General features: G+C 42.4%; 13 protein-coding genes and 1 long non-coding RNA gene across 20 annotated transcripts; 10 read left to right on the top strand and 4 right to left on the bottom strand.

Annotated features, from left to right (window-relative positions):
- Window positions 1-2,168: 2,168 nt before the first annotated feature.
- AADAC (arylacetamide deacetylase) lies at window positions 2,169-17,033 on the bottom strand. The gene is made up of 5 exons (XM_005141167.3): window positions 16,843-17,033; window positions 5,743-5,965; window positions 5,446-5,515; window positions 4,949-5,120; window positions 2,169-3,786 (listed from the first exon to the last, which is right to left on the bottom strand). The coding sequence occupies exons 1-5, from the start codon at window positions 16,978-16,980 to the stop codon at window positions 3,178-3,180; spliced, it is 1,212 nt and encodes a 403-aa protein (XP_005141224.2). The 5' UTR covers window positions 16,981-17,033; the 3' UTR covers window positions 2,169-3,177.
- Window positions 17,034-66,735: 49,702 nt separating this feature from the next.
- On the top strand, window positions 66,736-81,610 carry IGSF10 (immunoglobulin superfamily member 10). Its single transcript, XM_005141179.3, has 7 exons — window positions 66,736-66,878; window positions 67,160-67,404; window positions 69,146-69,275; window positions 71,146-71,536; window positions 72,235-76,296; window positions 76,957-77,857; window positions 78,867-81,610. The coding sequence occupies exons 2-7, from the start codon at window positions 67,211-67,213 to the stop codon at window positions 80,773-80,775; spliced, it is 7,587 nt and encodes a 2,528-aa protein (XP_005141236.3). The 5' UTR covers window positions 66,736-66,878; window positions 67,160-67,210; the 3' UTR covers window positions 80,776-81,610.
- Window positions 81,611-82,850: 1,240 nt separating this feature from the next.
- Window positions 82,851-146,143, bottom strand: LOC101876094 (mediator complex subunit 12L). Of its 2 annotated transcripts, XM_031054928.1 has the most exons (30): window positions 146,055-146,143; window positions 130,907-131,054; window positions 130,207-130,325; window positions 128,886-129,029; window positions 128,228-128,391; window positions 127,705-127,836; window positions 125,314-125,541; window positions 122,798-122,939; window positions 121,830-121,950; window positions 121,024-121,125; window positions 119,201-119,314; window positions 116,573-116,772; window positions 115,824-116,012; window positions 114,515-114,589; window positions 114,202-114,392; window positions 113,715-113,876; window positions 111,046-111,157; window positions 109,805-109,894; window positions 106,282-106,391; window positions 105,670-105,805; window positions 104,998-105,159; window positions 103,198-103,563; window positions 102,021-102,177; window positions 100,669-100,886; window positions 94,412-94,501; window positions 90,690-90,910; window positions 88,569-88,725; window positions 87,471-87,536; window positions 84,044-84,125; window positions 82,851-83,587 (listed from the first exon to the last, which is right to left on the bottom strand). In XM_031054928.1, exons 2-30 carry the CDS (start codon window positions 131,019-131,021, stop codon window positions 83,535-83,537), a joined length of 4,218 nt encoding a protein of 1,405 aa, XP_030910788.1. In that variant the 5' UTR covers window positions 131,022-131,054; window positions 146,055-146,143; the 3' UTR covers window positions 82,851-83,534. The 2 variants fall into 2 exon arrangements, with proteins under 2 accessions (XP_030910788.1, XP_030910789.1); XM_031054929.1 differs by lacking the exons at window positions 128,228-128,391; window positions 128,886-129,029; window positions 130,207-130,325; window positions 130,907-131,054; window positions 146,055-146,143 and adding an exon at window positions 127,952-128,090.
- On the top strand, window positions 126,293-137,488 carry P2RY12 (purinergic receptor P2Y12). 2 transcript variants are annotated; one of them, XM_005141163.3, is made up of 4 exons: window positions 126,293-126,428; window positions 131,864-132,139; window positions 133,938-135,019; window positions 137,351-137,488. In XM_005141163.3, the coding sequence occupies exon 3, from the start codon at window positions 133,963-133,965 to the stop codon at window positions 134,980-134,982; it is 1,020 nt and encodes a 339-aa protein (XP_005141220.1). In that variant the 5' UTR covers window positions 126,293-126,428; window positions 131,864-132,139; window positions 133,938-133,962; the 3' UTR covers window positions 134,983-135,019; window positions 137,351-137,488. The 2 variants fall into 2 exon arrangements, with proteins under 2 accessions (XP_005141220.1, XP_030910791.1); XM_031054931.2 differs by lacking the exon at window positions 137,351-137,488 and having other exon boundaries at window positions 133,938-136,140.
- Window positions 137,494-139,329, top strand: P2RY13 (purinergic receptor P2Y13). Its single transcript, XM_005141168.3, has 2 exons — window positions 137,494-137,602; window positions 138,151-139,329. The coding sequence occupies exon 2, from the start codon at window positions 138,164-138,166 to the stop codon at window positions 139,193-139,195; it is 1,032 nt and encodes a 343-aa protein (XP_005141225.1). The 5' UTR covers window positions 137,494-137,602; window positions 138,151-138,163; the 3' UTR covers window positions 139,196-139,329.
- GPR87 (G protein-coupled receptor 87) lies at window positions 145,967-161,448 on the top strand. 2 transcript variants are annotated; one of them, XM_005141164.2, is made up of 3 exons: window positions 145,970-146,399; window positions 159,231-159,369; window positions 160,334-161,448. In XM_005141164.2, the coding sequence occupies exons 2-3, from the start codon at window positions 159,333-159,335 to the stop codon at window positions 161,368-161,370; spliced, it is 1,074 nt and encodes a 357-aa protein (XP_005141221.2). In that variant the 5' UTR covers window positions 145,970-146,399; window positions 159,231-159,332; the 3' UTR covers window positions 161,371-161,448. The 2 variants fall into 2 exon arrangements, with proteins under 2 accessions (XP_030910790.1, XP_005141221.2); XM_031054930.1 differs by lacking the exon at window positions 159,231-159,369 and having other exon boundaries at window positions 145,967-146,399.
- A 15,029-nt stretch (window positions 161,449-176,477) lies between these two features.
- P2RY14 (purinergic receptor P2Y14) lies at window positions 176,478-184,863 on the top strand. The gene is made up of 3 exons (XM_005141165.2): window positions 176,478-176,539; window positions 182,375-182,469; window positions 183,719-184,863. Exon 3 carries the CDS (start codon window positions 183,739-183,741, stop codon window positions 184,750-184,752), a length of 1,014 nt encoding a protein of 337 aa, XP_005141222.1. The 5' UTR covers window positions 176,478-176,539; window positions 182,375-182,469; window positions 183,719-183,738; the 3' UTR covers window positions 184,753-184,863.
- Window positions 184,864-192,731: 7,868 nt separating this feature from the next.
- Window positions 192,732-195,238, top strand: GPR171 (G protein-coupled receptor 171). Its single transcript, XM_013130653.2, has 2 exons — window positions 192,732-192,761; window positions 194,208-195,238. The coding sequence occupies exon 2, from the start codon at window positions 194,255-194,257 to the stop codon at window positions 195,236-195,238; it is 984 nt and encodes a 327-aa protein (XP_012986107.1). The 5' UTR covers window positions 192,732-192,761; window positions 194,208-194,254.
- A 1,294-nt stretch (window positions 195,239-196,532) lies between these two features.
- MED12L (mediator complex subunit 12L) lies at window positions 196,533-233,595 on the bottom strand. Its single transcript, XM_034063782.1, has 15 exons — window positions 233,497-233,595; window positions 226,508-226,612; window positions 224,469-224,660; window positions 222,459-222,618; window positions 219,115-219,284; window positions 218,329-218,439; window positions 217,638-217,907; window positions 215,985-216,134; window positions 215,325-215,424; window positions 215,016-215,152; window positions 203,164-203,295; window positions 201,663-201,789; window positions 199,405-199,619; window positions 197,041-197,217; window positions 196,533-196,547 (listed from the first exon to the last, which is right to left on the bottom strand). The coding sequence occupies exons 1-15, from the start codon at window positions 233,593-233,595 to the stop codon at window positions 196,533-196,535; spliced, it is 2,160 nt and encodes a 719-aa protein (XP_033919673.1).
- Window positions 233,596-237,938: 4,343 nt separating this feature from the next.
- CLRN1 (clarin 1) lies at window positions 237,939-245,316 on the top strand. 2 transcript variants are annotated; one of them, XM_005141161.1, is made up of 4 exons: window positions 237,939-238,191; window positions 243,842-244,025; window positions 244,376-244,382; window positions 245,023-245,316. In XM_005141161.1, exons 1-4 carry the CDS (start codon window positions 237,939-237,941, stop codon window positions 245,314-245,316), a joined length of 738 nt encoding a protein of 245 aa, XP_005141218.1. The 2 variants fall into 2 exon arrangements, with proteins under 2 accessions (XP_005141218.1, XP_005141219.1); XM_005141162.1 differs by lacking the exon at window positions 244,376-244,382 and having other exon boundaries at window positions 243,842-244,021; window positions 245,051-245,316.
- A 2,732-nt stretch (window positions 245,317-248,048) lies between these two features.
- Window positions 248,049-257,878, top strand: MINDY4B (MINDY family member 4B). The gene is made up of 12 exons (XM_031054933.2): window positions 248,049-248,155; window positions 248,425-248,452; window positions 249,191-249,343; window positions 250,157-250,276; window positions 251,597-251,688; window positions 252,374-252,539; window positions 253,003-253,068; window positions 253,582-253,652; window positions 254,459-254,531; window positions 255,649-255,801; window positions 255,911-256,091; window positions 257,736-257,878. Exons 1-12 carry the CDS (start codon window positions 248,049-248,051, stop codon window positions 257,876-257,878), a joined length of 1,353 nt encoding a protein of 450 aa, XP_030910793.2.
- Window positions 257,879-263,540: 5,662 nt separating this feature from the next.
- On the top strand, window positions 263,541-273,540 carry SIAH2 (siah E3 ubiquitin protein ligase 2). The gene is made up of 2 exons (XM_013130657.3): window positions 263,541-263,972; window positions 272,069-273,540. Exons 1-2 carry the CDS (start codon window positions 263,595-263,597, stop codon window positions 272,624-272,626), a joined length of 936 nt encoding a protein of 311 aa, XP_012986111.3. The 5' UTR covers window positions 263,541-263,594; the 3' UTR covers window positions 272,627-273,540.
- LOC115947582 (uncharacterized) lies at window positions 267,696-270,447 on the bottom strand. The gene is made up of 3 exons (XR_004081481.1): window positions 270,336-270,447; window positions 268,174-268,311; window positions 267,696-267,782 (listed from the first exon to the last, which is right to left on the bottom strand). It is a non-coding gene; the product is annotated as an uncharacterized lncRNA (long non-coding RNA).
- Window positions 273,541-276,302: 2,762 nt separating the features above from the next.
- On the top strand, window positions 276,303-286,582 carry ERICH6 (glutamate rich 6). Of its 3 annotated transcripts, none has more exons than XM_031054938.2 (12): window positions 276,303-276,955; window positions 278,362-278,402; window positions 279,704-279,750; window positions 279,846-279,959; window positions 281,208-281,309; window positions 281,387-281,781; window positions 282,717-282,784; window positions 283,557-283,714; window positions 283,853-283,938; window positions 285,186-285,338; window positions 285,615-285,846; window positions 286,319-286,582. In XM_031054938.2, the coding sequence occupies exons 3-12, from the start codon at window positions 279,745-279,747 to the stop codon at window positions 286,580-286,582; spliced, it is 1,578 nt and encodes a 525-aa protein (XP_030910798.2). In that variant the 5' UTR covers window positions 276,303-276,955; window positions 278,362-278,402; window positions 279,704-279,744. The 3 variants fall into 3 exon arrangements, with proteins under 3 accessions (XP_030910798.2, XP_030910799.2, XP_033920095.1); XM_031054939.2 differs by having other exon boundaries at window positions 276,303-277,382; XM_034064204.1 differs by lacking the exon at window positions 276,303-276,955 and having other exon boundaries at window positions 278,098-278,402.
- Window positions 286,583-288,358: the final 1,776 nt, after the last annotated feature.

Genomic DNA, 288,358 nt, shown 5'->3' with positions numbered 1-288,358 from the left:
CGCCATGGCGGTGGCAGCATGGACAAAGAGGGTGTCCCAGGTCTGCTCCCGCTGGACTGACTTCCTGCCAAAGGTAGGCAAAGTCTCCCCTGTACAGGGTGTGGTGGATCCCAGACAGGCTCCCATCATGCTTTTAGGCCACCTGGACTGCCCGACCAGCTCATGCCCAGCTCTTCAGCCTGCTGGAACAACCACCCTCCTGCTTGTCATGTGTCCTGGGTTGAGCAGTAGCAGTAATTTTTTCTCCTTCTTAGTAGCTGGTGCAGTGCTGTGCTTTGACTTTTGGGCTGGAAACAGTGCTGATAGCAAGTATGTTTTGAGTTACTGCTCAAATGTTTGGTTTGTCCAAGGATTTTCTGAGCCTCATGCTCTGCCAGGGAGGAGGGGAGGCTGGGAGGAAGGAGAGACAGGACACCTGACCCAGGCTAGCCAAAGAGGTATTCCATACCACAGCACTTTATACCCAGGATGTAACTGAGAGTTACCCAGAAGGGCTGGAGCTCTGGGGGGTTAGAGGTGGTATCGGTCAGTGCTCAGTTGGGCAGGGTAGGGTGAGTTATGGGTAGGCGGCTGGTGAGGTGTTCTATTCTCTTCACTTGTTATTTCCTTTATCATTATTATTAGTAGTAGCAGTAGTGATTTGGGTTATACCTTAGTTATTAAACTGTTCTTATCTTAACCTGTGGGAGTTACATTCTTTGGATTCTCCAAAGGGGAAAGAAAGGGGAGGAGTGAGTGCATGAGCTGAGTGGGTCGGTTTAAACCATGACACACGCCACTCCTTGTCACCAACTGAGAGGTGGGTGGACTTTCCCCAGCACTTCAGGCCAAGTGCCTTTCCATCAGCGATGTCCCAGACTGCAGGGAAGGAAAACAATCAAAGCCAACATCAGTGACAGCAACGGAACCCACTGAGAGATGCCTGCTTTTATATCCCAGCTTTGTGCGTGTACGCCTCTGACAAAGTAACTGTCATCTCTAAATGTTCTCTTACAGTTTTTCCTGCCACTTCTATGGAAGAATAAAGCTGTCTGTAAGACTCAGAGAAAGGATCACTTATAGCAACTAATGGCCAACTCAGTTCATTCCACTAGCACTTACAGCATTGAAAATACCCTATACCCAGGAAATGTTCCTGCAGACATGACCTTAATACTGTATAGAAGGTCAAAACAAAGGAATTACTGAGGCAAAATTCCAAGCCCCTACTTCATTACGCATACTAAGATGCTGTTAATTAATTCCAAATGAGGTAGAAATAGAACTCCAGTTGGGGTGTCTGCTGCCAGCAGATGAGAGCCCAGTCCTGTGGGCAAAAGGTGGGAAGGCATTATCAGAAATAACTTTGCAAACATGCTGGGAGCTTGCACGAGCATGGACACATCCCAGGGATGTGAAACACATTGCACTTCTATGCATGGGGTTATACAAGCTGCTTTTTAATCCCATGGTACATTTTATGCTTGGTATGCTAAACAGTAAGGTGCACACTGCTTCAAGGGTGGATTCAGAAGTAGAGAAGCATAACACTCCTGCTGCAACAGCAAACCCCAGTGCAGTCCTCCTCACAAGCCAGGCTCAGCTCTCCACCAGTCTCCATCCTGATAGCAACTTTCAGCATCCTTTTGTTGATAGAAGACACCTACTCGCTACTTCTGTTTCTTTCAGCAACCACAGTCAAGCGTTGCTAAGTATTTACATAAACAGTAATAGCAGAAGTAAAGCATCTCCCTGTGTTTGGTCCTGGTTGTTTGCAATAGCTGTTGTATGTACTGAAGCCAGTTTATCACTGCTTTCCAATAAATAGGGTAACTGAGTGATTTCAATGCAATGTACTTTTTGTCAAAGACAAGTTTAATTTTTATATTCAACATAAAGATTAAGAAGAAAATCATAGCAATTGCTCCATGCACATTTACCTAAACAGGCTGTAAGCACACTCAGAGAAAAACCCAGAGTTATTGAAGATTCGGTATCTTTTATGTGAAATTAAAAAGCAGGATGCTAGATGTGTGTGTTTGTGGTGTGCTGTGATCAGTTTAAAAAACCAATAACCAACCAACATGTGCATTCATCACTCAGATTTTAGTGTTTTTATTTAATACAGAAAAGATTTATATAGAGGATATTGTTTGAAGACTGACAACTGAATTGTGTTTTCTAAGCCTATAAAGCTAAGCTAATTTTATTTAAAAAAAAATCATATGTAAAACATGATAAACAATTTTAAGGATAATTAGAACACATAATACATAAATTATCAAATAAGTAGAGCATAAAACACACAGCAGTGCTATAGAAAGGCTAGGACCTTGACAGTCTCTTTATCTTATAAATATCCAGTGCTGTTTTGTTACACTACTTCCTTTTAGTACAGGGATTTAAGAAAGTGATTACCTACCAAGACAGACAGATACTTGCTTTTTTTTTTTAAAAACCCAAAACAAAGAGGACCAACCAAACCAAACCACACCACCAACAGAACAACAACAAAAAACTCCCAAACATTTGCACTGTTATAGCCATCCCTCTCAGTTTTCAAGCAGGCACTTCCCTTGAGCAGTGCTAGAGGAAGACAACAGCAGAAACCTAGTGACTGCCTGCAATGGACAGGGTTCCACAAGCTGTACTTTGTGAAGTCAGGTCCCTGCACGTACGCTCACCCCATCACCCAGTGGCAGCAGTGAGGCCTCGTTAGTGCATCCCACAGGACCAGAGAGCATGCTGAAGGGGACAGGGAACAAGTGGCCACCAAGCACCCAGTGTGTGCAGTCACCTTGCCCATTTGCACAAGCCAGTGATACGAAGAAACAAGAAGCAGCTAACAGAGGACACCAGGTCCCACACGCTGTATCAGCCTAGGGCTCAAACAAGCACAGGAAAGGTCAGGCACACCAACTCTTCTGGTCTTGGCCAAGAGATAAATCCCAGCACAGTTTATGTAGTTCTGTGCTCAGACAACAGCACTGAAAAAAAAAGATTAGAATCAGACTGATTTTCCTGCTACAGAAGAAATGCTGCAATACAGATGCTTCAGGGCAACACAATGAAGACAGCAATCGCCCCAGAAGTCACATAGCTCCTATTCTCCTTAATCATAGAATGGCTAGGGTTGGAAAGAACCTTAACATCACACCCCCTGAATGTGAGCCAGGTGAGCAGAGCAACGTTTTCAGCTCATAGATTCTCATTTAACCACTCAATATATCTGTTAAACAGGCGGTGCCCTACAGCTAATTCAGCTGGAAATGAGACAAACGTTATTGCCCCATGAAAGGCATCCTTGGCATGGTCATGCGTGACAGGAACGCCTGCTCTCTGGAGGCGCCTGGCATACATGAATCCATCATCCCGTAAGACATCATGCTGGCAGGTGAGAATGTAGGTGCGGGGCAGCTTCTGCAGCTGGGCATCATTTGCCAGCAGAGGGGATGCCCTCAGATCCAGAAACCCTGGGTACTTCTGGGCAAGCTCGGAGCTGCCATAGGTGGGACTAACATAGACATGATCTTTCTTCATCTCCTCAGGCAGCAAGTTGCTCCAGTTTACAAACTGAAACAAGTGGCTCGATTCAACTGGGACATGCCTGTTTGAGGTCATTGCTTCCCTAAGAGACAAATCTGAAGTGAAATACCCACTCCAGAACCTGATTATAAGTGACTTGGATAAAATGGGCTTGTTTTCATTTTCTCGGTAAGATGGCAAATTCAGATCAAGGGCTTGAAGAGCAGGGTAAAGCAAAGCTTGGATTTTGAGTTTATTTTTGACTTCAGGGTCCTCCAACAGCTGTAAAATAAAATAAATACAAAAAAGTCAGTTAAAAAATGTTGGTTCTCTCACACTGATAGAAGATCTTAAAATTAAGGAATTAACATGCACATTTTACAACAAACAAAAGATTATCAATAAAATTATGGCAGATTAATTTAGAGAAATTCTAAATTCATAGGCATTCACCTACAAGAGTACATTGTATTAAAAATACTCAAACATAAAATATAATTTAATTTTATTTTTTATTTGGAAGGATAATAATATTCAGGAAATAGTTTTCGAAGCATAGAAACTTTTTGATGCATCAATGCTTTCTGAGATAGTAACAAATGATTTTTCTATAATTACAGAAAATTTCTTACAGCTTAAAAATTGATGTTTTCTAGGACTCAATTATTTCACACAATTTAGAGCTTATCCATCTGTTTGCTTTTTTAACCTTGAGATGTCAGAGGTGTTAGAACAACTACATTTCTGTGCATTTTAGACATGTGAAAAATAAAATGTAATTAATTGAACAGTGACATTTCTTATATACCATCCTTTTCCCCTCTTCACTAATAAATTTCTCCCTCATCTTCTGCCTTCAGTGTCCATGGCAATTTCACAGCTTTTCCAAGTGAGATTCATTACAATCTAACTGATTTATCAAGAGAGCAACAACATCACACTGACTTTATTTAATAAAGCTGAAAGAAGAGTGCAGAAGGCATTGAACTGTCTGTGATCAAGTGACATCAGAACATTTATTTAGAGATAACTTTTTTTTTCTTTTTCCCTGCTATTTACATCTATATGAGGTACATTGCTAAAATTCAAACAACATATCCAAATCAGTTGAAATGTGCTTAAGGACAGAGTGATATATGCCCTAATTATGGGCCAGATGACATTTTTTAGGGTGTAAAGTTTTGGAGGATATCATGGCATCAAAGTAGCTTTGATGCCACTAAATGGCTCGAGTAAATCTGCTCATCCTGGAACTTGGAGCCCTCACCGACAGCTTTGGAGGCTGCATGTCATCCTGTTTACATGGACAACAAGAGCCATCCAGGAAGTGCACTTGCAGAGGCTTTTGTTAGCCTTTTGTGAGTGTTCATGAATTAACAAACCCACACATACAGAAAAAAAAAACCAATATTTTGAGCTAGCAAAGCAGCTTTGGTTTATTTACCTGCTGTGCCACAGCTGCAGCTAAGTTGCCACCTGCACTGTCTCCTGCAACACCAACCCGATCTGGGTCCACCCCATACTGGGAGAGGACACTGCTCTGGAGGAAGAACTTTGTTACCGAATACACATCTTCAAACTGGATGGGAAAATGATATTTAGGTGCCAACCTGTAGCTGTTAGAGGCAGGGAGAAGTCTGTTATTAATAAGAACAAAGGCTTGCTAACATCTGCTGTAGTTGGTGAATGTTTATTTTCTGTGCCCAGAGAAATGGGAACTGCCTATCTCAAATATTTTATTACCCATCCAGCTTCACAAAACAATATCCAAACTAACCACCAACCACAATTCACCCACTGCAAACCTGACAGCTTTTTTTTTTTTACAAATACTTAAAGCTAGCAAGAAAGGACATAATAAAAAAAAAAGTATTAAAAATTTAATTGAAATAGATTAATTTATTCTGAACCCTCAACCCATCTAGAACAAGAACCTCTTACTTGACTGATACCACGACAGCATTTAACATGTCTGAAGTCCGCCTTGTCAGACGATCGTAGGATTTCATGCCTGAGATAAAATGAGTCCCTTAGAATATAATCCAGCCCGTTTGAGAACAGACATACAGCAGCAGAAGCTTTCAGGTGACTTTCCAAAATCTCCACTTGTTTTTGACTGGTGAAACACCAGTTCCCTGACCCTCTCTGTGGCAGTTCCCATGGAACAAAAGGCAACACTTAACATGGGCTGCTGAGATCTTACATACAGACTGTTGGTATTGGCAAAGAAGAGCTTACCTGCCTGTCCCAGACACCATCCTCCACCATGGAAGTAAACCACTGCCCTCCTCAGCCCATCAGATGCCTTTCTGGGCAAGTACAGACGGACGGTAGTGTTGTTGAACTCTGTGTCTGTCACAGTGACATTTTCATCAGACATGGGCATGACATATTCGGTATTTGTGATCAGCGTCAAAACTTCCATATAGTTCTGCAGACCCAGATACTCAGTAACCTCAGCCTAAAGCCCAAGACAAAGGAAAACAGTAAGTTAAATAATAACAGCCTTAGTTACTCTCACAGATTAAATGTCTCAGAGATTAAAACCATTTGATACTCCGTACAAGTCTGTAAGGTTGCTGTACAAGTCACTAAGCCAGATGCTGCTGACCTGGGTGAGTCACTGTCCCATGCTGTCATACCATCCAGCCTGAGCAGTTGAGCTCCCCTGTCTCCCATCCCTTCCATGTGAAGCTCAGCAGTGGTGGCTGGAAGGCCACCCAGGCACACCACCACTTCTCATTGCTAAGACAATGACTGGCAGCACAAGCTTAAAGGATAACAAGGATGCAACAGGGGATGTGGAAGAAAGGAGAATCAGCTAAAACCTCCCAATTACCCAGCACAAGGGTCTGCTCAATGAGTTGAACCTCCTCATCTTTCCAGACAGTGACCACAAAGCCAAGTAATAGCTGCTCCAAATGATGGACTCCTGAACCAAAAGCATCCAGTACTTTCAGGATGCCAAGGACACTGATGGCACAAATACAAGGATATAGCAATTTGACTCCAAGCTGTACAATAATTTTTAGTGATCAGTTCCATCCGAGTAGCCAAAGAGCATCATTTAGGGATGAGTACACTTTCATTATTAAAAGAATTATGAACTTTGAGATGTTAAAAAGGCAGAAGTGTATTTTTTGCTATTTTACTGTGATCCAGCTGTTTCATTTCTTCAGCTTACATGTAAAAATTCCATAACTTACCCACCTCTTAATTTCTCTATACAATGAAGAGGTACTCCTACTGAATAGCAAAACAAGAGTCATGTGTATTTTTCATTTCATGTTGGCAGCAGATAAGACAAAATACATGTACCACTGTACCTTCTGAAGCTGTTAACTGCTTCCATTATCCTTGAGGAGGATTAAGCCTTGTCTGGGTCATGCAGTCCTTCCATTACATTGGTTTAATATTTCACAATAAAAGCTGAGAATAACTCTGCCACCTATGTTCTGCTTCCCAGCAGCCCTATTCCAGGGAGGCAGTTCCCTGATGAATGAACAGGCAGAAGGACAGCTCTGGTGTTGCATCATTGCTGTCAACCATGCTGGCTCCAGCGTGACTCCAGCAAAGGATGATCCCAGTGATTCCCTCACCTGGAGAGACTCCACGGGCCCAAGAGCAGCATCCGCAAGGAGGGGAAATAGCAAAAACACTAACCAGGATCTCTGTCTGCCTGACGGGTGCTTTAGTCTGGAGGTCTTACACACCCATGGGGTTAGCTTTTTACAAAGATTCGTTTTCTCAGAAATGTTGAGCAGTTGCAGAGCAGCACTGGAGCCCCAGCCCTGTGCAGCCCTCAACGGAAGGCAGCAGAGGGTCCTTGAGTGTCCTGGGCATTGTCAGCACCCCAGGCAGAGCTATGCAAAGGACAGGGAAAACTTTCCCAATGGACTGCACAGAAATGCCCTAACAGAAGAAAAGCAATGTGGTTCAGGGGGTTCAGAACCCAGGAGTTGCCAGCTTTTAATGCTGTTAAAGCCATTTCCATTGAAATTCACATTTTAAAAATTTATTATGAAATCCTACAGTTCTAAATGAAATTACAGTTATTCTAAAATGCTAAATAAAATTTAAAAAAAGAAAACAAACAAAAAACCTAGCAAGTAAACCTGCAGCTGAAACGCAAGCTCCAAAGAGTAATATTTATCAGCTTTAGCTCTCTGGCATCATGCCAATTTAGATTAAAGAATTTCAGGATCTCTTTCCATCAATGGCTATTTTTAATCATAAACATAAAACTTATTTTTAAAACATGCATGGCTTCCATTACACTGATTTTTTGGTACACAAGAACAAACCCAGGTGAAAACATTTCCAACTGCGTTTGCTGCAGACTGTGCAAGAAATGCAGATTCAAATGACTCCCTCCAAAACCGGCAGCCCATCCCAAGGAGGCATCATATTTCTTCACAGCTGCCTTCACAGTATCAGAGAATCCCAAAGGTTGGAAGGGACCTCAAAAGATCATCTAGTCCAGCCCCCCTGCAAGAGCAGGGTAACCTAGAGTACATCACACAGGAACTTGTCCAGGTGGGCCTCGAATATCTCCAACATAGGAGACTCCACAACCCCCCTGGGCAACCTGTTCCAGTGCTCTGTCACTCTCACAATAAAGGAGTTCTTCCTGATGTTCACATGGAACTTCCTATGCTCCAGTTTACACCCATTGCCCCTTGTCCTACCACTGGGTATCACTGAAAGAAAGCCTAGCTCCATCATCCTGACACCCACCCTTTACATATTTGTAAACATTGATGAGGTCACCCCTTAGTCTCCTCCAAGCTAAAGAGACCTGGAAACTCTGATGAGTAAATATATGACCAGTAGTTGCTTATGCATACATATCTCTGCCTATGTCCCCGCCTTTTTACCTCTTACATTGGATTAAACTGTGTTTCAACAAACATAGTTTTCACATTGCTTTTAAGATGTTTGAAATATATATTTAAACCATCAAAGATCCATAATAGACAATAAAAAGACAAAAAAAAATTCACAATGACTGCAAGAAAAATAAAGTCTTCATTTACTATGGTGTGAAAGATGGTGTGAATACCTATTTGAACAAAAAATTAGCCACAATAGAGACTGACTGTGGGTAGAGCATGATCTCAGCCACACGAGATGCCAGCAACATAAGGAACTCCTACCATGTGCACCTTCCTTAAAGTATAGGACCTTGGATTTCACATTTCTGAACTTCATGAGGTTGGCATCAGCCCACCTCACAAGCATGTCAAGGCCCCTCTGAATGGCATTCCTTCCCTCTAGTGTATCAACCAAACCACACAGCTTAGTGTCATCGGCAAACTTGCTGAGGGCTCCACACTCCCACTGTCCACGTCACTGACAAAGATGCTGAACAAGATAGGTCCCACCATTGACTCCTGAGGGACACTACTCAGTACCTGTTTCCAGCTGGACATTGAGCTGTTGACCACAACTCTCTATGTGCTGCTGTCCAGCCAATTCTTTGTTCACTGAGTGGTCCCTCCATCAGATTGATGCCTCTTCAGTTTAGAGACCAGGATGTCATGTCAAACAAGTCAAAGTAGATGACATCAGCTGCTTTGCCCCTATCCATCAGTTCTGTATCCCCATCATAGAAGGCCACCAGATTTTCAGGCATAATTTGCCCTTGGTGAAGCCATGTTGGCTGTCACCAACCCTTTCATTGTTTTTCATGTGTCCTTGCATAGTTTCCAGGAGAATCTGCTCCTTGATCCTGACTGATTGGTCTGTAGTTTCTGTGAGGGTGGTGAGGCACTGGAACAGGTTGGCCAAAGAAGTAGTAAATGCTCCATCCCTGGCAGTGTTCAAGGCCAGGTTGGACGGAGTCTTGGGTGACATGGTCTAGTGTGAGAAGTCCCTGCCCATGGCAAGGGGGCTAGAACTAGGTGATCTTAAGGTCCTTTCCAACCCTAACTGTTCTATGATTCTATGATTTCTGGGTCTACCATATTCCCCTTCTTGAAAATGAGGGTTATAAATACTTTTTCCAATTGCTTGGAACTTCACCTGACTGGCACGATTTTTCAATGATGGACAGTGGGTTAGCAACTTCATTCACCAGCTCCTTCAGGACCCATGGATGTATTTCATCAGGTCCCCTGGAGTTGTGCACATTCAGGTTCCTGAGGTAATCTTAAACCTGATCCTCTCCCTACAGTAGGCCTAAGGTCTTTATTCTCCCAGTCCCCTCATCTGCCTTCCAAGATTTGAGTGGAGTTGGCAGAGCATTTGCCAATAAAGACTGAGGCAAAGAAGCCATTGAGAACCTGAGCCTTGTCCAAATCCAGCATAGCCACTTCTCTTTTTTTTTTTCTCTCCAGAGAGGCCCCACATTATTCCTAGCCTGTCTTTTGTTAGTGGCATACCTACAGAAGCCCTTCCTGTTATCTCTGACAACCCTGGCCAGATTCAATTCTAACTGAGCCTTAGCTTTTTTGACCTGGTCCCTAGCTTCCCAGGCTGCCTGTCCTCACTTTCATTTTCTATAAGCTTCCTTTTTTTCTTCTGAGCTTTTTCAGCAGCTCCTTATCCATCCAGGATTGCCCCATTTCTTTCTTGTCAGATGCAATGCTCTTGAGCTTGGAGCTGGTGATCCTTGCATATCAACCAGCAGTCTTGGGCACTCCTGCACTCTAGGGATTTATCCCATAGAACCTTACTAAGCAGGTTCCTGAAGAGGCCAAGGTCTGCTTTCTAGAGGTCCAGGGCAGGGAGCTTGCTGCTCGCCCTTCTCACTGCTCTGAGGATCTTGAACTCCACCATCTCATGATTGCTACTGAGACAAGTGGGACACAAAATCACAAACTGGAATATATAAACCTTTAGAATTAGTTTTAAGTGATGGTAAATTTGATGGCTTTGTAACAGTAGCAATCGAAAATTACTGAGGTGCATGATACGTAGAAAAAAATAGAATACAGCTAGAGAACATACTGAGAGTTCTTGTACAAGATGAATCGTTATAGTTGACATAGTTTTAAGAAAAACAGTCTAGAAGAATAGGACACAGGGATAAGGAGTATCTGGGAATTGCAGGTGTCCAGGATGGGCTACAGTTAAGCTAACTGATAAATAGGAGGACAGGAGGATTATTAGGTCTGTGGTGCTAACAAACCAATTAAGCTGGTATAACCATCCACTGTGCATGCTTCAAAGGCTGCTATAAGTGATAAAGATTGTTGGAAGAAGTAAACGACCCTCAGAGACCACCACCATAATTTTGTACACATGTGGGCAACTTTCCAGAAAACTATGTAATCCATACATAACCTCATTAATATGTATATATGTATGCCCAGGGACTATATAAGGATGGCTTGTGTAGCAATACGGAGACAGACGTTAAGAGGAGCTATCCCCCTGCCTCCCAGTGCCACAATAAAGAATACCTGCTTGTCAGCTTGAGAACTTTGTTTGCAAGTACATTCCTGGAGTTTTCTCTGAATCACTACAACCAGGCTGTCCTGGAGTATCACATTCCCCACCAGCTCCTCCCTGTCAGTGAGCACGAGGTCAAGCATGGCACCTCTCCTTGTCAGCTCCTCTATTACTTGCAGAAGGAGGTTGTCTTCCACAAAATCAAGGAGGCTCCAGGATTGTTTGTGCCAGGCCAGATATCAGGGTGGTTGAAGTCACCCATGAGGACAAGGGACTTTGAGCATGAGACTACTTCTACCCATCTTAGAGGGCTTCATCCACACAGTCCTCTAGATTGGGTGGCCTGTAGCAGACCCCCCCAGTAATGCCCCCCATTGCAGTTTTCCCTCTGACCTTAACCCACAAACTCTCAGTTGACTCATCACCTGTCCCCAGGTAGAATTCCATACTCTCCAGCCTATCAATGACATAAATAGCTACACCCCCTCCCAATCGGCACGGCCAGTCTTTCCTAAAGAGCGTAGGTGGTTTGGGTTTTAGATGAAAGAAAGGTATGAAGAATATAACTTCAGATAGGTCAAAAGTCATTTGCTACCTGACTTCCGAAAGTGAGTTAAGAACCTCGATTTCTAGTTTGTTTACAGCAAAATTGGAAGAAATTTCACATTAACTTGCAAATATATTTTCAGTTTAATTTGCACAGCTCTTGCACATATTCTCGTTAAACACTCAAAAAATTAAGAGCTGACAGTGATAACACAAGAGCACTTGTCTAATTTCAGGCCACTGTACAATTCTTCAAACAGGCATAAACAACACTAAGTGGGCTGATATAACTTCTATCAGATCACCAATTAACAACAGGCCTAAATCTCCACAGCTTGGTCTCTCGTTTGGAGCTCTGCAGCTGTAGGGACAGCACTGGCATTGTGCCACAGAGAACTACCAATGGCCACCAGTGGCTTCGATGTCAGTATTGGCACCATGGCCTCTTCACAACAGCCCACAACAACAGGGGACATAACCTAACTTTCCTCACATGACTCCTAACTGTTCTATCACACAGCAAGTGGAATGATGAAATAATAAAAGCGAGCTCTTAGATTTTATCTGAAGGTGAAAGCCAGATGAAACTCAAAGCAGGTTTGAGTTTAATAAGAAATGAAATAGACCAACCGAGTGCAGATCGTGTAGGAAGTTTAGCTTCCTATAAAAGATGCTTTATTCTTTCCAAGAAGAATGTAAAACAAATACAGAAACACCCACACTTTAAATTATAACCTTATGAAAGGTATAACATCTGGCATTCAAGGTTCAATGTTGTAAATCATACAATCTAACCCTGCTTGTTTTACATTTTTGTAATTTTTTTAATGTTTAAATGAACTATTCAACACCTTCTATATGTAATCTACTTTTTCAGAAGCTAGAAGGAAAGAGAATACAGCTAAGATCTTCCTGACAATACCTGACAGTGATTGCCACCACATTTTAGAGTCACCTCTCTGCAGGCTTGGACCAAGCGATTCCAGGAGCTCTGTCAAACTCTGTGGTTTGGAATCAGAATGAAAGAAAACAGACAGCAACTGGCACACTGCACATAAGGAAAATATGAGATCTTGTCATAAGCTCAATGAAGATAAACATATACACATGCCAAAACTGCATGTTTTTATACACAGTGATTACACAGTTTACATAAATATTTTTCAGCTGTTGTATTTACCCTGAGGATTAGCACCTTGAAAGAATAAATATATAGGTCAAAGTGAGTCCTGCTGTAATTCCAGTGAGCTTGTTGGTACTCCACTGCATCAGGAGTAATTTCCTCAGCTTCAAGACAGAGGCTTCCCAGTACATACAGAGTTTAAATTTTACATTGTTGGAAAACCCTGGTCTGTGGTTTCAAGGCCATTATCATATAAAACCAAAAGGAAATTATACCCTCATCTGAAAGTCTCATTGTCCCTCATCCGAGAGGTAAGAGGAAAAAGGAAACCATTTTGGGGTTTTTGTGTTCCTTGTGCCTTGGAAAGCTTTTTTCACCATCCCTTTCTCCATCTTCCATGAGGGGAGCATGGCAGCAAGGACAAAAACCCCAAAACTTATGTGTGAGGAAAGAGCTCCCAGCGCATTTAGGAGCTTATTTATCTGAAAGGGTGGTAGTTCAGATGGAGATGTCCTTCCAGGTGAAGCTTTCCATCAGCCAAACACTAACACAGGCAGCTTGTGAGCAGGACTGCAAAGGGCTCAAATCCAGGTTTCATGGCTCCCAAGGAGCCAGGCCACAGACAGAGAAAACCCTGGGAGGATTTCACAGGAATTGCAGCCCAGGAAACACTCAGCTAGGAATCACAGAATCATAGAATAGTTAGGGTTGGGAAGGACCATAAGATCATCTAGTTCCAACCCCCCTGCCATAGGCAGGAACAACTCACACTAAAGCATGCCACACAACGCTTTGTCCAACCTGGCCTTGAACACTGCCAGGGATGGAGCATTCACAGCCTCCCTGGGGAACCCATTCCAGTGCCTCACCACCCTCACAGTAAAGAATTTCTTCCTTATTAAGTTTTAACCCATTACCCTTTATCCTATCACTACAGTCCCTAATGAAGAGTCCCTCCCCAGCATCCCTGTAGGCCCCCTTCAGATACTGGAAGGCTGCTATGAGGTCTCCACGCAGCCTTCTCTTCTCCAGGCTGAATAGCCCCAACTTTCTCAGCCTGTCTTCACATGGGAGGTGCTCCAGTCCCCTGATCATCCTCGTGGCCCTCCTCTGGACTTGTTCCAACAGTTCTATGTCCTTTTTATGTTGAGGACACCAGAACTGCACACAATACTCCAGGTGAGGTCTCACGAGAGCAGAGTAGAGGGGCAGGATCACCTCCTTCAACCTGCTGGTCATGTTTCTCTTGATGCAGCCCAGAATATGGTTGGCTTTCTGGGCTATGAGTGCACATTGAAGCTGACTCATGTTCATTTTCTCATTGACCAACACCCCCAGGTCCTTCTCCACAGGGCTGCTCTGAATCTCTTCTGTGCCCAACCTGTAGCTGTGCCTGGGATTGCTCTGACCCAGGTGTAGGATCTTGCACTTGGCATGGTTAAACTTCATGAGCCCACCTCACAAGCGTGTCAAGGTCCCTCTGGATGGCATTCCTTCCCTCCAGCAGATCAACTGAACCACACAGCTTGGTGTCATCGGTAAACTTGCTGAGGGCACACTCAATCCCAGTGTCCATGTCACTGACAAAGATGTTGAACAAAACCGGTCCCAACACCAATCACTGAGGGACACCACTCGTTACTGTTTTCCAACAGGAAGAAATGCTGTGTATTGCATTTTATACTTTCTTCGTTTATTTTCTCTTAAACTTTGTGCATGTGGTACTTCCAGAAAATACAGGAAGGATTTTGTGCTTAAGCACCACAAAAACTGTCTGATTTATTTTTAGAGGCTATTCCCCAGCTACACATCACATAGACACAAGACATTATAATGAATACGATAATGGAGATGTTCCCAGCTTCCCTTCTGCAGTGGGATGGGTAAAAACAGACTCGCCAGCACTCTGCAGGCTGGGCACACCAGTGGAACTAAGCATAGCTGCAGCCCTCTACAGGGTAACCCAGGGCAGGATCAAGCCACCAGCTTCCAACCAGCCTCTGGAGTCCCTCAGCACTCATGGCCATGTGTGGCAGAGACCTGGAGAACAGCCTGGGACTGGCACAGGTTTTATTCAAGCCAACTTATACATTCCTCCAGGTCAGGAAACCTGAAACTGGAGAAAATCTTGCACAGTGTGGCTCAGAAGCTGCAGAGCTCCCCAGAACCTATTAAAGCAAAGACATAGGGCATAGATTTGCCATTTCATGGCTTTCTTGGCATGTCCTTTTGGAGACCAGCCTCTTGCTGAGCTATGTTTGGGGGTGGCAGCATTATTTCTTTTTTCAAACCAACATCAGAGAGTCAGAAAGACTAAAACAGAGACCCCTCCACAAATTTAGACCTACTATTAAGTGATTATAAGTTGTTGCCTATAATCAGATGATCATTCAGAATGTACTTAGGATGCTTTAGAGTTGCCTCAAATCTAATTTGCACTCACGCAGCTCCAGGGAGGCCATCTTTATCAGAGCCCCTTAGGATTGCAGTTTTGCATGTGGATGGAGCACAGTTACAAAACACACTTGCCCTGCAACACTACTGCTGAAAATGGACTTAGGCTTAACAGGCAGCCAGCACAGCAGCCGTGAAAGACACCAACTCCACACTGAAATGAAAACACATAATCCTCCAACACTTAAAGAAAACACTGCTGTTTGCTGAGCACTGCTGTGCTGCAGGTCAGACTTAGCGAGCAGACACAAGGGACATGAGTTATCTGTGCACATACCCTCCTTGCAGACTATCTCTGAAAGGAGACTGAAGATGGGAAGAAGCAAGATGTGCATCAAGAGTGCAGACTACAGATTCTTTCTTATCACTTTTTTGTCTCCCACCACTCAGACCTCAAAACACAAGATCAAAACAAACAAGAAAGCAGCAGAGAGTCCATGAGTAAACGCATACAAATATCATCTTTCCCTCTCCAAACCCACTGCTCCCTTCTGCTGGTTGTGAAGACCTGAGAAAAGGCCTGCTCTGCAAACAAAGGCTGTCTGACACAGGGATGTCTTTGTAGATCAACACTGGATTTTAGTTACTGTCCAGAAGTGTGATATTCAGCATATTCTACATCCACGAGAAAAAACATGGACTTCTGAAAAAAACCACATTTTAACTGAAACAACAGAAAAGGCAAAATCCCAAATTCTTGCACTTTAGAGCAAACAGCCTGGGTGTCTCTGCCTGCAGCAGCCAAGTCTTGCAACAGCATGCCTGAAGCAAAACTAGAAACCTCTCCACAGCTCCTTAGAACTTCCTATCAATACATTTCATGGTGGAGAATGAAGCAGTCTCTAAATGTTTGCAGTCACCCAGAAAGATGTCTGCAACACTCCCTCCCCTCTCCTCCCCACAAACCTTCATTTTTGACCTTTATTTTCAGACCTTGGTTACACTGCTGCAGCCACCACTGTGCACTACGTACAGGCTGAACTCAAAACATCTCCTCATTTGATATACTTGAGGTGGGAACTACAGCAGTGTTAGTTGTGCATGGAATGCAGCTTCACAAATTGCTTACAAATGTTTGAAATGACTGTAACTGTAAAGTGACTGTAAATGAAGCAGAAGATAGAGATGTAGCATATATAAAAATAGCATGGAAAGACATAAAGATCCCGTTGTTAGTAAATATTGCCATTTAACTACAAATAGGGTAAAATAACACTGCTTTTCCAGAATGTGACGTATGGTTCTATGCTTCTTACAGCTGGATATAATTTTTGGTAATCAAGATCACAGTGGTATTTATATATATATATGATCTGTATCTCAATTTCTACATGCTCTAGCATTAATACCATTATAACTAACTTTGTGTAATTTTTAAGGTCATTCTGTCAATGGATTTCTGTGAAACCACAAAAATCAGTAGTATTTAAGTGCTCTGATTTTCACTTCTGACATGCAATACAGTATTTCTGTGGAAACTCAATGTACAGGCTCTGAGGAACAGGAAAATTCAAGGACCAGTGCTACAGCTGCAGAGGTTCATAAAGCAAAACAGACTTTTTTGCATTTGTCTATCTGTAATCACATTACATATCACATTTCCAGTTACTCTGAATATCTTTTTTATTTTGACATTGCACAGTAAATCTTTTCTAAGTTTATAGTAATACCTACAGTAAGTTTAATGCTTAGTACTACTCTACTTCACTGAGTGTATCACCATACATATATATATGACACATACTTCCATATCTCTATTAGTCAGAGACACCAGGAATGCCCTCTGCTCCTCTCTTTCCCTAGCTCAGCACCAAGCTCACCAGGTGTTTGAGAGTCCTGAGAGTAGCCGAGATGAACATCACTTTCCAGGGCTCCTCAAAGTCCTCTGGCATGGGACTGTAGATGTAGTAAGCAAGGATGACAGAGGCGAGGAAGAGGCACAGCAGCTTGGATCCCATGTCCACAGGCACAGCTCCTCCCAGACCAACTGGACTAAGAGCTCTCACTGACTCTGAAGAGCTACAAGCCAGCACACACACACAGGGCAAAGTTAATCCTGTGCTTTGTTTGGGTCCCAGCCAGGAGGTGATTTCTCATCGGATCACCCGGGGCAGAGATTATTCTACCATGCAGCTCCAGAGAAAACGTGTATTTTCTAGCAAGGCATTCAGCAACTTGGAGCTGCCTCTGTACTGAATCACACCTTAAATATCGAGGATCTTCCATCCCCTTTACCCCATTTCATGCATTTGGCAACAGCAACCAGGAGGAAATCTCAGAAGGAAAGCAGTGCTGAAAAAATAAGGAACATAGCCAGCAAACCAAGGGCTGCAAGAACGTGACATTCATCTGCAAAAAGATATATTGAATATTCAGGAGCTGTTAGCTGCCACTTCTTACTGCAGCTGCACAAACACAGCCCATCTTACAGCAGTACCCAACAAGATCAGACCACAGCAGCACGTCATTCCTTAGGCAGTAACAGGCACCTCCTGCTTTATCAGAGCACAACTTTCATCTTGTACTAACACACCAATCAGTTGTGCAATAATAGGTTTGGCAGGAAAAATAAAAGCAGGGAAGGGCTTCTGTGAAATGTGAAAAATCAGATTTAATTGCCATTATTCTCAGGATTATGATTTCTATACATCTCCTATTTCTGCATAGGGCAGACTCCCAAATGGATAATTCCACTAAAGACACACTACAAGCACAGGCATACACAGAGAGTGAAGGGTAAAAAGAAGAGTTGCAGCACCAGGAACCCTGCTTTAGAGATGAACTGAAAAAGTAAAAAATTAAAATTTGTCTTATTTCTTTTGCTGAAGTTTTACCAACTGCGAAGAAGCACCGCTCCCTCCTGCTCTCTCACACTAAGCAGCCCTTGGGGATGAAGCAGTAGGACCAGAGAGCATGAAGCATCACAAAGATGAACTGTGTGCCATCTGCCCAAATGCAGAGAGGGAGTGGGCCTTAGTCAGTCTTTAAAATGTTTTCTTTATTGGAGTTCTGAGCACCTCCAAAATATCAAAGTGTTTTAAAAATCCTGCTCAGCGCAGGCTGGGCCACCCTGCTCTCTCTCATCATTCTTCTGTGGCACAACAGTCATAGTCCAATGTTCTTGACACAGCTCAAACAAAAACAAGAGACAACATACCTGTGTTGTCACTTTGTCCTTCCCAGAGATCAGTGCAAGGTTCTGGGGACAGGGGAAGAACACAGGGAGGCACGGGTGCCATGGCTTCATGCCCTGGGTCCAAGCAGTAGCAAGACTACTACTGCATTCCCAGCAGGCACGCACATGGTAATGTGTGAGCACACAGGGCTGGACAGGCAGATCAGCAAATCCCATATTTTCTTTTCTACAGCTCAGATCACCTAGTGGTCTCTTTCAGCCTCAACCATCCTGTGATACAGTTTAATAAAAACTGTCACACAGTATGCCCTCCTTCTTATTTTCTTTATTTTCATATATTCCAAGCTACTGGTGTTTCAGCCAAGGAAAGAAAAAAATTTATAGAAACTTAAGTGGACTAAAGCCAGAGTTAAAACAACAATGGAAAGAAATATGTGGTCTTGTAACTTACATCTGTTCGTAACAGCAATATATCTTCACTGGCTTCCACTTGCATTACATGTCTGCATACTGCACTCCTGCAGAATTACTTTGAAAGAATCATCCAAGTCAGACAAGTTGTGCTTAAGCAGACCCCTAGGAAACTGCTTGTTTTAGGAAAACTATGGGAAATAAGATTTCAAAGCAGAAAGCATTTGCAAGGCTGTCTAGCAAAAAAAACCCAAAAGTATTGTCTTGCCTAAATGGGAAATAATTGATTATAATCTGGTTGTGATTCAGCACTTTATAGTAATAATATAATCCAAAATATAAGACCTAAACAAATGATTAGGCAAAGCTGCAGTACAATCCCCGTATCTACACTTAAGGCTGCTGTTGTCGGTAGGGTCTATTTCTAGAGAAAAAGAAAATGAGCAATTGGGGTAAAATTAGTATCTGACTTATTGCAAAATAATTCTTTTTCCTTGCCTGTTAGTGCAGGTTCAGTAGCTGAACTGGTGTCCTTAAGCTCAGGGTTAGTGTACAGCCCTAAGGCTTTACGGAAGTGCCTTATGTTACACTGGAACGATAACTTTCAATTGGGAGATTTTGGGAGCAAAATGCAAAAGCTTATTACATTTGTGTATCAATTGTTCCATTTGTTTCATGTCTATGGTTTTAGTTCTCTGCTACTCCTGGAATAACACACTTCCCTGCAGCTTTAAAACCAGGCACTTCTGCCAGCTATGGTGCCTCTCCTGCCAGTCACCTATAAGTACCAGTGGGGACACTCCCTACCTCCCTCACACCATCGCTGCCTTAAATTTTAACTACAGTTGTTTTGTGTGGTTGTAATTTGTGTATCATTTTCATGAACTATATAGAGCTCTCCCAGATTGATTGTCTAAATGCCCATCATACTGAGCCTGACTGAGACACATTTCAGATAATAGCTGAGGACTCCTGGGTCAGAGGACAGTTGCCTGTGTGTGTCCTGGCCCAGAGACACTAACAGGAACTGGTGGCCCCAGTCAGCCTCCCTGGGGACCCCTCCCACCCTTGCCCACTGTGCATGGCCCCTACTGACCCACATGACCCCCCTTCAAATCATGGGGGTCCTGCACTACCCATGCACTACCTCGCATGCTGGGCACATCACCAGTGCAGTGCTGGCTGCACTGAGGGGTGCTTCTGGTGGTGTCAGCACCCCCAGGAAGCCAGGGTGGCTCAGCTGTTAAGAGAGATGCTAATTTGATCCAGTGATGACTGTTGAGCTTTTATACATCCATCCTGAGAAGGTCACATCTTCACTGGGGTATGGAGTAACAGCTTACTAAAATAGTAGCCAGGCCTGGAAGAGGCATATAGGCTCCATGCCTGAGCAGGCTCAATATGCTCCAGTTACTCACCTGGGTGGCAGGGGTCCAGGCATGCCACTGCCCTACGCTTGCCAGAACAGGCATGTCAGGCTGGGGACAGTCAGCCATGGGTGACCAATCCACCCAGACAGGGCTCCAGGGGCTAAAGGGTGAAGATACAGGACTTGAAGGGGGATGAGGGAAAAAAAATAGCTACCACCCCAGTGACAGGTGGCAGCAGGCAGGCAGCCTGTCAGGGTAGAAACTTGTCCCAAGCTTCAGTGGGAGGAGGGCAGATATCCCAGGCACCTCTGCCAGCACTGCTGATGCTTGCTGCTGCAGCTATTGTACAGGCGTGAAAGAAAAAGCACAAACACTAGTTAGTTGTGATACACAAAGTGGTTTTCTCGTTCCTGTACAGTATTTTAGGAAGTAAACTGAAAAGCCACCTGGAGGCAGCACAGCACTGCAGAAGTTGATTTTTCCAAGTGACGGCACTTACGGGCATCCAACACCCAGTGAGAAATACCCACCATGTAAGTCCTCTCAGCAGGGCAAGGATCAGCTGCAAGCATCACCCAAAGAGGTGAGAACAAGGGAAAAGAACACAAAGCAATACTGGAGCTAGTAAAAGTTGTCCATGTTTGCCTCCAGTGAGACAAGTGGCAACCTTGTAGTAAAAAGCAAAAAGTTATTCTTCTGTCTTTAAATATCTCTGATGGACATCCAACAGACAAATTATATAGTTAGAACAGTGTGTAGCTCAAAGTACCCTTTGAAAGGCAGCAATCCCACATCTGCTGTAACAAGGTCTTTATCCAACACAAGAACACACAGTAAATAAGTTATTTAGGAACCAGCTTATTACAAAACACTAAAGCAAATGACAGAAAATCCACACCAAACCTAGATAAATAATAATTGACATTAAGAATTTAAGCAATGGCTATTTTTTACTTGACTCATGAAACCCTCAGTGTTCAACTGCTGCATTTTGTTCAGCAACAAACTGAGTTGCATTTCAATAAGCAAGCTGTCCCATGTGACTAGTGTTGCATTTTCCATTGTTCTAATAGCTGCATTTCATACCAAGTTCAAGAGCTTGATGGTACTGTACTTTTTATCCCACCACAATTTAATTGTCTTCCAGCCTTCTCTCAGTAAACTAAAGAGGCTGTGGTTTGTGCTCCTCACCATAGGGGATCAAGACTTCCTAACACTGGAGACAAAACAGTATTCGTTGCCTAAATGTGAGGACAAAACCTTTGCATGCCAAAATTTCGGCACATCTACAGGGGGAGAGAACCAAGGCCTTAAACAGAGGCACCAGCAGGAGATCAAAGCATCACTGGACACCAGAAGGACCTTCATCCCTCAGCTAGGAAAGGGAGGAGACCTGCCCCCAGCAAGGGGATGACACCATGGAAGGCCAGGAGTGCTGCTGCCACCAGGCACCTGAGGAAACATGCACCATTCCTGCTGCTCACCTGCAACAGCTTTCCCTCTTCTGTTCTTCATTCTCCCAGCAGCAGTCATGCCCATCTGTCCCCATCCAACCAACCCCAGGACATGCCATAAACCAGGCTTCCCATTGTCAGGGTACATGTACCTCAGGGAGTGACGATGTGAATCTTTGCCTTCCCAGCCACTGCCTTGAGCAATTGCTTAATTTACCTTTACCTGAGACAGCTCTGAGACAGCAAAGCAGCAGCAAGTGCACAGGGATAAAGCCCAGACACTGCCAAGGGTCAGGAGGGAATGGAGCAAGAAAAAACCCAGTCTTGGGTTTAGGTTACCAGACCAGAGCTGTCCCTGGTCAGCAGATAACTAGAACATGGTGTTTGACAGGAATGGGTGAACAGTGAATCCTATTTTTTAAAGAAAACATAATTGGCTTACTTTTTCATACATTCTTTTTCTGCCCCAGAAGACTCTCACGTATTCATCCAATCTCTACATAATAGGTTTGAAAATACTAGTTTATAGATGAATGGGCATACTGGTATTCACTCTGAATTAAACAGCTTTTGGTTTAATATTCAGAAGCTAGTACTGTATTTCATATCACTTAACAAAGCTTCAGTCAGTTATTTTTCATTTTACTTCTCCATTGTTACTACCTGTACTTTTTAATGTTCTTATAGAACTGGAAATTGACCTGGTTTTATGAAATGAAGAGATGGCATTCACAAGATGTTTTAAACAAGAGAATTTGGACACACTTTATCCATCTGTTGTTTATTACTGAATTGTAAGTTGCATAAAATGGAAACAAATGTCTTATGTGAGGATATATTTGTACTCTGAACTGGGAAAAAAAAAAAGTATCACTGAAAATAAGCTGAAATTTAACACATGCAGCACTTCTTTATACATGACAAACGAGCAATTCCATAAATATGGTAGGTTCATAAAAAATTAAAGTATCCAAGAAAACATTTTCCAGCTCAGTCTAAAAATATCAGACTGAGATAACAGGAGATTTCAAAAATCAGTATTTTCCTTCTGATGTTTTGAAAATGAAATGTTACCACCGCACCAAAGACAGGAAGGAGTAAAAGAGTGGTATTCTTTGCATCTCCTTCATTTCCTTGTGCACAGGTTGCAAGAGCACCAAGTACAAAGAGCAGACCAAAGCAACTCATGCACACCACCCATGGAGACTGGCAGCAGCCAGAAGCCTTCCACCTACCTCCTCACCTCCTGTACTCCATGCTCCTCCTGCTCCATGCAACCTCACCCCAGAATCCTGTAAAGAGGAATCTCTCTGCCTTGAAGGTGACATGGAGGAGGATTGTGATGGGTGTTCAGCTCATCCCCTGAAGAAATGAGTTAAATAGAAGTCTGCAGCATGTGAGATTACTTTTTTTGCATCTCATCTTACCCAAACCCATTCCTCTCCGAAGTGAAGAAAAATGCTCAGCAGAGAAAGCTGCAGAGCTGTTATGTGGGTGCACTATTCCATAGGAGCCATGCCACTCAACCACTCTGCCAAGACAATAAACTACCTCAACTGAACTCACTCACAGAAATTTACACATACTATAAACCACCTTCACCAATTTCTGTTCTACCTCAAGTTTCAAAGTTCAAAACAACTTAAGGAACCCAAAAACCCAAACTTAGAAGAGGACCATTTTGCTGTCACCTTTCATGTCCAGCTTCTGAGTGTTCATGTAGTTCTAGTTTTCACATAGTTTTTCATTTTTACAACAAGCAGCACAATATTTGACTTTGGGATCCAGAAGCAGATTGCAGAAAAGTTTAGATTTGCCATCCCAGGGAACAGGGACCCAGAGACCAGTGGGACAATCAGCAGGAATCTTACATAAATCTTATCAGCACTGCTTTAATTTTAAGTCCAAAGCAGTCATTTTGGAAACTGGAATGACTGCTTGAAAGACCGCTAATCAGGAAAGAAACAGTTTGGTAAATGTTTTCAGCAAATGAGTCTTTAGATTTGTTTATTCCAACATACATTTGAATTTACGAACGTACATATACATGAATATGTTTCTGCGTGTGTATGTAAGTCTGAAATCCAAAATTAACAATGCTTTGGGACTGCAGAGTCAATGGACATGCCAAGGATGATGAATGGAAAAGACATTACTCAAACAAAGGTCTGTGCATTTTTCTAAATGAGTTGCAATCATATTTGGGGGGATTAAAGTGTTGTTAAAACAACAAAGCAGCTCTGAAATGTAATTTCAACAGCAGATGAGAGAAAAGCATGATGAAAACCAGTATTTAGTTATTTTTGCTGTTTATCTTTCAAAACAAACACTGACATGTTTTAGAATATATACAAGATAATAGAGAGAGTTCCCATTTGCTCTGGAGTTCATGGGAACTGATTCTTTCCTACTGCTCCAGGGGCCCAACAAGACCATTGATTTGTGGCAACCCCATTATCCTGGGCTGTGCATGAGATCAGATAAAGGACTGCAGGCTCTTTCCTGCTATTATAACCTGCAAATTCAGAGGAGGAAGTTCGTGGTAATCCTGATTTACACAGATCCAAAGGGTCAGAAAAGCCGTCAAGTCCAACAAGATCAGTCACTGGAATGGGATTGCAGGATGCTGTAAGCCTGACTGCACAGAGAAACACAGTCTGTCCTGCCAAGGCATCTGTCCAGCTCTTCTGGGAACGTCCTAGCTCCCCTCCAAAATCGCTGAGGAAGGCAGCCAGTGCTGTACAGCTTGAGGACACGTTGCTCTCTCTGCCCCCACACCCTTCCTCCAAAATTAGCAAGAAAGTTACGAAAATAAGGATGGGGATTGTAGTATGCTGGAGAAGCTCCTGGATGCTGTTATTAAGAAGCTAAAGGCACAGTGAATAGGACTATCAGAAAGTAACCATATATGTATCCAATTTTTATGAAAACAAATATGCAGTAGTATCAGGAATTTAACTGATAAGGAAATAAGAAGTTACATGAAACTGTTCATAGCTTGCTTGTATCAATATAGACCAGGCAATCTTTGGACAACAGGGAAGCACTCAGCAGAAACAGTTCCCACTATCTCCAGCAGATTTTCTTTATGTTGGCACCTCCTAGAATTTGGCCAGCTTTTACAAGTCACGTTCTTCAGCAGGAACAAATGAATGGCCTGAAATAAGTAACAGCTAGAATGTGTTCACAAGCACACATTCAAATAAACCAATGTGCTTTTGACTCTGCAAGTTAAACAAGAAAGGAATATGCCTACCAAAAGTAACAGCCCCACAGCTCCTGCTCACAGCCCTGCAGGCACACCACGGTTTTGGCAGAGCTCAGAGCACTGTCTGCAGGATAGTGCACTATCACAGGTGTTCTGCTCTATGTCTCCTTCAGACAAGTGCAACAGATAGGGACCAATTTCCATGCCAATTTTCCTGTTTGTATAATGCTGTCTGAAGTCAGCATAGCTGTTTATGACCTATGAAAACCTATACTGAAGCAGCTGAAACACAAATCTGCCTCATTCTACTACTCCCTGTTCCTGAAAACTCAGCATCTGGGTATGATGGCATGGAAAAGCAGAGAGGAACGCAGTTTGGTGGTACCTGAACCTGGCCACGTGGACATACCAGAGCTGTCTGTCATCATAAGAGCACCCTACAGGACACCACTACTGAGCAGATTATTACCCTTGTGACTCTAAGTACTTTTCCCACTGCCCCGTGTAGATAGCCTGTGCAACTATCCACTGCTAGGACAGCACCCCTTGTGAGCCTGTTCAGTGTAATTGTTTCAATTTGAAATTACATATTAATCTAAGGAAGTGAGCCACTCCTGGGGAAAACAAAAAGGGAACCAAGCATGAGCACTTCCCCAAACAGCCTTGTTGCAGTGGAGCTGTCAACACAGATTAAACTGGTCAAGGTAGTACCTTCCTGGAACATGTGAAAATACAGTCAGATATAAACATAGTGCCAAAAGGACAAAAACCTTCACCTCCTTGCTTTATTTCTCTGTATCACTTGAAGTATCTACAGAAAGACAGATATTTGAAAATACAGTGCAAATTATCTATTGTAACAATTCACCATTTCTATAGTTTTTAGTGTTTAGTTTCTAAAGCTAAAGCTTTAGAAACAGAGCTGCATGGAGTTTTACATCCTTTGGTTTGAGTTTGAGTTCCTGATTGCAAAAACTTTCTCCTGGGAGAGACAGCAGCCAGCCCAGTTTCTCCACTTGGCAGCACTTAGAAAAAAGGTTATGTTCACTTACAAAGTTAGTGTTAGCAGCTGAAAAAGGATATATGCACGCTTCCTTTCATGCCCTTGAGCTCTTCACTCCCAAGATTTATACTTCACACAATTCTTGGCAGATATTAAATCAACTGTACAGGATAAATTATTATTTAAAAGTGTATTCCACTAATACAGGTAGAGAGCAGGAAGAGATGAAGACATCTCCCAACAAACAAATTGGTCATGTCCACGAGCTAGTCTGCATTGCTAAGCTACATGAGCAGAATGAAACAGGAAGCACACTCAAATATTCTGGATCATAAGTTGGAAAAAAAATTAATAGAAAAAAAATAAAAATCAGTACAAGTGTTCCCCATCAGTCTGCTTTGAAATGATGAAATAAACTGCACTACAGTTTAAGAAACTAAGGACAGACTAAAGGCATTCTTGGAACTCAACATCAAATCTGTCCAGGAGCTGAGGCATCGGAGGTAATGCACATACCCTTCAAGATACCTCCAGCTCACACTTCAGCATCCCCTCAATATCTTCATTTGCATCCACTTTGAACTGACTGACTCCAATCAGGAATTTTACACTATATATCTCCAAAAATAACTGACTTCAAAGCATAAGTTGCCCACTCAAAGTAAAGGGAATATTAAGGAGTGCTGACAACTTGCTTGTCTAATATTCTAAAATTATTTTGTACTATGCATGGACTATGGTCAGTTGTTCAAATTGCAACTTGATTCATAAACAAAGACAATAAGTTAAATGGAACATGAAACAAAACATATTGAAAGCATCAGTCCTGAACCTTGGGTCTACACATCATTTTTCCCCACATTAATGCTCATATTTTATTTCCCATTTTGTTTTCACAGGAATGTTTGTAGACAGCATATTTCGTGATACCACAAATATGACCCCGGTATTTTTCAGCTCTGTCAGCATGTTGCCTACCCTGACCATACCCAACTGTATTTCAAGTATGAAAGGTCCAAATTTACAGTTCATGAGGATAACAGTGGAAAAAACAGTTTTTACATATCTTTCTTAGTCTAAATATTACACACGCTGAATAAGGAAAAAATGTTGACTTTTGGGGGACTGCTTAATTGTTCACATTATGTTTAAAAGCTTACTCAGTACATTTGCTTTGGATTTTAGCTCCTCAGAATCTGCATATCTGACCTGTACTAACTACCAAGTTATTCATTACAGAATCACAGAATCCCAAGGGTTGGAAGGGACCTCAAAAGATCATCTAGTCCAACCCCCCTGCAAGAGCAGGGTAACCTAGAGTACATCACACAGGAATTTGTCCAGGCGGGCCTTGAATATCTCCAATGTAGGAGACTCCACAACCTCCCTGGGCAACCTGTTCCAGTGCTCTGTCACTCTCACAGTAAAGAAGTTCTTCCTGATGTTAAGGTGGAACCTCCTATGCTCCAGTTTACACCCATTGCTCCTTGTCCTATCACTGGATATCACTGAAAAAAGCCTAGCTCCATCATCCTGATACCCACCCTTTACATATTTGTAAACATTGATGAGGTCACCCCTCAGTCTCCTCTTCTCCAAGCTAAAGAGACCCAGCTCCCTCAGCCTCTCCTCATAAGGGAGGTGTTCCACTCCCTTCATCATCTTTGTGGCTCTGCGCTGGACTCTTTCAAGCAATTCCCTGTCCTTCTTGAACTGAGGGGCCCAGAACTGGATGCAATATTCCAGATGTGGCCTCACCAAGGCAGAGTAGAGGGGGAGGAGAACCTCTCTTGCCCTACTAACCACACCCTTTCTAATGCACCCTAGGATGCCATTTGCCTTCTTGGCCACAAGGGCACACTGCTGGCTCATGGTCATCCTCCTATCCACCAGGACCCCCAGGTCCCTTTCCCCTTCACTACTTTCCAGCAGGTCAACCCCCAGCCTGTACTGGTACATGGGGTTGTTCTTCTCCAGATGCAAGACTCTACACTTGCTCTTGTTGAATTTCATCAAGTTTCTCCCTGCCCAACTCTCCAGCCTGTCCAGGTCTCGCTGAATGGCAACACAGCCTTCTGGTGTGTCAGCCACTCCTCCCAGTTTAGTGTCATCAGCGAACTTGCTGAGGGTACACTCAGTTCCCTCATCCAGGTCGTTGATGAAAATATTAAACAGCACTGGTCCCAGCACCGACCCCTGAGGGACTCCACTAGTCACAGACCTCCAGCTAGATTCTGCCCCATTGACCACAACTCTCTGCCTTCTTCCTTTCAACCAGTTCTTGATCCACCTCACTACCTGATCGTCAAGCCCACACTTTCTTAGCTTATCTATGAGAATATTGTGGGAGACAGTATCAAATGCCTTACTGAAATCAAGAAAAACCACATCTACTGTTCTACCATCATCCCTCCACCTAGTCACTTCCTCATAGAAGGCTATAAGGTTGGTCAAACATGACTTCCCCTTCATAAAACCATGTTGGCTGTTCTTAATAACCCCCTCATCCTTAATATGCCTAGAGATGGAGTCAAGAATAAGTTGTTCCATCACCTTTCCAGGGATGGAGGTAAGGCTGACCGGTCTATAATTACCCAGGTCCTCCTTCTTGCCTTTCTTATAGACTGGTGTGACATTTGCCATCTTCCAATCCTCAGGCACCTCTCCCGTTTCCCACGATTTACCAAAGATCATGGAGAGTGGCCTAGCAATGACCTCCGCCAGCTCCCTCAGCACCCGTGGGTGCATTCCATCTGGACCCATTGATTTATAGATGTCCAGATTGCATAGCTGATCCCTAACCCAATCCTCATCTACCAAAGCAAACTCCTCCTTTGTCCTGACTCCTTCTGGGGCTACAGGAATCTGGGGCCCCCGGGGAGAGTCTGCAGGAGTAAAGACAGAGGCAAAGAAGGCATTCAGCACTTCTGCCTTCTTTGTATCCTCTGTCTCCAGGGCACCCACCTTGTTCAGCAGTGGGCCTATATTGCCTCTTGTGTTAGTTTTATTTGCTATGTATTTGAAGAAGCCCTTTCTATTGTCCTTAATCCAACTTGCAAGATTAAGTTCCAAGGAGGCCTTAGCTGTCCTAATTGCCTCCCTACATCCTCTAACAACTGTCCTATATTCCTCCCAAGTGGCCAGCCCCTCTTTCCATAATCCATAGATTCTCCTTTTCCACTTGAGTTTGCCCAGCAGCTCCTTGTTCAACCACGCTGGTCTCCTAGATCCTTTACTTGATTTCCTACTCATTGGGATGCTCTGGTCTTGAGCTTGGAAGAAGTGGTCCTTGAATTCTGACCAGCTATCATGAGCTCCTTTACCACCTAGTACCCTTTCCCATGGAACTTCCCTTAGCAGTTGATTGAACAGGCCAAAGTTGGCCCTTCGGAAATCCAGAACTGTGGCCTTGCTAGGTATTCTATTCCTCCCACACAGGATCCTAAACTCCACCATCTCATGGTCACTGCAGCCAAGGCTGCCATTGACCATCACCACTTCAGCCAAACCCTCCTTGTTGGTGAGTACTAAATCTAGCAGCGCTCCTCTCCTAGTTGGTTTGTCCACCATTTGCATTAAGAAGTTATCATCAATGCACTGGAGGAACCTCCTAGACTGCGAATGATTGGCTGTGTGAGTCTTCCAGCAAATATCAGGGTAGTTAAAATCCCCCATGAGGACTAAGGCAGTTAGCCAGAATTGTGCTGTTTCCTAAGCTACTGATAAGTGACACTGCACAACAGCTATCTGCAAAGACATTACATTAGTTTAATGAGCTTAATGTTAAATTTTACTAAGCCTATTACTAAACAAAATATATACCCCAAGATATTCTCAGAGGACAACATACGAAACTCCTAAACATCACGAGGGGAGGCTTGCAGGACCAAAACAACCTTAACCAGGAATTCTTTCTGAAGGCTGGGAATGCTTCCCTTGATTGCTTTAGAAGTTTCAAGATATCCCATGATCAGTGCAACTATTCTCAAGGTGAATCTTTACAGCATTTAAAACCAAACAAACATGGCCACAGCAACATTCATATGAACATCCAGTAATAAAGCAGGCACAGGTCTGTGTTACAGTTTGGCACTCCAGATGGTGGAGGAAAATAACTAGCAGAAACAGTTTTGCCGTCTGATTCATGTGATTATAGACACTGTAAGGTGCCCCTCACTGTAAGGTTTATTTCATGGTTTCCCCACCACCACCCCCTAAGGCTATTTCTTATTCATGTTTATTCCCCAAAGCTATTTCTCCAGCACCTTCAGGAAAGGTGGCATGTACACACCTTTTGGTAGTGATCTGCAAAAGGTTTCGCATTACATGAACAAGTCCTGATTTACAGAACAAAGACCACATTTCTGTGCAGGCCTCACTTATAGCAAAGTTTTCTTTAATTTTTGAAGCAGCAAGTCTTGAATTTCTTAATTGGTTCCTCTTGTGAATAGGAAAATAACCAGGAGTAATTCTCAGCAGCTGCTGAAAATGTTAGACTTCAGATATTTCTTAATGCAAAAGAACATTTAGCCAAAATGCCACAAACATTTGGCATTTCTTTTTGTGAAAGAAAGGTAAAAGGAAGTTTAAAATGTTGAGCTGGCAATTACTTGTCACTAGAAGTCATACCTACATCAGTCTGAAGTATGTATTCAAACTCTTACTATGCTCAAGTTGAAAAACATAGGCTCAACCAAAGTAAACTACACAAATCTGACATGTTGTAAAATAATCTTACTGATCTTTGGAACATCGTAATACTCTGAAGAAATGGTGGCAACATTCAACTTGAGACAACAGAAGGTTTAGCTTACGGGTAGTATTTGAAAATGGGATTACCATCATTAACTCATGGAAGGGCTCTGAAAGACCCTGGGTAATTTCCCTGCCTGTAGAAACTGGTTTTAGCAGCAACCACATTATGAAGACTTAAACTGCAGTTTGCTACTAATTTTCAGTTAGAATAAAGTTCAAAACCACAAGAAACTGAGCAGTCAGTGCATGTCCCACAGATATCACATACACAACACATTCACAGAACTGGCAAATATAAAGATTCCATCTTCATGTTTCCATAAAGATTATTATTGTGAAATGCTATTTTCACAATAAATGCTTTTTTTTTTTAAGCCAATCTAACACTAACATTCTACTTTTGATTATTCTCTCAATTCATTGTAAAATCATGCATTCAAGTAAAATGAAACAAAACCCATTTGAAACAAGAACCCAAAGGTACTCTCTTTTGGACACATATCTTCTTCTCCCCTCCACCATTTCCATATGTCTGCATGCTGCCTGCTGTCAGCCAGATCCAGACATACTGAATCAATGTTCTCCCAGCAACTGCAGCCAGGCTGGAGCTGGGTAGCAGTGGAAATCTCACGGAAGTCCAGGCCACAGAGATTCTAATAAACTGAAATTGAGAATTCCAGAGGTTTGAATAAACTGAAATCATCACAAAACATTGGCCAATCATTCAGAACAAAGCAGTTCACTCACCACGATGAAACGTGCAGTAAACTCTAGTGCATTAGGGAAGCTGAATGGCTCTGAACAGCAGTTCAAACACAGCAGAGCTGAATGTCAACAGCCATACTAGATAACAGCAGTGTATTTTCTCAAAATATCCTGCAAAGCATTTGGGATCATGGGTTACTTCTGATTGTTCACAATTGGAATAACAACCTACAGTGGTAGAAATCCCTGCAGGAATGATCTCACCAGCTGTAAGGTCCAAAAGAGTGAAGATTTAAGTAAGGTCCACTTAGAGTAGCTCCATCTTTCAATCCAACGCTGTATGAAAACTGGAATAATACTGCAGAAAGCACTTGGTTGATGTCATTTAAAACCAAAGCAAAAATATGTGACCTCAGTAAAGACACTATTAGGAGAAACTCCTTTTAAGCATAATCATGTCAATATACTGTTGACATTTACATTATTGCTTCATTTTTATCTTTTGCTAACTTGGGCCTAAGGAAGAAATATAAAGCGATAACTGACAAAAAATAGGTAACAAAGAAAGAATAAATCTAATGCTATAAACACACCTATAGTTTAAGATGTTAGAGATCTCCCTCCCACCCTCAGTCAGAGTGAGCTGATGAGCACACAACACCTGGCACCTATCTCTTGCCTGCGCTCCTCCCAGCTTCACTCCACAGTCTCCGCACCACTAGAAGCGCCATGCCCAGAAGGTCACTGCAACGTGGCAGCACCACCAGCCACAGGCACTCACACAGCCAGTCAAGATGTATACAAAATACCTCAGATCACACCAGAGGCCCCTCTGGAACCCATTTCTCCATTCAGATACAGAGGACCTGGTACCCATCATGCCTGTGGGTGCCACAGCCTCTTTGTCCAGAATGCATCACATGTCCTATAGCAGAACCAGTAGTCTTTCCTCCCGCATTCCTTAAACAGCAGCTCCTGCTTTCAAGCCTTTTTTTGTGTTTTCATGGGTTTGGGTTTTCATGGGGTTTTGGTTTGTTTTGTTGGGTTTTTGTGTGTGTGTGTGTGTGCGCGCGCGGTGTGTGTTTTGTGGGTTTGGGGTTTTGTTTGTTTTTTTTTTTGTTTGGTTGGTTCCTTTTTTTAAAAAAGTGCCTTTTGTTAAACTCCCTGCAGTGCCAGCTGGGGTTAGCAAACCTCAAAATCCCCCTTGTTCTTTCTTTTACAGAAAGGAAAAAAAAGGAATACGTTGATTGTTCTGTCCTGCAATGCATTTTTAATTTCTTTTAAAGAAATTAGATTTCTTACACATCTCCAAGATGACCGCTACTGAGCGAAATCACACTGGTAAACCCTACCTATGTGCCTTTGAACATTCATTTTAGCATCAGAGCTCCATATGCAATATGGCAAAAGGATAGAACAGATCAGTTTGTACTGCAGTACATTCCACATGAAAAATTCAGCTCAAGTGTTAACCAAACAGCATCAAACTGCACTTACAAATACAAGTGTAAAGCAATGGTACAGTAATTCCCATCTTTGTAACCTGCCTTACTTTCTAACAGCCCAATAACTGCCATGGAGAGCTTTAGGGATTTGTGAGCTACAGTTTGCCCTGAAATGTAGTTTGGACAAGCCCAGGGTCACTTGTAAAAACATGAAAATGATGAGCTTTCAAATGGTGGTTGTTTGGTCATCATTGTTATTTGAATGGGAACTTGTGACATTCAACAACTTCTCACAGACTAAACATGAGGCTTTCTTAGATTCTTCCTTCACATTTTATTACTTTCAGAGCTGTAAAGATTGAAACTGAATGAGTGACAAGATTTTTTTTTTTTTTTAATTCTTTATTATTTCTGTAAGTCTTTATAAGTAGGACATGGGATTTTTGTTCTTACTTTGTCTTTATTCCTATAGTACTGCTGGCTGAACATAAAGAATTTTATGAGAGTCACAGTGTGCATTAATCTGATGTCCTTTTCTGTAGCCAAACTGCTTTTTCCAAGGGATAACCAGGACTATCTCTCTATACTACTTTCACCAGCCACCTGCTTGCCAGTAAAAAGGCCAGAGTAACAAGACTATTTTCAGTGGGAAATATGTTATTCATTATCAGTAAGTTAGTTGTAATGTAAAAGCATTTTAATAAGCATTAAGAATATGGATTCACAATAACCAAGTGTGTTTATTAACCAAAGGATTGTTACAGAGACATTTGTTCAATTTTAAAACACCTCCAGTGCCCAGCTGTTTACAGCAGTGCTGCAGAATTCCTACTCAGTCTCCAGCAAAAGACTCAAGATTCACAGACTGAAGCTGAAATGACTTCAATGTATTTGTAATTGCAGTAGCACAGTGGAATCCAGAAGGCTCATCAGCTCTAGGGCTCAGGTTTCTCCATTACAACAGAGTGAGCCCCCATCGTTCTCACTGGATGTTTTGAAGTAAAAGCTATCAACAGCTATAATTCACCAAAAGCTTTAAAATAATTTCTGACCCTAATAGTGCAAGCTAAGCAAATAACCCTCAATTCGCTTCTCTAGACGTTAAACAGGTTTCAAGACTCTACATTCTGCCTATAGGATAATGAAGACAGGAATGTGAAATGAACTGCTTCTCTACAGAGACCAACTGAAAAAGGCAAACCAGAACATCAGTGCCTGTTGACTTCCCAGCAGCTTTCACCCTTATAGCTCAGACTGCTTTGTGCTCCAATCAGTTACAAAAGCATTTGGAATGTGCATCCCATAGTTTTCTCACATGTAAAACCATAAAACAAGCTGCAAGGGAATCCACAGCCATTGCCATTAACACAACCAAGCAAATTACTCTGAATACTAACAAGATTGAAAATACTGCTAGGATCTGGCCACAGACTTGCCAAAAAGGACTGACCAAAAACTCCACAGAAAAAGCCCCAGAATGTGATTTGTATCAAAGATTAAAGAACCATAACTCTTTCCAAATAACCCCTGTGATTAGAAACCTGCTTTTCTTGTCTCAGCTCATCACAGGCTAGCATCCTTCCAAAAGCTTCTTATAACATTTACATCTAAGACATAACATGCGATTATCACCACTGCATCCCACACACTCTCAGGGATGTGGCAGGCAACAGGAGCTGCACATGCACAGCCAGTGTCACCTTCCAGAGACTGCCTGGGAGAGGCCACACAGGCAGCGTGCACAGGGAAGGTGGGCAGTTGCCAGGTCCTGGTTAAAAAGAATTCTTGGAAGCCTGCAGCAGATATGTTAGTTTGGGACTTCATCCAGCTTTCATCAGTCAGCAGGAAGTGTCCCCAAGGTGAACTGCATACCTGCAACAGTTCACACACAGCAAAAGGGCTTTTCAACCTTAGTAAGCAATACACAAATGCCAGGTTTTAAGTCCAGTGGGACTGAATCTAAATATAGACCAATTCTGAGTGACAGACAATTTTGAAATAAGATTCTTTCTGGTTTTGTTAACCCTAATATAATGCACTTTTACAAGAAAAACAGTGTTTTTAAAACTCTAAAGTGTGTTACAAAAGATTTAGCTTCTACAAAACAACAAGAAAAAAAATCAAAAATCAACTTCAGAAGTCTTCTTGCTTTAAGCCACAAAGAGGCAAATATAAGATGATCCCAGTTTATTTAAGTGGAAACTCTGAGCTCTCCAGAAACATCATTCCTCCTGCAATACTCCTGTAAGCAGGAACTTTTACTGTCATCCCCACTGCAATCCTGCCACAACCAGAAACTTTTACTGTTTTTCCATTGACTGAATTCTTTATGGCTAGAAACAAATTCTGGCTTTAGCTCCCTAAGGAAGTTTATTCTAGAGGCAATCACAAAACCTAAGTTACAGTGGAGAGACCAGCAGACTGTTTTGCTGGTAACTTCATCCAGAAGAAAACTGGCCACTAATTACAGCAGCCCTATGGCACAACTGGGCTCCAACCTCTCACCTCCGGTGATGTCCCTGTGCTGGGGGAGAAGTCACCTGGCTGGGGTTAACAAAACACCTAACAACCACAAGGACACTGACAAGCTTACAGAACTCCTTTGCTCATCCAGCTGTCTTCACCAAACAGAAAGACATCAGGATATTCTGAGTTGCTTGTTGGCTTCTACTAAGCAACTGAGTATTTCAATTGCTTCAGATTTCCAAGTGCAGCCTGTGACTCAGGAGGAGGATCTGTCTTATTCTTGGTTTCTATGTGTTTTTCTGAAAAGTTCATTCCGTAACCAGAGCCACAACACCCCACATATACTTGGGGCATGAAAAGCATCTCAGAAAGCCTAACAAAAAACCACAGACATTGTCATGCCTGTGTGAGTTTGTATCTAAGGGCTTATAATACAGAAAGATTTTAAGATTATCCTATTGCAAGGAAATAATTTTCCAAGTTTTAGTCCCCATTTTTAGGTATTGGGATGTGTATTAAAGGACTGTTGCTAAAATACTTTACTACTTGTGCTCCATATCAAACTGTTCCCTGGTTTGTCTGTCAGTGACTAAATATTTGTTGTAATTCTATGTTACTGTGATCTACTTGCTGTAACGCTTGTTTCTGGCCTCCGAGGTTTAGACAGACCAATTTCTGGTATATTCCCCCCTCAAAGTTCCCCAACCTCCTGCCTTCAGCAATTTTGCCTGAGCTGCTTTCAGTTCACAGCTGGAGCTTCTCTCCCAGGATTGTTCCCTTTGAGAACAGCAGTTGCTGCTGATCTTTGGCCTTGCTTTTAGCCCTTACAAATTTGTGTCCATTACAAATTCTTTGAAGTTCTTCCAAGGGCTCTATACTAAGAGCACTAAGCCAGAGAGAGATCTGACAAAATGTCAACGTTTCCACCCACCCTTTGATTATTAACATTTAGAGAAAATACCAGACATATTTAGAGCCAAAGCAAACATTTTTCTGCATTACTGCTTTATTTCGCATCTGAAAGGCTGATATATAGAAAAAAAAAACAAACCCCCCCCCCTCCAAAAAAAAGAACAACCAAAGAAAAATAAATAAACCCACCAAATCCAAAAAAACAAACCAAAACCAAACCGTTTGATGCTGAATGCCAGAAGGCCAGATAAATACTATATAAACCATACTCTAAAACTTCTTTTAAATTTAACAGACCTCCCTGACACTTTCAACTCTAAAGGATCACTTCTACCCCCCCCCCCCGGTTAAAAAATAATACATATATATATATATACATATATATATATATATATATATATATATATATACACACCCCCACACACCTCCAAACCAAACAAAAACCCACAGAAGCAATCAGAAGTACAGACGAGAGATAAGCCCAGACAAACAAAGGAAAGGAATCTCCCAGGTCACCAAATTTTGTGCTGCTGCACACAACCTTACACCAATGCATTTCAAGAAGAGGCACACCATCTTCTGAAGGGGGGAAAAAATTCCCACCTGCCAAATTGAGCCAAAGTGCCAGAAACTTTGAACTCCAGGTCAGTGACACAATTCCCATGAAAGCTCATGTTTCTCATTGTCATCAAGCATTAATCCCATAAAGTCATTCAGGGTAATTACTTCAGAAATGGTAGATGTGCTTAAATACCAAAAGAAATACAATTCTCTCTATGAATGAAGGCAAACATGCTGTGAAAAAAACAAAATAGCCACTGAGCTGTTGAATAAAATCTACTGAGCACAGCAAGATAATGCTGTCGTATCTGTCTATCCTCACATTTCACCTCAGACTTGGCAGGAGAATGCAAGGTAGAAACAGGAAATAATAATAGTAATAATAATAATAATAATAATAAATCCCTTTCAATAGTGTTGGCACTTACAAGTGATGATTTCTGTTTCTTGCTCTGTTGCTCATCATTCCACACTTTTTCTTAACAACTTTTGGGCAAAGCATTTTCAACAGCCATTAAAAACATTCAAAAAAGTTTTCAGACACTAAAATGTTTTGTGCTAGCTATGGGGAAACAAATGAAGCCTGGAGAGATGCAGACAGAGACCAGAGCACAGATGCTGAGAAAGTCTGCGAAATCAATGCAAGTCCTCCAACCCATTCCTTGACCCAGTCTTCTCCATCCTCTTCTTTCTCACTTTGTGCAAATACTACCATGCAAATCAGAGAGAAACAGCTTTCAAGCATATATTAGAGATTTGTCACATTTAAGCCCCCATTAAATGAAAAAGTATGTCAGCAGTGCTATGACTCAAAAGTCCAGGTGCCTCATTGCTGCTAGCAATGCTTGAGCAATGTGGCTTGAGCAAAAGGAGCACACAATGAAAAAAGATTATCAATTGCCTATCAGCCAAATAGGCAAACATTTCCCTGACCCTAGACACAGTCAGCAAGAAGTGTGATAAGAAATAGAGCTGACAGTTATCCAAGACAGATCACAGGATATTTCATGGTAGAAAATTTTATTTAATACAACCACAGCAGTAATAGCAAAGTTCACCAGAAACAGGAGCTGCGCACAGCAGCTTCCACTTACTGCAGCACTGTACACTTAAGTGAAGGAATGTGAGAGCTGTCAGGTTTCATACAAATGTTTAATGTCTCCTCAGAGATAGCTCACCCAGACATCAGTATTCAAGCCAAGACAGGTAAGAGTCCTGCTACATTATCCCTAGCTATAATAAAATTATCCACTATCTGAGAACATTTTCTTGGTATGTTGTAATTCTAGATTAATTACTCCCTTAAGTAAAGAGTATTACACTCATAATAGCTTTGCATTTCCTACAGCCAATTTCCAAAAATCCATAGAAGAGAACAGAAAAGAGGACAGCAGAAAGGAGGAAAAGCACATTTTTCTTGTCAGCTAAGGAAGTAAGGCCAGCAAGAGCCTTTAAGTGTCTTGAAAATTGATAATACAGGATTCTTTCAGACAGCTGAGGAGCTACCTGAGAAAACTGTACTGATATAACTAGAAGTGCAGTAATGGACTAGTGGATAGGCTGTGTAACCATGGTTTCAGCTGAAACTGCAGCACTTCTGATTTGTTTATGCCAAATAATTAAGGTAAGAATGACACAGAGTGCTCCAAAATTTAACAGGAAAATTGTGACTTTAACAGGAAAATAATTATTAGCTTTCCTACAGATAAGCACAGAAGATCTTCATTAACACTTACAATATTATACTGTCTTTATATTTCTGTACAACCTCAGTTTGACAAGTTTGAGGCTACCAGCGAGACCAGTACCTTCATAAAGCACAAAGTGGTGTTTTCAATTTATGCATATCACATGCTCCTTTACTGCAACACCAACAAGAATGAGCTACAGGGATGTGTGAGGAGTGGGGGTCAGGGTGGAAGTCCTTCCTTCACTCGAGTCTTGTTGCCCAGGCATTACTAGAGATAGCATTTTTTCCTTTGCACTAGTAGCTGTAGTTAGAATGAAACACAGTTTGGAGACTATCAATAATCAAGTATCCGTAAAAAGCATTGTTAATATACCAAAATAAACCAGAGTAGTTGCCTCTCACTTCCCAGTGGCATTAAATGGGATCCCATCACTAACAGCCTCACACACTGGTTTTAACAGTTGCATGCATTTTTGTGGCAATTCAGAAGTTGTTTCTTAGATGATAATTAAATACACTTAAATGAAAATGTTGGGAGGAATCTTACTAACAAATAACAAAGAAAACATCATTCACATTGTTTTGGATTAAGAAGTCCAAGTTTTGAGATAGTCATAGTCTTGAGATACTCATACATAGAAAACCACAATTTCTCCCTACCACCAGTGCTCAAGTCCACTGCCAATCTGACATGGTCACTGCTGCAGGCACTCGGCACACACAGCAGCACATGAGCACGCCTTTAGCTTCCCCTTGAAACATCAGTCATTTCAGTGTAGGTAAGGAATGTTACACCTGTATTTTACTACAAATTTATCTTCAGGAAACTGGTACAGGATACAAGATATGAGTGTATTACCACTGACATCAACACAAAACAAATTCTAATACTCTCACAGGGTAGAAAGCAGCAGACCACCAAGTATTAGCTTCTCCGTAAAAGAGTCACTACATAGTCTACCAACTTGATCTAAAAACATTCCTACCATAGCCCTTGGTTTTGCTCCATAACTGGTAGTATTTTCTTTCAGCCACACTTACAAGTTTCCTAATTTATACCTATCTTGGAGAGTCCCTGCCCAAAGTTGCATTCTTTCATGCCCCATCACACCAACACAGGCAGGTCTGAGTTTACCCCACAGGTCAGCAGGATGGCATCAGCACCTAGACGCGCATGGGCACAAGTGCAGCAGGTTGCACAACTGACTTATGCAGACACATCCTTAAGTACACTATCTTGCTTAACTAACTTGTTTTAACATGGAAATACCAACTATAAATCATGTGGGAAAGCAAGAAATTGTGGAAAAGTTTTATTTCCAGGCTATGGCTACATATTATAATTTTCAATTCCAAGGAAATTTAATGTAGATACCATAAATTGTGCTTGGATTGTCCTGTAGTGTCATGCTGACTGGGGGCACACAGAAAGGAGCAAATAATCAGTATTTATCCAAATAGTCAAACTCATTAAAGCATCAAGCAAAAGAGACATACTGACACAAACTGTATGAGCTCAGAAAGAAAGGGGAGAACACTATTCACTCAGCTCTCCTGTCATTCAACTTGGCACAAAAGCACAGCTTTCCTCAAGCTGAAATGTAGTTTTCAGTTTGTTGAAAGCCCCTTCAGTTTCTGAAAGCATTTTAAATGTACTTTTCCTTGTATTTATATAAGGAGTTGTTTTATACAAGACACCACCAATCAACTCAATCATTTTGAAAGCACAGGAGGTAGACTGATCCTGGTGCACACAATAAGCATTCACCAATATACTGAAAATTTTAAAGCATTAAAGTCTATGGTTCATACACAAACAAAAATTGCACTTATCACAGAACTGGCAAGGAAGTGAAATCTTGATGTATTCCACGAAGAAAACAATGATGTTTTCCTTAGATATCCTTTCTCCGTCTTATCCAACAACATGCCTCAGCTGCCATCTGAAGTTTAATTAGAGCAGTTGAATAGTGAAAGACACTGATGCATAGTAGCTGCAATAATTCTGATACACACAGAATTATTCCTCAGAGTATTGTTTCTCTTTACTGAATTACCAATATCTATATACATACATGTATATAAAGAAGATATTTTGATCTCTGTTTACAATCAGTTAAAGTTAAAAATTGTATCACAACCCGATGCAATTTGACCAATGGATCTTGCACATGAAATTCAAGTGCTGACTGCTGCACATGTGGCAGTGACCACAGAAACTACAGTGAAAAAAAAACAAATGGGAAACAGCAGAAAAAACAGCATAGTGTTAGATACCTAGAAAAGAAGAGGGGAAGGAATCTAAATGAGATGACTCTTCAGCTTCTTGGTGCAATGGCTTAACAAGTTTGAAAGTGGGTTAGGTTCAGCATTCCTAAATTTCCTGCTGTTGCTTCTGTGCAGTATGTGAGTTTTAACACAGAACTACGGCTTGTAATAATGGTAGATAGGAAAATAATGGAGAACAGTGTGCACATCCAGAAAGACAGTGGAAATTTCCACATTCACTTGTCAAGCCAGTCCAGAAAGGAAATGAAACTAAAATGTTCCATCTGTACAGGCATCAGATACAGAACACACATTATTCAAAGGAATTGTGAAACTTTTGGTGCAAAAAACCTTTTCACCTTCATGGTCAATTTAGGATATAATTCTGGTAGCTGCACAAGGAATCAGACATTTGCACATTCAAACAATTCTTTACCAAATGCTCTCTAACTCATTAGCTCTGCATATCAAATGTACTTTCCTACTCGAGCAATACAAAGGGTAAGACAAGAAGATTTTGAAAGATAAAATCTGATTCTACACAATGAACTAAGCTTTTGAGTAAAGTGTCATGAATGCAGCAGTTCTGCCAAGCCACCTAAATGTGTCATCTGCCTTCATGCACTGCATAGAAAACAAAGAAATCAAATTGTAGAAAAGCTGAGATTGACTGGAGCAAAGCCAATAATGTTTGCACAGCATGGTTGGATCCACCCTGTAGAGCAGGGATTTTTAAGCAGAAAAACAAGTGCCATTCTCAAAGAAAACTCAAGTGTCACCTGAAGACAAATCCTTATAAATGCTACATTTCTAAACTCTATTAAAGCTTATTTCACCCTTTTGTAACTTTATTGCTAACAAGTGGTATGATTTTAAATATCACTAACCTTGAAAGTTGTTTAAAAGTTCCATTTATTCATCGATAAAAATGTCTCACTTGGACTCTCCCTGCAAGGCTTGCATGACAACCTGTCAGTCTGTAATTTATGACTGCATTACTCATCCGGTAGCAGGCCTACAGGGAACCTTGCCTGTAGAGTTCCTTCCTCACAACCTAGCTTGCTTTGAAGTTTTCAGCCACAGACCTGGGGTCTTAGTCCACATGTATCCATTTAGCTGGGCCAGTAAGTTACACCGCTTCAGCCTCCTGTCACAGAGCTGCCTCCTGCCTGTGGTGATTTCTTAGGAAAATAGTGAAGTCACTTTATGTATTTTTTTCATTGAGGTCTTTTTTATTAGTCTGAAGTTTTCGAAGCAAACACTTGAAGGAGTCATTGTCTTGCTCACGTTTTCCTTTGTTCAATTCTTAGGACTACTACACTGGTACCAGTTTTGTGATAAAACCTGCAAAACCAATGCTATATTTTTGCAAGTACAAAATTTGTATTTAGCAGTGAGTGACAGACACTGAGAGACAAAACTTCCCTAGAATCAAACACAACAGGCTTCCCAGCACCTAATAAGCTAAAATGTTTTGTAAATGCTGTTCCACCTTGTATACTCAGTTGCTAGAAGCAAGTTTTCCCGAGGTTACTGTTCCATTTAGAACCATAAGGATATATTTTACTGTCTTTTTAATACATTGGATAAAATCGTAAAAACTATTGTACACACTGCTTATCACAGTATCATGATAAATAACACTAGTTCAGTACTAGCACTGCAAGACCTTCAGGGCAGATACTGACTCCGAATACATTTTACTCAGCTTATTACAGATACATGCCACTAATACCAGAGTACATCATGCCTTGCTTCAAGAAATCATTTACCTATATGAAATAACACATGATTTCATCTCTGAGCATTTCTACCTACCATAAATTAAGTGCCATAAAGTAAAAACTAGATGCCATTTCAGTTTCAACCATGGCACCCCAAACACCATGTTAAGGGGTGGTAAGCCCTTGCACAGGGCTGTGACAGTTATGGAAAGCTGTGGTATGAAGAAGGCAGCTGTGGGGAGCTTGTACAATAAGCATACATCTTCCACAGTCAGGGAAACAGAGCAGCAGAACTGGACAAGATAAGGGTATGAGATCTTTATAGGACTTCCCAGCTGGCAGGAGTTGACGGCATTTGCTAGATGTATTTAATTTCATTTATACTCTCAAATGCACCCAGACACTTTCAGTTTCACAAGACAGAAAGCGCTTGCATAAACGTATGAAATGGAAAATAAATAAAGTGCTGGCAGAGAACGAACCAAATGTGTTTGTCAGAAGCACTTGCGTTTGCAAAATTAAGTCCTCTACAGCCAATTCCGAATCCTTGGAAACCAGAGGGAGCTCATCTATGTCATCATTGGATCAGAATTCTGTCCCTCATCCTTAATTTTATTACAACCTAGAAATTAAATCCAGCTCACACAACCAACCAGATACTTTTTATACATATTCACAAGGGAAAAATCTTCAGAAAGAGCAAAGGATGCAGCATACCACACTTACTTTGTTTTAGAAGAATTGAACCAAAACCAAGAGGGGAAAAGGGAATTCCAGCAAGAGACCATCTATAAGAACATCAGGTAGAGCAGAGGCTCAGCAAAGGAAAAGCATAATAAAGCAAAGAAAATATAAGATCCATAATTTTTTATACTACTGCCCAAAGCTTATACCTTTAAAAGATTTGATCTGTCTGGTCTCTCTGTCAGATGTTTCTTATTCTTTTTATAATAGAGATGGGTGACAACAAGAAGAGTCCATCTCTTAGGTCAGAGCAACCTGCATAGGAATGCCTGTATTCCCTCTTGCCTCCCTTGGAGACAACCTGGGCTTCACAGAGCTTGGCACAAAGACTCATCAAACATAGATTTATTGCAGTTCTCCGCAATTTTCAATAAGTGAGAGTAAAAAGTTTTGGTTTGGGTTGAGCAAACAATTGCATTCAATTCCAAGTGCTGTTTTAAACCAAACAAATTTTTAACCATGTTTCAGTGGAGAAGTCATGGAAAGTTTATATGGTTGTAAGAACATTCTGTCACAAAATCCAAATATCTTAAAGGTTTTGATAAAAACTTGTGCCATGACAATATGCTGGCAATAGAGTCTTCCTGCCAAAAATAAGACAAGAGACTTATCTGGAAATCAAGATATCAAACCAGTCTCCATTTTAGGTTTTATCAAAACATAGGTACAGAAAAAGTAGGCTCAGTCTCCCTACCAGTGGGTAACCAAACAGTGCCATGGATGAAGGGCAGGTTGTGTTACCCCCTCAGGCACATGGCTGCCTTCTCTCCGACCAGCAAGACATGTTTGCCTACAAGTGGCCAGACCAGACAGATCCAGGCAGAGCAGTTACAAGGAAACACAGGTGAATTTATACCAGCGTGTACCTCAGCAGTGTTTTGTGAACACGCTGGTGTCATTCTTCTATCAGGTTCCTGAAGAGCTGTGAAACCGGCTGTAAAAGGGTTTCCACATCTGGAATGTAATTACCAAAATTTTGCTTGTGAACAAAATGGTTCACGTGCCATTCCTCAGTGCAGCAACAAAAACCTCTATAATTTAATGTAATTTTATTACCACCAGGTGAGATAATCCTTCAGGATAATCTCACAGACTTTAAGAACATCAAAACAAGTGTTTATGTGCACATACACGTAGTAGCAAAGACTGCAAGACTTTGCAGCTCCTGTGCTGCAACCATTTAACATCCTCTCTCAGTTAACATCTGCATACACTTAACTATTTTCAAGCTTTCTGAACAGTCTCTTTAGTTATTTAAAAAGGAAAATTGCTGCTGCCACCCTTCTGGACACAGACTTTTCCCCTCCCCCCACAAAAACAAAAACCAAACCAAACAATTCCCCATTGTTCTCAGACTAAGACTGCAGAACAAGGGGTCCTCCCCAGGCTGCTCTAGACATTGCTCCATTCATTTTCAAGAGGCATCCTTCCATTGCTTAAGAAGCAGCATCAGAAGCCTAGTGATTTTCCTAGGAGGACACTGGCTGGCCACCACAATCAAGCCACACAATCAGCCACCACAACCAAGTGCAGCCATAGGAAATCAGCTGAAGGTTTTGGCAGAAGGGACTGGGGCTGGCGCTCCAAGATCAGCAGCTTTCTCAGGGTGGTGTGAGACTGTGGGATGGACTCCTGCAATGGCTGTACTCCACAGCAGCTTTACCACCTTGTCCCCAGCATCTTAGCTGCTTGAGCAGCAGCACACTGCAGACAGCTCATGGCATACTCCTCCTGCCCTGGGACCCAACACTGCAGCTCCCAGTAAAACCACAACTCACAGATGCTTGATACTACTCTGGAATTGAGATGAGAACCAAATAAGAACAAAACATTTTTATTTATGATTCATGCCATCACAGGATCATCAGTGCACAGAAGTCTCCAGATTTGCCCAACATGCATGAATTTACTCTTACAACTGTCCAGCATCCTTCTAGTGAGTCACTTAACCTTGGAAGCAAAACCAGAACAAAGCCAAAGGCTCTCTGCTAAATGCATAGTAGATAAAACAAGCTAGAGGCCAAGAGCATGTGAATTTACAGCTAAGTACTTCCAGACAGCAACTCTTCTAATCTTTATGTCAGAAAATGTTTTTCCAGGCTGGGTTTGTTGTGGTTTTTTTGTTTGTTTTGTTGATGTGTTTTTGTTTGTTTGTTTTGGTTTGTTTTTTAAAGATTCAGAAATTCTATGAGTCTTTTGGAAAAAAAAAAAAAGCCAAATTATCCTCTTTTTTTTTGTTGTTCTTCCCGTTTAGTGAAAAGGGAATTTCCTTTTCTTGAAAACATTTTCAGAAGACTGCTTTAGTGTCAATGCTGGAAAACTAGTACTTTTGGCCAAGAATGGTTTCGGGTTATTCCATCTATCATCCGCTTTCAATGCTGAGTGGGTAACTTACCTTCCTAAACTGTTACAAGAGACAAGGCCTCAGTTTGAAGGAGGACAAAAAGTAAGCAGTGCTTACCTTTTTGTTCTTAGAAGCTGTCACAAGCACTGCACTGGCTACCCCAATGCAAATGCAAGCCAAAGGGCAGAGAAAAAAGAAATAGCAAAATGAAGCTGCTTTAAAACTACATACTTGCTCTTTCAAATGTGTAGCTAGTGTCTTTATTCTGTTATGAAACAAAGGGAAAAGTGTTCAAAATGTTCACAAATTAAGATCCTCTGTGACTAAATGTAATATTTACTTGAAGTAAATCTGGTATTCACATATTTGTTTTTTTCAAGTGCTTTGAACATAGGCTAGACTTCATAAACATGCTGGAAAACATTTAAACTTCAGCCAGAGGTGACTGTTTCCTTTCAGAAATAAACACTGGCTTTGGGCTGACAGAGGAATAGCTCAGATTGACAAAGCAGCAGCATCTGGGCCTCCTGATGAAGACCAGTTTATGGCAACAGGTTTCCAGTTTATAACTACAATACAAGCCCACATTATATCATGTTACAAAGAGCTAGGCTTGCTTTGGAAATAATTTGTACCTGAATGTTATCCAAGTACAATCAGCCCCAAAACAGCATTGAGAAAAAGGGCATTTCCTCTTCATACCAACAAAAATGATAGAGAGTATGAAAACTAGATGTGATCGCTGCTGCAGAAATAAGTAAAACATTGCTCTGGTTTCCAAACAGAGCTGTTGAGCAGCTCTTAAGAGCTACCAAAAGAATTAAATGCACATTCTTATCAGCTCGATTCAACAATTTTCTTCATATAAAAATTACAGTATTAAGCTTGCGGGTGTGGAAAGAGAACATATTTACTAGCTTTTATAGAAAACTTTCAACCTCTATTCACAATCTGCTGTAGTTTTAACCAAGACAGGAGTTAAAATCACACCAGTTGCAAAGCTTGCAAGCTTCCCCATATAGAACTGTGCTGGCAAAGGTTTTTGAGCCAAGCTGTCTCTTTCAGAAGCCTCTCAGTGCAGCAGAATAGCCCATTAGGAGGCAAGTCAAGCTTTCAGTGAAGGCAGAGGGCAGAACATGTCTGCCCACCAGCAGCTCTTGCTGCCAAGCATTTGGTGCCAGACATGGGGGCCACATGCCCACAGTGTGGTCCAGGCTGTGACAGACGACTCCTAGGCAGCAGTGCCAGGGATGCTGATCCATGACAGGTCAGCTGCCTCTGAGTCATCACTGAATGGGCACTGCTTCATCTCCAGAAGCAGACAGGAAGCCCAAGACAGGCAGGGGTTCTCTGACAGAAATGAGAAGCCCATAATACACCCTCCTGACAACACCAGTCCTTACTACTCAAGTACTTTCTTACTCAAGCAAAATGAAATCTCTCAGGGGCTGGCATCAACATCAACTGAGCTACCTTGAGTAGGACATACAGCAAAGCAAAGTATACCCTGCTTCTGAAATGCAAGCTACCAACCAGATTTAAAGTAAGGTGCTAAAGTAATTTAAAGAAATTGTAAGATTTCATAAACTCATAAATTGTAAAAGTCCGTAACCTTCAACAGTTAATAATTTTCTTTTAAAAAATCATTTTAGCCACAGAATGCAGAAAAATCAAAAGAATCAGTAATTAAAATCTACATTCATCCTTTATGAAATGTTTACTAAGGAGGGGAAAAAAAAAACCCAGACAGTAGTAAAGCAAAATGCTATTCATCTGGAAGTAAAATAAGTGCATTTCTATTCATACAGAGTTTACAGTTGACTGCCACTGCAACAGGATGAAATGCAATTTGTATTTCTGTTCCTACATAGAAGTTAGTTTCTGTTGTGCCTATAGCTAAAGCAGTGCACAGCAAAGGGTTACCAGGCATTTTCCAATTCCTCCTGTGACCTGCAGATGCTGGGACAGCAACTGTGGTGTTTTGGCCAGACTCTTCATAAAGCTCAGATGTGTGGGAACATACATGCATCTTGAAGAACTTCACTGAACTGTCACATACCGGCAACCTTCTTGACACATCACTGTCTGTTAAAGCAGACCCTAGCATGCACAACTTATTCCCCCACCCACATGTTAACTAATCTTACAGTCTCAGGACTGAGTTTCAGTTTCTCAGGACTGAGAAATATGCACCACTGCACATAGCAGAGGAACAAAACCTATAGAAAAAGAGTAGATTTTAAAATTTGGATTGTTGAAAATGCCATTTAAAAACCTCTTACAAGTGCCTACAGTTTGCAGTGCAGACATACATTCAGTAGTTAACCTGTATCACAAAAGCACAATGCAGAAGTTTGCCAGTGGCAGTCCTGAAACCCAGAGAGCATGCTGCGGCCTTGCTTTCGCCTGTTCGTTGTCCCCTCTGCAGCCAGGTGAGCTGCAGAGCTCATGCATCTCCTCCAGCCTGCCATGGCCTGTGCTGCAGCAGAGGAAGCAGTAGTTTGGTTGCCAGCACCACTTCCCTGCAGGAGAGGCAGGCAGGCTATTGGAATGCACCAGACCTCAGGACTGAGCAGCCCTGGGCTCTAACAAAAGGGAGCCAAGCCCCGGAACATTCATTTCAGTGTTTCTGGGAAAGTAAAAACAGAGGCTAAGCAAGAACAATATTCTGCTGGTACTGCACTTTTTGCTTGGTAACTGTTCTGCTTCCACCTCCTGCTCTTGAAGGCACAGTTTTGCCAAGTCCTTCCTTCAATCTCCATCAGCTTCTTAAGCACACAACTCAGTCCCTTCCTTTCTATGTCAAAAAAAGTATCTACACACCACTGAAAGATGGACATAGGGTGGAGGAAGCCCCTTACTCTCTCCTTTAAGTACCCCTACCAGACATTTCCCCACTGCCCACCTGTGCCTCCCCAGCCAGACACACTACCTTCACATCCAAATCCTGCCCTTCCTCATTCCACCAGTGATCCAGGCTCCCAGGACAAACAGGGTTCTTAGCAGTGGTTACTCTTGTGAAACATGTAATGGACAACACATGAAACAGAAAAATAAAATACTGAGTATCTACCAGGCAAGCTCAGGGCTTGTTGGCTGCACTGTGAATGAAGGCATGCCTTAAAAAAAAGGCCATATTGATAATTCAAAATTTGTCTATGTCACATTAGTAAACATGATTTAGTTACTGGTTGAATAGCAGACTTCTTTATTTTTTCCCCAGTACAAAAAAGAAGTAAAGTCATATAATATTTACACTGTTCTGATTCCTATGCAGTGTTAAATACAGCCAGTCTCTTAAAAGTCATTATTTTTCCCCAGGGCAATGAAAAAAAGAGAGGAAGTCATACTTCTGTTCTTTAACTGTATTCAAATAAAGACTTACTAAAACAGTGAGAGTTTTAGATTCTTAATGTATCATCATTTAATTTCTGGATGCAAGCCAAGGAACAAACAGAAAAGAACATTTATTTTAGTGCCTGTCGAGTTGCTTCCAAATGTTCTATTCCACATCCCTAACAGAAAGCTAATAAATAAAAGCAGATTATGCTGGACTGAATGCAAGGGATCCCAAATCCCTGGATTTTGGAGCCCGACTCCTCACCAAAGGATCCCTGCCTGCACCAGCTGTCCCAGTGGGCCCCACAGCACCTTCTGCCTCTGGACATTCCACCCAGCTCAAGAAGCTTCACCCACAGCCACATTCCCTGCATCTGGGCAGGATCTGCAGGCAAGGAGAAGTGTGCCTTCTCTGTACAAAAGGATTATGCCAGAAGCAACAGGGAAACAGGGAATAGGAGCAAAGGTGCAGGGTAAATAAACACAGGTTTCTTGTACTTTGATCTATATGAGAACACCAGATTTCTTGACTTTCAGCACAGCAGTCTGACAGTCTATAAAAGGGTTTTACAGAAAACTGTGTTTTGGAATAGCTGCAAAATTCATCCTTGGACAGTATGTTATATTCAGTAATGGAAAGGTCATTTGAACTGACTTACGGTTTTGACACAAACCAACAGAAACATACAGTTAAGTCTGAAATACACAGAACGTTTCCAAAGCAAATGAAACGTAATAGGAGTCACTTAGGAAACCAGTCCATTCTTGCATTACATATATGCCAATATAAAACCCTTTTGTTCCATCTAGCACTGCTGAAGGGTGCCTAACCTTATTCACCAAGCTCAGGATCAGCAAGATATTCCTGAAGAAGTAGCATAATGATAACACTTCCTCCCCAGTTCCTCTTTACCCCAATAAGCATTCATGGAGGTCAGCATTGGTGGAGCCAGCTCACACAGGAGAAGCTGAAGCTAACAGCCCACCAATGGGGCAAATTCCCATTTCACATCTGGTTTAGACAAAGTAATGGCAGCCACTAAAAACATATTCCCTGGGTAAACAAATGCTAATACAAATACATCTATAAGCTTCTTTGGATGTGTTCATGTTGGACTCTGGATTCATGGAATTGGAATGGAACTTACTGAAAAAAAAACCAGGTCATTGTGAACTTCTAGTCACAAGGACCATGGATCTATGCACTTGCCATAGCACAGAGCCACACCACTGAAATAAAGGTCAAGATGTTCTAAAGATATCTTTAAGCATATCATTAACTAAAAATTCCCACCTTTCGTTATAATCAGCAAATCACTAGCACAGGACACACAGGCTTTTAACCATCACCTTTACTGACTTTATTGGGAATTACATAGATTACCTCATCAGTGTTAGCACAAGTTTGGTAGTGTACACTCCTGTATCTCCCACCTCATGCATTGTCAAGGAACACAAGTAAACAGCACAGACTTAAGAAATATATGATCCCAAGATATCTGTAAAGTCATATTTGGAAGAGAGGATTTTTTTTCCCTATAGTGATCCATTTTAAACCAGAGCACAACAAAAACATGTTAAATCTAATAAACAACACTACAGCCTTAGCACTGTTTAAATATTGAACTGCAGCACATTCAAACTGGAGTTCTAAGCAGGCCAGTCATTTCTGATTTAGTTTTGTCACAGAAAACAGGCATCACAAGAGCTTCAGAAAGACAGCAGCTACACAACAGTCACTGCACACCATTGAAGAAGCCACAAGACAATTCTATTATGACAAAAGTAGTAGAAGAGACACACAAGGATCTTTATCTAGCTAAAACCTCATGACCTTATGAGAATTAATTTTTAAGGTATTTTTAATTCAGCATTTTATACTTGAAAATGATTGAAGCACTCTCCTGAACATATAAATGGAATAAAAGGAGAAAATAACAAGTTTAAACTCTCCACTTCTTACTTTCCTAATTCATATCACACTTTCACACTGCCTTCTCTCAAATGACTTCTCAGATGCTGTTCAATTACTTAAAAGTTAGAAGTGTCAAAGAAGCACACCACATGAGCATTCTCCCATACCTTCTTAATCAATCAGTTTGCTGATACAAGTTCTCCACAAAACCAACACCAACTGTTAATTCATTTAGCATACTCAGTCCCAGATTTCATACATTTACTAACTACTTGTTGGTACAGCTATAGCAGAAAAGCCTCCTAATGTAAGTTAAACTTACACAGCAAGGTCAATTTTTTATAATACGCAACCCACCATGGCAAGTTCAGCAAGTAAAATAACATGCATTAACTAAAAACATTTTTATCTTCTATACTGTGAACAAACATATTATGGTATAGTGTTCAGGCTTTCTTACCTGTGGAACAGCCAACTTGTCCCCATATTTCAGCCCAGAAAACCTCTAATTTTCTAACATTAACATTGACTTCAAAAGGCCCATATAAGAATTCCTACACTTCTCAGACCCTGCTGGTCTTCAATCATAAGCCTCAAAGCGACTTGTATTTGTTTTATCTACATTAAAGAGAACAACATCAGGCCTTACAAAAAAAAAAAGAAGTCTGACCCTCTGCTTACTTTTAAATAGCCCCCGTAGGTTTGCGTGCATAACAAACCCACAAACACAGCGAGCTTTCACACTGCTGCTCACCCTTTTAACACCTGAAAATCATGACGTTTCCTGGCTAATTAAAAATGGTGACAATTTGAGGACAAAATGTATCAGCTGTGCAGAAGAAGGGCTGCAGCTGAGATCTCAAAAGCTAGCACACCTGATGGTAAAGCATTCAGTGTTTAGCATTTTTATTTAACTGCAACTGGGAAATAAAACATAACATAGTTCAGAAATGTAATCTCATCTGTAAATTTGAAATAAGCAACCCTGCCCTGCTTCTTTTACCCAAAGGTATCTGTTTGCTTGTTTGGGAGGAGGGCAGAGGGGTTGTTTGGTTTTGTAGGGTTTTTTCTGTTTGTTTGGAGGGTTTTTTTCAACTATTTAAAAGATTAAATGGTCAGTGTACAGGGCCATTTTCATGAAATGAGAAATCCTTGCTTCATCAAAAGCAAAATTATTCATCCCATACATTAGTTTTTAGTTTGTTTTCAATTGTTTAGTAGGTGAGTTTTAAGATTCATGTTTATGAACTGCCGGAAAACCTTCCTTTAACCATTGCACTATACCTACAGATTATGTACGCTTATAGATTCATAAGTAACAACACACTGGCCTTGGGTCTCACACATTTTTTACTTAAAACATTGGCTAATTATAATTAGCAATTGTCAAATGGGTAAAGATGGTATCAGCTATCAACCAGCTATCAAAGTTATTCCAATTCCCACTGATACATTACATCATTAATCTATTGACATACATATACATATATTTTTGACATTTTTGCATCAGTTAATCTTACCATGGTGAATTACAGCTTTACCCAGTGCATTGTGGTATATAAAACAAATAAAGACTGATTTTAACCACTTGCTGTTTCCAGGAGCTGTTATCTACTGCCCAGCAGGTGCTGCATGCCTCCTGGTGGTGAAATACTTTCAATTCATAGTGATCACATCCATAGGTAGTAATTTACAAACTATCATAGAATCATAGAATAGTTAGGGTTGGAAAGGACCTTAAGATCATCTAGTTCCAATACCCCTGCCATGGGCAGGGACACCTCACACTAAACCATATCACCCAAAGCTTCATCCAACTTGGCCTTGAACACTGCCAGGGGTGGAGCATTCACTACCTCCCTGGGCAACCCATTCCAGTGCCTCACCACCCTCACAGTAAAGAATTCCTTCCTTACATCCAATCTAAACCTCTGCTGTTTAAGTTTCAACCCGTTACCCCTTGTCCTGTCACTACAGTCCCTAATGAAGAGTCCCTCCCCAGCATCCCTGTAGGCCCCCTTCAGATACTGGAAGGCTGCTATGAGGTCTCCACGCAGCCTTCTCTTCTCCAGGCTGAACAGCCCCAACTTTCTCAGCCTGTCTTCATATGGAAGGTGCTCCAGTCCCCTGATCATCCTCATGGCCCTCCTCTGGACTTGTTCCAACAGTTCCATGTCCTTTTTATGTTGAGGACACCAGAACTGCACACAATACTCCAAGTGAGGTCTCACGAGAGCAGAGCAGAGGGGCAGGATCACCTCCTTTGACCTGCTGGTCACACTCCTCTTGATGCAGCCCAGGATACGGTTGGCTTTCTGGGCTGCGAGTGCACAGTGAAGCCGGCTCATGTTCATTTTCTCATCGACCAACACCCCCAGGTCCTTCTCCACAGGGCTGCTCTGAATTTTCTTTTTGCCTAGCCTGTAGCTGTGCCTGGGATTGCTCTGACCCAGGCGTAGGACCTTGCACTTTGTACTGTTAAACTTCATGAGGTTGGCATCAGCCCACCTCACAAGCATGTCAATGTCCCTCTGGATGGCATTCCTTCCCTCCAGCATATCAACTGAACCACACAGCTTGGTGTCATCGGCAAACTTGCTGGGGGCACACTCAATCCCACTGTCCATGTCACCGACAAAGATGTTGAACAAGACCAGTCCCAACACCGATCCCTGATGGACACCACTCATTACTGGTCTCCAGCTGGACATTTAGCTATTGACCACAACTCTGCATGCGGCCATCCAGCCAGTTCTTTATCCACCGAGTGGTCCACCTATCAAACTGATGTCTCTGCAATTTAGAGACAAGGATGTCATGTGGGACAGTGTCGAACACTTTGCACAAGTCCAGGTAGATGACATCAACTGCTCTACACCTGTCCGTCATTTTTGTAGCCCCATCATAGAAGGCCACCAAATTGGTCAGGCAGGATTTGCCATTGGTGAAGCCATGCTGGCTGTCACCAAGCACCTTGTTGTTTTTCATGTGTCCTCCCATGGTTTCCAGGAGAATCTACTCCCAGATTTTGCCAGGCACAGAGGTGAAACTGACTGGTCTGTAATTCCCAGGGTCATTCATTTTCCTCTTCTTGAAAATGGGGGTTATATTTCCCTTTTTCCAGTCGTCAGGAACTTCAACTGACTGCCATGATTTTGCAAATATGATGGCCAGTGGCTTTGCAACTTCATTCGCCAGCTCCTTCAGGACCCGTGGATGGATTTTATCAGGTCCCATCATACTTGGTAGTCTAAATTTAGGCCTTTCAATGCCAACCCAAAGTGTACAAGTACACCCTGAAGGTTGCAGAAGACAACGGAAATACCCCAGCTGATTTTGGCAGAATTTAAGAGTAGGAATCTGATCAGGCAAAGAATTTGAGTTCAAACCCAGAAAATTCCTGGGTTTGAATTCACATCATGCCCAGTATTCTCAGTTCCCATGATGACCCGTTAACTTCTCCAAGAAGTACACTAGGAGAGAACAGAGTTTAACAGTAAAAAAGTCTGTAAAAAAAAATGTGTACTGGCTCCAGAAGAATGGAGATTAGTCCTTTCACCTCACAAGATTTCTCAGTTTGCAAACTATTTGTAAATATATGTATTTTAAACCACATAGGTCACATTCAGCAAGAAGCAAATAAAACCAAAATAAAGCTGCTGATGAGCTGGTTTGTTCAGGGGAACACAGATGAAGCTTTCCAGATTAAAATTCAAACCTTAGTCATGCTTTCTGCAAACTATACAAACCTCTCTGCTTCTCACGGATTAATCAAAGCTGTTGATTCATGGCAAAGTTACTGGTGGAATATAAGAAGATACGATTACGTTGGTTTGTTGTTAGTTTTTAATATATTAACTGCTCACATCAAAACAACACGAGGAGTTAAATTCCTTATCTAAAGGCACCTGGCTGTAATTCTGTGGAGATGCATAAACAGAAAAGTTTCTGCACACTCTTAGCATAACTTTCTTTTCTTTTTAACTGCACATTGAGGAGTCTTCTAATGCATTTCTTTGCTTCAGGTAGAGCAATATCATGGAAGAAATCACAAGTCACTTAGATCAAACAAAAATGTGACAATTTCTGACTGGTACAGTTATTTCATGAGCATTAAGAATGGCTCTTGGGATTAAACACATAAACTCAGATCCTGACAACTGAGCAGCAACCAGGTACAGAAGAAAATACTTTAAATATATATTTTCCAAATACAAGGTGAGTTTTTAAAGCTAAAAGGGGGGGAAGCACAGAATATTTGCAAGGCCTAGAGACAAAAATGTAAGAGAATCAGTGCTGAAATATTTAACTACTTCTGCTTGTGTAGCTAATTTTGTTAACATTTTATTAATAAGTTCAGCTCTTTGGTCCTTCTTATGTTTTACTTTTTTATGAAGGAGATCACAATTCAGCACTACTGGAAAACAGTGAGCTTCACTGACTGCAGAACTAATACAGAAGAAAGAGCAGGCACCAGTTCATTAATGTAGTGCTCCAGTACAGTGACCGTCCTACACTGTCCGTCATTCTAAAAAGTGAGCAGTGACACCAGCTGGAGGAACCAAAACTGTTGTATAACATATACAACAGATCTTCCTACCCTACAGAATCCCATAAGCATTCAGCATCAGGAGCTTTACCAATTTCAATAAGGCACTGTCTCTGCAATGCACAGCATGAAGAAAAAAAAAATCTATAGGTCTATGTGACTCTACGAGCATCAGATGACAGGAGAAGGAAAGAACGACTATAGCTTAGATGAAGGGAGCACAATATCTAACCAGCAAGAGTACAGGATATTCGACCTATGAATTAGCACAAAAATTGGTGTGGGGGCATGTTGCGATTGTTACAGATTCCAGCTCAGTTTATTTTTTCAAAAGAACAGAGTAGCTCACCAATCTATAAGTATTTTATTAAGGCTGTCCCTGTGCAGTCACTGTCCTGAAAATGATCTGCACAGGCAGTAAAGAACCCGCAGGAGGGGGTTTGACAGCAGCCTGGCCATGATTTCTGTTCAAAGGCAAGGGCACTAACTGATCTACCAGAATGGACCGTGACATTGAGAACTAAGATGAGAACTGCGAGAATGCTGTTTCCCTTTGTAAGGATCACCCACTGAGTCACACACCAGCATGAACCAGAGATTGAGCATGAATTGACTTAAGGAGTCTCCATGGGTTTATCCATGTACTAAGGCATAGTTTTGCATGATTTCCATTCACTGAATTTGACTAACCCTTTTGTATCAGTGTAGCTATCTTCCCCTCTCTTATGACCAAGGCCCCTAAAGTATACCAAGATGCAAGACCTAATCTTGTATTCATCCCAGTAGCTTCTTTACACTGTACAATGCCAAAATATTCCTTTCCAGATCAAGTAAACAAGACATTACAGCTTCTTCTTCAAATTTAAATTAAATCAAAACAATTCTATTACCCTCAGGCCTTTAATAACACAAATACACAGAAAACCTGCTGCCTTATCTTATGAATGGGGGTTGGAACTAGATGATCTTGAGGTCCTTTCCAATCCTAACTATTCTATGATTCTATGAATGTAAATTCATAATATATAGTGGCCATCAAGAAACAATGACATGCCAGATTAAGTGTCCTCAAAATATACCTACAGAAAGCAACACAGAGACTTCAAAATCTGATTTCAGTACTGCTTTTGCAATTCAAACCACTGAAAAAAACTCCAGCCAATGTTTAAGATGAGCACTGAAAACATCCAGTCTACACCTGCAATACTGCTTCAACAGTAATATCTGTGTTTCAGATCATCTGTTGCTTGAGCAGATTTGCAGGTTAACATCTCTGCTTGTAAGGTGGTCTGCAAGGTGATGAAAGGTCTCACTGAAAGCACAGGAACTACTGATCGTCTGTGTCATTGCAGATCAAACATGCAATTACCCTGTTGGGGGATACGTTACAATAATGAGGATAGCAGATTTTCCCCAGACACATAGAGTTTTAAACAAGCTTTAACTCTAAACTGGAGAGACAGATGATCTCTCTCTTCATGCCCACCTTTAATAACTACTCAGCTAAAAGAGAAAGAGGTTACAGCTTTCCACAAGACAAGAAAAGACAGACCTTTCTCAGCTAAACAGGTTATTATCTGTGTGCCTGTATCAAATGCACCAAGCAGGAGCTTTTGATGTGGCTGCCAATACTGTGGATGATTTATCAGACCCCATGTCATCTGAGCTCAACAGAGTTCAAAAGCAGCAGCCAGTGGGAGTCCCTGGCTGCTCAGAGTCAGTAACAGTCTATCCTGACCAGAGAAGATAGATTGTCTCCTGACCACACATGTGAGGTTCTCACCAGTCAGCGGGGTACACAAGAAGCACAAAAGAAAGCCAGAGGTCCACAGCCATGGGGCCGCTGCTTGAGACAGGACAAGACAGAACAGGAGGGGTGAGGAGCTACAGCCCCACGCACAATGGACTGGGCTCGGACAGCAACCAGCAGGCAAGGACAAGGACGGGGATAGGGATGGAGCTGGGGTTCAGGATGGGGCTGGGGCCAGCCCATCTGAGATGCAGCCCTGGCAGTGGCTGCTGAAATGGAGGCAGGCTAGCTGGGCAGAGCAGGGCAGGCAAAAGGCCCTTCTGCACAGAACTGCATGGAGAAAGCAAAAGTAAATGTAAAATTTTATGTTGTTTTAATCTTAGCTTTATGTGAATTTTATGGCCATGACTTTTGGAACAGAACTGTGAACTGAAACACCTGAGTCTGGTAGCTTCATCTACACGACTTTATTTTCATCATTATATTAAAACCATAACCCCATACCCTTCCTCAGGACACAAAGTATTTTTCATGCACTCAGAAGAGAGTCTCTGCAAGAATCAGAGAACGACATATCTTCAAGGGTGGGCAGCCACACTTCCTGGCCACATTTCTCCCTCTAGGCCACACAGCCCTGCCAGGCAACAATGAGCATCTATGCCTCACACCTGGGAGACACACTGGGGAATGACGTATTTTATTCCCACCTGAGAAGCTCGTTTTTTTGCTGTCTGTGATTAACACTCAGGGTAAAGCCAGCAATCCCCATGACAGGCAGCACCAACAACTGACATTTCCAGAGCATCTTAAAGGGCTAAGAAGAATCAACATGGATGTCAGGAGATGGTAACTTCCACATCACAAAGAGAGCTTTTTACCTTAACTGGCTCTAGCAATGTGCCTGGGCAAAATCTGTATCAATTTTATTTGGTTTCTGTGGTAAGATGGTAACCAGCAATACCTGTCACAATGCAGAAGATATTTAAAAGGACCAGCTTTGTTGATAACTGTGAAACAGCTTGTATTACTCCCGATGCTATTCTCTATTGCTACACGCACTCAAAAGCATACGTAGGAGCCTTATTATATCCTGATGAGATTCTTACGTTACTGTAGCTTCACTGAAATCGGCTAAACTTCTCTTAGGCAGTAACAGGACCAGTAAATCCAAAAGTGTATTGTAGCCAGTCATGCACTTCTGAAAATTAACAAGGCAAATTAATTTCTGCAAGAATAAAATTGAACTCTGACAGGATTCTGAACTCTGAACTCTCTACTGTGAGATTTTGACCCTGGGAAACAAGAGTGGAATCTCCTTCCCCATGACCAGCTGGCTCTTCCTTTCTATATAAGTAGAAAAATTTATTTAAGCTTTATCAGATTTCTGTACTAAAACACCAAGGTCCAGACTGTATGCCTGACTATGTTTGCTTATACATATGAGAGAATCTCAGTCCTCTTTACATATATTCTTCTGACCTACTGCTTGGTTTCTTGGAGACTGGTATAGAGCACCACACTGCATAAAGCAGATGAAACTTAGAGTTCCCATTTAAATATTTGCATAAATACACTAGCAACTCAAAACCACTGATTGTGTTTTCAGAATCAACTGATGCTTTGCTGGGAGCTTGTCCAATTAATTACAATGGAACTTAAGTGCTTGACTGTGGCCTTGAGCCACAGAAGAATTGTACCCAAGTGTGTTATACTGAAAATGCCCAACAAGGCACTCAGAGAGTCATGTAATACTTTTAAAGGCTATCCAACAACCCACTGAGACAGCCCTTAACAATACTATATCATACGCACATTAGTTGCCCTGTTAGTAATCTATAATTCACAGTCTGATCAGTTGCTTTAAAGTTTATTTGAAGAAACTGGTTTATATCACAAGATTCAATCAGATGTCAGAGTTCTTTGTTGCACTGGAGGTACTGGAATCCCATCTAAAAACTGACATCTTTGCTTTAGAAAACCAGTTAAGATCACCTGAAGATGTGCTACTTTGACTCACTGTCTAATACTCTGTAACTCAATATCACCTTTGCTCTAATGTGCAAGAACTTGAATATATTGCGTATTTCAGCATAAATTTCTGCATGCTCACTCTACCAGTTTACTTAATTTCTTAAGCACTCAGCCTCAGAAGCTGAGATCTGAAGAGTACATTTGAAATACCACACTGAAATGTAAAATATCAGTCTGATTCTGGCTCTGAGTATTAACACACTGTTAGAATGCTCAATTCTGCATAAAAGATTCAGATATTTAACATTTAATTTGGAACATATAAGGTTCGGTTAAGACAAGCTGGGAAACTAGGGATATTTTACTGGAAGTACTGCATAATTTTGTTCTTACAGCCTTATCCCAGGACTCGGTGTTCATTTGTGCATGAAGGAGACATACATAGCATCTGCTCCGGAGAACCAGGTAACAACAGGGACTTCTCTCCAGATGCAGCAGTACTTACAGCTGGAGATGTGAACTGGGTTATTACCTCATCTCAGAGCTGATTCTTTCAGGCTTCAAAAATTCTGCAGATGCAACTGCACCAAGTCATACCTTCAGGGTTTTCTGTACATAAATTTGCACAGAAATCACACTTTTTCAAGGGAAAATAGTTTTTGACAGAAGTACAGGACTCTGGGAGATTACCTCAGCCTGGCACTGGACATGGATCATCCGGTCAATTATGACAGATTTCCACTCTTTCTGTCTGCCTATTGAAGGAAAATGAGACAGCCATCAGCCTTATAGAATCATAGAGTCATTAATTTTGAAAAAGACCTTTAGCATCATCCAGTCCAGTCATTAACCCAGCACTGCCAAGTCCACCTCTAAACCATGTCCTTAAGCACCACATCTACTAATATTTTTAGTATCTCCAGGGATGGTGACTCCACCACTTCCCTGAGCAGCCTATTCCAGTGCTTGAAAAGCCTTTCAGGGAAGAAATTGTTCCTAATATCAAACCTAATCTCCCGTGGAGCAACTTGAGGCTGTTACCTCTTGTTCTATCCCTTGTTATTTGCAAGAAGAGACTAACCCCCACTTCTCTACAACCTTCTTTCAGATAGTTGTAGAGAATTATAAAGTGTCCCCTTGAGCCTCCAGACTAAACAACCCCAGTTACCTCAGGCATTCCTCCTAAGACTTGTGTTCCAGACCCTTTACCAGCTTCACTGCCCTTCTCTGGACACATTCCAGCACATCATCTTTCTTGTAGTGAAAGCCTTGTGTGCTGCAAAGCAAGTCCTTCAGAGTGAATTTGGATCTTGTACATGTCTGTTAGCTTTCTTTTTCTAACATGAATTTAAAATAACATATTTCTACACAGATAAGAAATGGTGACAATGTTGCTTTATCACAAATTTTTGTATTTTATTTTGTTTGTTATGAATTCCCCTTTTAAGAAAACAATAAAACAATCTGATTCTGACACAATTAGGCATATGATCTGGCACCATGCAGAGAATTGGCAGATAAAAAAATTAAAAGAATTCTGCCAGCAATAAGCTCTAAAGAACAACATGGAAACATTTTACAGGGGGGCTTTAAGGGAAACTGGCATAGTACAGAGAGAAGGGAGAGCATAAGGAGAAATAAAGTGAGGCAGAGGGGTAATGTGTGACAAGAACTGGGGGCCCTGAAGTACTATCTGCAAAACAGCCATATCAATCTCACAAGGAAACCACATGCATGTGGGAGGGAATGGCCAGTATCTGCAATGGAAGAACAAATAGAATCATAGAATAGTTAAGGTTGGAAAGGACCTTAAGATCATCTAGTTCCAATACCCCTGCCATGGGCAGGGACACCTCACACTAAACCATATCACCCAAGGCTTCAACCAACCTGGCCTTGAACACTGCCAGGGGTGGAGCATTCACTACCTCCCTGGGCAACCCATTCCAGTGCCTCACCACCCTCACAGTAAAGAATTCCTTCCTTACATCCAATCTAAACCTCTGCTGTTTATGTTTCAACCCATTACCCCTTGTCCTATCACTACAGTCCCTAATGAAGAGTCCCTCCCCAGCATCCCTGTGGGCCCCCTTCAGATACTGGAAGGCTGCTATGAGGTCTCCACGCAGCCTTCTCTTCCCCAGGCTGAACAGCCCCAACTTTCTCAGCCTGTCTTCACACGGGAGGTGCTCCAGTCCCCTGATCATCCTCGTGGCCCTCCTCTGGACTTGTTCTAACAGTTCCATGTCCTTTTTATGTTGAGGACACCAGAACTGCACACAATACTCCAAGTGAGGTCTCACGAGAGCAGAGTAGAGGGGCAGGATCACCTCCTTTGACCTAAAAAGCAAACATCATCAAACAAAAATCAGGTACACAATTCAGGTTAGAACTGTATTTAAAAAAAAAGTTTTGCTGACACTAATACATAAACCACATCAGTATGGTGTTCTTTAAAATAGTGTCCTGCCCTCTTAATGTAATTCCTTTTGACTCCTGTAAATAAAGGAAACAATCACTATTTCCTTCAAGATCCCAGCTTTATGATTCTTGCCATTCAGCCCCATCAGCCTTACAATTTACTTGAAGTAAGCTAATAATATGCCTGAAGATAAAGAAACCTTATGCAACAACTCGTGACGTGCATGGAACACACGCAGCTCCTTTGCACTGGTGGCTGCTGCTGCTGCTGCACCAGGAATGACAGCATTCTGCCTTACGAGCAGTGTTGGCTACTAGAGATGCAGACTTGCTGCTTGAAAAGTAAGGCTTTTTCCAAGGCTTCATTCCCTAATGCTTGAGTCATTTTGCACTGACTTGTTCATGTTGAGGAAGAAGAAAAAGAAAACAGTCATTAAAAAAGTAATCAAAAGAACTGAAAAGCAAAATAAAAGCACCAAATTACAAACTGTAATACAGGGTGGGTTAGTGTGTGCACTTGAAAAGTCTGTGGAGATTTGACTTCGTAGACCTGTTTTTCTTCAAGGATACAGAGGTATAACCAATGTTGAAACATAAAATAAACTTAGTGGTGTTCACTTCCGGGGCCTAGACTTCTACTAGTTTTTAATGGTTTGGGTTTTTTTTTCCATGATAAAGATCTCAGTATTGAAGCTTAAAACTATGATTTTTATACCAAAGCACACAACTAAGATTCAGGTGAGCTTCTTTGTTTCTACTTACGTACTTCTGTGCAAGTAATGTACCAATCATCCAGCAAACTTCTGCATCTCTCCACTAAGCTCCTCTAGTTTCAGGTGCACTGTCATGACCTTGCTGCTCAGCTGCCCTTGACACATCCTCCTCTTCCTCGAGTCAGCTAGTTAGCTGCTCTCATGGCTTAAGGCATGATGCCAGAAAAAATGAAACAACCATAATGAAGGTAACGTGCCCACCATGAATTACATGTGGTTTGAAAAGCCCACAAAGTATATAAACGTGTTGTGGAGCAACACTACCTTTCCTCCATGCTTGTACAAAGTTAGGTTCTATCATATAAATGTACATTAGTAATTGAACTGCTAAAAACCATACTGTTCTTAGTGTGTGCAACTTGCTGGGAAGATCCAGTTAGAAAGTATTTTCTTTAATCATCTTTCCTTTTCTCAGCACTACTGAGTTTACACTCAACCACACTTTCTTGCCAAAATATAGTTTCACTTAACAAAAAGCTCCACAGTAATGAGATCCCTCTAAAACAATGACTTTTCCTTTCAGACATGTGCCAGAATTTGCCAGCGAAACAGATCAGCATGGGTTTGCATAACCATTGTATTTTCTGTAAGGCTACTCCATTAAATCACAACCACATTATAATGTAAAATATTCCACATGTTCTTCAGCAGCCTTCTGGAGGGAGAACTTAGCACTTTTTGTCATTTAATACTGTTTCTCAGAAGCATAGTAAGAGCTGGGTTTTAATTACAACACACATAATATATCCCTAGATAAATACTGTTCTCTTAAAACTTTGACAAGCTACTTGTGCATTTTAAATATTTTTTTATTATTATTATTTATTTTAATGCAGATTTTTGGGTATGTGGTTTTGGAAAATACTCTCAGCAGAAACTTCAGTTCCTTCTCTACCATTAGTTACGGAAACTAGTACAGATCATTAAAAAATGTCTTTTACCTCATGTTTACACCCACAAAGAAACAACATTGGAATGTGTCACCACCACCTCACTAATCTAGTAAAAAAAAATTACTTATGAAAGCAATTTATCTTTTGCTCTTCAGACTGTAATAAAGATTTAGAAAACAGGTACCTAATGACAGGCCTGCAATCCTCTCTTCATTTCCCAGGGGAACAGAATTCAGTAGTTCACAGTGTGATCGCTCAAGTTTTGACTTGTTCTCAGGGTCACACCTAAAAAGGTCAGCACATAATTTAGTCCTAGGGCTCAGCTGAGGCTTTGTTATTCTTTCTGAGACCAAAAGGGCCAGGTAGCACAAGCACATTAGTGCTACTCAATATAAGCACCCACACTGAATCAAACTAAGGCCACCCACGTGTTTCACAAAGACAGATGCCGAGGTTATAATGAACATTATCCAGTAGACACCTCAAGTAAAGTCTTAGCTGGTGTACACAGTAAATCACATTATTACCAACTTCATGCATGTCCCATAGTTTGTGCTACGTTTCACAATTTCAGAAGATGTTCACTTTTAAGTACAGATTACCATGATCTTCACTACTAAGCATACACAGCCACTTTGTGAATTTAGATCACTTCCTCATCTGTTTGATTTTTAATTTGTAAAATTCTAGAACCTTTAGAAGATATTTTTAGGGTTTATCTTATCTTTTAAAGTTTTATCTTACCATTATTGCTCTAATCACAGGTTTTCTATTTGCAAAGAAAACACAGCATTAGCTCATAATAGGAAGTATAGTCATCAAATTAGTCCAAGAAATAATATAGAGAAAAATTTATCAGTCAGCCACTGCAGTAATACATCCACGCCCTCAAATAAAAATTAATTTTCATATACAAGAATTCACTGAATTGTGTTTTCCTTCTCATTATGTCTTTCATTTTTAATCTTAAGAAAAACTCATTGTTACCCTAACCAGACTGAAATAATAACACAACCTGTGTCTACTCAAATCTGTAATACCTGTCTGTTACAGTTACCTTTCCTGAGGTTTGGTCAATACTGGAAAATCCTGTCATGCTGTGGACTGTTTTCAAATCTCCCTGTAGTCTTAGTATGGGTTATTTTGCCATCCCAATAAATTAATCCCACTGTATATACTTAATACCTCTCCCTGGCTTTAGATAAACCATGCTAAGAAGGGACTCTCATAGATACCCCAAAAGCCTTTACTTATTTATTTCCCCTGGAAAAACACTGTGTTTTAGCAAATAATCCACTCTGAGGATAACCTCAGAAAACATCCCACCAAGACTGGCCACCTGGTGTGACAAGCAGGCAGTGGTGAAACACTTACTCCAGGTCAGACACAGTGTGCCTATTTAAACCACAAATTTGCAGATCTTACCTGATGTGCATTCAGATTGGTGGTGGGTTTTTCCAAACTGCTTGACTAGCTGGAGTTCGGGATTTTTCTTACAACCATCACAACAGGACAGGTTTACATGCCAAAACATGGCAGTATCATCAAAATAAGACAGTGTGCTCTGCTCATGGCAACAAGAGGCAAGACATCTGAGGAAGTGAAAATGTTATTTTCAATACATCAATCTCAGAGTATTATTATTGGTATGGGTTCAAAAACAAGTGTGAAGCACTTGATCAGCTTTCTTGAGCCTGCAAGAACAGGGATCTTGTTTTTACCAAAGCAGCCTAACAGATTTGGTTTGTCCTAGGACAAGGCTGACAAGTAGAGAAGTGCACATACTACACGTTCTGTTTGGCACCACGGCTCAGCGGTAAACAGATCCATGCTGGGTTCAGGTGCTGTGGCTTTCCTGATGGAAAACTGAAACATATGTCAAAATTAACATTTCTCCAAGAAAAATACCAATTCTACGGAAAGAGCAAGATCTCAGGAACAACACCCCCCATGCCCGAGAAAAAAAAACCAAAGCAAACAACAACAAAAACCAACCAACCAAACAAACAAAAAAAACCCCCACAAAAACCCCAAAGAATTTTGGCTGAAAATTTCTACTCGGCTCAAAGCACAAATGAGTCTTGTATGAAGGTTCACATGAAGCCAGTTGCCACTGACTTGTGTACCTCCTTACACACCAAAAGCGCAATCCAGGATCATTTATGTTGTGTACATTACCTAGTTTCCTCTCATTTTTCCCTATACCTTGAAGCCAGTATTCTTGTCTTTTAAATCCAGAGCAGCCAATATGCAAACTAATATCAAGAAAGTATTAGAATTGCCTAGGCAGATTTATGACTGACATTACATCAAATATAATCACAATGATGCTGAAGTCACCCTATCTCAGATAAACAGTATTTCTGCAGAAGAATGTGAGGTTTGTGTGACATTGTTAAGGAGCTTGTTTCCTGAACTAGTACTGATTTGTTGCTAATTTGAAACATACAGAGTCATAAACATGCAATACAGTTGAAACTTTCATAAACCTTGATGAGGGTCAAATAAGCTGTGCATCTCACCCAAAGTATCAGAATTCAGCTGCTCTTTGCCATACACAGACAGAAGGAATTTCGTGGTTGAACCGCAAACAGTCACATTAACACAATTACTACTGTGCCGCATGTTCCACCAACAGAACTCTGAGGAATATAGAACTGAAAAAAGCCAGATACAAGGACTACCAAGCACATTTGGGCTTCAGTGGGAAAAATTCAGGTGCTGGACAAAAATGAGCAATGCTAGTACATGTAGTGGTGTCAATTGATAATAATAGTGAGTAAAAAACAGAGAAGGGAGTAAGAAGCTATGAGACTCCTTCCAGCGCTGCTCGGAAGATGCATTTAGAGTCACAGAATCGCCTGGGTTGGAAGGGACCTCTGAAGGCCACTCTACGCCAACCCCTACCATGGCAGGGACATTCCACTGCAGCAGGTTGCTCAGGGCCCCTCCAACTGGCCTTCAGTTGTAGACTCATAGAATCACAGAAGGGTTTGGGTTGGGAAGGACCTTAAAGATCGCCCAGTTCCAACCCAATGCCATGAACAGAGACAGCTTCCACTAGACAAGGTTGCTCAAAGCCCCATCCTATCTGGCCTTGTTTCTAGGGCTTTCCTCAAAGGTTAACTTTGTGCAGTCAGTGAGATACCAGAAATCTCCTGCCACATAGAGGGTTCATGTTTAACTTCAGACCCTGGCAGCACAAGGACACAGTAATTTAGCATTAATTAAAGCTTCTATTAAAATACAGTTGTGAAGTTTGGCAGCTCAAGAACGATTAGCGCCAGTTGTTAACTATCAAGTAATCTTTTGTAACACTTTCTTTCGTTAGAAACATGCCATCAACCTTGCCTGTTGCCGCGCAGAACGTGGAGAGCTGCAGCACTGATGGACTTGATCCAAAAAGGAAGGTGATTCCTTCCCCCGGGGAACTCGGCAGCCGTTCTAACGGACCGCCTGCCCCTTTCCCGACACGACTCCCCACTGGGGCAGAGGTGCCGCGGCCGGTGCAGCGGGGGGGCCTGCAGGCCCCAGCACCCCCAGGCCCCAGGTCCCCCGAAGAGCTACACTGGGGCCTCTCCCCGTCGTCCACACACGGCTCCCAAGCCACGCCGTCTCCGGGGACACAGACGGCCAGAAGACTCCTTCGACAGCCCCTGCTCCCAACCGCGTCCCCCCAGCGCGGCGGCGCCTCCCGGGAGGAGGAGCCGCCGGCGGCAGGACTCGCCCCTCCTGGCGTGGCTCTGCCCCGAGGTAGCTGCCCAGCCGGGCGCTGCAGCCGCCACTGAGGTCGCACAGGTAGGGGCAGGCGGCGGCGGTGCGAAGCCTCGGATCCCGGGCGCCCCGCGGCCAGGTACAGCAGCCCTGGCGCAGGTAGAGGCGGGAGCCGGGCCCTGGCGAAGCGCTGTGGCTGCAGCGGCCGCTCCCGCCGCGCGGGTTTGAAATGAGTCAGTTTTGCTTGGAATAATTATTGGCAAGCGAGGAGCCGACGTGTTCTTTCCCGAGGATAAATTGCTCGCAGATCGATGAACACTCTGCACACTCGTGAGGTAACGATAGCTACATCCTTCGGCTTTCACCTCTGCTTCCTTCGAAAATGAAAACTTCACCTGTAAGCACCGGCACATAGCAGCAAGACAAAGAGAGTGTGAGGCTGTTTTTTTTTTTTTTTTTTAAATGATGAACATTTTAGCTCATTACACAGCTGGAAATACAAAGTCGTCTTGGTTTTTTTTTTGTTTTTTTTTTTTTTTTTTTTTTTTTTTTGCTTAAAACTGAGCAGCTCAACATGGGTGTTATTAAACGCGTCTGTGTTTTGTTTTCTTTGCAGGAACCCATCTGCTCTTTCTGTGCAGGATGGTAGCATAGTGTCTTCTGCAGGATGAAGGCGCCAAGAGGAGGCAGGTGCTGGTGGCTGGGGACCCTCTTCGCCGCCTGCCTGGCTGCCCTTCCCAGCAGTACCGCCTGTCCCAGGCTCTGCGCCTGCTATGTCCCCACTGAGGTGCACTGCACGTTCCGGTACTTCACTGCTGTCCCACCGCACATCCCTCCAAATGTGGAGCGCATCAATCTGGGGTATGTTTAACATCAAGATGCTAAATGCACAGACCAGTTACCATTCAACACTTTGCAAAGCAGTAATTAATAGTTTCCAGATTTAGGGCTAAAATGAACCAAAGCAATAAATAAATCTTAAGAGTTCAGTGCTCTGCTGTATTCAAAAGTGGTTGTAGTCACAGCTAGCAAAGCCTAAGACCATCAACACTAAGTGGAAATTTGGGGATGTATCACAGGGCATGTAAGGACTTCAAAAATTTAGAACTTAAATGAATTCTTTTATACTACCCAAACATTTTGCATCTGCAACATGGAATTCAGAAGAAGTCTGAAACAGAAAGAATTCTTTGATAGTTCAGAGTCCAGGCAGTGGGCTGGGAAACTAGTACATGTATTAAAATCCTCAGAGAATTTGCTATGACTTTAGAATGTCACATGGTGCTGGTATCTGTGCTTTTATCTACCAACTTTATGGAAAATAACACTTGCCTGAATATTTCAGCCTCCAAAATGGTTCTGTTCTGTGGGTGTTTAAAAGGAACAGGGAACAAATTCTAAACGGGCTCACTGACCTGTTAACAGGGTTTCCAGCAAGTGCCCTCTGTCATACTATCAAATTAGAGATTAATCAGCAATATCTGACTCATCCTTGCATCACTTTTGATACATATAACCTCTGAATCATCCAATATGTGTATGCAGAAAATGTAAAAGGAAGTTTTTGTTGAAGTCTTCCCCTTTATCTGCCTTATGCTTCCAGACAGCATATTCAGCTCCCAGCTCCTGACTCCTCTCTGCCCTTTCCTTCCATTGATTTTGTCAGTGTTCTCCAGAAATGCTGTATATAAAATCTTACAATTAAGTAAAAGTACTTTTAGAGGGTTATGGGTTACCTTAGGAGAAGGACATGTGACTGAAATACATTAATTACTATTATGGAAAGGCCATCTATCTGACTGATGATTTAGTCTAATTTACTGTCGCCACACGGCATAGGAAGTGTAAACAGACCATGAGAACAGTCCCTGCATTAGCTAATCAGGTGATGCAAGGGGGTAGTAGTCATGAACTCAGAGGCATCACAGAGTAGGTACTCAGCATTTGCGAGGCTTATACACCTTCTACTAATGCTGGGACAGCATAGCATCACCACAGCCTGTCTAGTCTATCCATACTGTATGTATACTCATAGAAAATAGGGGAGGCTGAGGCTACACCTGCATTAACAAGTTGTGGGCAGCACTGAATACCTGCAGAGTAGAAATAAAACTCAAGATATACAACTGGAAAGGGCAGACAGCATCGTGCAGCCAGTGCAGGGACTGACTGCCAAGCGCTCATCAGAACCCACCTGCACTGTGTCTGAGGCCCAGCCGCTATCACATAGGTCCCAGGAGACAGGTGACCCCCAGGACCCCTGGTTTTACCTGGATCTCAGTGGACAGCAGAGGGGGCTTGCTCTTGTTCATGGACCTCTCTGTGATGCTGTAGTGTTGGGAAAGCCCTGGACTGAAAGAGGCATCAATGTATCACCAACCTTCACCATTACAGCTCACAGCTCTTCTGCATTGAAGCCCAGACCTGGCTTCAATGAATTATTTCTGAAGGAATGGCTTATAATTTCATCTTGACAGTCAGAGGTGCTGTGTACCTTTATGCATTTCCAAAGAGTTGTTCTTTTGTTTTGGTTTTGTTTGTTTGAAACTTGTGAAGTTTATGTCTGACTAAACCCAGGTCTGGGATGAAATGTTTGTTACAGATACAACAGCTTGCTTAGACTTACAGAAACAGATTTTTCTGGCCTAGAGAAACTGGAGTTACTGATGCTGCACAGCAATGAGATAAACACAATCCCTGATAAGGTGTTCAATGATTTATATTCATTACAGGTAAGACTAAATGACCTAATCTTAATTAGGAGATGACCTAATCTTGTTTTTTGTTCTGACTTAAACAGTTTGCAGTAATACTGATAAATGGAAGCAGACCAGTGGTATGTAGCATTTTGGTTTCCTATTTCTTATTGTATCCACATGAAAGATGAGGGAAATGCCTTTCCTTCCCAGGAGGGCATCCAAGTACATTTTAAAGAGCATGGCAAACATATTGGTAGGTACCTGTATCTTAATGGAGATCTGCAGTTTAAACTCTTGTTCACATGAGGGAGAAAGACTGAAGAACTCCAAGGACTGCATCTGTGGTAGGAAACTTGTTAATCTGCTAGGCAATTTTTATCTTTTTTTTTTTTTGAGGACTTTTTGCCATCCAGATTTCCCTTTCTCTTCATAGAATCATAGAATAGTTTGGATTTCTTCAGTACATTATAGCCCTGTCCCTTTCTGTCCTTCATTAAAAATTGGCTCCTACTGAACATATTACATATAAACTTTTAAATCCTTTAAAAAACCCTTGGGTTTATAATTTAGTATGTACTTGTGGACTTCTAAATGTAGTATTTGATGTCTGTTTTGTTCTTTAACTAGAATATTTCCTATTTATAAAATATTGCCTATATTTACATGTATTGTGAAAATTAATAAATGTATGATGTCATACAGGGATTCTGAAGCTGTCTTAGTATGTGCCATGTAGATACTCATATATAAAGAATTATTTAGACAATTATTTAGGAACAGCCATTCCCAACTAATTCAATGTACAAGTAACACTTATTCTCCAGTTAAACTTTCATCTAGAGCTGTTGTTAACTGCTACAGAGAAGTAACAATGTTTTAGCTGTGATGAACTAAGAACACAAGAGACACCAACTGTTCCAACAGAAAACTTGGGATTTTCTCAGTTGCTGGTTTTAGGATTAGGAGGGAACACAGAAACCAGAGAAGCTGTAGAGTCTACATACCTCCAGGTTGCATTAGCGCTCACAAAGGGTAGCTCTGTGCCTGAAAGGTTGCTTGGTAACTCCTCACAACTGACTTAATAAAATGAGCTTTATGGAGTCTAACAAGCTTTCCCTCCCCTGTCAGCACAATTACAGACAGAATCATAAAATTGTTTTATCATAGATATTTCTAATGGAATTATATTGGGCAAGTAAACGTGAACATTTTTGTGATTTTTTACTTCTCATTAGTTTTCAAAATACAGAATTCAGACTGCAATGGTAGAATTCTAACAGGAAAAGTAACAATGAAAAGGGTGTCATGGGCGCCTTATTTTATCCCTCAGCAATATGCCAGGTTTGTGCATCTCAGAGTTACGAATTTGACTTTTATCCAGTCAGCAACAACATGGCACCTGAGAGTTAGGGTTAGAAAAGTACACATCTCAGATGACACAAATCCTGAAACTTGGGGCACACTTTTCAGATTCTGTTGGTTAAACAGAAATCAAAATAGATTCTTGCATGAATTTTTATAGTTGTAACACTGGCTGGAACAAAATCACTACCACAGCTTATGGTCAAATTCTGCTTCCCCTTTTCGTAAGTGTAGCTTAATTGGGATGGTTTTTTATTTGTTTTTTAACAATAAATAAGCATGGTTTTATTTTATTTTTAATCACTGCATTTTGTAAATGTGACTGCAGAAAGGTCACCCTGATGGACTGTTGGAACAAGAAGCATCCTTATAGTCTTGCAACTAACATTGCATTTATTCCTCCTACTAAGTTTTTTCCAATCAGTCACTTCCATTACTGGTCTGGTGAAGTACTTGACAGGGTAACCATCAATCAGAATGTGTTAGGAGTCTCAGTATAATATTGGATAATATTATACCCTTATTACTTTTTCATCAACAGGTCTTAAAAATGAGTTACAACAAGGTCAGAGTTCTTCAGCAGGATGTTTTTCGTGGTCTGAAGAGCTTGGTACGACTGCATATGGATCACAATAAAATTGAGTTTGTAAATCCCTATGTTTTCTATGGACTCACATCACTGAGGCTGGTCCACTTGGAAGGAAATCTACTTAAGCAGCTTCATCCAGATACTTTTGTCACCTTGCGCTATAGCCAAATATTTAAAATATCCTTCATGAAGCACATATATTTGTCAGACAACACGCTGACTTCACTGCCACAAGAAATGTTTTCCTACATGTCTGAGCTAGAGAGTGTTTACCTTCATGGAAACCCATGGTCCTGTGATTGCAGCCTCCAATGGTTTGCAGAATGGGCAAAAGTGAGACCAGGTGAGCTAAAGGCTTTGTTTATGCTTTTAATCATGTTATACCATCTTGCTCTTTCTGATAAAGGTAACTGTCCTTTATTCATTTGTTTATTCTCTAAGAAAAGACTGGAAGACAGGAATTTTGCAGGTGCATGTAATCAGGATAAATAGATTAATACCATTCAGTTTTCCAGATGAAATTAATCTAGGGGTCTTAACCCATTCTGAAGTGCAGCTTAACAGAACACTTTCCTTGGCCAGTCCAAAACTTTTGTGCCCAGGAGACTCCACAGGGAATAAGGAAGCTAATTTTTATGTAACTGGTAAGAATGAAGGCTATATTGTACTTGATTTTTCCAAACAGAAATAAGGAACAAGACTCAAGAACTTTTTCATTTGCTGCTCTGAGCATACGTTGCACACAATAGCGTAGTGTCATCCTCACCCTGCCACAGCCTGTGCCGCTCAGAACCAAGCTATGGCCAGGTGCCCCAGCAGAGCCTGCTTTGCACTGTGTAGAACTGGGACAGAAGGATTCTGTATGGAGCTGCAATAGCAACAGTCCTTAGGCAGTTTCACCAGAGAAAATTCATAGGTTTTCTTAGGTTACTTTAAGATTAACTTTGTTAATATTCAAGAGAACAACCTGCTGGTAGTTAAATGTCTTTTTTATACTAAAAATCATATTACAAGAGCTTACTGCATTTTTCTTTCCTTCAGATGTTGTAAAGTGCAAGAAAGACAGAAGTTCCAGTGCTCAGCAATGCCCAGTTTGTGCTAGTCCCAAAAATCATGAAGGGAAAAGCTTAGTGGATGTTCCTTCTGCATCTTTAACCTGCACTAAGCCAGCCATACATGACTCCCTGAAATTTAAAAACCTCACAGTACCAGATGATGGGGATTTCAATTCTGTATCTCCTAAGGAATTCATTGCTCCTATAGGATCCATGGTTTTGAACATGACTGACCAAGCAGGAAGCAGAGGTAACTTGGTTTGCAACATCCAAAAACCTAAAGAAATGTCTCCCATCTCATTTGACAAAGATGGCAACAGTACAGTGCTCAAAACAGCATTCTCAGCATTTCTGGTATGTGGCATTGATTATGAGCATATTCAGCAGCTGTGGAGCATACTGGCACTGTACAGTAATTCTCCCTTAAAACTGGAAAGGAGTACCCTAGCAACTAATATGCCTTTTATTAGCTACAAATATAAACAAGTCTACTCTGAAAAAGATGAACTTTTTACCAATATAGAGACTGAACTGAGAGCTGAACCACCTTGGTTAATGCAAAGCAAAGTGTCATTACAGCTAGACAGGACAGCAACCACACTTAACACCTTGCACATCCAGTACTTTACAGACATTCAGATTATTTTGCCCAGTGCTGACAGAAGAGGAGTAAGAAATAACTGGGCCATCATCTCCAGGGACAACAAAACACAAACAGAGCACACTGTTTTAGTTGGGGGGATGGTAGAACTAGAATGCCAAGCAATGGGAGAACCAGCTCCTGCAGTAGAGTGGATATTGGCTGATGGGAGCAAAGTTAGAGCTCCTTATATCAGCGAAGATGGGAGAATCATAGTAGTTAAAACTGGAACATTGACATTATGGACAGCTGATACTTTTGACACAGGGCTTTATCACTGCATAGGCACAAATTACAATGATGCAGATACTCTCACATTTAGAATTACAGTGGTTGATCCTTATGTGGAACACAGCAATGTAAATGGAGCCCAACTTTCTACATTTGTTGGCAGCACACTCTACCTTCCCTGTACATCCACTGCTGTTCCAGATGCTTCCATTAGTTGGGTATTGCCTGAGCATGTGATTCTTCATCATTCTGTAAGAAACAAACATATTTTTGACAATGGTACCTTAAAAATACAAGAGGTAACAGAGCAAGACAGTGGGTACTTTCAATGTGTTGCAGCCAACCAGTATGGTGTTGATCTTTTGGTTTTCCAAGTGCTAGTTAGAAAGGATGAAGCTGCTCTGAAGAAAAAGCAGATAGTTGTGGGAGAACGGGAAGAGGGTGATGGCTCTGGCAATGCAATGCTGGCCTCTGCTACAGCACAGAAACATCCTCTAGTTACCCTAACTCCCTTGACAGCTAATCAGGAATCTGCTGCCTCAGCATTCAGAAATAGGATTGCACAGACTGCACATAAAAGGAATGGCTATGGGAACATGACTTTCAGGCACTACAGGGACAAAATAAGCAGGCGGCTCAGAGGGCACAGAAGACAGTTTGTTTCCTCAGCCAGGAGAGTCGACCCACAGCTCTGGGCAGCCTTTTTGGAAAAAACAAAGAGGAACTCAACACTGATGGAAAATCGAGGAGAAGTTGCAACGAATCCACCTGTTGAAGTCCGCACATTCTCAGAATTACCTGGAATTGAAGAGGAAACATCTGGTGATCTTGTATCTCTAGAAGAAGAATTCATGATTCCAGTAACAGAGACAGTACCAGTATCTGCTCTAGGGAGAGCAACAGAAAACATAGTAACTGCAGGGCCTGAGATGCCCATGAGTAACACTCCTGCTACTAAAACCTCTCTCCTTGTTTCAGAAGCAGCTCCTCTCCCCTATCCATTTTCACAGTCTCTGTCATCTGACAACAGAAGGCCACAGACATATCTAAACTCTACAGTTACAAACTCATGGGAAAGATCCGGTTTAAGTCTAATATCAGCAAGTGGTGTAAACCAATCAACTCATCAGCAAATTCAGATTATTCAGAACATTACAACTCATACAACCCAGGCCCCGCACCAATATGGAAGACGAAGGAAAATTTCTGGTAGGAGGCGAATTATTAGACCAGGACGTATTCCAAGTATGAAAGAGCACAGATACGATTTGGGGAGGCTAGGATCTGTCAGAGGAAGTACAGCTGTGGCTGCAGATGTTCAACTGAATATGAAATATATGTCAAATTTACCAACTTTAAACAATTTAAGCAGCTCCATCAACCCATTTAACCCAGAAGCGCCTCTGTCCTCCCTCTCGATCACAAATATGCCATTGGAGCACCCAGCAGGTACTCAACAAAATACAGTGTTCCTCAGGAAAGAGGAAAATGAAGCTAGTGAAAGGGACAAAGATACTACAGTCATGACTTTCATTATGAAGGTGACCCCAGATACTCCTGAATGGAAATTACAGAGCAGTGCTCCATTTCAGACAGGGACTGATACAGTCCAACCTTTTACCATGAGACTACCAACAACAGCAACCCACACAGCTAATTTTGCTACAGATATTACATATACTGTAAGTACGAAGGTATCTTCTACCCTTGAATCAGTCTCACCCAGCATTAAGCCTAGGACCTCACCAGAAAATTCCCAAAGAGGAAAAATTACTTGGGGACTTCTCTTTGGAAATGGTGCACAAAAAGAGGTTCTGAAGAAGCGACTAAAACAACAGATGGGTAAGTTTCCATCAACAGAGGTATCAACCATGCATCCTAAAACTACAACATCGTTATCCACGTTCAAAATGTCTCATCTGCACTTTATGCCTATTTCAACAGGTAGGAATCACAGCAATGGTTTCTTGTCTTTAAACAAACCCATTCATTATGGCAATGCTAAGTCAGAACATCTTCCCACTGCAAAACTGCATTCTTCCTCTAATCCTGCAACTAATGCCACCAAAGAAATGGATGCAACTCATTTTCAAACAGTTCAACCTATTGTTGCCCCTCAGACTGACACCAAAATCACCAAAAGTAAAACATACAGAATGGGAAAAAAGAGAGGTCAGAGGAGGAAAAGGCCCCTTACGACATCAACTTCACAAAGCATGACTGCAGGCCACAGCACTGCAGTGATTCTGCCTATGAATACAGCCATGCGTGTCATGACAACAGTTAAATCACTGACTATGCCTACAAGTCTTATGCCTGAAGAACCTCTCTCTGAGAGTGTGAGTGCAGTCTCAATGGCAGAAGTGCCACTGTGGATCCTTAGCACACCAGATGCTCCTCAGCTCATACCTGCAGCAGCCATGCCGACACTGGCTACCCCTGTCACATGGAGGAACAGTCAGTCAGTCATGCTACCACAGAGCCCCATGACACCAGTCCAGACAACACCACAGCTTTCAAAGCCTTTTAGCACCTCAAGTACCCAACCTGCCACAGCCTGGGTGGCAGCTGGGTCAGAACCTGCTCAGCAAATTGAAGCCATCACAACAGCAGGTAAACAATCATGGCCAAAACCAGAAAAGAGTGTTACCCAAGACAATCACATAGTACAGCCCACATTCACAGCAAGAAGTGTGTCAAGTGCTCCTGCTGCAAGCACAGACATCACTCCTGCCAGCACCCAGCATCCCACCCCACTACCAGTCCTCACAGCAGCTGTGCCTCCTGCACATCATGAGAGAACCAACTCACCTCCAGGGGGGGCAATTAAATTCTGGCAGAAGCCATCTGCTAAAGTCACAGAGAGGGTCAGCACATTGGCTATCAACACACTGACCATGCTGAAGTCATCACAGATGGCAACTCCCGATGTGCCTCTGTGGGGAAGTGACAAGGACAGTTCTGTCAAAGGTTGGTCTGAAAAGAGGCAAGACCAAGAAACTACCACCCCCATTCCTATAGCCTTGGACTCTTTGCACAGAAACCATCTGGCAAAACCCAGAATAATTGGAGGAAAATTAGCTGCTTTTACTGTACTAGCTAATTCAGATGCTTTTATTCCTTGTGAAGCTATTGGTAAGCCTCATCCAACAATACAGTGGACCAAGATATCAACAGGTAAGCTTGATAAACCTCTCTAGAATTTTCCTTCCATTACAGTCATGTAATTTGGCAGATGTTTTATGTGCCAAACTCAAGTATTGCATCATTTAAGAGTACCATGAAATATCGGTGAAAAGATGAACTTGGAGACAGTGACAAAGACAGATATCCCCAGACATCTTCTGGAGTATCTTACTAATACTGATGAAGTAGTTATTTATGGAAATTAAAAAAAAAATCTATAATATATATTTAACTATAATTCTGTGCTTACTGTGAGAAGATTTCAGTATTTATTGTATGCTACTGGCTATTTCAGAACAGTAAGACAAGTAAAAAGAAAAATCCATCTGTGGTAACAAACCATCAAATCAAGTTAAAGCTATGTCAAAATATTTTTGAATATGCAACGCCTAGTCATGACTATGCTTGCATGTTTGGATATGCAAAGCCCCATCTGCTTTGTCCAAACTTTATCTCTACTGAGGACTAAGTTCGGGTTTTACTTTAAAGCTTTGTCACTATATGCAAAATACGATTATTTCTGTCTTTCTCACTATTGCCTTGGTTATTTGGGCAAAGTCGAAGAGGGTGAGAAAAGCATTTTCAGGGGCTGAGTAAAAAGAAACAGGAGAGATTCTGACACGCTGTACTGGTGTCCCCTTACTTCTGTAGGGACTGATGCTCCAGAAAGCCAAGGCCACAGCAGATGGATAGTGTTTGCCAATGGCACGCTCTCCATCACCCGGGTGGGCCTGGAAGACCGTGGGCAGTACCTGTGCACTGCAGCCAACCCACATGGTGTGGCACAGCTCCTGGTCACCTTATCAGTAGTGGCCTACCCACCCCGCATCACCAGCAGCAGGTGGCAGCTCCTCACCGCTCACTCTGGAAAGTCCGTGGCAGTGAAGTGCAAAGCTGAGGGTAGGCCTCCTCCCACCGTCTCGTGGGTTCTAGCAAATAAAACACACATCTCCGACTCCTTGGCAGGAAATAGCAAAGTTCACATGGAAACAGATGGCACTTTAATTATCAAGGAAGTCACTGTTTATGACAGGGGCCTCTATACATGCATGGCTAAAAACCCAGCAGGCACTGACAAGCTGATTGTAAAACTGCAGGTCATTGCAGCACCTCCTGCTATTCTGGAAGAGAAGAGAGAACGTGTTGAAGTAATGATGGGGGAAAATCTGAAACTCCCTTGCACTGTGGAAGGGAATCCTCAGCCCACTGTTCACTGGGTCCTCTCTGATGGCATGGTGGTGAAACCCCTGCAGTTGGTAAATGCAAAGCTCTTCCTGTTCTCCAATGGAACACTCCACCTCAGCAGTATCACCTCTTCTGACAGTGGGAATTACGAGTGCATAGCCACAAGCTCAACTGGCTCAGAAAGAAGAGTGGTGAGCCTCGTGGTGCAACACAGAGACACACTTCCAAAAATAGCTACTGCCTCTGAAGAAATGACTCGCTTGAATTTTGGGGATAAGTTGCTTCTGAACTGCACAGCGACTGGGGAGCCAAAGCCCAGGATCATCTGGAGGTTACCCTCCAAGGCAGTTGTTGACCAGTGGCACAGGTAGGAGTCTTTTGGTTCCCCCACCTCTTGGAAACTTCAAGCACTGTCTTCTCTGGTGCTCATTTAAGAGATTGTTACATCACTGAAACAATATATTGGGAATTAAATTCACTTTTAAATGTTTAACAGTAGTGAAATATCTATGAAGATGGCTTGTTATTACACATTATTATATTACACTACTATATATTAAACAAAGTATATTACATTATTATATTATACATAACAGGTCACATCAGTTGTCATAAGTTGGTGAGGTCTTACCAAAATGGATACAAGTCATATCTGAATTAAGGAAACTGGTGTTAATCATGTATTGGCTGAATGGTGTTATTTTAAAGAAGGAACAGTTATTTATAAGAGGTTTGTGAAGTTGGACTCAGGAGGAAATGGCTTCTATAGTTGACTCTGCCAAATCAGCCTTTGAGTGGCTTTCCCCATGCCCCCTCCTGTACTAACACTGGACCTTTGCTTTGAGAGCAACAATCCCAGATTAGGATGCTCCTTGCAGGCTTACAAGAACTTGCAGCTGGGCTGAGAAAGGAGGACCAGGTCTGCTCCCTGCTGCCAGATAGGCAGCCAGAAAGCCATCACCCAGTGCTGAGTGTCATTCTGGGCAAGATGAAGCAGCACTGCCAGCTGCCCTGGCTGGGCCAAGTATTGTGGGTTGTCCACAGGGAGAAGAACGAGGAGCAGAGGCTGCTGGGATCTGGGACATGAGGTTCAACAGGCTCATTTGTTCACAGAACAGCTTTTCAGCAAGGTGGAGGTGGCATCATGCAGCTTTGCACACCTACATAGGGTTAGCAAGCACGCAAGCACCAGTATAACAACAACAGCAGCAACTGCCTCAGGTTAGAACCCACTGGGTAGGTGGTGATGGGGATACAGTGCCTTTGTAGAGAACATCCATATCGTGTCATTCTGTTAATATTGTCAGTCACGGTCAGTGCTTAGTATTGCAGCATTTTGTTCCATAATTCTTTTCCTTTTTCTCTCCCCTCAACAGAATGGGAAGTCGAATCCACGTCCACCCCAATGGGTCCTTGGTTATTGAGGCAGTTACTGAAAAGGATGCAGGTGACTATTTGTGTGTTGCAAGAAACAAAATTGGAGATGATCTGATATTGATAAAAGTCAGCATCACAATGAAACCAGCCAAGATTGACCAGAAACAATATTTCAAGAACCTGGTGCCATATGGAAAAGATTTCAGAGTGGATTGCAAGGCCTCTGGGTCACCCACACCAGAAATATCCTGGAGTTTGCCAGATGGGACAGTGATCAATAACGCAATGCTGGCAGATGACAGTGGACGCAGGTCTCGCAGGTATGTCCTCTTTGACAATGGAACACTGTATCTCAACAAAGTTGGAGTAACAGAAGGAGGAGACTATACCTGCTATGCTCAAAACACCCTGGGGAGAGATGAAATGAAGATACACATCGCGGTCATCATGGCAGCCCCTCAGATAAAGCACAGTCACAAGACATACTGTAAAGTGAAAGCTGGAGATATGGCATTACTGGACTGTGAAGCTGTTGGGGAACCCAAGCCCAAAATATTCTGGTTGTTACCTTCCAGTGACATGATCTCCTCATCAACAGACAGACATTTTCTGCATGCCAATGGTTCTCTGTCAGTCAGTCAAGTCAAACTGTTAGATGCTGGGGAGTACATGTGTGTGGCACGTAACCCTGGAGGGGATGATACAAAACTGTATAAACTGGATGTTGTTGCAAAACCGCCTGTCATAAACGGTTTATATGCAAACAAAACAATCATGAAGGTGACGGCAGTGAGGCATTCAAAGAAACAAATTGATTGTAGGGCAGAAGGGACACCTCCCCCTCAGATTATGTGGATCATGCCTGATAATATTTTCCTAACAGCTCCATATTATGGGAGCAGGATTGTAGTACATAAAAATGGAACACTTGAAATTCGGAACATAAGGCCTTCTGACACGGCAGATTTTATCTGTGTGGCACGTAATGATGGTGGGGAGAGTATGCTGGTGGTGCAGCTGGAGGTACTGGAAATGCTAAGGCGACCAATTTTTAAAAATCCATTCAATGAAAAAATAATAGCAAAACCTGGGAAAGCTACCACATTGAATTGTTCTGTGGATGGAAACCCTCCACCTGACATAAGCTGGATGCTACCTAACGGCACATGGTTTTCCAGTGGCATCAAGACTTCCCAGTTTCTCACAGGAAGCAATGGTACCCTTACTGTCTATAGTCCTGATGGAGACAAAGCAGGAAAGTACCGCTGTGCTGCCAGGAATAAAGTTGGCTACATTGAAAAGCTGATCATCCTGGAGGTTGGCCAGAAGCCCAGTATTCTCACTCACCCCACAAGGCCGGTGACAGGCATTAGTGGGGAGTCGTTGTCACTTCACTGCCTGTCTGATGGGAATCCTAAACCAGCTACGGCATGGACTCTGCCAGGTGGGCACGTGCTGGATCGACCCCAGATCAACAGAAAGTACATACTGCTGGAAAATGGCACATTGGTTATACGAGAAGCCACCATTCATGACAGAGGAAATTATGTGTGCAAGGCCTACAATAATGCTGGAGATTCCTCTGTAACTGTTTCTGTCATTATTGTAGCATATCCCCCAAGGATTATGAACAGGCCACCACAGACCATACACACAATACCTGGTGCAGCTGTGCAGCTCCACTGTGCAGCACTGGGAATACCCAAACCAGAAATTACCTGGGAATTACCTGACCACTCAGTAGTGACTACAGGTCACCAAGGCCAAGCATCAGAGAACAGAGTGCTTCGTCCTCCAGGGACATTACTCATCCAGAGTCCCCAGCCCTCAGATTCTGGCACATACAAGTGCACAGCGAAGAATCATCTTGGCAGTGATTTCACAGTAACATATGTCCACATCCTCTGAAGTAAGAAATACTGCATGAATGATGTGTTAACAAAATCTACAGCTAGACTGAATCTATTCCTGGAATAAGTTTAATCAAAGGCAGCCATAGGCATTCAAGTGCCTAAAAACATCTGCAAGATTCAGTCTACAATGACTGTGTAAAAAAAGAGAGAAAGGACTTGAGGAAAGTAAGGTCTAGCAGCACTACTGAGAATTGGTTCTTTAAATTAAAACAGACTTAAGGCATTTTACTCTGCCACCAAACATTGAATATCAAACAGTTACTTTCTGGAAACATACCTAGAGTTCTTCAGTAAAGGACAGACCTTTTCATATTAGTTTCATACTGTCCACCTTGTATGACTATCAGGAGCATGGGTCACATAAAGCAAGCGTATCTGAGAACTAAAAAGCTGATTTTTATTATGATACAGATTACTTTCTCCATGTGTTTGAAGAAAGGTTTTTTGTTTTTTTTTTTGTTTGAAGAAAGTTTTCATGTTTAAAAAATATTTAGTATTTTTTTAATAAACTACCAATGGTAAAAAGAGTACTAAAGTATTTTTAATAATACAGCTCTGTTTCACGTTTTTGTTTGCAGAACTTTGGAATGATATATCCGGAACAACTTTGTTCTTATTTTTAAAGAGAGTACGCTTTGTTTAACACTGTTTAGAAGAAGTATATGGACCGTGTATAGAAACACTCCTGCTTGGTATAATTTTCCTTCTGTACGTGAGTGGAAAACACCTTCGCACTGATAGGAAATGGCTACCTATATGTTGTACACTAATGAATCACTGGCTGGTGAAATGAATCATTTGACTGGTCAAATAAATCTTTGGACAATTAAGCCAGTAACTAAATCTCATGGTTTCTTATCTTCTTCCTGAGAGACAGATTAATGTCAGGGCAGAGGGGTCAAAATACATGCAATTCAGCATCTCCCCTTAAATTTGCAAATTTAAAATTGCAAAAACCCATGCATCCCATGGAAGCATTGCCACTGTCCCTACAACCCCAGCTAGTACACAGTAAGGTACCACTTACAAGTAGGGTCCATAATGAACCCCTCTAGTGCTTAGCAGCACCTGAGCTGCCTGCAGCAATGTCTTGGCAGCAGCACACAAGCCACTGCTGTGTAGTAGTGGAGTAGTAGCCACAAAACAGCTGGATTACACAAATCTCACTAGTTAACATCTGCAATAGCTTTAGCTGCTATGAAGAACAGTAAATCTCCTTAACAAAACCTGAGCATTAATTTTTACATGAGTAAGACTTACCCAACTACTGTAAAAGCCAACCAAAATCTACTTTTCTACAGATTTCCATGCCTGGCTGTGCTGCCTCCCAGGGCCCTGGAAGCTACACAGAGCAGTCTCCCCCACAGAACATCAGTCTACTGTACCAGCTATAAATTCTTTGTATGGTAAATTAACCACATTGAGTTAATACAAAGTTACAAAATATTCCTCTGTATATGCTAAATACCCTGCATGTTCCACTTTCAGAATGAATGTATTTTAAAAACCCATATAGACATAACTCCTAAATTGCTCATACTTTATACTGTTTTTTTTAGCTCTAATATGAGTAAAGTTATATTTGGTCAGGTTTAGAATAATAATGATTTGTTTGTGGTAATTTTGATTTCCAATTTACTTGTGGTTTTGCACTCAGCTGATAGTACTTAATCCTCACACCACTGAAACTCCCTCAGCAATCAAGACTCCAGCCCATACCTGGAAATACTTCCTGTGCAACAATGGCAGCAGACAGGGGTATCAGTAATGACTCATTTGGTTCAACTTCAGTGGAAAGAACTGTGAATTACAGAACTCCTGAGGCCACAGAAATGACTTTGGTGTCTTTTCCACCCTCCATCTGTGAAAGCTGATACTAGGTTTGGTACTGAAGGCATACGGTAAGACACAGGGATTTGTTTTCTGAGGCTCTGCTGAACTCGGAGATTTCCTTGCAGGAGTTGGGCAAAACCTGCTTTGATTGTTCAGTCCTCATTGCAGTGCCATGCTCTCCTTTAGCACTGATCACCAGTGACCTTTGTATTAAAAAGACCAAATAGGAAACACTGCTACTTCTAGTAGGTTTATTAACATTACACTGTGGCTTTTAATATAAACTTTAAGAAGTTCTAATACAAGCAATAAAACCTACTTCAGCACCTTCTTACCACAATAAGAGCAAGAGAAAATTGGTACTTTAAACAAAGAACTTTATAAAGTGCATATGAAAACTGCAGTCAAATGAACACAATTTAAATTGATGCTTGTTCTACCAACAAAGAAAGAGGTGAGCATTCTAATGAACAAATTAACTTCTATGCCTTTCAGTTCAGTAGTTTGGTCCAGTACAGTTCTTCTTTCTTTAAAAAAAAAGGAAACAAAACCAAAAAAGCAACAAAAAACCCAAACCAAAGAATATATAAAAAGAAGTGTTTCCCACAAACAAGTCCAGTATTCTTTGTCCACCTTAAAAGTAATAGGACCTAAAAAGCACCAAATTCATAAAATCTGCAATAACATTCTTCAAATAGGCCCACAAATTCATACATTTAAATCTAGTTAAATGCAAAAAAATCCCCTACCCCCAAACCCACCTTGTTACATATTCACATCAACTGCAGCACAAAAAATAGTTATTGAAATAATAAGAGAAGAAAACAAAAGTCTGCTTTCTAGCAATAATTAGTGCATTGATTTTTGAATGTTCTGTTCTTCAGTGCAAACATAGCCTTATGTCTCCCTCCCGTCTCCAGCTCAGAAGTGTGACGGGTGTCCATACTGGTTCACTCCTGGCTGTGGCTGGTTACCTGGTGGATAAAGCAAAGAGAAGTGATACTGCCTCACAGCTGCGTTCCACAGCAGTACAGAAAACATTGGTGTTTCATACAGCAGTAGCTCACTTAACAATCATTGCACTTCCTTACACACCTAACACACACCAGTGATGCTCAGTTCCCTGGGGACTTTGCCTGTGGTAGAACTGTAGAAGTAAGAGGAGAAAATGTGGCAAATCGTGATGAGGCCACCAGCACCTGTCCTGCAGGTGACTGGAGTTCTTCTGGAGACCAGCCTGTGGGATGCACTGGCACCAGAATTTTGGTATAGCATCATTGCTGGGATGGGTAACCAGCTGTCAGCAGCTAAATTTCTTACACATATATATGGCAGCATTTAAATAAGCAGAATATCTCCAGAAAGATAATTCCACATTCAAATATACCTATGTATCTACATACATCTATGTAAGTGTGCATCTCACGTACTGGAGAGCTGCTTCTGGAGCTGCCTGACCAGCGCTGCTGTCTGTTGTTGCTGCTGTGTCTGCTGTAAGCCTTGCCTTGGAAACTGCAAAAGAAACATGAAAGAAGAAATAAATAGGCACGGTGTTAAGTTCTGTGCCAGATAACTGCAGAGAAGTTCAGCCTGTGTGACCCATCAGCTGCTGACAGAGCTCCCCTGCACATGGGGCAGCAGCCAGCAGATGTTTCTCCATAGTGGGCCATAACTGGCTTCTAACAGCACAGCAAAGACACATGGGACACACTTGGAGCTTCCAGAGTATTTGTTCTCGTTATTCCCTTAGACAGTGAGATGTGTGAGATTTCACACATTTTCAGTTGTGTTACAGGTGTCACGTGTGTCCAGCTGGGTAAAGGGGATAGAGTCAGTCTCTGTCTCTTCCACCTCTGAAGATGCCAGTCACTCTAGGCAGCTTTACTGTCTGCATTGTGCAAAGGCTAGTCAAATCAAAACTGCAAATCAAAATTAACAGTCTTTTTACCATTTTTAAACACTTATGTGTAGTTGAAACATAGTAATCAAAAAGAGGCTTCTAGAAAAACATATTCCCTGGGGCAGTGGCACTTCAGATGTGAGGAAGGGTAAGCTTTCCATGCTTCTGGCTGTTATTCAGGAAAAAACTCTTTCTCCATTAACAACTTCTATTGATCATCAACCTGTATGTCAGAGCACTGAATACAGTGCACACCACACTACTGAGGTATGACAGATCAACATGACACAGACCATCTGTGTGTGCCATAGGGATGGACACCTCTGGGGGCAGAGGTCTGTGTATACAACCAGCACTTCTTCCCTTGGAAAATACATCACCCATGTGAAAGAAGAATGTCTGTGCACCAGGCACCTCAGACTCCAGAGGGCAGAGCACTGAGGGCACAGCTCCCCAGTGCTTACCTCCTGGAAGGGAAATCGTGACCACTGCAGGCACTGTTGTACTGGCAAGCACAGACCAGACCAAGCCTCCACCACATACTCTCTTGCCAGTCCCCAGGGCCTCTCAGCTCTCTAGATCTGTCTTCCACACCCAGAATTTTCCTTCTAATTAGATTTGGTAAAAATGTTTCTAATGAAGTAATATTTTAGGTCTCTGCACAAGGATACACAATTAGCTGACTAGTGTGAAAACCTGGTATGTTGAATAAAACTGGATTTATTCAATACTCTAATAACATCATACACAGCACAGAAAACACCCATGCTGTGTTTCAGTGAAACCTTTTGCTTACTGAAGGGAATTTCAGTGTTTTATGAGATTTCAGCATATTTTCCCTTTCTAAAACCAAATCGTTTACTTAGAATACATTGTGTAATCTTTTGGCTAACAGTCCTTAGTAAATGCTGAGGTTAGTCAAAAGCATTAACCACCTCAGGATTTCTTACACTTACAAGCTGCATCCAAATTTCTTTACCACATCCTGTTGATAAATGCTTTTGAACTCAGAAACTAGAAATTCCAGCATAACTGTATTCTCCATTTTTCTACAGCAAACTTTTTCTAGTTATCTTCACCTACCTTAGTTTTGTCTGGAAAAACCACCCAAATAGAGAAAAGAAGCATAATGATACTGTAAATTCAGTGGACGTGTCCATAATAATAATTTGGTACCGACAGTGACTGGTAATATCACTCATTAAACTATAAAAGGCTCCAGTTCAGCATAAAGGAGTGTCTCAAAAGTAATTTTGTTTGTGCAGCCGTCTTCATGCAACTCTGTTTTATGCCTAATGATTAAATTTAAAAGGATTTTCAAACAACAAACCCCATTTTTCCCCAGCCTGTTAGCAGTACAAGCAAAAAAATCAGAAGCCCAAAGTCATTAATGGTTTCCTGTGTCATGAGCCAAGGCCAGTCTAGAGCTTGGCAGCGGTGGAGCTGCCAGTGTCCACACTCGACGCCAGAGGGAGCGTGGATGCTCGCCCACCCCCCCCCCCCCCCAGACAACGACGTGGAGAAATGCCACCATCAGCACCCTGCATTTCCAACTGAATGCTTTTCCTAGTATTACAGCAGAAACTTCCTCCACATGTAGCCTCAGTTGTAGACAATTGCCCTGCTTTCACTTCAAAATATCACAACTACAGAAAAATCTATCAGTTTATATGCATCAGAAGCAACTATAGGTATTTCTTACCAAGTTTAAGGTTTTAAGTTAGCAAGGGCTATTCATTATTATGATGATATATTAATTAGGATAACATATAAAACCACATAGGACAGCAAGCATAAAAGGAGGAAATTGTTCCTGCTGTCTTGGCCTGCTGCTTTGGGACTACTGAAAGGTACCATTAGACCCCCAGAAAAAGAGATTCCTGACTTTCCAGGGGGCTTAACAGCACTTGGTTCTGTATCAGATTTTCAGAACAGTCCTTTATTTATGCTGCACTAGGAGTAAGACCGAGGACTTTAAAGTCTCTCATTGTTTGCCCCCTCTGAGTTCACACAAATAGATTTAAGGCAGTCAGTCTGGACAGTCTACGTTACTGGTGACAAAAGAGACACACAGAATTAAGAAGACACCAGTACCCTTCTGTTTGGTTTTTTTTACTATATCCACAGGTCACTCTCAGGAGAACTGCAATGGATGGTTATCTGTATCACCTGGGATATCAGCCACCGCTATTGGCTAGTTTTAAGTCAATACTGCTATGTGTAACTTCAAACACGATATGTTGAAATGAAACATTGGAACTTTTCCTACACATACGTAAATCTTTTTTTCAACCAAAACAACATGTCATCGTTGGCCCAACTTTGGTATCAGTTTTGATCGAACTGGTGAATGAAACATGGCAGTGTAGGAGGCAGCATGTGCTCCAGTCCTAGAAGGAGTGTCTTTGGATAGCAAACTCAACCACGCTGTGGCAGAGACGCTGGGAGTGAGCAGGGCAGTGCACAAGCCCTCCTTGCCAAGGCCTGCATTCAAAGCAGTACCTGCCTCCCCATCTGAGCTCAGCAGTGTGACACCTCAGCACATGTGCAACCAACTTCATGCCATGTTTTGGCAAGATGGTTGCCATTTCCATGGTCTTCTGTGGACAGATGCAGTCTGCTCCTACCCCAGACGCAGGAGCCAGCCAGGAGCTCCCCAGACGCACTAGAGGCTATTGAGCCCCAACCAGTACACTGTTATCACAGCTGCAGCTTGCAGCCAGCTCAAGACACAGCAAAACAGGCCTGTCACCACCCGCACTGGGCACCCACACATCCTGTCTTCAGAGTGGTGGAGGAATGGCACTGAAGGCACCATGGCAGCAGCACCAGCATGCAGGCAGCGGTGCAGGGAAGCTTGCACAAATCTCATCTCCCAGGCTGCCATGCTGCTGTGACAAACCTCACACTGCCACTACCCTCGCACCCCCCAAAATATGTCAGTTTCCTCTGCTTACCAAAGGCTGCTGTGGTTGCATGGGCTGGAGACCAAGTGCCTGCTGCTGTCCTGGCTGCTGCTGCAACTGAGAGACAACAGGCATTGAAAAATCATAAAAATAAGAAAGAAGGGGAGAGACTTCTTAGCAGAGCCTGTTGCAATAGGATGAGGGATGATGGTTTTAAACTAAAAGAGGAGAGACTCAGGCTGGATGTGAGGAAGAAATTCTTTAAGGTCCCTTCCAACCCATACTAATCTATAATGCTATGACTGAAACAAGAATGACCCTGCACACACACACTGCCTCAGGGAACAACTACGAGCCAGGCAGTGTGGCTTTTCATGACTGATTTCCAGCATAAGATCTGGTCTCCCTTACAGCATTGGTTACTGAAAGCCCCATTTAGGAAATCAGCCTCACAGCTCCCCAGTTTCATTGTCAGCCACACCAAGGCTGACAAGGAGCTTTGTTAATAGGAAAAAAAACAACAAAAAACTCAAACCCTGGTATGTTCAGTTTGCTACAACATAAAAATATTTATATAAAGTACATTATCATTGGACAAGAACTGGCACAGACAGCTATTGCATTTAAATGACAACATGAACCTAATCAAAGGGCTATGGGAAGGATTTTTAATGTAACATACTTCCCCTGTGCCAAGCCCTGTGTATTTAGGCGATAAACTGATACTTGCCTCTGAATTAAAAATATATCAGCAAATCAGAACATAGGAAATAGGCCAGGAAGCAAACCCTTTGGTTTAATCGGCATACATTATAAGGCCAGATAGCACAGCCACTGCTTTTGTCTTAGCACATTCAGCTAAGCCATTCTCAAATTTACCTTCTCCAAAGGCATTCTACAATCTTGAAAAACAAACATACTGAATTTTACATCTGTCCAGAACTCTCTTTTGGAAATTCCAAATGTAAACAATGTGTTACTGTACTCAAGTAAAAGTTCTATGATTCTGTGATTTATGGCACCAGGCTCTGCTGCTTTTAGACTTAAAGGCATGTGCAAGTGTGTAACACGGTCACCTGATACAGTCATATTTACACTCCCCTCCTGCACTGAAATACCGCTTGCCACCAGTGCAGCCAAATCCCTCACCTGAAAGAGTCTCTGCTGTCGCATCTGCTGCTGTCTCTGTCTCACTGGCTCCGGAGGCAGCTGTACTGAGTTCAGGGTTGGATGAGGACTTGTGGTCATTGCACTGTCCAGTCCCCCTCCAACCAGTGAATTTGGCTGCAAAGGCTGATGGCTCAATCTGATTGAGGAAAAATATAATGGATTTTACTCCATTTACAGACCAAACATAAGTTAGTCTAGGAGTACTCAACTATGAACTGCAACATTAGACTTCTGTGGATCTAAAAGACACTACATTTTACAGGAAGAACGTATTTCCAAATCTGAATGCTTTGAACAATATCCCATAACAGAAACTGTACCATGCTATTGCCCAGTTACTGATATACATAACATGCTCCTCTAAACAAGAACAGATCCAAGCACTCAATTCTTGCTTTACTAGGGAGAGTGATGACTTTTCACATTTCAAGCAAGAATTCCACATAAGCATTAAAATGTTCTCCAGACCAAAGTATCTCATAGTTACATTACCATGAATTTAAAATCAGTCATCACAAGGTGGTCTTTTTACTTTCTAACATACTGAAAAAACACACCAAGCAAAAAATACTTTCTTTGGATCTTTTGGGAGTAATTAGCATTGACAAAGCAGAAAGACATACACTGAGAGAACATGTTAGCTAGCTTGCAATTTATCTTGCCTGTTTAAAACTCAGAGAAGAGAAGGCAGTTCAGGTTAGCAGCTGTATTCCTAATGCAAGGCATTTGTAGTTTTTAATGCAAGGCTTTCAACCAAAGCTTTCTGTAGGTTTTCATACAAGGTTTTCAAACAAATCAAGGCCAAACTTTTTGAGAAGGAACAAATGCCCCAAATTGAACATACTCTTAAGATATCCAGGCTTGCAAGAACTTTAAAGAATTAAGGATTATTGCAGAATATACAGTAACACAATTCCAGAAACACTGATTTCATTAAATAATGATTGAGAGAGTATTGTATAGCTACATACATGATGCTCATACGCTGCTTGCAACAAGCAATTAATGAGCAAATCATCCAAGCACACTTGAACTTAGCATCTAAAGGAGACTTTCATTTTGGGATCAGATTAGCGCTGAAGCAGAAAATGAAGAGTATCTGTAATTGGTAACATCAGGGGTACTGCAGAATGAATTGCACAGGAGAAGGGAGACAGGGCAAAAGCTGTGCTGACAGGCCAGACCACCTTCTGATGACCAACGTCTATGTGCTGCTGTGCTGTTCAGTGAACCTGCGACCCACACATGGGGAGAGGGCTGCACTGCACAGCTGCTACTTCACCTACAGCTGGTGAGTGCCTACTGAGGCAGACCTTGAAAATTTTGACTGTTCACACACACACACCCCACACTCTCTTTAATTTGAGCCTGTGGTTTTCGGAGTTACTCTATTGAACATGTCTATTCAAAATGGAAATTTCTGGTTCAGACCTGTAGTGTCAGTTTGACAAAGCTAGACTATTGGAAAAAAAACAAACAACATACTTGATTCAAGACTGCAATTGGAAACTCCATTTTTCCACTCTGCTTACCCTCTAACACTTTCTTTTACAGATTTCTTTCCTGCTTCATTTGTCTTCTCTTTCATTATATTTCTTTATCTGTTTCCTGTTTCTCATAGGCACTGCAACTCAGCTACTTCCAAACTGAAGTCAATTTAACCTATTCAGGCTTAAACGAAATTTATTTGTCTATTGCTAGTTAAACTAACAAGTTTTTCTTACATTTTCCTGACTACAGACCCTTTGGTAAACCTGCAATATTTATGGTGTAATACCACACCTGTTAGCATAATATGGATACCATATTTGTGCGTGTAGTGAAATAGGATCCAACAGCTAACTTTAGATGAATTTTTACATTCTACAAACACACAGGACAATTGGGCTACAATACATGCCAAGACCAACTTAAAATTAAATGAGGGAAAAAATAAGGTGAAATTGGAGAGAAAGGCCTATTTCTTGCTAATTAGACCCAGTGATTGGGGATTATCATTTGGATTAATACACTTTATTTTAAATAAAGCTTTAGACCTCAAAACAAAGTTGCCATTAAAATCCTGCAGTGTTACCAGCTGTGAGAACTGCAGAAGCTCACCGCTGCGAGCCTGCCAAAGGCTGGACATAGGCAGCTGCCTGCTGTTGGATATATCCGCTGGGCTGCTGCTGCATCTGCCGCAGCCTCTCCATCAGAGTGGGGCTGGAATGCACTGCTGAGTATGTTCGTGGGTTGTAGCTGGGGGAGAGCACTACACCACCAGACGGCTGCTGCTGCAAAGGCATCTGAGTGCTGTACATGGTGTATCCATGAGGCATGCTCTGCAGGGAGACAGACAGGAGAGTGACTTTGCTGTGCCCCTATTTAAATTAGACTAACTACTACAGGAAGAGGCCACCCTTGCCCTTCTCAAAGAACCAAAGCCTCAACAACTGGAGGCAAGTCAGTGAGATGCACTGCTGAACCCACAAACTGATCTGTGGGTCCCTCACTCTGGCTGTACCCCACTTCTGTTTGTGGGTTCAGGCAGCTACAATGTGGTCACACACCACAGGATGGAACCCACACCGTGCTACCCTTCCCTGAGCAGCACTGAGCAGGAGTGGGGTTCTGCTCCACAGGCCCATCTCTCTCTCCATTTCCTATCCCCAAATGACCTCTATACCAGATGTATCATATACCTGTATACAAACGCATGTAGTATGGGGAATAAACAAAAGAAACTGGAGATATGTGCACTCTACAGGGATATGATATCATTGGCATCACAGAAACATGGTGGGATGGCTCCTATGACTGGACTGCTGGAATGGAAGGTTACAGGCTCTTCAGGAAAGCCAGGCAGATGGGAAAGGGATGTAGCAATTTATGTCAACAATAGGCTGGAGAGTATGGACCTCTGTCTGGGGAGAGATCATGAGTCAACAGAGAGTTTGGGGGGCAGGGTCAAAGGGAGAACTACAATGGGGGGCATTACTGAGGGTGTTTAGTACAGGACTCCTGATTAGGAGGACTGTGTGAATGAAGCCCTCTAAAATAGGTAGGAGCAGCTTCATGCTTGCAGGCCCTTGTCCTCATGGGGGAATTCAACCACCCCAGTATCTGTTGGAGGTATTGTACAGCTCAGCACAAGTAAACCAGGAGGTTCCTCAATTGTGTGGAAGACAACTTCCTCCTGCAAGTAATAGAGGAGCCGACAAGGAGACATGCCGTGCTTGACCTTGTGCTCACTAACAGGGGGGGAGCTGGTGGGGAATGTGACACTCCAGAACAGCCCTGGCTGCAGTGATCATGAGATGGTGGAGTTCAAGATCCTCAGAGCAGTGAGAAGGGCATGCAGCAAGCTCACTGCCCTGGACCTCAAGAGAGCAGACTTTGGCCTCTTCAGGAACCTGCTTAGTAAGGTTCCATGGGATAAATCCCTAGAGGGCAGGAGTGCCCAAGACTGCTGGTTGATATACAAGGATCACCAGCTCCAAGCTCAGGAGCATGGCATCCTGACAAGAAGAAAATGGGGCAAGAAGGCCAGGAGAATAAGATGTATAAGATGCTGCTGAGAAAGCTCAGAAGGAAAAAGGAAGCTTATAGAAGGTGGAAGTGAAGACAGGCAGCCTGGAAAGAACAAAGGGATGTTGCCTGGGAAGCTAGGGACCAGGTCAAGAAAGTTAAGGCTCAGTTAGAATTTAATCTGGCCAGGGATGTCAGGATAACAGGAAGGGATTCTATAGGTATGCTGCTATCAAAAGACAGACTAGAAATAATGTAGGCCCTCTCCAGAAGCTATCAGGAGAACTGGCTACACAGGACTTGGACAAGGCTGAGGTTCTGAACGGCTTCTTTGCCTCAGTCTCCACTGGCAAAGACTCTGATGACACCACCCAATTTTTGGAACACAGACTCAGGGACTGTGAGAATGAAGACCTTAAGCCCACTGTAGGAGAGGATCTGGTTTAAGATCATCTTAGGAACCTGAATGTGTACAAGTCCATGGGACCTGATGAAATACATCCGTAGGTCCTGAAGGAGCTGGCAAATGAAGTTGTGAAGCCACTGGCCATCACATTTGAAAAATCATGGCAGTCGGGTGAAGTTCCCAACAACTGGAAAAAGGGAAATATAACCCCCATTTCCAAGAAGTGGAAAATGGAAGACCCAGGAAAACTACAGACCAGTCAGCCTCACCTCTGTGCCTGGCAAAATCTGGGAGCAGATTCTCTTGGAAACTATGGGAAGGCACATGAAAAACAACAAGGTGGCTGGTGACAGCCAGCATGGCTTCAACAACAGCAAATCCTGCCTGACCAATTTGGTGGCCTTCTATGATGGGGCTATGAAACTGATGGACAGGGGCAGCACAGCTGATATCATCTACCTGGACTTGTGCAAAGCATTTTGACACTGTCCCACATGACATCCTTTACTCTAAACTGGAGAGACATCAGTTTGACAGACGGACCACTCGGTGGATAAAGAACTGGCTGGATGGCTGCACACAAAGAGTTATGGTCAATGGCTCAATGTCCAGCTGGACACCAGTAATGAGTGGTGTCCCTCAGGGGTCGGTGTTGGGACCGGTCTTGTTTAATATCTTTGTCAGTAACATGGGCAGTGGGATCGAGTGCACCCTTAGCAAGTTTGCCAATGACACCAAGATGTGTGGATATGCTGGAGGGAAGGAATGCCATCCAGAGGGACCTGAATGCACTTGAGAAGTGGGCCAATGCCAACCTCATGAAGTTTAACAGTGCAAAGTGCAAGGTCCTACACCTGGGTCAGAGCAATCCCAGGCACAGCTACAGGTTGGGCACAGAAGAGATTCAGAGCAGCCCAGCGGAGAAGGACTTGGGGGTGCTGGTCAATGAGAAAATGAACATGAGTCGGCTTCACTGTGCACTCGCAGCCCAGAAAGCCAACCGTATGCTGGACTGCATCAAAAGGAGCGTGACCAGCAGGTTGAAGGAGGTGATCCTGCCCCTCCACTCTGCTCTCATGAGACCTCACTTGGAGTATTGTGTGCAGTCCTGGTGTCCTCAACATAGAAAGGACATGGAACTGTTGGAACAAGTCCAGAGGAGGGCCACGAGGATGATCAGGGGACTGGAGCACCTCCCATATGAAGACAGGCTGAGAAAGTTGGGGCTGTTTAGCCTGGGGAAGAGAAGGCTGCGTGGAGACCTCATAGCAGCCTTCCAGTACCTGAAGGAGGCTTATAGGGATGCTGGGGAGGGACTCTTCATTAGAGACTGTAGTGATAGGACAAGGGGTAATGGGTTAAAACTTAAACAGGGGAAATTTAGATTGGATATAAGGAAGAAATTTTTTACTGTGTAGGTGGTGAGGCACTGAAATCGGTTGCCCAGGGAAGTTGTGAATGCTCCATCCCTGGCAGTGTTCAAGGCCAGGTTGGACAGAGCCTTGGGTGACATGGTTTAGTGTGAGGTGTCCCTTCCCATGGTAGTTAGGTTAGAATTAGATGATCTTAAGGTCCTTTCCATCCCAAATTATTCTACGATTCTATGACTGTGATATAATAAAGAATTACTGGTATCACTATCACAAAAAACTTGCCATATGTAAGGCTTAATGCTGCAATACGCTTGCCTTTACCAGCAACATTAGGAAAAACTGGCAAGTGACTACATTAAAAATATTGACAGAGATCACAAGCATCCTAGCAGGAGGCTTCCTAGCAGAAGGCCTCATCATTACTCTAGACCACATGCAAGAGGCATGTCCCAGGCATAGAAGAGCATGCTGGGAGGTAAAAGAGCTGAGTTTAAAAGTGTTTTTTATGCAGACATGCCATGAGAGTAATGCAGTACCTGAGCGTGCTGTAACCCTGGGTACTGTGAAAGCTGAGATGGGGGTCGAACTTGAGGAGAGAAAATAGCAGCTTGGTCCATTTGCTGACCCTGAAAGACACATCATGCATCAGATACAGCGCCCACACCCCAGAAAAGTCCAGCTCCAGGTGCAAACCCCACCAAGTTGTGTCCTAAAGAGTCATGGAGAGGCTTGACGATTTCCTTCAAGACAGCACCCCTGCTCACTACCAAACTGTTGAACTGTATTTACTCACAGGGAGATGGAAGAATTGACTTTTGCTTGATGTCTGACACTACTGTAACACTGCAGCAGTGAAGAAACAGCCATTTACTGAACAGGCACTCTTTGAAATGGGGCTTTGCAAAGGATTAGGAAAAAATATTCTAGTTGTCTTGAAGACAGTACATTAAATCATACAGGAAGCTCAGAGTGAATGCTAATCTCTATTATAGCACAGCTAGTATCTTTCTCAGGCTACCTGATCACTAGCCTTCCCCCAGATGAAGCAAGCAAAATGCTGATTAGCAAATTTGATCATATCAGTATGATTGATGGGCAATGCAAGCATTTCTAGCTCCCAACCAGTACAGCCTGGAGACACACTTGTAAGCAACATACAGGCTCATTTGTTCATTTCAGATTGCCAAAATATTTATGTGTACCTAACTGAAATAATTTGAAGATTTCACCTTTAACTGCATTTGTGTGTTTTGAAGCACCAGAAAGGAGGAAAAAAAAGTTATAGACATAATTTCAGGACCAAGATTGTAAAAAGCTACTGAATGAGAAATTGGCAAGGATACAAGCAAGTCCGTATATTTTCTGTGAGACTGTGATGCTGCATAGCTGCACCTCATGATTTAAAAATCCATTCTACTCAAAAAAGCTCAGTGGCAGACATGAGCTGGAAGCAGCAATGCTCCTTCCTGCTGGTAGCTTCCCAGTTCACCACAGAAATAGCCAAAAAATCCAAGTCCTCTAACAAAGCCTCTACTATTTTAATCAGGATATCCTTACAGATATCTAAACCCAAGAGTTATGACCTGCTATGACCAGGGCTGTATTAACCACCCGATGTTTTGGTTAGAGAGCAGACAAAAGAGGTCCAGACGCAAAACCAGGGGCAAAGGCACCATAGGGTGTCACAGGGTTGTCACACACTCATTCTTCATACCTACCTTTCCTACCTTTCTTTTAAAAACAAACAAGAAGAAGAATGACCTAGCTAGGCTCTGGGTCCACCACTACAGGGGTCCCTAAAGTGCTGACAACAGAGCAGAGAGCTCTGATACTACAAGCTATAATAAGGAAGCATAAGCCACACTACAGATTTGTTTTAAAAACAAGCCAAATCTCATAGAAAATTCTAAAAAACAAATTAGGGCGTACAGGAGGTGTGAACAGAGTAACATCCATCAGTCCTGAAAAAAGCCCAGACAAAACTAAGCTTATCTGGAAAAATATCTGCAAAATCAGATGGGAAACTCTCAAAACAGCAACCTGATCAGTGAAAAACTGAAACACTGAACAGAATGTACATCTTGCAGATGGGATGCACATAAAACAGATGACAGCAAGCACAGGGGAAAGTACTCAAATATATCAGATTTTCCTTTTTTTTAAAGAGAGATAAAAGAAGAAAAATAAACAAAAAAAAGAACAATAATTTCTCTGAGCAAATCAAAGGTGAAACTTTTTCATGAGGTGCCAAACACAGCATAGCTAAAGATGTAACTTGAAGTCACCTAGATACGAAGTCTGGTAAAACCATGACTGATTTCTAGAATAATGTGTGCCTTAAACTTCTCCCCAGAGAAATACAAATCACCCTGTGGGCTCTGCAGAAGCTGGTCTGCAGAGTGCTGCTCCATGCACTGTCCTTTGGTTCTCTCAGCAACAGGTAACCTGGTGTGCTCAGGAGCAAAATTTGTCTGCTTATACCCACACAGTGGGAACAGTGTCCCTCCAAAGTCGGGGGAAGTTACATCAATGGCCTTAACTCTATAAGAAAATACTGAAGAAGCAGCTCATGAGACACAATGGGCAGGAAGCCACAGGCGAGTGTTACCATCCTTCTCTTCCCCACTATGTAAAGCATGGGCAGAGCAGCAGAGCCGGTGGGGTGTGAGGTCAGGAGCAGCACACCCAGACTGAAGGCACCACTGCCCAGGCCAGACAAGCACACACACACCACCACATGTGAAATGTAAGCAGAAAGCTGCTCATTGGGTATGGGACAGATCACTTTATTCCATGGTCACAAATGGCCACTGAGCATGCTCCTGTGTTGTGGGAGCTCTGCATTCCTGAGCAGCAGCAGCAGCAGCAGATATTGCTAAATTCAAAGGGACTTCTCCCTCCAGGCATAATTTAATAATGAGTTAACTACACATGCAGGCCAATTGCTGCAAGCCAGAACTGGGCATACATGTCACACAAAAACTAAACAGAAAAAAAAAACAAACAGAAAAGGAGAAAAAAAGCAAACATGTTTTATTCAGTGCCAATGTAATCTTACAGTAATAGCCACTGCTCTCTTTGTTCCACTCGCATCCTAAATTGAAGCAAAACTTACTTCTTTTTCTTGTTAAGGTATGCAACTATCCTGTATCTGGAAGGAACTTTGTTTTCTACATGGTGCTGGGACTGGCAAAGGCAATAGAAGCAGACATGGCACTGATTTTGACCAAAATCTGACCACATCTGACTTCAGAAGTAGGTAGTGGAACACTAACACTTCTTTAGATAAGATGACGATGAATTTGAGAGACCTCACTGTGTATTTGCTGCATATCTAGGTGTGCCTAATTAACTGCAAATATGGTGAGCTATACCGTTATGACATGCTACCAGTAATAACAGGAATAATTGCACACATACAAAATATGGACAACGGGGTAAGCAGCAAAGTCTTTTTTAAAACACTTTGCTTTTTGTTTCCAATTAGTCCTTTTAACAACATTGTGGTTTTCCTAAAAAAAAGGATGAAAGTCCTGCAAACCAGCTCTGAAACAGATTTTCTAATTAGCATCTAGAAAGCTTTCCAACACAGGTATTAGGGATTAAACTTCATGGCATCATTGGTTTTCCCCAGAAATGACTGAATTCTATGAAATCTCATAATTTAACAGGTGTTAACTGTTACTTGTTTTAGAGATGAGGGCAAGACGACCACATCAGCCATGCTTAGATGAACATGGCATCAGATAGATCCTGCAGCTATTTCCAATCTTTCACAGTGAGAAACACAACAGAAGAGGGGAAAAAAAATCAATGATGCAGTTACTGGAAATATTTATAAGAAAAAAATATTCTGTGTGTGCAAGTGTATTATTTACAGCCTTCCACATGCAGGCACCACATTACCTAGGTGAGAGGAGTGCCAAAGCGCATCATTCATACCAAAAGCAAAGTGTGCAGCCTGTGTGTTGAAATGCACGCATGTCTGTGCAAAAGAAAATATAAGGACAAGTTCACGGTCTCAAGACGGTTACCATTATGTTGTCAAAGCCATCCTGAAGGGATACAGCAGTGCTACAGACATCCTAAAGAAAAGGACAGGCAAGAAAACAGCAAACAATACAAAGAATATGTACAATTAGGCTCGGTCTGTTAGTGGAGCAGTACAGCAGCTTTACGGAGTTCACCTGTATGTACTAAAAATGCTGTTTAGAAATGGCATTTAGGAATGCTAACAAGGTTCTTTTAGGTGGTTTTTATGCTCAATACTTTCATTAAATTTATGAACAGAAACTCCAAATGTAGAAGACCTCTTCACCCATAAGAGCCTATCAATAGCTCTATACATAATACTCAGCATTTTTTTTAACAAGTCGTAGCTCTTAAAGATCTGGCACCACAGCTATTTGCTTTCAAGAGCACAGCAAGTGCACAGCAAGTGCAGCACAGCACTGAGGAGCAGAACCCTTCTGCACTGGTTTTGCAGAAGTGTCCAGACCTCCGCTAGTGACTTCAAGCTGAGTAGGTAAATTCATTCTGCAGGGGCAGAAACATAAAAACCTTCCTTATTTAAGCTCCACCTAACAACATAGAGCACACAGTAGCAATGCTTACAAATCATCTTGTTCCTAAATTTTCAACTACGACCTCCAAGCTCTTCACTGCTATAGCTCTTCCTACTCTAAATCCAGGACCACAGGAAGAACTACTGAAAGCTCCCCGGGGATGTGTTTCTGACCTAGAGCATCATGCATGCATCCTGCTGGGGCAGCCCCCAGTCCAGGGAGCATGCAGAGCCCTGGGCCATTGGGACCTCGGAGAATCCTGGTGTCAGCATTGACAGCACAGGCTTCAACAAGAAAAACAGGACAGGATGGTGGAATGTTCATTCATTTCACTACAGTGATAGTTTTCACGTATCAGGCTGAATGAATCGTCACAAACATCCAATAAGGCAAAATGGTAGAAGCAGAGAGAAAACGATGTGTCCACCTGTCTCCAGCAGACCACAACGGACAACTATGCCGCTATGTGGAAGTAACTGGGAAACAAAGTATGGGTTTGGATAGCTCTGGTTTGACTTCATTTACATCTGTTTAACTTGTAGCTGTTTTAGGGCTGAAATAAAAACACAGCTGATACAGAACTGATGACTGATGAACATCCAGCACATGTCACACCTTAGGTGAAACAGGCACCTGAACCTATACTGCTGAATTTTAGCACAACTTTTAATTTTTTACTATTACATTCTACCAGTTTGATTCAAATTTCATGGAAAAAATCATCATAGACACCTTATTAATCTTATTTAGGCATGGATGCATGTCTTCATGGTAAGTTTATTCTCCCTACTGACAACCTGTCTATGCCATGCTTCAGAGCAGAAGTTAACTTGTTCTTAACACCTCAGATACTATTCCTGTTTTAAGCCAAAAGGGAAATGCAACATCCTTTTTCCTCTAAACATGATAATGTTAAACAACAGCACTTCTTAAATGTGAAAATGATGTATTTTAGATGTTCAGTTACTACTTTTTGATTCCCTACCCATAGGTAGGGATCATCATTGGTTTACTCACGGCTGTCATTGAAGCCTGTATTCTGTCATAGTAATTGAAAGCTAGCTGGACCTAACAGTAAAATAGTGAGATATTGCCTAATGTAAAAAATACCATAGGGTTTCTATTAAATAAGAAGTGATGGCTCACCACAAAGCCCAGTACCCTAACATGTAGGGTACCTAATCCTGAGTACCTCATAGTGCCCACAGAACACTAATGAGTGTCAAATATCCACTGTACCACTGATATGATAAAACACACATCTGGATCTTGGAGAGGGGAGGGCTCTTTGAAACAGAAAAATCCTGTTTTCACAATTATGAACAGTCCCCTATAAAACTATTACAGCCCATGAGCAATTTAAGCACCACAGAGGACTTTGCAGGGAGACTGAAAGAGGGGTGAGAAGGATAAGAAAAGAGCTGGAACAAAATAGAGACATTGTGGGAGAAATTATGAGGAGACTTGCTGAAAATTTTTACTATTTTGAGCAAAGTGGGCACATCACAGAGTTTTAAGACAAGATAGTATAAGAACAATATAATATATACTTCAGTGAGGGTAAGAATGGGTACAGAAGGACTTTAAAATAAAGAAGAAAAGTTACTGGTTTTACCACCAACTACTGTACACATATTGTTGTTTATCTGGGATCCAAAACCAATTTTCTGTTCTTACACCATCTGTTCTAAAGCAGCCTATCTGCAACAATGCTCTGAAAACTCGCTCAGGCTCTGAAGGGTGTTGCACAACAGCCATGTGCGGTTTGGCACACAGCAGCTGTGCACTGCAAAAATGTTAGAAGAAATACCAGCTATTTCTAGAGAGCACAAGAGTGCACACGTGTATGGAAACAGCTCCTGATGGACTTCCTGGGTTTTTAATTGTGAGGAGCATTGCTGGGCCCCTGACGCTTATGCATAGCTTGGTTGTACACAGCACCATGCAATTCTGCTAGGAAGGCCTCTGAAACACAACAGGGAACAAGAATACCATCATGTAGCAGAAGAAAACCTGATGTTACGAAACAAAGGAAAAATAGAACGGACTAAGAGACCAAAGGGCAGATGAAGTTTCAAAGCAGATGGCCCTGGTTAAGCAAGATTTGGGGAATTACTCTAATTGTCAATAACGCTGGCTCCCTGCTCTGTAAGCCTACGCAGAGCAAGCAGCCATGATAGAAGGCAGAAACACTGTGTTGTTCTTCAGAGTTAGGTGTTTGGACAAACCTGTTGGAGAGACCGTGACTGTGCTTGCTGCCTGAGGAGCCGCTGCTGCTGCTGCTCTTGCTGCAGGAGTTTCATCTGGAGCAACTGCTGCTGAGGCGTGATTGCATGGATAGAGGGGGGCTGCATCATGGTGCCAGAGCGCCGCTGCAGCATGTTCGACAGGGCTTGCTTCGTATTAGTTGGAACAAAGGAGCCTGTCGGATCCAGCCTGGAACCACCTAAAACCACCCAAAACATAAATGCGTTCTCTGCCTTCCATGAGTGTTGTTGGTACAGATCACTGCTAATTCATCAGCTCCTATTTGGTTAGCTCTACAATAAAGATGATAAACTTTGTAAAGGCAGACAGTGAATTGGATTAAACCAGATTACTGGCCTGAAAAATGAAACAAGCAAAATAACTTTGAAGACTGTCACTTGTAAATGAGAGAGAAAAGTGAAAAGGCTTGTTGCATGTTCTATGTCACATAAAACGTGTGCTTACTACTGATGAACAGAAGTTGCATGTCAGATCAAAAGCACGGTATGAGCAGCTTATTATGTCATACCCATTTTATAATGAGATGGCAGTAATTTATGCACTCTATGCTATTTGATAAAAATCATGTATCTATGTCAGACTTACAAAGGCGATTTTATGTTTGTTTTCAGTATCATCATGTTAAACTTTTTAGACACAGTCTGGTATATTCTGAAGACTTTTACACACTTAAAATACAGATCTAGTTGTACACTGGGAGCTTCAGAAAAAATAGTTAACATTTATAACTGGAACAAAACTTCTAAAATTCTTCTGGATACTACCGGACAAGGACACAATAGGATCTCTCAAACATCATAAACTGCTGCCCCCTAGAGAAAGTAAAATACCTATGTTAAACTGTATGCATATTAAGTGGAAGAAACAAAACAATCCTACAAAAAAATTAAGCACATACCACAAACACAAATGTTGAAAAAAGGGTAAGCCCGTTGATTTATTTATTCCATACAGTAGATGCCAAATTAGCCCCCATAGCTCCTGACATTAATCAAAGAAGAAATAACCCCCAAAGGTCATTCTTTCTTTTTAATCATCCCTCTCTTATTTTACTCCTTACTGAACTTCTGCTGGCTTTCTTATACTATCACCACAGTAGGTCATTTTTGCTTATCTATCAAAAAAGTTTAATAGCTTAATAGAGATAGATATACAACTGATAACAGAAAGCCCTAAAAAAATAAAAGGGCTAACTAAGGAATGAAATAAATGGCCTCAGCAGACACAGCCTACTTCAGGGAAAGTCAGAGACAAAAAGTGATTATAAGAAGTCAACTTTTCCCACATTTGTGAATACAAAGCTTATCCATACCTGGTGGGAGGGGCTGGTTCTGCACAAAGAAGCCCGGCTGCTGTGGCTGGCCCATGATACTGTAACCCCACAAGGCAGGCTGCGAAGGATGCATCACTTGAGAGGAGACTGGGGAGTAGGTGGGAGGCACTCTGTATAAGTTGTTCTGGGGATATTCCTTAAAATATACAGCAAGTGAATGTTACTGACATTCATACCTTACTAACTCATAAATAATGCCAATTTTCCTATTAAATTATTAAAGGACAGAGACAGTTCCCATTGTCATTTCAATGATGTAAAAAAACAGATTACGTCTCAGGCTGCCCACAGGTAATTAACATAAACAACTTCATGCACACACCATCCATTTTTACCTTATTAGCAAGTATTTTCTCTAGGCTATAATCAGGTACAGCACAAGGGCTTCTTACTGTATCAGCATAGATATTACAAGAAGAACATAACTGAAACATCAAAAAGGCCAAAATATGATCTTAAAATTATAGCTACTGAAAATGCAACATGTAGGCAAACCAGCTGGATGCTGACAGAACACTATCACATCTACAGCATGTATGAATATGCTGGCAGCAGTGTGAAGAGGATGTAATTGCACAGAATGCTGCTTCTGGAAACGCACGTTATTATTTGGGTGGTGCCAGCGATGTTTTTCAAACCTTTGCTCTAATGATTCTTCAGCTTAGGAACCCACACCTCAAAACCCAATAAAAACTAAAAGGGAAAGCATCTCAGAAACCAGAACAAACTGCAGAGTAAACCAGTTATCTGTGTGAAAGAGCCTCTTTCAAATCAGCTTATATTTGAATGGGACCAGGTTTAAACCAACATGTTTGCTCTCAATGTAATTTGAACAGGAGGAATTTTAGAAATGGATATGAACAGTAACAGCTGTACTTTACACCAAACAAAAGCATATACAGAACCTGAATAATGTTTAGTAAGATCCAGTCTAGCATATTTTACACAGTACATGGTGTCCTAAGCATATTACACTTCTACCCTAAGCTATATTTGATAGAAATCCACCCTCCTCTTGACCATTTCATTCATTCCATTTAATAGGACTCTCTCCTCTCAGTGCAGAGCAATTTTTGGAGGCAGCTAGGACAGCACCATGCAACATCAGATGCTTCAGTGAGATATTCAAGTTTTGTATGGGGCACCAACAACTTACATCAGCCCTTGAGCTGGACTTTGACTTTCGCTTCCTGCTCTTTGCCTTCTTCTCATCATCCATGGCATGTTTTCCCTGATCAGAGAACTCTCCTGACTTTCTTTCTGGTTCCTGAGACACAGGTGTGGTAGGCTCTTCTTCCTCCTCCTCCTCTGGAGGAAGGGGTAAAGGCTCGAGGTAGTAACTTCGTGGCTTGGGTTTGTTGTGCATGTGGTACAGGAGGAGATGCTGCTGCTCCTCATACTTTATCACTTTCCTGTCGACACGAACTGTACCAAACCATGCCCAGGAGAGAGGAGCAGGATTTTTGTGACCTTCAAATAAATCCCAAGGGGACACCTTTTGTTTTGTTGAAACCTGAAGACCCTGTTTCAGAATAAAAATGAAATTCATATTTTAAGAAAGCTGAACACTAGAGCAGATGCTTTCTGTATCGTTTGAGTCAGAAAAAATCCAGTAAGGATTTTTTTCCTCCATGAAATGTACTAAACACATATGGGTGGGATTTTAACCTCTATCCAAGCCTGCCACTATAGTACCATTTGCTTATAGCTATGGTGAAATCTCAAATTCCATTATCATATTTTGAATGAGAAGTCCAATCTCTATCAAAAATTACTACTCTGAGAATATCCTGACTACAAGTTTACAAAGTCAAATAAGGGAAGAAAGCCTAAGCACTGTATCACCAAAAAATGCCTACCCAGTCTGCAGAATAAAGAACTCTAAGCTCTATTCTTCTCTTGTAAATAAATTCACATTAAAAGTTATGCATCCCTTTGTATTTCAAATAAATCCAAAAACAACTAATACACTTCCCCCCCCCCCCCCCCCTCCCTCTTTTGTAAGCAGGATCAGTCACCCTCCATCTTCCTCCCAGCAGCTCAAAAGGTTCCCAGGTCAAACGAGCTCTCAAATGTAGGACTGTGCTTGAAAAACAAATACGTTTTTTAAGAGCTGCTGCTTTTCAACTCCAAGTCAAATGTAATTTCCTTTTTGGAAACTTTTGTGAAGTTGGCGTTATCAGTGAAGACCCTGTATTGCAGAACTGAGCAAGCTTATGTAAACACTCATCCCATTAGCAGTTGAAAATTGACTGTGTACTCTGCAAATATAACAAGGGTGGGCATGCAGCAAATGTAATGACTGAAGTTTAAACAAATCAGAAAGTAAAAGATTATCCAAACTCTTGAATTTGTACAAGTGGCATAAAACTGTTTCTAATAAAGATGCACTTCATCTGTCTAAAGCTCCAAGACTCTGCAGTGAGTTGCCACTCTGCAGAGAGTGGGATGGGATGCTTCCAGTTCTGCTGCAGGGGTGGTAATTCTGGTGCATGGTCCCAGTCACACGAAGCTGCTCAACCCCCTTTGGTTGTGGTGTAACAATTCTCCACATGCCTCTAAACCCACTCCTGGTTTCACTCTCCCTGAGGATTTTCACATGGATCATGGTAACAAAAACTGTGCAAGAATATTTGGAACAGAAATGTATTTGATGCTAAAAACAGTCTGCCATTTGCAACTTTTTTTAAAGGTACTATTCAGCAGGCCAGGTTTGCCTCTTTTGGCACCAATTTCATGGAATGCCTGCCTTTTTTTAAAAAGAGACTGCATCGCTGTGGCTGAAGGTTTAATAATGACTGAGAGTGCATCAGAAGCTGAATTAAAGCAGAAGTGCAACGCTTTCATGTTACTACATATAGACGCATGTATTGTCCAAGTTGTAGCTGTTTGCTTGAATTTTCTACGCTTCAAAAAGCATGGAAAACCTGAGATGAAAGCAAATATTTACTCTTGCCTGTTTCTTATCAATGGAGTCAAATCCTGCAATTTTGTTCCCCTTGGTGTCTATCAAGGATCCCATTGGCTCACAAGTGATAATATCACATGTCTGTTTCGGTAAAGGGAGCAGCTGGCGAACCTTGTCAATGCTTTCCGACCGCTTGTCTCCCAGCTCTTTCTAGAGAATAAATACATCCATCAATCAAACAAGGAACAGGGGAGAGAGACACATTACACTGCTTTCACTATTAGAAAGTGTCCAGTTTCTGGATGAGTCGTTTCCTTGTACTTCTGATAAATTTAAGCAAGTGGCTTTGTAAGGCTTTTTTTGGGGGGCGTTGCTGGGTTTTGGGTTTTTTTTAGAATTTAAGTTATCTTTTCATCTCTTGTTTATACAGAACATAGAAAATGTGTAACACAAATTTAGTGCCTCAAACATGAATAAAAGTAACTAAGCATCTTGCAGGGTCCCCAGTTTTAATTCAATATGAAGAAAACACTAAAAATCGGTCTTCCCACTCCCACATTCCTGTATTCTTATTTTCTTCTTTTTTCCCATGTTATCACTTAGGGCTGTTTCAATCTCTTTTCCCAGGAGGCCTTCCCACACACTAGAAGCAACAGGACTAAAACACAGGCACAATGCAACTCAAAAGAAATGCTGAAAATGACAAGACATAACACTTACTTTTAATTTTTTCACTAAATTCATGTAAGCCCTTTTGTTTTCCTCAGGCCCTCCTTGGGAAGCGTTCGACAAGTCTGAGGCAAGTGTCCCGTTGATGAGGACACCCAGCATATCGAGCACAGTTGTGAACAGTTCGCTAGGAGTAAAGACAGGTATTACCCTGAGAACTACTGATTGCCAGGAGATCCAGGGACAGATAGAACGAAGACCGTAAGTGCAGCCCTTCAGAGAAGCTGGGTTTTCCAGGGCTTTCTGCACAGACACACACCTCAGCTTGCATGCATAAGCCCCAGCATATACATGCAGGTGGACTGTCAACACATACAACAGAGGTACAAACAGCACAAACTGCTAACAGACAGCCATTAGGAATGACAGGCTCCAACTTAGGGAACCACTCAGCTGTGTGATTGTCAAGGAAGAGTGTAAATAGTGGCTCCAGTGCTTTCCAAAACAGAGGTACTTCCCCAAACAAGACCAGCACTGAACACAGAAATTGCACTCAAGCAGTAGTAGGGTAATAGTAAGAAAAACATAACAATAACATACATGTCATCTAAACTTAAAAGCACTAAGGACATGAATTAGCTTGTTAAAATAGTGCAGACGTACTTGTTGGTCTGCAAATCAACAGTTCCTGAAGTGATTATCTGGAGGAGCAGAAGTGCCCAGTCCGTGGTCCACTGGGTACTCCTCTGCACAGTGTCAAACATGCCACCTACCTGCAAAATAACACAGCACATAGCAAGGTTCTGCATGTATCTCATAGAGGCAACTTTCCCTTATCAAATGGATTACTTATGAATAAAACTTCCTTCCAGTCCTACAAGTTCTTGTGTGCTGAATGCCATCTTGAAGTGCTGACTTTAAATAATGTTTCCTACCCCCCCCATACTCCCAGCAAAAAGCTTATCTTAAGGAGCTATAGAAAAGCAGAATATTATTACACTTCTCTTTCAGTTTTGTATCTTCACTTTCATGTTCGATGCAATAAATTTAAGTCAATGCAAAAATTCTCAGAACTGAAATAGCATCAAATTAAAACCTTATAGTTATCATTTTCTCACACACAGAAATTAGACAATAATGTCCAGTGCAAAGAGAAAATAGATCTGAAGAACAATATAGCATTGATTGAAAATGAAAAATGCTAAAAGATGTATTTTACCCTATGAACAATTTTTCACTATTGCTACCAGCATAGCGTGATACTGTAAAACATGCATTGGCTTTGAGAAGGAGCCATTTTTCACTTTACTTTAAGTGCAGCCACAGTGATCCCAAAGCTTGTCACAGCCGACTGAAGTCCCCTTGACCTGAACCAGGAGCAGTGCAAAGGCTATAGTAACTCCTCTAGCTGCACAGCTGCATCTAAGCAGCTTACAAAGAGACACAAAGAGAACAACACTGCAGTGTTATTCCTACCTTGGTGCTCCCTTATTTGGCCTCCACAATCCTGCTACACTGTGCTAAATAAGCTGTGGTGACCCTGACCTCTGGTACACAGGTTTCAAGAGACATGGGACCCTAGAGAACTCAATGGAAACTTTCTAAGTTAGTACAGGTATCCAAGTAGCACCAACTGAAATTGCACATGGAAGTTAAACAGCCAAATGTTACATTCCCTGAGAGCTCTGAAAGTCTCAACTATATTGACTGTCCAGCTCCGTAAAATCCTTGCTTGCTACATGGCGATAAAATATCAGTGAGCAATGGCCTTGAACACCCACAAAAAGATGATACATTTCTGAGGTTCTAGGGACACTGAAAGGATGAAAGCACCACCAAAACAAAGGCACAAATAAGGTACAGGGTGCCAATCCCATTCATTTCATATGATTAATGTTCAAACATTCTGGTCAGGAGGCATTAGATGAAACAAGAGAAACAGAAAGAATAGAGACAAACATGAATGCTCGGAGCAGAGACATCCTTGTGTCAGGGAAGAGGGGTACTAACAGCCCTTGCTGTCCCTGGCCAGTCCCACCTGGGACTAATAAATATAACAGGAAGGGATTCTATAGGTATGTAGCGGATAAAAAAAAGACTAGGGACAACGTAGGCCCCTGCTGGAAGCTATCGGGAGAACTGGCTACACAGGATTTGGACAAGGCTGAGGTTCTCAACGACATCTTTGTCTCGGTCTTCACTGGCAGAGGCTCTGACCACACCACCCAAGTCTTGGAAGGCAGACACAGGGACTGTGAGAATGAAGACCTTGGGCCCACTGTAGGAGAGGACCTGGTTTAAGATCATCTTAAAAACCTGAATGTACACAAGTCCATGGGACCTGATGAAATCCATCTGTAGGTCTGGCGAATGAAGTTGCTAAGCCACTGGCCATAATGTTGGAAAAATCATGGCAGTCAGGTGAAGTTCCCAACAATTGGAAAAAGGGAAATATAACCCCCATTTCCAAGAAGTGGAAAATGGAAGACCCAGGAAAACTACAGACCAGTCAGCCTCACCTCTGTGCCATGCACAATCATGGAGCAGATTCTCTTGGAAACTATGGGAAGGCACATGAAAAACAACAAGGTGGCTGGTGACAGCCAGCATGGCTTCAACAACAGCAAATCCTGCCTGACCAATTTGGTGGCCTTCTATGATGGGGCTACGGAGCTGATGGACAGGGGCAGCACAGCTGATATCATCTACCTGGACTTGTGCAAAGCGTTTTGACACTGTCCCACATGACATCCTTGTCTCTAAACTGGAGAGGCATCAGTTTGATAGATGGACCACACAGTGGATAAAGAACTGGCTGGATGGCCACATGCAAAGAGTTATGGTCAATAGCTCAATGTCCAGCTGGAGACCAGTAACAAGTGGTGTCCCTCAGGGATTGGTCTTGGGACCAGCCTTATTCAACGTTTTTGTCGGTGACATGGACAGTGGGATTGAGTGTGCCCTCAGCAATTTTGCCGATGACACCAAGCTGAGTGGTTCAACTGATAGGCTCGAGGGAAGGAATGCCATCCAGAGGGATCTTGTGAGGTGGGCTGATGCCAACCTCATGAAGTTTTACCATGACAAGTGCAAGGTCCTACACCTGGGTCAGAGCAATCCCAGGCACAGCTACAGGTTGGGCACAGAAGAGATTCAGAGCAGCCCTGCGGAGAAGGATTTGGGGGTGTTGTTCGATGAGAAACATGAGCCGGCTTCAGTGTGCACTCGCAGCCCAGAAAGCCAACCGTATGCTGGACTGCATCAAAAGGAGCGTGACCAGCAGGTTGAAGGAGGTGATCCTGCCCCTCTACTCTGCTCTTGTGAGACCTCCCTTGGAGTATTGTGTTCAGTTCTGGTGTCCTCAACATAGAAAGGACATGGAACTGTTGGAACAAGTCCAGAGGAGGGCCACGAGGATGATCAGGGGACTGGAGCACCTCCCATATGAAGACAGGCTGAGAAAGTTGGGGCTGTTTAGCCTGGAGAAGAGAAGGCTGCATGGAGACCTCATAGCAGCCTTCCAGTACCTGAAGGAGGCTTATAGGGATGCTGGGGAGGGACTCTTCATTAGAGACTGTAGTGATAGGACAAGGGGTAATGGGTTAAAACTTAAACAGGGGAAATTTAGATTGGATATAAGGAAGAAATTTTTTACTGTGTAAGTGGTGAGGCACTGGAATCGGTTGCCCAGGGAGTTTGTGAATGCTCCATCCCTGGCAGTGTTCAAGGCCAAGCTAGACGAAGCGTTGTGTGGCATGCTCTAGTGTGAGGTGTCCCTGCCTATGGCAGGGGGGTTGGAACTAGATGATCTTATGGTCCTTTCCAAACCTAACTATTCTATGATTCTAATCCCACCCCGACCCAGGAGCACCAAGCCAGGAGCCTGAGCCCATCCGCATGGCCCTGCCTGGCCATGCCAGGGCTGCATGTGACCCTGGCTGCCCTCACCGGGCCTGATCCTCATTCTGCACAGTGGGCTGATGTGTTTGTGTGGCCTCAGCATATCCCCATCCCAGTAGAGGTGCCTGATGTCCAGGCTGGGAGCTGCAACACTCAGGTCCAAGCTCTCAGGAAGCCCTGGCCTATGCGACAGCCTTGCATGATACTTCCCACTCCTTACCACCTGCTCCAGAGTAGCTGTTAATTCTTTATCTAACATCAGGATAACCACGGAAGTTTTTCTTACCAAATTAAGACGAAGTTGTAGGGCTTCATGCATCATTTGCCTAGCTTTAACATCATCCTGGTATCGTTCTTCCCTCCAGTTACTAAGGATCTAAGAAAAAGCATTTGATTAAGGTTGTTTTCTTCCTATAAATGAATGTTTTTCTGTTATTTGTGACCATTATCTGCAAGGAATCATGAAAGATTATTAACTTTTTTATCCTCGTGCCTGTTTAAGGCTTAGAGCAGATTAAGCTCATTAATGGAGGGGAAATGTAAAGAGTTGATACTATGCTATCAGTTGTGTTAGTTATGCTTTTATTAAAAATATTGTTTCAAACACCCTGTTCAACTGTTCACCACAGCTAAGTAAGTAGAGCTCTTGCACTGGGTGCAGCTTCTCAATGAGATCTGGTGGGATCTCTTAATGAAAAAGGACCAGAGTCTTAGGGTCCAGCTGCATTTCAGGGCAGAACCCATACAATGAAAGAAAGCCTAAGCAGCAATGACAGCAGGGAAAAAAAAACAAAACCTCAAAAAATTAACTTCTCGTACTGCCCCTCAGCTCAGCTCCAGGCTGTGACATAGCTCCAGCCTGGACCTGTGCTGAGAGGCAATATGAGAAAATAATGGCCCTACATGTCACAGTAATTCTCAGAAACTGAAGATAGAGGAAAGAAAACATGCACCCACTACACTGGGCATTATATACATTCCTTTTAAAGACTGTCTTAAGGAGCTATTGTAGACTACAGCATGAATCACATGAGAACAGGAAGTTCAGAGCAGAATCAGCAGAAGTTGTGAGGAAGCATAAGTGATCCAAAAGAAAAGCTGTAGGCAATGGGCCAGTCTGGGACTAGCAATGTAATTTTTTTAAAATAGAAAGAATTCTTAATCTGTACCAGCTGGAGAAGATGAAGGATTTTCCTAAACAACAAAAATTTCAAACTTATAAAAACCTTTTATGATCAGCTAGAGACTGAGAAGACTGTTCCTTTCAGGACAAACATTTACTGTTTTTCCTGGAAACAACTGAACTCAGACTCAAGTTCATTATATTTCTCTGTAACAATTTTAGAAAAATAGATGTATGCACCCTGTAAAAGGAACAAGCACCTCCCCATTCTTCCTTCCTTGGACTGTTCCTTTTGGCATAGCATTGCATTGTAATTTTCCTAGGTTTACACATCATATGCCCATAAAAATGATGACACATGAAACATCTCACAGAGGGTGCTCATGGTTATGTGCTTGTTTTACCTGATTAACTTGATTTTGCAGTGATGTTAGAAGCCCTTCCCGTTGCTCATCCTGTCCCTTAAGGCAAGTAAGTACCAATGAAAGGAAAGGTTGCTGACTCAAGAGAGACATGCTTTAAAAGAGGCAAACACAGAAGTCAATTAGTAAAGTTATTTTGATACTTCCCATCCTTGTTCCCTTCCTTGTTTTGTCTACTTTTTTTCTTGAAGTGGCACTGCCTGCATCTAAGTCTGTTTCTGTTTTAGTAAATTAAAGCCTTGCCAGGGGAATTAAAAGACCATGTACATAAGTGGGCACAGCACCAGCAGGGTAAATGCACATATTAGGCATGTTATTACTGAAAACCCACCTAGCTTAGGGCATGGAATGACCAAGAGTCGCATGGACACTTGAAGGCCTGACTCAGAATCAGTCCATGTTATTTTGAAACTACTTTAATTAACTGGGGATACAATTTTAGTGGAGTTTAGGCAGCTAAAGTTTCTAACTCATGTTAGTGGTCTGACATAAATCCCAAGTAAGTTTCCCATGCAAGCACTGATTAGTGAGAGATGCCTACCTAAACTGCACTAAAATTCTATCACAGGCTTAGTTTAGGCAAACCAAGATGCAGCTTTAGCTGGTTGTAGGAGCTATGCCATACTAATGCAAGGGTGTTCAATATTTATTTTTTTTTTAGATTAATGTGCATCCATTATAACAAAATTAAGACAAACTGAAAGAAATACACAAATATTAATTTGAAAGTACATGTGAAGCAGAGGAGAAGTTTAAAATGTCAGCAAAAGGATTTGAGTAACAGCTCATGCAATGATTTTTGCAGTTTTAGGTATATAAGCTCCTTGAAAATTCCATGCATCCATAAACACAATATAAATACAATATAAATATATATGCACACATACACACGTATATTGATTACAAGTATTCATTCCAACAGTTATTTTCATTTGGAATTTAACTTGACTTAAACAATTTAGGTGACAATTAGTATAAAGGCATTGCAAAATCTCAAGGTCCAATAAAAGGTGAAAAATAGGAAGTCTGCATTTTCAAAAAGTCATGTTAAAGAGCAATTCTTCAGATTTTAAGAGCAACACGGTAGGAACACCTCTTCATTCTCTCATTAATTTCCATAAGAAAAATTTGTAGTTTGCAAGACAGTTATTATTGCAACTGCTATCCCTACTACATAAAGCAGAGTATGAAGAAAGAGTTCTTATATAGGCATCCTGGTTTCAGCTGGAACAGAGTTAATTTTCTTCCTAGTAGCTGGGGCAGTGCTGTGTTTTGGCTTTAGTCTGAGAACAATGCTGATAACACACCAATGTTTTAGTTGTTGCTAAGTAGCACTTACCCTGATCAAGGACTTTTTAGTCTCATGCTCTGCCAGTGAGGAGGAGCACAAGAAGCCAGGAGAAGCCAGGACAAACTAACCAAAGGGTTATTCCATACCATAGCACATCATGCCCAGTATATAAGCTGGGGGGAGGTTACCCAGAAGGGACCAATTACTGCTTGGGCCAAGCTGGGCATCAGTCAGCAGGTGGTGAGCATTAGTACTGTGCATCACTTGTGTTTCTGAATTTTCATTTCTCTTTTTTTTTTCCCTGTTGTTCCCTATTATTATTATCATAGAATCATAGAATAGTTAGGGTTGGAAACGACCTTAAGATCATCCAGTTCCAACCCCCTGCCATGGGCAGGGACACCTCACACTAAACCATGTCACCCAAGGCTCTGTCCAACCAGTATTGTGGTGTTTTGTTTTTGTTTGTTTGGTTTTTTATTATTATTATTATTTCTATTATCACTATATTTTACTTTATTTCAACAACTAAACTGTTGTTATCTCAACTCGCACATTTTACATTCTTTCAATTCTCCCCATCTTGCCCAGGGAGCTGTGGGAGGAAGAGGGTTAGTAAGGAAGCAGTACTTAGTTACCAGTGTGGTATTAGTTACCAGCTGGGTTTAAACCATGACAATATGTAATGTAAGTTTTCATACTTTCCCATAGTATCACTGGTTTTGTCACTCACAAAGCAATGGAGTTTGTTTTTAATCAGGAAGTGGTTTTTTTTCTTGAACAACTGTACTTTGGAAGAGTTTCACAAGAAAGATAGTTGGTATTTGAAGCTAAGAGACCTTGTGTGTAGTATTGAATGTAATTTCTATCATAACTCTAAAGAAGTGTAAAAATTACAGGCACTGTGGAAGAATATTTGACTAAAGGAAAATCAATAACCATTAACTCATTAAAGTTCTCATGTGCCTTGAAAGTTAAGAGATGAGCTTAAGCTTAATTTGCAACAGGACTCACATAACATCTTATGACAATTATGGGATCTTAATGGCAAGGAAAGTGGCCTACTAACATGAAAAGGAAGAGACAAGTGCTCTAACATTTATCTTAGATGTCTAACTTTTCCCGTCAGCAAGCTGTAGCATAGCCACTGGAAGATGTGCTACAAAGCTTTCACTGATAAGCTGCTGATACCAATGATACCTCTTCAAACTAAATGAAACCTGAACCCTGTTTGGGGTTAACTTTTTGCTCCACAAGAGTGAAGCAATGAGGTTTGGTGAAGCCAAAATCCACCCTTCAGTATACCCCTCCTTCAGAACTACCTTTCAACTCTGCGTGTAAGTATTTCCCAAGGTCGTACCTTTTTTGTTTCTGTCTGTCTCTCTCCTTCTTAGAAGATGACCCCAAATGCTGACCTTTCTCCAGCTCCTCTCCCGCAGCTTTCAAGACCCTACCTTGAACTGAGGTAGGCAGTTTTGCAATCAAGGGAGCCACCAGCCACACTCCTCGCCGTTCAGAGGAACTATGAGTAGAATAAACTTACTTCAGCCAAAATATCCATGTACTTTTGCAAAAGTATTAGCTGTTACAAGACTGAACTGCTTTAATGAAACAGTTGGCACAATGCATCTGGAGTAACTAGTGTGGACTGAGCAGTCACAGTTTCTGGTTTCCAGAAAGTTCAAGAGTATCAACTATATTTACTGTTAAACAAAAGCAAACAGAAGTAACCTTCAGGTAACTTATTTCTGTAGAATCCTTTTTCAAGTGCAAAAAAGTCTAGGAAATCTACACATAATTAAGCATCATGTTGGCTAAAATAATGAAAAAGGTGCTACAAAAAATACCTTAGGAATGTCTTTTTACCATTCTGTCTTGTATTACTTGTGTCAGCATTTCCAACAGAGTTTGGATTGAAGAGGCCTATACCAGAGTTAGAAGAGTTATTGTTTAGATCAGCGGATTGCTGAAACACCTCTATTGTCGCCTTTGCAATATTATCCAACAAGCTGTTCATTTCAGCCACAGACCCAGAACCCTACAGTAAAACATAAGTAAACTAGCACATTCATGGTATGTTTGCTCATGGACTACGTTAAAATTTAACATACTTTTTTGCATTAAAAATTTAGATAAGAAAGTTTGAAAGCAAATACTCACAGGCTCCTTCATGCACTGTTTGATCATTAGCTGCAGCTCCAACCAAGACTGCCGGAGTGTCCACTGATCTAAGTTCTGGGTAAGAATTAACATTACAAAATGTCAACACTTCAGGTCTGAAGAGAAAAATTAAATCTCATAATTGAACATGGTACATGCAAAACCTCATAAAAAACTTTATAAACACATCATCACAATCACTAGTCTTTAACAGTCTAATGACATGTAAAAATAACATGTAAAAATAGCTATTAAAGAATGTACATTAACTTCCACATCTTTGCAACTAATATTACTCAATATTTTTGACCACACAACTTTTCTCAATAAAAATCTTGCTCTCTGCAAAATCTGAGTTTAGTTAAGTGTGAATACAGAAAATGTAATTCGTCTTTCATAGCAGCCTTCCAGTATTTGAAGAGGGCCTACAGGGATGCTGGGGAGGGACTATTCATTAGGGACTGTAGTGATAGGACAAGGGGTAACAGGTTCAAACTTAAACAGCAGAGGTTTAGATTGAATATAAGGAAGAAATTCTTTACTGTTAGGGTGGTGAGGTACTGGAATGGGTTGCCCAAGGAAGTTGTGAATGCTCCATCCCTGGCAGTGTTCAAGACCAGGTTGGATGAAGCCTTGGGTGATATGGTTTAGCGTGAGGTGTCCCTGCCCGTAGGCAGGGTTGGAACTAGATGATCTCAAGGTCCTTTCCAACCCTAACTATTCTATGATTCTATGATTAGTAATTACATTACTCCACAGCACTGCCACCCTAGTGGACATGCCTGCATTTAGCACAATTGCCAATCTGATTCTTTACAGGTCTATTCCAAGAAAATCCAAGATAAAGTACTTGGTCTTTATAGTTTGAGAAATTAAGTGTCCTTAGTGCAGCTGAATTTCAAGAAATGACTAGTTTAGGACTGCCCAGGAAGGCATCTGAGCCTTTTCCGTGGGGCAGGAGTGCCTTTCACCACAGTACTGTTACAGAGGCCTACTGAGAGTAGGCAACCCTAAAAGCAGCTCCCTTTTCAGTGGCTTCCTAATGACTGACAATGGTGAGCAGCAACAATGAGCATGCTGCATGCTTGTCTCTTTCATAACTGTGGAATCAGATATAATAAGACACCAGAAGTCACACTATAAAATGTTTCCCACAGTCAGTGGGAATCCTGAGCACATGCAATCTTTAAAGAAGAATCTGATGCTTGGTTGCACCAGAAACTGCAAATTAGTGTCAATCAGTGGTGCTGGTGAATGACGGGTTAAGAGTCAGTGCATCACGGGTAGTTTTTCTTCCTTTTTGCATTACCTGAAGTATGCACTTGATATGCTGCCTCTGAGGGTTGTCACCCTCAGTGCATTCTTTAATACCATGAGGATAACAGATAAGTTGAAGTAGTTTCTGAGCTTGTTTGTTTGAAAGAACAGGATCCAAAATAAGATCTTTGTCTGTGCACAACCTCTCAGGTTCTTTTAAACAGTGTTCTCCAACCCATTCCTGTAAGTAATCAGATAACAAGTCCACAAGATAGTTTCAAGGCAAAATTAACTTTTGGTAAGATAAACAGAAAAGCGATTTTTCCATATGCAAAACTTGAATCGAATTACAGTTCATGCAACATGTGAGATTATAAATGTCTTCTGACATTCAGTACCTCCTGAAAGTATAAGATTAACACTTTTTTTCCAAAACTAATTTATTCTGTATTCTAAAAGCAACTTTGCAATAAAGCAAGTGCTAATGCAAAAGCACTTGAGCAGACAGCTAATGGTGTGGTCCTATTGTCTGCTCAAAGCTTTCAAGATTCAGGCAGGAAAAAAACACACTGTTTTTTAGAGTTCTCATAGAGTGCAGGGAGATGCTAATAACTAAAGCAATTTCTTACCCCCCAGTAACATACTACTCCATATGTAAATTTTGCAAATAAGGAAACCCAAACAGAACACAAATACTGAAATACTTCAACATCCATTTTGCACCCAAATATATTACACACTTTTCAAATAAAATAGCATTGTTTCTCCAAATGAAGACAGATGAGTACTTTTAAAGATTACCTGTTGGCAAATTGTTCTTAGTACATATCTAGCATACTCGCTTAAACTAGCAGTTTCTATGGAAACAGCTTTTCCACATGCTTTCAAAGCATGAGAAGAACCCCAGACTTCATCCTCATTGAGTTCATCTAACAAGCCTCTCATATGGAAGTCTTCACTCTTCAAGGAGTTGACATTGTTGCTGCCAATTTCAGCATCACCTGCACAGCAGAAGCACAGAAGCAGGGGTGAACTTCTGCCCATGCCCTCACAGGCCGCTTACCTGCCTGGGGATGTATCTGGAGGCACAGGCCAGCTGAGGGGTAAAGCAGGAGTGAGGCAGCCAGAGTAGAAGGGCAGCACTAATGGACTCTAAATATCACCATGGCTAAAGTATTCTCCACTTGTTTCATTTTGCATACCATCTTTGTAATGGATATTTCAGAAGTAGAAAAAGGCTTACACGAATCAAACACGAGTAAAGCCACTACATGCTCAACAAGAAAAGTTTGGTGAGTGTACGAAATTGCTTTAGCAGATAAGGAAGTGTTGGGTTACTCACTCTTCTCAGGTGTCCCTTTCCCAAGTCTTACTTTGATTTATTATTACTCCATAGATCAAGAGACAAGCTTTGATCAGTAGCCACTTAGCCCACCTTCCTATGAACTTCTTGACAAGAGAGATTGATCTTCCTGGGAATGGAGGAGGGTAGAGCATGCTGAGGGATCCTGGCCAACACTGGTGAGCCCCTTCTCCCTGTAAGGCGCTGGCATAGTGGTACAATCACTATCTACCAGAAACCAACAGGGCCAGCCAGAGACAAGGAAAAACACTTCAGACGCAGTGCAAAAAAATAAACAAACAAAAACCCCCAAAACCAAACCAAGCCAAAACAGACAAACAAACAAAAAACAAACAAACAAAAAAAGAAAAACAACCGAAAACCAGAACTGTAGCCATGCCTCATTTACATGTTTACAGGCCTAGAACATTGGGCAAGGAAAAAGATGCAACTATAGTATGTAGTAGTGGGGAAAACAACACAAACCACTCCACATAATCATACCCCAGAGCGTGCAAGGCTATCCAGCAGCCTGCATGAAGAGTGGGCTAACACAGCCTAATATTTTAAGTCAGCAGAAAGTTGCATGGATCTTAACTGATGCACCACATATAATAGTCATCCCTTAGAAAACACCTCAGATCAACAGCTAACATGACATGACAAGGCTAAATGGCTTGCTTCAGTCACTTGCACACACACAGAGCAGCACAAGGAATCAGCTCCTTACAGAGAGGGGAAAGACTGAACAGTGTTGCACTCATGAGGCTCAGTACAGAATATTTTTCCAATAGCAGAACAGCAGAACATATCCTGAGAGGTGACAGTTATAATCTCCATTCCCGCAAATTCAGAAACCTCCATTGGGTCAGTATCACTGACCCAATGCCTGGTACTTCAGGCACATCAAGCCCCAAAGGACTCAAAGGTCAGGACAAGCTCATTGCAAAGAGCATGGGAAACAAGCTGATGGGAGTCTGTGCCCAACACACATGGATAGAGAGCAGCAGCAAACAGCCTGTCCACACCCTCCATTCAACATTTTATGAGCTTGTGAGCACAAACATATCAAGCCCAAATCTGTACCCTTGAAGGACAAGAGGAAAGAACCTGGCAGACAAATAATACATTTCCGAATACAACAGTTCTGGTATAGAGGAAGATGTGCTGCTGTATAGGCACAAATAAACTGTGTGCCTGAACCTTCCTTCATACCACCCTGCAGCAGACACTATCCAAACCACATCTCTGCACAGAAATGAAACAATACATATTCACATTACACACCATTAATGAAGAAAACCAGCAAATCTCAGCACTCTGAATAGCAAAAGAACATCAGTAATAGCCATAAATTTCTTTCAAATTCGCTCTCAAATCCACCAGTCCATCCCAGATAGTTATGCCTTTAACACCTTTCCCAATATAGCCACATCATTAAGGATCAAGGGATTCTGAGACAGTTCTGAGACACTGGTCAACAGAAAATACAATAATGGCACCCTAGGGAGGTGTACCTTTGTGGGTATGTTCACATCTGGAAGATCTTACTTGGTTAACTGGACATTTAAACTCCAAAAATACACATCAGCATAGGTTACAAGCTTTAACTGAACTTAAGCCAAACCAAAGCTCTTGGGCATTTGGTTCGGAAAAACAACACGCTCATTATTTGTGGAGAGCTGCTTAGCATGATTCTTTCGCAACTTCCACAATGACAGACACATGATTTGTGGTAAGACACAGAAAAAGGTAGGAAGATTGATCTGAGATCACATTTCCTCTCTGTATTTGAGAGGGGCTCACCTGAGTTTGAAAGGTACTGGGACTTGGTGGCAGGAGTAGGGGTCAAAATGTGAAAAAGTCACATCTGCTTAAAGCTGACTCACCAAAGAAAAATCCTGTCTCTTGACCTTCTTGGGAAATGCTACTTACATACTACACAAACACAGACAGCAAACACATTTGTCTCCTGTCATCATGGTTTTCCTTTTCCAGGAGCACTCCCAGGAAAGTGAACTGGCATGATCTCTTTTCTACCCAAACACTAGAACAAAAACACTACACATGACTCTGCATAATCTTACCAAGCATTAAAATTGCTTTTAAGACTGCAAACACAGCTCCCACTTCTATACTGTTGTGAGCAGCAGCCAAGAGGTGACGGTCACAAGAAGAACGAATTCCAGGAAATAATTTGCCTATGGAAAGAAGAGTAAATCTTGTAGAAAATAGTGGTTATTTACCAACTAAAATTTCCTTTGTACAAAATCCCTTTCATCTAGAATGGCTATAGAAGTACAATAACTGAATGAAGAACTGAATTTTCTGGAATTGAAAGTGAAGAACAACAGGTAAGTCATTAAAATCAACTGGGATACATGGTTATGATGTATTAATATAAAAATAAGCTATGATAATTTAAATAGAAAAAGGTTTTTGTCTTTCACTGTGTCCATGTAAACAGTGAATTCAACCATGAGACACTGACATGTATTTTGATTTTGACTTCACAGATTTAGGAAATTACTTCCCTCACCTAGTCTTCATAACAAATGAGGTAAAATTAATTAATATAAATGCCTGTTGCAGTTAAGCCTAATTCTGCAGGTCAGAGGCAGGCTCCAGAAGAAGAAAGTGAGTGGTTTTTCTAACTTGAAAATAAACAGACAGAAAGATAGAGAGGGAGGGAGGGAGGGAGAGAGGGAAAGAGGAAGGGAAAGAGGGAAGGAGAATGAAACCACCTTTCTGAGAGTGGTTAACTGAGCCACATGTAAGAGAAGACTGTAATGTGGTCACATTTTGTTTGACTTGTACTACTTCCTAGAGTTCAGACATAATTTTTTCTATCCATTCAAATCCACTTTTATTTCTTGGGAGGCCCAGGACCATTTAACATATCTCTGTTACTAAGACAGTATTCTTCATGGCTCTTATTTTGCTCAAATATGCAACAAAAGCCCATTGATTTCTGGTCAAAAAAGAAATTAATACTACTTTTAGATGGAAGAACTAGACACCATTGAAAAGCTGATTTTTTTCCCTTTCAATTTCATTTTCCCATATAAATAGTCTTGTCATCATATTTGCTAAAATACTTTTAAGTCAAAACACAAGCTATTTCCAGGCTTGTTTCCTTTTAGTTCTTAGGTGCCCTTCTCCTTCCCCTTTTGGTCTGTGGCAAACACACACAGGTCAGACCACAGAATATTCAAATTTAAAACAAAAAAGAATTACATTAATATATCGTGAGAACTAATTTCCTCATGTTTCTTCTGTTGGACTAGATGCTGTTATTACATCCTATTTAAATATCACATTTAATCTCAGTTTATATGCAAGGCTACCAAACTGTGTGATGTTTGGTTTCCAGATCACTGCAGAATGACCCACCACTGCCCTGACAGCATTTAGGACAAAGGATGGTGGGGACTGTGGTATGTACTATCACTGCCAACAGCAGCACTGGCACGAAACCCATCTTAATAGTTCCCAGGCTCACATGACGGTTTCAATGAAGTTCCAAAACAAAATGAGAACTATCAGGACAGAACAGTTCTTCTAAATGTATTCCTCTTTGCTGAAGTGTACACAGCTGCTATGTTAAAACTTAATTTTCTTTTAAGATATAATATTAATATGGTTGAGTTTTATGTCAACATCACATCATGCCTGGGTGACCAGAGGTTGATAATGAATCAAGTTTCAGAAAACTTCTGTAGTTTTACAAGCACACAAAGCATTTCCCTAACAAGTAAGAAAAGCACATATCAAATTTTCACTAGTGAAACATCTATAATTTTAAACAGGCTATCATTTGTATTTGCACTATGGATATTTTCACATGAGCCATCAAAACCCATCTGGGTTTGCTTTCTGAAATGAAAGGACGACACAGCAAGGAACTTACCTGTTCCCTGGGGAAAGAAGCAAACCTGGGGTGTCCTGAAGAGGTGCAGGAGCAGCCGGCAGGTCATCCTTGCCCCAGGCTCAGCATCTGGATCTCCACAGGCTATGGAAGATGGGATGTGGACATAAAGCATCTGCCCAGGACCTTGCAAGTCCCAGTGGCAGGCCTGGAAATGTTCTACCTCACAACCCCATTTTAAATGGGAATACAAAAATTTCATCAGCATTTATGGCCTTGAGTGATTAAAAACCAGGACAGAATAGTATGATTTTTGGTAAACAAGAGACCTACATATGGCAGAAAATAATGCATAGTTAAAATTGATAGTCGAAGCAGAAATAAGAAACACAAACCTAAGCAGAAAGTGAGAAGAAATGTGTGAAGCAGCCAACAAAGAGGACCATAGCTAGAGTACTCTAGGGATGCTGGCAAGGACAATGAGGTTAGAGAGAAAAAGCAGTATCAAGCAGACTGATGCCAGAAGGAAATGCACAACCTGACTAGATCTGGCTGACATTTGAACATATAGCATATAGCAGAAGAGAGCTGTGAGCAGAAGATGAAGATGCATAACATAAGGGGACGGTGTGCTGCCAGCAATTCTGATACCACTTGTCACATACGGCTTCTCTGATCTAGCTTGGAATTGCTCCTTTCAGGAGCTTGCAGTGACACACACACTGCAATGCACAATAAGTGGCATTCCATACAAGAGTGAAGCTCAGAACACATTACTGATTCAGTCAAAGGAGACTTCTTAAACTGAGAAGCTTAAGACTTAAGTTCTTTTCTTAGTATTTTCTTACCAGCTGCAAGAAGAGAAGGCAGTGCAACATGCTGAACTACATCTTCCAGAGAAAAGCACTGCCGGGCAATCAGTATAGCAATGAAAGTGGCCAGGGAATCATGAAATGACAGGTCACTCACCTGGAAAGAAAAACATTGCAAGGGTTCACATAATAGTGCACACACAACTGACGCGACTATTAAGAATAAATATTAAAATGTTTACACATAAGTATTTGTCTCTAATTTTAATGCATTTCCCAAATATTTTATGGCAAATATTGATAATTTTAAACTTAATTTTAGCAAATACCTACTTCAAATACCACAAATTCTGAAATAAAAAGCATTAGCTTTATAAAAACTTGACAAATTTTTATCATTGTATAAAACCTGATAACATCAATACTCATTCCTTAGCTTCAGGACAAGGATATGTCCCAGATATACACAGCTTCAATCTGTAATCAATATGTACTCAAACTATAGATAAATATGTTGAATCAGATACTGGACAACATAAGTCACCATAAGTCTGTTAACTTTAACAGGACTACAGTCAGTTACAACAGGGGAATAAGGAACAGCAAAGTATGCCACCCCTCCTACAGTCTAAGACCCAACACCAAAGCAGGTCTTTAAAATAAAATATAGTTATTTACACAACTCTCAACATTTTAGAAAAGTATACAGACATGCCTGCTCCTTTTAAAGAGTACCTTTGATATTCTGTATCATTCTGTAATAAACAAAAGAAAAAATTTACAAAGAGGAAACTCCAAGCACTGCCTAAATTCTACATTAATCCTGAAGATGCAGGAAACAACTAAAAACGAATCAGGAATCTCATTAAAAGCCTTGAAAACTCAAATGGATAAAGGACCAAATTTGTGCTCCATCTTTTGTATTGAATGGAAACCTTACTACACCCTTAAGTGCAGCCTAGGTAAATAGGTTTAACAGGTACTTCAGAAGACATTGAACTTACATCCACACTGCACAGCAGATCATTGAAGCCCCAGACGTGATTTGAAGAGCAGCAAAGAGCTTTTACAACCCCTAACCACTCTGAGCTAAGAACCGTGCAGCATGCCGTCAGCTCTGAGCAAAGGTTTGCTATGTCATTAATCCTAGGAAAGAAGAGAAAAACTAATACAAGAGCAAGAGATATTGAAAACAATAAATATTTAGGTCAAAGCAGATCAGTGACTGGAGGAAGAAGTTGTGTTTCCTCACTTAAGGTGGGGTTTTACACTTAAATGTGATTATGCTACTGTACATATAATCTGTTGTTATTCAGTTATGGACAACTGAAGCATCTTGCGGAAAAAACCCAGTATGTGACTTGTACCCCATAACCTGCAGCCACCCAATCTGCAGTAGCACAGGGCCTTTATTTTGTGTAAACGCTACTCGATATACCCTGTGTTCTCATTAGTTTTTCTACCAGTGCTGAGCTGCCCAGGAAGAGGGATGGAGCATCCAAACCCCCACTGCCTGCAGCCCACCACAGCAGATGGCCTGCTACTCTCTACAGGGACATGCTCTGGCCTTCCCTCAGTGCTGTCACACAAACAGCAGCTCCATCCCCTTTTATGCAAAAATGTGACAGTAAAGTGGTGCATGTGGTGCACATTGCCCAGCACCCAGGTCAGCAGTGACTGACATCCCCTTGCAAGAGCCCTCCCACCCTGTGCCAGGCCAGCACTACTGTTCAGGAGAAAAGAGAGTCACAGAATCAATTGGCATTGATGAATTTCACTTCACAGACCATATACAGTATGATGTGTGATTCGGTGTATGATTCAGAGTTATGTAACTTTTTCAAAAAAACAGAGCAGAGTTGACTCATGCCAGTGCAAGTTATTTTTTCTCTGTTGCACAGTGAAACTCGTTTGGCCACATTTAGATGTTCCCCTTCGGTGCTCTTACAAAACTGCTTCCTCTGAGCTGCACTGCTCAGCGAAGGATGCCCCACATTTCACAGAATCAACAGAATGGTTTGGGTTGGAAGGGACCTTAAAGCTTAGTTCCAATCCCCTGCTATGGCAGGGACACCTTCCACTAGACCAGGTTGCTCAAAGCCCCATCCAACCTGGCCTCGAACTCTGCCAGGGATGAGGCAGCCACAGCTGCTCTGGCAGCCCATTACCACCCTCAAAGTAAAGAGTTTCTTCCTACTATTTTATCTCCCCTTTTTCAGTTTAAAGCCATTACACCTCATCCTATTCCTGCAAGTCCCTCGTAAAAAGTCCGCCCTCTAAGCATTTCTGGGGCCTCCTCTAGACCTGCTCTGGACATTTTAGAGACTGCTTTATACTGGGGACAGGGAGAAGAATAGAGGAACTGCACATACTTTGGGCAGGACTCAACCAGAAAAGAAAAAAAAGAAAATCAAATGCACAATTTCCTTGAGTTTTGAGATCTGTCAGTGACCTTAACAATGGCCATTAGCTACTGCTGTGCCAAGGCCTAACTATCAATACCACAAATTTTTTAATAAAAATTGGAACAGGATCAGAACAGAACACCAAGTTGTGTAAAAGTAATACTGGTGCTGAGGGCAGGAATAAAGGCTAGGTGCAGCATTAGTGTCTGTTTCACCCTGCATCATAGACTGCAGAATGGAAAACCAGGGTAAAACAGTTTCAGCACTGCAGTGCTTCATTTGCACAGGAAGGCCAAGTTTATGCTCTTGTATGCTGGAAGGAGGAAGCAACTGAGAGAAGAACACCTGAATTATGAAAGAAACATACTGCCAGTGTGAAATCTAACGCTGATATTGTTTTACTGTGAGGGTTTTTCATTATCCTTCTTGTCTGAATCTTGAGATCATCTAAAAAGATATAACATAGACTTCACATCCAAGCAGTATTATGCTGGATCACACCAAAGCTCTACCTGGCAGTGGCAGGAGCCAGTGCCTGCCGGTGTTGCATGAAAATTTCTCCCAGCAGTGCTGTGGAAATGCAAGTCTCATCCTAAATTCTAATCATGGGGGATCAGCTTGAACTGTGTACCACAAGGCAGAAGCTACTCTCAGAATATAACAGGCAGTTCTTATACCTCTAGTAGCTTCTAGACAATAAAACTCCTAATAATGCACATGAAGATGAAATCTGTAAGTAGTAAATTACACATTTAAGAAATGAAACACTGATTGCATCAGGAGAAGGAAGTGACCTAATGCAGAACCCTTCCTCATTTACAGGCTTCTCATGAGCAAAGATTGTGCTGAGCTGCTCTGCCTGAAACAGCCCAACTGCTCATATGAAAAACACAAACTGCCTCACAGCAAGTACTTTCTACTTGTTAATCCCTTCTGTTAAAATGTGCAGGTTGATTTACTGAAATAACTTAGAGAAAACAATAAATTTTCAGCAACCAGAAAGAATAATGAATGAGAACAATTGCCAGAGACACAAAAGAAAAAGGTGAGAAGAAACCTCATATACACCTTGTAGAAAGCCATCCAGTTCTAATTCCGGCATAGTTTTGCCTTACCTTCCTGCATCTTGGTGCCCCATGCACACGTTCATTAGCGCATTGCAGACAAAGCTGTAGCGGTTGGCAGCATTATCACTCAGGACCTTGCCCAACATTGAGTAGTTAATGCTGTGAGCAGAAGGATTCTCAATAAAATCTAGCATGAACTCTGGGTCCCACAGTAAATTGGAATTTGAAGGCTGAACATTGCTGTATATCGTTTGCTTCACCTTAGAACAGGCACTACTGAGGACCAAAAGAAGAGAGAGTTGCCAAAAAGAGTACTTTGTGGGAATGCTGCTGAATATGCCACATGGCATTAGAAAATTATAGTTTGGTTACCATTCTGTGCATGCTTGCAAACTTATTTTTGATAAGGTGCATCTACCAGGAAACAAAGCTGATAAACCAATTTAATTCAAGTTTTCCTGCAAATAAACATTTGCATTTCCAAATCGCTTATACGGCATTTCTGTGAATGAAATGGTGAGCAGCTGGACAAGAACCACCCATTCATTCCTTCCTAGCCATAACTTCCTGAGTATCAGATGCCTCTACAGGGAATGGTAACAGTACTTCATAATGCTGCTTCCTGTTACCACACAGTGAACTGCAGTGGTGGTAAGAAGAATTAATTAAGGAAAAAGGAGGTAATGTACCTAAGTTTAAAACTCTATATTTGGTAATAATGAGACATAACAGACAACTTTTTAAAGCTTGGGTCAGTAAACAGAGAAAAGATACTCAAAGGCCATATTTTGTCAGTAATAATTATGACAAAAGGTCAAGAAATGTTCCAGGTTAGGAAAGCCTGTATTTTAATTTGCTTTCTTCAGGGCAAAAAAAAAGCGTTAATGAAGAACAAAACTTTCACCCATAAAGTGTGAGCAAAGCAGACTCTGAAACTGTATTTGCACAAGAAGTAATGCTGGGGGAGTGGTCAGGAGATAAGATTAAAAAAAAAAAAAGAGAGAAAGTAAAGGACTGATTTAAGAAAAGGAAGTTTAGTGAACACAACCAAATACACTGAGCATATGAAACCAAAGCATGCAGCTCACTTAGTAAAACCCAGTCATGAGAAATACTGCAGATGATATCAGAAGCCATTTGCAAAGCACCGCAATATACAGAAGGTAAGTCTCTAATTTTAAACATTTAAGGACTGTAATTTATTGTTGCTTCAAACTGACTTAGAGAAACAGACGGACTTAGTGTGCTGAAAGGGGGCAAACAAAGCTGCCACATACAGACAACTGTTTTGGGGTTTGTTTCAGTTGTAGCAAGGAAACAAAGAAGAAAACAAGTGTAATGCTACTACCTTACATACAGCTGTTTAAAAAATGCATACATAAAATTTATTGCCAGTTTCCAAAGAATTTCTAACTCCATTTATCAGAAAAAATGGGCTTCAAATCAAGTGCTGTATATCCTATATTTAATATATGATTTAATACCTTAAATATATTTATATTACTAGATGATGTTTTGATTTTCTGTTGTAGGTTAGGATTAATATTTCTTTTTTTTGTTGTATTACTGAACTTTAGATTTAAGTCAGAAAAAGGAACATACAGCTAAGACACTTCTGTAGCTCTATATTTCAGATTTCTTTTCCCTAGCCTTTCTCATATTAAATGCTACAGTTCCCATGTGTTTGTAAACCTATTAAAATATTAAGGCTATTACTGAGAACTCTTTTCCTGCTCCCTATGAAATGAAAACCACAAATCTGAAATATGCAAAACAAAACCGGGTACATAAACTAGGAAGGGAAACAGTAACTGAAGTGGTTTGCAAACTTAACAAGATACATATTTACATATGAAAGCTTTCCACCCCCCTTTAAAAAGTACGAGCCAAAAAAAAAATCACATGGATACCTAAAACATTTTTTTAATTTAAAAAATCAAGGAACTGAGCATTTCAGCATAAAACTTCACAAACTCAAACATGTTTGTGCCTCTCCCCACATCAAAAGAAATATTTAATAGAATATTACATCTGCGTCAGCTAAGATTTTGTTATTTTTCATTCCAGTGTTGTATTACAGCCAATTGGCTGATGCGTTATAAAACTGAATCAGTCACACAATAATCTGTGAAAGCATAGGTGTAAGTGGAAGGGTCCAGTGCTGCACGGCGCAGCTGCCTCAGCAGCTCGAAGCCAATGATCCCTGCATCCCTTGCCTGCTTGCCCCATGGCCTGCTTGCCACTTGCAAAGCAACCTTTTGAGCTCACCCCTGCTCTGTACAGAGGGCTTCGCCTCTGCACCTCCCGAGCACACACCCACTCAGCGTGAGGGCTTTGCAGACCACACGCTGTGCTGCCATGCTGGCACAGGCCAGAGAATTGCAGCCCACATTAGTATACAGGCTAGGCAGTGGTGAGAAAAATCCCATTACCACCCACCTGAAGAGGTCTCCAAACTTGCTTCTCAGGTGACTACAGGACACGTACAGATCATAGAGATAAGCCAGAATACACCTCTCTGGGGAAGAGCACTCTGAGGGATTAACAACATGCTTTACCACCCCGCACAACCTGCAAAAACAAAAGCATTCTGAGCTTACTCCAATACACCTTAGAAGTGCATCTGATATTTTTATGTAACGTATAAACCTCACCATTATCTAGGTAGCATAATGACAGCACTTACACTCAGGGAGCCCACAGCAGAACGGGAGGAGCAGGAAGGAAATCCAGATAATGCAATTTCCCCCTTTTCCTGGGTCACCAAGTGTGCAGGTCCCACCAGCCCCCAGCGGCAGGGAGCAGGCTGTGGAGGTGAGCCATCCACTCTGCTCACCTGGGCTCACTTACAGCCTTCCAACAGCACCATGATAGCTGGTCTCACTACCTCAGCCTAAGCACACTTTTTTGCTTAAGAGAGAATACCAAAAATATATGTTGGAAAACTGTAGCTGCCACAAACCCTTCGAAGACTTGCGCAGTTTGGTCTGAGTTGAGGATGAGACAGGCATGGTAACGCCGCAAAACAGCAACAATGCAGACGCACAGCCCTGTAGTGTAGCTTCCTGCCAGGCTGGATGACTTCAGCAGCAGCTCTGCCTCCACAACACTCAGCTCATTCAACAGCTGAAAACACATACACAAAAGCAATGAAATGAAAATAACTTCCAGGTTAAATACATAAAATGAGTGCAAAAAAAAAACCAACCAAACAAACAACAAACCATACATTAAGGAAAAACCATGTGGCAAACAGAAATGAAATTTTTGTCTTACTACAGGACAAGGAAAAGAAGGAGCAAAATAAGCTGTTCAAGTCTAAAACACATCCCCAGAGCGGCTCTTCAGAAATATGTTATCTGGAGTGAAGCCCATCTTAAAATACTCTAGAATTGTATTAATTTTGAAAGATTAAAAAAAACCCAACATTATAATGGTCAATGTAAGACAGAAGGGGAAGTATCTGGTATTCCATTTCAGAGGTTAGGAAACCGAAACAGATCAAAGTGCATGGCAGCAAATCAGAATTTGCAGTCCAGCTTGGGTTTTTTATGGTTTTACAGAAAAAATATCACAGCTTTACCCTGGCATAACCTCCCCCAAAAATGAACTCTGATTACCTGTATTGCGAAGTCTATAAGTCCATTGATATTCAGTGCTGGCTCCATGAGATCAAAGATGAGCTGTATATGGTGAGCCAAGGGAAGATGATATGATGTTCCTGAGGCAAAACTGGTTATCTGCTCGAGAACATTACTGGAGATCTGTGAAAATGAATGTTGAAAAGCCATACAGTGACTGAGGGCTTCTCAGACATACTAGTGCTCCCAAAGTCCTATTTTATAAGTGGTAATAGCAAGTGACAGCCTTTTGCAGATAACAGCACTAACAAATCACACCTGAGTATATCTATTACTCTGCTATCTTCCAAGTCCATCACATTGCTGTTTTATTTTCAAAACTGACAACACAAAAAATGCTGTTCTGCTGCTTTACAGCTGGGAGTCAAATATTTCTTAACATCTACAGTACTGATTTCTATTCTGTGCTGTATTTTGCTTTAAAAAAGAGGTAAAATCATTTTTTGTTTCATGTTACTGCATTGTGGTTTTTTATTGATGGTTTTCAGACAATTAATAACACGTTATCCTGCAAACAAAACATGTAATAAATTAATTCCAAAGCCCACAGCCAAAGCTGCTTTATAAAGTAAGTATCAAAAGTATATGCCTTTTACTTTGTTTCTAATGTTAGCCTTAACTTCTAATGTTAAGCTATACTTGAACACAGTAACACCTGACAAAGCGATAAAATCCTATGGTGATACATTTGCCCACTTATGTGTCCTAATATAAACCAGGAAAACTAGGCTTGCCATTTTAAAACTAATTACTTATGTTCTCCAGTCAGCCACTGATACACCTTTTAACAGTAAATTCTAATAAATAATTCAAATATCCAGAAAAGAACAAACCATATTATCTACCAGATTCTCTAAGAGACATAGTTGCACAAAAACACAGAAGAGTTTGCTGCCCTTCATGAACATCTATACAGTCAAATAACCTTGCACACATGCAAGAGATTGGGTGATGAGTATCTAATATAGCAGCAATCCCTAAACAATACTATTAATGGAAAATTATGTAAAATTTGTCATAAATTTTTCATTTAAAAATAATAAAATCCATAATAATCAAGAAAGCTTCTTGTAAACAAACCAACCAGCCACCCCCTTGCCAACAGACAAACCAAAACCCCAAATATCTACTGACGAAGGGATTTCAGAATGCCAAGGCAGCATTCTTCTTCTTGCCTTTGAAGAAGCAGTGCACTGAAAATTGTTGGTATGTACAAAACACTTCTAAAAGCCTAGATTTGCTTCCTATTTGATATCTCTACAGCTGAATGTAAAAGGCTACTATTTTATATAGGCAGTACCTGAGATGTCACCTGATGTTGATCAAAATAGGACAGCTGCTGTAGTTTTGTGAACACAGTCTCTAGGGTTGGAAATGCCTCTTGTTTGGTCTTCCTGGCTTTCTGCCCTTCATCCCCAACTTAACAGACACAAAATTATTTTGGTCATTTTATATTTAATGGATCCCTAGTAGCTTTTTGCATTATCACTGATTTAAAAGACAATAAAAATCTTCCTAAGCATTACTCAGGACTACATAAACCCTTACTTGCCCCAGTTTTCTGTTATATATGGGACAAATATAGGCCACAGCATGTAACAAGATCAAAGCTACTTTGAGGTTATTCCAATGCAAAAAAAAGGTAACACCCAAGAAAAACTGAAAAATAGTCACACAGTTTTACCAGGATGGTAAGGAATGTGCATTCCTCATTGGCCAGGATCTCCTGTTTCAGGCCTTAGATTAACACAACCATTTACAGCCAAGTTGCTATAATGAAAAATAGGGATTTCTCGACACATCAACCCTTTGCCATCCTGGGGCAGCCATACATAAGGCCACCAGAATACACCTTGAGCTACAGGACTCTCATCAGTACTGCATCCCATCACTGTGAAGGGGATGAAAGCCAAATTACATGATCAACATGCATGGCTCCAGACAACTTGCTGAGCACCTTACAGCTATAGGCTACCACACAGCATCATTAAAACATTTACCACCCATTTCGGTAGTACTCTTCTTATTCAGAATTTTGAGGATGTCTTTGGTAATCTTCTTCAGCTGATGCCTTGCTTCATCACGTTCCTTACCAACACCATAAAGGAGAATCATGCGCTGGTTACACTCATGACTTGAAGATTCATCCTGAAAAGACCAGATACAAGTGACATAAAATCATCTCTTTTCTTTTTATTGTCACCTCCTGTAGAAACCCAACCAGAGCAGCTCAGGCTGTGATAAACAATAATTAAGTCTTTGGCAAAAAAAGCATCTGCTGTGGTTACCAGTGTGGATGAAACACTGCCTAGTGAAACGACTAAAGAATAGGGGAAAAAACACAGGGGAAAAAAACATAATTTGATATTATGAATTATGTTTGCACCTCTAAGGACAGAGTCAGAGGATGCATATGGTGACTCTCTTAACTGTCCCTGGATTGATATTCAGCAGCAGATTAGTAAATAGAAGACTAGAAACTGTGACATTTCTCTTATTACATACAAGTCCCTTGAAAAAGACTGCAGCCCAACTCCTTAAATTCTGGTTTGCACATCCCAAAGAAATAAGAATGTGTATGGTTTATTTAAATTTGAACTAGTCATATTTAGTCCTTTAATAAGATGAGTCATATAATGTTGACACACTGCATATAATTTGCAATCTTGGAGCACTGCTCTGCAAGTCATACAATTATTTAGTTATCCAAACTAAGCAATCAATACTCCTTTCAACTACTTAATTTTTTTCTAAGAAATAAAGCTGTGTACAGAAATAATGCTAAAGAACCACAAAGCAAAAAGCAGAGCAGACGGGAGTGCAACTCTACACTCAGGAAAGTTGCAGAGTCCTACAAAATATAGGCTCTCTTAAAAATAGTGACTCCGTTAGCAGGCCAAAAGCAGGAAGTCAACAACTAATTCTTTTTTAAAATTCTGTTTCTCCCTCTCTTCTAGAGGGAACAGAAGCAGAAGCACCAAAAGCATCACCTGGACTTTGCAGCTGTCTCTGGCTAAGAAGTCAGTTGACAGCCAGAGGAAGGTCTAAGTCTCAGAGCTGGGATGCGCAGTGGTTCCTCCAGCTGCCCCTTACTCCGAGGGATGGACACATGCACACTCCTGCCTGCTCACAGAGGGAAGAACTAGAGGAACTGTGAACCACTCTGCCAACAACACTAGCTTCCCATCACGGAAACACCCAAGTATTTCATCGCTCCTCCACAACACACTACGGTAACCTTCTCCTTTATTTTGGGGTGGGGGGCAGGTGTCTGATTTTGCATGCAAAGGGAATACTCATTTTATTAGGATTAGACTTGGCAGCTGAATACATTATCAGCTTCAAAGCATAAACCAATTCATTTCTATCTTATAGATAGAAATAAAACTTTGTAGCTCTGTAAGGGTTATGTTAGGGATGTCTGGGCATTACCTGAGAAAGCAACAGCTTCCCTGAGTGCTTTTTATTTACAAAGGCAGAGATAAACAGAAATAGAGCAATTTTATGTGCACCTACACATCTGAAAGTTGCTCCTTTTGAAACACAGCCTTTACTGATTCAACATCCTTGTCCAGCTTTCCCAGGCATCCAGTTTGGATCAGACCTAATCTGACTAAGTTTTTTGGACTAAGAGCACCAGTTTTCAACCCAGCTACTGGTACCAGTGCTGCAGACGTCCAGCACACAGTGGCTGTGTGTGACAGGCCAGCTGGTGTACTTGGGTTTGCAGTAAGGGTGGTCTCGGAGGGGCACATCACTATGCAGGGGCTCAGTGGCAGCTTCACACAGGTGCTCACTGCAGAGCATGGGATGCTGCAACTCCCATTGAGGGTGGCTCAAGTCACTGAAGTTTTAAATTCACTTGCAACACACCACAGGTAAAGCAAGTGATTTAAGAAAAGGACAGGATAAACTGCCAAACTAGAATTAATGGTATACGTGAATACCCATATAAATAAAGCTACAAATAACTTCAGATTTTGCTGGCAAAAGCGTAATCTCTCAAGTAACAGATACCATTAGCTGTCAAAGTGCCAATACGTATAGCTGAAGAGCAGGTATTCCTCTTTTACTTTTTTTTTCCCCTTGAAAGCAACAAAAAGTGACTCTGTGGGATGCCACATACATCCTTTGAGCATCCAGGTGAAATGGCAGCAGCCCACAAGCAGCTATTCCCAGGGTCTGAGCAGGGGCAGGAAGGGGAAGGCAGAGATCTGCTTCAAAGACAACTGAAAGAAAGGCTGAAATAACACCACTGGGAGAAACAGAGTCCAGCCATACAGAAACAAAAGAGACATTCAATTCCTTTTACTTCAGCCCAGCACTGCTAAATATTCAGTCAAAATGAGTTTAAATGCTTCCCTTTTCCACACTGAGGAAGATGAGGGAAGGGGTATTTCTCCCAAGGAGTAGGTGGGCAGTTTGGATGATGGGTGTCATAACAGTGAAACTGCAGCCTGGACACCCTGTGTGCAGCACCATGGCCTGGCCACCAGCAGTGTGCGCTGCAGTGTGCCCGCAGCACACAGACCCACATACCATGGCCCTCACCAGCTCCTTGCCAGCTGTAATGCAAGCACCAGGGCCATGGGAACCGGGCCATCCATGGCAGGGTCCCCAGGTCTGGACCACACCCAGCAAGAGCTGTGCTGTCAGCTACACACACCACGGGACATGAGGCATGATGCTGGCTGCACCACCATGCCAGGCCCTTGCCCACCCCTGCAGGCAAGTCTCAGGAAAGCTGTGCAGGAAGCACACGAGGTCAGGATGGAAGCTCAGGAGATCATGATGGAAGGTCACCTTAGCATTTCAGTCACAGAATATCAAACCAGATCACCTACGAACATAGCTACATCTAGTGCTCTTCTCCTGTAGAAACCTGACATGCTCAGTAGAATAAAACACAATTACAGCAGTCAAAATCCCCAACAAAACGTTCACAACACAAAAATTAAAACTAGACTACAAAATATTGAAGTCTTATGATAGCTATAACTCAAAAATCAATTTTCTTTTTTGTTTTTATAGGAAAGGGTGGAAAGACGAAGTGCAAATGAAAGTCATAACCAGCTTCAGTTACCCTAGAAACAACAGCAACTGCACCAGCGATAACAGAATCAGTCAAGTAATTTTTCCTTTGCTTTATACAGTTTTGTTCCTGGTGGGTATCACAATGAATGGCCTGGCAATGTGGGTTTTTTTTAAAATATCCAGTAAATCCAATTTCATCATCTTCCTCAAGAACACTGTCATTTCTGACTTCCTTATGATCTTGACTTTTCCATTTAAAATCCTTAGCGATGCAAAGTTGGTATCATGGGTACTGAGAGGATTTGTGTGCCAGGTCACCCAGGTTGTGTTTTACTTTACTATGTACATTAGCATTTTGTTTCTTGGTCTGATAACTATTGATCGCTACCAGAAAGCTGCTTCACCATTCAGAACGTCAACATCAAGAAGCCTCTTAGGGGCAAAGATCCTTTCCACAGCAATATGGATATCAATGTTTGCTCTTTCATTACCCAACATGATTCTAACAAACAAGAAGCAAACACCTAAGAATGTAAAAAAGTGTGCTCTCTTAAAATCAGAGTTTGGCTTAGTCTGGCATGAAATCGTAAACTACATATGTCAACTTATCTTCTGGATTAATTTAGCAGTTATAGTTGTATGCTACATACTCATAAGTAAAGAACTGTACAAATCCTACAAAAGGACAAGATCCACAGGAAAGGCATCCAAAAAGACTGTAAATCTGAAAGTTTTCATCATTATCACAGTGTTCTTTATTTGCTTTGTGCCATTTCACTTTACTAGAATCCCCTACACGTTGAGCCAAACAAGAGATGTTTTTGAATGCTCCGCTCAAAACACCTTGTTTTACTTGAAAGAGAGCACGCTGTGGCTGACATCACTAAATGCTTGCCTAGACCCATTCATATACTTTTTCCTTTGCAAATCATTTAGAAAGTCTTTGCTCGACATGCTGTGCAAGCATGCAGCATCGTCAGAACTCAGAGCACAGATGAAGGAGCAGAACGAAGGAGACGACTCAGATGAAACACCGCTCTAGAGCTACCATGCTCCTTCTTGGCCATGTATGTTTACCTGTAGGTAGAAGCAGAACTACTCCAGCAAAGAGTGTTTAGAATTTCACTGACTTCTTTAGAAACTGTCCTGCAAATGAAGCACAAACACCCTGGAACCAACATCACTTGTTGCAAAAATTGTGAGACTAGAAAACTTGAACCACCCAATCACAACTTTCATGCTTGTAAGAATTGCTGGGAGGAAGTCTGAACTTATAGTCGGAGCTATAAGGAAAAAAATTAAAACAGACTCATGAAATGTTACAGATAAGATTATGAACTGCAAAGATTTTGTAGAAAGAATTGTCCGTGACAACACAAGATCTGGGAAATGCAAATAAAATACACAGTAAATGTGATTCTTAAATATAGGAACTCGTCACCTAGTACGCAACTGGCAAACAGAAATACATGACATAGGCATATAAATTAATAATCTGTGCAGATTTTGGGTAACAGAATAACATTTTGCTTATCTCATTATATTCTTGCAATTCTTAATTCATTGACCAGTAATTAACAGTTGTATGTCACAGGATATTATTTCATAATTGGGCTTATCTTGGTGTGAGTTAAATCTTCATATACTTCACCTAAATAAATAAATAAAAATGTACACTTTTATGGAGAACACTATATTATATTAGAAAATACACAAAGATTCAATTTACAGAATACTTAGGTCATAGGGAAAGACAGAATCAGGGTAAAATGCTTGCTGATTATTAAGGGCAGGTCTTTTGCACTATACAAAAATTCGAATGATGTTCCCTCTTTCATTTAGAAAAAATGTGAAAAAAACAGGGAAGTATTTTCAGGTATATAGCATTTTCAGGTATCAAAACCACCACACAGGAAAAGGTTCCTAGGCTACCATAATCAATTATGGTATGTTTATCATCCCTGCAAAACAGCTCCAATTCAGAAAAGTGTTTCACCATCATGCAAGAGCTCAATTCTGCCAGAAGTCATTGCTTGTCTATCCTTCTCTGGTACTTTTTGTGCCTGGCAGGGCATTGGGCATTTTTATGACTGATAAATAATTTCCTAAAGCTTAAAAGACAGTTCACTCACTTTAGCAACTTACTTAGTTTGTAACCTGCCCGGGTGAATTAAATAAAATTTTGCAAAATTTAAATAGATTTTACAAAGCATTTTGTGCACTGCTTATATTGACATACACACCAACACATATTACAATCAGTAACCGGGAGGGCACTGGTATTTCCGTAGAACCACTGCTGCCGCTGACTGAAGCTCGCTCTCTGCAACAACAGGTATAGCACAGCTCCCTCTGCACCACTCAGTAGTCACTGACAGGATACATGGAGGCACTTAGCACCCGCCTCTTACTGCTGGGAACAGTGTCTGGAGGTCAGTTTAGAAGAAAACATGCAAGGTGCTGCTGTGTACATCAGTCCTGGGGTATTACAATGGCCCATTCAGCTTTATCTAGTCCTTGATGAATGACAAAAAGTCAGGTCAGGCAGTTAGGGATGTGTCCTCCTGGTGACAGTAGTGAAGGTGACCTTCATCCTCAAGGCTCTTTGCTTTCTGCCAGCCGTTTAACACCAACATCAGCCTGCAGACCTACATTAATCAAAACGTAGCTACTAATGTACCAACTTGCTGTCAATACAGCTGCAGCTTGAGAACCTCAAAAGCAAACCATGCCTGCTCACAAGCACAGCTTGGATGTGAGCCATTCCCCACACAGCGGCAAGGAGCCAGAACCCTAAGTCACATCAGTCAACAGGAAAAATACAAGACAAATCACATGACTCAGTTAAACTTACACAAAAGGTTCTGTTTACAGAGCAATCCACTAGATTCCAACATTATACATAACAAACACATCATAAATACAAGCAGTGGCAGCGGCCTCTGCCAGAACCAGAAAGCATCTGTAACCAGCATGCTGCATCACCTGGACACACTGATGCCAAAAGAAGCCAGAAATCCCATTCAGAAGATCAAAAGTCAACATTAGACTCATGTGTCAATATTAACAGGCTGCTGAGAGAGCATACATCCTGAACATGTGCACATGACTTTGTAGATGAGACCAGTGTAAAGGTGTATAAACCAGTATGAGGGTGGCTCAGAGCAGCCTTTCTAGTCATGCAGCTGTGTCCGGAACAGGGGAATTCACACGGGCAAACAAAACCTCAGAGCTATTTTTCAGGATTATCCTGGAAAACTGTCAGGAAACGCTGTGTTTGTGTATCCTACATTTCTAAGATGAATTGTAACAGCACAGTGGAGGTGCCATCAGGTCTGTCCCACACAAACAAAAAAAAACAGAAAATTTGCCTGTTTGGATGGATATGATTTTTTTTTTTTTTTTTTTAGTTTTTTAGCATAGGAGAAGGGAGTGACTTTCTGACAAAGAGCAAAAGGAAGAGAGAAAAACAACAGCACTCAGGCTATACATGGAAATGAGGAAGGAAACAACACGCTACACCAACAGAAAAAGTCTCATTTTTCTACACATTTCCCCATTCTTAATACTTTGCTTGAGGGTCCTGTCAGCAGAGGAACAGTGGATGAACCAGAGATAGCCAAAAACACCTCTCTGAAACAGCTGCTGCCAAGCTTACTCAGGTATTTGTATGATCAGAGCATTCATGTGGTGTGATGGGGCACTCGGTCATTGGGCTTTCAGATGAAAAAGGCTGATAAGCAGCAGTGTGCACCTTATCTTGAAAATGTCATTTAAATCTCTGCTGAGAAGGGAAAAATGGTGTGTGCCTGGCAAGAAATACCAGAAGCATATTACTTCTGGGCCATAACTGTGAAATTTCTGTTCAATATTAACATACATTACCACATAAAGACAAATGGGGCTTGCCCTAGGCAATCTGCTGTTATACTTTGCTATTATATTAGTTTTCCATAATGAATATACACCACCTTAACTTTTCACTAGACAACAGTTAGTAGCAACTTAAACTTAGGCAAAGATTCAGATTCTGTGTTTGAAAGAACTAGAAGAACTTATATGAAACTATGAACTAGAAGAGCAATTGGTCAGTTTATTTAATGCATGTTCAGGTTTTGTGTTTGTGTAAATCTGCCAGTCACTGTAAGGAGCACTTAACTTTAAATACAGAATATTATGGTTTATGATTTCTCTCTCCTTTTCACTCTAGTCTATTTCCAGCCATGGGAGACTTTGCAAATGAGAGCATTGTCAGCAACTTCAGTGGAGCACCTTCCTCTGTGCTGTGCCACCGAGACACCACAGTCACGCATCTGGTCTTCCCAGCACTATATACACTCATCTTCCTGCTGGGACTCGTACTAAACAGCCTGGCTTTGGGTACTTTCTGCCACATTCCAAGCACATCAACTTTTATTGTCTACCTGAAAAATATCTTAGTTTCTGATTTGATAATGACCCTGATGCTTCCTCTGAAAATCCTGACTGACTCTGGCCTGGGACCATGGCAACTCAAAGCCTTTGTCTGCCGCTTCTCAGCTGTAGTGTTTTATGACACCATGTATATTAGCATTGTGCTACTGGGTCTCATTGCTTTTGACAGATTTCTCAAGATTGTGCGACCTTTTGGGAAGTTCTGGGTGCAAAACCTGACCTCAGCAAAGATCCTCACGAGTCTGGTCTGGCTGTTCTTCTTTGTTCTCTCTCTGCCTAACATGATCTTTTCAAACAAGAAAGCAACACCCCAATCTGTGAAGAAGTGTGCCTTGTTGAAGAATTACTTTGGGCTCAAATGGCATGAAGCTGTCAATTATATATGTCAGTTTGTCTTCTGGTCTGTTCTCATCCTCATGCTTCTATTTTATATAATTATTGCCAAAAAAGTCTACGAGTCTTATATGAAAACACAGAAGAAAGACAACAAAAGCGAACGGAGGATCAAAGGAAAAGTATTCATCATTTTTACTGTTTTTTTCTTGTGCTTTGCCCCCTTTCATTTCAGCAGGGTCCCCTATACCCTGAGTCAAACAACAACCCGAATAGACTGCCATCTGCAGAATCAGCTCTTTGTGGCAAAAGAAAGCACTCTGTGGCTGGCTGCCACGAACATCTGCATGGACCCCCTGATATATGTGTGCTTGTGTAAACCATTCATAGAAAAGGTGTTATGCAGGAGAGTAAAGACATTTCAGAAAACAGTTCATACAAACCCTAAAACTGAACTGGACACACAAATGTCTCCTACTGAATCTTGATTCTGCAGCTTCACTCGCTACAGCCTCTGTATATTCATTTAGACTTAAAAAAATAATTTGTTTTACTTCTGCTGTAGTAAATGAAAGGGCAGTTGTACTATAATATTAATACTTAATAAAACCAGCTAAATGGATTTCCCTATTGATGCTTGCTGCTTAGCCTTAATAGGCAAAAAGCTGTCACTCAAAGTGCTGGCCCTGATCTGACAGCAATCTTCTCCCAGGTTGGCCTCTTTCCCTGGCACCATCATCAGGAACCAAAGCTGTGGAAGCACAGTGCATCTTGGCTCTGCTTGTCCAGCAGCAGCAACACTGCTGCTTTCCCACCACAGAGGTCTGTATTACCCAAAGTCACCCATGTGTCTTCACAGCCATCACCATAGCATCAATGATGCATAACACTAACAATGATCACCCTGTAGCTTTGCTCCCCTCTGCTGGCTCTGCAGAGTGAACAAGAATGGAAGTTTTTCTGATTTGGTCCCTAAATCATGCCCACCGCAGAGAATACAGTCAAACAGTAGCCTATGAATTAAAGTACCTTCATATAACTTAAGACACAATCTACAGAATAAGTCTATCTGATTAAAAAAACCCAAACACTTATTTATTAACACTTAAGCTGCTTACTCACTATGGCTGCTTCTAAGGACAATTTAGCTTTCTTTGAGATTCAAACCCAGAGCTATTGACTTTGTATGCCAGTAATTCTTACACTGGGTGTCAGCTCAGCTGGCATGTCATAGGCCAGGGAAGAAAAAGAACAGAGGGAAGAAGGGCACAGTCCCTCCCCTACCTCCCCACTTCTTTCACACACATAATTACTTTCCTACCACCTCCACGGTTTCACCATCCTTCCCCTCCACTGCCAGCAGGGACTTCAGTGGAGAATGCAGTCAGCAATCCCCCAGTCATCCCAGGGCACACTCCTTGTGGGGACCAGCAGAAGACCCAAGGCTGCTTCCCAGCACCACTGCATTCATCCCTACCCTACTCACCAGGGAGGAGCACCCAGAAATGTCCTTTGTGGTGGCATGTTCACCCTTTCCAGTCCCAATGACAGGCAAAGAGAAGGAAGTAAGCAGCACTGTCTGACCCTCCCTGCCCAAAGAACCCCTTTCCACCTGGCTCACCACACCAGTCTCCCTCAGCTCTTCCATACGCAAAGTCCAAATGGGCTGTGCTCTATCCAGAAGCTGCTTTCTAAACCAAAATCCTGGAGGTTTTTTTTCACTATTTTAAGACATGAAAGCAATATCAACCATTTATTGACTCCAACTCTATAAAGCACATTAAAAACACTGTTAAATTTACCTTATCCTCAATAATGCTTTCTTGTTTCTCAGACAATGCGCCCCCATTACTGCCTGTCCCCTGACATACCTACTGCCTCTGCCTCAAGTGCTGCTCAGGTGACACAGCATTGAAGAAGGGGCTTCAGAGAGAACACCACAACTTGATTTCTTCCATCATTCGTACTGCTGGCTGTAGTGTCCATCACCCCTTCTGTCCATATCCTGACACTCATATCCCACTGCTCTGTGACACACTGGAGCCAAGGTGTGGGAGCCCCCAGCACCCTGCTGACAAAACACTCATGTCCCTGCTAACAAACTCCACCCCTTCCCAAGATCTCCTGCTAGCTTTGTGCCTTCTCACATGTGCTAGATGCTTTGATCACCACTCAGTTTCTATTTTTAGACATTAAATATTTACAGCAGCCTAGCACAATCACATAGGTTGCTCCATGCAGCCCAATTTTTCCTCAGCTGTTTTTAGATTACTGTGCATTAATTACATCTGCCTTTGGGATTCCCCAGCCTCTGCCACACAGGTAGATGTATGTCTCATTTAGTAATTTCTATTCACTACATCTTCTCCACTAGGCATGTTAAATACTTTCCACTGCTGTAACACCCTTTTACAACTGGAAACTGAATTAATCCCCAATCAGCTTCCAGCTGGTTCGAACTTCCATATAAAACCAACATTATATCAAAGAGCATCCTACCTTTCAGGAATAAATGCTATTCAGGAATTAATTCCTCTCTCCCTACACACACAAAGTGTTTAACAGGATTAACTTAGCTACTTTAGTAAAAATAAATATATTAAATTCTTAGCTGCTAAAATAGTCACCACTTTAGCAACTGATTAAAGAAACATAGGCATAGTCTGAAAATGTTTTTTCAAGCCTATTGACAAGCACAGCAATTAATGTAGTGACCAGAGCTAAACATCAGGAGAAGACAGATTTAAAACAAGCAGTGATCTTTCACCAGGGACGTGCCCATGGAAATCTGTGTTCCCAAGCTTTGGGTGTATATAGGGAAGAATTCAGCATGAAACTTTGCAGCTCGGTCTTCCCTCTTCTAAATGAATCACACCAGCACAGCTAATACAGAGATCCCAGGACTCTCAGCACAGACTAACATCAACATCTGGATACAGAAGTGGAACCCTGGCCCATTTTTGTGGTTTATTACAGAGAGAGACAGTAACATAAGATGGGCAATATGGCAGTGATACTATGAAAATGCTGAAGAACAGAAAACTTACTCTACTGTGAAAGTTTCATTTTCTCATTTCTACTACTTTTAACACCAGGCTCACTTTTTATGCTGTGCACAACCACACACTGGTAGGACACACAGTGAAGTATTAAGAGCCTGCATGTAAGGATGGGTGTAACCGCAAAATGGGCTGAGTTGCTTCTTAAATAAGGGGTGTGCCAAGGCTTCCAGAGGAGTCTTAATCACCTGTTTTTCAGCTGCTGCTTCTTCGGTAGGTAAAAGGGAGACAGACTTACCAAACTGCAGCAGAGAAATGCAAGGCGAGTGAAAGGATAGGACATCTGCTTCTTCCACTTACAGAAGAAAAAAAAAAAAAAAAGTCCTCAAAATTCTAACACTTGGGATTTTCACTTTTTTTTCTGCAAGTTTTTAAGTCCTTTGTTTTTCCTAGATTTAGCGCTTGTGCAAGACAGAGAAAATGCATGAAACATTCCCACCTTATGCGTACTCACTCCAATCCATCACCACAAGGCAGCAGCAGGACTTTTCCTTTCCGCAGCCAACTGTTCACTTTTGGCTTGCCTACACTCCACATAGAAGCAGCAGACAACCTAGAAACTGGAAAACTGGCACCAGGCCTTAAACTTGTTCAGACAAATTAATCTTATTCCAAGCTCCTATGGCCCACGATTCACACAGAAACTATTGACACTTTCTCTAAACATTTTTCCAGGTTGTTGGGTTTCCAAAAGGGGAACTACAGGGTACTAGGCAGTTGAGTTTTGTAGGAACTCAATCTTATTTGGGTACACAAAGGCTTTCATATATTTTTTGGTATTTTTTACTTTCTTGTGTTTTAGAAGAAGGAAATATACCTTTGCCTAATACACAAATCATCTAGCCTTCCAGATTCTGTATTAGACTGCCTCTTCTCAGAGGCATAGGAAGTTAATTCCTGAATGCCTAAAGACAAATTCTGCACTTCATACGTGTCCCGACTCTGGCACAGCGACACACATCCCTCCATCACAGTCCCTTTAACTCTGAGTACTGAGAAAACTCTCATAACATACAGCAGTACTTCAATTAATTAGAAATGCAAAATAACAATTTGCATCATGAACACAAGCTGGGAAACCAAGTTGAGCAAACAAGGTATTACCCATATGATGACACGCAAACACACAGAGCCAGCAGGTCACATATGAAAACTAAAGGCACTAGAACAGGCCTAAGTCTATAGAGAGGATCACCAAGCCAAGGTGTGTAACTCTAGGTTGCTTGTCAACATCGGGTGAGGAACAATGAAACGAGCTGTTTAAAGTCAGCTCTTAATTAGTCCCTTTCAGTGAAAGCCATCAAAACAGTGGTTGAAGTAAACCACCTAAGAGGAAGGGTCAAACTCTTCCAAGACACTTCCATTAACAAAAGCACCTCCACCTTGAACATCTGCAGGTAGAATGCTGGAGGAATTCTCCCAGTGTTGCAAGCCCTGATCCTGCTACCACTTTTCTATGCTTAAAAAAATGTCAGTCTCAAGTATTATCCAGGTGGTTAATCTGCTTTAAAAATAACCCTGTAGTTCATATTGCTAAATGTGATAGTAAAGTAGTTTTAGAATGAAGCAACACCATAACTTTTGTAATAATGTTGCTCAGGCTCTTATGAAATCTGAGAATTGCTCTCTAATCACCAGAACACAAAAAGGGACATCCAACCTTTAAATAATGTGAACAATAGTAAAGTTATAGGCTAGCTTTCAGCTTTTTACATCAGAGCTTCACATGCCTTTTGCACTGTTTTTACGACAAGCTCCACAGCATTTCCTTTTCATGTGTCAGCTAGTCCTGACATGCTCCAGCCTGAGAACAGCCAAACAACACATCTTACTTAAAAGCCTACTAGGGGATGCTAGCACAGTGGCTTCTAACTCATCAAGTTTTACTGATACACCAAAATATAGAGACTTGAAAAACAAACAATCTACTATTGCACCACATTCAAAAAACAAACAAATCCATTCCCATGTAGATTCTATGAATCTATTTATTAATTGACACTATTAACACAGACTTTGGTGTGTATACTCCATCCACAGAGTACCAACTATTAAACACATGGGTCCCTGCAGGAAATCAAGTTATATTTTTAAATATTTCAAGTTTCAATTTCTTCCCTTCTTGCCACACCACATCCTGCAGCACTGTTTCCTACACCCCAGCCTAAGACAACACCAGCATTATAAGTGCCTGAATAACAACAGTGCAAATCAACTGTCATGCTGTGTCCTGACTGAAGTCCATGGGACTGAGACCAGAGGAGCAACCACATCTGCCAGCACCACCCCAGGGTTAGAACTGTACCCAGTGCCAGTACAGTACCCAGCCTGGGAGCACATGATCTTGTGCAAAACACAAGCCAAATGTGTAATTTTCAGATTTAAGTGTTAGAATACTGTTCATGGTCAATCTGCAGATCTGCTTCCAGCCTTCAGCCCTGGCATCCAGGGGTCTGCTGTTCCTCAGAACAGTGGCAGGAGCTCATCTGACAGGCCCCCACCTGAGGGCCATGCTGCCAGGCAGTCTGCACAGAAACACTAGAAGCAAGACCAACACAGCACAAATGCTTTGTTCAGTGCCCAAGCTGTGAAGTCTCTGCTCTGCTAAGGACCTCTGACACTGGAACGCAGGGCTGTCCAAATATCCCAAAGGAGGACCATTTATTACAAGACCTCTCAACAGAAGAGAGAGGATATTTTCTCCTGCAACTTCAGCAATGTTTCCCCAGAAAGGAGCAGCCTACAGATCATCAGTCAGGCATGTACTCCTGTCCTACACAGGCTCCACCTAGAACAGAGAACTTGACTACCACAAGCAAAATCAAGGTGTCAAATAACTGAAAGCCACAGAGGAGGTGAACCAACGACTGGAAGGAAAAACAGAAGGCACCACTGGTCTAGAAGCGGGACAAGCAGTTGGGAAGGGAACAAAGCACAAGCAGACGCTAAACACTGGAACACAAGGGACAGCTGAAGGAGAGTGAAATCATGGCTGGCACACACTAGTTTACATAGCAATCTTCAAGGTCTAAGAGAGGCAGAGACTCTCCTCTCCCTTACTGCAGAAAAAGCCTTCTCCATCCTCAAGTGATGCAACGTGTGTACTCCAGCACACGGGCAATAGGGATCCTCTCTTAATGTCAGAACATGCAGCTCCTGACATCAGTCTGGCAGCTTGTAGTAATAAAGCTGAAAACATAAGAGAGACATATAACACGTGTTCCTGCTGCTTCCATTTACATCATATCTCTTTTGCCTTGCAAAAGTTGGTCTTCAAAGATGAGCCATGTCAGAAGTCTCCTATGATTAGGGACTGTACCTGCTTCAAGGGAGAGGTCCTGAGGCAAGTGGGAATTTTACAGTCTGCCCACTAGCTGAAATGTGGAAATTAGTACAGAGCTTCCCTGGACACACAGCCAGAGGAAGCTGCTCACCATTACAGAGAGGCAGCTGGTAGGTCCAGCTCCTGCTCCCACTCCTCGCAGGACTCCATGTGTCTGTCAAGGCACCAATGCAGAAGGCTGTCCAGTTTCAGAAGAGAGTGGCTGGGAACCCAGCTCCTCAGATCTTTGATAAAAAAGAACAAAACGTGTATGAAGAAAGTCCAGGCAGAACACAGCAGTCTGAGAAATGTGACTTGGCAGCCATTGCTCTTGTAGCATTACAATTGTTTTTTCTTTTCTCCTGAAGATCTAATGAGGGAGATACATATATTTGCTTTCTTTCTAAGGTGGCAGAAATGGAAAATTAACCACTCATTCCTCTACTGACACAAAACAAAATTTTGTCCTGATGTAACTACTGCCATGATTATTTCAATGCCCTTCAGACACTGAATTATCTTACTCTAAATGTGTGTACACCCAGGACCACTGACAGGATGACTGCCAGAGTCAGTGAACTCAGACAGTCTTAAAGAACACTATGTCAATAAAAAGCATGCTTTAAACAGACAGTAGAGTAATTTTAGCTGAAATGTTTAGTTACAGGCTTAACACTTTGCTTTCATCCTACATGCTATTTAAAAGAGAATCTATTCAAAGCACAACATTAAAGGTGTCTAAATACAGTCAAATTAATAATTGACATAATCTCGATTAGCAGACATTTGCATCTATCCAGACAAGATTTTTCAACATGACATTAAATTCACATTCACCCTGCAGACAAGACTGCATTAACCAAAAGGCACAGGCACAGTTGCACACGTTGCTACAAAACATCGCTTTGGACAGTTTGCAACGTCTCCCTGCATGAAGTCTGCTGCCTTTTACAGGCACTAACCTACCTCTCAGGTGAATCACTGTCTGTGTTCTGGGCGCCTGAGCTGCTCCGGAGCCAGGAAGTGAGCGGGAGCGTGCTGCTCACCTACCTTGGCATGTGAGTCATTCCCAGGAATGAGAAAGCCAGTTGCTCCAGTTGCTCCTGGCCAGGGGAATTTTGACTCTCCGATCAAGTATCGCAAAAAAAGCCATCAGAAGCAAAAAAGCTTACTTACAGATATGGTTTATTTAACAACCTTATTGCAAGAAGCCTTCTCATGCCTACTGTAGTTTCAAGATGCATTTTGGACAAGTCTAAGGCACTTTCGAGATGCAGCTCCGAGATAAGCGGAGGGCGACTGTAGTGACAGGTAAGAGATTTCTGACCATCTGAAAAGCATTTGATAACTTGTTCTGTGAATCTTCTTACTCTTAATCACCCTTGAGTGGACAGAAGTTAAGATACAGTTGCTGAAAAACAGGCTTGGAACCATAAACTGGGTATCAGATCAATTAGAAATGCAAAAAGTTCTCAAAATAGCATAACTTTACTAATCTTGTATTTGTTCATTAAGCGCTACTCATTATCTTTTCCCTAATGGCAAAAAAAAGGTTTTCTACAAATAATGTTTTCTAAGACACAAACTGAAGTGCAGGAGCGCTCACGCTTTCAATAACTTACTTCCTGACAGAGTTTAATTTATATAAAAAAGATGCATTATCTAAAACATCTGAATCTGGTATAAAAGGTTTGTGCTGTATTCCTTTTCACCTCTTTCAGTAAAGGAAAGCATACTTGAATTCTCTTAATTATATTATACAGAATAAAGGTTCTCTTCCTTCATACTTCACTCAGATCATGTTAAAACTTGTTAGGTTCACTGGAAAAACCACATAGCTCCAAACAAGCAACTTGCAAACTATACATCTGATTAGTCTCAAAGTCTGGGAAATCTGTAAGGTGCTCGCAAAAACCTACGCCATTTAAGGAGTATTTTAGATTGAAAAGGTTATTCTTAGTTGAGAAGAACTAAAGGTACAGCGCAATTCAAGCTTTGTACAGTAAAAAATTACTTGCCATTTGTGCATTACAAGGACTGTAGACATCTGCTTTCTCATTACATATGCCTGGTCTGGGTAAACTCTGGGAGTGTTTCACTTTTTTTTTTTCCTCTTTAAAGAAGATTCTGCAATCTTCTTTTAAAAAGGGAAACTAGGAAACTCAGGCAAGCATTAAGGTGATGTCACTGATTCACTCCCAGAAGCACAGGCCTCAGATCACATGAAAGCTGACAACGTATATCTTTTTATGAGTTATGAGGGCACCTTACTCTTTGGGTAGGCAGCCAGCTCTCAGGCACCAGCCAGACATTCTCCTCATTCCCCACTCAATGGGTGGTGGCACCTGGGGACAACCGACAAGAGAAGGCCATGGGTTGGCTCTTGAAGGAGGGAGAGGAGATCAAGGGAGCAGAGAAGGGGAGAGAAGCCAAAGGGTGTTCGGGGACTTCAGAAACAGAAAGCATCTGTTTGCATTAAGGGTGTGTGAGAAAAAAAAGAACCAAATTCTCGGCAGCACCGGCTGCTGGTTCCTCCTCCTTCCCTCCCTCCCTGCGGAGGGTTGCCTTTCCCAGCTCAGCCTGCTGTCTCACCCTGGCTCCCCTCCCTAGCTGTCGGGCCCCCTCCAGGGCAGGGAGGGAGCGGGGAGACCAGCTCACCCAGCACCTGCGCCCTGCAGCCTGTTGTGCACTAGCATGCACCCGTGCTGGGTACTGGAGCACCAGAGCTCCAGGGCGTTGGGAGCTGCCTGGCCACACAGATCCCAGGAGCACGGCTGAGCCAGGAAGACACCTGGGCAGGGTGGCCAGAGAGGGAACAAGCACCTGGAGTGAGGCAGCAAGTCACAGTCTGGAGTCCATCCAACACCAAAGCAGCCCTTCAGAGGCTAGATGTTCCTTCTCAGCCAGGAAGCCTACTCCACTCATAGCATGTAACCCTAGAGATGTACCCAGGAACAACTGAAGGGCGAAGCTCCTTCTCCTCTTTTTATGACAAGTTGCTTGCTTACTTTCACACAGCAAAGTTCAAAAGACTGCCTCTTTGACCAAGCAGGCGCTAGGAAAAGCCAGTCAAGACACCTGCAGTAAGACTGTAGTATTAAATGCGGAGTGTGCAATATTTATTAAACTTTGGAATGACATGAAAATGCACCTGACATAAGCCAAGAGCTATAGATCCACTACACTGTCAGGGCTCCAGAGAAAACCAGGCTGCAAGATACACTAACCCCAGTGCTGCCAGGAAGGCACTAGAGGAAGTCAGTGATATGTTTCAGAGGTATTAACCCTTCCCAACATAAAAAATTACCATACTGTCTTAAAAAACAGGAATAAAAAAAAACCCACACCCTCGATTATCACAAGTAGGTTTTTACACCTGACCAACACTGAACCTGAGATAATACGATAACCACTACTTCTCATTTTTCCTTGAGAAAATATCAATGACTTATCAAAGTGACAACTAATGATGAGTAGTGTCAGTCGGGCTTACATCATAGACCAGCAGCTTCTGCCACTAGACAAGGAACAGCCAAGCGCTGACAAAGCAGTTGGGTCAGAGGCAGAGCAGCAGCTCCCCGCATCTGGCACCCCAAAATCCTACCAGAATTTGCAGCCTGTCTGCTTCTGAGAACTGCAGGCAGGGAGGGAACTCTCCAGACTGCTCAAGAAAAATCAGGATTGCACCAGGCTGAACTTCTCCCAGTCATACCCCAAAATCCATGTGTCCTTTTCATTCCTCTTGAAAATAGTGGTGTTGCTACAAGCACCTAACATGCTTGCTTGTGTCACACCAGTGTATACTGAAGCACAAAAAGAACAGCTGACAACAGCAGATGAGGATTTTTTTTGACCTTTTGCAATGTGAAATAGAATTGCATATCAAAAAAAAAGAAAAACAAACAAAAAACCCCACAAAAAAAACAACAGAAATTGTTTCAAAGCAAATTAAAATATCTAAAAGCAAGACTTTTACAAATTACTCTAAAATAATTTTAATACTTTAATTACTTAGTTTTAGGAATCACTTAAAAGTTTACATGGCACTGTCTACATGCATGTACCAATAAGAATAATTGTTTCCCTGTGAGATACTTTTTTCACAGTTCCCCTGTAGCAGTTGAGAGATGTGACAGATGCACAGTAGCTACAAGGGATGGAGGTGTAATGTGACCTATCACAAACCTCTTGTTTTTCTGCTCTGTGACCCAGACAATATCTTGACTGTTATTAAAGTTTCTTCATGAGCCTTTTAACTTGTTGTTTCTCAGTACATAATACCAACAATCAAACCTAAAAGTATTTTCAGCAAAAGGCTCCCGCCTGATGCCCATGAGCCCTTGGTCTCGCTCAGGCCCCTCGGAGGGCTCTGCCACAAAGCCAACTAGGAGCGGCTGCGTGGCACAGCCCTCTGCAGCAGCACCAAGCAGAGCCGCCAGCTGCTGCTTGCCTGAGCAAAGCCAGCTCCTCTGGAAGGAGCTCAAGACCACCCAAGCACCACATGCTGAAACTTAACTGCCAGTTTTTGCTCCTTGCCCAAACTACCGTGTTTATAAGATTTTAAGTTTAAGAGATTCTGACTTCAGGATAATAAAGCACACTGGAAATGTATGGAACAGTCTATGGAGTCAAAGGGTGATTACTTGACAAAGATTTCCATGCTGCCCATTGTGCCAAGAACAGAGCCCATAAAAACACAAGTGACAGGAATGGAAAGGCTGAGAGAAAAGCTTGTAAAGAGATTAAAAGAGGAAAAAGTTTAAGTTATTCTGAAAAAATACATGTAAATGTGAACCTGCTTCTGGCCTCCCCCTTGGAAGGGGAGACTAGGAATGTGACTTGGTGAGAGATTAAAACTACATCTTCAAAGTGTCAAAAAAGAGTAATCCAGTGGGATGGAAAGAGGACAAAGTTTGCACATGACACCAAGATGGGAGAAGCGTCAGGTACCCTGGGGACTGTGCTGCCACCCAGAAGAAACTTGGCAGGCTGGAGAAATGGGCCGACAGGACCTATGTGCAGTTCATCAAGAGAAGCACAAAGTCCTGTCCCAAGGGAGGCACAGCCCCTTGGCACCAGCACATGCTGGGAAGCCAGCTGGAAAGCAGCTCCACAGGGAACGACCTGGTAGACAAGTTGACAGCAGCGTGGCCTGGCAGCACAACAGGCCAACAGCCTCCCAGGCAAAACACTGCCAGCAGGTTGAGGGAAAGGATCCTTCCTCCCAGCTCAGCACTGCGAGGTCACACATGCAGCACTGGGCAGGGGACAGGCTGGAGCCCAGCACAGGGCCCTAATGCTGCTGATGTACAGGGGAGTGAGTGAGCTAGGGCTGTTTTGCCTGGAGAAGGGACAGCTCGGCAGGATCTTATCCAGGTGTTCAACCACCTGAGGATTTTTTTGAGGTGTTCATCATCTGCAGGGAGGGTGCCGAGAGGACAGAGTCAGGTTCCCATCACCAGTGCCCAGTGACAGGACAGGAGACAGTGGGCACAAACTGACACACAGTAGGCTCTGTCTGAACAGAGGGAGTTTAGATTTACCAGAGAGGTTGTGGAGTCCCCATCCTGGGATATACACATCCTGGGATATACCCACCACTTGATGGGACACAGTCACTGTCCGCCAGCTGTAGCTGTTGCTGCTCTAAGCAAGGAGATGGAGCTAATAAGGAATGGCAGAAGCCAACATCAGGAGGGAGCTGAATAGATTGCAGGCGCTGGTTGACCGGGCAGCAGTTGTCAGCAAATGCTGCCAGCAGAGGGGCCCATACCGCAATGCTCAGAATTTGGACACTGCCACCTACACCTGACCCCATGGAGACCATTTGTGTGGAACTTGCATCTTCCATGGGGTATTCTTCATGGGGGTTCAAAGAAAGCAACTCTATAGGGTTACAGAACAGCTTCCATGAACAAGCAGTAGGTTTGCCCAAACAAACAACCATCAGCAGCATCTTCTAGAAAGAAGCAAAGGAAACATTCCAGACTTAATCCTTTCCTTCTGTCTAATTAAAGGCTGCCACACTGAGAAAACATTAATTATCCCAACTCTGCAACTATTGCATTGTGCACTCTTTTTTTTCTTACAAAAAAAAAAAAAAAGAGCAAGCAATTGCAACACAACTCCTCTGCCACTGCCAACAGCCTATTACCTACTGCCCAACGGGATACCATTTCTGTTGGCAGTTCTCTCATAACTCTTCACATAAAAGCAACTACAGCCTAAAGGAGATGCACTTGAGCACTATACTTCATACCCCACCAGCCCCTACCAGCAAAGCACAACACACTGTCCAGGACCTGCACTAAATGTCTTACAGCAGTTTCTGCTTGTTGGTCACAAAAAATGCACATGCTTGTCATGAATGCAACAGAGGACTGGAAAACATTCTTTCAACATCACTTAAGAACTGCACTGCATATTCAACAGGAAAGAGAGTTCATACATCTTCAGATTTTACAAAAAAGTTTTAAAAATAAACAGTAACACATTTATAGATTTGTAACCTCTGCATAGAAAATGCGATCCTAAGTAATATTAATCCATGAACTTTTAATGTGGAGCAGTTCAAAAGACAGAAAAAAGAACAAACTTGATAGTTCAGGCAGCATCACCAAAAGGTCTCATGTCAGCTATCCCACATATGGGAAAATAAGGGCTCATAATCACTCACTGGAATCAAGAAAAAAAAATGGTTATATTTAGACAAAATATTCTAAATGTGACTTTCAGAATAACATATAGTGGTATATTTAATTTTTTTTTTAGTAAGTGAGGAAATCATGTTTCCCAAAGACATAGCCCCCAAAATTGAGAATTCTTCATGTTAAACAGTATTATTTAATGCTTACTGCAGCATTCTGCTATGCTCAGTTCAGGCTCTCCTGTAAGTATAAAACAACTGAGTTACAGCTGCGTACAAAATGTGAAATTCCAGGCAACACCTACAGTAAAGCGTGGGCAGACTGATGAAGAAAGTGTAAATGAGCGCATTTATCTGGGCACTCAGATGCAAGGTAAATCTAGCACAGCCACTGGAAATATGCATGGTACTTTTAGCAGTCATATACAAAAGACCGAGAAAGACCCCTAATTTCAGTAAGTGATGGCATGTGGGAAGCTCCACAGTTTACAGGAATAGTAACTACAAAGAGCTTTTCTCAGAAACACTTCTTAGGCAAAATTAACATGGGGAAGGAACCTTCCGTTAGCAGTGTGGCTCAGGGCAGATGTGGAAGGATTGCTCTCCTACGTGCGCACTGACACAGATGTCAACTTGGACAGAGGCTTCCACCAGGAGGCATGCTCCCTAACAACTAGTGTCCCGCATCTTCTGTTGAAGATAAATGGATAGGATAGGGCAGGAATAGGATAGCATCCTGGAGACAAAGGAAGGAAGCTGCACAGCAGCTTGCCTGGGGGCAGAACACTGTGTTATTCAGAGAAGTGGGAGAGAAAAGTTAGGTCGGAATTGAGGAGGAAGTTCAAGGAGGAACCTGAGAAATAAGGGGGTTTTGTACTAGATACTGAAACAGATGAAAAGCTTTCTCAGCAGATGCAGTGGTTCCTGTTTCTTGATATGACTAAGACAAGCACTGTAAGCCACAGCTGCAGAAAGTTAAAGTTATTTTTCAGGCTCTCCACAAGTCAGTTGGCTAAGCACAGCAGCATTACCGCATTACAGGGAACTAGCACATACTGCTTGCATGCTCCTTACTGACACACTCCAAGGAAGGCAGGCATAGGAGCTGAAGGCACAAAGCCCCAGAGGGTTATTTTTGCCCTCTTCCCCAGCCACCCCATATTGAAGCAGTTGCCAGTTTGAAGTGGCAAACACGTGCCAGGCAGCTGAGTCAGACCATGCAGGGCGGTGGACACCACCATTCAGCTTGGCCAGCCCTTGGCAGGCATGCAGGAGCAGACACATGGGGACTCCACCATTGAAGCGGAGCATGACCGGGGTGCGGGCACCCCAGGAGCTACCCACCCACCCCAGGCAGGACCAGGAATACCAGGCTGTGGGGCGATGCCAGCTGGGAGGTATCTCCCAGGAGGTAGATCCATGGCCTCCATGAGTAACCTGCACCTGTGTTACCACCTGCACAGTAGAAAAAAAAAAAGTTTCCTTTTGCTCAGATGTAATTTCCTGAGTCTTAGTTTGTGTCCACTGCCTCCTGTCCAGTCAGTAAGTGTCACTGAATAGAAAGAGACAGGCTCTGTCCTGCCAAGCAGCCATGCAGACTGCAGAAGCCCCTGAGCCTTCTCTGGCTCAGACTGAACCACCACAGCTCTCACAGCCCCTCCACAGATGAAAGATGGTATACTTGGTATATGAACTGAAGAACACTGCTTTACAGAGGCTTGCCTCGTTCCTTTATCTCCACTTCCAAAGGCACTGCAATACAGCAGCAATGAGCTGTGCAAGACAACCATTACAGAACAAAATCAAGCAAAACAGCTTCTTTAATTTTGCCATTACACCTTGAGTTTTGCCATGCAGAGACAGAATTGGCAAACAGGGCAGATGCTTTTGTCTACAAGTAGCTGCAGTCCTGCAGTGAACAGGAGTTTCTGAGTAACACGAACCCTGGCATTACATGAGTTCTTGCCACCACGTGCTCTGCTGCCAACAGCATGGTATCATTTGGCACAACTGGCACAGAAACACAGTTCCAAGGACAGGGATGTGACAGCTAGAAAGACACAAAATACAATGAAGTGTGCAAAGCACAAGAGAGTAAGAGGCACATACTTAACCACTGTAGGTACAAATTCCGCTAGGAACATCAAATTATTCCACTATGCATGAACAGTACATTAAGATACACTTTTACCAAAGGGGAGATGAACAATATTTAACAGAGCTGTCTCCACTTGTCTGCTTGCAGCTGCTTTACCCTGCAGCCTACACTGATGCTTTTTCCCAAAATCTTTACAATTAACTTCCTGATTTGGTTCTGATGTGCAACAGAAAAGAACATAATCACAGCCAGCCAACAGAAAATTTAATGAACTGCCTCACATTTCTATTCCTTACATTAACTCTGTCATTGCCAAACTTTATGGTAATGAATAGAGGTTGACTGGCAAGAAGCCACACATAGAATCACAGGACAGTTCAGGTTGGAAGAAACCTTAAAGTTCATCTAGTTGCAACCCCCCTGCCATAGGCAGGGACACCTTCCACTTGACGAGGTTGCTCAAAAGTTACTTCAACCTGTCCTTGAAAACTGAGAGGGATGGGGCAACCACAGCTGCTCTGGGCAACCTGTGCCAGTGCCTCACCACCCTCATAGTGGAAAATTTTTTTTCTAATATTCAATCTAAATCTCCCTTCTTTCTTCTTAAAGCCATCAAAAAGTTATGTGCTCAAATAAAAAAAAAGTCACTTAAAATTCTGCAGCCCTATGACCTAGAGTATCTAGTCTAGCTCACTGAGACTTTTCCAGTGTTTAAAAAGCTGTAAAATAAGATGAAAAAAAATGGTACTAGATTTAAGGATACAGAGTTTCTTTAAACAGTGAGGCAACTTAAAAGCCTTAGTCATTAAAAAACTATAGTCATTCCCTACCCATACGACACTGAAGTCTGACATGCAACCTAGTATTTCATTTCTCATCTGAGGTTATATCAGTCATGCATATAAACCAGTCTATCAACATTAGCAATAAAATATTACCTCATATGTGAAACAGTGTGTACTTAGCTTAAATTTAATGCAGTTGACAGCCTTTAGGGGAATGATAGAAAAAACCTCCCCCCCAAACAACAGCCACCGAGCAACTGCAAGAAGTAAAAAGTATCCTGGTTTAAAAAGCTACTTGAATACAGGAGCAGCTTCTAGTGCATCTTCAAAACCATGCAAGCAGGATACATTTAGATGGAAGAATGAGACAGTTGTTTAGGATGAAATTGGTCAGGAATGAATTGGTCAGGATGAATTGGTCAGAAGTAAAGCATCTGGAGAACTGGACAAGGAGTGGAAAACCAACCTTATCCAGCACAGAAACACCATATTCCAAAAGGTAAAAAAGTCTTTGTAAAACAGTGAACCAGTATGAAATACCTTAAAATACTCTTTAAAGAGAAGGCAGTGTTCATCTCCCATTCCAAGAGAAGGCATGGAAAAGGGTGAATTCTCTGTATGTGATAACTGTTTCCTGCTCATATCTGCTTTATCAGAAAAAAAAAATAAGCTTCTGGAGTACAGGGATATACCAGAATTGACCCAGATAAGCCTTGTCCACCCAACCCAGCATGTAAACAATGAAACCACACTACTCCAAGTGCTTAGCCTACCACAGTAGCCCTTAGCTTGATAGACTAGGGTAGGAAGCTACAAAAACACCTTCAGACTGGTGAGTCTCAGCGGGATCATCTCTGTGTATCCCAAAATACTGTCACACAACCAGATCTGCACAGCAGAGGTGATGGTTCCTGCACTCCTCTGCTTCTCTGCACAAACCTGTTTAAGACTTCAAAGCTTCCAACTACAGCAGCATAAGGGAAAGTCTTTAGCACATAATTAGGGCAGCCATCAGTAGGTGTTGTCTCTAACCTGCACCCCTTGCAGGCACCAAAGCCACTCTGCTGAGCTCAGCTGTGCCAGCAAGGTGGATACAGAACACTGCTAATGCAGTCTAGCTGTCACAGTCTGCATTTGTGAGGAATTTGCTTTCTTTTTCCAACCCATCTTTTTTGGGACATTTTTGGAATAGGTTTTAACAACAAACCCATCAGGAATAAGATGACACAGAGATATCCATTCAGAGGCTTGACCCTAATTTGTCTGCTGGGACAATAAGCAAACTCCCGCTATGGCTTCCAGGTGACCTAGATTTCCCTGGGAAGTCAGAATGTGATCTCATCTTCACTGGCCAAGAAGATGCATGCGGCAGGATCATCCATGGTCAGTACTTAGGGCAGTAATCAGCAAGCCCTCATGGGATTTGCTAAAAGTATGTTTCCCAAGTCTGTACTCCTGAACAGGTGGAATGCTGCTGTTCCTGCAAGCTGCAAAGCACCTTCCCAAGCTGCACCTGGAAGGGACACAGAGGCCAACAGCAGAGCAGCCGGGCTGCTTCAGCAAGTCCAGGTTTTGCATAGTCCGGGAGATAAGCAGACCTGAACAGAGAAGTTGCAAGGGCAGGTACAGGAGCAGTGCTGATACTATCAAACCCCAAGAGGCAGAGGTGAGCCCATCAGAGCCTGCGGACACGTTCCCTGTGGTGGCAAGAAACATGTCTGTCTAGGCAGAGCCTTCTGCAACTATGATTTGGCCATGTCTGGTCCAAGTTACTGCAGTCCATCCTCTGTGGTAGTTTTCAGCTATGAAACAACAGGTTAAATCCCAAGACTCAAATGGTTCAGAGGATTCAAGTACCCAAGAAAGAAGACATTACCCACAAGGAGGAAGGAAACTGGATTTTGATCGACACTGAGGAGGGGCTCTAGGGTTTTGAAGATGTTGTGGATGGTCTGGTTCTGCTGACAGTGAAGTGCATGAAAATTGCAAGCTTGAGGAGAGCTTGAATGACAGGTAGGCAGAGATCCCCTGCAGTAAGGTAGCTTTCTCACCAGTGTCAGACAATATCCACCAGTTTTCTGATGTACAAGAGACAGAGCCTTTGGAGAGTGCAGGGGCTATCTATACATGATTTTTTAGTCTCTTAGTGATGACTTCCGGCTAAAAGCACAGATGCAGATGTGGAAAAAGGAAGGAGCCTTTTTTGACAGGATTTAAAGCAAATCCCTTTGAGACCTAGAGAGTAACTGACAGTACATGCAAAGTCCCTCTAGCACAAATCTGATCCCCAGCTCCATCGAACCCATCAGCATTTCCAAGGCTTAAAGCACAGGAATACCAGAGCCAGCAGTCACACTGCTACAAGTCCTAGGCAACCCAAGGCAATACTTCACCGGTTTCTCTGGACTGAAGATCTGTGAGAGCACCCTCCTGAAGAGCCTGAGAACAGGGAGCTTTCCAGGGCCCAGGACCAGGAATTACACAGACTTGAAAGGAACTCTGAAAAGCAGGGAAATAAGCATCTTATTTGCATAAGACTATAGATATGTATCTTTTCATAAAATCATATTTTCTTTTGATCTCTGTGCCTTCTGGGCATAAAAAGGATAGCTGCAAATTATAAACAACAGCAAAAAAGTGATAGGTTACTGCTTCTCAGACCAAGAGAAAACACAATATCTAAAATACCCCAGACAATTTTATTATGGACTCCAGTTATTACAAGAGCAAATAATGACAGACAAGAAGCCAACCAATAATAAGCTTGAAACATCAGAATTAAAATTTTTACTGACACTTTAAAATGTAATGATTTGCTTTACTGCCATCTAGTGACAATTCAACACAGTTCATAGCGCAGTGATAATGTCATTAAAGTAGTTTAGATCTGCAAAAGGGCTTCAGTAATTCTAGCATCTGTCCATAGCCATAAGAAAGGCAGTCAGACCTACTGTAATTGCTGAGGGAAGAATTTTTTTACAGTGAGGGTGGTAAAGTTGCACAGATTGGTGGTAGATCCCTGGAGACATTCAAGGCTGGATGTGGTTCTGGGCAACCTGATCTAGTTGAACACGTTCTTGTTTATTGCAGGGCAGTCGGACTAGATCACCTTTGAAGGTCACTTCCAACCCAAACTATTTAAGATTTTGCTAGTTTTCCTATCAAAACCTGTAAACACGAAGTGAAGCATGGTAAAACTAATGCATTTGTGTACTGCAAGGGTAAAGCAATAATCTGGAATGCAGTCTTACAAATCAGTATTGTCAAAATTTCTGTGAACAGTGTCAAAACATTCTAATGTCATCACAGCAAAAATCAGATTCTTCAGTTTTTTCGTATTCCCCATAGACTGGCTTTTGAAGTACTTCATTTAAAGCAGTAAGAAAGGAACAGCAACTTACAATTTCCACCCCAATTTCATGGACACATTATAAAGTTATACACACATATCTCACAATCATCTGAAACTTTTTTACTTCAAAAAGTGAGAGATTACAAGCTTCTGTCACTGAAATGTCCAAGATCAAATATAAACAAATATGATGTCCAAGCAAGAGATGTGGGGAATGAGGTCAAGGGCCTTTACCAAGAAGTAAGAAGCCAGTTGCAGAGGCAGCCGTAACAAAGGCATGAAGCCACCAAACCAGAATGTTCTGGCAGTTAGGAGACAAACTTCTTGCAAAGATTTAGTCCAAAATTTTTGAAAGAAATAAAAATAGGACAAATTTAGTTGAAAACCAGCCTACTTTTACAGAACTTAACAAGCTTGAACTGAAGTCTGCTGGAATAAAAACTGCAAGATCATGCAGCTAAGGACAGTAAGAAGATAGGTACACACTGCTGCTGACCCCTGTGAAGCACTAAGGGGACAGAAAGAGTGTCAGTGCTGGTCCCAGCACTGCATTACAATTTATGGAAGAACTGAGCAAGTTCCAGAACAGAAAATGTTAGATGAGGTGTTTCAAGTGGCAACAAGAAACCTAACCACCATGAAACAACCTTTTCTTAAGCCTCATTTGTAAAACAGCACACAAATTTGGCAGTGGACTTCAAAGAAGGCTATCTTAACTGGAGCAGACACAAAGGAGGGTACATTCAAGTCCTGCAGAAATACGAGAAGGGTTTGAGCTTGCTTCATCACTAGTAAGAAACATACACAGGAGGCTAAGTACCCGAGATGGAGATGGGTTTTTTAAATTAAAGGCACTGGTACAAGAATATATAGGATAGAAAGTGGCCACAGAGACATTCAGGCTGGAAATTGCAATAATGTTTCTAAATATTACAGAGATAAGGCACCAGCACAGCTTTGTTAGAGAGGCAGAGAAAGAAAAATACGTTTAACAGTGAAACTGATAGGCTTATAAAAGCTACCATGGCAGAATTGCCTGCAACGATAAAGCAGGCACCCAGCCATAAGTAAGGATGTGGCAGTGATGACCCTGACAGCAGAACAGCTTTGCAGAATCCAGAGGTCAGCCAGCAGCACACCTCAACCCTTTCTCTGGGAATTCTGGAGGATGCTCATCTTACAAAGCTCCTCTCCATGCTGGGGAGAAGAAGGTAGGGTCTTTTGTTTTGCTTTGGGTTAAATTCCAGTTTATTTTCCCCAGAACATAATGCTGGCACAGCCTATGCCGCATCCTGGACCTACAGCAGCAGCTTCCTGAAGGATTCCTGAAAAGCATTTCAGCTGAAAACCTACAGCAACACAAATGATGGGGTACAATTTGTCATATGGAAAGCTGCCAGGTAAAATAACATTGGAAATTTATTTAATTGAGAAGTGTTTATTGTATTACTATCAATTCCTACAAACACTTTAAAGAAATAAGTAATTTCAGAAAAGGCTGTCTGAATACTGCTGAATGCTGCCCATGGGTGTCAGTCCTGGCTTATCACACCAGCCAAGTTCAGAGTATAAACACTATGAAATAAAGCATGCTACAGTTTTGTGAGATAATTTAGAAGTCTGAAGTTTTTTCCAAATATTTAGACATAAAATCTTAACACCTCCAGACACTGGGATTTTTAAATACATTTAAATAAGCCAAGTTTTAAATTAGTGTTTTAATAGGCCTGAAGAGTCTCTCCAGAGTCCTATCTCTTGATAAACAGATCACCTCAGCTCACAAGTTGCGATCTGTGAAGACAGCCAAGCACTGGTGCTCTGTGACATTTACGTTGCGCTCCCAGCACACTGGCATGCAGCTGCTCTTGTCCACACCCATATGTGAGACCAGCAATGGGCACTGCAGCCCTCAACCTGCAGCACAGGGTGTGCCGCACTCTCCTTGGATAGCAGATGGATGAAGGGAACTCCAATCCTTTTCACACTGCACTCAGCTGGGCTGTACGGTCTTCCAATCTGCAGGGCAGCAGCAAGGGCAGGTAGGGAACTCACACACAACATGGAAACCTTGGGAATATACACACACCCACATCCTGCATTTTTTCCCTATCAAGCTATATGCAGAAGCAGCTTGATAGTTCAGCAGGAAGCACAGATGATGTGCTTGAAACCTCCCAAGCCAGAGACATATTTATTTTGATATGTGCAGTACTTAGGGCACTATTTTAAAGGCAGGTTTTCCAGGCTGTTTAATCTGGAATTGCCCAGAGATAGGATATTTTCTACAGGTCAGCTCTAAAACAGCCCCACTTGTAAAACACTAGAAACATACTTGAAACTTCTTGTTTTCCCTCATTCCCACAGATGACGGTCTGAGCCAAGACAACAATACCTCACCCAATTTCACAGCAGGCTTACTTGGGAACTCTACACACAACGAATTCACCACTATCGTCTTGCCTGTGCTTTACCTCATCATTTTCCTGGCAAGCATCTTGCTGAATGGCCTAGCAGTGTGGATTTTTTTCCACATCAGAAATAAAACAAGTTTTATATTTTACCTCAAAAACATCGTCGTTGCAGACCTTCTCATGACACTGACGTTCCCATTCAAGATAATCCAGGACTCGCAGCTGGGACCATGGCACTTCAACTCTTTCCTGTGCCGATACACCACAGTTCTGTTTTACGCAAACATGTACACCACGATTGTGTTCCTTGGACTCATCAGTATCGACCGCTACCTGAAAGTAGTGAAGCCTTTTGGAGACTCCAGGATGTACAGTATCACTTTCACCAAGATCCTGTCTGCCTGCGTTTGGGTTGTCATGGCTTTCCTAGCTTTGCCAAACCTGATTCTTACCAATGGATACCCGACAAAGAAAAACATTGATGACTGCATAAAGCTCAAGTCACCCCTAGGAGTCAAGTGGCACACAGCTGTCATTTACATCAACACTTGCATGTTTGTAGTGGTGCTGATTGTATTGATAGGATGTTATATCGCGATATCCAGGTACATTTATAAGTCAAGCAAACAATTTATTAGCTCCTCAAGCAGAAAGCGAAAGCATAATCAAAGTATAAGGGTTGTTGTGGCTGTGTTTTTCACCTGCTTTCTGCCATATCATTTATGCAGAATACCCTTTACATTTAGCCATCTAGATAAAATTTTAGATGACTCTGCACATAAAATCTTGTATTATTGTAAGGAAATGACACTGTTCCTGTCTGCATGTAATGTCTGTCTAGATCCAATAATTTACTTTTTCATGTGTAGATCATTCTCAAGAAGGCTGTTTAGAAAATCAAATATGAGAACGAGGAGTGAGAGTATTAGATCCCTTCAGAGTGTCAGAAGATCAGAAGTGCGCATATACCATGAATACACCGACGTCTGACGTCACCCACACAGAGACTTTTGCTAGTTCATGAGAATGTTTATATATCATGTAAATAAAACATCTTTGAATATCTGACCATGGAAGTTCATTAAGAAATTGCAGATGCGAACAGCTTTTCTGTTTCAGCTAATATCCATCTCAAAATCCAAATGCTTAAATCCACACAATGATTAGGTTCACTTCAGAGGGTTTTGGGGTTGTTTTGGTTTGTTGGGATTTTTAAAGGCCAACAGATGCTAAGGATGTTGGGTCAGAAACCAACCTGGAGCTCCAGGAAGCTCCAGCTGAGACAGATAAGCTCTGGCCTCAGAGAAGGATCCAATAAGACAAGTCAACATCCCTAGGTGTGGTGTATGGCTGCGAGGGGCTTGCAGCAAACGAAGGAGAGGGGAGGAAGTAGCACTTGGTCCTGCAGAGACCCTTCATCATGCCCGTAGGCAGGGCAGCCACAGCACTCAGTCTGCGGAAATGGTGCTTTGCCACCAGCCAACAGCATCTCAGCGTTTCCTTTTGGGAATTTGTGGTGCTGACAGCACCATCTCATCAACAGATCAAACCTACCAAAGTGCTTCTCATCCCTTCCAAAATATCGAACAGAAAAAATTCAAACATGATGCTAGTTTAAGTCACATGTCAAAAACCAAAGCATACAAACAACAATAGGAAACACACACACAAAATAAAATATAAAAATGGGGAGGGGAAGAAAAAAAAAAGAAAAGGACTGTTTAAACAGCTCTTAACTCACATTAATCTCATTCTAAGTGAAGACACAACAAAAAAATATCCCTTGACAGACTCCAAGACTTGCATGTGACAAGTCTGAGCAACTAGCACCAAGCTGAAAATTCAGTTTCCCAGCACTTTCTATGCCTGCTTAATACAACAACAATAAGACATAAAGCATTGGAATATTTTTGCTCAACATGACTGTATCTTTGGCTGCTCTTAGCTCTTGGAAAAACTGTGTGCAATAGGCAGGTGAAACTCATTTTTAGACAGCAGTTCAGACAACACATTTAGGTATTATTTTACACTGTGGTACACACCACCAGAGCAGAGGAAGTATTGAGGGTGAGTGTCCAAAATCAAAGCCAGAAGAAAGGAATAATAAAAGATTAACACAGCAGCTGCTGCATGAAAAAGATTTGACTTTAATAAGTACATTTAATAACTACATTATTTAATGGAAGAAACCAAGTCCTGGAGAGTACGCACCAGAGCTAAAGCTGGCTGGGACATCTCAAGCCATTTCAGTGAGATTCTGGTAGGCTTCACACCACATGAGCAGTCAGCAGCACTACAGATTTGTTTACAACAATTGCAGAAGAAAACAAAACCACTTGTCACAACCGCCTGCACAAACATTCAGCTGGCACTTGCAGAGGGAGCCAGGTGGCCAGGCTGGCTAGGGAACCCCTGCCAACCAGGCAGCAAGAGCCACAACAGGGTCCAAGGCTGCTCTCCAATAGCACCTCCATCCCAGGACATGGTGTGGGGACCTCTCAGGGTGAAGCAGAGGCAGAAAGACAAGTTCCTCCTCCCTTGATGGCTGCCCTCTACAAGGGCAGCCATCTCCCACCAAAGGGCACAGGTCCCAGGTGCCTCCCGCACTTCCTGGGAGCTCAGAGCAGCTCAGCCAGGGACACCAGCTGGGAAGGCAGCAACAGGGCAAGCACAAGCTCCCCAAGGGCTGGGAGAAGGAGCTGCAGAGGAGGGGAACGCAGGGAACCACAAGCATGCATTAAGTTGCCTTGAGACAGCAGAGACCACCCTGAATTCACAGCTTTTCAAGACCATCCTGCACACACGGTTCACATACACTGAGGAGAATACAGGCAGCTCCACCACTGCACAGCCCCGACACTTCCTCCCATTCTCCGGCAACCTCCTCAGACAACCTCAGCAGGATGAGGCAGCAGCAGGGAGGATGGATCTGGCCACTCTAGGCTACAACGATGTGTTTGCATGTAATCCTGTAAACTGAACAATGTTTATGTGAATAATTTTGTCCTGTACTTCATCGGGGATTGTATCAGGTTTGCCCAGAGCAAAAGCTGCTCCTACAAAAAAGAAACAGACAACTTAAAAAATGCAGATTGCAAGAAACTAACTGGTGTTTGGAGCAATCAATTTTTACATGCATCTTATGCAATGCAGTGCAATCGAACAAACAGAAGATGGCAACAGCCCATCATCAAGTGCCTCATTCAAAGAGGGATTTTCCATTTAATACACACACACACAAAAAAAAAAAAAAGATTTGAAAAGAAAACCCTGGAAATAGAGCATTGAAATAACAAGATAAAATACTGCATGAGAACACCTTTGATGATGTTTTCTACTGGAACACAGGTTTGTTTTTTCTTTTTTTTTTTTTTTAACAGCTTCACTTTAGATGCTCTTTTATGCATGATTAAAAGGTTGACATGCATGTATTGTAACATTTGATTATGTATCTGGATTAATGCAAATATTATAAAACTACTTACATTGTTCAGGGGAGATAGTTTCTGGAAAGGAAGATGGGATATTTTGGATATTTATCCTACTTTATAGAAAGGTATTTTAAATGGCTAAAATAACACAGAATGAATCCTATTTTTAATCATCTCTGTGGAAAACCATGTTCACATAAAGTCTAGTTCCAGAATAAAATTTGTCATTTTGTACTCTTAGAGGTCTATGCACAAACCATATATATACAAAACTACACTGAGAACCATTTTTGGCACTGGGTTGCACAGCATAAAGTCTCATAAGCACCAAATTAGATGAAGCAGCATCCTGGGTTAGTTTTGTGAAACGGTAATATTTAGGACTGGAAGATCAGTTATGTACACACAGACATTAATAACCAAAGACTCTCTTCTTCAGGTCTTATATGGTTAAAGAAAACCAAGACCAAGTGCTTTTACGATGCAAGTAATGGTAAATCACAGAAGGGTCTGTGGCTCGCAAAATTGTGCTCGATAGTTGCTGTGTTAAATTCATACTACAACACCACCTCTAGTCTCTGCTTTGCAGCTATTCCCCTTGTAACACCTTTGCAACACTCGCACAACTACAGGAACAGGCAAGTACACACAGCCTGTCTTTTCCACTAAGGGAGACTGCTACACAAAATCTTCCAATAACAAGATCCTTTATTTATAAGGCTGCAGCTTTTCCCCTCTCACTTGGTGCTCTCCCCTCCACATGCACATTGCCTCGCCATGAGGCTAAGCAGGTGGCTCATGCTTTCACATGTTCCACAATGTGCTTAGCACACAACATAGATAGTACCATCATATTTTTACTTTCTTGTAGCCTTCTCCAGTATTAACCTTTTGAGCGGAATTTTTCTGTGCACTATGACGCCTATCTTTATGCACCCAAAAGCATTTTCTCTCTTGCAAGAAGGCACACAGACCCATTACAACAGGTTTTACATCTGCTTGGAGAGAAACTGGATTCCACAGTCAGCTGTATCATCCTTATCAGATGGAACTACAGACATGTCCACTACTAGTGAATCGGCTATTGGCAGAACTACTGTGCTACAGATGAAGATGGCTTCTCCCATCTTCGTTGCCCACTACTGCTCAGAAACTGTCACCACTTGCACCACCAGAACTAATGCTCGTGAGCCTGCTGGACTTAAGGCTGCTTGAACACAGCCGGGCTATGAGTTTCCACCAGTCTCCCTCATGTATGGTTTCATCCAGGTTTTTCTATTTTCTGTTTATGCAAATTTCTATTTTCTGTTTGCATTATTTTCTATTTTTCAGCTTCTTCTATTTCTTCTATTTTCTATGCTCCAGCACCTCCTCACAATAAACAAGACTTTGTGTCCCACACACTTCACTGAGCCAAGTCCTATCAGATCACAGAATAAGCACACACCTCCTAAGATTAAGCTCAACTATCCTGACTACTAGACAATATTTTAAATATATAGTATAGCAGAGTAGAAACACAGAAAGTTTTGTTTTGGAAGAGACCTTAAAGACCATCCAGTTCCAACCCCCTGCCATGAGTAAGGACATCTTCCACTAGAACAAGTTGATCAAAGTCCCATCCAACCTGTCCTTGAACACTGCCAGGGATGGGGCAGCCACAGGTTCTCTGGGCAACCTGTGCCAGTGCCTCACCACCCTCACAGTGAAGATTTTTTTCCTAATATCTAATCTAAATCTCCCCTCTTCCAGTCTAAAGCCATTCCTCCTTGTCCTGTCATTACATGCCTTTGTAAAAAGTCTCTCATTTCTACATATGACACATGCTATAGGATTCATTATAGATGCACAGAGCAAGAGAGCTCAAACCCCTCTCAGAATCATAACCTTCTTCCAGGGGGATGATGGGCTTCCTACTCAACTCCAGCAAAGCCCAAGGAGTTACTTCCATGGAAACCCCACTGTTTGTCCCTAAGGACAGGTGCACAGAATTCAGGATGCTCCCCTTTCCCAACAGTGGAGCTTGCACATTAAATGGTGAAGCTCAGTGATGGCTGAAGACACAACCAGATGGCCACCTACATGTTTTCTAGCACGTTACACACTCTCCTTACAGGATGTGGACACACATACTATGCTTTCTCACTATCCGTTTATTTTTTAACTAAAGGCTACCTTTACATCAGATTTCCTCTGCTGTTTCCTATTCAGGATTTTATTAAAAAAAAAAATCTATTACTCAAAGCAAGTGCACCAGGAGTGATGCCCTTCAAAGAATGGCCTAAAGATACCCCTTCCAGGGGACCAAGGAGATAAATCAGCCAGTAGTTTCTGGAAAACACAATCACACGAGGAAACAGCGAGGCATCCACACGAAACCCCACTCTGGGAAAGGAAGACGCAGCCATGCACTCCCTGCATACAGGCCAGCCAGATGAACCCCTGCTCTGAAGCCTGATGACTTGGATGTACACAGCACTGTAAAATCACCCCCAGAATAAGTTTACTTTATCTTGACAGGATGTATCTGTGATAATCCTTTATCACTGGTTTACACTCTTTTACATATACAATAGTCCTTTGAAGATGTTGTTTGTGAAATATTTTCCCAGGGCTAAAAATGAATTATAAAATAATATCCTAGTCCCCAAATACCAATAACTGCATTTGTCTGGATTTGATACGGCATTTTGGTCCTTCTTGAAAGAAAAAGATACAAGGAAGTGCATAGGAGTCTCCAGCCCTTACCTACCACTGTCATGTCAGAGAACCACATCAGGACAAAAGTGTACATAAATTCTGGCTGTGCAGTCTGAGACTCAAATTTTTTTATGGTACAATATGTAAAACATGGTTTCCTAGGTGGTGGCACAGCAGCAGATCAGACTCAAGCCTTCAAGGAGCACACAATTCATGAACACTTGCAATTCTTCTTCATTTAGGAAGCCCTGCATTATTTTGTAATTAAGCAGCCCAGCCAGAACTCTCTGTGCCATCAGGTTATTGTGGAAGAAATGGTATTTGAACATGCACTTAGAGACACGTCCAGACCACTACCTGTGCAAGATTTTTGTCACTGTGTATATTATGCTCTTTACTTTCAAGATTCCTCTAGCAATAACCTTTACTGTATCTTTGCACCAGTGCTGCTTCCTAAGGATCTTAAAGAAGAAAACTAAAACCCCAAAAGTTCTAAAAATGCGTCTCTGTATTGATGCAGACCAGAATCTCATGAATTAAGCAATCGTAATTGCGTAACTAGTGCAACTGTGACTGGGCTTATTCAAGTGTGCGTCAGCCCCATACCTCCACCATCCCCACTGGACCCTGTGCCACCCTGAGAGACAAAACAGTTGCGTTGTGAGCAACAGCGCTGCCATCACAATGCAGTCAGAGACCCAATGACTCAGTTTCAGACAGATCCTTGTAAGGCCTCAGAAGGCTGTTCAACAATGATCCACAGACATTTATCCATCAGCAAAACAAAATCAGGCAGGAAGTATTTGCCAGCAGCTCTGACAGGGTAAAACCCAAAATCCAGCAGTTCCGCAACACTTCTGTAATTAGCATGCCTTCTAGTAGGATTAGTCTAGAAAGATATTTATCTTGTTCATCCTGCTTTTACCAGCTTAGAGCTTTGCTACAGATATAATACAATCTATGTGTTTTCACATTTAGTGGGGTTGGAAGCACTGACTACCTCATTAGAAGGTTTTGAAAACGAGGCACAGATCTGTAAGACCAGTCATGACAGATATTGCTTATCTATGGCAATGGTTTGGTGGAGTAAGATTCATCATTTAATAAAAAACAAGTCTCCACCTGTCATTCCCATTCCTGTTCACAAAGGATTCAGAGCTTCCACACCCACTTGCACTTCTGTCCTCAGACATATGAAGAATCAAATTGTCACCACCAGCTCTTTCAGTCACCAGCTATGCTCTGATACATCGCCAGTTTTCTCCCATCTCTGAATACATATTCTCCATATTCTGACACAGAAGTCCATCAGCAGGACCATAAAAAGGGTTTCCTTTCATAGGCACTGAGCTCAGAAAAAAAGTTAAATTTACTTTCTTCATAAAACGACAATTAGACCAGCAGAGGAATTTTGGACTTAGGGAGAAGACGACAACTTGTATAGGTGAAGGTAAAATACATTACTAGTCTGAATCACCGGAAGTATGTGATGTACAGCAGGGATCTTTGGCAATCACACTCACTGCTTGCTTTCTAACCCTTTGGGAATAGCAGCTGAATCTTTAGATCCCTAAATATCAGATTTGGCTGGCATTTTGGAAAAATATCCGTGTTTGCATAACAAAGCAACCCTTTAGTATGTCCTGCTGTCTAGAGTCATTCCAATGGGGTGAAACTGTACACAAAGCTGGGACATCCTACCCACCCTTCAGACTCTTAATCCTCTGCCCTTGAAAACTGCTTACTTCTCTCTAAAGCACGCAAAAAATTATCTGTACTGCAACATTTAATCCATCACAGAATGGTAGTTTACACTTGAAAACACTGCATTTCTCCTTCTTTCATGAAGACTTCATGGAGAGCTGCACACTTCAATCTTTTACTAAAGGCAGCACTTTGTCTAATGCACTTGGTTAAAATTTGATTTGAATTATTAAAATAGAACTAAGAATGACATTTCAAACAAAAAGCACAGCCATGCCATTTGGCCGTTTGATGTGATTTCAAAATATAAAGTATGAAAAAGTTACCCCAAAGTTGCTCCCCCCGGGTTCTGTTGCATTTCAGCATATTATGACTTTTTAAATAATTTCACACTAATGGCTAAGAAGCTTGAACTCTCTGCTGCATCATGAGACCTACACAACTTTTCAGGGAGAAACCACATGATACACACATTTTAGCACCTCAATTGGTGTTCAAGATAACTTGCCTTTTTAGAATTTACTTCCTTTTCCAATATACACTGGCTGCTCATGATCTTCAGAAAGGAAGACCAGTGGCACTTCACTTCTGATCCCCTAGCAGGTGATGTTCTGCTTCTATTGCTCAAAAATTGCTGCAGCCAGAGCTCCCTGCAGCTTCTCTGCACGGGAGTAAGGCCAAGGACAACTGCTAACACAGCCCCCCAGCTTGATCCACAGAACAGAAGCAGCAGGTACATCCTTTCCCTAGGATCAGCTAAACAGGAAAGCATCATCTTAACCCAGCCTTGTATCTGGATTGCCTATACCTAGCGAGTGCTTTACAGAGTGCACCACGGGAGTGGGCACCAGTCTGTCTGCTTTCCTTTTATTTTCTTCCTAATCAATGACTCTTGACCACAATAAAAACAGATTTTTGCATTAACAAGTAAACTGGTTTAAGTTAGTTCAGCAATTTTATGTTTCTATCAAAATATGATCAAGTTTTAAATAATCAAAAAACTAGGGTTTGGAAAAAAAGAGCATGTGAGCATATTAAACATGTATATCTGGTTTACAGCTATGTAAAACTACTCTCACATGTAGCCTTTTGATAAACTCCACTGGCCATAGTCTGCTATAACCGTTCAGTGGAAATACTCTGGTCAAATTAAGTAACAAACTTTACAATACATTAAGTGTTTTATTTAGTTTGCATTGTATTTCAAGTACAGTGAGAGTGACCAGAAGCCCCAAATAAGAAACAAAATGGAAAAATAACACAACAGGTGAAAGTGAAGTGAGAGGGAGAAAGGAAACGTCACTAACCGAACTGAAGAGAGGATGGCTCTCAAAAGCCATTGGGCAGCTTTGAGCAGTTAATATGAAGAGGTGCATTTTGAGGGTTGAACTTTTCCTCCTTTACCTCAAAAAATCAAAGACATACAAAATTGTGTTCTTCACTCACTATTAACTAAACTAAACTAAACTAAGCTAAACATGCTTATATTTATATGTGCTGGGCAGCAAAGTCAGTGGGTTACAGCATCCAACTGCAGGCCAGAGCAGCAGGGTCACACTGCCCATCTACGTTTATTTTTAAATACTGTGGGTTCAAATCATCAGAAATATTTTACAAAGCACAGAAAATCAGCCTTGACTTTGCAAAAAAAAAAAAAAGGCAACTTTTGACTTCAACCTAAAGAAACTTCCCCTCTAGAAAGAATGAATGGAAGGTTTCATTCAAAGGCTGGCTGCATTTAACAACCTTCCCATACTCTCACTCTGCGGATGAAATTACATTACCTAAGCGGAGCCAAATAAAAATTGTTCTAAAAACACCTCATGAAATCTCAGTGGGTATCATTCTGAAAAGTCATGGGACTAGGAACAGTGACTAAGGATTAACATGAAGACTGCCCACACAAAGAACAGGCATGCAATGTTCACTGGAGTACTGGGCTCTTTACTATATTGCTAGGAAGCCAGTCAGCCTTCAAAAAACAAACCAGACCCCCATTAACGCAACCAGTGAAAATCAACTACAGCGTCAATCTGCTTACAGTGTTATTCTGAGTTACTCAGTATAAATGATTCATGTAATAGTCTACAATAGTCATAAACACAGTACTGGAATTGTTTTTCTTCAGAGAAACAAAGTCAGTACAAAACCACGGTTTGTTAAACATTAACTCACCCAATCTCAGCCCCAGAAGTGCTCCCTTCCAGAACTCCACTACACAACATTGCAAAATAAAGACAGGCAGCAGCAACTTGCAATGTGTATGTCGTTCGTTGTATCATTACACTCAGCTGAGAAGCAACAGCGAGTCCTGCAAATGCATATTACACCAGACAGCTTTCTCTCAACATTATCAAGGCTGACAAGAATAAGATGCTTCCCTTTCAATTTCAAAGCATTCTCTTTTTTCTGGGGGGCGGGGATTTAGGGCAGCAGCAGTGAGAGGGATATGAAAGTCTATGCACACAAGTACGATTCAAAATGATACATCTACTTAAAACATCAAAGCCCAATTTCTAGGCTGCATAAGTACAACCCATGACCAAGTATGAGACCCAAGGAAAGGAACCATGCGTTAGAAAGCACTGTGAATCCTCTTTAAGCAAGCTGGAAATTTTCAAGTCAGATTCTCAATTCAAACAGGGAACAATAACCATGCAAGGAAAACCCAAGCATGCAATCAAAACTGTCCTACAACTTGCCTCATACTAGAGATCAACTCCAGCTCTCTGCTTCAGCTCTACCTGCTCCGGCACCAGTGTGTACTATGGTCCCACCTGGCCACATGCTTTCAATAAGAGCCAGAAGACTCTAAAACATAAGTTCTGTCCCACTGACAAATGAACACCTCATGAGTGATGACAACATGCACAATGAGAGATGACAGCTGTGTAAGACTTACTGCTTTAGCACATGGCAAATCTTTTAAGCAGTTCCCAGAGCCTGGTCTTGATAGGACTGCAGGGATTTTACATGTACCTACACTTCTATCTGCTACAGTGCCAGAGACTAACAGTCTACCATACATAAAATCAAGTGGTTCGTCCATAAAAAAAAAAAATACCTTTCCTGGAAGAGTAGAACACACCCCCAACAAAGGAAAGACAACACACAACTATGTAGAGAACTCAAATGTGCCTGTTTCCTAACAGTTATTACCTTGAGGAGTACTCATTCACCAGTGGCATCCCAGAGACATCCAAGCTAATCTCATATTTGAATGAAAACATAAGCACAATGCATTTCTCCCTCTAACCAGAGCAGTGAGACTGCACAGAAAACAGGTCCCAAGATGGGACCTTGCAGAGGAAAGAGTAGTTCCTGCTCTGCAGAACCAGGGAGCTCACCTGTAGTGGGATGGAATGGTCAGTCTGAGCCCTGCCATCACTGAGGCAGGTGTACTGCAAGGTAAGTATAAGCACTCCTGATCACTTGCCTGTGCTCACATCCACTTTATTTAGCTAGGAGAAGTCTGCCTTATAGATCTAAATATATCAAATTGTTAAGTCATTCAGGGATGGAGGCTCATGACTGGACTGTAATCAGTTAACCAGCCCAAGAAGGAACATCATACTTCAGAAAAAAAAACAAAAGATAAACTGCTCTGCCTTCTAAAGAGCTAGCTGTAGGTCATGCTTTCTGTACCCGGAATCATGGCAGGGTTATGTGTATCTACATCTCCTGGCATGACCTAAACACACCAGCAGTAAACCTGACATGCTTTAACAGTGTGTTAACACTGGTTACACAGATGTGGCAGAAAAGACTTCTGTTCTCATGCATGTACAAGTAACATTAATGGGCCCTGGATGTGTTGACATGTAAGAGCCATCTTGAGAAAACCAAAGCAATTCTTCCGGCAGGAGTCCCACTTCCACACCACATCATTACCTTCAGGTCCAGCACAGTGCACATTCACCTCAAACACACAGGTGAATTGGGGCCACTTTGGGGAAACTGGAAAATAAAAAAACTGGGGGGATAGAAATAACATAACAGACAACAGTGCTTTCTCCTCATCTGCCTACACAACAAAAACAGCATAAACACAGCAGCAGGGACTGCCGCAGCATAACACCCTTGACGCTCTGCAACAGGCCTGTTGCCATAACAGACTGGCAGTCTCCCTTGAAAATCCTGATGTTGTACTCAACCTGCTTTGTAACCACCTCCTTGGCTTCTTTTCAAGTAGAGACAGGGTAAAATCCCTCCTTCTGCTACTGTAACCTATGTGCTGCTGCCCTTGGAGAATGGTCAGGTGGGGCGGAGGGGGGTGGAGAAGTCAAAAAAGCTCCCCATGCTGCACTGATAATTAAAGCTGAAGGGCATCCGAGGAAGCTGACTACCAGCCTGGGCTGTACTCTGGACTCTACTGCCAGTTTGCTTTGAGTTGCTCAGTCTTCAAACAAGAATCTTAAGTTTTGTTGTGTGGCATTTTACTCTACCAAAGCCCAGTCCTTCAGTGACAAGTCTGCCATATTAGCCCGGAGGAAAGACTATTTCTGTCACACAAAGGTTGATAGTCTGATCCAAACTGTTAGCTGCAGGCTCAAGTCTTGATTTTCTGATGAGTCAGCAAAAAAGGTCATTCAGTTTTTCTGCTCAATCACTTCAAACAATGTGAACAACTTTTGAATGTTTAAGCTATTTCCTCACTGCTCAAGTTTTCCATTTTGCTTGGCCTCCAAGAGTCTGTGGTGCTGCACACAAAGTGAGAACTGCCCTCAAAAGGGAGAGATTTGATGGAGGCTGGTGGTTAATTTTACTTTGCCAAGAAGTTCCTCTTCTCCATTACTTTGTGCTTCTCTACCAAAGGCACTTGTCTTGGCAGACTGCACTTTTCTTCCTCTTCTGCAAGGATTTCATCCAGATGCAAACGGAACATTGCTTATTTTAATATTAGGTTTAGATGAGGAAGCCATTGGAAAAAGTTTGTCGTGGGACACACTCTGGAAGTTGACCTTGGTCCCAAAAGGCCAAGACTTCTGCTGCTGTTTCTGTAGAGAGGAAAAAACAAAAAACCAACAACAAGCAAACAAAAAAAAAGAAGCAACAAAAGGGTGAGGTTTTTTAGACTGAATTACAAACAAAACGCTTGTGATCAGCCAAAGCCTTATCTGACCCATTCCTCTTGTCCTTGTTTCAAAAAATAACAAGATGGATGGAAAGAGATGACAAAGTGGCTGACTGCGAGCCTTCCAGAGAGCACCTGAAAAGCCTTGCACATTGTTCTGCCTGATACTTGCTCGGCTGCAGCAGGTCTGCCAGAGGAGAGGCCAACAGGGCAGGGCTGCCCTTGGCTATGCTGCAGAGTGAGGACGCTTGTCCCAGGGAAGCCAACTCCAGCGAAGCTTCCCAGGGAATGGGCTTCATGGCTCAGGCAGCCCCTGAACCCATCCTGTGGCAGTAGACTCTCGAAGAGAGGATGGCACTGTGCCTCAGTGGAAGCAGAGCTAGACACCTGCCTGAACACAGGCTGAGAATGCACATGCTTCCCCCCCCCCCAGAGCTGTGCTCCCATCACACAGCCGAGAACCTGGGCTATCTCCCACCCTGCACAAGGCCTGGGTCTTCCACCACAGGACTGCAGCCCAGCTGTAGAGAAGAAATAGCTTGTGCTGCCACCAGCTCATGCCTCACAGTATAAACCTGAGCTCCCATCCCACAGGCATGACTCTTCTCTAGCCAATTTCCACATTCAGAATGAGAATGAGAATGGAAACAGGAACCGTATTTTTCCAAAACATGCTTCAGTTAAAATAATACCCTATGGCAAACAGGAAAAGCAACAGACTTCTCCAGGGCCCCCTGCCTGAACCCCCTGGTAGGAGAACATGTCACAGCAATGGCCCCCCACCATCCCCAGCAGAATGCCTCCAGTCTGGCAAAATGCTTGGAGCAACACGGCTCCTCCCAGCTGCTCCCAGCCTGTGCCATCAAACTGAGCATCAGAGCAAAGCAGGAGGATGGTCCCATCAAGCCTTCCAGTAAGAGAGGCGAATGGGGTCGAGTGGGGCCTAGGCATACAAGAACACTGGGCATGCACATGTGTGCACACACACAAGGAAGCAGCTGGCACAAAGGATGAAGCGAGGCCAGTCACACTGGGTAGGTGTGCTGAAACAGTTACACTCATGACATGGGTACAGGATAGGGAAAAGAGTAAAGAGACATGCAAGTGCTCCTCTAAGGGTGGCTGACGATCAGGAGGAGGGTTAAAACCCGCAACCTCTGGTACTCACCACTTCTTCCTGTTACAAATTAACTCTCTCTTCTCCTGAGGCACACAAAAAGCTACCACTCTTTAGGGCAGATGGATTTCCTTCAATTTGCTTGAAACTGAAGCCTGATGGTATGAGGTGTGACACAAAGTCCACAGAACATGAATCCTAAATTTACAGCCCATGGGGAAGATGGCAACAGGGCCCACAGAAGCAGTGCTAGGGAAGCAGGCTGTTATCTACTGGCACGATCCCCACAGGAGCAGCCACAGCTCAAGGAGACTGCCCTAAGAGGGCAGAGCCCAGCTAAGAGGGGACCAGAGCATGCCTCAGCCTCTGACACACAAGAATGTAACTGAAACCAAACTTTCACACCACAGTACCTGCCTACCAGACCCAAAGAGCTCAATTTCTGATTCCCAGCTCAGATACTGCTGTAGAAACAGAATACAAGGCAGTTATAAAACCTGTCAATGAAACAAACATCCACACAAACAAAACCAAAAGCAACAAATAATTGACCATCATGGCTTTGACCTGGGAGTCTCAGAAATAAAAGAAGGGTGAGAGTACCCACCATAATGTAAAGACAGTTTTGTATCTGAAGATACCCCCTTATTTCACAGGGAAATATTCAATAAAATTTAGGGGAAGGAAGGGACTACAGGTTCAGGTGAGCACACACTCGCTCTAAGTAAAGGATGTGTACATAGCAGCAATGCATTAGCAGAAGGTACATTCATTTGTCCATGCCTTTGGGCCCTTCTTGTAATGTGGTAAACACTCACAGAAGGGACGTCCACAAGGAAACTGTTTATTTAACAGAGGGTTTGGGTATGCTCTGTAAAGTTAAGCTCAAGTCATGTACTAAATGTTTAACAACACTAATGTATGCAACTTACATATTTCACTTTTTTTTAAACAAACATATAAACCTCAGTTTATCTCCCCAAACCTCAGATCTCTCTCAGAACATACTACTTTCTCACCTTCATAGTTTTTCCATTACCATGCGCTTGATTTGAAAGCCTCCCAGTAAATATATGGGAACAACAGGAAAGGAGGAAAACAGACAAGGGATTAAGGGTAAAGAAAAAAAATAATAAAAGAAGAAGAATAAAAAGAAGAAAGACACACACAGAAGATTCCTCACAGATCTCAAGAATCCACCTTAGCCTTTGAGTATGCCCTGAGCAAGTCCGGCATAAGCCCATGCACTCCAATGCAGAACTCTCCCATTAACAAAGGCAGCAGCTCTCCAGGCAGTAAGCTTCACAAGGAAAGGTCACGGCCAGGCCTGGGAACAGTTTAAGAAAAGAAAACACCAGCCCCCATATTAAAAATCACTTAGTGCTTTGCCAACTACACAAACGTGTTCTCCTTGAAACCATTTCAACGCTGAACTTCATGGAAGTACGTCTAAGTACACAAAAATAGCACTGGCCATCTGCAGCCCTGGAGATCTCAACCACATTTGGCCACACAGCAAGGCACAACTCCCCAGCTCTTCAGCCTTCTGCTTGCAGACAGACAGCACGCTCCGACCTACAATCACTACCAAGGCAGATAATGAAGATAATATTGCAAGGCATTTGCTTAAAGAGCTAAAGCCCATCCAGCTGTAAGGGAGCTGCCAATGGATAACATAGAGGAGACAGAACACCGTGCTCCAGCCAGTGAGTAACAGAACCGCCTGCAGCTTACACAGTTTTTACGGTGGTTTACATTACAAGGACTTGTAAAGGGCTTATTCTGTAAATCTGCTTCATAGCTGAAGAGAGACCCCACATGCAATTCTATACTTCTTTCCAGGTGAAAGACTCTGCCTTTCCATTACATACCTCTGTACATTACCAACAGTCTCACAGATTTGCTTTCATTTTTTAGTAACTAGCACTATAATTATTTTTCTAAACTACGGTACAAATAGGGTGAACAGGAAATCACCCATGCATTATGCAAACCACAAACAGATTACTTGGAACACAAATGAGCAATCATAACTATAAATAAATACAGAAAATCAAGGCAAACTCCCACACCTGTTCAGCTAACACACGGAACTGTCTCAAGCTGCAACACCAAAGAGCTGCTGACTTTAAGGTAAGGATTGCTCTGTACTGTATATCATGGCAAAATATACTTTTCTAAAGCAACTACGTTTGGTTTAATTTATGGCTGAGGAAACATAACTATGTGAAACAGTGTAAAACATCAGAAAATAGAATTAAAAATCAAATATTACTATTAGTAATAATATTCCTGGTAGCTGGTAGAGTGCTGGTGTTTTGGATTTAGGATGAAAATGATGATCATAAGACCGATGTTTCAGTTGTTGCTGAGTGGTGCTTACCCCAGGTCAAGGGCTTTCCAGCTTCTCATGCTGCCTTGTTAATGAGGAGGCTGGGGGCACAAGAAGCCAGGAGGGGACACAGCTGGGACAGCTGACCCCAACTGGCTAACAAGGATGTTCCAGACCCCATGGCATCATGCTCAGCATGTAAACAGAGGAGAAAGCTGACCAGGGGCTGCTGCCTGGGAATGGCTGGGCATTGATCAGCAGGCAGTGAGGAACTGGGTTTCATTTGTCTCACTTTTTTTCCTTAGGTTTTATTTCTCTTTCTTGTTATTTTCCTTTTTATTACTATTTTATTGTATTTATTAAACTGTTCTTACCTTTAACTCCATGTTTACTCACTTTTACCCTTCTGACCCTCTCCCCCATTCTACTGGGAGGGAGGGAGGAAGTGGCTGCATCAGACTCAGTTGCTGGCCAGGGTTAAACCACAACATATACTCCTACTGGAATAATTCCAAATTTGACATGACAGCTTCTTCTAAAAGCTGGTCTGTTTAATCCTTAATATCAAATTTTGAACTGATTATTCCTAATACCCTGGTCCTAACATTTCCTGTTATGTCCACCACACCCTAATTAAGATACTATAACTGATGGAAAATAGGGAGGATCTGAGTGTGGGGAGGAAGGAAAAAATTAAGCATATTTGAGTTAGATCTGAAAATCTACATGCAAACTGCTCAAAACATTGCTTAAGTGTCAGTGTGAATACCAGGGTTTGCACAAATACATCATACACTCTTATCTTTTAATGCTAAAAGGCTGTTGTGTTAGAATAATTTAGACCCTTGTCTGAAAATCAGAACTAAAAAAAAAAAACCAGAAAAATTTAATTTATCAGGAAAATTAGGCTGCTAATATTTCAAATTTCAAAAGTAGCATAGGGACTTCCGGACAGTAAAAAGAAATTAAACAATTACTGATAGGTTTCACAAGACAGAAATAAAATTGTGCCCTTGAGGTATCCTCATGCTACAACTAAAGGCACTTGCACGGCCCTTCAAAGAACCTGTAACGAGAAATAAACAATCTAATCTACAGCTGATCTTGATACCTGTTGGCTCTCCTCACTTGCTCTGTCCTTCAGAACACCAGAAACTAATTGTACATGCCAACAAAACATCACATATGGTCTAACTGCTCATACCTTTGGTCAGGAAAATCTGTTCTAAAATGCTGCCAATGCTAAACACTGTTGTACTATGTGGTGTCATCTCACGTGGCCCATTCACCTGCCAAGTCAACGGCAGTAAGTCTTTTACTTAAGCTTTCTTTGTGAAGGCAGCAGAAGCACCATGCAGGAGGGTGACAGACTAGAAGTGTGGCTGTTGACACAGCCAGACCACACTCCAGCAAGTCCCAGCAAAGGCGTGGGGTGACTGGGCTCTGGTATGACCCCATGTGACATCTACTCACCAAATTCACCTGTGCCCCTGCATCCCGCCAGAACAGTGCCTTGCACCACTCTGTTTTGGTCTAACCTGAGGACAGAAATGTTCATTTTCCTGTTTGCTGGGTCACCTGAAAATGTCCAATTGGCAACATTTATTTCTCTTTTTAAAAGTTGAGCAGATGGGTAGGAGAGGAAGGAAGGATGGGAGCAAGGAGAACAGAAACTCAGGACTCAGATCTGCAGCAGGTTTAGGAACGGATGTTTTGTATACAACAAAATGAAAATTCATTCATAATTGTGAAGAAGTCAAGATTTTCGCCACAATACAGCGTACTTCTGAAAGGTGTTGATGGGATTCCTCTCAGCCCAGTCACTGGCAGGAAATCGAATCATAGAATCATTAAATTTACAAGCTTGGAAGTTGTTTTTGCAAATATAAGGAACAAGAAACACAGTTACAATCATTAATTCATAGGGATTTATGACTACTGGCTGTGTTATACAAAGACATTCAAATCTTCACACCCCCACCCAAGAATTACAAAGCCAACCAAATGAATACAGACAGCCAGGGACAAATAGCCCCAGAAAGAGATGTTACAGCTTTATTTCATGTTTTTTTGTTAAGATTACATTGCAAAGGTTAGATAATTCAGCCAATTTATGCCAAACTGCACAAGTCAACTGCTTCCTTAGTTAAGAGATGAGGAAGAATACACAATCCACGCTAGGACATGCTGCTGCCCAGTGCAAAGCAAAGGGCTGCAGGTGGATGAATGCAGTGATGGCCAGGGTGCTGCCACCCTGATGGGTGACACAGGATCCCTGTCTGCCAGATCAATTGAGGGACTGCAGTCCCTGCACAGGCATTAGTGATGCTATGTGGGGATACTGGCAGAAGGAGTGACTGTGTAGGGCTTGGGGATGAGATGCACACAGGAGGAAAAAAGCGCAGTACACAAAGCAGGCAGTTCACAAACACCAAAAGCACCATCAGGACCAGCACAGGATGTTAAGAAAGCTGTAAAGGACAGCATTCTGAATTGGAAGATGTCTTAGTCCAGTTTTTGGTTTGATCCACCCCACATTCAGGAAGTCAGGAGTTTGTAAATAAAATAGCACAGCATGAAAAAATACCTCCCTCTATCACTGACAGTGACATCCTCGCTAGAATATCCTGAATTTCCCTCTTTGGATCAAAAGTACTGTTAAGATGTGAAGAGTTGTTCACACTTCTATTCTTCCATCTACTAACCGTAGCTGCAGACAGGACATACCCATACTGTCGCCAAGGCTTGCCAGAAGCCACTGTTACTCATAGGGGCACAGCAGAAGCAACCTTTACAAGACACACAGCCTTTCTCAGCCACTCTAGCAGGGGATGCTATTCTCATCAGCACCCCAAGGAGCAGTCTGAGTAGAAATATGGCTCACCCAGCCCTCTGTCCTGTCACACCAAACTTGAGAAATCAAGGGCTGGAAGGCACAGCAGCAAGTAACCAAGACCCTCCAGAAGTTACTGCCACATTTATTAATCTCCCTTTAATCTGAGCCACACCAGAGGAAACATGCACCAAGTCCCATCATGTACAATGCTATCTCACAGTTACCCACTTACTACCTCCTGTGACAGGAATGCTATTTTTTCTGTCATTCAACTATTCATCCTATACTCTATGCATCTATAACAAACAAGAATTACCACCCAATATGCCATTTTGAAGGGCTAAATCAGTACACTGTATTTTGCATATTTTTATTCTCCAAAGTATTAAAATCCAGACATTGCATTATGACAAATGTTGTAATAAGAACAGAAAAATAATAAAATTTTAGTTTCTTGGCAAACTTGCAGGTCAAACGTACCAACAAATCTCCACAGTCACTGCAAAAAATGCCTTCCAAAAGAGACCAGCAATTACAACCATGACCCCAGAACATCTCTGCCCATACCAACCCTGCACCAGATGCCAGTTCAGTGCCTTAGTGAAGGTGCAGCCCTGAGCACACACTGCTGAGAACCGGCCAGAGGTAGAGGACTTTCCTTGGGACAGTCCCTACCTGGCCCTGCCAGCTCTGATCCCCAGCAGCCCATTGAACACCTTCAGGGAGCAACACTGAAATGGAGATTCAGGATCCCACTGCTGGAACCTCATAGCTAGCAGGCCCTGCTTATATTTCCCTCTGCTGGTCCAGCTCCTAATGAACAAGAGAGCCTGCCCATTCTCTCAAGCCCCAAAGAGCCCCAACACATCCTGCCCTGTTGGTTTCCAGATGGTATCTGGGCACACACTCTGCTCAGCTCCAGTGGAGAGGCAGCTTGCTCTGTGGTGGCCAGGGGCATGCATCTAAATTGGGGGCTGCTTTCCAGCTGTATTATACCAGCACTGCTGGGACTGCAAGTTCAGACCACTACCAATACGTCAACCACATTAGACAGCAAATTTAAAAACAAACAAACAAACAAAAATTTAAAAAAAATTCTTCTTTCACCACAACTCAACACAATTCGCAATTGCTGTGGTTTGTGTAGGGCACTTCCTCTTTCTCTAGATTTCTTCAAACATCAGACACAACATTTGGTGTGATATTCCCTGATAAACTCCAGCTTCCAGTTCAGAGAAGATTTCTGGGGACAATGACCAATGCCAACAATTCCTGACCCAGTAATTGCATTGCATATTTATTCATCAAGCAACTGTATTACCTTCAATAAATAGCTAAAATAAGCACTCAGTTCTACAGAACCTTCTTTACAGTGGGGGTAAGAAAAAAAAAAAGAATCTTGTAAATATTATTCTTCTGTTCAGTAAAGCAGCTGTGACCTTTGAAATTTGACAGCCAAGTTACAGAAGTGAAGAAGTGCCTTAATGATATTGGAAGGGTAACAAATAATAGCTTAAGAATTTGAATACAGAAGAACCAAGCATTTTTAATGGCTTATGCAACTTTTCTTTTGTGTATTTTGCCAAGACAACATGATTTGCAAACTGACAAAGTTCAAAACTTTGATATGTTTTACCATATCAATCTTACTCATTTGGTGAATCAAGTTCACTGGGTTTGCACAAATAGTTGATATTATTTACATAAAATAAATATATCTTACACTAGACTGAGCATTTGAACATGAAATGATGCTCAGGTATGGAAGACTATTCTCACATACAAATCACAAACTGCTGGGTGCTAATACACGCCCTCCAACACAGACAAACAGTGGCAGTTACATGGCAGTTAAATAACAGCAAAGTTTCAAGAACTGGAGAAAGCAAAAAAAGACTCCTTAAGGCTAGTCATCACCTCAAATAGCATTTGGACAAAAAGGTTCTAAATTGACCCACCAATTAACATAGAATCATAGAATCACAAAATAGTTATGGTTGGAAAGGACCTTAAGATCATCAAGTTCCAACCCCCTTCCAAACATCAAATAAGGAGTATTCTCAGTTTCCAGACAACCCCAACGTGGAACAAAGGGTGAGTATCTATGCTCATTTCAAGCTGCATATCACCTAGTGGAAGCCCTGCAAGTTCTCACGAGAGAAGATGTTCTTGCTATGGAGGTTTAAGGGCAGCTTGAACAGGAATGCAACCAGAAGAAGCATGACAGGACAGCTCCTCTACGAAGTGGAAGCATGCCTTCTGCCAGCTACATGCAACCCATCTGTGTGATGACAAGCCAGCAGGTCACAACCCTGCTAGACTGATTCTTTACCAGAGCACAGGAGTTAGACCTCGTGGTCCCACATTGTCATGAGTCCTTCAGGATCCACACCAGGACCCATGACTGACAGAGGGAACAGGCTAGCAAGGTGACAGCGTTGTTTCCAATGATGAATTATTCAGAGCAGTAGGGACAAGGCCTTTCAGAAAGAGCTGATCATGTGACCATGTGACAAAAAGATTAGGTAAAATTGATCCTGAACACAAATGATGTGATGCACGGCAGGGGGGATACAAAAGCCTCTACCTTATCCATGCAATGATGAACGTAGTAGGCAGAACATGGTCAGATTGATCATGACTGTTCTGTGACTCAATTCTTAACTAATTTTGATGTCTGTCTGGAGTACAAATCTTCAGATGGTCTAAACAGGCATGGCACTATGGAAACCCCACAGTGCTGCAGAATTACACTGTCCTGAGTTATGATACAAAACAACTGTATTTTCCTGTCTCTCAGAAAGGCGTCCCAGCACAAGAAGCAGCCCTGTGCTCAAGAATGGAAGGCACTCTAAACCCTTAACAAAGAGCACCACAACAGTCAAATCAAGAGAGGTAAGGACATGTCACTGATATTGAAAGATTTACAGTGTCTAGCTTGGACTTTGCCCTCTTTCTCTACCACAGTTAGTTGATAAATCTGCTGGTATTAAATGTCTAGGGTGTCTTCCATGCTGCATTAACACAATACACCTTATAAAGTTTTAATGTCCACATCTCTAATCATGCACTTTTGAAATATTCCTTTGTTGTACAATGCCTCAGCACAAGAAAAACTTCATGAACCTCCTAAGCCATTTAATACCTGCTACTAAGTCCAAGCGTAGAAAGACCCAACTCCAGGTACTTCACTTTAGGAAACCCTACAGAGCAGGAACAAGTTCTAAACACATCGTATGCCGAGAGAGGGTCCTGCCTAGACAGCCTGACAGGAGGAAGAGAACACATACAGAGCAGACAGCACTAGGAAGAGAACAGTTTTTAAATACACATTGTTACCATCTCAAATAAAAATGCCATTCGCTATTGGTGCTTTTCTGGGACGTATTTCTAGTTTTAGCAATATCACTCCAAGCCTTGCCTGTTATTACCTCCTAATTCTAATGCACCTTCATATAGTAGTTATAACACCTGCTCTCCTGACCATCTTTTTCCTTTAAAAACTCAACCAAACAAAAACAAATGCCTTAATGATATAAAGATGGGATGGCAGGTCCTCATGTAGAACTACCAGGAAGAGATTTACTGCAGGCCTTGAGCGTGATCACAGGTAATGCCTGCTCCATTGCTCTACATATCCATGCAAGTTTCAGAACAGCATCTAAGATGGGAAGTCTTTACAGTGTCTGTAAAAGAGATACAGAAAACAGTACACCAAAAGAAACAATTTTACCTATTGGAAAGAAAATTTCTGTTTCTAATTATTGCAAGATTGCATTCAGGTTCCAATCTGCTGCACAGAGGCATCAGCTATGGACTCGGAATTGTGGCAATAAGGAAATTCTTAATTTTCTAAAAGAAGAGGTGGTTGGAGTTTTTTTCCCAGCTCTGTAGCACTTATATTCTAGTTGCCTATATTTTCAATTGCCAATACAGCAGCATTATATCTACATCTGTTCTGTCTCCCCCACAGAGGATAATCCACCCCCGTAAATATTCTGCCAAAGAAAAGCAGACAGCAGATGTGATTTCTTCTTGGAGATGCTCTAAAATTTAAATCTGAATGACTGGAGAGGACACCTGTAGCTTGTATGTTATGCTAACACCACTTTTTCTTACAGAGATAATCTTTCTCTGCTTCTAGGAACAAAAAGATACTGTAAGATGGTCAACACCAGCACAAACTCCTTGGGAAACAACTGCAGTCAAAGCACAGTAATAACCAAGACAGTCATTCCCCTGGTCTACTGTTTAATTTTCATAGTAGGACTGTTGCTGAACAGTGTGGCAGCATGGATTTTTCTCTACGTTTCTAGCAAAAAGAGTTTTATTGTTTATCTCAAAAACATTGTTGTTGCTGATCTCCTAATGAGCTTGACGTTTCCTTTCAAAATTCTTGCTGATTCAGAAATTGCACCTCCACAGCTCAACATGTTTGTGTGCAGATACTCTGCTGTCGTTTTTTATACAAACATGTATATTGGGATAACATTTTTTGGCCTCATTGGTTTCGACAGATATTACAAAATTGTAAAGCCTTTATTCACCTCTTTTGTTCACACAGTTAACTACAGTAAGGTGGTCTCTATAATCATATGGTTATTGTTAATGCTTATATCGCTTCCAAATATGATTTTAACTAATGAAATCACTAAAGAAAATTATTCCAGAAAATGTATAGGTCTTAAAAGCGAGCTTGGCAGACAGTGGCACAAAGCATCAAGTTATATTTGCACTGTAATTTTCTGGATTGTTTTTCTTCTGCTAATCATTTTTTACACTTCTATATCAAAAAAAATATATAGTTCTTATAAAAAATTCAGAAGGAACTCAGATGTGACCAAGAGAAAAACCAGCCGTAATATATTCAGTATCATGTTTGTATTTGTCATTTGCTTTGTACCCTATCACCTCTGCCGAATACCATATACTCTAAGTCAAACTAGCTCACAATTCAACTGTCAGTCAAAAAAAAATCTCTTCTATGCAAAGGAATTTACTCTTGTACTGTCTGCTGCAAATGTATGCCTTGATCCCATTATTTATTTTTTCCTCTGCCTACCTTTTAAAGAAAAGCTGTATCAAAAGCTACATCTCGAGCTAAAAACTTCAAGTGAGGTTGAAATCTCTAAATACAAAAGATCAAATACACTTCAGGATAGTATAAACATCATGTAGGTTCAGATCATTAAAATAATGGATGTTTTAGGGAGTTATTCAAGAATGCAAATGTCTCAAAGAAACTGAACAGATAAGAACCAGCAATAAAACAGAAACAAGGTTTCCAAACGCAATGTCAACTGTTTTTTCTCTGTATAAAAACATTACTGCACGTTGCAAATATATTCACTACATGCTATTTCAGCCAATGCTGCGACTGCATTATGGTGTGATATGACCTATCTGGATCTCAACTAAAAAGAGAGGAGTAACTGAACCACATTCTGGAGGTCCAGGCCACAGTTCACTGGAAGGATTCTCCAATAGACCAAATAATCAAACTGCTTTGTGGTTGTTTCTCAAGAAGCCAGGTACGACACACATGATGATCAGCAAACCAGTTTGAAAGGCCCAGGAACAGCTGATCACTCCATCTCACCTGGCACAGACCCCCTGGAATAAGCATTCTTCCAAGGGGGTTCAGCATAAGACCCTGCACCAGCCCATAAAAGAGGACTGAGACCCTGAGAGAAGGCACTCTCCTCTATTTACCAGGTCACAGAACAAACGGTTGAAGGCAATGTGCAGTTTATGGAAGGGCTTAATTCCAACAATTTGGGAAAAAAGGGGGGGGAAGTAAAAAAATACACATCAAACCCTCAAAGATCTGAGATCTGCAAAAAGCCTGAAAAAACATTGGAAAAATTAAAGTAGATGTATATGTATAGGTTTATATATAGGTTGTTTTAAGAGAAACTTTCTATAAAATTAAAAATTAAACATGACTGATTGTCACCCTTGGGCACTAAATGTCAGAGCATTTCTATAAAATGTGATATTGAATATGAGCAAGTGTTTAAAGAGAAGCCTCCTATAAACTAAATACTGTTACATTGTACCATATTCCTAAGGACTTTTCTGAAATAATATGGCATACACCACGGTATGTCCATACCAAACTGACTGAGATTTCAGTAATTCCCTTGCTGTTGCTGCAGGAGGAGGCAAGGACACTCAAAGCCCACACGCACAGCTGTCTAGAAACTCTGGAGTATATTTATATCCAGAAAGAATGATTCGTTCATTTTCTCATGCTTTTGGCATGATGATAAACCATTTCTCTCTGTACAAAGGTAACAGCTGAGTGCTACCAACCTCTCTATATACATATAATCTCTCTTTTAACTGTATTTTTCAGTTCAGCTACTTTTTTATTTATTTTATCACTGTACACAGAAAACACACTAGTGCATAAAGTACCCACAAAAGCTTTCAGGCTGTGGCTCTGGAAGCTAAATGCTTTCATTTTATTTAAGAAAGAAGACACAGGAGCAGAAAACAAAGATGTGCTTCACCTTTCTGCCATTGTGTTTCATTTTAGTCCTAATAGATAATCCCTCAGGGTGAAAGATCTTTAAACATATGGTGTTTGAACCTTCTCCAAGGCTGTATGTAACTTCTCTTGGTCTGAGACCACCGATCTGCAGTAACAGAATTCTACCACCACACTGGATTACATTCCAGCAAAAGGACTGGACAGCTCTGTGGGGTTTAAACACACCTCTGCAGACTGTATTTACCTCCATGTATTTCCTGCTTGCTGAAGAGTGCTCCCACCCCAGACCCAAAGCACCAGTACCCAACACCAGGGTTCACCTGACCACAGGGCTGGGGGATCCTAAGCCCAAGCCAGCCCGTAGGGACTGCAGGAGAAGGGCGCTGTCTGTTGTGCTTTTTAAAGAAAATACATAAAAGATTATTTATATGGTTGTTTCAGAGCTCCTCAAGTCTTGTCAAACTGAGACTTTGCAGGCTCTTCTCTCCAAGAAAGGGAAACGGCCTGTTGGGGAAGGGAATCTGTTGCTTTGTCGGAGAACATCATTTATGGCAAAAACATTTAGTTCCTTACATGGCAGGGCTTGGTATTTGCCTACATAAATCTAAAGAATTGTGGCTGCGAAAGCACATGAAAACACTTCCACAATGTATATTTGTACGACTTTTTAACTACTTTGCAAGCCTTGAAAACAATATTTACATTGTAAAATTGTTTCCTCATTCCACCAGATTACTGATACTATAACAACAAAATCCTATGTGCAGGCACCAAGAGGTAAGGATGCTGACCAGCACTGTTTTTCAAAAGTGACACTAAATTTCTAGGTTTGGCTCACTTTGAAAAAATCTTCCTCCAATAGCTTCACTGGTTAGAAAACACTTCTGTGACCCCAGCCCTACTGCAATCTGCCACCCTGTGTGTGACAAGTTTCAAACAACACCATTATTAAACCAAACTTCTGCTTCATTTCCCCAACCTTGCTCTTACTTTTGCTCCCCAGTTCATACAGCAAAGTAACAGGAACAGGGTTTTTTCTACACTGGTAAGTTAATTCTCCCACACCATTTCCAACACATCATGCCTCAGATAAACCTCACCAGCTCCTCAGACACTCAGAAGTTCTGTGGTTGCACTAAGCTCTTGTGTTGTCAAGCTACCACCTGGAGGAACTTCCCTAAAAGCCTTGCAATGAAAGTTATGGGTAACCCACAGCTACACAAGGTTACCTTTCAACAGCAACCCAGCCCCAAATCCCTCATCCTCCTGACTTACTCATGATTCTCTCCATGACACCACTGGAACAAGAAGCTGGGTTTGATCTGTTTATTCTTTGGAAAGTGAAGTTATTCTGCTGGACATGGAATCTCTTGCAAAAAGCATGATGCTGCTGAGAAGAACCAGCCTGCACAACAGGTTACAGATATCAAACACACACATTTGCACAGAAGTTGTCATGCTTACACACTTCAGCCTCTCTCCTGAAGCCTGATAGTGTTTCTGGTCATCCCTTTGTAAGGAGACATCATTCTACTGTTCAAAAACTTGAGATAGCAGCCGGGTAGGGTGGCATAAATCTGCTCCAAAAAGCTCATGAAGGTCTCAAAATTTAAACTATTTTATCACCTCATAAACCTGCCCTATTCTTTAGCAATAGTTACCACACAGCCCCCTACCCAGAAGCCATCTCAGAATAAGACTGCAAAAACATCAATGCTGCAGTTACTGTGCAATACATTATTTAAGTTAATATTATGGTGTAAGGCTACAAAATGAACCATTTTCTGTGCCAGTGATACAGCATAGTAACTTCTCAATAAAAGAGCTAAACCTAGCAAATGGAAAACCTTCCTCCAAACACTATTACTTCAGAACAGAAAGCTAACTCCACAACTGCCTCAACATATAAAAACACCCTGGTTGTTTAGAAATTGGCAGAAGACTCCTAACACAGTTTAATTTTGCAGGATGTCATCTCAAAAAGTGTTCTCTGTTGTAAAAAAAAAAAAAAAACCTATCTTACTGAAGAGGGGGCAGATGCCACTTTACTTCACAAGGCCATACAGTCACGACTAGCAGGTATAATGGGAGAGCATCCCTTGTACTTGCTAACTTAAGCACAGAAGAGACAGGAGGGCTAGTTTCTCAGCCTGATAAGCCCTTTATTATTTTTATGAGCTATCTTCATTAGCATGACTAATAATCATCACTTCAGGGCACTGCTTATCCGCAAAACATTGTTCAAGCAATTAAAACTAGGTATTGATAACTGATGGAAGGAAACAGGGCAGGCAAAGGAACTACTCGCTGATATAAGGCAGTGTGCACCGCTGGCTGTTGACGACACTGATTCCCAGGACATGGTTTTCTACCCATAGTTCATACAGGGTTGTGTGCAGAGCAGATCCTCCCCTTCCCAGTAGGCTCAGTGACACTGTAAAAATAAATATATTTAGCAGTTTTTCTTAATCAGAAATAGTTATTTCTGCTCAGAATTCATAACTACTCTGTGCCAAAATCAATCCTAGTTTTCACTTACAATGTAGACACTACAATGGGATAAAAAATTTTGATCTTTTCATGAAAACCATGAATAGCAGTAAAATTCCTAGTTTGTACATGGAAAAAAAACTTCTTAGTTACATGAATAAAGGGTAGCAAAGACACTACAGAAACATTCCTCCTCCCAGACATGCCTCAACACTGAAACAGTGACTGTGACAGCCACTCACAGAAAGAGAGGAAAACTCTTGGGCGTAATTTGTTCGATTTGCTCATTACTGTAACCTCTGATGTTGATTATAAATGCTTCTCTCTCAATTTAATAAAAGCTGAAAGCAAAATAACTGTTCGCAAATGTTTTTGGTGGTGTTTTTTTCCTGTCTCCCATCACAGAAATGATGCAAAATCATTATAAAACCAGGGTTTCCCATCAGCTCTTTATCACCCATCGGGTGCAGAATCGCATGTGCATGTGTCTGTCTTGTACAGGCACATAAACACACACCAAAGAAATCCAAAGTCAAACTCAGAATCAAATCTCAAACTTTCGGTGCATTTAACAGCACATTTATTCGGAGCGCAGCCGGGCAGACCACCGTCCCCCCCAGCAAGTAATCCACCCCCCCCGCGTCCTCCAATGGGGCCGTCACAACTGACTCCCGAGCACGCCGCTGGGGACCTGCCCGGGCCGGGAGGAGGAATTGCCGCCGGGGCTCGCCCCACTCCCGCCAGGGGTGCAGGGCTGGACGCCCTCCGGCAGGTGGCCCCATCCTGCTCTAAGGCTGCTACATGAAAAGTGGTGGAGGAAGCAGGCAGCGGGAGGGATACTTCTGCTCCCTCAGCACTGACCCATGCCATGGGAAGCTTACGGTTCCCTTCCTCCACCTAAGCGTGAGTGAAATTTCTCCCAGTTTTCTCCCACTGCACCCGATGCTGACAGAGAAAGTCCCTGCATGCACAGTGTGCCAGTAAGCCCTACTTTTGTACCTGCACAGCAAAGTAGGCTCAAAAACCTTATATAAAGGAATCGTGAAACTCCATGCTTGACAGCCTTCCTGAATTAAAACACACAGGGATATGACTGATATAAATGCAAACATTAGCTTTTTAAAAGATGGATTAACAGGTTGTTACATATTTTGCTCATTTAAAGAGAGGAAATCACACACAGCCTTGAACATCAATGCCTGGCCAGTGCTTGTTAACATTTAATATTCCCCAGCACTGAAGACAAAGACCACACAATGAAAACTAAAAACTAGCGGCCTGGAGACATACTCTTGCCATCAGCCGCATCCACTTGACAGGTGCAGAAATAAGAATGAACATACTGTAACTTCACTTGCAATTGCTTCTCCAAGACAAAATTAAAGTTGTCCTTATAAACTTAATTCCACCCCTTATAGCACATATTTAATTAACTTTAATCTCAAATAAGAACCACAAGATCCTTATCTGAGGAGACTTAAGTAGATAAACTCTGAGGCAACCTGCTGAAGGGAAGCAGAAAACAGAAGGTGGCATCTCCTGAAGGAAACACCAGCCAAGCTGAGCACTAGTATACCCTGAACACATACCAGATGTCCTGCCATCAGTGTTCATCCCCAGGAAGCAAGCCCATCTGAGCAGAGATCCACTCTTCCTTACCTGGGAAGCACTGTCGCACACAGCCCCAGCACTCCTTGCACACGATAGTGTGACACAACTTTTCACAGCTTCTGTGAGGCAAACCCCAGGTGAGGAGAACCGAAAAGGACCCTGAGGTACATTCATATTGGGCATTCTCATGCTCTTCCTGTTCTCCCAGTTCCCCTGAAGCCCCCAGGGATAACCTCACCTGAAGCTTCTTCAGGAGTGAATCCTAGCTCACTCTCTGCAACACCAGAGTCCAGGACTCCCCTTTCTCAGGGCACTGCTCCCCCCTCTGACTCTGCAGCGGTCACTTGGATCAACCACACCTGCAACGGAGGGTGCTTGTAAGATCAAAAGGTTAAAGCCTACTAACAGCAGAGCTCCGGAAAACCTCTGGAAACTTTTTCTGGATGTGAATCTTTTCTCCAAATGAATATGCAAAATGTGGAGAGGTATCAGAAGTGATCCCAACACAAGGAGCATCCACACATATCTGTGGTGTGTACAGTTCAAAACACAAGGCTCATCAGATTTATGCGGGAGAGCATCTTACAGTTTAGATGGTGTTTTTTTTCCAGTTTTGTACTCGGAAATTATTTAATCATTTTGGTGAAATTCCCAACCCTTTCTGCGCACCTTCCCTCCCTCGCACCACCCCCAATCCCAGGAGTCAGCCACAGCAGCCAGTCATCATGGAAAATTTCAAATAAAAAAAAGAAAATCAGCAAAATTTAAACAACCAAAAATAGAGCTTTATGACAAGAAGTGCACAGCAACTTTAACTACAGCAAGATCTACCATCTGCATCTGTAATTTATGAAGCAAAACGGCCTTTTAAAAATTAGCCATAGAGGATGACACTGAACTGCAACAAAACCCTGATACAGCTCAGTAGACTCATGTACTCTTGTTTCTTCTGATGCCTGAAACAGTTCTGCACGAAGCGTAGACCATTTTTCAACAAATGTTTCCCTAAACATCACTTTGTCTTTTTAGGCCTGGAAAAGTTTTCTGAGCTTTAAACTGACCCTACAGAAAAGGGAAGACACACAGAGAAAAAACTGACTGGATGCTACATTTCAAGGGTCTTGGTTGGTTGGTCGGTTTTTGGGTTGTTTTTTTTGGTTTTTTTTTTTTCAAAAAAAAAGACCCCCACACAAGTTTGGTAAGATCAGTTTTGCATGATGAGCATCACACAAAAAAAAGCAGTCCAAACACAGGATCATTCCAGATTAAGATTTCCAAACATTTGACAAATATGGTCTGAACTTTAAGCTTCTGACTAAACGTAAAACCAGACATTCTTGTTTCCTCATAAAGCTCTGATACATGGCTTGTATATTCCTGTGGATTCTCAACTATGACCAAGTGATAACATTCAGCGGTTTCAGTATCACTATCGGTACCTCAACCCCTAGCCTCATGTTAGGCATTTTCTCCTGGTTTAACAAAAATAAATAATAAAACCAGCTTAATTATAATTATTTTCCCTGTATCTGTAATGTGTAATTTTTATTTTTAATAGTGCTTGGCAAATGTCCCACAGTTTAGAATTTTAATTGCTCTCTGTAGAATCCCTTTGTGCCTTTAAAACTGCAAATTAGGTTACAAGCCTAGAAAAAACACTCATGAAATTTCCAAAAGCTGGAATTTCATGCAGGAATATTACTATGAATAAGCACCAACTACACTGCAAAATCCTGACTGCAGATAGATTTTAAATTTAAGACATAGGGAGGAACAGAATTTCAGACTTCTAAAAAATAAAAGCAAAAAAACTACCACTGTGATGTCACACATCCACAGCTCCAGGTCAGGAATCTGGGACTAACGTGATGAAGCTTTAGGAACTACATGAAAGTCCATGTTCTGGGGCTTATAAATCATCCATGTCTTATCACCCTTACATCTGTGAACACGATAAACACCTAAACCTTCAGGCTTGAGGTTAGCAGGAGGGAGTGAAACCTGCACTACCTTCTGGTCTGCTCGATATCAGTCAGCCATTCCTGTCAGCTCTCTGATGTGGACAGGTCAAGAAACTGATCAGTTTCCCTCCACAAAAACATATTCCAACTCATAATAACCGATGCTACAATAATACCTGCTACGAGCCACATTACCATGCACAACCCAGCTCTTTCACAGCCACCTTCCTCCCCATCACTCCCCACTCCATCTTGCACAGCACTGCATGCCCAAGAAGCAGCTCCCAGCTGCAGGACACACGTAGAGTGTGCAGCAGGCACTGCCCTCAGAGTGCCTCCCACCCCACCACCACCTCCTGCTTGAGAAACAGGAAAAGCAGTCTCTCCGGGCTGTTCCGTGAACACTCACATTTTTCTGACACGTCTCTTTTAGGTAACTTCCACATTATTTGAATGCTGGTTTTAACTGCGTCAATCAGCACATTTAGAAACCGCAGACACATCTTAAAAAACACCAGACACAGCCAGAGGAAAAGATTAACACTCTACTGGACTGTGAGAGCAGTCTCCAAGCGACATCAGACCTTAGCAGGCTAATGCTCATAAGACCCCAGAGACTGCTAAGACAGGTACGTGCTTTTAGTCTTTGTCTGTTCCAGCCTTCCTAGATCTGCATAAATATACAGCCTGAAATACTAACTATGACAACTGTATAGAGTCAGGTTCAGGTATTTAGCAAGACAGCCCATGCTTTGCCTGTAGTCAGTCAGTGCCACTTGGCTATGGTCCCACTCTACCCTTGGAAGATCCAGTCCCAACAGGATTTAAGAGCTTAGTTTGCTGGGCTGCCTCTTCACCTCATGAAGGATGAGCAGGGCTGCACTGTGCCATAGTGCAGGAAGTTCCCACTGCCTTGGACAGCAGCAGCTAGTCCCCAGCACCAGCAGTGCTGCCTGCTCCTCACCTACACTGCACAGACCCAGGCTTAATTCAACTCTTGCATGTTTTCAGGACAACAGAGACAACCTGCGGAAAGCCATCTGCAAGAAACAAACTAACTGTTTTGTCCCCCATTTTACAGCACTGGAGTATCTGCAATCATTTTGGTTTACAAATCATTCACATCTGGATATATATTTTACAGCAGAAAATAAATGTGCATATGCAGTTCTCTTATATTGTGTACTAAAACTAGGAACAATATAATGAAATAAAAAACTGTTTCAGCCTGATGCTATGCAAGACATAAATGCACTGTTTTTCATTCCAAGAAATTCTAAGAAATGCACCATGCCTCCTTTTCCACAGACATTCCACACAGCAGCCTGACAGTGTAGCAAACAAACAAAACCCTCAGTCATGGAGTAGTATATTTAATAAACTAGGACCAAATTTTTTTTACTTTTCTTCTCTATAATTTCTAGTGAAGCCTAAAAAAGTGAGCAAAATTATTTAATAGCTGCTTCTTTCAAAAATTGCTATTTTTTAAAGACATACTAAAAATAAGCAATTAATTTATCCTCTGTTCAAATAGGAAGAGAGTGCAATTTGCAAAACATAGGACCGATTAGAACTATTTGCTCATCTATCTGACATATCCATATATTGGCTTGACAGTGCACTAACTTCAAAACTCCTAGTACTTTTTTATAGGACAAGACTGCTACAAATCTTACCTTTTTTTAAGCTTTGTTTTAATTGTTCAAAAGTTCTTAAGTTTCATTATGACCATTATTAACTAGATGCTTAATCTTAAACAGATTCAAGCTTTTATTTTGGTGGTTTGGTTGGAGGAGGGGAAGGAGAGGAGGGCACTATTGAACCAAACATCCTGAACTAAACACCCACTCAGAAAGACTACTCTAGTAGTCTGTATGCTTTCATGAACAAACTCTAACATGTTTCTAAACTTTGCAAGAAACAAAGCCCTCTTAAATATCTGTGAAGCAGCATGAAGAGAGAGAAAAATATTTCTTCCAAATTGCATTTTTTTCCATTAAATTAATCAAACAAAATTCCCAGAGAATAATTACCAGCTCTTGATGTCATTAACATTGTTTTGGTTCTCTTTGTAGGTTCTTGAGATCCTCTTAGCAGCAAAACCAACTCGCGCAAATTTACAATGTCAAGCAATGTTTCACAATGCCATGTTGTTGAAAAAATGGAACCTTTTACCTATTTTTACTACTTGATTTTTCTTATGGGATTTATTGGAAGCTGTTTTGCACTATGGGCATTCACACAAAGAGATCAGAAACAGAAGTGTATGAGCATCTACTTAATTAACCTCTTAACAGCAGATTTTTTGTCAACTTTGGCATTGCCAGTAAAGATTATTGTTGACCTAGGAGTTGCGTCCTGGAAACTGAGAATATTCCACTGTCAAGTTACAGCCTGTTTCATCTACCTGAACATGTATTTATCTATTATATTTCTGGGATTTGTGAGCATGGACCGCTGTCTTCAGCTAATGCACAGTTGTAAAATATACCGCATTCAGGAGCCTGGATTTGCCAAGATGTTGTCTGCAGTCGTATGGACAATGGTTCTCCTTATAACAGTACCTAATATGGCTATTCCAATAAAAAACATTGAAGAACAACCTGGTGTGGGATGCATTGATTTTAAAACAAAATTTGGAAGAGACTGGCATGTATTTACTAATTTCATATGCACAGCGATATTCCTGAATTTTTCAGCTGTGATACTGATTTCCAATTTCCTTGTTGTTCGACAGCTCTATCGGAACAAATACAGTGAGAGTTATGCAAACGTGAAGAAAGCCCTTGTCAACATACTCCTGGTAACTGCAGGCTACCTGCTATGTTTTGTGCCATACCACATTGTTCGTATCCCCTATACTTTGAGCCAAAGTGATACCAGTACCAGCTGCTCTCTGAAACAAGCTCTCTTTAAAGCTAAAGAATCTACCTTGCTGTTTGCCATATCAAACCTCTGTTTTGACCCTATTCTGTATTACCATCTTTCCAAATCATTCAGACTGAAATTCACTGAAACTTTTGCCGCATCTAAAGAGACACAGGTTTTCACAGACAAAGAGGTACAACACAGAAGTGAGCAGCAGATGCAAAAGTACCAATTCTAAAATACATCAGAGGAGTGTTCAGATCTGCAGTACAAACAGCAGAGGTGCAATTGCAAGCATGGCTACCATGGGAAATGACTTTCCTGCTGAAACATGAGCCCAAGCAGAAAGAAAAAACTTGAACCATACCCACCACTTTCTTATACATTCACACAGCAGGTCTGGGCTAACAGAGCCTCAATAAAGCCCTTCAGAAACAGTTCAAGATGTCAGCGATGCCCTTCCAGGGATCAGCAACACTTAAGAACATAAGAAATCAGACAAATTCAAATGTACCTTGTAATTATTTATGGTAAACACCTGAGCTCACCTTTTCTAAGTTAAGTATTGTAGAGTTACTATATTAACCAATTCGGTGCAATTGAATGAAGAGATTAATTTAAAGCAGTTCTTCAGCTGCAAGGTTTTCACATACACACTTAACCCAAAAGCATTTTAAAGGGCATTATTTACTCTGGAAAGTGATTTTAAGCTGCACTGACTGAAAGTTATTGTATCTGCTTATGTCATATCTGCAGTTTTTATAAATAAATTTCTTATTACTAAGTTGCATTGCCTTTCCTTACTGCTGCTTCAATGAATATCAAGAAAGCAAACAACATGTTACTGCAGAAAAGTCAAGGAAATTTTAAAAATTAATATAAAAAGTATAAATATCCAGTGTGTTCTCTCTCCTTGTTTTTTATAAAAATGTAAGAAACAGCAACTAAGTTTATTAATATTCTAATTGACAATTACTTCTAATAATAATGCCTTTGCAGAATAAAAATTTTAAAATCCATTTGCATAGGCAAAATCCAGTTACGTGGATTAGCTTCATCCATAAATCAAAATATTTCAGGAACAAACCCAAACCAAGTTATCTTTTTCCTAATCCTTAAAATGGGCAAAATATGAATCAAACTTTAAGCAAGCATCCAAACTCTCCTGAACAGAAATAGCTCATTCAACATTCTACCAACAATTCACAGGCAATAAATCAGAACCCAAACTTTGTGGAGTGAGAAATTTAAAGCAAACAAAACTGTGGTTATCACATCGTACTCTCACATGACACTTCCCATATTAAAAGGATTTAATATTGTTAAAAAGTTACTATTGCTGTTAAAAATATTAGTAATAAATAATAATAACAATGATAATAATAATAAAAACAACAATAATAATTCTCAAGTAGCTACATTCCAGTTCAAGTCTTGTTCAGTTTGTAGGCCCTCTTTCCTGCACAGTGGAAAACATGAGAAGCCATCTGACTGACGGTTTGGGATCTGGAATGTTATTCATGGGGTTTTCTTCAGTTCCCATGAGCCTGCAGACAAACACCACAGCAGCAGCCAAAAATCCATGCTAGAAACAGCACAGCGTGGGTGGAAGAAAATAACACTGCTCTGTCCTGTATATTTCAGAACTGCTTTTTTCCAGCTATTTTGCTATTCACCCATCAGTCTAACTACAATATTAATTTTTCTGTTCAGAAAACTTTTATTACACCCCAGAACAACGCATTTTCATTGTGTTGTTGGTCTCCTTAACCCAAGTAAGTCATCACACAGTATTACACCTCTTATGCGTTCGTCCAGCTAACCTTGTGGTAAAAAAACACACATGTGCTTCACTGAAGCTTTCCCACAGTGCACAGCACATGCATGCTAGCAGTAATAGCATCACACAAGCTGGCCAAAAGCCTTTGGGCAGGGCCCACACATCCCAGCTCTCTTCAGTCAGTGAGCTTTTCTTTCTTTGAATGCTTTGCTGTCACACCAGGCACCTCCGTTACACACACAAGTACACAGATAACTCACCAGAGGTATAGGGAAATGTGTTGCATATTGCAAATGCCGAAGGAGGTCATAATTGGATGGGAAAATCAGTTCTCTCAGCCTTTCTCTCTTGACTGATTTCTCACTGGTAACTGAAATTCTTCTGTCTAAGGAAGAGTTCACATTCTCACAAGACTCCCCAGGCATTGGAGAAAAAATCTAAGTCATGTAAAACAAATGTTTAAGGTAAGTGCAACCTCTAGCTTTCAAAATTAAGCAACTGCATTCAGAGATTATACAATTCTGTTCTTGCATACAATCACTTTTTAAACATCTGAGGTTTTTCAAGGATAGACAAAACAAATGGCAATCATAACCAAGCCTGAAATTTATGATACATATACACATTATATCTCTCTGCATATCTCCATTGTTATTAGAAGAGTTTTAAACTAACGATAATCAGTCGGGGAAAAAAGCATAATGATTCATAGCAATCTCCATGCTTCTCATGCTGCTGTGACACAGAAACAGCGATGATCTATTCCAGTGACTGAGGGAAAATAATGCAAAGGATGAAGTGGAAGGTGACCCAACACACAGCTGGCATAGATATGCTTGAAAGCATTGCTATGACAGATACAGGGGTCCCAAAATCCTGCAGATTGATTGCACTGAAAGGTCTGGACACAGGAGTCCATGCAGATGCAGAATGAGGACCAGCCCAAAGGAAGAAACTAGGAGATTCAAAAGTAATGCAGAATCAGACTATCAGTGAGAAAAAAGAGAGACAGAGCCATAACATAGAACTGTCACTTGAAAAGCAAACGGTATCAGTGGAGCTCCTCAATGTCACAGAAGCGAGTAGCTTTGCATATTTATTCATGTTTAACAATAATACACAGCACTTTGAATATGCTGAGGGTAAAGGGAAGAATGGAAGGAGGGAGTATGTTGTGCATGCAGGTGTGCAGGTAGATAAATAGAGGAAACACAGGAGAGCAGTAAGCTGTCATACAGCAGATATGAGAGAAAGGAGGCAATGCACCAACACAGAAGACAGAAGGGACTGGATGCTGAAAGATATGGTTATCAATGGAGCCACCAAGCAGTACTAGGGGCATGGCAAGACATTCAGTGGCAACAGCAAGCAGCAGGTACAGGCATCAAAGGCATGCAGACAAAAAAGAAGTTAAACCTACTGGAAATTCCAAACCAAAATCTGCCTTAAAGTCACTCTTGTCTACATCATCAAAAATACTAGCGGTTCCTGAATCAATGCCCATATGTTCCATAATACTATGATCCTAGTAATTGCCAGAGAGAAAAATAAGTATCAGTCACATTTTGTTGAAGACCCTTTTAACTGATCTCAGGTAAACTCAAGCAGTCCACCTATTTCAGAATTAAGAAAAAAGTATTAATGATAAGAAGGTTTCAGACACTGACTTTTAAATCTTTATGACAAGCCTTAATTCACAGAAGTATTTCTCTGCCTAAATCCACATAGCATAGAATATGGCATGAGCCAAAGGGGGAAACAAAACTTTACAGGACATCCCCGTGAGCAATTCTGTCCCTCCAGAAACATCTACAGGACAGGAGGCTGACTCTTGTACCCTCTCAAGATTTACTTTCTGCTTTGTTGTACCACAAAAAGCAACTTGTAGAAATTCCCTTTATTTCAGGGCAAATTTGGTCATGACCGTGATGTAAAAGACATGTAAAAGGATGCATTTGCTTCCTACAGGCCCACCATGGACTGTGCAGCAGAACAGCAGGCTACATCTCATCACATGAGAACAAATGTGGTTTGTAGCCCAAGTTTAAAATTGCCCTCCTCTTGCAGTAGTTTTAGAAAATGTTACAAACTGCTCATCTGATGGAAGACTCAGGATTGCCCCTGAACTGCACACATATAAGTCAGGAGGTCAGGCTTCTCAGTCTTCAGTCAGTGGCTGTGTGGCACACAGTAACTCCTGATCATCTGTGAGCAGACTACCGGGCTGTGCATCACTCATGCCTGTACTGTGCCAGCACACCCCACACTACACAGAGGATGTGGGCTTACTCCATGTTGCTCACAGACTCCTCCTGCTTAAAACTCTCCCTTCTCTGCATTGAAGCATATCTGCAAATGAAGTGTACATTGTGCCTTTTTGTTTGTCTCAAGTTATTCAGATCACTAGACAACTCTAAGTTCAGTGTATTTGCACCACAACAATAATATTTACAGATACATGCAAGAATTAAGCTAATGGATCACTCTTCTCAAAGAGAGAGAAAGAGACAAGGAAACACAGATCAAAAAACTTAGTATCTCATATCTGAAATACTAATAATTCAGTGAAAATCTAAGTTTAAGGAAACAGTACCAAACATGGGATAAAGAGCATGAACTGTTACCTCCAGTTTCACATCATGATCCTTAGAATAGTGTTCATCCACAGTTTCCCCATTTGGTGAACGTGGTCTAGTAGTTGAAGTGATTGACAAGTCTCCACGTGATATTAAAGTGCACATGTAAGCATCATGGGAGAAAACATCATGACGAGTGAATTCAGAAAAAAGCAGCACCAAATTCACAAACTCTGTCTTCTCATGGTCACTATTTGGGTCAGCTACCCAAAAAAAAGAAAAGTTAGACCATAGTTTCAACTTACAAATATTTGGGTTCCAACTATGCAAATTGCAACCCCCTACAAATCAATTTTAAGGCCTGCTAAAAATGTAAGTCTCAGGCATCCTGCAGAGGTTTCTTTGTCTCCACGGAATAAACCATCTAACTTGCATGGTTTTGCTTTGCTATCAGCTCCAGAAAGGGGACAGACTCCAGGCAGCAGTAGAAGAGCATCCTACCCCACAGACATCGGGGGGGTGGGGGGGGAGAAGGTGTATCAGCAGTTAGGGATAATGTTCAAATACTTCTAAAAGTTAAAAAGAGGGAGAGGACATTCCTTGTGTGAAAAAAATTGACTCTGAAGCTTTGGATTATAAGAGGCTACCTAACAGTTATCCTTCCCTCCCAAATTATATTACTATAGCAAGTGCGACTGTTTTATCTACAGTACTTTCGTATTCGTAACAGAAAACGCTTAAGAATATTTTCAGAGAGCTCAAGACTTCTGCATGCCAGGCCTCTGAGATTTAAAAGCAGTATTTTGTTAATGCTTGAAAGTGCAGTGTATTTAACATACTCATGCACATCAGGAAAAAGTTCATTAAAATAAATGCCTGTCATTTTGCCAGTGCCAAAGCAAAACCTAGAGAAACACAATATGTAAGATTTTGTTACTACGTTTTCATTTGTCAGGGCTATATTTAATTTCACTTGTTCTGTAGCACAGAAGGGTTTCAACACTGCACTTAACAGCAAATAGCATTATACCATGTCAGCTCTATTGGGCAACAAAACCTCCAGCTACAGAGCTACCAAATTTGAATAATCAATATTTATTTAAAAGCAAATTATGCTTTACAAGTCTGAATTATTTCAATATATAACACTATTTTTATTCAGAAACTCTCATCACAGTGCAGCACAGCAGCTGCAGCAGTAATCCCAAAAACACACTGAGCCAGGGTCAGAACTCTCCTCTGTGGCATACAGGTCCCACTAATCCAAAGCTGCCCACCCTGATACACCCCCAAAAGTAAGGTGTGTGGCACGGAGAAGCATTGTAAAACACACACCTGCAGAACAGGCCACCTGCCCTCCTTCAAAATATAGCAGTCACATGCTTTTCATTTGCAGAGACACAGAAGCTCAACCACCGTAAAAACAATAGAATACCACAAAGCTTGTCCAGTCCTTGAAAATACCAAAGATGATTTCAAACAAGGAAAACATTCCCCAGCTTCTCACTTTACTCTGCTTTGAAGAACTACTGAGGGAAGGACAGTAGCACATTTGAAACAAGCACACAAGAAACACAAGCTTAAATAACACAAATAGTTTGGATAGTTTATTAAAACCAGGGTCACCATAGGCACGAAAAGAGAGCCCTGCAAATACCTCAAGAGTCTGTAACAAATTTTTAAGACGTTTCTCCTTTTTTGGATGCTGAGAGTTTCCAGTATCATGTTTCAAATCACTTAAAATCCCCTTTACCTCAAAGGCTCCCAAAAAAGATAAAAAATTTTAAAAAGGACAAAAATGTACTAACTAGCAGTACTTCAGATACTTAAAACACAAGCTACAACATCAGGCAGTTTGCTTAGAAAAAAGACATTTCATAGAGGAAGCTACGATGAACAAAGATCCTTTTTTCAACCCACCTATTTGTCAGCTAACAGCTTTCGACTTTAACACTTGTGTGTAATTTCCAAGTCAGTCACTTCAGATGTGGATGTGCCAGAAAGAGGCAAATGTTTGATGTTATATACGCATAGAATGCAAGTAAATTCCAAAAATCTCCTACAGCTTAAACAGAAATAAACATAGTTTCTGCCAATTTTCATTTTTTGAAAAGAAAGAAATAAAAATCACAGGAAGATTGTATAACAAGGCAAGAGATTAGGAAAACAAAACGTGCATATGAAAATAGAGTGGGTAATCATGGAAACTGTGAAACACCCACTACATCAAAACAGTAATTTCAGCAGCCACACAGCAGACCAGTTGCTTCTGACCTACTTCAGAATAAAAGTTAGTTAATACTCACATAACGAGGGAGCTTGTGTATCTAAAAACCTTAGCAGGACATTCTGAAAAACAGGAAGACTGGAACCTGTCAAGGAGGCTGAAGACAGAGATTCCTTTTCATCTAGGACTTCAGATTCACCACATCTCTGCACAGTTAGATAAATAAAAAAGCATGTATCTACATACAAATGCATACAATATTCCCACAGTTTGCATCTGAGGCAACTATGCATGTGAAGGTGTCCTACCTCTTCATAAAATCCAGACTTGTTCTAGAATGACAGGTTTTTCCCATTATCTAGTTTGGTTATTTCTAAGGTGTTTTATTTAATCACTTTGGATTACTTATTGAAAAGGAATGTCTGATACATGTACCATCATCTGCAATGACACGGTTTCATATAAAAGCAAAAATTTAAGACACAGGATTTCCAGGACCAACATGAATACAAAAAGTAACTCGTTTCTGTAAGTTATACTAAATATAATAATAACATGGGAAACATTTCTGCTTTGAGTGGATTCCAGTGCAAGTGAGGCAGAAACAATACAGCAAGCTCCCTTCCCCCTAATGGTTGCAGAAAGGCTTTGGAAAGTCTTTTTTCACCTCAGGTTGTCTGTAGGTCTGTCTGCCTGCAGAGATGCACTCCCAAGAGTGCTCTCATCTGTATGTGCTCACAGCCAGGCTGAACAGACATCACATACTATTGTCTTGGGGACCCTCTTTTCCAAGGAGGCAGGGAAAACAACCACACCACTAAACAGAACACCCATCTAGGAAAAACTGCCTGCCAGCGCTGCATGGATGCAGGGGAGGCCCAGGCAGCAGTGCTCTGGCTACAGGGGGTACCACTGGTCCAGAAAGCTGCAACAAGGCTGCAGTGAGCATGCTGCCACTTGTTTGATCCTCACTGCTGAGCAGATTCAGTATTACTGAAGTTTCAGGAAGTGTCAGCTTATGTAAGCTGAAGTAGCATCATTTGCTACACAACAGACAACAGTTTACATCAAAGATGTTACTATAGCATCCCACTTCTCCAGTGAAACATTTCATTTCCCCTCTAGAAACAAAGGAATTCTACAGACAGACTGCAAGATTTAAAGTTACGCTTGAATTTTGCCTCAGAACAGATCTCAGTTATGGAACCTTCCCAGTCATCCATGAAACAGCCTTGCTCCATTGGCCAGACCCACACCTACTTTTTAAGAGACTCTAGTTATGGTGGCACTGCTTTATTTGTGCAAGTAGTTCACAGAAGTAAACCACTTCAGACAGGAATAAATCAGCTAACATAGACAATTCTGAAGTAGGCTGCAATTTCTTTTTATTTTAAATAGAAGGCTTTTTCATTTTATCTAGATTTTAAAAACTGTAAATTGATGACAAAAATCCCCAGTGCTCCAAATACCATCAAACTTACTTGACTCATAATGGGTAGAGATTAAAGTGTTGTTTCCTTACAAATATCTCACTTTTAAAGCATACTGTTCACATTGTTCTAGAAGTGGAAATAACTTACTTCTGCTTCAATTTCTGCTTGCCTCTTCTCCAGGAGCTTGGCTACAGCCATGGCCCTGTGCTTACCAGACCTTTTACAGCTCACAGCCCATTCGCAAAGCAGCGTTACCACAGCTTCATCGTTTGGGGCTACCTGCTCAGTGCAAAAACAAAGACAGAAAAACACATCACCCACACAACCAACAGGCTTATTGCTGAGTGTAGAGCTTGCAGCAACCAGTGCTCAAATGGATGAAGACAGAAGCTGGTGTTTGTTCTTTAGGACTGACAGATTTATTTTATTTGTAGTGTTTTCAAATGAAATATAAACAGGAAACCGAAGAGGGAAATCTAAGTTTTCACACTGCTGATACTCAAATCAACATTTTCCTTTATTGTAACATTTCTTCACAAAAGCAAAAAGGGTTATCTGTTTTATGAGCAAAAGAAACAGGAAAAGAATACCACGCAGAGCCTCTCAATCCAACTGATCACACAGAATTTAAGATTTTCCTACATTAATTCTTCCAAACCTCCTTCATCTGTTTCCAAAATATGCATCCAACTGCTACATTAAAAAAAAAGGAAACAAAAAACAAGAAAAAAAAAACAAAATCCCCCTAACCTCTAAAGGTGTACCAGTCAAATAACCAAGGTCACATACTCCCCAAAACTTCAATTTATTTCTGATCTAACACAGACGTTTTTAAAAAACAGCACGTCTTTGGAAAACCACTACTTGCAGAACCACAATATGATACAGTACGCTTTTATCTACTGGGTGTTCATCCAATCTCTGTTTCTACTACCCACCCATATTTTGAGAGTATTCTGTGTGTGTGTGTGCTGTTGAACAGGATCTGCTGAACCTCCTTGTTCCTACCCAAGCTGACTACCATCTCTGAACACTTTAACTTTAGACCAACCTGCAAATTAAGCAGATGTGATTTTTCTTCTTTCCTCAGGCTTAGTGGAAACTACGCTTACAAGTAAACATCAGAAAAGCTAGAGTCAAGCATAGCACCCTCAGAAAGTGAATACTTTTTTCAGAGTGATTAAGAATTACAGACCACAAGCATAAAAGTTACTGCTTCAATGCTATCCCAATTGTTCTCCTCAAAAAATACAAAAAAAAAACCCAATGGTACGATAAGCACATCTGTTTAACAAGGCCAGTGTGTAGGTGCACACACATCACAAACAGAAGTTTCCTGTAAATACACTTCAACAGGCAAGCAGGAGATACTAAATGACATAGGGTGGGAGAAGTGAAGAGAAGAGGGGAAAATGTTTTTCTCTTATCCCAAGAACAATGAGATGGTAGCCTCACCACTCTTGTGATTAGATGCAGTCAGCTAAAAACAGAAGTATGGATACTATATATTTTTGAGGACAATGCAGAATATCCAAAAGACTGACCTTCACACTGACTTTTCTCCCTGTCTGCTAACAAGAGAAACCACACCAATAAAAAAAAAAAAAAAAAACCCACACATTTCTATATCTCAAGCAGGAAACACCAACTTCGAGTTCAGACAAAGCGCATCAGGTTGCCCATTCTCTGAAGCTGCACTCATGCTGCCTCGCATCCTGTGGCATCCCAGGGATGCCAACACTGGACCTCTTTTGCTCTCCTTCTCACAGGGAATGGCATTGCTTACAGAGTGGCCAGGCAGCTTATCTTCTGAAGCAAGGAGCAGGTGATGCCCCTACAATTGAATCTCTTCAAAAAAGTAATGAAGGCCTTGAAGAGGTGAAGCAATGGGGCACTGACACCAAAAGTCAGAGCTCACCATGAAGGGGCAAACAGAGAGAGGGAAATCCTGGCAAGAGACATCTAAAGGAAGACTTACTTCTGAAGTAAGGTACTTCTGAAAGAAAAAATGGCTATAAAAGTGTTCCTACACAGTTTTGTGCTGGCCTAAAGAAAAGGGTTAAGGTTGTTTTGGCAAATGTCAAAACATAGAAGCAGCAAGCCAATTTTCTGACTTTCAATTATTTTCCTCTTGAGAGAAATGAGGGTGCTTTTCCTCCAAGGAATACGCACACCATTCACACATTGCCAGCACGCAGACAGACACCGAGGTATACATATGCATGTGCACATGTATAAATATTTCTTTCAGACATCAACTGAGACACTAAGCGAAGAATATCTGCCTGTTACTCAACTGTCCTCAGAGCTACACTCAGCTATACCGAGCACTGAAGAGCAAACCCACCAAGGCCTGCAGCTTGTGAGCTAACCTCTTCCACTGTGCTGCTCCTGCTGCTCAAGGGAACAGATGTTTAAGCCTTATGACAAATGCAAAACCAGACCAAAAGTAAAACTCCAGTCACCATGCAGAAGAACACACACAAACAGAATTCAAACCAAATTTTATGTGCCTGTATCTTTGGAGTCCTAGTATGTAGCACTTGCAACTTCACGCCTGTGCCACATACCTCTGACTGTTATTCAAGAAACAGATTTGTGCTCAGAGTGCAGTAAACCAATTCCACACACTCAGGAGAAATATTGTATTTATTCGGGCCCGGGTACTCAGTGGACTGCTCCACAAATCAAGCACCTAGGCCTGAATAAACTCAGTATCTTTCCTGAGTGCGCGGAATTGGTTTCCTGCATGCCAAGCACAAATCCACTTTTCAGACATGACCACTACAAACACAAGGCTCGTCAAGGCTCAGCTTTTCTTCATGCCCAAGCCCTCCAGCCTCCAAAGCAGCCACTGCTCTGTGTAGTGAAATGGGAGCACAGTGTCCCAGAAAGTAAGTCTGTGGAAAAGATGCATCAGGGAGAAGTAGGTCATACAAGACAGACCTACCTCAAGGTGGGCTCCCACATCCACCCAAGCCTGTGCATCCTCAGCTCACAAAGCCAGAAGGCCACAAGACTTACCAGATACACTGCCTGTACTTATGGGTTGTAACTAATAGGATACCCCATTTGAACTGCACACACAACGGTCTATGATCAAGGGCTAAGGCTTAGTTACCCAAGCACTTTTTCATGAGGTTTGGGGTTTTTCTTTTAACTAAAGATTGCATAAATTACTTGGTTGCTAGCCCAAAGAAAAAACCCAGGGCAAGCGGGCATTTTTCTGTTAGAGTTGATTGTTACTTAAGTTATTTCAAGAAATGCTGTGAATTCTTTGGAACAGCACTTCCAGGTGTAGCTCTGTATTAAAATTCTCTTAACAGAAGGGATAAATAAAGGACAGATATTTGTGCAACAAGAAAGTAATATGCAATTATCCTGGTCAGGGCTGCAATGAGGCGTAAATAAGTTCACTACAGATTAATTCCTCATTTTTCCTACCTGAATTTCAGGAGGTTTCACAGAATGACTGATATGCACCAAGCAGCTTATTTTCAACAGACAATCTGGGGTTTTTGGGTGGAGGTGGTGTTAAATTTAAATATCTAGAAAGAGACAGCTCTACAGTTCAGAAAAAGCAGACAGTTTGTTCTGTTTCTAAACAAATCCTCTGCTAACACTGTGATATTTATTAGTCCAAAAATGTAAAAACAACTCCCCAATTGTACACCTATAAAAAGCAGAACTGCATTTTCAGAAATGTACAATCCAACATCACCACAAATCAAACACCTAGAAGTGATCATGCATCACAAAAGTCAGTGTTGACTCTGCAGTTTCATGTATATGCAGAACGCAACCTCTTTTTTAATAAACAAAAAACACCATAACAGCTAAAAATTCCAACACCACTACTTAAGCACTTAAAAACAATGAGCTTGGTTCTCAGAAGGTGATATGTGCATCAACTAAAAAGAAAAGTTAGCTGGGTGCAGGTAATTATTTGAACCCTCTAATGCAGACTTTTGTTGAGCAAGTTAGCATCATCAGAGCTGTTCCCATGCCCTGAGCTCTTGGAACACAGGGCCCTGAAGCAGCTGAGAAAAGTTGCAGGGTCTAACTGTCAAATACTCTATTTTGCTTTTGACAGAAAAAAATACATTTGAAAGCTGTATGGAGTCCCTACAGTATAAATAATTACCCCCAAACCCTTACAGTAAGTACATTTCTACAGCAGCATGTGGGCAGTGGAAGACTGTGCTAACTAACCCACCGCTCATCTGTAGAGCCACGAACTGGAAAGTCCAATGCTGGTAACTCCAGTGCTGAGTGCTCGCTGCTTTGCTGAGCACAAACAGGGGTTTGCTGCTCTTGGGAGCTGCGGCAGCTGCAGCCCATGACGCTGGTAATGCGCTTGGGAGAGCTCTAGCTCCCTGCCGCCTACCTGCAAGACTTCCTCCTGACACTGTCTCACCATAACTGTACCTCATGGCTTCCTCCCTTCCAACAACACTGTTTACTTAAACATGCTAAGAATGCAATTAAGGAACACCTCTCAGAATAATCAGGCTCTGGATTTCCCTAATTTGGGATCTCCTATCTGCTGATGGTCTGGCTTGGAAACCACCTTTCAGAGGGGCTCAAATTACAGCCTTGAAAGGTAGCATTAAGGTCACATTTGTACCCTTAAAATTTCTGGGGAAGGAAAACAAAAAGCTCAGTTCACACCTTAGTTAATTACTACCTTTTGAAGGGAATGCAAGGCATAAGGTGCTGGAGCAGAGAACAAGTGTGGGTAGGCAGGAACCGCAACTCCCTCAGGCCAGGGGAAGCTCTCTCACTGACAAGACCGTCCCTTGCAATCCTCAAACCTTCCGTAAGTTCTAATGGAAGAAAGTACACCTCAAAGTGCCATCAAATGGAAGAGATTATCTACATCAGGTAGCACACACGCCCTTCAGGAAAGATTTCAAGTTTAGACAACTTAAAACATTTGCCTTTAGCCATGACCCAAAACCTTCTGAAAGCCACCCAGCCAGACCCTTTCAGAGAAGGCTTCAATTTATAACTGGAGCAGAAGGTGGGGGAAGAAGAAAGGCATTGGTTTGGTTTGCCTTTTTAAAAGCACCACAATTAGTAACACAGGAAAGTTAAATATTACTGTTCCTGGTAGGTTTGGAGACAAGAAGCCAAAAGTGCAATTACACCTCTGCTTTCCATAACTCTGAGCCCTTTTCCCACTAGTCCTTGCTTTTATTATTTAACTACAATTTGCTAAGGAACGAGTTTGACTTTGCACTAGCTAAGGCCACCGTTGAGGTACCTGGACTACAGAAGTTATCTTTTTATGGTGGAGGCAGAAGAGGAGGGCATAATGCCCAGGAGTTCAAATCACTGAGCAAAAGGAAACCTCACTTCCTCTCACCAAAACCTTTCCAGAAAGCAGCAAAGTGCCTGACTCAGTGCCACCAGGGAACACCTGTACCATTTGTCACCACCACTGTCCATGCACACCACAGAGCTGCCACTCAGCCTAGCTGAGACCAGCCTCACCATACTCAGAGCCATCAGCAAGAACGCATGCAGACAGCCAGGTACGCCACCACTCACATCACCATGCCCCAGCACCTTTCAAGGGACAGAGATGAACAGCACCTGGAAAACCATTCCTCCCACCCCAAGACACACTGCTGCTTCCTAGGTAAATAGGGGAGGGGAAAAAAATATAAAAAGCTTGTAGTAAGTGTGCTCTTGTGCCAATCATAGATGCCTGCAGAGGAAATAAATGAGATACTTCATATATACATATCTATACATACACAGATACGTGTGTGTACAGATCTGTATATGTGTATTTATATAGCTAACCCTGTTCCTTTCAAAACAGGAAGATATTGAACAAATGTATTCAATTAAATCATTTAACAAATCTGAGCAGGTGCTTATTGCAAGACAAGTCGGTGCTGCAGGAAGCCATTCTGTCCTTACTCATGACAGTTAACAAAAAAAAACCAAAACAACAAAAAGTCTGATTGCCTCCTAGTATAAGAGTTCAATCTCAAAACACAGAGCTGCTTTATTTCTAGTGTTGTGGAATTTTATCTTAAGAATGTTCCCTTTAAACACTAAGCTTTTTTGTTTTCTTTTTTAAGTCAAACTACCTAAATAAATTTGTAATTGCAATTCCAGTTAGCATTTTCAAATTAATTCCTCAGTGAAATAAAATTAACATTTAAACAAAAATCTCCAGTTCAGCTTTCTAAGAAAAGGGATGACAAGAAAGGGATTTCAGAAGCCATGTTTTTATTAGAAGAGACAAAGAAGGGGTACAATACAGCAGTGTTTATTAGTACAACCCATCTTTCTAAAGAGAATGGGGAGGAAAGAAGACAAGAGCCAGGAACACAAACACTATCAGATTTTTGTGTGGAAAATAAAAAAGTGGCCTGGCTCAGAATCCGAGATCTATGCTCTGCTCACAGAAACAGTTAGGACAGCTCATTCCATCTGAAAATACATCTCCATATCTGTAATAAAAATTGCCCTCAAAAGTTTGGGGTTTTTAAATGAAGAGACACTGGCAGTGCAGACTAAAATATGGAATATGAAGAAACATGTCTGGAGCACAAGAGGATAGTATGCAAGCTCTACATACACACCACAGTGCTAGCAACTGTCCAAGGGCAAACCTTTGTATTGGAGCACAGCTTGCATATTTGCTTAAATTTTGAGACCATTTCAACAAAATATTAAATTTTTGAATATTTATTTGAATAATATAATATTATTCAAAATAATAAATATTTGAAGTTGTCTAATACAAAAAGAAAACCCAAGTCATGTCTTTCTTTCTAAGGGCCAAGCTATTACTTAAGTCAAAGAATAAATTTTTCCCTTCCAGCAAGATTTTTGTACTTTAATTCCCTTAGATACTTAGGTGAGCAGAAAAAGAGGTGTTGGATTTGCTGAAATAATAAAGGGTGAAAATATCCATGCAAACTTCAGATAACTAAGCAATTTGAGCAACTGAAGCCATGCTGACTGCATTATTAAAAATGCTACAAGAACGTTCAGAACATGCTCTGTTTTCTCAGTGCTTGTGGAAACAGACTCTGATTCTGCAGATATATAAATCCAGGTTGAGTTTGCTTATCTTGTCTCTCTTACCCATCCATTATCCCAGTATGCTCAGATTCACCTCCCATATGTAGTAACGAACCATTTCACCGCAGCTTACTAACTGAGAAGGCACAGTTAGCCTTCCTTTCCCACAGGCACAGCAGGGTTGGCTGGGCGTTTTGTTGTTTGTTTAATTTCCAGCAAAGTGATCTCAGAAGGACAAATATTAACTCTCTGCATTTGTAACAAGGTCTATTCATGAGAACCAAATTCAAAACAGGACTTTTTCACTCTAGACTGAAAAACATCTCTTGGCATCATAATTCAGCTGGACTTCAAAGACAATATGAGACGCAAGACCTAACTACAAGTGCAGAGAGATAAACTTTAAAAGCAATCCAAGCGCACAAATTATCTATGAAGTTTTGGGAATCTCCATAACAATTTTAAGAAATTCACTATTGGTCCTTAAAAAAAAAATAATCAAGCTCTCTCTTCTTTCATCCATTTACCACTGCATACTAGCTAGAAAATACTGGTATGATGGTTTTCTTAGCAAGCATCCCTCCCCACTGCTCAGGTGTATTTCAAGTTATATTTAACAAAATTGTTCTTCTATACAGGAGGCAAAGGTAAAAAGTCTCACCAACCATTCAAAAACTAAACAGGTTAAAGGCAGAGCTGGGGGGGGGGGGGGAGGAGGGGGATGGGATGACACATGACAGAACTTTTCTCTATTCCCTTCCTTAATTGCACCTGTGACAGACTATGACAGATAAGACTATGACAGATAATAGAAAATACAGGTAGACTGCAAGTTGAGTGGGTTGAAGCCACAGGTGAACTCAAAGAGCAGTTTGCACAGGCATTTTAATGAGAAAGTTGCTATTACATTCTCTACCTTACTCTTCTGAGGACTGTTTTTGCACAAATTGACTCAGAGGGAGTGATCTTTAAAAGAGGGTGGAGAGGAATCAAAGGTGCTCCAAATCTGCACAAGTGCAACACAATTTTACTCTAATTTAAAACTGTATGGTAGCAATACAAACTGTTCACTGGAATTATTTATTTAAAGATCACTACCACAGCGGTAATCATTTTGTAGTTAAACAGTGATGTTTTGAGGCAAGGAAATGTCAGGGAAATACCTGAGGCTATAAAAAAGGCCAGTAGTTTTCTCTTACAATCTCAAATGAAAGTGCATATACTGCCTTTTGCCATGTCATAGATTTCTATATTTCAAGTCCTCCTACACAGCCAAATCTACTGAGAAAGCCTATATAAAGTCAGCAAAGAAGAGTTCAAAATAAAATGTCTCTTGTATGACTCCCTGTGCACATGGTCTCAATCACAATGTAGCATCATTCTCACCATAGTAATTATGATATTATATTTGCTGTCAAGCCTTCACACCAAAACAATTCAACAGCTGTTATTATTATTTGGAGCTTCATGGATAAAAAGCTGAGCTTCTGACAGATTTAGTAAGTGCTACTTTTTGGGTGGCACAAAGAGCCTGAAGGATGGAAGGCCCATGCCTGTAATGAAACCTACCACACAAGAGCACCCAGGCTGTGACAGAATCATACAGTCTTTTAGGCTGGAAAAGACCTTTAAAATCATCTAGTCCACCCATTAACCCCACACTGCCAAGTCCACCACTAAACCATGTGTGATCCATGATTAAGGCTCGGCTGATGGTATTCCCATGGAATTACACAGGGACCATCACTCCTAAGACACAGGGACAGTCAGTAAAAAACTGCAACACAATTCTTATCTCCTATTTGAAGTCTGCTTAGTAATGCAGCATTTAATAATATAATTGTTGCTCCTCCATGCTATGTCTTCTCCAAGTCAATGGAGTACTGCAGTTTCCTCCCACTTCTGTGGCCTCTCTCAAGGACAAGGATAGAGCACATCCTTGTGCTCAAAATGAGGGGTTTTTTGGGATCTGGTCAAAATGTGGATTTAACATCACGTTTTCTCACACACCTTCAGTGTGCCACCTCTGTCATGTGCAATATGGTGCTCAAAATCTGAGGTCAGTGCCTGACACCCATCTGCCCTGTTTGTCCTACTCACTCAACCTATGGACGCAGCTCAGCCCCTCACTCCAGATTTTCCTTCATTTGGCACTCTCATGTTCCATCACCAACGTCATCAGATCCTGGCCTTCAATATCACTCCTCTGCATCTCCCTGTGGGATGAAGAGCAGCTCTGCCCCCTGCAGGGCCCAGGATATCGGGACTTTCGGCAAACCTCCTACACCCACCTACCCTCCCTAATTTCAGTCCCCTCCACCAAGTCTTACTTTTGCTCTGACACTTGGAAGTCACAAGTTATATATTAAAACAATTCTGAAGAAATCAATAGTGTGTACAAAAGCAGTATCCTGAGCACATTTTTCTGTTTTGTCTCTCTCATAACCTAAGTACTTTGTATCATGAGCCAGCTTCCATCCATGCCAGCACATGTCCAGTGCTTTGAAGCACTGCTTGCATTGCTATCATTAGCAGCCTTCACAACAGCATTCTGCTATCCAGCAGGAAAAATGGACAGGAAGTAGGTACCAATCATGTTGCAGTCAGGCTAGATCAAAAGAGGGGTTGTAGATAGCTGTCCTTCAAAGCACATTTTCCTTTAAATAACTACATTAGTAGGCAGACATACAGATAATGGACATCTTATTTACAAACCGTAAGTCCTTATAGGCTTACACAAGTTTCCAGTTGAAAACGACGTACACAACCTCATAGATTATGGCCTTTTCTGCCAAGGAAAAAAGCAACCCAAGTTTATTAAGGAGGAATAAAACAGATACAGCATTGACTGCGGCGGCAGCGGCCGAGCCTTTGTGCAGTGGGCTCAGGGAGGTGCCGACATCCAGTGGCCGCCTGGCGGCTCCGCAGCCCTCCTCCAAGACGCTCGGCTGGGCTTTGTCCACCCTAGGCGGTCATGCCAGCCTGCTCGGATGTAAGCAGCTGAGCAGTAACACTGGTCACTCGAATGGAGCTTTGGAAGTTCAAATGTCAAAATGCACAAGTATCATCAGCAAGGCATCCAGCATCCCAACACAACCTCTTGTCCAGCTACCAAAAGCTGAGTTTGAGCCAAGAAACAGCTGCCTTGAAAACTCCAGAGGTAGTTAAGAAGCTGCAGATCATTTGAAAGTTTAATTTCATATCAGCTCCAGACCCAGTTTTCAGACCTAGAAACTTTCACAGTTAAGTTTTCTTCTGTTACAAAGAACTCAGCATCTTCTTTGCTTCTGCTCTCCTCACAGTCTTGTGTGACTGCTGTGCACACATAGGCACATCGTCACTTATGTATAAGAATACACTTATGTATAAGAATACTTTATTCCTACTCAGCATTCTTCACCTCAGAGTAAAATGTATAGGAGACAGGTAGCCCTGCAAATTAATTAGACAAAACTCCCTATATGTTTGGTACCCAGAAGTGAAGAGCACATCTTTCAGAGAGCTGTTTAAGGGTTAAAACAGGCATGCTTTCAAAGCAACCCTCAAGTCATGAAGTATCATAAGCCAAAGGCACTAATAGCAGACAACCTACAATAAGAACAGACCAATTCTTTCAGAAGTCTCCTTCCCAACACTGCCTTTTAAGATAAAAAAAAAAAAAAAAGAACAACAAAAAAAAAAACCCAGGCCTGTTTGTTAATACAATTGTAGCTGGAAGTTAGAAAAAACTTTCAGGAATACAGACAGGGTGAAAGGCAAAAAAAGAAACAAATACAGCTGCAGAAGGAGACCAGCACAGACCCATATCATCTGACTCCAAAAGTGAATGAAAACAAAAGTCAGCCCTTGAGTAATAAAGCATATTACAACCTATCCATTTTAAAAATATAAAAAACCTTGCACGTTGAACTCTTGATTTCATCTAAGCACTAGGGTTAAGAACTTTCAGCAACTTCATCTGCCTGCTGTAACAGCTCTCCTTCCTTTATTTCTCTCTCAGTACCATAATAGTGTATTTTAAATACAACAACTCTGGCAAGCTTTGCACTCCTGCCTATTGCTTCTCAGCTTCACACAGACAGGTTGGCAGGTATACCTCTCTGGATATACTGTTATCTCTAACATTATATTCTGCTGGTTTATTGCAAAGTTACTCAAATGCTAATTGACAATTATTATAAGGTATTTCTGGGCAATAGGGGGTCTTGTGCTATGGCCACTGATTGCTGAGAACAGTCATGAACAAACCCAGATGTACTCAAAAACAAGACATTCTGCATAACATTCTTTAAACCATTAACATGAGCAGCTCTGACAGATTCACTAATATTTCCCACTTTAAAATTTTACTTCAACAATGTATTATCAAAGCTGGTTATTTCTTCTTTTCACCAAACACTTTCCAAGGCATTTCTATGTACTGATATACATAGATCCAATGACATTATTATCTGCGCTACAGATGTAGGGTGGGAAATGTAAAATGTTAAAGATTTCTGCCAAAGCTTTTCATGAACTCTGAAAATGGTTCTGTGAGCACAGATAAATGTCAATACCAATATCACATTAAAATATAAAAAACATAAAAGTATGTATTTTTAGAATACTTTTTATACATAATAACCTATTAAGTTATTACTTTCTGCATAGATAAAAAAGTTGTTATCAAACAATAATCTGGAATTCTACTTGGCAGCACTCAAAAAACAAAACACAAAACCCTGATAGATCACTTCTCCTACATGAGGTTTACAGTATGTAGAACTGAAGAATTCAATTCAACAGCAAAGAGCTGTTGTCTTCTAATAGAACAAATGTCAAGTAGTTAAAAAAAATACACAAAGGAGACACAAAGCTTTTGTATCAAATATACACATATACACAATTCTCAGAAGTAAAAATAAAATCCATTGTCTACAGATTATGAAGCGAGAGGAGAATGGAGCCATTACCTCTTGGTTATCTTTATTCTGATTTGCCCAGAAAATCTTATTATAAAGTGTCTCCATTGAATTGCTGGAATCAGATCTGTCAAAACAATGTCGATCCAACACTTCTAAGGTGTTCAGAACACGGCTAATGGTCACCCCTAGAGGTGGAAGTTAGAGAGAAGAGAGGGTTAAGGTAAAATATTTTACACAGGAAGACTGCATTACATCCATCTCTCAAATCTATTGCTAGCATTAATTCTGGTGCAACAGGATTACATTCAAAGAAGAACAGATATAAACCATAAAGTTCCAACATTTGAGTTCTCTTACCTGCAGCTGATTCTTGGCACTTGTCAAAAGACCACCGCACCTCCACAGCACGACCTCTTTGTTTTATCTGCTGTTCTACTTCATATATCTTTGCCCGAACCTGTAAAAAAAAAAAACAAAAAAAAACCAAAAAAACAAAAGCTGCTAATTAGCTAGTGGTTGGAAGTCTCTATTTTCATTTTAAGCTTATGACAGCTTTCTCGGCAGAAGCAAGGTACCCTATGGTGTTCCATAACACTCCCTACATTTGGCAACAACAACCTGAAGTACATTCTGTTCAAATGTTTTTTCAACATGTTACGGATCTCCTTGTACAATAAAACATTTTTTCCCAATACTGAACCGACAAAAGTTAACTTTCAGCATGTGTGAAAAGTGCCACCTCACAATAGGGTACACCAAGCTTTCTCTTATTTGCCATTTTAGATCTCAAAGTAATTTCAGTTTAATAACAGAAAACATCTGAACATAAATAAAATACCTGATATTTTTACAAAATTGCTACCTGAATGAAGTACAAAGTAAGGTCATCAAAAACTAGAACAACACTAGTCTTGAAACTATACCTACAGAAATATCTAAATGTGGCTGTAGTCAGTGACAAATCATTATCTGAGATAGAAAACAGATCTTAATGATCCAATAATGAAAAAAGCTTACCTGCTGATTAAATGCTGAATTTCCACCTGGCATAGGCAAACTAGATGGAGCAACATGAAGTAAATCCAGAGGTGAACCTGGATTAACACTCTTATTTTCATTTGTGGAATAATTCCACACCAAGGCACTTGGACAACAAAGCGTTACAGTCTGCAAGCAACAGTACAAAACAGAAGTAATTTATTTTTCTGAACATGTGTGATAAACAATACCAACAATAAGAGAGTCCATGAGACTAGAATCACCTTCAGTCTAACTACTACAGTGAAAGAAACAAAAAGGCCTATGAACAATTACACTGCAACATCCGTTTGAGGAAACTCAACTACTACATTCTTCTTATTATTTAAAAAAATATTTAAATATTCAATTCCCTTTTGTATTGCTTTCACAATGCCAAAGAACATCACCAAAGGTTAATTTCAGTCAGATCCTTTCTGTGAAACATGAAGGGCTTTAGAAAAAAAGTAATTTTGGTGTTCAGCTTAGAGAAAGAAGCAGAGAGAGATGCAAATATTCTCCCACTTTCTTTCCTCAGAGAGCACTGATGGAGCCTTCCCCACATACCATCCAGCCTGCCTCCAGTCTCTGGACTTTTGATGACTGTCAGAAAGCAGCTGCCCTCAGAGAGGGAGCTGCATACCAAGAAGAAGTACTCTTTTCCTGTGGGGTGGTAGAGCACTGAAAGAGGTTGCCCAGAATGGTGGTAGTGATGTTAAAAATCCAGCTAGACATGGTCCTGGGGAACCTGCTCTAGGTGACCCTGCCTGGGGAGGGCAGGGTGGACAACATCATCTGAAGAAGTCCCTGCTGACCTCACCCATTTGTGATTTTGTGATGCCATGAACATCAGCGCACTCCCAGTGCCACCTCCAGCAACCCCCAGAGAAAGATAGCTGACCAAACAGCAGGAGGGTTGGAGGAAGCCTCATCAGGTTAGCACAGGGAAGGTAAACAACTGCAGCTCTTCATACAAGTCCTTTTTTTAGAAAATAATTACTCTCTCGACAATTCTGCTATTGCCAAGCAACAAGCACAAGTGAACAGTCTCTTCTGTTACACAGTTTAAAAAACTGTGGAAGTTGATAAGGCAATATAAACTGCTCATAATTCTAACAAAACCAAAACTAAGCAGCCTACAGTGGCACCAAGCATCAGTGACAGGCTGAAAGAAGCAAGGAAATCCTCGAAGGTTAGAGCTTGCAGGAGTTAGGTGATGCTGTCTTCTGTCCAGCCACACTCAGCAGGCAGATGGGGTCACTTATGACCCACACTGAACATGGGTTCACTTGTGATGAGAAAACAATGAGATGTGCAGACCATTACTGCAACCAGAAACTTTCCACCACAGAGCAAAGGCTAGGCCATTCCTGGCAGCAGTTGCTCCTTCCCACAGCAAAGGTGTAACAGGCAATACAAGCTTCTCCAGGTGGCTCCACTGTCACACCTCAGCCAGTGTGTAGAATCCACCCTCCCACTCCCCTCAGACTCACTCAGTTCTCACCCTTTAATGGACAGAGATACATTCAAGCCATAACTAGCACAACTTGTTACACCCAAAACCCACTGCTTTCCAATAAACTGAATGGTTGTAGCCTTGAAACAAGAAAACAAAGAGCCTTGAAAACAAAGAGCAACAGGACATTGGCCTACCTGCAGCATACAACTAAGTCCATATACCAGTGGACGGTGTTGAGGGCAGGAGACGAAATCTGAGCAGGCCAGCTGTACCGGGCTCACCATGGGACCAGGGGCAGTCGGACTTGGGGCTGCCAGAGGAGGGTTACTTGGTCCAATAATCATATGAGGAGAGTGTGCAGCTACAAGGTTAGGACCATCACTTAGCAATAAAGATAGGCGTCTGGCACAAAAATAAGCAAGGCGACGGGATAGGTAAGCTGACTGAACAAACTCTTCTGAATACTGAAATTTAGAAAAAATGCATAGTTCACTACACAGTCTACTCCAGGTATACATATTCTTCAACAATCTAACATTGGACATGAATAAACTGGAAGGGACCACCTCCAATATCTAAGAGTCCAGAATTTAAAAAAAGAGAAGAGCAGCTCAAATGCAAATCTGCACTTCTGCCTCTTAAAATTTTCATCTGCCCTCCAGGACCAGTTACAGTAACAGATTCCGGATAGCTAATCAAGTTAAAGATCATAAAGCGTGAACCTTTTAAAGGTGTTTGTAAGTTCCAAACATGCACCATGCAATGTATTTCCATACACATCCTAAGTAAAAATGTTCATCTAAATTTTACCACCACAAATATAAAAATTATTACACATGTACAAATCATACTTGTATTAATTTTGGCTTTAAAGCATGCAGGTACCTGCAACATCAGCGGCAACAACAGCTTAAGAAGTTCATCATCAGTGGGTCTGATTTTTTCCAAAACATCCAGTATCCATGTCAAATACTCATGTCTCTCAAGCATTCCTTCCTTAAAGGATTTAAAATACCACATCACGTATCAACTAGGAGCACTAAACAAGCAGGTGTGTAATCAAAAGTTTTATTTCATTCCTGGGTTAGCTCTCATTGCCCATGCCAGCACAGAGCCAAAACCCTTAACCACCACCACACATGCAGGAACAAGCCATCCTCATGGCAGTCCTATGGATAAGGAAGCAATTGCGTACATCAATGATCTCTGTAGTTCAAATTTAGCAGGCTGCCTGACATACTGCTGACAGCCAGACTCCCTTCCAGCAATCCTTCTGCCATTTCCATCCTTGAGTAGAAACAACCAGAGAGTTATTCTGGCCTGGAACAATGTGGGACCAAGCAGCCAGGCCACCATTCTGACACTCATAGCTTGATGTTCCACAGTGGCCTCAGCCTGATCCACAGTCATTAAAAACACCCTTAAAAGATGGAATTATGTAGAAGAGAGAGTAATTTGAGTACATTGCTGCAATAGCAATCAAGCACACTAAGCAAATCAAAGCTTTTTCAGATAGCAAATCATTACAATGAATTAGCATTTACAATTTATGCAAGTCTTATGACAAAAGGTATCATTAAGCTCTAAAATTGAACTTTCCAAGAATGGTAACCTAAAAAAATAAAATTAAAAAAAAAATAAAAAAAATCATGCACTTCTTAAAAGCATTACCTGAAACATATAAAATGACAATTTTTCATTATATTCCCACTGCTTCAGCACTTGTTCCATCTCTTGAGGCATCACTACAGAGCTGTTGCCTTGGCTGGAAGTCACATGACAGAACTCCGCAACCTTTGCCAGTTGCTCTCGAAGGTATTTGGTTATAATTTGAGTCCATTCTATAAAAGAAGTTTACAATTAAGACACTTCAGGTGACAAAAGGTTTCCTTCACAATGAGAATTGAAACAAACTTACATTGCCCTCATCACCAAAAATATTCCTTCAAAATATTAATCCTCAGCTGTGTAATGCAGCACCTATTGTGAATTAATGGGCTTCTTACATGCCTCCCCTGTACATTGGTCTCAAAACCCTGTCAAGTGTGCAAGCAGCATGCCATCTTAGCATGACATAAAAAGCACTGACACAAGGTGTGCCTTTAGGGAATCACCTGTCTCTTTCATCAGATTTCAGCACTCAGCCACAAAACAGGCTTCAAATAGATAAAATAAATACACTTCATTACTTCCTTCCATCTGGACCTTTACTCCCCTCTTCCTTCCTCCTCCAAATACAGGCAATATAGAACTCAACAAGACTGCACAAGCAAAGGGATATAAAACTGTTCTTTCTGTAACCACCCTGAAACAGACAACTCCGGATTTTTACTCTGATTAAGAACACAAAAGCTCAGGAGCAGTTTATCAGGTCAGAGCAACCAGCACAGCGCAGAGGTCTGCAAGTAAGAATGATTATCTTTCCTTTGCCCTAGATAAGCCAGTAGGTGCTGCTCAGCAAATACACAAACCCACTAAAAATTATCAGGTTTTATCTCTGCTTCAGCAGTGATCCTGTATTTAGCGTAGACTGGAGAAATTAGTGAACAAAAGTACATAAAGCTCTGGGAAAATAGAAATTATTAGGAAGGTATCCCCTTAACAGTAACTGGAACAACCAAGGATATTTGTTGGTATCTCAGAGACAAACATTTGACAGAGCTGTATTTAATAAGCGTGCAGTTTATTTTGGAAGAGCATACTCTTATGAATATATAATGCAGTTGCTTTGACAACGCAAGCCTGTTTATTGTCAGAGTTACAGGAACTAGCACTCTCACACACAACTATTTACACTGTTTACTACTCACCTCAGACATCAGCTAGTGCATTTATTCTTTTTTCCCTTTGCATTTGTGATTGGCAGTTCTGGCATTTCTGTCAACATACACAGACTATAAGTTGAATGTTTTTCTATCCAAATCCACTGTAACTTCTGTGTGAAGCTAGCGGGCTTTAGTGTTTTCATAGAATATTTTGTCTATGTTTACTTCAAACATTTGCTCACTTTTGGAAAAAAAATTCCAAATCCACTACCTCAAAATTATTTCACATGACAGCAATGAAAGAATGATTTTCCCAAAGCAACTACCAGTATCTCTGTGCTACTGAGTCAGAAACAATACAACTGCTTTTTTGTTACCTGAGGCACAGATACAAAACATTTTGGGAACTGTCAAAAGCTTCCCAGCAACACACAGCAAACTACTCCCCAAACAGCTCTCAGCAACCTTTGCAAAGCAGGAGATATGGACAGGGGACATAATCTCCAGTAACCTGTCTCAGAACACTTGCTGATAAAAGTCAGGCACCTTAGCCCACAGACACTCTTACTCTCTTTGTTAACCCTCACTGTACAGTAGAGTGTGCATGGCACCAGCCTGGAGCAGGAAGACTTGCCTATACCCAACACATGCAACCGCACTGCACCTTCCCAAAAGGCATAAACTCCTTTTATTTTACAGAGCTACTAATACCAGCCAGAGCAAACTAGGTCTAGATCAATTTATCACAACAGAGTGCACAACCCTAGCTTTCCTCACCTCCTCCTCACTACCCTTTCTCCCCACACCCAAGAAAGAGGGTGTTTAACGACAGCCTTATGAGTACATGTCCCATGCAAAGAACAGCCCTGGTCTTGGCACACAGCATCACCATTTCACTCCCCTAAAAGAGCCACAAGTGCTCTTATAACTAGCAGAGCTATTTATGACAGATTGGGAAAGCATCAGCCCACTCTCACTGACTAACTCTGAGTCTCCTGCTAGCATCTACTCCAGAAAGTGCTTACGTCATTCAAGAGGAAAGACAAACTGAGAGGTTGGAGAGAGGGGCTTTTTCAGCATCCCTTGATGTAAAGGACAGAAGGGGAATTTGAGAGAAGGAAAGAGCAAGCCACCCAGCCCCTCTCAGCAGCACCAAAATAGCTCAAAGGAGCCTGAATCCATCTGTGTCAGAATAAGGAGTAGGGAATTGTGCTGGTATCCTGTCAAAATAACACTGACCTCACCTCAGAGAACCTAACCCAGCACAGCAGCCTCCCAGAGCTCATCCACCAATGGAGGAACCAGCCTGACATGATACCTGGACACATGTCTCTCTTCTTTCTTGCCACCCCCATATGTGGAATCCCCCTTGCCCTCTGTTTCTAAAACTCAGACTGATTTTTTAAAATACTTTTAAACTATCACCAAAGGACAAACATAGTATGTTTGCCAGAAAACAGAAGACATATTTTTGTGGATCTGACTAGGTACTCATAGTGAAAATGAGTCCTATGAGTCTAAAACATAAAAGAAAAAAAAATCAACAAACACCACAAACACAAACACCACAAAGCAAAGTTTGAAAGAAACAACATAACAACTTGGCAGGAAGAAGCAGACATTTCTCACAGCAGTATAGAGATGCTGCTAAGCAGCAGTGAAATCATCTAGCACAGTTATTTCAATGACAAAGAAGGAAAAGGTTCATTCCAGACAGTAAAAGAGCTGTAATACCATGTGTAAATTGTGACAGTAAAACTCCAACTATGATGATAAAGTTGCTTGGCCCACTGGCTTAGTGCCAGACTGTGTCACTAAAGGTCAGTACTTCAAATACATACATTGCCACCTATGTTTTAATAAATAAGCTTTGAAATTCACACTTCATTCCAGGTTCTTTACATTAGCAGTTCTGTCCATTTCCTGGTAACATTTATCCCAGCACTCCTGCAATCCCCACAGAGACTAGTCTCAGTGGTGAAGATGCAGCACAGTCATCTCTCAGATGCTGCCCCTGGAGATTCAAGGTGGAATCAGCTGGGAGAAGCAGCCAAGAGAGCAGTACTTATGCTGCATGGCTCTTTGTACTTTCTGACATACATTTCTAATTGAAATTGATTTAAAAGACTTTTTATTCCCCTTCCCACAAAGATTCCTCTCTGGATACATAGTAACACTGAAGCTGCCAACAAGAGGAGCGGGCCTCTTTGGTTAATGTTATGCACTTAGACATTAGAGATGTTTATTTACCAATATTTGGGTCAGTGGCCTGGCGTTTCTTGATTTTAGCTTCAGAAATAGCAGCGTAGTAGGCACATGTCATTTTGATCAGCCATGCTGCTCGCAGCAGTGGCACAGAGTATTTTGCCAAGTAAGCAAAAACATCTTCTTTTTTACTGAGAATAGGAACCTGAAATGAAACAGGAAGCAAGTTACAGCACACAGCCCAGACAGCAGCTGGCACCTGTGGGCTACCCCAGCCTTCTGCTGCCAAATCCCGCGCTACCCAGAGAGTGACCTGGAGAGCTACCTCTTCATCAACCTCAGGACCCACTATGCTGACCTCACCTACTGTCCTGGCACATAGAAACTGAGAGACCTGACAAAGAAAAAAAAAATACTGCCTCCCACTCCCCCAGGTTTCATCAGGAACATCCTTCCCCAGCTCAGAGATGCCTGCAGGCCACAAGCAAACCTCTCAATGCAGCCAAAGACATCCAAAGCACAGAAATATCCTGCATGCTGATACTCATAACCTCTGGAAAATGGAGTTATATCAAGGTTTTTGGGTGACAGTTCAATTACACAGACACTGACAGTCTCATGGGTGTCACTGGTGCAATGGAAACACCTGGCCAGCTTAATATTGCCCACAGTAGCCACACACATGGCAGAGCAGCTGGTCCCGAAAGGCCTTCAGGTAGAGTCACCTACTCGGTTACAGCAATCCTTACACCTTTCTGCTTGAAGGAAGAATATATGAGAACAAGACATTTCAAACCCAGCGGAGACAGAAGGGAGTGTAGCACAAATGCTACACTTACTGTCCCCTCCCAAAAAGTCCTCATTGCTCCTCCAGGCACATTCAACCTTTCTAACTGTGCTTGGAGAACAGAGGGGCATCAATGCTGAAGACAGTGGCAAACAAAGCACTGACCCCTTCCTGTAACATCCTTCAGTGGTCAGTCTAGGGACTCTACAGAATCATTTTCAGTATTCTTAACATGCTTTTTTTTATGTTATCAGCAAGTTTACACATCTGCTTATTAAAAAAAAATTCCTTAAATAATGAAAGAAATAACTAGCACTTCTAGTCACAAAGTTAACCTCTCAGAATGTTAGAGGGAAACTTAAGGTGGTGGCATACTTACCACAGCAAAGCTCATTTTTCTGATGGTTCTATTGGTAGCAAAGCAACACAGGTTCCTCTCCAGTTGCATGGCAACAGGCCAAAAACTGCTGAAACTTGCACCTTCTGTTATTTTGATCCACTTAAGCTCAAAAGTCTTGGAATAAAGGTTCCCTGTTTCAGTTAATTTATACTAAGAGTAACTCCCAGATACTGTAAGATTAGCTGCTTGTACACAGAGCTTCATGAAAGGAAGGCATGAATAACAGCACCTTTGTTACTGTGTTCTAGACGCTACCTTGGATGAGTTTTAACAATCATTTCAAATTTATCTTGTACCGCTGTTCTGAACAGCTTGCAGGATCCAAAACTATAGCTCAGAAGTGCCTTTTACAGTTATACAAACATTGCTACGAAACAGCAAGAATTCTTCGTAAGTGAAAACTTAAACAAGAATGCAACTAAGACTCTTTAACAAAGTTTGTTAACACAAATACGAATTTAAATGTGAAGAGCATGCAAAGGGGTTGGAGTCAGCAGGCAGGTTCTTTTAAGAATGCATGGGCTTCCTAGCCAATTATTTCTTTGCCAGACACGAGCATTTCTGTAAACTATTCCTTTGCTTGAGAAAGAGAATGTATGATGTGAAGCATACAGGCAAAGAATCTGGCTGTCAAAAAGATGAACATGCCTGAGCCAAAATATAGTCATTCAAAGGAACTTTCTACCAGCTAGACCAGAAGTTCCCTTTGCCCAGGCACCCTCCTTGCAGATAGGGAACACACTGCACAGCAACAGCTGCCTCCAGCACCACTCCACACACAGCACATTCAGAAATACTGTACCTGCTCTTACAGCCCAATTCAGTACAAACCCACACCCAAGAAATAGAGGGAAAAGCATTCTGATACCTTTTTTGCTAAAAGGGTCAGTGGTTTACTTCCTGCTAAATCAGTGAACCAATTGTGAATTGCACTCTGAGACCGAGCAGTAACCAGCCAGTAGTTGTCTTTGGCATTTACTTGCGGTTTCTTCTTTCCTGTGTCCTGGAAAGTGTTAAGTTTCAGCTTTTCCGCTAGTATGCTGCTAAAGTAAGCGCCAATCTGGTGGGAAAAAAAGCAAACATACATGACAACCCAGTAAAAAAGCATCTTATCATATATTAATGCATGAAGGATTTCCATCTGAATAGATGCAGTCATCACTCTAGTACAGGCTATCAATCTAGTAAGATTACCCTTTAATACCCCACAGCTAGGAGATGGGGATTCACGACATTAAGCACCCATGCAATGCTTCTGCATTATCACTGTAGAAGCTACAGGTGAGCAAGACAAAGCCAGAGACAATCACGCCTCACAGATATAGGACACACAGCTGACACTTAGGACGGGTCACTGTGAATGCCCAGAGCGACATACTCCTCCGGCAGGTAAGTGTCTCAGACTTGGGCCCCAGTTCAGTATATTCTAAGAGTGTCCAAGAAAATTCCTCCCTTTCTAAACTTCACCTTACCATAAAGTGCATAAATACCCACTTCTCACTTCTGTTTACAACTAACTACACTGTCACAAGAACTGCATTCATTATCTTCCCATCATCAGTTCCAGCAGGTAAAAGCTCAAAGATATGGGTTAACTGGGTAACATTCTGACTACTGTTCAAAATACCTCCACCACCACTCCCCATCTCCAGAATGAAAAGCTTCACAAGATTTGCTTCCCCAGTACTTTCAATCCCAAAACAGCAGGAAATAAAAGAAAACAATAGAGGCTTTACTTCTCATATAAGCTTATTTATTTTTCAAAATTACTGTAAGAAAACTCAATTTTTAGGCCTGTAAATAAGAATAAACTGTTTGATTTTCTAATAAGTATATTTATATCTGGGTATTTCTAAAATATATAAAAAGCTTTTAGGAGATACTGAACTTACTTTGATAATTCTACACTTAAATCTTCCAAGTAACTATAAGTACTTCCTTGCAAATTTCTGTTCTACTTTTCAGACAGCTCTGTTCAATATTCAGAACATGAATTATAAAACTGAAAGTGCCTGCAGATAACAATTCCAGAAAACAAAATCAGAAGAATGTATCAGGAAAACCTTTAACATTTCATAGCAACCCTGTCTTTTAGTTGTAACTTTCCTCCTGCTAAAATAAATAAAATAAAAGAGCATAACTGTATAAGTAAATTCACATTTTTCCAATAAGCTGTAAAGTGTTATTTATTTTAAAAAACAAACAACAGGAAATTACTTTGTCCGCAAACATTTTTATAAGCTTCTTGATAACATTCTCCCTTAAAACCGATCTGGGCAGATCCTTCAAAGAAATACAGGATAGGTTTTTTTTTCTAAGCAGCTATTATCTTCAGTTTGGAAGATAGTAAATAATAATTTAGTGATTTTTATTGCTTTTTTTGTATCTTACACTTCTTTGACTCTAAAAAAAAACCAAAAAACACAAAAAAACACCCAAAAAAACCCCCAAAAAACCACCACAGGAGAGCTAAATTAAATTTAATAAATAATCCAAAAATATATTTCCAAGAGACCTGGACCACAGCAACCAGTTTCTCCTGGCAGAAACCAGTCTGATGACACAGATACAATACCAAAGCAAGCTAAAGATGTATAAATACTAGGGACTTCCAGAGAAAGACTGACGACTGTAAGTGAAGCAAATAAAAGAACAGGAGCAAAAATTAATATCTCTTCTCTGATGAAGTGTGCTAGTTACATTTTGTCTTGGAATCCATGTTTTTCTCTGAAGGCTGATAACAGCAGGTAGCAGAAACACAGTTCAGCATTCTTACATTAATTCTGTAATTAACTTTAATATGAAGACTTCCAGCTAGAAAGCAAAGCAGTCAAGAATCAAGTACAACCACTGCCAGCCAGGTTCCAATTTCAGTGAGTATGCTCAGCCTGAAAAGCCCTGTCTTACCTTTGAGGCATTAATTACAATATTTTTAGCAGATCCATGCTCATCTCCAGAGAAGGCAGGCTGATTACTGAAGCCTTGCTTTACATTCACTGCAGTAAGTTCATCCTGCAAAGAGCGTATCAAGGGCAAAAAGTGAGATGACAATTTAAGAAGTCACATCATTCAGAGAAGCATGTTTTCACAGAGAAAATTAATGTATTTGCTAGTATGTTACACTCTGCATTCACCAGAATCCCTCAAAGCACTTTGCACATTCACAGGATTTCAGCAAAGAGGAACACAATGCCACTCCTACACTCCAGTCCCCATTAAGTGTTCACCTTACTACAGGCTTCAAGGCTGTAACTTGATAAAGATAGCACTTGTTTTGCTTACAAAGGGTTGCTACCCATGAAAAGGGCAGAAAGCAAGACCTTGGTAGCCTCTGTAAAACCTGGAGTGCACCCAGTAACCAGCCCTAGATTTCCCTTGTGAAAGTGGTACCAGTCATCAGCCACCATGACCACCGGAGGGAGAGCAGCATATCCTCCTCTTCTCGAGATACTCTGGGATCACCAGAACCAACTGCATCACTCTGCAACAAAACACTGCTGCACACCATCAGAACCCTGTGTGCCCCTTCCCCCAGCACAAAAATATTTTTGCATCCTTGTTCTGGTAAAGTTTAAAATGTTACTATTTCAGTTTGTGGCCCCATGCCACCATTTGAGAATATCTCCTGAGGTAAGAAACAGAACGCCTCTAGCAGAAACATTTCTCGTGAATATCTGTCCATGTTGCAACTAAATCCACTTCTTCCAGAGTTACTTTCACGGTGGAAGTATTACTAGTCTCCTACAACACTATCAACACACCTTCATTTTGTGGCTTAGCTGGATCATATTTGCAGAAAGAACGCAGAAGAGACAGAAGCGGGATCAGTAGCATTAAGTGCAAACACAGACTCAAGCCTTCATGAATGTAGAATATAACTTCCTAATTGAGTCCCATCCTTCCCTCTCTTCACTGTATCTTCACCAAAGTTAATATTCTTCCATGAAGGCTGTGCAATTTATTCACTTACTAAGAATCACACGTCCATCAGACTGAGGTTTACATACACCAGATGAAGGCAAACTTGGCTTGTTTGTTTTTCATAGATCAGCTAGATTGGAAAAGACCTTTAAGATCATCAAGTCCAACTTTTCCCCCAGCACTGCCAAGGGCACCACTAAACCATGGCACTAAGGCCTTATCTACACATTTTTTGAACACTTCAGAGACAGGGACTCCACTACTTCCTCAGCAGCCTGTTTCAAGGTCTGAGCACCCTCTCTGTGAAGAAATTGTTCCCAATATCCAGTCTAAACCTACCATGGTGCAGCTTGAGGCCATGTCTAGGAACTGAGGAATACAAACTGGTTTAATTCAGTTTTTACCTCTTGTTCTATCCCTTGTTTTACCTCTTGTTTCTATCCCTTGTTTTACCTCTTGTTCAATCCCTTGTTACCTGAGAGCAGAGCCCAGCCACATCCTGGCTTCATCCCCTTTTCAGGTAGTTGTAGAGAGAGATAAGGTCCCCCCTGAGCCTTCTCTCCTCCAGATTGAACTCCCCCAGTTCCCTCAGACATTCCTCATCAGACTTGCACTCCAGACCTCTCACCAGCTCCGCTGCCCTTCTCTAGATCCACTCCAGCACCTCAATGTCTCTCCTGTAGTAAGGAGCTCAGAACTGAACACAGGCACTGATCTGCACTGCCTTGTGCCACAGACCTTCACTTGCCTTGCCCCACCCCACCATGCCTTGCTTTTCTTAATCTCCCTTTGCAAAGAAGGCACAGATCTCCCCCAGGGAATCACTTATTAGCCAACAAAGATACTGTACAGAAGCTGAAGTGGTCCATGTGGCTGAAGTACTGGAACAATCCTTGAGATGACTCTGCAATAACCTACGAAAACAAAGAGCAACTGCTCTGCAACAAGCAAATAAAACATGAGAAAATAAAGTTAAGTGTCATAATTTTATTACTAGGTTTTATTACTAGCTTTGGGCAACACATCTTCCCAAAAGCAGCAACCCAGAAGCTTCCCTTCAGTTGATTCTCTTACACCTTGCCATGCCTCTTGGTTTTCAGTATTTTTGTGAAGTTGGGGAGTAACACAGAAGACAGTAACGTATTTAGAAGAAATCCAAGCTCTGTAGGGTTTATGAAGTTAGTGAGCCTCATCTGAATTTTAAATGAAATCAACAAGAAGTGCTGGAACACTCCTCCACCCACACCACACAAAGACAGCCTTGAAAACACAGATAAAGGCAGAAATGAAAGTGATCAAAGAAGACTATAAGCAAATAAATAAAAGGTAAATTGCAAAGAGATGGAGATACAAGTTAATACTAGTGCCATTTCCATGTATGACCCCAGTTCTGTTATCTTTAAACTTCTTTGACAAAACCTGTCCAGATACCATTATGCTAAAAATAACTAACCATATGTTGTACTGCTGTATCTACCACTACTGTAGGAACAAGCTGCGGATGGACTGGCAACACAAACACATCAGTGTTTTGGTTTTGTCTGGCTCAGATTATTAGCTCAGATTTCCCCCTGCCTTCAGCAGGAGTTCAGAAATCTTAAACAGGGAACATAGCACAGTTGCATAACCAAACAAACTAGAAACAAAATGACGCTGTGAATACACTGCACAGAGACACCTTTACCAACAAATTAACAATAAAATGGATGCTCACAGGAGCTCTCATTACATCTCACTTAGACTAGCTCCATTAACAGCTCAGGGTCATGTTCTGAAAGCACAGCTGTCCCCTATTTAGCAGAGGGGAGTTTCCTGGACAATTGACCAGGAGTGCTAGCACAGCTACATGTACAATACTGAATGTATCAGGGTTAAGCCTGCTTTCACTTGCCTTGATTTGCAAGCCCTCTCCTAATGAGAGGCACAGGCACCACACACTGCTGTCACTATGCGATGCGCTTTGCACCACAACATGCTGGATCCTCTAGGCTCCTGCAGGGATATCAAGCTTCCTTTCAAAATGACAAGCAGGCCCCAAGCAAGCCAAATCAAGGCTCAAAACCCTTTTGAGACTTCAAATGGCCAAATGAACAGCCAGGCCCAAACTGTGTTAATTTGTTTCAGAGAGAATTCTAATTGTTTTGTGTGGGATATTCAAGACCCACATGTAGCACTCAGTTTCTGAATGCAACATGTACAGATTGATATCTTTACAGAAAGAAAGCCCGCTAAGTTCAGGCCCGCAATCACAGGAGCTGAGCAGCACCAGCTCTGTCAGAAGGCAGAGCCGCAACTTAACCCTGCATGCATCACCTCACTCCATCATAGCTCTGACCACCATAAAGCCTGTTCTGAGGAGGCCACCTGTAGCACTTACCCAGTCAGCTGCAGAGAGGGCACTCAAACCCAGATTGAGAACAAATGAACTGACCATTAGGATCAAGCACTGAGGCATCATTATTGTTGGTTGTTCTGCACAGTATAGCTCCACATTAATTAACAGTGATGAGCTCTTTTAACATAAGCATTCTCCTGCTTCCTTATAAGTGCAGTAACACTCGCTTACTGCAGCACCACATCAATAAGAGAAAAGCAGAAATCTAATTCCGACATCTGAGCAGAGCAAATAGACAATGTACAGAGCTACATAGGCACTATTTGACAATCAAAACCAAGGAATCTTTGAAAGACATTCTTTTTCTCCCTGATCTAAAAAATTTCCTTCAATATTAACCTCATGAAAGCAACAAAACAGGTCTTTTTAACCAGTCATTACTTGCAGATCCTCTCATATACTCCATCTTTTGCTTTGTGTCTTTTTATTACAACAGGGCTCTTACTTTCAGCAGCTTGGAGCAACCATAGTATTGGCGTGGAGACCCAAAGCCTCTGCAGGAAGGTCCAGGATTTCATCCTGTGATGTAGCTGCTGCAGCACAAACACTCCACTCCCACTTAGTTTACACCACCAAATATTAGGCTTGGTTTGAACAAGAAGATCAAAAAAGTAACACCCTGTGCTAGTTACAGATTACTGAACAAGCTGTATTGCATGATGAAGAGAGGACTAACAATACTTAGAGGAGCATTATCCAGTCTGAATCAGCAGCTCAGAAGTCACAAGCAAGGATTAGCCATACACAAAAGCAAGCTGTACCAGAGACTAGGAAAGACAACATATGATATAAAGAGATACCTAGAGGACCCAGAAAGACTCTGGGCTCTGGCATGAGGGGGATAATACTGGAGACATCTCTCTTACAGAAATTTCAGCTGCTTTACCCATCTTACCAGTGGTCTGGGCTACCAATGACTGTAGACGTCGAAGAATGTAGCCTTGGAAGGGTCAAAGCCTGTACACTGTGTGCAGGGAATGTGATTAAATTTCTTCTGTCTGAAGCCTGTATCTCAGCATAAAATGATGTTGATTGTGCTTTTTTGTGCTTTTAAACTGAATTAAACTGAACATAAAAGCATTACTCACAAGTAAAGTCATCAGAATCTAGCCCTGATGATACGGTACATTCAATGGCTATATCTTTGGCTTGTAATAAGCACAGTTTGCATGAATTTTATCCATCTTAGGGAGATGGTAACAACTCAGAGCACATGAAGCATTAGAAGAAAAGCCAATTCTAACACTTGCAGGCTGCTCCTGCAAGGGTTTGATTTCCAGGTCTATCTTTGCTCCACAATCAGCAGCAGCAGGGATTGCTGATTATACAAAGAAACTATGCACAAAGCACTGCCCAAGGTTCAAGGAAAACACTAACTTTTTCCTAATCTTTCTCTTTTGGAGCAGTCCCAAGTGTTAAAGGCAGACCCAGGAGGTAATTGCACTCCAGCAGAAGCTATGGGCTATGCAAGTTGAAGACTTTCCCTTCCACCACTCCCTCATTTCTGCAGACAGCATTTTGCACCCAGTGGCAGCGTTCATGGGCTTAGGATTACCCAAAGTTTTTCATAAGAGGACCTTGCAAAGGACACAGATTTCCACCTGGCACTCAGGTGACCAGGCTTGGGAGCAGGAGAGCCCAGGGTTCCTGGGGGTACCAGCTCCTAGCAGGGAGGGCACTTAGAAAGGCACAGGGCAACAGTCAGCAACATCAAAGTCACCAGGCAGCCCATTCCCACCTCTAGCAGGACCTGTAACCTTGCATTTGTCTTCTTTTCCAAATGGCAGAGAGACTTCATCAGCCCAAAGGCTGAAAGGACCCAGAGCTGTGTCCTGTAAATGTCCCATGCAACACGCATTAACAGTTCACATACACAAATGGAATGTAGACTTTCCCCAAGCCACATTTCAATCAATTACACTACGGCAAATAACAATGAGCCTCTTGCAGTTATTTTTCTACTTACTAATGCACCCACGAAACATATTTTAAATATTAACCATCTGGGAATTTGCCACTTCCATTCTTATTGTAATGGGCTGCTATTTATAAACGTGTTTGCAAGAATCAATCCACCACCTGACTAAAAATATTCAACAGTCCAGAGCTAAAAATTCATCTGTATATATTGTCATAGTTGAGTTTAGGTGCAGTTCTGGAAGCCTGGTCACAATCACACTTTAAAAATACACATTAGAGAAATATTTCTAGTTACCATAATCATCAAGTTTATAAATATGAGTAGCAGCACAAGGTGAAAAGACAGAAAGATGCCAGAGGCCACAAATCTGAGATATGTTTCAAAGGCTTAGCAATAGACTTGAATATGCATCTTTTAGTGCATGTTGTCAAAGCTCCTCTCAAACAACACTGACCAATAATCACTCTTTGGTAAGTGCTCTCCAGCCTAAGAGAACCAGATGATATTGCTCAAAGACTAACAAATTACTCTTAATTAGCTTCCTTGCTGGAAGTCTCAACAAGATGACAACAGACTAAGAAGCACAAAGAGCACTACATGGCTGCCCTATTGTACTTGCTCCATTTAACTGGAGTTTATCCTCATCATCTGCCTGTTGACTTCTACAAGCTCCTAATTCACTGCGAGGCCCAGGAGCACCAGAAGAATGGGACATCCCAGGCCAAGCACACAAGATTAGAAAATATCTGCCACAGACAGCTTCATGTACAAGTCACAACATGGTACACTAGGCAAACCTCAGAGCGACCCATTAACACTGGTGGGAGATAACCCAGCCACAAAACCCTAGGCTTCATCTCCCCACCTATGGAATACCAGTGTCCAAGAAACGAGACTGGGAAGCCAGGACAGGGAGAGCCTACAACCAACACTGCTGCTCCACTAGCCATGCCACAGCATCCACCTGAACCAAACTTGCCCCCAGCACCGACTGACAGTGGGTCTCCATGGGTTTGGTTGTGGTACCCTGGAGAAGGACAGACACAGCCTGACACAAGACTACAAGCTACAGCCCTGCTCACCTCCACCCTGTTTTCAGACACATTTCCCAACCTACAAAACCCTCTAGACCCTTCATTCCTCCAACCACAGGTCTCTGCTGTCGGGTCAGAAATACTGGTGGGCAGCTTAGTGAGCCCAAGCTTGCCTCAGCCAGCAGCATCTCTCAGCCTCTGGGCAGCCCATGCCCCCCACGAGCCACGGTGCCCACCACGAGCCACGGTGCCCCTCACGGGCTAAGAGTAGCCCTCACAGCCCCCGCCTGTCACTAACTGAGGTGCCCCTCATGGGAGGTGGCTGTAACCCCTCATGGGCCAGGGTACCCCTCGCGGCTGAAGCCCGCCCCTCTGCCCTCACAGCCGCCCCGCTGGGCGAGCCCGGGCGCTGCGGCCGCGGTGGCGCTGAGCGGGTCCGCCGCCCCCACCTCGCCGCGGAAAATGCAAGTCAGCGGGCGGCTCCGCGGCCGCGCAGCGCCGCTCAAAAGTTTCGGGGGAGGCGCCGGGGCCGGCAGGCGCTGGCAGCGGCCCGCCGCGGGCGAGGGGCGGGCGCGGGACTGGCAGCCGGGCCCCGGCGCCGCGGGTGCACCACGGCCGGTCTCACCTCCTTCTGGCGCGGGTCCTGCGGGTAGACGTCGGGCGGCCCCAAGCGCGGCCGCTTGAGCGGTCTGTGCTCATAGCTGAGGAGCCCGAAGGCGGCCATGATCGCTCATGTTCGCCAGCGCTGCGGGCGGGCGCTGGAGCCGGTTCCGTACTCCAGGGAGCAGCACTCGGCGGCTCGCCCCCCGCCTCACCCCCCGCCGCGCCGGGGGCGGGCTGCGTGGCGGCGGACGGCCGCGGGGGTGGCGTGCCTCGGCCCACCCCGCGCCGCTCCCCTTCGCTAGGCAGGTGCCGACAGGGCCGCCCGAGCGCTCACACAGCTGCACAGCGGCAACCCCCGCACTGCTCACCGCACCAGGGTGATGACGGGGCCGAACGCCTCACTGTAGGCTGCGGCCGACAACCCCCGAGCTGCCCCGGGGGAACTGCGAGGAGGGGCTGGGTGCAGGAGGACAGCACTGCCCACCCGGCCTGGAGAGGGGAGGCGCCGGCCAGTAGTCGGCGGGGAGCGGAGCGGTTGGGCGCTCTCCCTGAGGGCCCGTTTAGCCGCAGGATGCGGCACCGCGTGTCCACTCTATCGTCCGTCCCCTTTCTTAATACCGTTCATTTTAGCTGGTACATAATTCACTAGGTGAGAGAACAGCCGAGAACAGCCCGCTGCGGGCGCGGCCGGCCCGCCCACCTCCCCGGTGTCGAGGAGGCCATGGCCCAGGAGAGGCGACTTGGTCCCGCTCCGCTGCCGCCCGCCCTCCCCGCCGCTCTAAGACGTTGCCCGCCACTTGGATTCCCAGAAGGAGCTGCACGTCCCGGGTACCCTGGCTTCAGAGGGGAAGCGTACACCAGCGTCTCACCTGTTTTCACCCACCCATCTCCCCCGGCACAGCCCCTCACTCTGCTCCAGCGGCGCAAGGCCGAGGAGCAAAGGGCATCCGTTCCCTCCTGCTGTACTGCCTGGGGTCTGGGAGATCCCGATCCCACTCCCAGGGATACCAAAACACTGTGGAGAGGCACTGTGCTGCTCGATCGGTAATGGTCATGTCCCTTTGGGATGCAGTCACTTGGCCCATCTTCCATAAGCTGCATCTCCCGGCACAGAGCAAAGGAGACGCTCCGTGACTCCCAGAGGATGCTCACAGCGGCCACTCCCTACCACCCAAGAGGAGCCACCAATCCCAGTGGGTTTGCAACCAGTGCTGCAACCAGCAACAGGGGCTGCAGTTTCTGATTAATGAATCTTAAAGCTTTAGGGTTCCTCCTTTTTCCACTGTGCAGGTGGATGTCTGTAGTTGCCTACCTTCTGCCTGCCCTATGAGGCATGGCTGCAGTCTCACAGCCTGCAGTTATTGCTCTGCTACAGAGAACACATTTCTCCCTCAGTATAGGTGCCCTATCCTTAGATACAGCAGTGGAAGGTGCATTCTGTATTAGCATTACAGCAAGCAATCATGAACATCTTCTTTTTCTTTTTACCCCTTATTTGTGCCAGACTCCTTGTGCTATATCTCAGGGACAGTACAAACACGAGCTACTTTGGAAGTACCAGATTAGATGTTTGCAATTACGTCTAAATAAAATTAACAGCAGCACTCTACAAATGAGTTTATGTTCAAATTTAGCATGGACAAGAGCAGGAAATACAGGCAAACCACATTTCTTTTGTCTCTAAGCAATTCTCTAATCAAACCACAGATAACTTGAGCTGAGGCTGAACATCTATTGCAATAGCAATAAAGTATGATAGTAATGCCCTACACTTATTCATATTTGTTATACATTTGAATCTGTGCCACTTTTGGTTACTGAATTGCTTTTCATGCATCCTGGTGTGTTGTTCGCCAAAGGTAAGAATCAACAAGCCTGAGATCTCCAAACTTTAACTGAGATCTCCAGATTCTGAGCTGCCTTCCTTGGCAGGTTTATCAGACATTTGTATGTGATCCAAGGGCATACTCAAAAGACCAGCTGTGTTTGTCATCTCTTTTTCTTCACTCTGCAGTAGATAAAACTGCTTTAGAGCTTTTCGCAAGTTCCACTGGCATGCTAGATCCGTGTTGCGATCCCTGGCTTTGGAAAGATTAATATTATGCATATTTTAAGGTAGTATCACTATATTTTATACCCAAGACTTTGTCAAACACATCTGGATTTATTTGAACACATAAATCCCAGTTTTTTGGTTTGTTTGTTGGGGTTTTTTTGTCATGCAGAGTGGTGTGACAATCTCGGACATTACTGGGTTATTTACTACTGGATAATTATCTGCCTCACATACTTTAGAAGAGGGAAGATGTTACAAAAAGCTATCAAAATTTCATTGAAGGATATCTTGTTTCCTAAAACTGTCAGTCTTTAATGTCAGAGAGCATGATCTTTTTTCCCTATACTTGTTTGATAAACATAGTGGGCTAGATACCAGGAAATATTATTTTAACCACCCAGAAAGCAACATTGTATTATTGTGCAAACACAAAGAGATCCTGTCAGATCCTTCCTTAACGTTCACTGCAGAATTGACAGCTAGAGTTAGAAAGGGACTCGTACCATCTGCCAAGGCACACATACTGAATTGTTTTCAAAGAAATGCAGTCAGAATCCATAGCTGATGATATCTGTTCCAAATAAAAGTTACCTCAGGGCAAAGTCGAGGACAATTTTCCACTCTAACGTCTAGCTTGTCTGTGCATGGCACTATCTCTAGCCTGATTTCATCTCTGCTTATTTCACACCACCAGCACTGCCTACCCTACCACAAGATTCAGCAAAGCCCCTTAGTGCTGACTGTTCCTGCTTCATCATCTTTGCTTTTACAAGGGATTCTGAAACATTTTAACTCGTTCAGAAAACTATGTACTTTTCATTGCATAAACTACAGCTCCATACAAAAAGGCCACCAGAAAGCTGATTCTTGAAAAATGTAGCCACCAAAACAGATAAATGCAATTATCCCCCCCCCCAATCACATTCTTCCTAGGACATAGTCACTTTTACTTGCATATGTTCAAGTCTGTTCCTTTTGATGCTGTTGTGCTGGTGATAATCATACAGAAATGTTATAGTCCTTCAGGGAACAATAAATGCATTCCACTCAAGTATTCAAAATCATCTTTAAAAATTAGCATTTTCCCAAACCTGTATGTATTCAGCACTGTGAACATGCAAGCTCTGTGGTAATAGACCCCAGTGATACCACCGTGTGCCATCTTTTGGTTATGTATGATGATCATATCATGAACCACAATAAAAAGTTGTCTGTTTTGTCTGTACACAGCCTTGTTCATTTTAATTTCAAGGTCATCTGAAAACCTCTAGTTAAACCAGATTCAGTTTTTAAGCCTAACTGATATAATACTCTTAAGTCACTTAAAGAGTATTCCTGCAATGGATATGCATCCAATTAAACCACTTTCTAAATCGATCTGGTGAGGGAAAAAAAACAAACAAACAAAAAAACCAAACCTTGTGTTTGCTGAAATCACTGACAGTCAGTTGGTTGATGCAGACACCTGTGCCCCTAGTCCTAACTGAGGCCCCAACAGCGCCACACTCCTGGGGATGGGTTATTTTGTGCCCATGACTGCCTTATACGAAGAACAAGGCAGTGGCCCCTCAGGGTTGCCCCTCCTGCATGAACCAAAGGGAGACAGCATGCTGCAAGCATGGGGTTACAATGGGGATCTTCAGTAAAGAAGTAAGAGAAAACATGGTTGTGTATATTTGAAACCTGAACTTAAATGCTTGTCTGAGCATCCTACACACCACAGCCAAAACAATGCAATATATTAACAGACACACTGCCTTTGCCAGGGAATGCTGTGACAGGGAAAACAAGTGCCCAAATGCAATCGAATACTGCAGAGGGGGCCTCCTATCTTAATGTGTTAACTGTGCCATTGCATTAGGAACAAACATCCACAAAAAAAGAAAAACACCCAAAAAATTAAAAATAGCAGAGCAGCTCAGCATTGCTGGCTTTAGAGGAAAACCTGGAAGACAAAACCCTTTGAAAACTTTTCTGAGATAATCAGATGCAGCAGCCAAACCTGTCTCTGAGATCCCCTGCTTACCCTATTAGGCAGGGGGCTGGAAAGAGCAGAGCGCTTGTCAAATTACAGAGATCTGTCATCTTAAACCCTTGTTATCAAATGACAGGAGGCACTGAAACAGTCTACAAACTACTCTGTTTTCCAGCTTGTTTTACAAGATCAGTGCACAAGCTAAAGCCATACAGAAGGGAACAAGAAAGAAGAACCTTTACAGCATCTTCCAGGAAGCATGTGCATTGTAGATGTCTGCAGCTGAAGCTCTCCAAGGAGAGAACTCTGGCTGTGAGCAGGGCTGGCTGGGTGCCTGATCTCTCATTGGAAAGCTTGGCTGTTTGCCATGCTGATGAAGAACTTGTCGCTGCCTTGCTGAAAGCTGCGTCTCTCGGAGGACTCACACACCACCATGCCAGCCCAGCAGAAGAAAATTATCTTTTGCATAGCTGGGGTCCTGAGCTTTGCTTGTGCGCTGGGGACAGCGGCAGCCATCAGCACGCAGCTGTGGGTTAAGGGGACGATACTCTGCAAGACTGGAGCCCTGCTCGTCAACGCCACTGGCCAGGAGCTGGAGAAGTTCATTGGCGAAATCCAATATGGGCTTCTCTATGGCGAGCGTGTGAGACAGTGTGGGCTCGGGGGGAGACCTTTCCAGTTTTCATGTGAGTAATAATGGCATTTGAATTATTTAGCACGACACTTCTGACAGCTAGGGGAGCAGAGAGATGCTGCCCCAGCGTCCTCTTGCTCACACAGAGCCTAATGACCATTAAATATGCTAAAGCAAATGCTGCTGTTAGTGTTCTGATCTTCAGGTACAAATAATTTATTTTCTGATACTAGTAAAGTCATACTCAGATTTTCAAACAATCTAATTTTCAGTAATACAGATGTCTACATTGCAAGACTTACACTAATACTTTAAAGAAGAGTATTCCTGGTTTTCAGTTAATCCCTTTCATCTTCCTATGCATGTGTGTCAATATTATGTCCTCTGTGCCATCATGAAAGAATGAACTAATCTACCAGAATCTCATGAAAGAGTTGGGGCACAGATACACTCAGCTGCTGTTGAGAAACAAAGCAGCTGCGTTAACTGGAGGAGCTGCTGGCTGATGCTAGCTGACATGTAGTCAGCAGTTCTGCAAGTCAAACTTGGTATTTGACATACAGAATTTTATCAAAGATTGTTAGCAATGGTTTTGCTTTACATACAAGATAATGTATTCATCTTCAAGCATAAAATTAACAACAAAATGATCAAATGAATATAGTTTGTACATAGCAGCACATTAAATAACAACCATTTGTTCTATGTACAGTATACCACCTGAAGTTACTACAGAACAGTTTAGAAGCATTCTGCTAAAAGAGCACCAATAAATTGCTAATATGAGTAATTTAAGACAAGCTAATGTTACCAGATTAGGTATCAAATTATTTATTATATTTTTCCAAAGTAGTAGACCAAATTAATTTGATATTAACATTTTCCATCTGTAATTAAATTCCACTGCTAGTCTATTTATACAGATGAAGTTCTCTTCATCACTTTGTTTGCCACCACAGTGTGCAGATATTCAACTATAGGCTGGGGTGAATTTTCAGAGGGGGAACTAAATCCCAAGGAATTAGTTTTCTGCTGTAGGTGAAATTGCTGTGAACTACAGCTGAGAAAGCCACTAGCAATCAGCAGCACTGTGACTCCCATTTGTCTGGGTTCCATACAGCAGTTCATATTGGCTTGGTGCACAAGGCAGGACTAAAGCCAGCCACAGGTGAGAGCTCACTAGCTTCCCTTTCTAATAATTTTCTTTCCACATATTTGTTATTTGGATATTTTTTAACCACTTCATTGATGTGCCTTGCATTCAGGCTCTCATATGTGTATTTAATCTTGTTATGGCTGAAATACTTTAATATATTGCTAGTGTGATTGTAGCAGTCATTTCAAAAGAATTTTAATTTTGTGGGCAGTGTGAATTAATATTACAAGTGCCAAGAGAGAATATGAATGCACAGCTTGTTTGTGATGATTTAATAATATCAATCATCATGCATTTTTAAACATCTCACAATGCTACATACAGGTAAGCCCTGGATCTGTGAAACTACTGCAGAGCATTTTTTTACCAGAAATGCTCCAGGGTTAGGAGTTTGCTCTCACTATGGGCCTACACTTTCTATCCACACTCACAGAAGTCTCATGTAACCAAGTTTTCCCATACTTTCATTCACAAGTATATTTTCAAGTATGTTTATATGTTTATAAATGTTTGTGTTTAGAAGAAATAATGTGAAGTATTTGATTACAGCTAAGCAGCCCACTTTAGAATGGTAAAAAAAAAAATGCACAAACCCTGACTGTTCATACAGGACTGCAGAATCCTACTGCACAGCACAATGCTAAAAATTAAGTTCTTTAATAGGAGTGCCAAACGTACATATTCAGAGAACTTCAAGGATTTCAAGAGTTACATAAAGGAGATTAAAAGAATAATTCAGTCTAGTAAATAGCACAGCTCTCATTTTCAGACAGAGAAAATGAGGTTTGAAGCACATGCTTTCATGCCTGCTCCTGGCATCTGGAATCAAGGCTGGATTTAACCTCATGCTGGAGACCCCTCGAGTCAGAAGTGTAGCTGCTGACAAGTTTGTGATGCAGCAATGTCCTTCCCCAGAGAGAGCAGCCTTGCTCCCCACATCGCAGCTCACCAGGCAGCAGCAGATGGTCACCTGCAGCAGCAGAGCTGGCAAGGCTGAAGCACTGGGCTCAGAAACATAGCCGCAGAGCCTTGGCCCACCTAAACTGAAGCCAAGCTTATTTATTGGAGCATTCTTTTACCTTTTATTCCACTTCCATACACACCAAATATTAACAGTGAGATATTTCAGTAAGTCTTACATACAACGTTACAAGCCCATCCTGTCAATCTCATTTGCCTGCATTGGTATCTTTTATACAGCACTTTGAAAAGGCAATACAAGAAGGTGACCTTTGGCATTGTCTATATGTTCAATGAGACCTCTTACAGCTTAAATAATTTCACAAGCCCAGTTGTACTGATCATGACACTCCACTGGGCAGGCTTTGCTCCCACAGGCTTTTGCTGACAGCTGAGGGTGGAAGCATTGCTGTCTTCATAAATTGTTCTCAGATCATCTTTTATATTATTTAGATTAAAAAGCAAACACAATAAATAGGAATTATATTTAGAAACAGTGATTGGGTGGATAGCAAAATATGCATCTACTAGAAGCATTCACTTCAGAGACCACTTAATGAAAGAGCTGGTTCACATTCCCTGGGGCCACAGCAGACCTGGCCAGGCCCAGGCAGCATGCTCAGGAACTCCCTTGGAGTGTCCTAAAAAAACAGGGCAACCCAATACAATATACACATGCATAGCATAATGCACTGAAGTGCCCTTTAGCATGTCTAAGAAAAGGCACAGAAAACAGACTGAATGATTTAGTTCTATGTTTGCTCTCATTAAATGCTCCCCTCTGACCACTATATCTCTTTTAATTGTAAAATGAATTTGCTCTGCCAGCAAACCCAGTTCAGCTGGGGATAGCCTTCTGCTTCATTTGCTCTTGCTGATTCTCATCAGTTTCTGGGTCAGCAGTTCATTTTCTAAAGGTCATTAGAATGCATACCTGACACAATTCCATTCATTATAATGAAGGAACATTTTTCTTTCTAGACAACATAGCTGCTGGAATTAATTTTTCCTTATACGTCACGTAAGACTTTAATGACAAACAACTATTAATGCATGTACCAAGAGAAAGATTCAGTACAATGCAGCAATGCATTTTTCTTAAAACAAACAAAATTGTTAAATACAGTTTTTCATGTTCTCCCAAAACATCAGGTGGCATTGCAAGAGCTAACATTATTCCTTGTGGAACTTCTGCTCAGGCAGGGACTTTTCAGCATTTTTGTTAGCTAGCCTGAGTGATACAACTGTAAAATTGTACCTTATACCACATTAATAGTGTAAGTGCCTCTTATGCTTATAAATTCATTAAATATATAATATAAAGTTTAATAAACACAACATATAGTTTCTAAAGCATGCTTTGTGTTTTATTAGGATGAGATAAGGAATTTAAGTACCAGTGGCCAAACTGGACAATAGGTAGTCATCAGTAACCCTATGCCTGGTGAGAGTCCTTGGGCCATCATCCTCCATGGGCACTTGGTGCCTCTCTCTGCTCCCAGCTGCCACCACCAATGCAAAAGGTGATATTTAACATGGCTTAAAGAATAGTTTGTAAACATTTGTTTCATTTTCCCTTTCATTTAACAAGAGAGATAAATGAGCTTGATACCACCTTACCTGTTTCACCATGTTCACTGCATGGCAAGCTGCAGAATTGTTTGCTGGTCAACATTTTACTAGGTAGAGTAATTTATGTGAGACTTTTTTTTGTCTCGGCACATTACAGCTGCAGTGAGGCAGTGCCAAGGCATTATTACCCCCACTTTAATTGTGCCCCTGTGGATCACGAGCAGTTAAGTGTTTCTAATGATTCCTTCTAAAATACTCATTGTTGCCAAACAAAAATGAATGATTAAAAGTTATTATGTCATGCTGAGCGTGATTGACTATCCCCTTGTGCCCAGCTAAGTAGGATCACAATTTGAAAGAGTAGCTAAAAAGATGCATAAATATACCTAAAATAAAGCATTCTTAAATCTTCATATAAATAGTGGCACATAGCTGGGGCCTAGCATAACCCTCCATCCATCAGGCACCAGTTGCTGACTCCAAGAGCAAAGATGCCTATTCCCTTTGGATACTGCTCCCCACTGCTGCAGTCCCAGCACTCTCTGTAGGCTTTCATGGGGCAGCAACTAGGACAAGAGAGATAGTGACAAATGCAGCTGATGCAAAAGTTTCCAGCTTTTGGAAGCTAAAAATCATAGAGCATGTGGTAAAAGCATTGCACTAACTGTAACACATGCAGTAATCGCAGCTTCCTTAATCTCAGCTCCACAGAGCAAAGCTTTCCTGCAGACAACTGGTATCTCACCTGATGGCAGGGCACAGCACCGGCCTTCACATCTGTATCCTCATTTTACGTGTTCTCTCTTATTTTGTCTCAGTACTCCATTTTTTAATTGTAAGGTTTCTCTATTTCTTCTCATTGATTTATCATCTTACCTTTTTAGCCTTGGGCTTGTAGACAAAAAACATTCCACAAGTGTTTTATTTGAGGAAATACAGAGGAGAAAATTTTGATTTTAGAAAATGTGCTTATTCTTTCAAAATCTCATTCAGATAGTTTATTGCAAATAACTCTTGGGTAAACTTAATTTTTTTCTCCCTCTTTAGTAGCATATTTCATTTTAAGAATAATTTAAGTTATTAATGTATGTACATTATGTATAGAAGAAATATGAAATGTATCTCTTCTATTTTTAAGGATTTTTATCAAAAATACTTTTTCTATTTTCTAAAATTAGAACATTGCCAAAGGCTAGGAGCTAAGAAACCCCCGATCCTTTTAGGTGTCTACATGTCTCCGGCAATAACTGTTGGTGGATTTTCACAGGGAGCCTCTGTACCATAAACAACTTCACGTGTTACCTTCCCTGGATAGCAAACATTCCTGGGCCCTTGAGCATCTCCCACCCACATGTAGTATACAACACATTTAACCTTCCAGTATACTGGCATTGCAGCTCTACTAATGATTTCCTGTTTCTTCATAACAAAACATAGACCTTTTAACTCAGAGATTGTTTGCTTAAGGTTTTCAGAAAACACCCACATATTCTTTGGGTATAAACATACCAAACCAACACTGAATATTTGTATTAATCAAAGTGGTGGAGTCCCTGCTCTGAAACAGGAAGGCAATCAGCATCCCAGCCAGGAGCAACTCTTTGCTTCACTTGCAGATGAAGGGACAAGCCCTAACATCTATACGCTTGAGGCACATGAGATGTAAGCAAACAGCACACACTACTCCAAACCAACAATATTTGAGGCTGATGGCATCCCACACCAGGTACAGGGGAATGGCATGCACAGGGAATTACCCTTGGGAAGGGGAGGAGAGGCTTTCCCTAAGCTGGTCTCTGTCTCCTGGCCAGTCTACAATTCTGAGCTTCACAAAACACTTCTGCCTCCACACATCCATGAAAACCTATTTCTAGTAACTTCATTTTCATCTTCAGTTACATTTTGAGGAGCACAGTTTAAAATAATTACCACAAAGCAGTAATAAATCCCTGGTCTGACTCTGAAACAACTTTGCTTAATGTGTATAATAACATTTTGTTCATTTTGTTTTTAGTTTTTCCAGATTTGCTCAAAATTATCCCTGCAAGTATCCATGTTAGTGTCATTCTCTTCTGTACAGCACTGATCATCTTTGCTCTGGTGGGAGCAGGTTTCTTCATGTTCAATGCTTTTGGCAGCCCATATGAAACTCTGCATGGCCCTGTTGGGTTGTACCTCTGGAGCTTCATTGCATGTAAGTATCACCCCACTCTTGGCCTGCCAGGCTGGTGCTGGTCCATGTGTGCCACTTACAATGGCCAATTTATTGGCATATGAGACCAGTATTACAAACCATGACTGCATTGACTTCAAACTGGCAAAATAAAGCTAGGCAGGAAAATAAATTATTTAGCTGTATCAAAACATGTTTTTTTCCAAATTGGAGTTAAGAGATAAAATGCTGAAATCCTCAGCAAGGGCAGGCAGCCACAGGAAGCATGGGAGGCAGCCTGGGCACCTCCGGCCCTTCTGCATAGGCTGGCAGAAAAGGGGATGGTGCTCACAGGCCCCATGAACACAGAGCTGTGGCAGCATCTTGGATCTGCAGCATATGGGCAGAACTGGGAAGAGCACCAGAGAGGGGGAAGAGAGGAAAAAAAAAAGTGAAAAAAAGTCAGAGATGCAACTGCTGACATTCATCTTCATGGGAGGTTTTCAGCTGGGTGAGCAAGATCACCACTTACACCAGCAAGACTTTCTCAAGGAAGGAAGTGACTGAAAAGCAGAGAGAGAAAGACTGAGAGCAACTTGATATAAAAGTAGTGTCTGAAAAATACTGCCAGCAGGGATAACAAACCATCCCAGTCCCTCTGTCACTTAGAGAGGGTAAAGCCCATACTCTGCATTGCTGGCTTGGCTGACAAGACAACTTACCATTACTTTACAAGATATTACATATTACAATCATAATTTAATAAAGGACTTAGGTACATATTTAATTTTAAACATACAGACACTTCAGTTACATCCAATGAGGCAATGAGCAGGTTAAAGCTGAAAAAGAGCACAGACGCTTTGCTGGATCAGGGCCCCAAAGTAGTCATGCTAAATATTACTGGTCCTAAGCCAAATTCAATTTAAAAAGCTTACCAATTTCAATAGGTGTTGACTTGGATTCCCACTAAGTTACAGTGGCCATAACAACACTGTCAATATAATATTTGGTTGTGACATACAACATGGGGCCTTGTCAAGATAATTAAAATTTCCCCCTCTTTTTCAGGTTCCTGTGGGTGTCTCATTATGATTCTATTCTCATCAGAAGTGAAAATCCACCACCTTTCAGAGAAAATTGCTAATTTCAAAGAGGGAAGTTTTATATTCAAGACTCACACTGAAAAGTTCGCAAATTCTTTCTGGATCATCCTGGTTTGCTCCCTGTTGCAATTTCTGAATGCCTTGCTAATACGATTTGCTGGATTTGAATTTCCCTTTTCAAAATCAAAAGATTCAGGGACCATCACTGGAGCAGCTGACCTGATGTATTAGAATTACATAATTTAAAAACATTTCAAGCAAAGAGGTCCACCACAGCCACCAGATATAATAACTTTTAAAATATTTCTTTAGAGCTAGCAATTTACAAGTGAAGGATTTAAACAACCATCAATATGGCATATGCAATAAACAGAACTCATACTATTTGGTAATTTCTAGATCAAAACACCCTCTCTTTCTTAAGGTAAGACCTTACCAAGACATTTGCCTTTTTTACCAGTAAGATATTTGAAAAGTGGTTGGTATGAATAAAACCGGGAACTCCAATAGCATTGAACTAGATCTGGAAACTAAAATAAATGGGTTGCAAATAGAGGCACATCAGCAGCAGTTCTGCCTTTTAGCCCTTGTGAAGGTACAGATGCAGTGGTTACCACACACTCCCCATGTTGCACTGCATCCTCCCCAAGCCTCAGTTGGTATAAAGAACCCTGTCCAGAAAATAGCCCTACAATCTCTCTCACAATACAAATAAACATAGCCAAGACCTTTGGCAAAGAGCAGCAATGGAGTAACAAAAACAAACAGGCTTACAAGGCATGCTACAGCTCAGCAGAGACTGACAAAGAAACAAGTGAGGTTCTGTACTTCAGGGCATGCAGGAAGCCAGACTGAATGAATACAACAGCCCTTGCACCCTTAAACTTCTGCAAGTCAGTTGGAGAAACCAGACTGCTCGTCCCAGGTATGGCTAAGCCATCCCAGTCACAGACAGATACATCAAAAGAGCATTATACCACCAAACACTACCTCCATGGGACTATGTGGGTACTTTGGAGATGAGTCACTCCTTGCAGGATACAAAAACAACATTCAGAGCACACAGAAGTGAAGGTACCCAGAGTAAAAGCCCATATCCGAGCTGCCCATTTATCTGCAGGAGCTGCAGCTCCTGCACAGCTGTGGGTGAGGAACAATCTCACCCTGCTCTGCCCTGGCACCTGTGGGGATGGTCATCCTCCAGATCATGTTGGGATTTGCTTCACAAAACCATACGCTTCGATGACCTTACTGAACTTCTATGTCATCTTTTATACTTTTACTATGAATAGCAAAACATTGCTGGGGTTTCTCAGTAAAAGGTTTGTCAACTACACCCCTACATCCCAAACCCTTTCACAAAGAAGCTCTGCCTCACCTTCTGGTACCATATCTCCCTAGATTTTAACAATGTGTAAGGGCTACTGCAACATTTTAAATAGTTTTCTTCTGATTTATATGCATATTCTTCTCAATGTATCTTCTCAACACATACATAATATATATTATGTCTCATGGTATTCTTTATTATACAGCAAATAATGAGGAGTAATGTTTCATGCTTCTTGTTCCTTATGTTTCATGAAGTGCTCTGCTTGGCAGCAGTCAACAGTGTATGAGATCAGATACACAGGCTGCTCATATGTGTGTGTCTTTCTGAGTGATCCTTGTCAGTCCTTGAAGAAGCTGGTTTGTATGTGTAAAATGTAGAACTGCCCAGACCTGCCTCAGCACAGAAGATAAACCTGTTCCCATCCCTTTTGCTGTGCAGGAGAGAGCAGCCCCTGACCCGGGGTTCATGAGTTTTCACAGATCACTTTTCCCAGAGAGCCCAACTCCACTGCTCCCCCAGTGTCCCACCCCACTCACAAACCTGAGGCCAGCTGTTACATTTATCCATATCCATTTCCAAAGGCAAACATAAAAACTTCCTACTGGCAAAATAAAACTGAGGCAATATTTGTGTTTGACCAGCTGAAAGTATCATTTAGGGTGAGTATGACCTGCTCAGCTTGTGCTTCTGGGTGAGTACCAGCATGTGCCCTGTGGCTCACTTGTAATCCATGAGCATCAGCTGAATAAGTTTTACCCTGTTTAATTTCTACTACCATAGTTCACTATTAAATAAATAAATAAATAAATTTATAGAAAAGGGAAAAATGTCTAAATATATTTTGAAGATTCTTGAAAAAACAGATATTTTCATATGCCAATAAACAGTTAGTATGCACATGCATCTGTATGTGTGCCTGCATGCAGTGTGCATACATATAAATACAAACATATATAATATATATATGGTTGTATGCATACATGGGTGTGTAGCAGGCTTAGGCTACTAGCCCACTATGCTGATGTAGGGGTGAGCACCAAACACTGAAATGCAGAGACCCCCAGTCGGTGCCTTCTTCCAGAATGAAAGAGAACAAACCACAAGATTTCCATGACCCTGGCAGCAGGAAACTGGGCCTGACACATACCCCTGCATGCCAGTCTTGCTACAGGAAGCGACAGAAGTCAAAGGAACATCAGTGCATAGATTTTGCCTTGCCTTGTCTCTCCAGTGAATTTGCTCAACTTTACAGACATCTGCTAAGTCGGATTTTTTTTTTCCTTGAGTTACACACCACCCAGCCCTCACAACCCAGACTCCTTTCTGCTTTTCTGATCAGCCCGCACAGCAGGAGCTGCAATCCTGTAGCTGGAATATCCCTCCCTGCTCCTGCACCAAGACCTTGCAGAGTAGACACATCCCTGTAGTCAACTTCAGACAGCTTTCCATCTGCATTAAACATTGACACTGCTTACACAGTGAGCAGAAAAACACAGACTGTGACAGGCTTTCATGAAAGTTTAATTGCATTGTGGCAGTGGAAGCTGGCAGAGGGGATTCGGGTGCCTGATGAGGAGCCACTCTCTGAGCAGCTCCAGTGCCCACATCCCTTTGCATCATCCCGAGCACGATGGGTGACCAGGAAGCTGAGCACACTGTGCCACAGACAGAGCTTCAGGAGATCACCAGCAAAATTTCAGATCTAAACAAATGGAGAAATGTTTTCAGTTTCCATAGGTAAGATTTATATTCTGCTTCATCATCATGTTTTAATTCCAGGTGTTTTCTTAATATCATATTTTAAATTATGCTTTATTACAAAACTTATATGACCACGGAAAAAAAGGTCTTAATGTACTCAGGAATGTAAGTACTACTACTTTTTCCTCTTCCTTTCTTTGTGACTTTTTTTCTAGCTGGTATCCTGCTTCTTCACATGCTAGCAATGCCTCTATTGTTGGGTTTGTTTTTTTTTTTTTAATTTGTATTTTATTTTCCCTTTTCAGGTTGGAAACCAGCAATTCAACTCATCAGGTAACTACTTCTGTAAAAGTTAACACCTTGTATTTGTCTAGTGGTTTTTGTGACTGTTCCACCAGATTAGCATAAGCAGGAAATTGCACATATATATATGCATCTCAGTCTTTATGGATATTTATTTCTTATGCTCCTCCTTTAAGCAACAGACATTTTCTACAGATATCTTAAAGGAATGTCTTGTCTTCCTGATCTAAATCAAAGTGTCAGAGTAGCCCAACATAAATTAACCTTTCTATTTAAAGTAACAGTTTTCATGGTCAGTTTTGGAACACAGGAAAAAAGGGTAACATTCTGAAATTTCTGAAATAGAAATATTTTGAGAACCTGCTGTGTCTTTAGGTTGGAAAGCACTGAAGTTTATTCCCTGTAATTCAGACAAACACAACATTACTGTGTACTCAAATCATTGGATTGTAGGGATCTATTTGTAATGTTTGCAAAAAGCTAGAGGTCTGTCCTGGTTTAACCACATCGGGCAACTAAGTAATAATCAGCATTGTTCTCAGACTAAAGCCGAAACACAGCACTGTACCAGCTACTAGGAAGAAAATTAATTCTATCCCAGCTGAAATCAGGATAAGGTCAAACATACTGATGCTCCCTGGCAGCACACACTCCCCTTTCCTGCCCCTCCACAAGCCAGTCCCACTGAGAGTACTGAAGGGGGTAACTTTCAGGGCATGGAAGCAGCAGCTGTGGCAAGACTCCGTGTCTGCTCCTCTCTCTGTCCAGCAAGGCAATGGAAGCACTGGCAATGGAGTACTTGGAGCCAGAGAGCCCTCAGGCTTTCAGCCACCAGTGCCTCTGCCCTGTTCCGCCATCCCTGAACCCCTACTGATCTCTCCGGATACAGGCGGACGGCCCATCTCCTTGGAAATGGCAATGGTGAGCAGGCCTACTGAGTTATGCATGAGCTGTAATTTAATCTCATTAAAACAAAGAGACTCAGGGACCTTATCTGGCGTTGCGGGAGGCTCAGCATATTGCTGGGCTGAAGGCTGCAGCCCTCTATTAGCTGTAACAGAAGTATGTAATCATAATGACTTATTTATGAAACTTTGAGAGAACATGGTTGCAATACAACCTTCAAATGGATATACTATAATTCTCATTAGATAATTGGTCAAATGACAAAGTGTAATGTTTCCCTGCTCTTTGGTGCTTTCTTATCGAATAGGTTCAGTATGGGAGGCTGGAATTCAGGAGGTCAGTGAGAAATTTCCACTCTCACCCAAATACCTGGCTTTTAGAGCACTAATGAGTGCCTGCTGCCCTTGCCCACATGAAAAGCCTTGGCCAAGAGCTCAGGAGTTTTCTGCAGGTAACGGCAGAATGGGCTCTGGTGCTGCCCTCACTGCCTGTGACCTCTCAGACCAAACCAGTCCTTGGCACCTGAGCACAAACTCAGTGAGAAACTCAAGAGTCCGGGTCTTCCCTCAGAAGGTGTAGTGTATCCAAATGTAAATTGTTTACATACTGCAACTGTACTTCCCAGGATTGTTTGAAATGCTGAGAGAAGTGACTACATTAAGCACAGACATCACCTTTGCTTTGTGGGGCCTGATTCTTGATAGACAACTTTACACTGCTCTGGCTGGGAGCATATGTGCTGGCCTTGTATCCAAAGGCCCCTCTGATGCTAACAACACCAGGATGTGAAGGGAGCTGAACCCAGCCTGTCTTTCTCTTCTTCAACAGGAGTTACGGAAGCTGTTATTTGGAAACGTGTTCCAGCTCTTCAGCTGTGAATGGGCAAAAGCATGTTTCAGGTTTCGTGAGCCATACTCTGACCTGGCCTATGCTTTGGAGACAGAAAACGTAAATATTGCAGCACAGCAAACTGCACCATCTTCCCCATGTCTCAGCCACTAACAGGAGCTGGCAGTCAGTGCTGGGTGTCTCAGCAGTGCCCATGCCTGCCTCCTCCACATCTGCACTCCACACTTGCACCCCATGCTCTACACACCTGTACCCCACACCTGTACCCTGTGTTCCGCACATCTGTATGCCATGCTTGCACCTCACACTCTGCATGCCCACACCCCACACTTTGCATGCCTGCAACTGCACACTCCACATCTGCACCATGCTCTCTGCACGCCTGCACCTTACACTCTGCATGTCTGCCCACTGAGCTTTCTCTACTGGCAGATTGTGGGGGCTTCCAACCACAGCCATGGTCCACAGCCATCCTGAGCAAGCCTCCAGCTGCCCTTGCAGTGGCAACTGAAGCATGTCTGGGAGTGGGATGAACTGTTCTGATTCAGCAGCACAATGCATACACAAACTTTAAATATCATGGTATTAAATGTTTCCAAGGTGAAGGCTCAATAGAGAAGCAGTGGGTTGTAGGTAGGCACAAATAAGCAGTATCTACCTGTTTCTTTTGGGGTAGAGTTACCTACTTCTTTCTACCCCACCTGGAAATCAAACAGGTGAATTTACCTACATTTTCAAGAGGGAGGTTTTCTTCTTCTTTATTTACCATCATAATACTGCCCCTCAAAAAGCAGGAGACTAAGATACACACTTGAAAGGTGCAAACACCTTTAATCCACCAGGAAGTTAACATGCTTGTTACAAATGCAGGTGAAACTCAGAGTTCAGAGGCTGTGTGACTGCAGAGAGGATGACAGCCCTGACATGAGGCACCAGCACAATGGGGAGCAGTCATGGCTACCCTCATGCATGGCCTCATGTCAGCCCTATGCTGCCTTGAGACCCTGGTCCCTTTGCTGAGAGGCTGGAGGAGGGAGAAAACAAGCCATGGTGCTTCTAGGCACACATGGTATGTGGGGCTGAGAGTCCTTCACTGCAGCTGCAGCGCTGCAAGGGAAGGACCCCTGCCTAGGACCTGCCCTCCCCCTAGGCACACAGCCAGGGCCACCCTGGAATTTTTTCTTGTGTAAAGGCTTCTTGGGTTTAGGCACATAAGATCTTTTTCAGTTTGCTTTTCTATTCAGCTCAGGAGCTGTCAGTAGCACTTCTGAATTCCCATGGAGAAAAGAAAAATTACCCTCCTAAAAGTGGTATTGGGATGGCTCACACTGACCAGGGATTGCAGTGATTTCCAGATGGACACAGCAGGAGCTAGTTCAGGCCCCTCAGCACTAGGGAGTGTCATCTTTCTGTTTCTAGGGGGGAGCAAGAGCCATTCTGATGGCTGTACAAGCGTACATCATCAAATACCTGCTCTTCATAAGAACCACAGAATACACTCACCTGGAAAGGTAAGAAGCTGAGCCTTCGAGACATATGGAAACTATTTTCTTGCATTATTTGAACCGAGACAGACTAGCACCAGCATCTAGGTTTAACTGAACTATATCCATATTCAGGTTTGGAGCTACAGGTGGGAATTTGCACCCACGAGAAAAGCCTCATCTGACTCCAGGCAAGGCTTTTTCCCCAAAAGACATTTGTCTTTGTAACAATGGTGTTTGCTCCCTTGTCCCACTCCCTGGCACCACGGTCACAACCTATGGCAGCACATGGATAACATTAGTGCTGCACAGCTGCCCCATACCATGGGGAGCATTGGAAGGGAAGGCAAAGCTCAGCTCTGGGTGTTGAGATACCAGAATGGGACCCCCAGAGCCAGGATGAAACCCCCATGGCACACATGTTGCTCCCAGCACATGGGAACCATATCCTTACAAGTAGCAGTGACAGCACCAAGCGAAAAGCGGAAATTTCAAGGACAATGGGCACTTGTGGCTGCACAGTCCTCACAGACACCAGATAGGCAGGGCAGGGCCTCTGAGGTTCGATCCAGCTCCTGCTGGGAAGGGCCATATTCACACTCAAGGTCAACCCCAGGACTGGGGGATCTGTCAAAATCCCTGATGATGGACCCTTGGCAGAGACCCCTGGATCCATCTTCACTGCTCCATGGCTCTATCTCCTGCACTGCAGGCTGTGCAGAGTAAGCCGGCAGGAGCAAGGGGAGGCACTGGCAGCTGCGCTGGCAGATACCCTGTGGGCAGCAGGAGGAGGTGGGAGAGCCATGATCTGTCTCATCACCACAGCCATCCATGTGGTGCCCAGCAGCGACTACAAAGCCGACAACTTCACAGAAAGAGTGAGTACAAAAATGCCTTCTGCAAACAGGATTTTCTTTAAAGAAATTTTTAATTTTAATTAAATTCTTCTGAAATTTTTAAATCAAGAAACATAAAATCTCATAAATCTGTTCCCTAAGTTATGGTGTGCCACAGACTGTGAACACTTCGGACCCATGTCCCAGTTGCAGCCTGTGAGACACCTCTGCTTCCTTGTAGAGGCTTTAGATGAGCAGAGGGGCTGCTGTTCCCTTTCATTAAAGGCCGAACTGTCTTCTCTCACAAAAAGGGGAAAACAGTTAATGCAAAGCTGGTCTTCTAACTCTTTGTATAGAGCTGAACTCCTCAGTTTAGGAGGCAGCAGAGTAGAATCCTGCACCATTCTTTCATTTGTCTAAAGGAAACACTGGCTTAAAAAGCTCAGCTGTTTGATATAATTAATGCCTCCTTTACAACATCTTCACCTACCTTCCTGCCCAACAGATCCATCTGTTTGAGTTCTCTGAGAAAGCAGCAGCTCAGGAGTTTATCCTTGGCCATATAAACTGTGTAAGTATCAGCTTTATTATGACTTACTTTGCTGCTTGTGTACATTTTATTTCCCATTCAAAAGCAGACCTTACGGATATCAATAGTGCTGCCTTTAGGCAGTTAGTCCATAACTCATTTCTAGCTTTTCCTATGGGGAATGATCCTGCTCCCACTAAAATCCCCAGAATTTACCCACCAATTTCAGCTCTTCCAGTCCACAAACACCAGGCAAACAGGGACATTTTGTACATTACTTAAATATAAAATATGGTTTCTTGCAAATACTGGGTTTTTTTAGCAAAAGCCTGAGGGAAAAGTGTACAAGACCAGCTAAGCCACTAACTGGAAGTTTTATCTTTCCTTTCTTTAACCTGTTCCTATTCATCAAAATTAGTTATAAAATCTTTCTGGAGTAACATTTTATTCATTTAGCTCAACACACCTCAGGTTGTATTGAAGCAGATGAATTGTTTCAATTAAATATCACATACCTGTAATTCACGCCCTGTGATTACTTGTTTCTTCTTCCAGTTCAAAGACGAACGAAGTCACGGAGTAATTCTTTTTTTATACAGTTTACTTTTCTCAAGGACGCTTGAAAGGTACATTTATTTTTTTACACATTTTCCTCTAATTTAGTTACATCTTCTGATGTCTTTTCCTTGTTTTACTTCAATATCCATTCTCAGTCGAATGTGAAGAAGCAGGGACAGATGCAGACCCCGGTGGCTGTGGTTTGCAGATGCAAATATTGTACAACCTGAGTATCTGCACATCCAGGAGGGCAGCAGACAGGAGAGAAACCCTTTGCAAACACAGCAAAACTAATGCTCTGTGTAAACCCAGGAGTTATCTCACTGACAGCAACCATCATCATCACAGTCAACTACACTTACACAGGAAAATCACAACAAGTTCATTTAAACAGGGAAAAAATCTGCCAGTGTGACTATCCTGGCAGAGGTGCCCGATAGGGTCTTTCTAAACCCAACACAATTAGATTTGGGTAATAATGCTTTAGAAAGGTACATCTAATGTTTTAGAAAGAGACATATTTATTCCAATATAAGACATGATTCATAATAATGTGAAAAAATTGCACCACTACTTCAAATCATGTTCAGGCTATGCCTGGGTTGTAACCGAGGCCTTTCAGCAGAAATCACACCAAGGGAGACCCCGGCTCTGTCTGCAGGGGTGTGAATCTGACACTAGATTTGGATTTTAAGAGGATGAGATCTGAAGCACAAGAGCTCTGGCTGAACATAGAGCTGCTGTGTCAGGACAGCACTGCTGTGCCCACAGCACAGAGACAGAGTCCATGGAATTTCTTCCTGTTAATCAGACAAGCACTCACCTCAGGCACTGATCCAGGTGCTATTGTAACATTTTGTGTTTGGTGTTACAGGGTCCAAGAAGACTTAGACTGCACAGCAACTCCTCTGTTGAAATGCAGTTCCGGAAACATTACCTGTACGCAGGTAAGATTAGCCTCATTTCTCCACTTTTTTTAATTTATTTTATTATTCCCACATTTGATTTAGGAAAAAAATTTCACTTGTTAATCCAAGGGGGGATAAAGGGAAGTGTATGATAACAGGAAAATATATTTATAATTTTAATCATTTGTAAAATGGATGATTGCCGTAGGAAGACCTGGCAGACCTCTGCACATGACAAACATGACAGAGCTCCAGTGGGACACCAGCTCCCTGTCGTGGAAGAGTCAGGCACTTTGCTCATAGGAGAAAAGCAATGATACAACTTATCGACTTGGTATCCCAGACTTGATCAACAGTTTATGTCCAAAGGAATATATATGTATATTTTATATGTATTTTTATAAATATATATGTACACACACATAATCCTTTCTATCACTTAGGCAAGATTTCAAAGATTTGCATGCTATTAGTCACCATCACAGAGGCCCACAAAATTGACTTAGGTAGGTTACAAGCTTGAAAGGAAATTTATTCTAATGAAAAATAATTTAATGTTCCAAAATTAGTAAATTACAGGTTCTAGATGCCAAGTGGAATCAAATACTACATGACTGACTTAAGGTTAAGTTTTGCAGGGAATAAACCAAAAACGCATTTAACTCACCAGTCAAGATGAAGGCCTTCAACCTCAAAGAGTTGTATCAGGCAGTGTCATGACCCAAAGGGAGAGACCTCGACTGCAGACCCACTGCTGAGGAGAACCGACTCAACTCTTGCCCTGCAGCAGGGCCCCATTTATGCCCCAGTAGAATCTGATCTGTGGTAAAAATATGGTCTGAGGGCTCTTTGCTTTTGCCTAAAGTGCGGGTCTAGCAATGGCCAGTTATACAACAACCGGCTGTACAATCCTGTTGTGACCAAAATCAGCAGATTTTGTGGTTACCTGAGCCAGACCAAACCCAGCAGTTATCTGTAAGCACTAGTAGATATGGGTTTTTATTTTACTGGAGATCAGAGTAAGCAGAGATATTTATTAGGAAGTATTGTGGCTCAATGGTTCATTCCTCAGGGTGGGTGCAGCTGCCACACCACCATTTTGTGAAGGGCATTTGCTCTGCTGCCTCACAGCATAACACAGGCTGTTGACTTGCAGGCTGTGCTCAGCCTCCTCCTAACGGGACAAGCAAGCCCGCATGAGCTTGATGGCAGTCAGGAGCTGGGGCCCAGAGGAGAGGGCAATGAGGCATGGCGGCAGCGGGGCCCGGTGGGCTACCTGCGCTGGAGCAGAGCACAGGTGGAGCAGCAGGTGAGAGCTGGCATGGCCTGTGGCTGGAAGGCCCATACCTGATGTCCACACACCAAAGTTTTGGGAACAAAGGCCATGTTCAATGCAAGGCTCTACTTTCTCTCCCCAGGTGTGCCCCAGGCTGAGAACACCCCGTCTGCCCATCTGGCTGTGCAGCATCACCGGGAGGCACAGCATTCTCTTTGGCACTGACAGCCAAATCCTCTCTGACTGGAAAAGAGAGAGAGTCTTCCACCTGTACTTCTACAATGGGCAGGTGGAGCAGACAAAAACAGCCCACCTAACTATAGGTATGCACCCAAGCTTACCATGGAGGATATGACGTATGGATGTCACATACAGACCATGCATAGAACTGTATATGTGTAGAGCTAGGTTGGTCTACTTACATATACAATTCAATGTTCTGTATTTAACATACATGCATATAAACTGTACATATTATATTATATATATAATTATATATATATTATATATATAATTATATATATTATATTATTTAATGGAATGTGAGAAATCTATTCCAAACAACAGTATAAAAAGACACAAGCGAAAACCTGGCTTTGAAAGGACCACGACCATTAAGGAAGGGGTAATGCTCTCAAGCATGTGGCACATTGCTGGGAAGAGCTATAGAAGTATTTGTTATAGAAGTAATAACTCCCAAGTCCCTGTGTAAATTCTGGTTGGCTGGCACCCCTCCCCAGCCCACAGCTGGGCATGGTGGATGCTCAGCACTGCGTGAAGCTGAGGTCATGCTGTTCACCAGTGCCAGGGGCTGAGCAGGGCTCTGGTGAGCAGGTGCTGGGTGAGCTGCCAGAAGAGCAGAGTCCATCCCACCCATGGTGTGTGCAGGGGACAACCACCAGGCTCCCCTCCCCAGGGCACAGCTTGCACTCTTGTAACACCATGGGGCCACTCAGGACTTCACAGTTTTCTCCTTTACTCGCAGACGTGGACAAAGAGTTTTTATTGGAGAAATGACAGTTTTTCAGGATACAGGATGCAAGTGTTGCTTCTGTGTTAAATATCCAATATGGACATACTGTTTAAAAATATTTCATCTCCTGTGATTATTATGCCCCCATCAGTCCACTATGAATGTCCAGCTGACCAAGGGTCTCAGAATAACTAGTAGGAGGGGGAAAACCCACACACACTCTCCAGTCCCATGGAACAAATCCGAGGAGAATGATTCTGTAAATGCAAAGTTTAAATGCAACAGGCAATTTCATTTAATCATTCAATGATTAAATACAAATTTTGAATAAAACTATTCCTAAGGCAGCAGTGCTGGCACGCAGGGTGGGTGAACAGCCTGTTTTCAGCATCTAACAGACTGAAGTTTGTATTTTACTGCCTACTATCCAGGTGCCACCATGGCCATTGTGTTCCCCTTCAAGTTTTAAATTCATACCCAGAGCAGCGAACTGCTCCTTGTGGTATCTAATGGGTTGTGAACCTGTCTGTGTATTTAGGATCTAACTTTCTCCATGCCACTGTGCATCATTTACCTTTACTTTCTGAATGTCCAGCCTCTTTTCCTCGCTCTCATTTCACTACAGCATTTAGAGTAAGAAACTTTAAAACATCCAAGTAAAGACTAAATGTGCAGGAAAGAAGGGTGAATCAAGATCACAGTCGTGATACACAGTGTGGCCACAGATAAGGAAGTGTGCACCTGTTCAGAAAAACAATATGCAAACATACCCTGCAAGGAGTTGTGAGCTGCATTTATAGTGCCTGAATTTCACAAGCATGAGAGGCAGCACCTGGACAGGCTGTGTTGTTGCTGCCCTGAGCTGCCTCCTTGGGCAAGGGCAGGCAGCACACCTGCAGTAATCCAGCCAGCTCTGCTTTTAACCTGTCCTAAAACTTTTTTTGAGAGCGGCTGGGTTTTTTAGACATTCGTTTTACCTGTGTTTCCTTTTCAGATACTCATTCACACCACTGGGAAGAGGACCAAAGTGAAGACCCAAGCAGCCCAAGGAAGAGGTGTCTGTCCGTGGAGATGGCAATCAGGACCAAGTGGGCAGGCGCAACTGTCAGCTGGAATGGGACAGATCCCTTTTTCTGAGGAGTCGCAGCATCTCCCACTTGCTGCCAAAGCCACCAAACACTGTGGTCTGGAGGTGAAAAACTTTCACCAATGAAACAACCTTTGGTGCCTTGGGCAAATGTCCTGTTCGGCAAGGCATTGCACTCACTGCGAAAGCCTGCACTGGCAAGGAACAGTTACTAGCAACACTGCCTTGCTGCACACATTTTCCAGGTTCTTCTGCTTCCCACAACAGCTGGCAGAAAAAGGAAAAAGGGTGGCAACTTGCTTTCCTCCCATGTCAGATACATTAAAGAAATCGAGGTGTCTCTTAAGAGTGTAGTGGAAGTGAAATCAATATTGAGCATCGAGAATACTGTGTGCATCTGATTTATTTAATCCAGTGGGTGCAACTATTTAGCTATTTGCAATGAGTAAGGTTTCCTCCCTGCTCTCCACAGCTGTGACTTCTGCAAGCAGTCTTTCTCCTGCTTCAACGACAGCTCAAGCATGGTCCCTGGCCAGGTTGGCTCACAGAGCTACCCTGCATCCCGCACACCAGCAAGGAATCACAGCTTGTACATGGGAACCCAGGCAAAAGAGCCTTATGAAATGCTCCTTGCTGTGAATTTTTGACACCAAGCTGGGCAGAAGAGTTGATCTGCTTGAGGATAGGAAGGCTCTGCAGAGGGATCTGGACAGGCTTGATCAATGGGCCAAGGTCGATTATATTAAGGTTCAACAAACCAAAGTGCCAGATCCTGCAACTGGGTCACAAGAACCCTATGCAGTGCTTCAGGCTTGAAGAGTGTCTGGAAAACTGCCTGACAGAAAATGACCTGAGGGTGTTGGTCAACAGTGGCTGAGCAAAAACCAGCAGTGTGCCCAAGTGGACAAGAAAGCCAAGATCATTCCAGCTTATATCAGAAATAGCATAGCCAGCAGGACTAGGGAAGTAATAATCCCCATATACGTGGCACTGGTGAGGCCACACTGTGTTCAGTTCCCGACCCCTCACTACAAGTAAGGCATTGAGGTCCTTGAGCATGTCTAAAGGGCAGTGAAGCTGGTAAAGGGTCTGGAGCACAAGTCTCATGAGGAGTGGCTGAGGGAATCAGGGGTGTTCCGTCTGGAGAAAAGGAGGCTCAGATGAGACCTTATCACTATCTACAACTACCTGAAAGGAGGTTGTAGCTATGGAGCAGTCAGTCTCTTTTCCAAAGTAACAAGTGACAGGATAAGAGGGCCTCATGTTGTGCCTGGGGAGTTTTAGATTTGATCTTGGAAAAATTTCTTCACAGAAAGGGTTGTGAAGCACTGAAACAGGCTGCCCAGGGAAGTGGATGAGTCACCATCCCTGAAGGATTTAAAAGACAGGTAAGTGTGGTGCTTAGGGACATGGTTTAGTCGCCTTGGCAGTGCCATGTTAATGGTTGGATTCAATGATCTTAAAGGTCCTTTCCAACCTAACCATAATTCTATGTTTCAGCAATTTTACTGACTCTGAGTGTGGTGAAGTCCTGGCACCCTGCAGCGGCCTGGTGCACACAGGCAGGGCACATAACTCCTCACTCACATTAATTCCTTTCTGCTTCCTTTTCTATAGACATCACCTAAAAAAGACCTATGAGTCATACCAAAAGCTGTGTTGCTAATGACAACTCTTCTGAGGACAATAAACCTTTCTGCAAGCAAGTGATCTAGAAGACTGGTTAAAAAAAAAATGGAAAGGAAGAAGTGGTCACAACCAGTCTGAGATTCAGCCTGGCTGGGCCACAGATACTGCTGGCTAGCAAGCTAATGTGGGGTCTGCAGGTGTCATTGCCCTCCTTCTTTAATTTCTGCTCAAGAAAGAGGGTGGAGAAGAGCCCATGGTAAGGCAAGGGCCTTGCAATGAGACGCTGCAAGACAGCACTGACTTTAACTTGGGAATACCATCATGCATTTATGCAAATAATTAATAATGAATGAATGAAAGTCTGTGGTAAATGCTAATGAAGCTTGGTCACCCAGCACAATGCTGTATATTGCAAGGCTATATATGCTGTATAATAGCTAAACAGGTTACTACAGAGATAAAAGACCAGCTTTCCAGAGCTGTTTTTCATGGCAAGGCAGCAGCGCTGTCTTTCTTTCTCCCAACAGACCATGGGGACAATCAGTGCATCTGGCCCTGGTTGCACTGGCTCTTGGCTCATGCTGCAGAGAAGGGCCCCAGGGTTACTGAGTCCATGTGAGCCCATTGCCCTGCCGTGACTGCACCCATGATGTGCCACCAGCACACACAGGAGCAGAGTGCTCCATCCCCTCAGCCATGTCATTGCCCCCAAAACCTGTCTCCCACCCTGGCCCCTGCTCACTCACATCATGCTGCTTCCTGTCCTGCTCACAAGACCAGGTTTGTCAAATGCCTGTCTGATTGCTAAAGACAGAAAAAGGAAGAGAAACTATGCTGCACCAGACTGCAGGAACACACACCCCCACCACCTCCCTCAGGCTTTAATACTTCTGCCCCCACACCTTCATGTCTTTTTATAACCTTGCAGTTCAGGGCTAAATTTAAGCTGCTGATTTCCCTCAACAAGAACTAAGCCCTTGCTCATTTCTGCAAGGTAACATCATGCTTATGCATGCTTTAAAAAAAAGAAGCAATAACAGTATGATCTGGCTATTAGCCAAACTCATCTGAAAAGCCCCAACAGTTCCTGCATCTCAGAAAGCTCTGTCTTCGTGACAGAGACAACAGCTACAGATTTTCACTCCTAGTCTGGAAGTTTCTTTGCAGAAGACAAATACACCTTTCAAAAGCCCACATGCATCCCACAAATACTTGGGGGTGCTCTCATGCCATGAAATACAGGAATATTTGGGGGCATCTGGGGCTACCTGGCAAGGAATGTGAGCAACAAATACAGACACAAGCAAATGAAACTCATGCCACGTCTTGGCACCCTTAATGGTTGGACTTGATGATCTTAAAGGTCTTTTCCTACCTAGCTGATTCTGTGATCCTGAGTCAATCTCAAGGGGGAAACAGGTATCAGAGCCTCTGGCAACTCATAAACAAGCTGCAGGTTTTTACTCAAAGGAAAAACCTTCTGAGACCACACATTGCCTCTGGAGATAAACTTACTGTTAACTTTCCTGGCAGGCAGGGAAGGTGTCAGCTCTTCCCCATGTGGATGTGCCAGCATCTGTAAGTCTTGGCTAGGTGCTGCCACTTCCTTCCATCAATCATCCTCCCCTCCATGGAAACTCATCACTCGTCACCCATCAATCACCCATCAATCGTCCTCCCCTCCATGGAAACATACCTTCAGGGAAGGTGGAAACATCCCTCTCCTACATGGATCTAGTTGCTGATAATCACCCATCAGTGATCTGAAGAGTTCTGAAACTGCAGAGAAGACAAGCAGACCTTATTTCTCTAACACTGGTTTACAAATCATCTTTTATACTGCAAGCAATTATTCCGATAGTGTAGACATAGTAGCCTATGGCATTGGAGGGAGCCATGTTACAGTTATCTCCAGAGGCTGGTGTCTTTGTTAGTGAGGATCAATAGATGGGGAAGCCAGTGCCAGCCTTGTACTGCTACAGTAAAAGTCAGTTGGAGAAACTCTCTAAGACTCAATTTGGAGTTTTAGAAAGCAGGCATTGTTTATTGCAGCACTGGGTGCACAGGTGAATCATTTTGCAGAGGTGAGCGCACCCGTTTCTTGCCGGCAGCAGCTATATATTTAGCATACCATGCATATTTACAGTATATCCAGGAACTAATTATAATATTTGCCTTTTAATTATGTGTGCACTTTCTTGCTGAGTGGGGGTCTCTGGCAATCACCAACAGTCTTCCTCACTGTGTTTACTGAATGACCTCAGTGCTTGTGCACACTTGCAAGGTCCTAGCGCTGAGTTAGCAGTTGGTATGTCCTTGCTTCTGTTCTGTTCCAGTCTCGCCCCACTTTGGGTGCCACTGCTATCTTGAAAGCTGGCATCCTTGGTCTTATTTACTGTCTCCTTCGTTGTTATCAGTCCCATAATGTTTCTTCCCCTGTCAGCTGTCTTTGGTCTTATTTACTGTCTCCTTAGTCAGTATCAGTCCCATGGTGTTCCTTCCCCCGGCAGCCCTGTCATTACTTTCTCTCTTCGTGTTAGTAAGTTAGAATAGTTTTGTCTATTCTACTATGTTAAAGGCACACACACTATTGTTAGTTTAAAATTTAAGCCTACAGTACCTTTTGGGAACTTACTTAACAGGCTCAGTCTGACTGGTATACTCCCATTTATCCCAAGCAGAAGAATGCACTGTATCCAAAGTACATTATATGTTGAAAAGGAGTCTTCGGAACTCCTAATAAAAAAAAGTGGGGTGTCCACATTCTGATATTAAAAACATATATAGATTTAATACATATATACACATTATATATACACATATATAGCTTAAATAACTTATAGTTTATATATATATACATACATATATAACTTAAATAATGTATTTTTAAATTACCCTATATTATTGATAGCACTGAAAAAGGTATATTTTATTTGTATAAACATCCCCACTATTATAGTCTATTTGTGAAAAGGCTCTTATTTTTTCTCTTCCCTATTAATATATTATATATATGATATATACCTTCCCCATTAATATATAATATATATATTACATATACCACAGAATACGTAAAAATCCACAAACCAAGTAAGAAGTCTTCTCCAAGACCATCTGACTGTTCTGGCCTTGTTTTCACGCCAGGCAGTGGGATCGGGGTATGGGGGAAAGGACTTGGCACTCCAGGATGGAGACCAGAATCTCAAGGCCTAAGAACATTAATTGTCTAATCTCAAAAGACACACTCATATGCCTATGTCAAAGTGTCTCAACAGCTTTACACCCCAAGGAGTCAAGTTGTTCCACATACAATGAGCCAAGAGCAACCACATACAAGAGGCCAAGTACAACCCATGTACAAGATTTACAGAATCATCTAGAATGATCAAACTAGGTTGGAAAAGACCTTTAAGATCATCCAGTCCACCTGTTACCCGAGGACTGCCAAGTCCGCCACTAAACCATGTCACCAAAGGCCTCATCTACATGTTTTTTGAACACTTCCATGGATGGTGATTCCACCATTTCCCTGGGAAGCTTGTTCCAATGACTGGCTACCCCTTCAGTGAAGAAATTGTTCCTAATATCCAGTCTAGAACTCCCCTTGGTACAACTTGAGGCCATTACCTCCTGTCCTATCCCTTGTTACCTGGGAGAAGAGATTAGCCACCTCCTCTCTCCATCCTCCTTTCAGCTCGCTGTAGGGAGGTAAGATGTCCCCTGAGCCTTCTCCACACAAAACACGCCCAGCTTCCTCAGCCGCTCCTCATAAGCCTTGTGCTCCAGACCTTTCCCCCAGAGGCCAGTGACCCACGTACCAGGGTCCAAGCGCAACCCCTCCACACGGAGCCGAGTGTGTCCCCGGGGGCCGCCGCCCCCCTCCGGCGGGAAGGAGAGGTACGGAGCGGCACTTGCTTTACGCTCGCGGGCCGGCGTTGGGGCGGCAACACCGTGGGGGCTCCGTTACCGCGGACAGCTCCGTTGCCGGGGTAACGGCCCCTCCCCGTGCTCCAGCCGCCCGGAGCATGCCGGGACCGGGGCGGAGGCCGCGCGCAGCCGCTGCTCGCCTCAGCACCGCCTCCTCGTTCGCTCCCTCTCCCTCCGGCGGCCCGATGGTGGTGGCGGTGGCGCGGCGCGATGAGCCGCCCGTCTTCCGCCGGCCCCGGCGCTAGCAAGCCCTGCAGCAAGCAGCAGCACACCCCGTCCCCCGCCGTACCCGCCGCCGTCCTGCCGGGACCCGGCGGGACTTCCTCGCCCCCTCCTCCCCCGCCGCCTCCCCCCCCGCCACCTCCTCCTCCTCCGCATCAGCACCACGAACTGACCTCGCTCTTCGAGTGTCCGGTCTGCTTCGACTATGTGCTGCCGCCCATCCTGCAGTGTCAGGCCGGGCACCTGGTCTGCAATCAATGCCGGCAGAAGCTGAGCCTCTGCCCCACTTGCCGGGGCTCCCTCACCCCGAGCATCCGGAATCTTGCCATGGAGAAGGTGGCCTCGGCCGTGCTCTTCCCCTGCAAGGTAAGTGCAGGAGTGGGGGATCTGGGGGGAGCGAAAGGTGGCAAGAGGATTGGAATGTGGGGGTGTCCGGCCGGCAAAGCAGGACATTCCCCCCGCTCTATCATCACCTCCCTACCCTCAATCTTCAAGCTTTCTCCATACACCCTCTTCCCTCATTAAAAAAAAAAAAAAGAGAAAGAGGGGAGGCACAATGGTCAAAAGAAAGGAGAGAAACTTCTCATCGGAAAAGTTGGCTGCTCACAGTCACATTGAATCCCCACTGCCAGTGGAAAAGCTTACCGGTTTGGGCGTTTCGGTATAAACACAGCTTTGAAATGTAGTGGTTTTCTTTTGAACGGTGAGAGATATTCTTTCAGGGTGAATGATCTTTCAGTTCCAAAACGCTGTAAACGAGCTGCAGTAGATACAGCGTCACATTTGGGTCTGCGGTGGCCTCGGATTTGTATGCTGAAGGGACCGAGGAGGGGAGAACACACCAATGGAGAGTTTCCCGGTGGGTTTATGTCTTGCCTTTGTTGCTAGCATGATAGATAAATTGCAGCTCATAAGGAGACTTTAAGGAGCTTTCTAAGCTTTATCCAGTAAAGGTTTGCTTGCTTGGTAGTTTGTAAAAGGCAATGATATCAAAAATGCCTATACCAAAGATACCCTAAGAGTCTCCTGCAAGAGCATGTGGGACTCATCCAGAGCCACTGCAGACAGCAAAGCTCTGCAAAGCCTTAATTTTCCGCTGGTCTGTATCCCCTTCTTTCCTTTATTTCTACCCCACCATAAACACCGAACAGCAAGGGAGGTGCTTGTTGGTCTCCATTACCCAATTTCACGAGTCTGCAGGTTTCTAAAGTGAAATAAGATGATCGGAGTGCCACCAGCCTTTAAAGGCAATGCTTCTGATGCTTCTTTCTCATTCACTGAAAATCCTGCCCTAAATGTTGTCCTAGTATTTGGCACAGCCAGTAGATAAAAAAGCTAAACATTTTTTTCCCCTCTCCACAGTTATTTTAACCTATGGTGATACTCAGTCATTAACAAGTGGTTTATGGAGGTGTCTCTCTTGTTAGCTCCCTGCAACCCTCCTTGGGAAGGACAGGGGCTGGTAACCTGTCAGGTCAGTAACAATACCTGAATTAGTCTTTTTTTTCATGTCTGTTCTGTTGCAGAGTTGCATAACTTAGAATAGTATTAAGTATTAAACGCTGAAGTCTCTTCCCTTTAGTGAGTTTGTACTTTGAAAGCTAAGTGAACTGCTCTAATGTACACATCCTTCCTAATAGATATTAACCAGGACAGCAGATGTATACACACAGGCAATGCTGAGCAGGTCATTTTTATATCTTCTTGGAGCCTCTCAATGCTTGTACCTCTGTAGTACCAAAACCACTTTAAAAACGTAAGCTGAAGCAACAGAGGGACGGATACAGGAACTCCTAGAGCTATTCCTGAGGTAGAATATGAGAACAAAGTTTTAGCATATGGAGCTCTGCATGGCAAGGTGAGGAGCTACGGTCAGGCTGCCAGTGGGACCAGTGTGGCCAGAGTGGGTGCAGTGGGAGCTGTGAGCAGGCTTACTCCACTTTTACCTGGAAAAGCCAGTCACTTGAGCAGCTGTCCCCAGCCAGCCTGCAGGAGCATCATTAAGGATGCACAGAGAGTAACAGCACCTCCAGAGCAAATTGTCTGTGTCAGTTCCTGCAGCACAGTGTGGTCCATGGCAAGAGCCCCATCTGACGCAGGGCTGGCTGGGTCACAGGATGTGATGGCTGTCAACGACTTGCAGAGCTTTTGACAGTGTGGGGCTGTTTCAGTGCTCACCCTTAACTGGGAGGTGGCAATAGCAGATGGAGCGTGGTGGTGGGACACAGGTCCTCTCTGCTGAACACAGGTGCAGTGGGTCAGTCTCATCTGTGGTGGCTGGTATTCCCTGCTTGTCTTAAATGAAATGGACCAGAGTCCTCACAACCCTTCATTGTCTGAGCCACAGCTCTGCTGCCTACAGGATGCCAGTTTTTCCAGCAGCCAAACCTCTAGGCAGGAGTCCTGCCAGCTTATCCCCAAGTGCTGGGGATCAGCATCTTGGTTATGGACTGGGAGAGATTTGGCTCTGACCTGGTAGTGTTTTGGTGGTCTCTGCCATAACCCAAGGAGCGGCACATGCTTTATGCTGTGCTGGTCAGCACACTGGAAGCTGAGACAGGCAGGAGACTGTGGACTCCAAACTTGGGACTTGGTTTGGTTTCCTGGTACAGTGCCTGTAAGTGAGTTAACGGCTGGTAGAGTTGGAAAGTGACTTTGACGCAATAGTTGTCAGTGTGCTACATCTCACTGCTGCCCAGTGAGATGCCAGTGCAGGTAGGGGTGGCAGCAGTCCCTGGCCCCAGCTGCATGCGTGGGGCAGGCAGGCAGCACTGCCTGCAGGATGCCAGGTTCCCTCATGCCACATTGCAGTGGTCACAGTTGCACCTGTGAGTTGCCTACCTCAGACCATGGCCCCAAAAACATGATCCTCCTGAAGCCCTGCATCTGAGACCAGGCTGTGGTACAACTCACACTGGAGCATGCATCCTCCCTGTATTCCAGCATCCGCTCTGAGTTCTCCACCCCTCGCTCACTGGGCATCCAGAAGCTCATCACAGAGGTGTAAATAAGTCTCTCCTCCTCTTTCCTCACACACCCTCTCTTTTATGTGGTTTTTTTCCGCTGTGAGCAATTCCTGCTCTGCTGCTTTCACTGTTCCCAAGAGCTGCAAAGTGAAATTAGCACACATTAATGCTTTTCACTCTCACTTTTTGAGCCCAGAAACAGTGACATGCTGTCAGGGCTGTAATTCTCAGTCAGTATTATGTAGGCAGCCAGCAAGGACGTGACCCACCATGTCCCTCAGTAGTGGGCATCCATCAGGTGCTGCAGCAGCACAAGGGGTTTTGGCAAGAACCACCCTGCTCTGCAGCAGCACGTAGCAGCTCACTGGGGCCTGGCCCTGGTCTGACTCACCTGGGGGTTTTACCATGTTAGAGGAACCCAATATAAGCTTTCAGGGGGGAGGGGGAGGAAGTCAGAGTTTCAGAAAATGTGAAAGAACAAATAGAGGAGCTGGTCTGTCCAGAGGATGACCCTGCTCTTCTAGAGACAACTGTGAATTGTTATTGCACCTCTGTGCTTTACAGGGCTTCTGGAAAAAAAAAATCTATAGGACGATTTATATCTTAAAGTCACAGTAGAGTTACAATATAAAATGCCTGTTAGTGCTGTAAGCAGTCTGCGGAAGATAAAATGCACATCAAACACACTCAAACTCCTAATTAATGAGTGTCAAAAGGAATTAATTGTTTTTCCTTCATCTTTTAAATAAGTTCAAGTGGAAAATAATATAGATGTGCTTTCTAATGATGAAGCTGACTTAATTTGGATATAGATCCTTCTGTAACTTTGTGGGGTTTGTCTTATATGAACTACAAAAGAAAATAAATCTTATGAAGTGGGAGCATCTTGAACAGACACCAGAATCCATTTACACAGCAGTTGTGTGAGATATGCTGTGATCATTAGCTGCTAAACTTGGAACCACAACCTGGCTAACCAAGCAGTGTAAGAGGTGTTCCTCAAGTTAACCACTTCATCAAAAATCTATGAGGAAACAAGTAGAGTTGTGAGTGTTCTCCGTTGTCACCAGCAGAACTGCAGTCCTCATGTAACCATGAGCATTAAGCTGACATCCATGCCCTGACATGTTTTGCTAGCCTGTTACGGTGGGGCTTGACAAACTGCTTGAGTGATCTTGGCATGACATGGGACCAGCACTCCTCATCTGCCCTGTGTAAAAGAGCAGGCAGTTACTGCTTGCATTTCAGGGAACTAGAACTTGCCTCCAACATACAGAGGCAAAAACTAGCCCATCACTAAGGAAAGAATATCCAATAGCAAATTCAGTGGTTTTTACGCCCGGAGAGCAGCCTGGCTGGGCAGCTGTATAGATGGCAATTAGCAGTGTGTGATGGGGAAATAAGTATTACAAACAAAATGCTACCACCACCCCCAAAAAACACAAACCTCCTTCATAAGTATACCAGTGCATTCTCACTGTTGTGATTAATTCAACCTAACAATAAGTTTTACTTAAAGGAAATTACTTTTCTAATTATTGCATACATTTAAAAAATTGCAGTACCTTGGGCTTTTTCAGGGATTAAAACCCCATTCTTACCAGCTTTCCTTGGAGCAGTGATGCTCTGCATTTTGGAAGCTGGGAGAGATACTTCGCTTGAAGAGAGTCTTCCAAAAATCATAGTCATCTCTAACTGGAGATACTGCCATGTTTCCGAGTTTCCAGGTGATTCTGGTCCTTTTGAAGAAAAATGAATCCAGTAAATTCATTATACTGTGCTCTTACACTTTACTTTATGGAAAAGTTTTTTTTATCTCATAACCAACACTGTTTGAAAGTGGAAAGCACCATAAGCTTGTATATAAGCAAGTCTTAATCACTTTTAAAAATTTCATTTAGACAGGTAATAGGAGGTAGCCAGAACCACCTTACATCCTTAGACCGCTGCTGCTACACCATTAGTTCAAGAGAAAGCATGACAGATTTCCCATGTAAGCAAACAACCTCCAAACAGAAATTGCATGTTCATGTTATTGTATCCAGACTTACTCCTGTATGTTGTCCAGTGCTGCCTCTATGGCCTATTAAGAGCTTTAATTAAAAAAAAAAACGATGTCATTTTAAAGATTTTAAGCAGATCTACTAAACCTGAGTAAGATCATACTTCCTATTTTCAACACAGAGTAGACTCTAATAAAGGGGGAGGGAGGTTGATAAAAATGCAGTTTTGGTTTTAATTGAACAGATATCCGTTACACACAGGTGTCTGCTTACATCATGGTGCCTGCACATATGCAGAGAGCTCACACACTCTGTCTGAAACAACAGGACATTCACTGGTCCTATCCCATATGAGCAGTAACAGCAGACCCAGCACTGCTGGCAGAGAAGTTTTTAAGTGGTTTCTGCCAGACAGCTGGCTGTGGCATGAGCCTTTTTCTTCACCTGTGCAAGGCTGGGGGAAGCATGGAGGCTCACTGTTGTCTGGGTAGGACCTCACCGTGCATCCCTGGGAGAGCTCCACAGTATTGCTGCTAGACTAGGCTGAGCATTTGTGCCCAAGCTGCAGTCAATGCTTTGGGAGGCTGGAGAGATCTTAAAAGCAGGGACAGATGTTTTATGAAGCACTGGAGGAGGGAAAAGCACAAAAGGGTCTCAGTTGTAGCTGGGTCCCCGAACGTTGCTAACACACATACAGGAGCAGGCAGACCTCTTCTTTCTAGAATTACTTATATCTACAGCTGTTTGTATACTAGAGGGAGAGTCTGCTGACTAGAGCAGGAGGGGTTTGAACTTGGCAGTCTGTTCATAGCTCTCCCACTGATTTCCCATGTGGCTTCAGACAAGTTACTTTAATCCTGTGTTCTTGCCTGCCTTCATTTATAGGGTTGATAATACCAGCCTACCTCTGCTAAGCACTTGCAAGCTTAACTGATGTTTTCCAAATGCTTTAGGATACTCAGAAAGCTATCCTGTCAAAGTGAAGCTCAGAGCAGCACATGCAGAGTGACATATGTGGCAAAAACAAGGCATGTTAGGTCTTGTATGTAGTGACAGGTTCCAAGCTGATAATTTCCTTTTAGAAAGAGAATACAGTGCTAAGCCATGAACTAAAACTAAACTGTGAAAACAAGTACATAATACTTTCCAGCTTGGAATTCTAGAAATTATGAGAAGGGCAATAAAAAAGCAGAAAACAGTCATGCCAGCCCAGACATTAGTGGCATGCCTGCATTGTTAGCATTGTGCACAGCCCTGGCTGTCAGTCTCAAGGAGACAGTAGGGGTGGAAAAGGTGCACAGGCCAAGTAACTCAAAGGTATCATATAACCTCTACACAGGGAGAGACGGAGGAGGCTTTTGAGGGGTATAATGAAGATCAGTGACCTTTGCCAAGCAGTATGAAGAGAGCATGTCAGGTTTTGCTTTACGTGGTCGTCCACCACTGGTAGGGCTCCTTACCAGATGAAACCCACAACAATGGGTTAGGAAGCATACAAAAGGAGGTCCTTGTAAAAATGAAGGTAAAGTTACCACTATTTGCTCATCTTGTTTTTATACTCTTCCGTTTGTAGTCATCAGTGGTCATTTTCCCATACACATCAGGTTTCACTTAAGCAGCAGCTTGTAAATTTTTACTGGTTTTCTTAATGAGGTTAGACTTGGAGCTGCGCTCCAACACCTGGTATGATTGAAGTGTTAAACAGGGCTATGAACACTGAAAATTCCAGCAGACCAGTGGGGATGGAAGCATACACATACCTGGGTGGCTGCATTATGCAGCAGGGCATCAGGCACAGCAGCCCAGGCATTTGCAGGAGGATGCCTTATTCCACCTCAGTGCCCTGCAATAAAGCCATTAGCACAGGATTAAGCAGTAGGGGCAGACACTGTAAGTGAAGGCTCACGTTAACTCTTTATGGCTTATAAACCAAACTCCTTCGGAAGAAGGTAGAGTTTCTATCCCAGTATTCCTAGCACCCTGTTGCATCATGGGTGATTTGTATCTTGGCATTTAGAGCAGAAACTTACTGCACGCATATTATCTCAGAAATAATAATTTATTCCTTGGTTGTATCTGTCCTCAAGGAGGTGTCACAGCATTTGTAAGCAGCCATGCATGCATGTTGTAACCTGCATGATAGTAGTAGCAGTGGTGTCAATATCACTACTGATACCTACAGACCTGGAAAATAGGAGAGACCTTTATGTCTCTGTGAAAGTAGCATAAAAGCAGAGTGGTCAGTGTGGACAACTGAATTGACTGCAGAAGAAGGAAAAGTGACCCCAGCTGGTTAAGCAAATTAACCCTCTGTTGTGGTTTAAATCAAGTCCACACACAGCTCGTTCATTCACTCCCCCCTTTGCTCCCCCAACTCCCGGAGAGTTAGGAAGGAGAATCCAAAGAATGTGGCCCCCATGGATTGAGATAAGAACGGTTTAACAGTTAAAGCATAACACAAATCACTACTGCCATTACTACTACAAATAATAATGATACAGCCAATAACAAGTGAAGAGAATACAACACCTCACCAGCCACCGACCCATAGCTCACCCCACCCTGCCCAACCAAGCACCGACCGATATCTCCTCCATCCCCCCAGCGCTCCAGCCCTTCCAGCTCTCTCCCAGTTACCTCCTGGGCATCACGGGCTATGGTATGGAATACCTCTTTGGCTAGCCTGGGTCAGGTGTCCTGTCTCTCCTTCCTCCCGGCCTCCCCTCCTCCCTGGCAGAGCATGAGCTCAGAAAAAGGCCTTGAACAAACCGAACAACCAAGCAGTAATTCAAAACATGCTTGCTATCAGCAAACGTTCTCAGCCCGAAAGTCAAAACACAGCACTGCACCAGCTACCAAGAAGGAGAAAAATGACTGCTACTGCTCAAACCATGACACCCTCTAAGTTGCCCAATGACATTAAAAGAAGTTAGATAGTACTTATTTGCATGCTAGCTTTATGCTTAGAGACAAGTCATCCTCACTTCTCACAACTGCAGTGTTGAAACTGTTCCAGTGTTTAAAAAAAGCTGTGGAGAATCTGCATTTGAATTTAATGGGAGTGTTTTTGCTCTGTGATGGTAATAAGGTACATCTATTAAAAATACTTCACTCTAGTTGCTCTTTGCTGAAACTAGAATCCTTTGTTCTTTTTAAAGAAAAGAAAAATTCAAACCAGGACCACTTCAGCTGATCTGGACCTATCAGATCTAACCACAACAGCAAATCTATCTACAACTCAGCCTTACACTCCATTTTATCTAAGTGCTTGCATTAGAAAAAAAAGCCAACCACACAAAGACAAGAATTCATTTTTAAGTGGAAACAAAAATAAGTAAATCTCAGCTCTGAATCCAGGGCTAAATAGAAGCATCTAATGTAAAATTTGCAAAGAGAACAAGAGTTCTGGTTTAATACCAGTGTTTCCAGTTGACAGACAGCAAACACAAGTGCTGGTGCCTTTCCTGACAGCTTGTATTTGGTCTTTTTCCAGTATGCCACAACAGGCTGCTCTCTGACACTCCATCACACAGAAAAGCCAGAACACGAAGACATCTGTGAGTATCGTCCCTACTCCTGCCCATGCCCTGGTGCCTCCTGTAAATGGCAGGGATCCCTGGAAGCCGTGATGTCCCACCTCATGCATGCCCACAAAAGCATTACCACCCTTCAGGGAGAAGACATCGTTTTTCTTGCCACAGACATTAACCTTCCAGGGGCAGTTGACTGGGTGATGATGCAGTCATGCTTCGGTCACCACTTCATGTTGGTGCTGGAGAAACAAGAGAAGTACGAAGGTCACCAGCAGTTCTTTGCCATTGTGCTGCTCATTGGCACCCGTAAGCAAGCGGAGAACTTTGCCTATAGACTGGAGCTGAATGGCAACCGCCGCCGGCTGACGTGGGAGGCAACGCCCCGCTCCATCCACGACGGGGTATCTGCAGCCATTCTGAACAGTGACTGCCTAGTTTTTGATACAGCTATAGCACACCTTTTTGCTGACAATGGGAACCTTGGCATTAACGTGACTATCTCTACATGTTGTCCATGATGTGTTTGCATAGCTAGTGAAACCTAGGCTGTCTGGACATAGTGCTTTACATTCACCAAGGGTTTTCTTTTGCTTCCTTTTTTTTTTTTAATGATATTCAACTATGCCATTGTATATGCTAAGGTTCCTAACTAGCCAACATTTTAAACTTTGGAGAGAAGAGCAACGAGAGTGTCCTATAAGTAACATGAGTGAGAAAAGGTCTTTTTAAATTCTTGGGTGCCTTAGGAAGATTCCCCACACACAGTCACCTTTCTTAATTTAATTATATTTTATTTAAGGAGTGCTTCCATTAGACATGTGGCTTAAGAGACTTGAAGGACTGCATTCCTGTTCAGAGCACACCCAAAAGCCCTTTCAGCAGGAACACAGACTTGTTCTCTCACTGGTGAGCTTTAATAACTGTTTTTAGTAGGTGGGAAAGGAAAGAAATCCAAGCAACCTCTCACAAGAGAGGTTGTGAATCAAAGGGGAACAATAGGTACTTCAGTGTTGATACTCTATTTCCTCCTACCTTATTAAAAAGGGATGGGTGCTGGATCATGTGCTGGGGTTTTGAAAGAAAAAAGGCGAGGAGGGGCTGAGGTAAAGCAGGGCAAGTTTCACAGTGTGGGAACTGCCAGCTCCTGTCCATTTTAGGGGAATTGAGTGAGCCCAGCACATGGCACAACCACTCACAGCCAGGTGCAGGTGAGAGCAGGAGGCACACATCCAATGCATCTAAAACAGCTAGAGCCAAGAATATAGTAATAAGCTGTCCACATGCAGCTTTCCTTGGAGACATACTTGACTATTGATTATTGTAAAAGACTAACAATATAGTGAGAGTTTTATGGCCAGTGTCGCATCATTTGCTATTTAAGTTTTGTTGCCATAGTTACTTTTATTTTGTAATAAATATCTTGCAAAAACTACACTGCATAGCATGCTGTGCTAACACGTGTGTGCGTGATGGTAGCTCTTGCTTCCTGGTTACTCTGTGCACTCTGCCTCGTTGGATCTGCTGGGCTTCCCCAGGAAGAGCCATGTCACCCAGGTGAGCTTCCCATTTTGCCTCCCCAGCTCTGCTGCCACAGTGCAGTACAAGCAGGAGAACCAAGTCTGGATCTGAGTTCCAGGGGCAACAGTGACAGCCTGGCTCATGTAAATTGAAATCACAGTCTGTCACTGAAGCTGGATCTTGCTGCAGCTCTCCTCTGCAACCAGTGTCTTCTGTCTGAATTGCTTAAGAAAAATACTAGCTCCACATATTGGCTTTGCTGAGTATTAAGATGCCTGCTGCTTGAAAGAGGGAAGGAGTTGTGAGGTGATACACCCGCCAAGTTATTTAGCAGTAGGAAGCCTCATGGTAGTGGAAAACTACATGTAAAGTGACAGATGAAGCTTTGTGTAAATAATTATAATACACAGTTCTAACTGTATCCCTCCAGGGAAGAGCTCCTTGGATTATGGCAATCCTATACGCAAACATCACCCAGTGCCTAGTGGCAGTTCCCAGAAAAGCCAGAAGAGAATGAGGGCTGCATCAGCAACAAAGACACTTGTTCCAGCCTTGAGAATGTGGAAGTGATCACAGAAAAAGACCTCCCAAGGAATTACTCTAACCTCTTTGTGTCCAGTTCATATAGAGGTTCTGCATTTGATCTCATTTATACCATGCTGGCAGAACTTCAGCAGCATCAGCCAAGTGAATTAACTTACTCCTGCTTAAGCAGGATCAAGTCAAGCTTTGTCTCTGGCAGGCATTAACACTTACGCTTTCAGCAGAACTTGTTAAGCAAGAATTCCTAATGATTTTATTCACTTTCCCATATTTCAGCAACATATATAGCAGAAGATAAGAGCTTTTTTTTGTGTAAAAATAACCATGAAGTGTGTATTTGATTATACCAGGATTAAGGGAATTAATTACTCCAATGTTGCCTATAATCCACATTAGATAATTTAACACACATGATTTCATTAGGTCTTTCTACACCATTCAGTTCTGAAGGAATGACAAACTTCTGTTACATCTCACACCCCAAGAACCCCAACAACCAGTATCTTTTCTAACAGACTGATTTTAGGATAAGGAATACCTCAGCTGGTACTGCCAACAAGTAATGTGTTTCCTCTGCAGATCATTGAACAAACAGCTGACATTCATTCCAGCACTCAGCTAAGGTGTTTCAGGGTTTCTTCTTTACACAGCTTGTATAACTTCCCAAGGGGGATATCCAAGGGCCAGAAGCAGGAGAGATTTGCAGGGCACCAACACCTTGCCAAGGGAAGAAGCAGCAGCATGTCAGTAAATGTGCTAAAGTTCCTCGAAGTATTCAGAAAAGGTTGCTGAGGCCAGCCTGGTTTTCTTAACTCCTGACAACCAACAAAGCAACTGGGCTTTGAGGTGGGTGGTGAAACATACCCAGAGAAAACTGCCCAAGAGCCAGCAGCAGCAAGGGAGCCCTCCCACTGCCAAGCCTGTGACATGCATACAACAGCCCCTCTCAGCCCCTCAACACCACCTGGGAGCAGTTAATGGCAGGCAGCAATATGAGTGACCAAGATCAACAGTTCTTGGAAACAGTTTTTCTGTTGACAGTTCTCAAAAACAATTTTCACTTTAAACACAAAGAAAAATGCACAAACTCCTAGGGACTAATGAGTTCACAGCAAGAATACAGCACAACTTGAGTAGCTCCCACCTGCAGCTGTGCCAGCACCAAGCCACGTGCTACTGGGACAGTGCCTCAGGCTGTGCCGCGGCACTGCAGGCAGGAGCGAATGCTGTGGCAATACCAGGATCTACACCATCTGAGCATGGGCGCAATCTCCCAAGACCCCAGTGCTACAGGGAGCTATCAGCATCAATGGCAGTCAAGCAGCATATCCAGACACTGCACTAACAAACACCACAGGCTGTGCCTCAACATACTCCTTCCAGTTTTAAAAATTACTGACTTACTTTGTTGTGGAACCCATGTGCTCATAAGACAACTGCATTTTTTTATACAAAGTCCACATAATGTAGCACATATGCGCCGTCCTAAGGTAACTCTAAAGCCTGCACTTACTTGCAGATGGCGTATCTAAAGAAAATTGCTGCTTCTGCTTTTCCAAGCTGAAGTGCAGTTTCCTTGGATGAGTTCAACAGCATCTAGCCCTACAGGAGACATCAGCAACAGATGTCTGACAAGCATATAATGCAAATCATAGAATCAACTAGGTCAGAAAAGACCTTTAAGATCATCAAGCCCAACTGTTATTCCAGGACTGTTAGGGCCATCACTAAATCACTTAGGCAAGTGCTCTGGGTGCAGTTTGTGCCCGAACAGGAAAGTCACATCAAGTTCCTTAACCACTGCTTCACCTTCAGCCTTGCTCCCATTTCGTGCAGAAGGCCGCAGCGCAGTTCCGGCCGCTCACCAGGTTCACGGCAGCGGCGTGCTGAGGGCTGCTGCCGCGGCAGGGCAAAGGCAGGAGGTCAGCGGCTCCTTGGGCACCATCGCCGGGGACTCCTGAAGCACCAGCACCACCCTGAACAGCTCCACCTCCCCTGGAGGCAGTTTACGTCCGTCCACACCCGACCGCAGGCTCCGGATCCACCGCGTACAGGGCACGGCAGCAACCGCTCAGACCCTCAGCTCACACCTGCCCCAGCAGCCCCCGCGCCTGCTGCGTCCCCATGGAGACGGCGCCCTCCAAGGCCGCTGCAGCGGACTCAGCCGTGCCATGGCCGGTGCTGGCCGGAAACGGGGACGGGTGGGACGGGCAGGCCGGGCCAGGCCAGCGCAGCACAGCACGGCTCGGTTTCTCCCCGCGGGTCCCGTTGCAGCCTCGCAGGCGGGCCCCGCTCTCTGAGGAGACCCGGACAGGTCGGTAGTGGGGGCTGCGCTGAGAACCGCGGGGCGATCGGGGAATCCCCGGGCGGCAGGCCGCTCCCCGAAGCACTCTGCTGCAGTGGAGCAGGTACTGACCGATCTCCCTAAAACCGCGGGAGGGAAGGCAGAGGGGAAACCGGCCAAGCGACCTTGGTCAGCGGCTGGCAGGGCCCAGCTGGCACCTCCCGCCTTGGTAGCTAAACCGCTTTCAGCCCTGCTTACTGCATCCACAGCATTCGGAGTTCTAATTAGATACATTCGGTATCTAATTGTACCTTCATCGGTACAATGGTCCAGGGCAATTGCTTTGAAGTCACTGTGTGGGGCTAACAGGTGAGTTTGTGTCTTACATTAAGGGGAACATCAGGCAGCGTCAAACCCATCGAGACGCAGAAGCTGCCAGGAACTTCAGTGTTGATGCAGAGAGAAGCTGGCTGACTCCACGAACACTCCCACAGAAAATCAAGTAAGAAACAGCTCTGTTCAAGGAAGAGCTGCTCACTTGTATTGTCTTTCACTCAAGCTGCCTCAGGCTTTCATAGAAGACTTGTGACTTTGCAGTTTCCCAGAGTTCTGCTTGCAAAGTGGTGGCAGACCTGGAGCAGCCTCCAGGAACCCCCACTGCGACCCTCTTGTTACCCTCTTTGCAGAGCCACGTCTAAACGAACCTGCAGGACCATTCTGCCAGCCAACAGGCATAGGAGTGCTCAGCAGATGGCAGAAAGAGCATACTATATTCTCGCGAGAGGTACTGGCAAAGCCTCTCAGGACAGCTGGAGATATATCAACCCTTTTTCTCCTCCTGCTCAGCCGAGTCATCCCAGCATGTGACCGAGTAACCAGCTCCTTCTCTCACCTGGTGAAGTCCAGCACTGTCCCTTAGGACACAGCATGTTAGTGGTAGTTGCTGCTTGACCCCACCCCTTTTGGGCACCCCATCAAACAGCCTTTGTGCTTTTCAAGTGTTTGGGGTTTGTTTGCCTTTTTTTTTTTTAAGTGTTCAAAAAACATGTAGATGAGGCCCTCAGTGTCATGGTTTAGTGGTGGCCTTGGCAGTCCTAGAGTAATGGTTGGCCTTGATGGTCTTAAAGATCTTTTCCAACCTAATTGATACTGATTCCTTTTCAATGCCAGGCAGCTCTGCTCTGTTGGAGAATGTCTGCCGCATCTCATGTGCCTCTAAGAGCAGGAGTGATCAGGGCCACAAAACAGCACACCAGCTGAAAGTACTGGAGTTAGCTATGTGTAGATCCATCCCAATAGAAAGTGGACATGCACAGCCCACAGCAGATAAACATTGCTCTCTTCTCACTTTGGAAGGATGTTTGTTTGGAAATGCACTGTGAATGTGTTTGCAGGAGAAAACACTGTAGGCTTTGTACCTTAGGAGGAGCTTTACAAGTCCTTGGGGTGACTATGGCTGTATACAGAATAACGGTAAATCATCTACTTGGATTTGGAGGCAGCAGTGGTAGATAGAGATGATTCAGAAGCTTCAAAGTCCATTAAAGAGGGCAGAATAAGAAGTGGAGGGTCCACCTACCTTGAGTACTGTGCTCTGGGTGCCAGGCTTCCCTGTGTCCCTTGGTGCCAGGGTACACCCAGAGCTGTGCCCTGCCTGCACAGCTTCACACCAATGAAGCACCAGCACCACGCACTTTCTGAAGTTACTTCTCAGATGGGGTTCATGATCAGCTACACTCTGTGACATAGCTTGATTGCTGTGGTGATAACTACATGTCTTTGAACTACAATTCAAAAGAGGTTCAAGCAAATCAGCATCGACATAATTCAGCCTTCTGAAAGTATAAGCAACTCCTTTAGCATTGCTTTCACTTTTCCTTCTGTGTTGATGCATTCATTCACTTCCAGGTGCATTCCTGAGCTGTGGGTCCCACTACAAGCCTAAGAAGGTGGGTGTTGATGTGGGGCTGTTGTGATTGTTATCCCATCCTTTTAAATACATGTTCTCATTTTTTCATACTTTCCAAAGAGAAGGACTTAGAAAGATTTTGGTGTTTCAGCCTGCTCAGAGTTTCATCTGGCTGAGTATTTTCTGGAAAGCAGAATAAGCTTACTTGGAAGGGCAAGACAAATTGGGTGGCAACAAGGGGAACTGAAATTCAAGGCTAAAAGGACCTAGAATGTGTTAGTCTGCCTGAAGGGAAGGCTGTAGCAGTTGACATGCGAGACATGTTGATGTTTAGACAGGAGATGATGTATATGGGACAGCACACAGCTGTGCACCTGAGGTAGCTGGATGTCTACTGCAGAGGACTGTGCTAGACACCCAGTCATCTGAGATGTTTCCTGTCACTACAAAGGGCAAAAAACCCTTTGTGTTTATGCAGCATGGACTGTACTTAGAAATGAGAGTGTCATGGGTTCAGCAGTAGCTCATGCTCTGCCAGGGAGGAGGGAGAGATAGGGCGCCTGGTCTGGGCTAGTCAGGGAGGTATTCCATACCACAGCACGTCCTGCTCAGGGAGGGGACTGGAAGCTGGCCGGAAGGGAAGGGGTTAACACTCCGGGCTGGGCTTGGAGAAGGAACTGTAAGCTGGCCAGGAGGGGAGGGGTGAGCTCTCTCTTCCGGGTGGTATCGTACTCTCTCTCTCTGTTTATTTCCTCTAACATTGATTTGTTATTGGTAGCAGTAGTGATTTGTGTTATACCTTAATTGCTGGACTGATTTTACCTCAATCCGTAGGAGTTGTATTCCTCCAGCTCTCCTTCCCATCCCTCCGGGAGTGGGAAGGTGGAGGGGGGGAGGGGAAACAAAGGGGGAACTGTGCAGATTTAGTTTAAACCACGACAGAGAGAAAACCTCAAATGTCTCTACAGCTCTTTCTTCTTAGGACTAGAGAAGCTGGAAATGCTTTAGAGGATAGTGCAATATTAGCTCAGTGCTACAAGTCACTGACCCTCAGCAATAAGCTGTCTCCATTACTTCAGTGGGACACTTTTGTAAAGCCCTGATCCCATGTCAGTGCCCAGTTACAGCCCTTCAGGCATCTGGGAAGGGTTACATGCAGATCCAGGTTGCCTGTCTGAAACTGTAGGAGCAAGTCTGGCAAGAAGGTCTCAGGCAGCTGATGTGGTCGATGAGAAAAGGCTGTCATGCTGAAAGAGGAACAAACCAAATACGTCTAAAAGATAAGTTTTCTGAGCGTACAGCCTGCCAATTGGTAATTCTCATTGTCACTATTACTTGCAGCCCTGTAAGCAGAGTCCAGAAGCTTAGATGTTTTGTGTGACATGGAGGTAAGGACTTACCCAGGTTGCATATACATGTTTAAGGGGGTTACCTCTGAACAAAGATATGACTCCAAATTCCTTTTGTTATTTTCCACTTTGAGTTGGAAGATTTTGTGAAGCTGTCCAAGAAATCACTGTACACGTTCACATCCACTGGCCTGCCTAGCCTTCTGGCCTACAGACCTGAATCATTACGAGAAATCTTACAGGCTGAGGTGAGTCAGTGGTAGATGTTCCCTACTGTGTGGCTTTTGCTGTTTATTTCCTATGATTCCCACATAGAAAAAAGAAAAATTATGCCTTTTGCCAAGCCAGTGCAGGAGTTCCTTTACAAAAGAGTTTTTCTTTTGTAATGCTCTTGAAATTACGCTTATTGTGCACTCCTGAACAGCAAGAGGCTGTGCAATTCCTCTCCTCAATGCTGCATCCTGTGCTGAGAAGCAGAAGAATTTGCCCTCTGGCTAAAACAGTGGTACAAAGTTCGTATAAATCCTAGGTATACTGTTAAAGAATTACAAGAAGGGCATAGAGTTCCCCATAACTCATAGCAGAGTAAAGTCATCAAAGAGAGCTAATCCTAGGCATAAGGTGGGGAAGCCAGGGAATTTTCCAAGAATAATGCTTCAGAGAAGCCAAATATTTCAAATTAGTATGTTCTTTTCTGAAATTGAAGGATTTGAATGAAAGTGTTAAACACACAGTATAGTAAATCAAGTGTAAGTGAAGCACACCAGCTAAGTGGCCTGGAGCAGGTACCTACCCTTCACCCCTTGCTGCTGCTAATGGATTGCTCTCAAGCACTGAGCTTGGTGTGCTGCCCTTGGGAATGGAGGCATTAGGCATGAAATTCAGCAGCACACTCTTGGCAACTGCACCTTCTGTAACTCAGTTTCAAAATGTGTTTTCAAAAAATAAGATATTTATTTCAGAATATCTAGTACCCATCCTCAAAATATATCCCAGAGCAGTCCTGATTTGCATCTGGTCAAATACACTCAGCTCTTTTGTCAAAAAATCTGCTGGTGGTTCCTCATGGAATTCCCCACAGATTTTCCTATGATCAACAGTGCAACAATCTGGGAGCTTTTTCTCTCCAAAGCCCCAAGCAACATACTTGAAAGGGTTAAGGCATCAGAGTACTCAGCTGTAGCATTCTTCATGCTCTAAAACTTTCTCTTGGAAAGAATGGGTCTCATAGGTACTACAGTTTTTCCATCTATTTGAGGGTTTTTATTTATTTACTTACTACAGAACAGCTTTTCTTTTTGGTGGTTTCCTGAACTTGGTGTTTTGAGTTAAATCATCCCAAGATATTACAGTCACAGATCTGTTTTAACTGCTCTTACACATTTTATGATGTTGCATTTTGAGCATAGCCCTCTTTCCCCAAGATAAAATGAGGATTTGTGTGCTGATACTATTATTTTTGTCCTCCCCATTCTCTCTCCCTACCTCCGCTTCAGATAGAGGAGGACTTTGCTCCAAGATGTGAGTACTGTGGCAGCCTGCTGAAGCCATTCCCTTCCTTTGAAGACATTTGCCCACTGTCACAGGATTATGAATCAGTAAGCTGGTGGGAAAGATTAGCAGAGGTTGGTTGTGGAAAAGCCTACTCTTATGGCACCGCTCTTCTGCCTTTCAGAAGTTTTGCTGTGAACATAATCAAGACCTCTATGAGTTCATCGTGAATGAGAGGAAGATCTACAGAGGCACCTGGAACATTCTCACAGATGTTGGCCCCCAGAAGACCCATGAGGGGAACACCCACAAAGGTGCCTGGAACATTCCCATTGATATTGGCCAGAGGAAGACCCATGAAGGCATCTGGAGTGTTCCCATTGATGTTAGCACCCAAGAGTCCCATGAGGGGAAGACCCATGAAGATGATGGGAGCATTCCTATTGATGTTGGTTCCCATGAGTCCCATGAGGGGAAGACCGATGAATGTGCCAGGAGCATTCCCACTGATGCCATCTCCAATGAGTCCCATGGCACTGAAGTCAACAGGCTGCTGTCAGAGGAGAGGGTGTATGAGAGGTACCATGAAATGACTACAGGGGAACTGGGGATCTGGTCTGTGTAAGGCACAACAGGTGACTCTAGGGAGAAAAAAAGCATTAAGAAAATGAAACTGCAGCAAAAGGCAATGAGAGAAGAAAAAAAATTGCTTTAGGCAACACAAATTCACATTCTATCTGCAGCCTCTTTGCTTTTCTCCTATCAGGCTGTATTAGAAGGTGGGGAGGTATGTATTGAGTAAAGCATTCATCCTACTTCTTTCGGACATAGTATCTAGAGACAGATAAAGCCAAAAACATAATTGCAGCTGTGGGTGGGATAATACTCAGGTTTAGCTTTACCCCAGATACTGAAACAAACCTTGAATTTGTGTTTATTTCGCTGCATAAACTGACCAAGCATTTGGATTCTAGTTTCCAGTCATGAGAACTCTGCAGGTTTGACTTCTACCGGGCTATTTAGTAGGAGGCCCAAAGCTTATACAAATATCTGAGTTTATAGCATAGGCTTAAAGAAAAGTAAATCAGTATACCTGGACATAAACTGCTAGCTTGCTTGAACATCCTTTGCAGTATTATGGTGTCAGTACCTCATATTATGTACAGAGCATAAACCAAAGTCATTGTCAGACACTGTCAAATTTACAGAAAGCTAGATAAGAAGAGTCAGAGTATTCTTGGAGATAGTTGTTTCCTTGATCTTGGAAAGCTCTCCTCTTTCACAGAAAATCTTGACATACAATCCATTACAGTGTTTAGTCTGTTCATTGAAATCTCTGTAAGGAAACAATTCCTTTTTGGTGATATTTCGTTGACTCTTAACTTATATGCAATTGTGTGAGTGGAGAGAAAAACACAGATTCAGAAAGCTGCATTCCTATGGAAAGGATACCCAATGCCTCTAGTTTTCAAAACAGGATATATGAAACATCTCAGGAACACTTTCATTTCCAGGCAGCTGGAGAGACAATCAACCAGACAGTTATTTTTGCAGACAACACAGGCAGCACTTGCAGCTAAACGTGAGTTTGCATTTCCTTATATATTTGTCTATTTATTACACAATTAATTTAATGGAATTGCTTGTCTCTAATGCTCTCTAATGGAGCAGGAAGATTTATACAATGACACAGCTCACTGTCAAGTGTGCAATCCCATTAAATTACATACTGCCTTGTTATATGACATGAAGAAAACAAAACCAGCTACATTCCCATTGCACTGAAAGGATCTCCTTGCTGTGACTTTCAGTATTTAAATCTGTTTCAACTGAGATGCACAGAAATTTACTTCAGTGAACAATGAGTTGGCAAAGCCAAGCCCTTGGAAGGCATGAACTGCCAGAATTAGGGGGATCAACATTTTGCCTAGTCATCTGAACAGTCCACTAAATCCTAGTCCAGTCTGTAAATGACTGAGCAGCCCTTTGGATCTAGTTATAAAATTAAAGGCATTTTGACTAAGAACAGATGAACTAGATTTATAATATGGGAATATTTTCACAGAAGATGGCAGGGTACAGAGGCTTTTGTAGCACCAGGGATTTCAGATCGTCAGTTCTGCAGAGTATTGAGCCATGAATGCTATCCAAAGAAAGTCATACTACATCTTTTTCATTATCTCTGAAATAGCTGAACACTGTGGACTGTCCTTGTTAGATAGAAAATACCTTGAAACAGACTGCCAGGATGGAGCATTTCAGCCAGAAATTCCCACTCCGCCAAGTTACAGCCTCCCTGACATTGGCACTGCCAGCCCTACCCAATGCACACAAACCCTCCCTTTCCTCTCTAGGTTTAAATGAACCTGGCACAATTTTCTACCAGCTTTCCCTGGAGCCCCCATCACCAAACAGTTGGACACTGATGCCTGCTGAGAGAGCAGCAGAGCCCAAGGAGGAGCCCATCTCCTACAGCATCACCTGCTGTGATTTTACCTCTGTTGGTGGAAAGGCAAGTAACTGCTGCAGACATGTCCAACAGGATGTGTCCACGCTCCAGAGCAGCTGGAGCCTGGTGCCTGCTTGCCTTTCAAGGGCAGCTGGCGCAGGACTGCTCTCATCCATTTTATTGTTTCTCTTCCAATCTTAGGTAGTGAAGAATGAATTGCTGGAAAAATACTACAAACATGGGGGGAAATTCCTTACCATGCTTCCAGATGGAACAGTGCAGTTATTGTATCCTTTGCGGGGTTCATTGGCCTGTATTAGTCCAGGGTTGTTACTGTAATTTTACATGAGTCATAGGCTGCTTTATCACTGAATACCCTGGTCCACCAGTCACATTTGTTTTCACAGTCTGGAAAAAAGCAGTAGTGAAACCACTTATATAGGTATTGATCTGAGATTCTTCAGATCTGCCCATAGCTTCCATGAAGGACAGGTACTTGTGCCTTTAATACCCAGCTTAAAAAATGTGCTAGCCCAGTGTTTAGACCCACTCCTGAGCTCTAGCAACTTGTGAATGGGCACTGCTGGCTAAATGGGCTTCTAAACCATTCAGCCCTATCCTTCCCACAAGGACAAGCCAGCACATATTTCCCATCTGCATGTGGCTAAGGTCTCTGTCCGGCAGGCAGGAGTACATAAAAGGTGCACTGACAAACTGGGATTAACAGTGTAACTAAGAGTAGGGCTTGAAGAAATAAAAACGTATCAGTTTCACAAAAGGACCCCATAGCTTTCAGGCTGCCTTTGCCATTATTTAAGCCATAACATTTTAAGCCACCCAAGTTATTTTTTCCTTACCGTGGCTGACTTTTTTCTGATCTGTGGGTATATGAAAGTCTACCTAAGTTCTGCCACCAAAGCAAACAGCTTAAGATTGCTTCTCTGCTCTTCCCTCCACGCTGCCTTTGTCCCAGGGATGCTGCTAGGCACAGAGATGGCAAAGTGCCGTAAGCACATGTTCTTCCAGTAGCAAGTCTTGCTGAAGGGAAACCTCAGTGAGACACAAAATACCTCCTGCTCCAGTCAGGTTTCTGCACTAAGGGCCTTTTTTCTCCACATTTGTTTTCTTTTTGGCTCTGGGAGGGTAACACCTGCCCACCTGCCCCTGTTTTCTCTGCTGTCATCCAAGTTGAGTATTTTTAACACCTCACTTTGCTAGCCTCATACTTTCAATCATTAGCATTGTTCAGGAACGTGTCTTTAAGATAAAAACTTGCTGAACAGTTCCACCTGAGTTATTGGTTAGAAACAACCAAATGTATTCTGTATCTCTTTTGTCAGTGTACACAGAATACTTCAATGTAGCAGAAAAGCACTGGCAGGGTCCCAGGTAACACTGGCAGCACACCATCCTTTTACACAGTGATCTGGTTAATGGGTCTGTTTTTATACTCCAAAGCAGTGCTCTGAAATATTCAGAATGTAGTATTAGACCAGACAAAGAAAGGAGTTATGAACACCTTATCTGACAACAGCTATCCATCTGGAAATCTGGCAATCATTGTTGTACAGCAGAAAAAATGTCGTGTTTGCATAGTACAAGAAGACAAGCCAAGTTACGCTGAAATACAAGCAATATTTAAGTCTGATGGCAGAAGTACTTGCTATTACCCAAATGGAACTGTGTGGTATGTTTAAGTTGGTCACAGTAGTTTTGCTTTCCACTGTGCTTTTTAAATTTCAAAGGTTATAAAGGGTGTTTTTAAGAGCATTCAAAAATTAAAAGACTCGTATAACAGCTTGAGGGCCTGCGTCAGGTGCCTCCCAGAGAGGCAGGGCCACCCCAGCTGTGTCTTGAAGAGGGAGGGATTAGACCCCAAGCTAACTGTGCCTCAGTCCTGTCCCTCTGTGGAAGCTGCTATGGGAGCTGCAAGGTTCAGAGCTTTGATTTTCCTCTCTTTTAGGATATACATGAGCATTCAGGGAGGGCAGTATTTGGACCAAGCAGGCAGCAGGGTGAGGAGGTGGACATGGCCAAACAGCATCATGTCACCAGGACCCCATGTCCCACTGAAACCCATCTTCATCTCCCTCAACCGGCACGTGGGGGTCAGGATCCTGGGCCAGGATAAGATCGCTGTTTCCTTCCTTGCCATGGGGCAACAAGCAAAATTCAACGTGGGAACCAAAGCGCAGGTATTTCTCAAGTGCACAGGTAGCTTCACACAAAGTTGCTTTCCACTGAAGGAGCAGGGACAGCCAGTGAAGCTCCCATCCATGGGGAAGCATGCTTATTCCACTGTGGGTGCTCCCTATGTTGCCCCTTGGTCCTGCCTCCCAAAATAGCAAACAGTGGAGGTGTACCTGTACTCAGGCCCATGCAGACAGGGGGCTCACAAGCCTCTGCAGCCCTGACTATGTAAGGGGCTGCAGAGTGCAGGAAGCACTTCCAGGTAGGTCCCCACTGTCCCTGCCTGCATCCCTGAGGGTCATCCTGGCTCTGCTATGGTGAGAAGAGCTGTGATCCACGAGGGCAGGGTGTGTGGCAGCTCCCTTCCTCCACAGGTTCCTGCCACAGAGGCAGGTTTGTCTGCTGGGGAAAGACCAAACCCCTGAAGCCCTGTCCCATGCTGCTGCAGGGCTGACACCACTCACCTCTCCTCCCCAGGTCAGCCATGTCAGCCAGCTGCCTCCCCCTGCCCTGCTGAGTGAAGATGAGCTCCTGCTACTTGCCTTCAGGGTGAGGATCCTGCAGCTCTTCGACAGACTGCGTGGGTGCTTAAACTTTCCTTCTAGTGAGCAATGGGACAAACTGAAGCCTCCAGCATACCTTATCACACAGACTTTGAAGATCTTACAGCTTTGCACAAGTTCTGACATAAGTGATGAGCTACGCAGCTCAGTCAGGGCAATAATAAATGCTGAAGTCTAACCAGCAAGTGTAGTGTGAAGGCAAATCAAGCTGGAGATGCTCCCTGATGTTGCAGCATCTGCACACACTCAGTAAGGTTTTGCCTGCAGTACTGCCCTGCTGTCACACAGTGCAAAGGGCAGCCCATGGCCATTCTGCATGGCCCCTCTCCTGGGGCCTTCCCACCTCAAGGTGGGCTGACCAGTTGTTTCAGGCCATGGATGTGGCACAAAGATAAAATCCAATAGAGCACAGGTAAGTTATAGCCCGTGATAGGTACATGGGTAGATGTTTGCTCAGAAGTGACCCACACAGGCACTGCTCTGCATGGTCAGTGCTTCTGCCAACGACATGGCACCAGTGGGATGCCCAGACTTCCCTGGTGCAAGCACTGGATGGCAGCTCAGCCTGCTGCAGGTACATGACACAATGGTGCCCCATGCACAGAGAGGCACAAAAGCAGTCTGTACAAAGCAATCAAAGGTCATTGTCTTGGCAACATGTGCATGGGTGCCAGTGATAGGAAACTGTTAATGTGCACAGCAGAGAGCACGGATGAGATGGGATGAGCTGCAGCCTCTTGGCAGCAGCTCGTAAACAACCAAGGCAGGGGGAAGGCCCTGTTCTTCCTTCCCACCATGGGCCCAGTGGCTGTGAGCAGAATGAGCAGATGTGGTGGGGCATGGACGCCCCATGAAATGGTTATCTCAGGCTGTCCCCTGCCCCAGCTCCCCCCAAACAAATATTTGAGGGAGGTGCAGTGCCACAGGAATACATGCTGCATCAGGACACTGCTCTGGGTGCCACAGAGCCAACAGCCCAGGCTGCCATGTACAGCATCCAACACGGGGACCCCTCTCATGGACAGGGGCATGTGGGGAACGGGGAATGTCAAAGGAACACTTCCTCAGGACCAGAGCTGCCCTGGCTAGTGCAGAAAACTTTGAAGGCCAATCTGCCAAGGCCATGGAAGATCAGGGCACATTGGAGACACCAGGGGAGGAGGGTGATGCTGGGGGAGGGGCTCCTCACCATCCCGCCTTTTACAGGTTCTCCAAACACGTGTAAAATGAGCTTTTACTCAACCACAAAACTAGTAGGAAGTTGCACAGTAAATGAGTAAAAAAAAATTCTAATTTATGTCAAGTTAGGCTCTGGATAAACATACTATTTTAAACACACAGATTGGGAATTTAAGTCTACCAGTCCAAGACAGATACTACTTGCTACTTCATGTTCATGACCAGCATATAAGCTGTATTAATAGCACTGCTAACACCATGTGGAATAGGCTCACACTATGCCACCATAGCCAGGCAGCCACACACAGTGCTTGCCAGCCTCCACCACCTTGAGAAACACTCCCTGGGAGAGGGACAGTGGCAGGACTGCTCCTGTTCACACACACAGGCTAACCCTGGTCTCTTCTGTCTGTGCCAGACCTGGGAAAGGGCAGAATCTCAACCTTCAACCCACTGGTAAAAACTGCCTTCTAGAATTACTGGACACCCAGCTGCCCTCGCCTCCCCATGCCCAGGTAATTCCAGCCTTCCCCAGTAATGGAGCAAGGGATGAACCTCCTGTGCCACAGGGCCCAGCCAGAGCAGCATCCTGTGCCACTCAGCCCATCTCCTGTGGAACTCTGCAGGCTCAGCTGCAGTGGCTTTGGTGACAATCTCTGATTAACTATCCTCTAGATTCTAAATCTCTGATTTAGAAAGATGAAGATCACACCTGGGAGTTTAATTTAGACCTGCTATGCCATTTTAAGTTAATGTTCTGGCAGGACTGCATCTG

This window comes from Melopsittacus undulatus, chromosome 6 (assembly GCF_012275295.1).
Source record: "Melopsittacus undulatus isolate bMelUnd1 chromosome 6, bMelUnd1.mat.Z, whole genome shotgun sequence".
Lineage (NCBI taxonomy): Eukaryota > Metazoa > Chordata > Aves > Psittaciformes > Psittaculidae > Melopsittacus > Melopsittacus undulatus.
Note: the sequence above shows the minus strand (reverse complement) of the source record. Positions and strands in the feature narration are given on the sequence as shown.

Coding starts and splice junctions, on each gene's coding strand:
- GPR87 (XM_031054930.1), top strand. CDS start 146,360: ATGCAGCTCCGAGATAAGCGGAGGGCGACTGTAGTGACAG. Junction 146,400..160,333: donor GAGGGCGACTGTAGTGACAG/GTAAGAGATTTC, acceptor TCATTCCCACAG/ATGACGGTCTGAGCCAAGAC.
- P2RY14 (XM_005141165.2), top strand. CDS start 183,739: ATGGTCAACACCAGCACAAACTCCTTGGGAAACAACTGCAGTCAAAGC.
- ERICH6 (XM_031054938.2), top strand. Junction 282,785..283,556: donor GGCAGCACTTGCAGCTAAAC/GTGAGTTTGCAT, acceptor TTTCCTCTCTAG/GTTTAAATGAACCTGGCACA. Junction 283,939..285,185: donor GATGGAACAGTGCAGTTATT/GTATCCTTTGCG, acceptor ATCTGACAACAG/CTATCCATCTGGAAATCTGG.
- LOC101876094 (XM_031054928.1), bottom strand. CDS start 131,021: ATGATTCTCCTTTATGGTGTTGGTAAGGAACGTGATGAAGCAAGGCAT. Junction 121,126..121,829: donor GCCTTCTCTTCTTGCAGCTG/GTAAGAAAATAC, acceptor CATCTTCCATAG/CCTGTGGAGATCCAGATGCT. Junction 102,178..103,197: donor AGTCCAGCTCAAGGGCTGAT/GTAAGTTGTTGG, acceptor GTATATTTTAAG/GAATATCCCCAGAACAACTT.
- CLRN1 (XM_005141161.1), top strand. CDS start 237,939: ATGCCAGCCCAGCAGAAGAAAATTATCTTTTGCATAGCTGGGGTCCTG. Junction 238,192..243,841: donor GAGACCTTTCCAGTTTTCAT/GTGAGTAATAAT, acceptor TTTTGTTTTTAG/TTTTTCCAGATTTGCTCAAA.
- MED12L (XM_034063782.1), bottom strand. CDS start 233,595: ATGGCCGCCTTCGGGCTCCTCAGCTATGAGCACAGACCGCTCAAGCGG. Junction 222,619..224,468: donor TGACCCTTTTAGCAAAAAAG/GTATCAGAATGC, acceptor GTTTCATTTCAG/GTTCCTATTCTCAGTAAAAA. Junction 215,425..215,984: donor ATTCAGCATTTAATCAGCAG/GTAAGCTTTTTT, acceptor TTTTTTTTACAG/GTTCGGGCAAAGATATATGA.
- AADAC (XM_005141167.3), bottom strand. CDS start 16,980: ATGGGATCCAAGCTGCTGTGCCTCTTCCTCGCCTCTGTCATCCTTGCT. Junction 5,966..16,842: donor TCAGGACTCTCAAACACCTG/GTGAGCTTGGTG, acceptor CTTGGGCTTTAG/GCTGAGGTTACTGAGTATCT. Junction 5,516..5,742: donor ATGGTGTCTGGGACAGGCAG/GTAAGCTCTTCT, acceptor ATTTTATCTCAG/GCATGAAATCCTACGATCGT.
- P2RY13 (XM_005141168.3), top strand. CDS start 138,164: ATGGGAGACTTTGCAAATGAGAGCATTGTCAGCAACTTCAGTGGAGCA.
- SIAH2 (XM_013130657.3), top strand. CDS start 263,595: ATGAGCCGCCCGTCTTCCGCCGGCCCCGGCGCTAGCAAGCCCTGCAGC. Junction 263,973..272,068: donor CCGTGCTCTTCCCCTGCAAG/GTAAGTGCAGGA, acceptor GTCTTTTTCCAG/TATGCCACAACAGGCTGCTC.
- P2RY12 (XM_005141163.3), top strand. CDS start 133,963: ATGAAAGTCATAACCAGCTTCAGTTACCCTAGAAACAACAGCAACTGC.
- GPR171 (XM_013130653.2), top strand. CDS start 194,255: ATGTCAAGCAATGTTTCACAATGCCATGTTGTTGAAAAAATGGAACCT.
- IGSF10 (XM_005141179.3), top strand. CDS start 67,211: ATGAAGGCGCCAAGAGGAGGCAGGTGCTGGTGGCTGGGGACCCTCTTC. Junction 76,297..76,956: donor GTGGACCAAGATATCAACAG/GTAAGCTTGATA, acceptor TTACTTCTGTAG/GGACTGATGCTCCAGAAAGC. Junction 77,858..78,866: donor GTTGTTGACCAGTGGCACAG/GTAGGAGTCTTT, acceptor TCCCCTCAACAG/AATGGGAAGTCGAATCCACG.
- MINDY4B (XM_031054933.2), top strand. CDS start 248,049: ATGGGTGACCAGGAAGCTGAGCACACTGTGCCACAGACAGAGCTTCAG. Junction 248,453..249,190: donor CCAGCAATTCAACTCATCAG/GTAACTACTTCT, acceptor CTCTCTGTCCAG/CAAGGCAATGGAAGCACTGG. Junction 254,532..255,648: donor GAAACATTACCTGTACGCAG/GTAAGATTAGCC, acceptor GTTGACTTGCAG/GCTGTGCTCAGCCTCCTCCT.